This window comes from Microcaecilia unicolor, chromosome 4, assembly GCF_901765095.1.
Source record: "Microcaecilia unicolor chromosome 4, aMicUni1.1, whole genome shotgun sequence".
In the NCBI taxonomy this organism is placed as follows: domain Eukaryota; kingdom Metazoa; phylum Chordata; class Amphibia; order Gymnophiona; family Siphonopidae; genus Microcaecilia; species Microcaecilia unicolor.
In genome coordinates, this window is record NC_044034.1 from 209,306,019 (window position 1) to 209,594,376 (window position 288,358).

Sequence of the window (288,358 nt, forward strand, 5' to 3'; positions counted from 1 at the left end):
TCTGAATTGCATACGCAACTCATGTCGCACTATATAGAATCTGGGGGTATATATGTTAATACATCTTATGGGAGGTAGATTTTTCTTAGAAGAGTGTTCATTCAGGTTTTAGCCCCAACTCAAGTTGAGTAACACTGATATACAATAAAGGATTCCTTCTTCTGCATGACATGGGTGGGGGGGGGGGGGGGGCGTGCTTTATCAGCATTAAACATGAAACATACAAATGTGAAGCCAAAATAAAATACTGGGACATTTTCATTGACAAATCTGGAGTAAATGTTTGACAAATCCACCCTGTTAAATTCTAAATGCACTCCTTACTAATACAAAACTCAAATGTGCATCTCAACTGACGCATGGTGCATACATACCTGTTATACACCTCACAGCAATGTGGAAAACAACCCTCTAGTTCATGGAATGTAATGGGAAGTTACACCATTCTCTCCCCAAACAATAGGTTAAGACTGATAACCCATGACTCACCCCACAAAAGACCTGCTGCCCTCAGATCACTATAAACCACTTGTGTTACTCTTCTGAACCTCAAGCAGCCCTCATTCCCCTAGTTATCTTTATCCTGGTCCACTCCAATTATAAGCCTCACATTGATCCTGGGAAGGGTCTGAAGGTTTAGAAATATATTCTGGCAACAACTCTTCCCTATACCCTGACCCATCTCTACCACCCAAGTCCCTAGTAGAGACCCCTTTCTTTGGGGTAAGTACTCCTGCAGAGGTTGTCCATTGAACATTGCTGATAGAATCTTCTTCCTCATTCTTACTTATGGAGGTAAGCGTTCAACCAAAGCTCTCCAGACTCCTTTAAGGAACTATAGAGGAAATAAAATCAAAACCCAGAGACTGTTCAGTGACCAGAGGGGCAAGATTTGAAATTTCAGATAAAACAAACTAGAGGAAGACATAAACAGTATGAGCGAAAAACATACACTCCCTTCCTCTGATCCTCTCCCTCACCTCCAAATCCTTCTGCGTCCACCCTGATCTCCACTCCTTTCCCTCTCCCCATCTATTGCTCCTACATATTTTCCTCTGGTCTTTGGCAGTTGGTGGGATGGCTCCTACAACCACCTTGCTCTCTTCCTTGGCTTACCCTTCCCCAAACTTCCTCCCCATCTACCCCAGTTTCTTGCCTCCCCATCTATTTCATTTAACCTATTCTCTTTCCTCCCTCTCTCTCTTCTCCATCTCCAATCCCATCCTTTTTTCTCTTCTCCTTATTGTAACTGAAGTATGTCCATGCAAGATGGAACTTTGAACAACTTCAGAACTGACAGGCTGACTGGCAGCGCTGACCTCACAATGGATGAATTCTGATAGACAAAGAGTGCCAACCCACAAGGTCTGGTAAAGCTTACGGTGTCAGTCAGCATAGATACACTTCACTTACAAGGAGGAGAGAACTGGATGGGCTCTATCAATATATACTGAATTCAGATACGTATGAATTAATGTGCACATGTATTTATGTCAATTTAATAATTTTCAGTACTTATTTATTTATGTCAATCAACCTAGTTATGTTTTAACTTTTTATGTGGAGTACAATATGTTTTAATTTTCTACATGTTAAGATATTTATATTGGGGCCTACAGTTAGCATGTGGTAACAGACCACCACATAAATGTATTTAAGCATTTCAAGGTAGCTTGGCTGTTCTCACCAATTAAACCATGCGTTACTGAAATGTTCTTAACTTTTCTCCGAGGGGGCATGGTATGGTCTTATATTCCGTTGGGTCCGTTTTATACTTCATATAACCATTGTTGTTATTTTTTTAATTTTGATTTTTTATGTGAGGGTCCGTTTTATACTTCATATAACCATTGTTGTTATTTTTTTAATTTTGATTTTTTATGTGAATAAACACAATTTTTGGTATCCTCATCCATTTTCCTCACTTTTTTCTTTCTATCTCATGGTCTTATATTCCACCAGAACCGATCTACTCATATCACCCCTCTCCTCAGGTCACTTCACTGGCTTCCAATCAGATACCGCATTCAGTTCAAGCTTCTACTTCTTACCTACAAATGCACTCAGTCTGCTGCCCCTCACTACCTCTCTACCCTCATCTCCCCTTACGTTCCAGCCCGAAACCTCCGTTCACAGGACAAATCCCTCCTCTCTGTACCCTTCTCCACCACCGCCAACTCCAGGATCCGCTCATTCTGCCTCGCCTCACCCTATGCCTGGAACAACCTTCCTGAGCCCTTACTCCAAGCCCCCTCCCTGCCCATCTTCAAGTCTTTGCTCAAAGCCCACCTCTTCAATGCTGCCTTCGGCACCTAACTCTCACCTCTCAGGAAATCCAGACTGCCCCAATTTGACTACCCCTATCGGACTGACTGTTCACTTGTCCTTTACATTGTAACCTCTTTGAGCAGGGACTGTCCTTTATGTTAAATTGTACAGCGCTGCGTAACCCTAGTAGCGCTTTAGAAATGTTAAATAGTAGTAGTAGTAGTAGTACCATGGAGTGCTACAGTGCATTTTCGTAAAAAGGTCCCATTATTTGTGTTTTAGATTAAATTACATGTCCTTGATGCAGATGTAAGTGGAAAAGTGACCGCATCAGGCCATTCTATAAAAAAGTGACATCAACCATACTGCTATGGTTTATTCTTGTTTTGCTTCCGGTTTCCAGCTTTTTCCTTCCATGTTCCACTTGTTGGATTTTGCTTCTCTTTTGATTCTCTTGGGCTCTGACAGTTACATCATATTCTTCTGTTTTTCCAGGGACTGACAGGATGAGCTCTCTGAGTCACCCCAATCCCTTCCTTAGCTAGCAAGATGGGCTCACTCCCTAAACCCTATTGCAGCCACTCCACATTTTTGCCCCTCTGATATCAATCCATCCATGCACTGGTATCAGGAGCTGGCAAGCAAGATAAAAACTTAGCAAGAACCTCTATGAAATTTCATCAGAATTCATCTGTGGCATGTAGCCCTGATCAGGAGTATACTTACTGTACAATGTCGGCAAAGGCAGTCAGCAGTGGTTTGGATTGGTATTCAATGCCATACTTGGTGCACAAGGATTTTACCAGTGGAGCCACCTTCATGTAGTTATGTCTAGGCATTGTGGGGAACAAACTGAGGAGAGAAGAAATGGCAGAAGTGAATCTAATCCAGCAGTATCACTATATAAGTAGTTAAAACGCCGCGGCCATCTTTGAAACACGGAAAAAACATGGAAATGTCTTCAGGCTTGATTGAGATATTTAATTGTATGAGTTTGTCTAACATTGAGGATATATAGACTGAGATATTAAGATGTTATCTAATCGTCTATTTTCCATCTTATAGGAGACATGCCTTGATACAGCATTAATGCGAAACATGAGTTCATATGGGATTGAGTGGTCTCCGAGATGAGTGATCGTTTTTTAAATAGAGTAATAGAAAACAAAGGAAGAAAGTGTAGTGATACTACATTCTAAGCTAAGTACAATTTAGATTAAAGGACTATATGAAGTTAAAGATGGTTATGTTTAAGAAAATTAAAATTAAAATTTTGGATCGAATGAGGAGTATCTGCCCACATAAAAAGTGCCTGGCTCACATTATAGCCTGAATGGTGGTGACAGATAGATCCTATACAATAATACCTGCTAAAGTTATATGTAGAGGATGTTAAAATAGTTTGTGAGTTGGGTAATAATATAAGATCGATGCATGATAAACCCCCTCTATGAAATATAATAGCGATACTGTATTAACTGAGTGCCTAATTCATGGCATTCAGGGTAGAAATGGCACTATTCGATAACACTGCATGCAACTTTTCAGAACGCTAAGGCCCCTCCCCTGGCCAAGCCCCCTTTTGAGTTATGTGCTGGGGGATTTAGGCACCTCGTCTTACAGAATAGCACACAGACGCATGCACAAATCCCAACTGCCAATTAACTGCAATAATTGTTAACATCAATGAATTGATAGTTAATGGCTTGTTAAACAATTTATTTGCGCATACATCTTTCATCTGCACCAAAATTTTGGTGCTCAAATTTGGGCATCATATATAGAATGGGGGGGATAGAGGACAGTTTTCCATTAAGGCATCCCAAGGTCATATGGTGGGCACCCAGATTCCATTATAGAATACCAGTGTAACCCAGTATCGGTCCGCTTAACATTAAGGCATCCACAGCTGCACCAGCTGTAGATCTGGGAGCAGCTCCCTAAATGTAGCAGGGGATGACACAACTTATAGTAATCTGTGTAAGTGGGAGCCCAGCCTGTGTCCACTGTTACCTCTAACCTGAGCAGGACTCCTCCAACTACATTGCTGCCAGTAGAAGGTGGTGCTTCAATATTGTGTTTTCAATCTCTAGAGACAGGCAGGTTTCCTGGAGTCCTACAGAGCTTGTCTGTTCATCACTACTGAAAATGTGATAGTGAAACAGCGCCACCCACTGGCAGGACTATAGGTGGAGGACTCCCACTCAGCTTAGAGGAAACAGTGCCTGTGTCCCACCCATGTGCATCCCTTGCAGAATAGTGTTTCAACACCCTGCTCACACGTACACAGGTATGTGCCCACATACACACCAAAGTGCTGCTATTGTTCTTATAGAGGCCGAGTATTGCTGCTATCTGTGGTTCCTATTTGAAATGCTCTTCCTTCTGAAATTTAGTTAGAATCTAATTATCTGCGATTCCGTAAGCTACTTAAACATTGTTCATTAAATATTTTTCCTGAATTTGTATTTATGCCAGCAAATTCTATTCTGTTTCATTTTTATTATGATAGGGCACTCTGGGGCTCATTTTCAAAGCACTTAGAATTACAAAGTTCCGTAGGTTACTATGCAACTTTGTAAGTCTAAGTGCTCTGAAAATATGCCTCCATATCTACTTGTTTGTAGTTTATTAGATTTTTTAATCAAATAATTTTGAACTGTATTTAATGTTTGAAAATGATTTTTTTTTAAATGTTTGGGCAACTTAAGTACATAAGTACATAAGTAATGCCATACTGGGAAAAGACCAAGGGTCCATCGAGCCCAGCATCCTGTCCATGACAGCGGCCAATCCAGGCCAAGGGCACCTGGCAAACTTCCCAAATGTACAAACATTCTATACATGTTATTCCTGGGATTTTGGATTTTTCCAAGTCCATTTAGTAGCAGTTTATGGACTTGTCCTTTAGGAAACCGTCCAACCCCTTTTTAAACTCTGCTAAGCTAACCGCCTTCACCACATTTTCCGGCAATGAATTCCAGAGTTTAATTACACGTTGGGTGAAGAAAAATTTTCTCCGATTTGTTTTACATTTACTACACTGTAGTTTAATCGCATGCCCCCTAGTCCTAGTATTTTTGGAAAGCGTGAACAGACGCTTCACATCCACCTGTTCCACTCCACTCATTATTTTATATACCTCTATCATGTCTCCCCTCAGCCGTCTCTTCTCCAAGCTGAATAGCCCTAGCCTCCTTAGTCTTTCTTCATAGGGAAGTCGTCCCATCCCCGCTATCATTTTAGTTGCCCTTCGCTGCACCTTTTCCAATTCTACTATATCTTTCTAGAGATGCGGCGACCAGAATTGAACACAATACTCAAGGTGCGGTCGCACCATGGAGCGATACAATGGCATTATAACATCCTCACACCTGTTTTCCATACCTTTCCTAATAATACCCAACATTCTACTCGCTTTCCTAGCCGCAGCAGCACACTGAGCAGAAGGTTTCAGTGTGTTATCGACGACGACACCCAGATCCCTTTCTTGGTCCGTAACTCCTAACGTGGAACCTTGCATGACGTAGCTATAATTCGGGTTCTTTTTTCCCACATGCATCACCTTGCACTTGCTCACATTAAACGTCATCTGCCATTTAGCCGCCCAGTCTCCCAGTCTCGTAAGGTCCTCTTGTAATTTTTCACAATCCTGTCGCGAGTTAACGACTTTGAATAACTTTGTGTCATCAGCAAATTTAATTACCTCGCTAGTTACTCCCATCTCTAAATCATTTATAAATATATTAAAAAGCAGCGGTCCTAGCACAGACCCCTGAGGGAACCCACTAACTACCCTTCTCCATTGTGAATACTGCCCATTTAACCCCACTCTCTGTTTTCTATCCTTCAACCAGTTTTTAATCCACAATAGGACATTTCCTCCTATCCCATGACCCTCCAATTTCCTCTGTAGCCTTTCATTAGGTACCTTGTCAAACGCCTTTTGAAAATCCAGATACACAATATCAACCGGCTCCCCTTTGTCCACATGTTTGTTTACTCCTTCAAAGAATTGAAGTAAATTGGTCAGGCAAGATTTCCCCACACAAAAGCCATGCTGACTCGGTCTCAGTAATCCATGTCCTCGGATGTGCTCTGTAATTTTGTTTTTAATAATAGCCTCTACCATTTTCCCCGGCACCAACGTCAGACTCACCGGTCTATAATTTCCTGGATCTCCCCTGGAGCCTTTTTTAAAAATGGGCGTTACATTGGCCACTCTCCAATCTTCCGGTACCACGCTCGATTTTAAGGATAAGTTGCATATCACTAGCAGTAGCTCCGCAAGCTCATTTTTCAGTTCTATCAGTACTCTAGGAAGAATACCATCCGGTCCAGGAGATTTGCTACTCTTCAGTTTGCCGAACTGCCCCATTATGTCCTCCAGGTTTACCGTGAAGTCAGTAAGTTTCTCCGACTCGTCCGCTTGAAATACCATTTCCGACACCGGTATCCCACCCAAATCTTCCTCGGTGAAGACCGAAGCAAAGAATTCATTCAGTCTCTCCGCTACGTCTTTGTCTTCCTTGATCGCCCCTTTTACCCCTCGGTCATCCAGCGGCCCAACCGATTCTTTTGCCGGCTTCCTGCTTTTAATATACCGAAAAAAATTTTTACTATGTTTTTTTGCCTCTAATGCTATCTTTTTTTCGTAATCCCTCTTGGCCTTCTTTATCTGCGCCTTGCATTTGCTTTGACACTCCTTATGCTGCTTCTTGTTATTTTCAGACGGTTCCTTCTTCCATTTTCTGAAGGTGTTTCTTTTAGCCCTAATAGCTTCCTTCACCTCACTTTTCAACCAGGCCGGCTGTCTTTTGGAGTTCCGTCTTTCTTTTCTAATTCGCGGAATATGTATGGCCTGGGCCTCCAGGATGGTATTTTTGAACAGCGTCCATGCCTGTTGTACAGTTTTTACTCTCTCAGTTGCCCCCCAAATTTTTTTTTTACCGTTCTTCTCATTTTATCATAGTCTCCTTTTTTAAAGTTAAACGCTAACGTATTTGACTTTCTGTGTACAGTTACTTCAAGGTCGATATCAAAACTGATAATATTATGGTCACTGTTATCAAGCAGCCCCAGTACCATAACATAGCCTCACCAGATCATGCGCTCCACTAAGAACCAAATCTAGAATTTTTCCTTCTCTCGTCGGCTCCTGCACCAGTTGCTCCATAAAGCTGTCCTTGATTTCATCAAGGAATTGTATCTCTGTAGCGTGTCCCGATGTTACATTTACCCAGTCTATATTTGGATAATTGAAGTCACCCATTATTATCACATTGCCCATTTTATTCGCATCTCTGATTTCTTTTATCATTTCTGTGTCTACCTGCTCATCCTGGCGAGGCTGACGGTAGTACACTCCTATCACCGATTTTTTCCCTTTTATACATGGAATTTCAACCCACAATGATTCAAAGGTGTGATTTGTGTCCTGCTGAATTTGTAATCTATCTGAATCAAGGCTCTCGTTAATATACAATGCTACCCCTCCACCAGTCCAGTCCACCCTATCACTACGATATACTTTGTACCCCGGTATGACAGTGTCCCACTGGTTATCCTCCTTCCACCAGGTCTCAGTAATGCCTATTATATCCAATTTTTCGTTTAGTGCAATATATTCCAACTCTCCCATCTTATTTCTTAGACTCCTAGCATTTGCATATAGACATTTCAGAGTATGTTTGTTGTTCTTATTTGCATGATGCTTAGTACCTGACACTATTGATTTGACATCTTTTGTCTAATCTTTAGTTGTATTTAAGGGCACCTGGTCTACCACGGTCTGTTGTGCAACCTCACTATCCAGAAACCCTATCTTCCCTGTTTGTGAGGTATCTTTGCAAGATACCTTTTCCCGAACCATGCGCTTTTGAGCGACTGTTGGCCTTCCCCCCATTTCTAGTTTAAAAGCTGCTCTATCTCCTTTTTAAATTAGATCCTGCAGTGGCTGTTAGATTCTATCTGTTAATGCTGTGGTACAAAGCTTTTAAAACTAAGTGTAAAAGACTATGGAGATTAGCTGTTTTCTGTTAGCTGTTGAAATTTGCTTTTTAATTTTGCCTAACACTAACCTACAATTCCTCCTTTAAACCTCAATCTTTAAGTTCCCAAAGCACAAAGCAAAGTAGCGTTCACTTACCAAAGAAATGTCCTCTTCTCTCAGAACTTCTCAGAAAGAAACTTATTTGTTGGACTGTAGTTTGCTAGATTTTGTATTTGTTGTACACCGTTCTGAACCTCTGGGTTTGACACGGTATATTAGATTTGGCATGTTATGTTATGTTAACTGCTCTGATCAGTGGTCTCTACATGTATTAAGCACTGCCACCTATCTGGATCATGTATTTTTCAAATGAGGCAGCTAATGTTTTTAAAAAAGCCACTTGCTTTTAGATGCCCTGATGCTGTGTGATAACAGCCTGTACTATAGTGGCATTGGGGTGCCCAGATTCCATTATAGAATACTAGAATAGCCTGGTATTGACACCAGCCATAGACCTAATGTACCTGCAGGCATCCAAATGCAGCAAGGATATTCTGTGCACATGTAAATTGGAACTTGCCCAATTTAACGTGTGTGACTCGGCAGGCCTTAAATAGAATCCAGAGGATATTGTGTAAATGCAAGGAGGGTGTTTACGTGGGTGGAACATGGGAGAGGCCACTACTTACACGTGCAAGTTGTACGTGTAAGTAGTGGCCTCTCCTATGTTCCACCCACGTAAACACCCTCCTTGCATTTACACAATATCCTCTGGATTCTATTTAAGGCCTGGCGAGTCACACACGTTAAATTGGGCAAGTTCCAATTTACATGTGCACCTTAATTGAGTAATGAGCCAATCAGTGATGATAATTGGCCAATAACAACTGATTATCAGCACTTATTGGAAATAATTGGAATTGATGTGCACATCTTTTTAGCGTATTCTAAAAAGAGGCACATATAAATCCTAACATGCATAGCTGAAAAATGGGCATAGCCATGGGAGGAGTGTGAGCGTGTTGGGGGCATTCCACAAATTTGCGTGCATTTTTTCATGATAGTATATGATATTTTGGGATTCCACGCAGCCTAATGGCTACAGCAGCAGGTGGAGAACCCGAGGATCCCATTTAAATTCAGCTGCAGCTTCTTGTCATCTTGGGCAAGTCACTTAACGCTCCTTTACCTCAAGTACAAACCTAGAATATGAGTCCTCCAGGGACAGGAAAATACTGACTGTACCTGAATGTACACCACTTCAATGGCTTGCAGGTTATGATGTTTATTTTAAACCAGTGGCGTACCAAGGGGGGGGGGGGGCGGTGGGGGCGGTCTGCCCCGGGTGCATGCTGCTGGGGGGTGCCGCGGTGCGCGCCTGTCGGCTCTGAGTTTGCTAACTTTGCTCGTTCGCTGCAGCTCCCTCTGCCCCGGAACAGGTTACTTCCTGTTCCGGGGCAGAGGGAACTGCAGCGAACGAGCGAAGTTAGCGAACTCGGAGCCGACAGGTGCGCGCCGCAGCACTCCCCCCCCAGCGGCGTGCACCAGGGGGGTGTCATTTTGCAGGGGGGGCGCTGCACCCGGGGGGGCGCTTTGGCGATCCGTCCCGGGTGTCATCCAGGCTAGGAACGCCACTGTTTTAAACAAAACCAGGTGCCAGAATTACAACTACATCACTGTACTTCTCCATCAATATTTCCAACTCCAACCCTCCTCAGAAATGCGAGTTCTGTCTCCGCTGTACTCACTGGTGTTCAATTTGGAAGTTGAGGTGCCCACTGAACCAATCATTGAACAAAGATTGGTGAACATTGCATGTTGCTTGGAGCTGCAACAGGAAGAAAAACTGGATCAGGAAGTGAACTTTGAGGTATTCAGTCCCATCTCCCCAAAGTTAACAGGAATCCCTCCCAAAAATATCTCTTATTACTTCATCTCTGAAAGAGACATATGCATGAAATGCTCACCTTAACACCCCTCAGCAGAAAGATTCTGTTCACCAAGAAAAGGTTCCCACACTACCTACACATACAGAAACAGCAATCATCCCTCCCCTAGGAGGCACTAGATTCACCCTTCAACAATCCCAACATAGAGATGCAGTGTTACCTCAGCTTACAAGAAGTAATCATCTCCTCCCCTCCCCAATACAACCTTATCACCCCACCCCATTCAAAGGTCATCAGAGCACCTCCCTTTTCCTCCAGAAGCATCGTTTTCCCTTGATGTTAGACTGGAGACCTCCCTTAAGAAATTTAGCCAGGCACTAAAAACATATTTTACGAAAGCATTTCCCCTAGATTAGTAATCTAACATCACATTTAGGCCTCAGCCACCACCAACCTCATGCCTGAGTCCTGTTCTCTGCTACCCCTCCCCCCTTTCCATACCTTATGCTATCCATTAATATTATCTTATCCTCCCTCTATTTGAAATTCATTGTAACCTAGGTCTCCTATTGTGTTCCCTCACTTTTTCTTCCCTTCCTCATTATTTTTTATGTTTTAACTTGTAAATCATTTAGATATCTTTTTGATGGGTGATATATCAAATAAAAGTGAACCATCAACATGGAGAAACAGTAGAGATTTCCCTCTAATAAACAGCACAGACAGGTCACTCATCCCAGCAATGGTCCTCCCTCCCTTTCTGCTGGAAAACAGAGCTGTTTTGCAGAATTAAATAACAGCGGATTATTCTTTGTAACACATCATTGGTGCAGTTGCCAATGTTTATTTTAAAATTCTTTTCAATCACTGTGAGACTGCTGGTACCTGCCAATAAATTTCTGCACCACACCATTTGCTTTGGGACTTTTTTTTGTCACCTTTGCTGTTGTTGATTTTATTTATCTTACGCAAAGGCCGTTCTTCTCCTTGTTTTTGTGCCTCCCTCACCTGAGTCAGAGCACACAAATACTCTTTCCACACTAACCTGAGAAACAGCGTTGAGTAACAAAGGACTAAATTCAGGATATGGCACCCAAATTTAGGCACCAAAAAAAAATGAGCAAGGAGTGTTATTCTATAAACAGCGCTCTGAGTTGGGCAATGTTTATAGAATGGCTTCTAGTACTGGGATCTGCGCCTAATTTTGGGGTGAGGATTTACAGCTACTGAAACCTAGTGTAAATCCCCACACCTAAATTCGGCACGGATCCTCTGAATTCTCTAATATTGTTATCTTTAGTGAACGCCCCTGACCCGTCCATGCCCCTCCTATGGCCACACCTCCTTTTCACTTGCACGCTAAAAAATTTATGCATGCATCTTTATAGAATAGCACCTAGTAAAGATGTGCACACAAATCTAAATTGTGGCCAATTAGCACCATAATTGATTGTTAGTGCCAATTATTGGCGCAGTTGGCTCTTTACTCAACTAAAATGCATGTACAAATTGGGCGTGCATCCAGATTTGCACGTGCAATTTTAAGTGCCATTTATAAAATCCCCAAGAAGATGCTCACAGTACCTGTGTAGACAACCAGTCCTTGTTCTGGTCATAATAAACTGTCATTGGAATATGGTTCATCTGCGTAACCCACACAAACCAGTTACTCTCCAGGAATCTGCCGAGTGAAACATACACATATGTATCAATTATTTTGCAAGAACCTGTGAAGTGGGATAACATGTACAGAACAATCAGAAGGAACCACACAGCAGAAAAAAAGGAGGATGTAGAAAAGAGAAGAAATGTGACTCGCTGAGCGAAAAGGTACCAAAAATGGAGTATGTGATGTATTTATAGCACAATATAGAGGGATATCAGCTGCATAATCCTGGAAAATTTCACCCTCGGGTATGGACTAATTATGGGCCCCTTTTACAAAATAGTGGTAAGCCCAACACAGGCTTACCACTTGCTAAAAAGGAAGTACCACCGGGCTACTGCAGGAGCCCGGCTACAGTTCTCATCCCCAGCGCGCCGTCTTATTTGGCACTACAAAAATATAGTTATTTTTATAGCGCTAGTGTGTACCTGGAGGTAATCAGGCAGTGCTGCTCACTGCCCAGTTACCACCGGGTTAGCACAGGAGCCCTTACCACCACCTCAATGGGTGGTGGTAAGGTGTCGTCCCCCCCCCCCCTGAAATGGCCACGTGGCAAGTGCTTCACTTACCGCACGGCCATTTTCTCAAAAAAAGAAAGACCTATCTTTTACCCACTGCAGTAAAAGGGGGCCTTGGCATGCGTCAAAAACACGCGCTGACAGCAACACAGGCCCCCTTTTGCCGCAGCTTGGTAAAAGGGGCCCTATGTCTTTAAAAAATGAGAAACATTTATCAATAAAAAGTGTGTTTTTCAGAAAAACGCATTTGAAAAATAGCAAACGTAAAACATCTACAGCTCTGTAATCCATAGGAAGTTATGGATAAAATTTTGCATAGTCCCTTTCTACTGAACCTATAGTACACAAAAATGAAAGTTGTCCAGATTTATCCCTCCAATCTGTTATAGCCTCTTTGTTATTTGTAATCCCATTTTTAGTACCTTTTTGCTCAGCAGGTCATAAATACATCTTGGAGGGAACATGTAGGCTCCCAAGTAGTGGGAAGGATGATTCAGCAGAACACAATGTGAGAGCTGTGTCATGCGCTGATATTACAAGCCAGTCTTACCTGACCAATAGAAAGAGTCCCACAAGACCTTGGAGTCCTAGGAAGGGCACATACGTGAAATAGAGTCGAATGTAGAAGGTCAGCATCCAGGCAAGGTCCTTTCACAGGGAAGAAGAAGAGCAAACTCATTTTGATGTTTTGTCACTTTTTATGGTTGTCTTATTTTGTCATCTATATTATGTACATTTTACTTTTGTAACCCATCTAGAATGGAAGGATAGATTGGTCTATAAATATTTTAAATACATAAGATGGGAAATTCAAGCAATCTCAAAGAATACAAACTGAAATATTTTCCAATTCCTCCTCTTATAATGTTACCTCATACCATCCTCCCACAGAGCCTGTACTGGAACTCTGCCATTACGCTGCTCCAATGATGGGGATCCACCTCATTACTAGAGCTGCAGATCTTGCAACAGCTTCAGGCACCATGGAACACAATTCAGCCGATATTTAGCCCGCGAGAAGCAGGTTGGATATGTCCCACGGTCCGCGCTGAGCCCGGTATTCAATGCTGGGCCATTTCCGGTGACCAACATTGAATATCCATTTTTTCCAGCCTGCTTAAACTTAACCAGCCAAGTTAATACTCAGCGCCAATATTTATAGCAGCCAAAAACAGTACTGCTATTTAGGCGGTCCTATTTGGCCTCTAAACTTTGCCAGCGATGTGCTGAATATTCACGACTAGCTGGTTATATTGTACGATATAACTGGTTGGCTGATATGTACTAAGCACTAATATTCAGTGGATATGACTGGCTATCTCGCACTTAATATTAGTGCTTAGCTGGCTAAGTGCTATTTAACTGGCCAGGAGCCGTTCCTGGCTGGTTAAACAGCGCTGAATATTGGCCGAAATATCATATCATATTTGCACAGGTGACAGAAACAGGTCTCAGTGACATAGTATCAGACTGACAACAGTTCATTCTTTGTAGCAACATGTCATAATTACCTTAGATCCTGACCTGCAGGGTACGGAAGGGATCCTTACTGTCACCTGTTTTATTTAACCATCCTTAAGCCTCTAGCTGTGCTGTTTCAACTAATGGGCCCAAAATTCTATATCTATATCCACTGAACCAGATCGACCTACAACTCAATAAACTGACTGCCTGTGTAATAGGCAAAAACCAATAAACTCTGTCTGAACTCAAATAAAACAGAGACTCTGTGGGTTCACCACATGAATGGTGAAGTACCTGACATTAAAATCCCTTTTGGGAACTGTGAATTCTGGATAAAACCACAGAATTCATAGTTGGGATACTACTGGGCTCATCATCTATTTTAATCTCACAACTTCAAGCAACCTTTAACAATTGCTCCAATTTCCTGTAGCAACTACATAATCTTTCTCTACATATTAAGATGAGTCTTATCATAGTGGTTCATGTCATGATGATGTCACAGTTGGACTACTGTAATGCTCTGTACACTCATCTGACCACAAAGAGTTTGCTCTAGTTCCAGTTTAGAATGCTGCAGCATGAGTGAGAGTTACAACTGGCATGACTACATTACATCCTTCCTATAAAACCTTCACTGGCATACCATACAGGAGTACTGTAAACTGTTCCCTCACAGTCTGCCCCAAGTAGCTCTTTTAAATACATGGACTGAGTGTTTCACTTTCTGTTTCTGCACTTCTCACCTCACTGTTTGGTCTCATTGATCATGCTATATATCACTAGTTCACGTGTAATTTTTTTTTTTTTTGCTTTTTCAGCACGTCATATACAGGTTCTGAGACTATTTTCCCAGCCTAAGTCATTCTCAGTGTCAACCCACTAGAAAGTTTTGGGTATGTTTCTCTCCCTTAAATAAGGTCTTTTTTGGTCTATATTCATTATGTTTTAAGGTATCATGTATTCCTGCGGTTATCATTATTATTTTTTTACTAGTAAAAAAGGCCCGTTTCTGACACAATTGAAACGGGCGCTAGCAAGGTTTTCCTCGGAGTGTGTATGTTTGAGAGAGTGTGTGTGAGAGTGACTGTGTGTGAGAGAGAGTGAATCTGCGAGTGTGTGTGTGTGACAGAGAGAGTGATACTGGGTGCGAGTGTGTCTATGAGAGAGAGTGTGTGTGCCTGGGGCCCCTCCCTCCCACCCAGTTCCAGTGCCCCCCCTTTCTCCATATTCCAGGGTCGTCGTTCCCCCTCCCTCTTTCCCAGGGTCATCCCCCCATTTTTTGGTTTTTTTTTTAGTTTTTGTACGGGTGGTGCATTCCCCCCCTCCTCCCCTTTCATCCCATCCTCCAAGATCCAGACCCCCTCTCTCCCTCCCTCCCTCTGAGTTCCAGACCCCCATCCCTCCCTCCCGCCGCCCCAGTTCCAGACCCCCCTCTCAATTCCAGACCCCCCTCTGAGTTCCAGACCCCTCCCTCTCTCCGATTTGCAGACCCCCCTCCCGACCCCCCCCCCTTGGAGTTCCTGACCCATGGACCCCCCTGCCACGACCCTTTCGAGCCCCCCTTCCCGCCGCCAACCTTCGGGTCTTCGGTGCCCATCTGTGAAGCAAGTTATGGACACAGGCAGGCAGAAGCATAGAACGTTGGGGGTGAGAATTATATAGGACGCGTCATAATGGGTCTAGTGACATCAGCTAGGGCTTCGGAGCCCATCTGTGAAGAACGTTATGGACACAGCCAGGCAGACACACAGAATGTTGGAGGTGAGAATTATTATATAGGATGTGCATTTATACATTTTATATTTATTTATATTGTTGACTATGATGCTACCATTTTGTCTTTTATACATTTTACTCACTCATATGGCGCTATGTAATTATTTCTAGGTATTAAGTTTATTATGTATTTGATTGTTTTATTATTTATCTATTTAATGATTCATTTATTTGTTTTTATGCATGAATTCATAGTTGTTAATTTTATCATTTTATGTATGTTAATTTTAGACTTCTGATGCAGTCTGTATAGGCGAAACACAGTGACCATGTCGAGTCCTTTCAATAAAGGCTGTTAGTTGAATAGCATTGTTTCACATGTTTTTACTCCACCATTCACTTGCTGTTGTTACCTTGTGGACTTCTTGTTTTGTTCTCCCTCACCACGGGAAATCATACAATGTGACACCTACCTGTGAGACTTCTCAGGAGCAGCTCCTGCACTCTGTAACTAACTCTCAGAAGGGCTATCAATCTCTTCTTCAAGAAGAGATGAAAGCATAGGTGCCCAGTATAAGAGGCTTGGGGAGGCTAATCCTCCCCAGCCCAACTGCTGCCCCCACCCCGCGAGCTGCAGACTTCCCCGCTCCCCAGTTGCCAATCATCTCCCGTCTCTGCCCTCAGCTGCCCGATAGCCCTTGTTCCCTTCCTGCCCTCGCCCTACCTTTAAATATTGTAATTTTCCATGAGCGGGCAGCGCCAGCATTGCAAGCAGCAGCAGGCTCCAGCCTTCCCTCGCATGCCTCCGCCCTCTTCTGACGTATTTCCTGTTTCCGCGAGAGCAGAACCATGCGAGGGAAGGCAGGAGCCTGCTGCTGCTTGCAATGCCGGCGCCGCCCGCTCAAGGAAAATTACAATATTTTAAGGTAGGGCAAGGGCAGGACGGGAACGAGGGCTATCAGCTGAGGGCAGACGTGAGATGATTGACGACGGGGGGAGCAGGGGATTGGGGGGGGGCTGGAAGAAGGCAGGAAATGGCTGGCAGAAGGGAGATGGTGTAGAAATATGCAAGCCCTTGCTCTCAGTAAAATATAGGCCAATGGCTCATGATAAGAGCTAGGCCTCTTAAAATCAAAACCATCTCTGATATAAAAGAGAGCTAGCTTGTAAAAATCAGAGATCACCTTTGACACAGTTACATTTCACTGTGGCAAGTGCTGAAATGAGGTAATTGAGAACTGACAGAGGGTGGGGGCAATCTACTCTATAAACAATCCTGAGACTGGCACCTGCAAGACGTCATGAGCAAGAGTTGCTATGGTTATGTAGAGATAGTACTTGGTCAGCTGCACCCCGGTGAGAACATCCAAAGGGGGGACTAGAGGAAGGTTTGGGAACATATGAAGTCATTCTGATCAACTGATAAGAACCAAGAGCCCTGGTGAGAAAGACTGGGGTCCATTGGAACCAATGAGGTCAAAATTGTATATAAGCAGCAGTTTGAGGGGTATTAGATTAGACAAGAGGAGAAGACGAACAGAGAAGAAAGACTCCAGAAGGCTAGAGAAAAAGAGAGGACGTACCATGATATGCGGTTCCATTATGTGAATGCTTGACTCGCCTGCATTGCTATTGGTAAGATTATAATAAACTATCTTATTATATCTATTGAATACTGGATTCCTTTCTAATTACGATGGTCCATACTGCCTGACGGTGTAAGCCTGTCATGAGCAGATACAGGGTTGGGGTAATTAAGTATCTAGAGGGGATTTGCAGTTCTCTCTAGGATAGTACAGAGAGCCCATGGCTTCCGCTGCCCAAATGGGTGAGGCAGACCTAATTATATACAATGGTTGACATGGGCTGCTGGATGGAGGGGAGGGGAGGGGAGGGGGGAGAGGAGGGTTGCTAGACATGGGAGGATGGCAGGGAGAGCAGAGGAGAGGAGGGTTGCTGGACATGGGTGGATGGAGGGGAGAGGAGGGTTGCTGGACATGGGTGAATGGAGGGGAGAGGAGGGTTGCTGGACATGGTGGATGGAGGGGAGGGCAGGGGGAGAGGAGGGTTGCTGGACATGGTGGATGGAGGGGAGGGCAGGGGGAGAGGAGAGTTGCTGGACATGGGTGGATGGAGGGGAGAGGAGGGTTGCTGGACATGGTGGATGGAGGGGCAGGCAGGGGGAGAGGAGTGTTGCTGGACATGGTGGATGGAGGGGAGGACAGGGGGAGAGGAGAGTTGCTGGACATGGGTGGATGGAGGGGAGAGGAGGGTTGCTGGACATCAGTGGATGGAGGGTAGGGGAGAGGAGGGTTGCTGGACAAGGGTGGATGGAGGAGAGGGTTGCTGGACATGGGTGGATGGAGGGGAGAGGAGGGTTGCTGGACATGGTGGATGGAGGGGCAGGCAGGGGGAGAGGAGGGTTGCTGGACATGGTGGATGGAGGGGAGGGCAGGGGGAGAGGAGGGTTGCTGGATATGGTGGATGGAGGGGAGAGGAGGATTGCTGGACATCAGTGGATGGAGGGTAGGGGAGAGGAGAGTTGCTGGACATGGGTGGATGGAGGGGAGGGGTGAGGAGGGTTGCTGGACATGGATGGAGGGGAGGGAAGAGTGAGGAAGGAGATGAGATGAGGGAAAAGGAAGAGAGAAAAACTGCACATGGAGGAAGAAAATAGGCAGAAGCTGGATCCACTGGACAGTCAAGTCTATGGAGGACCCAGCTGAAATAAATGGAAAGGAAGCCCTGGAAACGGAGTTAAGAGGACAGATAGCAGCAGAATCGGATACTGGGCCAGCATGATCAGAAAAACAAAGTCATCAGACAACAAAGGTAGAAAAGATCATTTTATTTTCATTATAGTGTTTGGAATATGTCCACTTTCAGAATTAGGTGCTCAAGATTAAAAGTTTATATTTATTTACTTATTTATGGCATTTTATCCCACATTAAACATGAACTAGGGTGTTATGTGGCTCTACATGAGAATTGTGATATTATGATCCCTTGTTTCATATTGTTGACGGTCTGCATTTTCCGCATGGGTGGTATATTGGTGTATTAGGTTCTGTCCAGTGTAATATTTATGGTACAGTAAGGTTCTGAGTGTGTTTTTGCACAAAGTTGTGCATAGTGTTTTGCAGTTGAGTGATTGTGGTTAGTATATGCTTTGAGCAACCACTTTATTCTTTGACATATGATAAGTACATAAGTACATAAGTAGTGCCATACTGGGAAAGACCAAAGGTCCATCTAGCCCAGCATCCTGTCACCGACAGTGGCCAATCCAGGTCAAGGGCACCTGGCACGCTCCCCAAACGTAAAAACATTCCAGACAAGTTATACCTAAAAATGGGGAATTTTTCCAGTCCATTTAATAGCGGTCTACATAACTAATATCTAAAATTTAATAAAAGGTATTAATTGTGATTTATTTTTATTTATTTTTTCTGTGTGTTATCAGACAATTATGGATTTAAGCTCCACCCCAACCCCACCCCCTTTAGCCTCCCCAAACAGTTGGGCCATCGACCGCCTATGGATGAAAGCCTGGGTCTTCTCCCAAGCCTTTAATGGCTGTGGCTACTGACTTGCCACTTGCCCACTTAACTAGTTGTACATTCCATATTCAAAAGTACACACAATTTTCCTTCAATCTAGCCAGACCCACTTTTATTTAACCCAGTGCCCACCTGGTCTGTCTCCATGTTTCCCATCTGCACATTCCCCTCTGTTACCTTGTACGATGTTTCATTTGTATTCTACTGACATTATATCATACTCGTATTTCTGTTTATCCACTCCTACTCTAGCTAAGATAACTCTTTAAATTAGTCCCCTTATTTTCTAACTCCTGCTACTGTATCTTATCTATATGTTTCATCTTTGGTAACACCCTATGCTGTGTATTAAAATGTTTGATTGTGTATTGTGTTGGCAAGTAATGTAGCATACTAATCCATACCTTGTATTGTTATTTGAATATTTTTACTGCTGTAGTTTATTGCCCATATTTGATTTATTCTGCTGTACACCGCTTTAGTCCAAATGGGGGCTGTATTGTTATTTCTTGCTGTGTATTGTATAGCTGCTTGATTGGATTACCATTTTGATGGTCTGTAGGTGGGGGGTGGGGGGGTAGGAGAAAGACTTCTCTATTTATTCTATTTATGTATTAGGTCAATAAATCCTAATACATAAATAAAAAAAGTAAATATCTTAATGTCCTGCTTTAATGTGTACAATACTGATCTGCCGTCATCTACTATGTTACTATGTATGTATGATACTAAATCATATTATTTCTATTTACTATAATTTAAGGCTGCCAACAGGATCCAGATTTGCAGGACAGGGTTGATCCAGTCCTGGGTTTACCCAGTGGCGTAGGAAGGGGGGGCGGGAGGGGCGGTCCGCCCCGGGTGCACGCGCTCGGGGGGTGCCGGCCCCACTGGTTCCCTGCTCCCTCTGCCCCCTTCCTGTTCTGAGGCAGAGAGAGCAGGGAACCAGCGGGGCCGACGCAACTCCGAGTGACGTGCACTCGGGGCGGATCGGCCCTCCCGCAGGTAAGAATGCGGTCCGGGGGGGGGTTGCGCTCCGGGGGGGGTTGCGCTCCGGGGGGGGTCACCGCAGGGGGGGTCGCGCCATGCTGCACCCGGGGGGGGTGCGCAGCGGTGACCCGCCCCGGTGCCATTAGCCCTAGCTACGGCACTGTGTTTACCCCATTGTATGCAGGGACTTGTAGTTCTGATTTCTCCATTGTATTCCCTAAGAAAAGCAAGACTTGTGTCCCAGCGTGCACCGGGGTAAACCCAGGATCGGATTAAGGTTGACCACTGAATCCAGATTCACTCGACAGGGTTGATCCAGTCCTGGGCTTATCCCATTGCGTGTAGGGACTTGTATTCTTGCTTTTCTTAGGAAATACAGGGGGTCTTTTACTAAAGCTTTGCTTGAGTTATCTGCAGCTGGGACCATAGGAATAAAATAAGCTCTGCTGTAGATACCGTATTTTTCGGACTATAAGACGCACCGGACCATAAGACGCACCTAGGTTTTAGAGGAGGGAAATAGGAAAAAAATTTTTTTCCTTTTTCCCTCCTCTAAAACCTAGGTGGTCCGGTGCGTCTTGTCTGAATCCCTCCCTCCGAGTTCGGGATCGCCCTCCCCCCGGCCCTGTCACCACTTCTCCCTATTCACGCGATCTTCCCTGGTGGTCTAGTGACGTCGGGGCAGGAAAGAGCCCCCTCTTTCCTGCCCAGCACGCTGCTCTCCATCCTCCTGTATGCATTGCTGCCTGACGGTCTCGGCGAGATTCAAAATGGCTGCCGAGAATTGAAGTCTCGGCAGCCATTTTGAATCTCGCCGAGACAGTCAGGCTGCATACAGGAGGATGGAGGCGATCCGGAACTCGGAGGGCGGGTGGCCTGCCAGCCAGCCAAATCTACCTTCGGACTATAAGACGTACCCCCCATTTTCCTCCCAAATTTGGGGGGAAAAAGTGCGTCTTATAGTCCGAAAAATACGGTAACTCGAGCTAAGCTTTAGTAATAGACCCCCACAAATAGGAAATCAGAACTACAAGTCCCTGAATGCAATGGGGTAAAACCCAGGACTGGAATCTGGATCCAGTTGGCAGCCTTACTATAATTTAACTTGCCTATTCCCAAGACACAAGCTTTAATTATGTTGACTTTGATCATTTTTATTATACTTATGCTGATACTACAATGTAAGTCATCTATGGACACTGTCTAAGTTTGTACAGGAGGTAATAGAGCAGCAGTGGAATTTGAACCCTGGCTTCTCTAGTTCTTAGCTCACTTCTCTAACCATTAGATTCATCTACTATAGATAATGCCTATCCCAAACATGTTTTGTAACTCTGCAGTAAACCTGGTGGCCATTTGGCAACTTACTAAAAATGTGATAGCCAAATCATCTTATGGTTGCCAGTAACCCCAGGATTTCTGTTACAGTGCTGCTGAACATCACTGTTCACATGGCCAACAGGAAGATGCTGGACTAGAGAGCTAGGACTGACTGGGAGCCAAATTTTAAAAGCACCTGCATATATTTACAGAATCCTGTAAATACTATTCTGTTTAATAATTAGTATTATTGTGGTAAAGTATATGGATGTTTTTGGCACATAATTCCCTGGAGTGTATTAAGTGTAAATACCTTCAGTAATAGAGATACAAGGGGGAAATGACTAGTGCAGGTGCACCAGCGACGCAGTGAAGGGGTCCTTCACTGCTGTGTTCAAAAGTGCCCTCACTGTCCCTTTGCTGCTGACATAGGTGCTGCCTTCACCCTAAGGATTTTACCTACCCCTGCCCCAACCCCACTCTAGGCCCACCTCACTCAGGGGTGTGCTGGTAAATTTTTAACAACAGGCTCTTTCTCCGGACGTAGCCAGCTCTGCAGTTGGAAGGGCCGGGGGGGGGGGGGGGAGCAACACTTGCCTCTCTCTTCTCCCTCCCTTCGTGCGGGCACGCTAGGCCTACCTTTGCTGGCAGCCAATAAATGGACTGCCACCACTCCCAACGTCTTGCTCTGAGCAGCATGCTGGAACTTCTCTCACATGCTCGAGAAGTCCCAGTCTGCTGCCCAGAGCTGGAAACAAGGAGCGGGGAGCAGCAGTAGTCTATTTACTTGGCTGGCAGGGCTCAGCATCCCCACCAGCAAAGTAAAATTCAGCAGGGGGCCCAAGCCCACATTTTGGGAGCCAGTTGTTAAAGTAGCCAAGGAGGGCCCTACTTTAACAACCGGCTCCCAAAATTCTTAAAAACGTAACAACCGGCTCTTGCGAGCCTGTGAGAGCCTGCTCCAGCACACCACTGACCTCACTCCACCTTAGCCTCCCCAAACAACTGAGTCACTGACCACACATATATGCCTATGAGGATTTTGACTCTTTCCTCTCTCCCGGCCCTTCAGCCTCGCATTGGCGCCTATTTTATAAAAGTCTGCTCCCCCTGATGTCAAAACCTGGCTACGCCTCTGATGGACAGCTATATCTGCTGTACACTGCCTTGGGTGAATCTCTTCTTAAAGGAGGTTAATAAAACTTATATACATAAAATTTATAAATAGATGCCAGCAAAAAAGAAAGCTGATGACATAAATCAATTTAACAAATACTAAGCAAACCATGCGAATTTGGTGTTTAGCCTCTCAATGTCATCTTATTTTATACCCCCCTCATCTCAATCTCTCATCCTACTACTTTCCCTTCTTGTCTGTCATTCACCTCTTTATCATCTGTCTCTTTTGCTCATCTTTTCCCCCTCTCCTTCTTACCCCACCGCTCCATCTTTGCCATTTCTGATCATTGTACCCTCCCTATCTCTGTCTCTCATGCATCCATTTGTGACTTCTTTCCCCACCCCTCCACCCCCTCTGCATCTCCTCACCTCTGGTTCTTCTTTCTGCACTCTCCTCCATCACAGATACAAAAATTGTGGCACCGATGGTTACTTAGGAGATTTATTGTCTCCTAGTAACTACTTCTAATAAAGGGTAGTTAAGGTCATAAAGGCCAATGGCATATCTCTTACTGTGACATCACCATATCATAATCTGCCAGCTGAAGAATCAGAGAGACAGCTGGTACAATGTTTCCACAAATGTCATCATTTTCCTTAATATATTTAAATTTCACAGTGTTCTGAGGAATTTTGTTTTTGACAAACCTATAGGTTTTGCAGTACCTTATCGTTATGTCTCCTTCACAGTGACTTTGGCATAACAAACTGCTCCTCAACCAGCTTGGTTTGATAGGGAAAGTTGTCTGACAAGGGCCTGTGCATTGTGACATATTTGATGGCACATATGATATCAAATCTGTGTATTTTTACATCACTCTATTACTGTCGTTTATTTATTTATTTGCTGCATTTGTATCCCACATTTTTCCACCTGTTTCCAGGCTCAATGTGGCTTACAGTATGTTACAACAACAATCACATTAATGGAATAAGAATTTCAGAATATAGATACAGATAAGGTGCACAGGAATATCATGGCAATCATATTAACGGAATAAGAGTTTTAGAATTGTTCCAAATATGATGCATAAGAATATCATGTAGGATTGAAAGTGTATTAATATATAAAACATAACATAGTGCTATCACTATGTTTTTAAAGGAGGAGTGGCCTAGTGGTTAGTGTGGTGGACTTTGATCCTGGGGAACTGGGTTCAATTCCCACTGCAGGCACAGGCAGCTCCTTGTGACTCTGGGAAAGTCACTTAACCCTCCATTGCCCCAGGTACAAATAAGTACCTGTATATAATATGTAAGCTGCATTGAACCTGCTATGAGTGGGAAAGCACAGGGTACAAATGTAACAAAAATAAATAAAATATAATGTTCAGTGATGGGGATGTAATTAAAATAAACAAGTTAAAAGAGTTCCATAATAGCTGCATCTGGTGTAATTTAGGAGTCAGATCGTTATGGGGGATCCTTTTTGTACATCTTTTTGAACAAGTAAGTCTTCAGTAATTTTTGGAAGGTTGTCAAGTCGTGTGTTGTTTTTATGGCGATCGGTAATTCATTCCATAGTTAGTGCCTAACTGAGAGACTGCAATTAAGTCATTGCTTCCTGCTGCTTCTTGACTGAACTGACTTCTGGGTAATATTTTATATACTTACCACCCATTGCTTGCGCTGGATTGCAAAGTAGAAGATGTACCACTGGAAGTAAATGGGTATAAGGGCTGGTGGTCCAACTACAGCAATAAAAAGAGGTACAAAGATCTTAACCATTACATCCCTGTAGTTCTCCTCTCATATCTCTGAACATTTTATCACATGTTAAGTCTCACCGTTTCTTTTCTCTCTTCTTCTTCGTCTCTCTTTTCAGCCTCTCTAAGGGGTCTTTTACAAAAGCATGCTAGAGATTTTGGTGGATGCTAATGATTAGCCCACATTAAATGCTAGAGAAGCCCAAAGAAATATATGGACATCTCTAATGTTTAGCACGTGCTTATTTTTAGCGTACGCTAAAAACGCTAGCATGCCTTTGTAAAAGGACCCCTAAGTTTCTATTTATGCTTGCCTCATCAAAGGGCAATTCCATAAGGCACACCTAAATTAAGATGCCAATTGCATTCCAATGGCTATAGAATACTAGAGGCTTTGTGTAGGATTGGTTCCCTTAATTGGAAAATACATGCGTAAGTGCTAGGCATACATCCAAAAAGTGTCATAAAGCAGTATTTGGATGTATTTCTTCTCAAAATGTCCATGCATTTTGTCTGCAGTGCATCCCAGTGGCGTAGCCAGACAGCCAATTTTGGGTGGGCCTGAGCACAAAGTGGGTGGGCACAAAATTTTCTCTCTTCCCCAGCACTTCCCAATTCAAAATATAAATCCTTTAGCAGATGAGGATCCCCAATCTCTGTCAGCTGAAGGCCTCCAGTAAAGATGGCCAGAACTCCTCTCCACCAAGCCCAGTAGGCAGCAGCAACTCCTTGAGCCACTGATGCCAGCACCCCATACATTCTTAGTTGTCAGTGGCTCCAGGATGCTGCTCCCATCTGCCAAGCTCAGTAGAAGAAGGCATCTCTGACCAGCTTCAGAAGAGACCCCAGCTAGTAGGGCTTGGGAATCCCCACTAGCTACAGCAAGGGTCAGGGCTGCCGTTAGCCATGCTGGTGACCAGCCCCTCCCCCAATTCCCTCTCCTCTCCAATCTCCTCATCTGCCGTTAAAGTCACAGTGACAGACCCTCAAATTAGAAACAAAAATATATAGACAAAATTGAACTGAGAACCTCAGCATGTACTGCAACACTGGAGAAAAAAAACCCAAATCAAAACAAAAGCGCATTTCCTTTTCTACTTAACACAATAAAAAGACATCCGCTATGCACATTTCCCAAAGTTAACATATTCCATTTAAAATATTCAAAGTAAAATGATTTTCCTACTTTATTGTTTGGACATTTTATTTTTCCATCATGTTGGTTCCAATTTCTGTCTGTATTCTGCTAATTCTTCAAGCGGTTGTCCATTTGTCATTTTTCTCATGTCGTTTCATTTCCTCACTACATCTACCTCTGAAATTTTGATCCTTCCATCTTAGCTCTTCCCTGCCTCTGTACACTCAAATTTCATCCGCTTCCTAAATCTTTTCCTTCTTTTTACTTTTCAGATATCTATCACATTTCCATCTCCTTTCACCCACTAGCTCTCCCATTCCCCATCTCTCTCCTTCTCAGCCTTCCATTCCCTTTGTTGTGAAATAAGGGGTCTCCAGTGGGGGGGGGGGGGGGGGGGGGGGGGGGGGTTCTCTGGCTGTACCATAATTATACACCTTCTGTCTTCGATCTATGCGCCATTACCATATTTCTACCCCCTGTGATCACTATTCTCTCATTTTTTCCTTGCCATCTCTCCACTCCCTGGGCCTCTCCCCCATGCTTTCCACCATTCCCAGTGTCTCCCTCCCTCCACCCTTCCAGCCCAGCATCTGTTCCTTCTTTCTACCCTCCTCATCCTCGTAGCCTGGTATTTCCCTATCCCTTTTACCTCCCACCACCAGCATCTTCCTGTCCCATCTCTCTCCTCTCCCCCATTGTCCAGCATTTTTCCCTTTCCCTTTCTCATCCCTACCATCCATTGTCTATCTTCTTTCCCTGGATCCATCTTCCCTCTTTCTCCCCTCCCCCGCTTGTGCATCTCTCCTTTCCTCTCCTCTTCTCCACCTTCATGTCCAACTTTTCTCCCTCTCCATGCCTTGAGCCCCTGTTTTGACATCTCTCTCTGCCCCCCACCACCACCATCATCATCTCTCCATCCTTCCTTTCCCTCACTGCCATGTTCAACATTTTCCCTCTCACCTCTCCCTTCCACTTCCATGTCCAAAATGTTTTTTCTCTCATGCCCTTTCTCTCCCTCTCCCCATCCCACCCATATCCAACAATTCTCCCTCTCTTTCCCCTTGCAGCATCTCTCCAACCCTCCCCAGCTCTACCCTGTCTCACTCCCTCATCCCAACAGTGCTCCTGTCTGTCCCCGACCCCCCACCCACACACCACCACCACCACACACACAGGTTTTTCCCTCCCTTTCCCCAGCGACAGTCTGGCACCTGGCTGCAGGCCTTCTTTCCCCTCCCCTTCGGGCAGCGCCACAGTCTATCGCTAGAGCTGAGCAAAGCTGCACTGCACCAGGTCCGTCTCCGTCCTGCCGCTACTTCTGCCCTCCGGCTCCGTTGTGATCTTTGTTTGCTCTCTTCTGCTGCCAGTGCTTATCTGCAGCGGTTCCGGATCCGCGCGCTCCCAGGCCTGTCTGTATGCTGCCTGCGACTGCTTCCTGTGCGCTGGCCCCACCTACTCTTCTGAAGAGGCGGGGCCCAGCGCAAAGGAAGCAGTTGCAGGCAGCATACACAGACAGCCCTGGGAGCGCACAGATCCAGAACCACTGCAGATAAGCTGCAGAAGAGCAAACAAAGATCACGGAGCCAGAGGGCAGAAGTAGCGGCAGGACGGAGACGAACCCGGTGCGGTGCAGCTTTGCTCAGCTGTAGCGATAGACTGCAGCGCTGCCCGAAGGGGAAGGAGGAAGGGGAAAGAAGGCCTGCAGCATGCCGGCGGGGGATCAATTCTTTTGTCGTCGCTCTGCATCGTCGCTGGGTGGGCCTGAGCCCAAAGTGGTCACTGACCCCCTTCCACCCCGCCGCAAAGATGTGAAAGAAACAGTACATACCAGCCTCTATGATGGCTTCAGATGTTATGGCCAGTCCTATTAGAGCAGCAAGCAGTAGTAGTCAACTGGTTGGTGCAGTGCACGGTAGAGAAGGGGACCCAAGTCCATATCTCACTCTACCTGTTACACTTGTGGTGGAAAGTGTGAGCTCTCTCTCACACTCACCAAAAACTACTGTACCCACATATAGGTGACCCCATCAGCCATAAGGGCTATTGTAGTAGTGTACAGTTGCGGACACTAAGTTTTTGGTGGGTTTTGGAGGGCTCACTGTACAATATAAGGGGGTAATGGTGAGATGTGTACCTGGGAACCTTTATGTGAAGTCCACTGCGGTGCCCCCTAGGGTGCTCCACTGGCCAGTCTACTAAGACTATTGGCTCCTCCTACATACCAATGACTTGATTTTGTACTTTTTTCACTTGGATGATTCTTTTTTTTTTTTTTTTTAAATAGATCAAAAAGATAATTGCATGTGGCCATTAAAAAAAAAAAGAAGATGTTTTGCTGTTTTGAAAATGGCTATATTTTCTATTCGAATTTGGGAAATTTAGAGCAAAATGTCCAAAGTCAGATTTAAACATCGTATCGAAAATGCCCCTTCATGAGTTGTGCTCACTGCAAGGTACACTTATGCACTGCAGCTTAAGCCTATCATTGAGATTTCATAAATTCACTTGGGGCCCTGTTTACTAAGCCACGCTGTAGGTGTGCAAATTTTTTAGCATGCGTTAACACTAGACACCCATAGGAATATAACAGGTGTTTCTATCATTAGCGCATGCTCATTTTTAGTGCGCACTAAAAAGTTAGATTGCCTACAGCACGGCTTAGTAAACAGGGCCCTTGGTTTGGTCATTCAATTCTTCCCAGCCGGAGGAATATTGTCAGAATCCCAATATTAACCCCAACACTGTGAACACTAATTAGCAATGATCACCTATGACTATAACATTTTACCATACTTAGTATTGTGAAGATTGATTCCAATATTAATCAAATCCTTAGGTAATGTTTTTAAAGGAGGAGTGGCCTAGTGGTTAGAGTGGTGGACTTTGGTTCTGGGGAACTGGGTTCAATTCCCACTGCAGCCACAAGCAGCTCCTTGTGACTCTGCGCAAGTCACTTAACCCTCTATTGCCCCAGGTACAAATAAATACCTGTATATAATATGTAAGCCACATTGAGCCTGCCATGAGTGGGAAAGCACAAGGTACAAATGAAATTTAAAAAAATATATATATAATTTTTAATAACCTTTTATGTACTTTTGGACTTCAGTGGTAACTTGTTTCACATGGAGTTACTTCCCCATGGCTCACCTCCTTCATCATTGGTCCCTTTTATTCACGTTTGACAAAACTTGGGAATTACCAGAAATTAGAGATATTAAGGGCAGTGGTGTAGCAAGGGTGGGGGCGGTGGGGGCGGTCCGCCCCGGGTGCACGCTGCTGGAAGGTGCAGAGAGCAGCCATGCGCCTGTCGGCTCCGCTGGGTCCCTGCTCCCTCTGCCCCGGAACAGGTTACTTCCTGTTCTGGGGCAGAGGGAGCAGGGAGCCAGTGAAGCCGATCTAGGAACGCCGACCTAGGAACACCACTGATTAAGGGACCTTTTTACAAAAGCACAGCAAGCCTACCACAGGCTTGCAGCGCCACAATGCAACACTACTGCTGGGCTTCTGGGGGAGCCCAGTGGTAGTTCCAGCTCCCACCATGCACCATTTCTGGTGCATCAAATTTATTTTTAGTCCAGCAGTGGGGGTACATCTGACAATACTCGGACAGTTCTGCATGCTGCTGGGCTCCTAATTTAGGAGCATAATTTATGCTCCTAAATTAGGAGCATAATCTATTTTGAAGCATAGAGTATGCTCATAATTTAGGAGCATAAGTTTTAGGAGCGTAAATTTAGGAGCATATCCTTTATAGAATAAGGCCCTATATTCCTATAGGTGTCTTATCATTTAGCACGTACTAAATCTGTTAGAGCGTCTTATTAAAAGGAATGAGTCAAAATGAATGAGCTGTGTTGACATTACCACACTGGCAGCTGCTAGCATGACTTTTTAAAAGGGGGGAGATAGTTTTGTATAAATATGTTCATGAAAGGAGATTGATTTCTACATTAACCCTACATTAACCAGAACGGTGAATAATTATTCCAAAAGAAACTAATGCCCTTTATGCCCCGTTTAAAGTGTGAAGGTCATTTAAGTTTTGCTTAGATTCTAACCTCTTGGGGAACCTCTGTGTTTATCCCACATTTTTAAATTTTGCCACTGCTTTTCTCCACACCATCTCCACCAGGAGGGTATTCCAAGCATTCACCATCCTCCATGAAGAAGCATTCCTGATGATATTCTTAAATCTACCATCCTGCAACCTCAGTTCATGTCCTCTAGTTCTACTGCTTACCCATCTCTGAAAAAGATTTGTTTTTATATTAATACCTTTCAAGTATTTTAATGTCTGCATCATATCTTCTTGTCCTTTCTTTCCTCTAGAGTGTGCATATTCAGATCTTCAAGTCTCTTCTCATATCTCTTTTGATGCAAACTCCATACCATTTTTGTCTCCTTCCTTTGAAGTACTTCAAGTCTTTATATCCTTATTAAGGTACAGCCTCCAAAACTAAACATAATATTACAAGCTGGATCTCACCAACAACCTATACAGGTTCTGTTGCTAAGTTTCTCTTTATTTTTATTGTTACATTTGTACCCTGTGCTTTCCCACTCATGGCAGGCTCAATGTGGCTTGAGGCAATGGAGGGTTAAGTGACTTGCCCAGAGTCACAAGGAGCTGCCTGTGCCTGAAGTGCGAATTGAACTCAGTTCCTCAGGACCAAAGTCCACCACTCCTCCACTCAGCACTCTAGCATCCTTCTGCCTTTGACCACCACACACCTTGTCACATTACAGGGGCAGACTGACAGTGCTCTGGGCCCCTGGGCAGTAAGGGTTACCCCCCCAAGCACTGCCAGCGCCCCTCCATTCGCACACCACTGTCCCTCCACACCCTCACGCACCCTCCCTGGCCCTACCTTGATGGACCCTGGTGGTCTAGTGGCCTGTTTGTGGGGGGGGGGGGGGGGGTAAGAAAGATCCCCACCCTTTCCTGCCTGCTGTCAATGCTCTGCCCAACACTGCCTTGTTTTAAAAATGGCTGCCGAGACTCCCTGTGGTAGCATCGCGGGTCTCGGCAGTCTCGGTGGACATTTTGAAAATGCAGTAGCGCTGGAAGAGTAGCAGCAGTGGGCAGGAAAGAGTGAGGTTCTTTCCTGCCCTGGAAGAGGCCACTAGACCACCAGGGCTCTTTAAGGTGTGACTGGGGAGAGGGTGTAGTTTGTGGGGGTGGGGAGAGTCTCTGGGACCCTTGGGCACTGCCTGGTTGCCCGTATGGTCAGTCCACCTCTGTCACATTATTTTGCCACCTTGAGATCCTCAGACACTATCACCCAAGGTGCTTCTTCTGGTTCATGCATAACAACATCTCACTCCTATCACGTATAGTTCCTTTGGATTTTGACACCTCAAGTGCATTACTCTGCACTTCTTTGCAATAAATTTTGGTAGATCACTTCTCATATTGTCTACTCCCTACGTGGTGTCCAGTCTGCTGCAAATCTTTGTGTCATCTGCAAAAAAGGCAAACTTTTCCTTCCAACCCTCTGGCAATGTCACTCACAAATACAGTGCAATCTGCTTAAGTGCAAGGGTCTGGGACCAAAGAAATACATGCAGTTAACCGGAGCATGAACTTAACCATTGTGACCCAAAGAAGCTTGACATCTGATAAACATATGTACAGTACTGTTTATTATTATACGTACAATATACAGTCTCCGTTAACTGACGTTAGGCTTACTTCAGTTATAGTCCTCTGTACACTATTGGGTCTGTGAGTTCCATAGACTACGTCTGCCAGATGGTAAAAACTATCATAGCACTGACATCCAGTGGCCTCCAGAAACGCCCGCACAGTGTTGAGACTCCCCAGCGCTCTTACAAAACTGACAGGAGGAGGTTGTTGAATTTCGTCAGCAAGTGCCTCGCTGCTCATTTCATCCTCTGTTTCATTATCATTCGTTGTTGCCTGCGTGAAGGCGCATATCTCGACATCAATGCTGTCATCAGCTGTTTGTAGATCGTAATCAACAGCTACGTAGCGATGAAACTCCTCTTCAGTAACACCGGCTGGGATGTCAATAACCTGTTCATCTGACCTGTTTGCAACAGCTGCATCTGTTTCGTCCCTCTCCACATTCTTAACAAAGCTTGCCCACTTGTAGCAGTTCACAGTGGTTGCCTGTCATGATTCCAGGCTTCTTTCTGTATATGTAGGGAATCCAACAGTGATAGATTACGAACCAGTTCAACAGCACATTTATCATTGCCAGTCTGGTCATCCATAACGCTCATTAGACGACGTAGCACAAGAGCCCGATAATGTTGTTTGAAATTGGCTATTATGCCCTGATCCATAGGTTGGATCAGAGAGGTAGTGTTTGGTGGCAGGAAGACCACCTTGACATTAGACAGCCTGACATCATCCCTGTGTGCAGCACAATTATCACAAAGCAACAAAATCTGATGCTTTTGTGCCTGCATTCTAGTGTCTAACTTCTTTAGCCACTGCTTCCAAATTTCCACAGTCATCCATGAATTTGCATTAGCCTCGTATGACACAGAAAGTCGCTTAACTTTCTTGAAGCAATGGGGCTGTTTGCTCTTTCCAATGACGAGGGGTTCCAACTTCTCACTCCCATCCATATTGCAGCAAAGGAGGATCATCAGTCGGTCCTTCGACGTTTTACCTCCAGTAGTTTCGGCATGTTTGAATGCAAGTGTTCCATCAAGAATCGCTCGCCAGTAGAGACCGTTTTCGTCAGCATTGAAAATGTCACGAGGTGCAAACTCGTTCAAGATGGTAGGAAGAACTGAAACAACCCAATTTTCAGCACCAAAGTCATCAGCGTCTTGTTTCTCACCATGCTGTTTCTTGAATTTTATGTTGTTCCTCTCCTTCCATCTTTCCAACCATCCAACAGTGGCTTTGAATTCAGTTAGTCCAAGACTTTCAGCTAGCTGATTAGCTTTCTCCATAAGCAGTGGACCACTGACAGGAAACTGTCTGCTCCTGACTCGAGAAAACCACCGAAAAAGAGCATCTTCTACCGTCTCAGCTTTTCCCGCCCTTTTACATTTCCTGTGTGGATTTGTATTCTTTTGCCAGTCTTCCAGAAGCTGATCTTTCTGCTTCAAGACACGTGAAATTTGACTGGGATTGACACCATATTCTTTAGCAATGGATGCTTGACTTTGTTTGATTTCTAATTTTTTAAGAACTTCTATTCGTTCAGCCAGTGTTAAAGTCTTACAGTTCCGCCGCGACGACGACTCCAGTGTACACTCTAACAACATTCTTTCGCTTATTCTGCCTGTGGCAGTTAAAGGGGAGGTAAATTTGAAATCTCCTTGGTTGTCACGCGCCAATCGGCTTCCATATTCCGTGCGCGCGCTTATGCGGAGTCTTTCCTGCAGAGGAGCGGTCTTAAACCATGCATATAAGCGAATCTTGCACTTATCAGTGGTGTGCTAGACCGAAGTTTGTCCCCATAGAAATTGATGGCGCCAAAAACGGGACCGTACGGCATGCGCTTATCTGACGTGCACTTAAATGGAGTGCACTGTATATGGAATAGAATTGGCCCCGGTTCCAAACTCTGAGGCACTCCACTGCTTACCTTTCTTCCTCTGAGTGAGTTCCAATTACCACCACCCTCTACCACTCATCTGTCAACCAATTTCTGATCCAGTTTACCACCTCGGGTTGGGACAATGACCAAGATTACATCTCCCATCAAATTCCCTATCCCCATCCCATACCCCATCCCCCCTCTCTTTCAGCATTCTAATATACTTAACTTATATTCTCTCTAACAACATTATGTAACCCCTATTACCATGTAAGCCGCATTGAACCCACTTTGAGTGGGAAAGCGCGGGATACAAATGTAATAAATAAATAAATCCCCAAGACACTTACAGCCTTATTTTCAAAAGTGATGGGCGCCCAGATTTCAACCCAAATCGGGAGATAGGCGCCCATCTCGCAAAGGCACCCAAATCGGTATAATCGAAAGCCGATTTTGGGCGTCTTCAACTGCAATCTGTCGCGGAAAGGGGCAAAGTTGACAGGGGCGTGTTGGAGGCATGGTGAAGGCGGTACTGGGGCGTGTTTATCGGCCGAGGAAAGATGGGTGCCTTCGGCCGATAATCAAAAAAAGAAAGGCGTTTTTAGCGTGAATTTGGGTCATTTTTTTTACCCTTTTTTTTCACGAACAAGTCCCAAAAAAGTGCCCTAAATGACCAGATGACCACCGGAGGGAATCGGGGATGGCCACTCCTGACTCCCCCAGTGGTTACTAACCCCCTCCCACTTCAGGCAGGTGGACCCAGGCCCATCCCCCCCTTACCTGTTACACTTGTAGTGGTAAATGGGAGCCCTCCAAACCGCCCCCAAAACCCACTGTACCCATATGTAGGTGCCCCCCTTCAGTCATAAGGGCTACGGTAATGGTGTAGAGTTGTGGGCAGTGGGTTTTGGGGGGGATTTGAGGGGCTCAGCACCCAAGGGATGGGAGCTATGGACTTGGGAGGTATTTAATTTTATTTTAATTGTTACAAGTGCCCCCTAGGGTGCCCAGTTGGTGTCCTGGCATGTGAGGGGGACCAGTGCACTGCGAATCCTGGCCCCTCCCACAACTCAATGCCTTGGATTTGTTCATTTTTGAGCTGGGCGCCTTTGGTTTCCATTATCGCTGAAAAACAAAACCGCCCAGCTCAAATCCGCACAAATCCGATGCATTTGCTGGGCACAAACTGTATTATCGAAGAAAAAGATGGGCACCCGTTTTTTTCGAAAATATGGTCTGACCCGCCCCATCACGTACCCGTTCTCGGACATAGACGCCCATGGAGGTGGGCGTTCGCGTTCGATTATGCCCCTCCACGTTTATTTATGAGCTTCCTAAGAGGAACTATAATGTAACAGAGAAAGGGAACTAAGTACAAAAAATGTCCAAGTAGAAAAACAGCACAAAGGGCCTTTAAAAACAAGAGGAACACAGTTCTTTCATCCAAAGAGTTCTTTAATAGTAAAATTTGATTGAGACTCACACTAATGGTGTGCGTGAGCCTTGCATTGCACAACATTTGGAGGAACACTTTGGAAAACATCAGACGGTTGAAATTAGTCTGTTGAAGCCTCTTTTGTCATTGGTGTGACCCCTGATGTAGGTGCGGGAGCACCGAAACACAGCCCGTGTCAGGTCTTCCTCCAATCAAATTTTACTATTAAAGGACTCTTTTGATGAAAGAATTGTGTTCCTTTTGTTTTTAAAGACCCTTTGTGCTGTTTTTCTGCTTCCTAAGAGGAACACAATAAAAGGATTTATTTATTTGTTACATTTATATCCTACATTTTCCCACCTATTTGTAGGCTCAATGTGGCTTACATAGTACTGGAGAGGCGTTACAGACTCCGGTGTAAACAAATACAAAGTGATGTTGTGGTAAGATAAAGTTCATGTGGCACAGCCATATTAGGGAATCGTACAACTGAAGAGTTGTGTTATGTCCATTACGTTCTTTAGTTTTGTTGTGTTGCAAAGATCAGGCATTTATGTTGGATTGGTAGGGTATGCCTTTTTAAACAGGTTAGTTTTTAGTGCTTTCCGAAAGTTTAGGTGGTCGTTTGTAGTTTTCAAGGCTTTTGGTAATGCGTTCAACAGTTGTGTGCTTATGTAGAAAAAACTGGACGCGTAAGTTGATTTGTATTTGAGTCCTTTGCTGTTATGACCCGGTAGTAGTGAGCCCCTGTGCCCCGACTGAGCACAGAAGAGATGGAGTGACACCGCACTCGGTCAGGCAGCCAGACAACCCCTAGCTTCACCTGGGAAGCGACCACCGTTCACCGGGAGTTGAGCTCCCAGCTGCAGGTAGCCACCAGGACTTCTGGAACCGGCGGGGTTGCACGGCCACTGACCAGAATAGCAAGAAACAGACACAGTCCAGAACCAGAACTCCAACAGGCAAAGAATAGTCAATTCAGTCCAGGGTCAAGGCAGGCAGCAAACAAGCGTAATCCGAGAAGACTAGCCAAGGTCCGGTACACAGGAAATCAGGGACAGAAGAAAGTCGGTGAACAGCACTCTGACAGCAACTCCTCAGAACAAATGAGGCCGAAGCAAAGAAGGACTGAAGGTAGGGCTTTAAGTAGTGGAGGAATTAGGCTCAAGTATGTGCAGCTGATTCAAGATGGCTGCCCCCATCAGCAGAGGTGCCTTCATCCAAATATGGGCTTCCTTCCTGACCTCGTTACTCCAAGATGGCTGCCCCCTCCTGAGCTAGCCAAGATGGCTGCTGTCCTTGATCCAACCCGGGTGGATAGTGTTCACAAGGAGCTCCTTTTATTAACGACCATATGTAGATCCTTCAAGAGGTAGTGTGTCATGGTTTAGGCTCTACACCCTTTCTGATGTTTTGGTGCCACCTTAGTAAGGCCAACACACAATCTCTCCACTGCAAAACACTATACACAAACTTGTGCAAAAACACACTCATAACCTTACCAAACCATAACAGCACTAATTCCTAGGACAGAACGAGCTACAACCTTATGCGTGGAAAGGCAGCACTATAATTACACCTGGCTCTAAAACACCAGTACACAACCTAGTGAAACAAAACAAAAAGGGCTGCAAATACTACACGCTAGCAGAATACTGCATCTTGATCACACATGAAAAACACATGACACAACAGATATGAAGGCAAAATACTGAACTGATGTGTAACTGCCTGCTATGTATCGTTCATTGGTAACTTTATTCTTCATAATGCTTTGATTTTGTATGGCTACGAATATTGGTTGTTTCTTTGGGAATTTTCTTAAGTTATAGTTTTGTTTGGGTTTGGGGGGGGGGGGGGGGGAATCTACATGTATTTTCAGTTGTTATGGAGTTTCACTGTATGCTTGTGATTTGATTATGTTCAAAAAGAAATAAAGTTAAAACAAAAAAACCCATGGATGCCATTAGTGCCTTGACAACATTATTTTTTTTCTAAGCCCACGATGTTGCATGTCTAAAGGATGATTTACAATACATCAATAAAATTCTGCAGTTGCATTACAACTACATGCTTGATTAACATAGCCAGAAATAATATGATGGTGATCAGACAGTAAGAACTTAGCCACAGGGCATCTAAGCTTGGCTTCTTTAAGTTAGATGTCACCATCTCCATTGACAATAGGAGCCAACTGAAGCATGCTATCTATGGCATCTGTTTTAATTGCTTTTATCCAGTTAAGTAGGGGGAGATCACCAAGAGCAATAGTATTATAAGGCATGGGGATCACTCTTAAAAACTCCTCTGTGCCTACTGCCTGAAATGCACCCCCTCCCATATGAAGCAATTGAAATGGTTGCCAGTGCGCTGGAGGATATTATATATATTGATGATGATGATGGTCCATCAGCCTTAAATATCATGATTGTGCTTATTATTTAAGAAATCCCGTGAAAGGGGCATGTCAAGATGGCGACCTGAGCGTTTGTGTGGATCGCTCGTGTCGGACCTGCTGGTGATTCCTTACCTTTTCATTTTCCAAAATGCCCCATACAAAAAGAAAGGGGTTAGTGAAAGGCCAAACGCCAGTGGCCCGAACCTCCTCTTCATCTCAGCAGTCGATAGAACGATTCACCACGCTCATTCCAACTACTAAGGCGAGCGATTCCGAGCTGAGGATCGACGGAGGAGCCTCGGTCCTCTCGGACCTAGAAACATCATTATCGCCGCCAAATAACCGACCTCCGTGTCCAGCGTCTCTAGAACAGAGTGAGGAGATTCAGACCCGTATGGAAGTCGTTCAGGGTCAAATCTCTCATGGCGTCGACTCTTTCCAGAACGCCGAGGGAACAACTCTGGAAGGAAATCCTCCCACGGAGATTACTCTTTAGGCGATTTGGCAGGCATTGCAGGGAATGAATCAGACTGTTTTGAAATCAGCTCGGGAAACCTTTCAGCTCGTGAGTAAGATTGATTCTTTAACTTCTTCTTTTGAAAAGACTAAGCAGGAGACAGCGTCTCAAATGGAACAAATTCAACAAGAAGTTAAAACTCTAAAAACAACAACTGAATCTTTGATTGCAGACAAAACTATTACACATAGGAAAATAGAACAATTTGAAAATTTTAATAGACGACTGAATCTGAGACTGTTAAATTTTCCATAGGTAAAAAATGTGAGCTCTACCGAAATGTTTAAAAAGTATTTACAAGATATTTTGTTGTTTCCGGCTTCAGCTATACCTCCTTTAAATAAAACGTATTATTTGCCGATGCCTGTGCAAGCTGAACCTGGGGATAGTGATGATAAATTGGATCACCTGAAGAGACTATCTTTAGATCAGCAAGCTATACCTTTGGATATTTCATTGATATTAGAAACATCATTTTCTGAAATAGAGCAGCGTAGAACTCTTCTAGTATCTTTTGTCTTTGAACAGGACTTAAATTCGGTATTGAAGTTATATTTCAGGAACTCCTTGAAAATCTTTTGTGGTCAAAGAATTTGGGTATATCCGGACGTCTGTAAAACAACTCAAGATCGGAGAAAAAAATTCTTGACTTTTCGAGAGGAAACCCGAGCTTTGGGGGCAACATACTTGCTTGCATATCCATGTAAATGTCTGATTAAATATATGGGTATAAAATATATATTTTATGACCCAGAACATCTTAAAGCTTTTTTAGAAATGAAAAAGCTAACCACTAAACCTAAAGAGTAATATGAATGTTAACATACTGATTATTATAGAATTAATGGGAATGTTTAGGTCAGGCCATATAGCCTTTCTTTTTCTTTTCTTTCTTTATGGATCTCCTATTGTCCTGATCACTCCCCCCTTCTTATATAATTTTGGTTGTGGTCTAAGGAATTGTATAATTTGATATATGGAAAATTTTGTGTGTGAAGATTTCCTTAATAGTATGTATTCAAAGATATGCAATGTGTTACAGAAACATGTTAATCGTGTAAAACATATGAAAATTTAAATAAAAAAAAAGAAATCCCGTGAAACAGTACCTGCTAACTTGTGGTTTGAGATCTCAACATAAAAATGAGTTTGTGATTCCCGCACTTCAGCACGTGCGCTTGGAAGTCATGCAACTGGTACTTTTTCAATCTATGGACCCATTGAATGAAATAGATTTCCATCACGGCTCAAACATGAAATTTGCATGCTTACCTTCAAGAAATGTCTAAGAGACCTTTTTTTTATTTAAGGCTTATGAAAATGCTGCTAGCACGCCAACATCGTAGCTTGCTTCCGGGCTTTGGCCTGACGGCATGACGTGCCCCGCCTCCTCTGACCAGCCTTCCTTATGATGATGCGTCCAGCCCTTGCGGAAGCAGGAAGTTTGGTCAGAGGAGGCGGGGCACGTGACGTCATGCCGTCAGGCCGAAGCCCCGAAGCAAGCTGTATGTGTTGGCGTGTTGCTACAGTGATGGACAGCCTAAATCAAATTAGAGGGACCACGGCCAGGGGGATAGACGCTGCATCAGGGGGGGGGGGGATGAGAGAGAGAATGTCAGTAGCGGTGATCTGATTAGAGGGACTGCAGGGAGGGAGTGAGGGATAGACCCTGCATCGGGGGGGGGGGGGGGGGAGGATGAGAGAGAGAGATGCTTGGGGCTTGCGGCTGGGGAGGCTTAGCCTCCCCAAGCCTCTTATACCGGGCGCCTATGGTCTCAAGTTTCTTTAAGGTTTGTTCTTTGCATCCCGCATAAATTCCATTGCAGTAGTCTACATGGCTTAGTACTATTGATTGTATCAGGTTGCAAAATGTTCCCCTCGGGAAGAATTGTTTCACGCGTTTGAGTTTCCACATTGAGTAGAACATTTTCTTTGATGTGGATGTCACTTGGCTCTCTAGTGTTAAGTTGCGGTCCATTGTAACGCCGAGGATTTTCAGGCTGTCTGAGATAGGGAGGGTGTAATCTGGGGTGTTGATAATTTTGGGGTTATCCGTGCTGTGTAGGGATGAGAGGATGAGACAGTGTGTTTTTTCTTTGTTTAGTTGTAGTTGAAATGCATTTGCCCAAGAGTCCATGATGTTCAAGCTGATCTTGATTTTGTTGTTGATTTCTGTCAGTTTAGATTTGTAAGAAATGAATATTGTGACATTGTCTGCATAGATGAAAGGGTTAAAGCCTTGGCTAGTGGGGTCATCATTAGGTTGAAGAGGATCGGTGATAGCGGTGATCCTTGTGGTACTCCGCAGTCTGCTTTCCACGGTGATGATATGTTTGAATTTGATTTTACTTGATATGTTCTTGTGGTTAGGAAACCCTTGATCCAGCTAAGTATGTTTCCACCAATCCCGAACTTATCTAGTAATCTTATTAATATATTATGGTTTACCAAGTTGAATGCACTAGCATGTCGAATTGGAGGAGGAGGAGGATGTTTTTGCCTATTGCTATTTCCTGCTTGAATTTGGCTGTTTCTGTGCTGTGGAGGGGGCGAAAACCTGACTGTGATTCGTGTAATATTGAGAATTTGTTTATTTAATCTGTAAGTTGTTTGGCTACTACCATGCTTTCCATCAGTTTGACTGACAATGGAATGGATGCTACTGGACGGTAGTTAGTGATTTCATTTGTTTTTTTCTTGGTGTCTTTTGATATTGGAGTGAATAGGATATTGCCATTTTCCTTAGGGAAGAGACCTTGCTGAAGCATGTTTAGGTGGGATGTGAGGTCTGCTATGAAGCGGTCAGGGGCGGATTTCATTAGGTAGTTGGGACAGGTATCTAGTTTACAGTGACTGTTGGAGAACCTGCTGATCGCCTGTGCAACTGCATTGACAGTAAGGAGGGCGAATTTTAACCAGGTTTGGTCAGCCGGGTATTCTCCATTAAGGAAGATTTCAATGTCAGTGTTGTCCTGAGGTAGCGTGTATTTGATGTAGTGGCCAAGTTGGTGTCTAGGAGTTTGTTCACGAGTTGGTATAATTTCTTCGTGTCTTTGTAATCTGTCCCTATTTTAGTTTTATAGTATGATCTTTTGGTCTGTCTTATTGCGTATTTGTATTTTCTTTGTGATTGTTTCCATGTGTTGAGTGTGTGTTCGTCTTTTGTTTTTCTCCATGCTCGTTCGAGTTTCGTGGATTGTGTTTTTAGCTTTTTCAGTTCATCATTGAACCATGGTATCGAGTTATGCTTACATGAAGTTCTTGTTCGTAAGGGTGCTATTTGCAGAAATCTGAGTAGACCACATCCAGCATATACCCCCAATTCAATTCTTTTGTTACCTAGTCAAATAAATCAAATCAGATTCATTTGACATGATTTGTCTTTGGTAAAACCATGTTGCCTCAGATCTTGTAACTCATTTGATTGCAGAAAGTTGACTATTCTTTCCTTCACTAGCATCTCTATTACCTTTCCCACCACTGGGGTAAGGCTCACAGGTCTGTAGTTTTCTACCTTTTCTGTTATCACCCTTGTGAAGAGGGACCATATCAGCCTTTTCTCCAATGCTGTGGTAGTTCTCCAATATTCAAGGATCTATTAAACACATTCTTTAGAGAACTCGCCAATACCTTTCTAAGCTCCCTCAATGTCTAGGATATATCTCATCCCACCCCATGGCTATTTCCATGTTCAGCTTTCAATTTATTCATAAGCATTTTCTTCCAGGAACACTATGGTAACTACACCATCTCCATATATATTTTTGTCAGATATCTGCAGACCTTCGCCAGAGTTTTCTTCGGTGAATACTGAGCAAAAGTAGTTGTTGAATAATTCCACTTTCCCCTCATCGATATCTAAATATTAACTATCATTATCTTTGAGTCTCATAATTCTACCTCTGGCCTTTCTCCTTTTGCCAATACACCTGAGAAAAGTCAAGTAATCTTGCTTTACATCTTTTCTTTTGCCTGTGTCTTTGCTATCCTGATTTCTTTCTTCATCGCTCAGCTTTAGGTGGTATTCTTTTTTGTGTGCATTCTTTGCGATCTTCTGTATTTTGTGAATGCTATCCTGTTTAGCCTCTCTTCAACTTGGAAAAGAGACAAATGAGAGGAGATATGATCGAAGTTTATAAAATCATAGGTGGGGTTTAATACAGACAACACTAAAACAAGAGAGCCATGCCATGAAACTAACAACCAGCAAATTGAAAACAAGTCATAGAAAGTATTGTTCACACCAGGGGCGTATCTGCGTGGGGCCACAGGGGCCTGGGCCCCTGCAGATTTCGCCCTGGACCCTCTACCTCCGCCAACCCTCCCCCGCCGTTGCTGTCGCCTACCTTTGCTGGCGGGGGACCCCAACCCCCGCCAGCCGAGGTCCGCTTCCTCCTGCCGCTGCCGGCTGCCTTTAAAAGAATTCCTTCAGCTGGCGGGGGCCTCCAAACCCCGCCAGCCAAGCCGAGGTCCTTTCATTTCTTCCACTGCAGTCTGCAAAGCTGGCGCCGAAAGTTTCTTCTGAGTCTGACGTCGCTGCACATTGTACGTGCAGGACGTCAGACACAGAAACAGAAGCTTCATTCTGTTTCTGAGTCTGACATCCTGCACGTACAATGTGCAGCGACGTCAGACTCAGAAGAAACTTTCGGCACCAGCTTTGCAGACTGCAGTGGAAGAAATGAAAGGACCTCGGCTTGGCTGGCGGGGGTTGGGGGTCCCCCGCCAGCTGAAGGAATTCTTTTAAAGGCAGCCGGCAGCGGCAGGAGGAAGTGGACCTCAGCTGGCGGGGGTTGGGGTCCCCCGCCAGAAAAGGTAGGCGACAGCAACGGCGGGGGGAGGTTGGCAATGGCAGCGGCTGGGGGGAGGGGGATCGGCAATGGCGGCGGCGGGGGGGGGGGGGCTATAATGTGCCCCCTCACTCTGGCCCTGGCCCCCCCTACCGCTGCAGTTCAGATACGCCCCTGGTTCACACCTCATATTAAACCCCCTAGTTTTGCTACATCCTGAGATACTGCAACCAGGACTCCACACAACACTCAAGTTGCCATCGCACCATGGACCTATACAGAGGCATAATGATATTCTCAGTTTTGCTCTCCACTCCTTTGTAAATAATCTTACATAAGGCTTGACAAATCCTAACTGCCAGGTCACCATGGCAACTAGAAATTCCCCCCTGTGCCTGAGATTCTCAAGCCCTATATTTCTTTACCTTGTTGTTATTGCCGCCATAACAAGACCTTTGCACAGCATAGCTCTCAGTGAGTTTGAGCCATGCAGTGCAGGAATTTCCATACTAGTTTCAGAGTCTCAAATCCAGTATGACCCAGACAGAAGTTCTTACATTATGCAGCTCAAACTCATGGACAGCCCTGTGGTACAAAGGAGAGGGTCAAGGTCATTAAGGGAGGAGGGAGATGGGGAAGTAGATTGGTAGAGAAGAGAGAGATATGAGAGGGATATGAGAGAAATATGAGGCAATGATAGGGTGGGGGGGATATGTGAGAGAGCAAGTGGGTGATGATGGATTGGAGGAATGGGAGAGAAAGAGGGAGAGAGAGAGTAAGACTGGACAACAACAAGATTGACAGAATGAGGAAAGAACACAAAATAGACTGTGAGAACAGGGTGGGTGAATGAAACAGGGTGTGACAGAGACTCTGATGGCAGAGTGATGGAAAAAGAAAAAGCAAGACAGAGACTAGATGATGAAAGGGCATGGGAATGACAGTGAGAGACAGAGAGAAACTGTAAAGCAGGGTGACAGATAGGGGAATGATAGAGAAACTGTGCCAAGAAGGGGAGGAGGTGGTTACTGACTGTGCACTTCTGCATTAAGGGCCAGATTACTTCTTTTCCCTTATACACAGAATGAAAAACTAGCCTTAGCCGATCAGACTCTCTCCCCTTTGCCACCCCACTCTTCAGTACAGCGCTGCGTATGTCTAATAGCGCTATAGAAATGATAAGTAGTAGTTTCAGTGGAGACAACAGCAAGAACAGACAAAGTGTCAGAACACCACTGCTACTTGCAGTGCAGAATGTTCCCAGTCTAGAATTACCATCCTCCCTTAAACCTAACTAGAGAGGGTACTATGACACAATGTGCCACTGTTTGAAATATGGCCTATTTACTTCCCTCTACTAAAGCCAACAGTTCATGCATTGCCCATTATGCAAATCCTCAAGTACTTTAAAGTGCTTCCATGCCTCTGATTTTTTTATAGGACTTCTGCTCTGCTTCCTTACAGGCTGCTGCTGTTCAAGCTGGGGCTGAGGGCAGAAGATGAAAGGCTAGGAGCATCCTTCATCAGTGGCATAGCAAGGATCGAAGGGGCCCCAGGCAGAAACACTAAGATGAGCCTCTATAACACCATCTCTCCCAAGGTAGTGGAGACCTTGAGGTGGGGGCATAGGAGCAGACTTTGTAGGTGCTTGAGCACCCCCAATATTGAGAAAATTCCTTGTATGTGTCCAGGAATGGGTTATTTCTGCTGGGCTTAGCACCCTCAATGGTTTTGAAAAGTTGGCTCCTATGGGTGGGGGGAAAGGGGAAACCCCTTCAGAGCTTCAGTAACCAAACCCTGCAAAAAACACATTTTGGACGTATATAGGAAACCTGCAATAAGGCAGGACTAGTAACTACAACCCTATGTATAAAAAGGCAGCACCTCGAATCCCAATATATTTCCTGCTGAGAAAACAGAACAAGTCACACAGGTCCCAACACAAAATCTAAACAGTAGCAGAATGCTTCACTTCTATCACTCCTGCAGAATACAGACAGATAAGCAATCACTAACTTGAAGTAGGAACTGAATGCAATGTTTATGTTTATTGTTAGGATTTGCTATACCACTTTTACTATACAAAACTGTCAAAGTGGTTTGAGAATCAGAAATGTATTTTTCTGTACTGTGTAAAATATAAAGTTGTCAGAGTTATGCATTTCAAAATCTGACATATTCCAGTCACATTATTGAATGTGCTCCCTATTTGTTATCCGGATATTTTATTTACTAATCTGCTTGGTCCAGCCTCTCCTTTTAACTTTTCTTCTGTTATCTTCTCCTAAGTTCTTTCTAGGGTCTTGTTTTTTTTTTTTTTTAATTTTCTCTCTGGTCTTCCTTTCCAGTTTGCATCTGTCTTTGACATTGATTTGTCCATTTCATCCTTTTTCTCTCTTTCGTGCATCTCCACTCAGCAGCTAGAGTTTACCTCTCAATCTTCTGTTCTCTCACCCTCTAGTTTTCAGTTTCCCTCTTTGTACATTTTACCTACCTGTGAACTTTCCATCTTCCACTCTCGTCTCCTCAGATCTTCCTCCATGTTTCTATTCTCTCACCAACCCAGCTCATTAGCTGTCATTCAGCCCCTCCTGGCATCCAGTCCTTTTGTTCTTTCTCTTACTTGCTACCCAGTTTCTACATTCCCTCCTCAGATCTGTCCCTTCCATCTGTCCCTTTCCAATGGAAAGTAACTAAAAAAGCAAGTGTGTGTGGCTGTGCTGCAGCCCAGGATACTTACTTAAGAAGAAATATTTGTGCTGATGGTTATAAGGCATGTATTTTTTCTTCTGGACTCCAAGCTGCAAAGAAGGGAGTAACAGAATTACTGATCTCTTTTGGTAAGAAGAGGAACATTACCTCATTACCTCCCCATAGACAGAAGTGTCATGAAAAAGAGAACAAGTTAGCTATATCATGAGGTATTTTACTTTCCTCTACATCACAAATGAAGTAAAGTAACATTCCTATCAAAGGTGGGTAGAATAGCAGAGCACAGCAGCTTTCCTGTCTAGTAAAGGTTAGCAGTATTTCATCTATTCTGCCAAATGTTATTAGAGCATACTTACAGCATAGCAAGAGCACATTAATGTTCAGCAAGCAAACCAGATAAGGATGTGATAAGGCTCTCAGTGTAAAGAGTGTGGCTGCCAACCACCGATAACCCTTATCGGGCTAATAGAGCTTCAGATCATACGCAGAGATTCTGCTGCTAGGGCAGAACAGTTAGGCAAAGCAGTTCACCTTGAAATAAATGCACATAGGGGCACTCTGATCACAAATAAGGAGAACGAGGAAACTAAAACTTGGTTCTTTGTAGAAGCTGTAGTACTGTTTTCCAGCAACCCTGCTAAACTCTGTGCTCCCTGGCTATGGTGAAAGGTGTTTTTTAATAATGAATTGAAAAATCTGAAAAATAAAATTTTGCCTTTATACACTCCTCTGCCTTTATACAGAAGCCTGATGTAACACTGCAAGACTGCTAGGGGTTGCTGATGCACTGGTGCCAGCAAGGGCAGGAATGACTGGAGATCGATTCTGCCTGGATCTCCATAACCTGATAGGCCCAAGAGAGGCCTATGGTGGCTAGGTGGAGACCTTTTGAAAGAGGAGGGATTATGGAACAAGGGATAAGACCTCCGAGGGAGCTTCCAGGTGGGAGGATGCTTCTGGGAGGTGGCTATCCTGCGAGATGGGGACCTTGACTTGGGAGATCCTTTGGAAGGGAGCTGTACATTCGGAGGATGCTTCAGAATTTGAATGGGGGTGGGGTTTGGGGGAACATCTTACATTAAAATCTGGTCAGCCCCATTAAGATGCACTCCAGGAGCATTGGGCTATAGGTTTGTAGCTTGATACTCCCAGGAGAGTAGAATAACACTGCTTTATGAGGTGACTCACAAACACTATTATTCATTAGTCAGTAACCACAAAACTACCGCTGGTGCTGTGGTAAATCAAGAAAAAGAAGTTTTTCTTGATTTTTCTATGAGTTTTGCAGCTACATTCAAAGTGGTTTACATAGAGGAGCATAATCGAATGCAAACGCCCATCTCCATGGGCGCCTATCTCCGAGGACGGATACGCGAAGGGGCGGGACAGACCGTGTTTTCAAAAAAGATGGGCGTCCATCTATTGTTTTGATAACATGGTTGGTGCCGGGCAAATGCATCAGATTTGGGCGGATTTGAGCTGGGCGGTATCGGTTTTCAGCGATAATGGAAACCGAAGGTTCCCAGCTCAAAAACGAACAACTCCAAGGCATTTGGTCGTGGGAGGGGCCAGGATTCATAGTGCACTGGTCCCCCCCACATGCCAGGACACCAACCGGGCACCCTAGGGGGCACTTGTAAAAAGTTAAAAAAAAAAAAAAAAGTAAAATACCTCCCAAGTCCATAGCTCCCTTACCTTGGGTGCTGAGCCCCCCCAAATCCCCTCATAACCCACTACCTATAACTCTACACCATTACCATAGCACTTATGGCTGAAGGGGGGCACCTCGATGTGGTACAGTGGGTTTTGGGGGCGGTGTGGAGGGCTCCCATTTACTAGCACAGGTAGGGGGGGGATGGGCCTGGGTCCGCCTGCCTGAAGTCCACTGCACCCACTAACAACTGCTCCAGGGACCTGCATACTGCTGTGATGGAGCTGGGTATGACATTTGAGGCTGGCATACAGGGTGGAAAAAAAGTTTTTAAAGTTCTTTTTTTTGGTGGGAGGGGGTTAGTGACCACTGGGGGAGTCAGGGGAGGTCATCTCTGATTCCCTCCGGTGGTCATCTGGGCAGTTGGGGCACGTTTTGGGGACTTGTTCATGAAAAAAAGGGTCCAAAAAAAGCGGCCCAAATTCTCACTTCTGCCACCCTTCTTTTTTCCATTATCGGCCGAGTGCGCCCATCTCTCCTCGGCCGATAAACACGCCCCAGTCCCGCCTTCACCATGCCTGCAACCTCCCATCAACTTTGTTCGTTCCCGCGACAGACTGCAGTTGGAGGCGCCCAAAATCGGCTTTCCATTATACTGATTTGGGAGCCCATGGGAGAAAGGCGCCCATCTCCTGATTTGGGTCGAAATATGGGCGTCTTTTTGTTTCGAAAATAAGCTGGATAGTATATACAGGTACTAATTTGTACCTGGGGCAATAGAGGGTTAAGTGACTTCTTGCCCCAAGTCACAAGGAGCTGCAGTGGGAATCAAACTAGTTCCCTAAAATCAAAGTTCACTGCACTAACCACTAGGCTACTCCTCCACTCCTCCATAAGGTGTGGTAAAAGCACAATTTGTACTGCAGCTTGATAACTACCTCTCTTACTGTATTCACATTAATAGCACCGTACTGACTCAGCACTTGGATGATTTCAAAACATACAACATCATCAGATGTTCTTGCCACTGTTGCCATTCTGGTATCAGCTTTCCCATCCTCTTTCTGCTCTAATACTGGGGGCTCTTCTCTTCTCAGCAGTTTGATCCCTCACCAAAATTTCTCAATAGACTCACTAACAGAATTTCCACTCATCTTAAAGGAAGCTTATTTCATCCTCATCTTCCCAGAAGGAACTTTTTCCTTCAAATACTCCCTAAGCCCCCTACTAGTGATCACATGTCTCCTTAACTTGAGGAGGGAACTGAACTGTATTATAAGAAAACCTGTATTATATCCTGGACCAAATCAAGTATAGGGTCACACCACTGCTAAGAGTTTAAATATGTAAGTAGAATAGATTAGATAAGATTAAGTGATTCTATAATGAGGCACAGAAAAACAACATTAGAACAACAAAAGAACATCAAAAGAAGAAAAGTTGTCTCTACTAAATAATGTTTTTGAGTTATTCATTTTCACAGTTGAAGTTGGAAAATAAGCAAAGTTAAGCTACGTTTTAAGGGGACCTATGATTATACTAAGGAAACCCTTGGGCAGTAATACTATTATTTGCAAGCCTAGGGTCTAAGGCACCCCCCTGCAGACCAAATGTTGCCCGGGAGGGAAAGGTTAGGACAGCTGTTGTACTTGGTGATTCGATCATTAGGCATATAGATAGCTGGGTGGCTGGTGGACGTGAGGATCGCCTGGTGACTTGCCTGCCTGGTGCGAAGGTGGCGGACCTCACGTGTCACCTAGATAGGATTCTAGATAGTGCTGGGGAGGAGTCCGCTGTCTTGGTACATGTGGGTACCAATGACATAGGAAAATGTGGGAGAGAGGTTCTGGAAGCAAAATTTAGGCTCTTAGGTAGAAAGCTGAAATCCAGATCCTCCAGGGTAGCATTTTCTGAAATGCTACCTGTGCCACGCGCAGGGCCCAAGAGACAGGCAGAGCTCCAGAGTCTCAATGCGTGGATGAGACGATGGTGCAGGGAGGAGGGCTTTAGATTTGTTAGGAACTGGGCAACATTCTGGGGAAGGGGGAGCCTATTCCGAAAGGATGGGCTCCATCTTAACCAGAGTGGGACCAGGCTGCTGGCATCGGCGTTTAAGAAGGAGATAGAGCAGCTTTTAAACTAGAAATGGGGGGAAGGCCGACAGTCGCTCAAAAGAGCATGGTTCGGGATAAGGTATCTTTCAAAGATATCACCATAACAGGGAAGATAGAGTATCCTGATAGTGAGGTTGCAAAAGAGATTGTAGTAGATCGGGTATCTTTAAATAACAATAAAAATCAGACAAAAGATTGCCAATTAATACTGTCAAGTACTAAGCATGATGTACTTAGGAACAACAAACATAGTTTGAAATGTCTATATGCGAATGCCAGGAGCCTAAGAAATAAGATGGGGGAGTTAGAATATATTGCACTAAATGAAAAATTAGATATAATAGGCATCTCTGAGACCTGGTGGAAGGAGGATAACCAGTGGGATACTGTCATACCGGGGTACAAATTATATCGTAGTGATAGGGTGAATCGGATTGGTGGAGGGGTAGCATTGTATATTAACGAGAGCCTTGAATCAAATAGATTGAAAATTCTGCAGGAAGCAAAACACTCCTTGGAATCACTGTGGATTGAAATTCCATGTGCAAAGGGGAAAAGGATAGTGATAGGAGTGTACTACCGTCCGCCTGGCCAGGACGAACAGACGGATGCGGAAATGTTAAAGGAAATCAGGGACGCGAACAAACTGGGCAACACAATAATAATGGGGGATTTCAATTACCCGCATATAGACTGGGGTAATGTAACATCTGTACACGCAAGGGACATAAGATTTCTTGATGAAATCAAGGACAGCTTCATGGAACAGCTAGTTCAGGAGCCGACAAGAGAAGGAAAAATACTAGACTTAGTCCTTAGTGGTGCTCATGATCTAGTGCAGGGGGGTAACGATACGAGGGCCGCTTGATAACAGTGATCATAATATGATCGGTTTTGATATTGGCATTGAAGGAAGTGAAACTAGGAAATCAAGTACGCTAGCGTTTAACTATAGAAAAGGTGATTACGACAAAATGAGAAAAATGGTGAAAAAAAGACTGAAAGGAGCAGCTCGCAGAGTAAAAAACTTGCATCAGGCGTGGATGCTGTTTAAAAACACCATCCTGGAGGTTCAGGACAAATATATTCCACGTATTAGAAAAAAGGGAAAAAAGACTAAACGTCAGCCGGCGTGGCTAAACAGTAAGATAAAGGAAATCATTAGAGCCAAAAAACAATCCTTCAGAAAGTGGAGAAGAGAACCAACTGAAAGTAACAGGATAGATCATAAGGAATGCCAAGCCAAATGCAAAGCGGAGATAAGGAGGGCAAAAAAGGACTTTGAGAAGAAATTAGCGTTGGAAGCAAAAATACATAGTAAAAACTTTTTTAGATACAGTAAAAGCAGGAAACCGGCCAAAGAGTCGGTTGGGCCGCTGGACGAAAATGGTGTTAAAGGGGCGATCAAGGAGGACAAAGCCGTAGCGGAGAAATTAAATGAATTCTTTGCTTCGGTCTTCACCGAGGAGGATTTGGGGGGGACACCGGTGCCGGAAAGAATATTTGAAGCGGGGGAGTCGGAGAAACTAAACAAATTCTCTGTAACCTTGGAGGATGTAATGGGTCAGTTCAGCAAGCTGAAGAGTAGTAAATCACCGGGACCTGATGGTATTCATCCCAGAGTATTAATAGAACTAAAAAATGAACTTGCGGAGCTACTGTTAGAAATATGCAATCTGTCCCTAAAATCGAGTGTAATACCGGAAGACTGGAGGGTAGCCAATGTTACTCCGATTTTTAAGAAAGGTTCCAGAGGAGATCCGGGAAATTATAGACCGGTGAGTCTGACGTCGGTGCCGGGCAAGATGGTGGAGGCTATTATTAAGAATAAAATTGCAGAGCATATAGAAAAACATGGACTGATGAGACAAAGTCAGCACGGATTTAGTGAAGGGAAGTCTTGCCTCACCAATCTAATGCATTTTTTTGAGGGGGTAAGCAAACATGTGGACAATGGGGAGCCGGTTGATATTGTATATCTGGATTTTCAGAAGGCGTTTGACAAAGTGCCGCACGAAAGACTCCTGAAGAAATTGCAGAGTCATGGAATCGGAGGTAGGGTATTATTATGGATTAAGAACTGGTTGAAAGATAGGAAGCAGAGAGTAGGATTGCGTGGCCAGTATTCTCAGTGGAGGAGGGTAGTTAGTGGGGTCCCGCAGGGGTCTGTGCTGGGTCCGTTGCTTTTTAATGTATTTATAAATGACCTAGAGATGGGAATAACTAGTGAGGTAATTAAATTCGCCGATGACACAAAATTATTCAGGGTCGTCAAGTCGCAGGAGGAATGTGAACGATTACAGGAGGACCTTGCGAGACTGGGAGAATGGGCGTGCAAGTGGCAGATGAAGTTCAATGTTGACAAGTGCAAAGTGATGCATGTGGGTAAGAGGAACCCGAATTATAGCTACGTCTTGCAAGGTTCCGCGTTAGGAGTTACGGATCAAGAAAGGGATCTGGGTGTCGTCGTCGATGATACGCTGAAACCTTCTGCTCAGTGTGCTGCTGCGGCTAGGAAAGCGAATAGAATGTTGGGTGTTATTAAGAAGGGTATGGAGTCCAGGTGTGCGGATGTTATAATGCCGTTGTATCGCTCCATGGTGCGACCGCACCTGGAGTATTGTGTTCAGTACTGGTCTCCGTATCTCAAAAAAGATATAGTAGAATTGGAAAAGGTACAGCGAAGGGCGACGAAAATGATAGTGGGGATGGGACGACTTTCCTATGAAGAGAGGCTGAGAAGGCTAGGGCTTTTCAGCTTGGAGAAGAGACGGCTGAGGGGAGATATGATAGAAGTGTATAAAATAATGAGTGGAATGGATCGGGTGGATGTGAAGCGACTGTTCACGCTATCCAAAAATACTAGGACTAGAGGGCATGAGTTGAAGCTACAGTGTGGTAAATTTAAAACGAATCGGAGAAAATTTTTCTTCACCCAACGTGTAATTAGACTCTGGAATTCATTGCCGGAGAACGTGGTACGGGCGGTTAGCTTGACGGAGTTTAAAAAGGGGTTAGATAGATTCCTAAAGGACAAGTCCATAGACCGCTATTAAATGGACTGGAAAAATTCCTCATTTTTAGGTATAACTTGTCTGGAATGTTTTTACGTTTGGGGAGCGTGCCAGGTGCCCTTGACCTGGATTGGCCACTGTCGGTGACAGGATGCTGGGCTAGATGGACCTTTGGTCTTTCCCAGTATGGCACTACTTATGTACTTATGTACTTATCAGTTGGTGCCCCCCTGCAGACCATCAGTTGGTGCCCCCCTGCAGACTATCAGTTGGTTCGTGCGCCCCCCCCCACCCCTGGACCTGCCTGGCTCCAAGGCGCGTGAAGAGCTGGGCGGTGGCAAAGAGCCGAGCGCTGCTCCCACAAGCTGCCATCTGGGGCACGAAGGAGGAAATGGCTGGGTTTGGCCTGAGCCTCCTCCGCTCCATCCCCGATTCCCCGGCGCTTTAAATTTACCTCTCTCCGCCTCCGGCTCCGATGTCTGTGCAGCGTCCGTGAAAGCGCTGCCTGTCTGACGTCTCTCCACCAGCCTTCCCTTCGCTCGTTTGTTCCCTCTGTGTCCCGCCTTCTTCTGACATCATTTCCTTGAGGGCGGGACACAGAGGGAACGAACGAGCGAAGGAAGGCTGGTGGAGAGACGTCAGACAGGCAGCGCTTTCACGAACACTGCGCAGACGTCGGAGGCGGAGCGAGGTAAATTTAAAGCGCTGGGGAATCGGGGATGGAGCGGAGGAGTAAGGTTTTTTTTTAAAAATACAGCTCGACGTTGCGGCGCCCTTGAAGGCAGGTGCCCCCCTGCGGCACTTACCGCGCTTACTGTGTTGGCACAGCCCTGTGCATGCACATCCAACTGCCAAAAATTAGGCACCAGCATTTACACCAGTTAGACGTGAAATCTGCGGTAAGCTAGTATTCAGCAAAGGACACTATCTTAGCAAGTATCTTTCTGGTACCCAACTGTGGGTACTGTTTACTGAATCCGGCCCATAGTCTAAAATTAGATCATTATCATGGTGTGTTCCTCAGAGACCAAGAAGTTTCTGATTATTCATGGAAACGTCATTATGAACAGAGTAGATTGGTAGGGAGAGGCCATTCAGGAGCCAAGTAATTGTTCATGCTTACTAATGGTTTTGACCTTTAACATTCAGTTTGTTCTGGCTGTGACTTCTCTGTTTCACTCCTTCAGTGCTATGAGCACAGGTTACCAGCTGTCTGAAGTTTTCCCTAAATTCCTTTCACCAGTTGGCCAAGCTATTGCAGTAAGCCTTCACTTAGGGGCCCCAAGCCACAGCAGTTGGATTCCAATCTGGCCACTAGGTGAAACTACCTCCTTCCCATAGGGATATGAATACTGCCTTTGCATCATCACCATCCTCAGTCAGCTCAGGGAGAGGAGGTCTAGCTCTCAAATCAAACCTGGGACTTCAGTGCACAGCATTTTTTGTGATCTGTCAGGTACTTGAGACCCAGATTGGCTGCTGTCACAGACAAGGTTTTGGGCTCGATGGATCATGATGGTTATTTTACTTCTTGTAAGACAGTGCTTGTGTCATTTTGTTTGCTGGACCAGACAAGGTGAAATTTGCCATTTCATATCAGCTGGGTAAGAATCTCTGTTTTCCCCTCCCTCGCCTTTCTTCAGTTGTTTTTTAAAATTTATATTAGTGATTCAAGATGGCGCCATGGCAGGATGCGGATGTCGGCTGCTCCTAAATAATTGTGGTGATTTCCTTTTTTCCTCATAATCATGCCGAAAAGGAAGAGTAAACTTAGGGGACCCCTCTCCCTAAGCAGATCCCTTCCTTACCTGGACAGCTGCCGATGTCCTCATTTTTGGTGTCGACCCCAACTCCGGGCGTTTCCGTATACGAGGCTGGGAAGAGCCTCGTCCAGGAGAGCGATCTTTCGCTCAGCCCGCTAGGACCTTTGACCCCGCCGCCTCCGCAACTTGACAGGGTTTCTGTTCCGAGGCCCGAAGCAGGAAGCTCGAAGGGGTGGCGAACCCCGTCGGAAGGAACGGAACTCGCGATACCATCAGAGCAGGCTGCGGGCAACCAAGGTACACCGGAGATGGCAACTGGGGGAATAACGGAGGACGCGACTGGGATTGTGAATCCACAAGAAGCTTTTCTCCGCTCTTTGGATTCTATATGGACAGCCCTAGAAGCTATGAACAAGGTTTGTAATGCCTTTATTTCAGTAACTTTAAATAATTCCTCTCAAATTAAGAACTTAAAAGACAAGATGGAAGGACTCTTAGTGAAACAAACTAAACTTGAGACTACAAATGCTAAACTACAAGAACAACAAGCACAAATCTCTGGAGATAGAATGGCAATACATTGCAAGATAGAAAATTTAGAAAATCTTTCAAGAAATTTAAACCTGCGTGTTTTAAATTTTCCAAAAGACCAATTTACTACGCCTAGAGATATGTTTGTAAAATTTCTGAAGGTGGTGTATAAATAGTCAGATCAAGCCCTTCCACCTACACAGGGAATATAGTACCTAAAATCTTTGCCAAGATCTAATAAGAATGCTCCAGGAACTTCAGATAAGACTCTTGAACTATTGGACTTAACAAATATCCTGGAACAATCGAATGAAGCTATTGAGACTAGAGCTACTTTAATTGTTTCATTTGTTTTTTTACAAGACAAAGAAACTCTGTTGAGTCTATACTTTAAAAACATACACCCAGAATTTAAGGGTGCTAAAATTTCAATTTTTCCGGATATATCTCGTTGGTCTCAACAGAGGAGAAAGAAATTTCTAGAGATGAAACAAGAATCTTTGGCCATAAAGGCAAAGTTTCAACTACGCTTTCCATGTAAATGTATGTTGACTTTGAATGAAAAAAGATACATTTTCTTTGAACCTGACCAATTACGTACGTTCCTTGATGCACAAGGCGAAAAGGGTTAAGTCCATATAAAGAAAGGTTGTATAATTAAGGGGTAACCTCCTGCCAATTTTAAGGTCTATAAATGTTTAATGTCCAAACTTTCATTGGTTTTTTCTTAACTATCTTGAATCCCCCATTGATTTTGTGGATTATAAGCAACTAAGGTTACTATTATTATTATTTGGAAAGATTTTCTTTTGTAAATATGTGATATGGCTGTATCTTACCAAAGATGATATCTTTGTATTGAATGAAACTAATAAACAAATTTATATTAGTGGTTCTTTTATAGTTATTTACATATTGATGTACTTTTAAGTTCTATTTATTTGTATTGATACAGTAACATTTTTATGTCTTAGGTATTAAATATTTCTATAGTTTTTACTTGATGGCGTTCCCTCTTAGTTTTATTACATTTTTTTAGTTGATATGTTAATGTCCGAATTTTTGAATGTATTTTTAGTTGTTCTGTCCCTGACGCAGTCAATTTTTTTTGCAAAACATGGCCATGTCGGGCACAGATGATTGAAAACCTGAGAGCTTTTTACTGAATAAAGACTGTGTGTTTGTTACAAGATCTGCCTCTTTGTTTTATCTTCAACTGGCACTGAGTCATCAGGCTAGCCTTAAGAAGCCAACATTTTAATCTTCACTGGGCAGTGAAAACTTTCACAAAGAACACTTTAAAAATGCTACCTAGTATCCAGTATGACTGGCCACCCACTGCAGAAGAAGGACAACTTTATGACATATCACATAACAACATTATCAATGTTTATGCTAGTAACTGGTAGACTGGAAGTCGAAGGATCAAAATGTTGCTTTTTAGAGGGGCAGGCAACATCTCATTATTGTCCTGCTTTGTCATGTCTTATCTGGAAGTCTTGGAGAAAATGGAGCTCATCTGGACCACAAAAACTAATAGGATTTCTTAGGAAACATTAACCTCCTAATTCTGTAAAAAGCACTAAAAATTGCGTGCACAAATTTGGGTGCGTACCGAAATTGCATGCGCAATTTAATTGAACAAGTTAATTAGCACCAGTAATTGGCATTTTAACAAGCAATTATTGGATCTAATTAGAATTATAAGTTATGCACATAAATTTAGGCACATATTCTGTGCCTAAATTTTATATGCGAGTCAAAAAAGGGGTGCAGAGATGGGCGGGTCATGGGCAAATTGGGGACCTTTCTTTAAATTATGCATAGTTATAGAATAAGAGCATCTGCACCTAACTTCAGGCGCGGACATTTCTGCCACATTTTCATTTGTGAAAATGGCCATGCCTACAGTTAGGCATGATTCCCGAGTGTAAGCGCTATTCTATAAACCACGCCAAACTTTAAATGGGGTTTATCGAATAGCACTTTTTTCGGCGCTGATTTTTTGGCCTAAAAGGGCAATTCTGTAGGAGCCCAGATAGGTAGGGCTTCCACTTAGGCCCATAACCTACAGGATCCTGTAAGTTATATGTGTCCCTACCACATTTAGGTGCATGTACTTATTGCGGGCACCTAAATATTAGGGGGCTGATATTCAAACCGTAGGAGTTAGCCCGCCTAACTCCCATGGTTAGTGCTAAACGCGAATATTCAATACCAGATCGTTTCCAGTGACCAGCATTCAATATCTGGTTATGTTTTGGCCAGTTTGAACATAACCAGCTACCTCGATATTCAGACTTAGCCAGTTATGTTTAAACCAGCCAAAGGATATCTCACCTACTCACGTGGCCAACTATAGCTGCTAAAGTGGGGCTGAAAATCGGCAGGTAGCCGGTTATGTCGGCCGATATAACCGGCTATTCTCTAGCCGCTAACTGGTGATATTCAGTGGGAGACAGCTAGCTATCCCACTGAATATCGCAAGAAAGCCAGTTATGGGGCATTTAACCAGCCAGGTGCCAATCCTGGCTGGTTAAACGCTTTTGAATATGAGGGGGTAGGTGAGCTGATACCGAGTTACACTTGTATTCTATAACAGAAAATCAGCTTATAATTCAACAATTTTTTATTGATGATATAACCAAGGTAACATACCAAGCAGTAAAATATACAGTGTTAATGAAAAGGCGAAAGATTTATTCGTGCTGAAGAGAGATCATATATAATAAAGACAGTAAGAAACAATCCATCATCAATCTGTCCTCAGAATTGTCCCCTCTGCTTTTTAGCAGTAAGCAGTTCATTTTGACCACTCAACATAACCAGCTAGGGGCTGAATAATTATCTCCTGCTGAATATCCGCAGTTAGGCACGTAAACCTTATTTAACCGACCGGGAGCCATTCATGGTCAGTTAAATAGTTTTGAATATTTTTGTGGCTGTGTATAGTGCTGTGTATGTCTAGTAGCACTATAAAAAGGATAAGTAGTAATAATCTAGGCACATAGGTTTCATTATAAAATAGGCTCTTAGCATCAGAGCACCTAAAAGGAGATGCCCAATTACAGGACTGCCCCAAAGAGCACTGGACAACCTATAAAATATTTATCAAGAAATAGTCTACTCAAGAAAAAATGAAATCATTTGTGAAAAATTTTAGGTATTACAATGTGAAGAAAGACACTAAGGAGAAATGCTAAGCCATTCTTCACAGATTGCTGCATCACAGTGCACTCTTGCTTAGCAGTCTGGCCGATTCTGGTTTATTTTTCCACTGCTGTGGAGTCAATCTACAGCAGCCGTCCAGGTGACAGCTCTGCAGAATGTTTGTATCTTCCATTTATCTTTCCTTTTCATTTCATTATAGCATTTCTTCTTAAACAGGTACCCCTTTTTCCCTAGCCAAACGCCCTCTTTAGAAACACTTTACCACACTAGCACTTCATCACCATTTCCTAGAACTGTTGCAGATTGCTAGATTTATTGATTACAGGAGAACAGTCTAGCTCTTCCATGTCTCAAGTTCAAATTCTAGCAAAAGTCTTCCCCTGTGCTCATATGTGGCACGTTTACCAGAGAACACTGCAGCTGAACTTTGAAACAGACAATGTGTGCCAGCAGGTGATATTTAGGATACCATTATATTAACTGTCAACTCAGTACAATGAAGTGCAGTTCTCATAAGTACATAAGTATTGCCATACTGGGACAGACCGAAGGTCCATCAAGCCCAGCATCCTGTTTCCAACAGTGGCCAATCCAGGACACAAGTACCTGGCAAGATCCCAAAACAGTACAATACATTTTATTCTGCTTATTCTAGAAATAAGCAGTGGATTTTCCCCAAGTCCAAACCTTTTTAAAATCCCGCTAAGCTAACCGCTTTACTACATTTACTGGCAATGAATTCCAGAGTTTAATTACACATTGAGTGAAGAAATATTTTCTCCGATTCATTTTAAATTTACTACTTGTGCCCCCCTTGGCAAGAGTAAACAAGCTATTCACATCTACCCGTTCCACTCCAGTTCTCAATAGATTCTTGTTTACTGTGGAAATTTTGATGGAGTATCTTACTACCAGAGTGCACAAAAGGAATACTTCAGTCACAGTCACCCCACCATAAGACTGGTTATTTAGTTAGTAACTGGTTGCTATTCATACTCTAATTTTTTCGATATGCAGTACATACGTAAGCTCTTTGAGCAGGGACTGTCTTTCTTCTATGTTTGTGCAGCGCTGCGTACGCCTTGTAGCGCTATAGAAATGCTAAATAGTAGTAGTAGTAGTACATAGGAGCTGATATTCAGATCGCAGGAAGTAGCCAGGTAGCCTCCCACGGTTGGCGCTGAGCCAGGTTATTCAATGCCAGGCTGTTTCTAGTGACTGGCATTGAATATCCAGTTTATCTTTTGGCCACTACAAACATAGCCAGCTAAGTTCATAGCAGCCAAGGATAGACCTGCTATTGACGCAGCCAGATTTGGCCACCAAACTTACTGGCGATATGCTGAAAATCAGAGGATATTGCACGATATATCCTCTAAGAACTAACCAGGAATATTCAGTGGGAGACCGCCAGCTATCTCCTCCTGAATATCGGCAGGTAACTGATTAAGTACCATTTAACTGGCCAGGTGCTGCTGTTCCTGGCCGGTGAAATGGTTTTGAATATTGGGGGGGGGGGGGGGGGGGGACCTCATCAACCAAAATGAAAGGCTGTTGCCAATTTGATTATAAATATATCACAATATCATTCCAATGTCTGCTTACTTTGTTGACTGCTTATTGCAAGAAATAAGTGTTTGCACCAACCCCAATTGATTCAGAATGTTGCAGTATGACTGATAAAATATCACATCATACCATTTCTGCAAAAACTCCACTGGTCACTACAATACAGGGCTAAATTTAAAACTCTATATCTGAACTTCAAGGCCCTTAAAGAAAACGGACTAGAATATTAGAAAATAATCTTCCTCATTGCACCACCAAAGTCGCTAAGGCCTTCCCATGGAATTCCCCTAACTATACCCTCTCCAAAGGAAATCATGCCTTTTCCAGAGTAGCCCCATACTGTGGAAGACACTCCCAGAAAGTCTTTGCTCAAAGAAAGAGTATCTATCCTTCAGGAAGCAGATGAAAGCCTGGCTCTTCTCCCAAGCCTTTAATGAGAGAAGAAAGTAACTAGATTGTCACACACACAACTAACATCAACTGCACATATTGTACAGGACTTGCTTATGATACATGTACCTTTTATGACTCCATGTGCAATTCTTTCCTTAAATTAGTCACTCATCTTCTATCTAAACTCCTGTTACTCTATCTGCCCCACCCCTACTTACCCCCTGTGCTGTCTATAAAAATGATTTAATGTGTGCTGTGATGACATTGGACATAGCATACTATCCAGCTTATTTTCGAAGGAGATTGCTGGCCATCTTCCGACACAAATCAGGAAATGGCTGGGGATCTCCTGAACCCCGCCAAATCGGTATAATCGAAAGCCGATTTTGGCCGGCACCAACTGCTTTCTGTCACGGAGCCGGCCAAACTTCAAGAGGGCGTGTCGGTAGGGTAGCGAAGGCAGGACAGGGGCGGGACGGGGGCGCGGTCACGAGATGGCCGGCTTCGCTCGATAATGGAAAAAAGAAAGTCGGCCTTGACGAGCATTTCGCCGGCTTCACTTGGTCCCTTTTTTTTCAGGACCAAGCTTCAAAAAGGTGCCCAAACTGACCAAATAACCACCAGAGGGAATTGGGAATGACCTCCCCTTACTCCCTCAGTGGTCACCAACCCCCTCCCACCCAAAAAAAAAATATATATATTTTTTTGCCAGCCTGTATGCTAGCCTCAAATGTCATATCCAGCTCCATGACAGCAGTATGCAGGTCCCTGGAGCAGTATTTAGTGGGTGCAGTGCACTTCAGGCAGGTGGACCCAGGCCCATCCCCCCACCTGTTACACTTGTGGTGGTAAATGTTAAGCCCTCCAAAACCCCCCAAAACCCACTATACCCACATGTAGGTGCCCCCCTTCATCCCTAAGGGCTATGGTAGTGGTGTACAGTTGTGGGGAGTGGGTTTTGGGGGGCAATTTGGGCTGCTCAGCACCCAAGATAAGTGAGATATGCACCTGGGAGCTATTTTTGAAGTCCACTGCAGTGCCCCCTAGGGTGCCCGGTTGGTGTCCTGGCATGTCAGAGGGACCAGTGCACTACAAATGCTGGCTCCTCCCATGACCAAATGCCTTGGATTTGGCCGGGTTTGAGATCGCCGGCATTAGTTTCCATTATCGGCGAAAACCGATGCCGGCCATTTCAAACCCGGCCATCTCTGACATTTGGACGGCCCCAACCGTATTATCGAAACAAAAGGTGGCTGGCCATCTTTTTCGATAATACAGTTCAGGACTGCTCTTTGCGGCGCCGGCCAAATAGATGGCTGGTCATCTATTTGGCCGGCGCCGTTCAATTATGCCCCTCCATGTTACAGTGTGTCCAGTTATTTGAATGGTTTTTACTGCTGTAATCGCTTATTGCCCTTGTTGAGGTTATTCTTGCTATATCTCACCCTTGGATGAATTTCTCCAATAGAATTCTTTATAGAACTGGTGCTTAATGCAGATCTTAATGGCCCTTACTTTGGACATCATTTACTTAATCTGGCACTTAATGTCTCAGTGTGTCATCAAAAGTCGACACAGGGGGTCTTCAACGTGATGTTGTCAGGGCAGCCACAAAGTTACAGTGCTGGCATGCCAAAAATAATGCAAATTTACCTAAAAGTGAGGTGACTTGGAAAAGAATCCAGTAGTGAAGAACCTAAGTGAAGATTTCTTTCCATATTGTTTGGGAAGGCTAGAACAAGCTGGAATGGAGGAGTAGCCTAATAGTTAGTGCAGTGGGTAGAGAACCTGGGGAACTTGGTTTGATTCCCACTGCTGCTCCTTGTGATCCTGGGCAAGCCACTTAACCCTCCATTGCCCCAGATACATAACTTAGATTATGAGCTCACTAGGGACAGAGAAAGTACCTGCAAGTACACCGCTTTGATTGTACCACAGAAATGCAGTATATCAAATCCATGACCCTGCTCCATTAGTCTTGCCTCTCTAGAGAGTCCTATACAGATGAAATTCAGGATATAGGCCTTTCCAGCTTGATGTATGGTATATATTTACAGAATCAACACAAAACAGAAGAAAGAGCCTCCGCAGATCTTTCAAGCACAACAAGCACAGCGGGGCTGACGATGAAACAAACAGGAAATACTCTCTAGTGTTCCACAATTTTTTGAGTCGGAGAGTACTTTTTGATAAGTGTATGAGCTCAAATTGTTTAAGTCATTGTATATTTCTGAGGACATTGTATAATTAGTGTGATATTTCCATCCAGAGGGTATTCTCTAATCTCTACACAAGTCAGACTCCTGACGCAGGCCAGGTGGACAAAACATGGCCCGTGTCAAGTCCCATTTTATTGAGAATAAACATTTTGGAACACCAATGAGTATTCCCTGTTTGTTTTGCCATCGCCTCTGCTGTGCTTGTAATATATTTACAGGAGCCCCACTTACCTCAACTGAAAGTTTCTTCCCTAGTGTGAAGAAGAGGGGGTGCATATTAACATCGGGATCTTTTCGGATACAGTTGGGCTTGGCATGGTGTTGGAAGTGAAGGTGATTCCACCAGCTGGCTGGTGCACCCTGACAAGAGAAAACCAAGAGAACTCAGCATTTTTGCAAGAACAAGCAACCATGAACCCCTTTCAGCACCCAGAGCTTAAACAATCGTCTTGACCTGCTCTTTCTGATTTGATCTGATGAAGAGAGGTGATGACTAATCAAGAAACAACATAAGGTAGGGCAATAAAAAGTCTCTCTTTATTATCTTGTATGATATAGTTTTCAGTATTCTGTAAGTTTACAGTATATTCATTTTGTGATCCACTTAGGAACTTAGACAAATGTAATATAATGGTCCAATATTCAAAAGCATTTATCGGGTTGCAGCAACTCCAACCCACATAAGTTCCACTAACAGAGTAGGTAATTATCCAGGTAGTAGTGATATTCAGCGTTGCTATTTGGATAACCATCCATGCAACTCTACGTTATCTGGATGGCTATCCCAATAGAAGTGCAAATTATGGCTGTTATCTGGATAACTCTGGCAGTCGGCAACATGCTTGGATATTCTGTGCTGCTGTCTGGATAGTGACTGGCCTGAATATTTAGGAATATGTTTAATTGTCGTGATTGGTGATTCAAAAAAATGTCATCAATGTAGTTCAAATGCTGGCCCATTTGAGTTTTAATAAATCAATATTCTGATTATTGATCTTTGTTTCCTAGCAGTCAAGTGGACTAACAGCTGTCACATTTATTTATTTACTTATTTAATCTTTTTTTTTATTTTAGATTTCACTCACACCTTTTCCAGCAGCAGCTCAAGGTGAGCTACATTCAGGTACACTAAGCACAACTTACATTGTGAAACCTACTGACGTGTTACATATGTTTCTTTACTAGCTCAGTAAAAAAAAAAAAATGATTATTTAAATAAACCTCATCACACTGAGCCATCGCACTATTGACTCCATGCAAACTGTGGCACTGCTGTGCTTATCCGAATCCTAATGACATGTGCAGAGCATGAACTTAGCCCTGACATCAGCAGCACATAAAATGGCTCTCGTGTAGTTAAGTTTCATCAGATCCTGAAAACAGAACATGTTTTTCATTTGAAGTGTATAGATGTGTTCCTATGGCTTTCCAAAACACACATTCTTGCAGTCTGAGCTGGAAACTTGTGTCCTTTCATTAAAAAGCAAGCTAAGTACTGGGTCTGTATCCTCTATTCTGCATACACCACCCATTTTCAGGCAATTTGTGGTTTTCAGAAAGACACATGAAATTTCAAGAGTCCATACTGAAGTCAAACAAACAATGCCATTGAAGTCTGTGAGGGAATCCTGGCAGGCTCCGATACCTTTTATTGGGCACAGCAGGCTCCAAAATGATGTCATACATGAACTTTTGAGACAAGAGCTTCTGAGTAATTCATATTCTGACCCAGTAAAAGGTATCTCATGCCCAGCCTACAGGGATTCCATTTTCCCTCAGGAGCAAGATGCTGTCCTACATGGGTATAAAGAAGAATAATGTGATATAACAGAAACAGATACACTGCTGCTTTTTCTTGTATTTTTTTAAGTTTAGCAGATCTTCAAGTTTATTCGTTACTTGTTATACCACCCATCAGATGCCTTCTGAGCAGTTTACAAGTACTAATTAAAACAAGGTTTTAAACAGAGAGGAAGTGAGAAAAAAAAGATGAAAAGGAGGAATTTCCTTTTTATAGGAAAGTCACAAGAAAATGAAGGAGATGGGTTGCTGTGTATTCTAGACCCCCAAACCATCCAGTGGCGTCCCTGCATCTCTGAAAGGAGGCTAAGAATGTAGGCTGGGAAAATTCTATTTCATACAAGTGTCCTGAGAAAGAAAAGTTTTCAGGCTAGAATTTGGGAACCATGAATAAACGTTGGCTCAATCTAAGTGCTTGGTTTGGAGCTTATGGATGTTGAATATTGTGGACAAGTAACAATATTTTATACGTAATTTGGTGTGACAAAGGTAACCAATATGCTTGTTTGAGTCAAGGTCTGACATGATTGCAATTTTTGACTCCTGTGATAAGTTTAACCACAACATTTTGAATCAACTGAAAGTGTTGAATATCAGAAATTTGTAATACCTTGGTATAGGGTGTTACAGTAATCTAGATTACTAACAACTAGAACACGGACTAACATCTGAAGCACAGGTTGATGAAATAGATGTTGAACAGAATGGATCAGGGTCAATTTGTAAAAACAACACTTTACTACAAATGAGATGTGCACCTAGAAGTTAAGGATATCACCTAGTGTAACCACTAAACATGGCATCGAGAGCTCCATCTCTGGCCATCTTCAAATCTAAGCTAAAAGCCCACCTTTTTGATGCTGCTTTTAACTCCTAACCCTTATTACTTGTTCAGAACCCTTATTTTATCATCCTCACTTTAATATTCCCATATCTCTTGTTTGTCCTGTTTGTCTGTCTTAATTAGATTGTAAGCTCTGTCGAGCAGGGACTGTCTCTTCATGTTCAAGTGTACAGCGCTGCGTACGTCTAGTAGCGCTATAGAAATGATAAGTTGTAGTAGTATTAGAGTCATGAGTCCATGTTCTTTAATGATAAGAGCCTTAAACTTCACTGGATTTAGTATTGTTTGATAAGCGGAAAGCCACTTAGCAACGGTATTGAGTTTCAAAAAGAGACAGTGTATTTCTAGTGGGTCAGTAGAGTCTAAGCAAATAAGGATTTGAATATCATCAGCATAAACGTATGGGGCGGAATTCAGTAAATGGTGCCCAAAGTCAGGTGCCAGGATGATCCACGCTAGGTGCCAGGGGCCCTTTTACTAAGTTGCGGTAGGGCTAATGCATGGGTAGCGTGCGCCAAATTGGCACCACCACCGGCACTACCACCGAAGTTAGCACACACTGTTTCCCGCAGTAGAAAATAATTTTCTATTTTCTACTGCAGGGGCATTCCTGGTGGTAACTGGCAGTGCGGCCACATAGCCGCATGCTGCCTGATTACCACACAAGTAACACGTAGTAAATAGGTGGTGGTACAGGATCAGGCAATAAATAGCTGTGTACTACTTTTAATATTAGCACATGGCCATTTAATGCCTCATTTAAAGGTAAAATTAGTTCTTACCTGATAATTTTCTTTCCATTAGTTCCGACAGATCAATCCAGAGACTGGTGGGTTATGTCCTTTTGACAGCAGGTGGAGATAGAGAGAACTTCCGAAGTTCACTATATGTGGTCATGTGAAGTCCACCCAAACTTCAGTATTGTCGATACCAAAGCAATGTGGACCTTCAAAGCCCAACTAACTTCTTATTCTCCTGTCTTCAGAAAAATTAATGATACCCTGCAACTGCTAATGCGGGAGGAACACGTGCAGCTCGCAGCAAGTAAAGAGATTCGTTCCAACTACTGTTGAACAAATAATGAACAACCTGTAACAGCAAATCTGCAACAGGAACAAGAAACCAAACAAACGAGACAAGCAGAAAATCCTATGGTGGGCCTTTGGATTGATCTGTCGGGACTAATGGAAAGAAAATTATCAGGTAAGAACTAATTTTACCTTCCATAGCGTCCCACAGATCAATCCAGAGACTGGTAACCAAGCAGTTCTTAAGTAGGGCATAACCCCTGCCTCAGTAAAATGAAAAAACGTATCCCTACAGGACAAGGCCTGCAGCTCCCAAGCTCTCCTCACCGAAGAAATAGCGACCAAAAACACTGTTTTTCAACATCAAATTTTTCACTGACAAAAGAGACAGAGGTTCAAAGGGAGGCTGCTGCAAAGCCCACAGGACCAAATTAAGATTCCAGGTTGGAAACCCCGAGGTCTGCGGTGGGCGCAAATGATTGATACTTTGCAGAAAACGAACAATGTCTGGGTGGAAGGCCAGAGAAGACCCCCACAAACGGCCCCTAAAACATGCCAAAGCTGCGACCTGACCCTTCAGGGAGCTCAAAGACAGGCATTTATGGAGACCATCCTGCAAAAAAGCCAGGATCAAAGCCACCGAAGCTGAAGAAGCCGACAGCCCCACCGTCGTACACCAAGACTCAAAGGTCTGCCACACTTGCGCGTGCGCTGTAGAGGTGGAATGCTTCCTAGCTTGCAACATAGTGGCAATCACTCTGTCCGGATAGTCCTTTTTCCTCAAACTTGCCCTCTCAATAGCCACACCGTAAGACCAAATGGGGAGGGATCCTCCATAATGATAGGCCATAAGACCAAATGGAGAGGGATCCTCCATAACAATAGGACACTGACGCAACAACCCCCAACGAGCCGGCAGACGTAACGGGTTGTCAACTAGAAGGCGAACCAGATCTGCGTACCACAGACGCCCGGGCCAATCCGAAGCCACCACAATCACCCGACAATATCCTGCCTACCATTTGCCACGGTGGAAAAACATACAGGAGGTCGGCCGGAGGCCATGGCTGAAGAAGCGCATTGATCCCCTGAGACAGGGGATCCCTGCCCCAGCTGAAAAATGTGGAACTTTGGCATTGGATTCTCGCGCCATCAGGTCCAAGGCAGGAACTGCCCACCGGACCGTGATCAATGAGAACACCAGCTCGGAGAGCTCCCACTCCCCTAGATCCAGCACATGCTGACTCAGAAAGTCCATTTCGACGTTTAGCGATCCCGCTATGTGAGCCACTGAGAGCTGCGATAAGCACCCCTCCACCCAAAAGCAAAGAAGTGACACCTCCTTGGCCAGCAGGGCACTCTTGGTGCCCCCCTGGCGGTTGACATAAGCTACCGCTGTTGCGTTGTCGGAGAGAACCTAAACAGGTCTCCCTGCCAGCCTCGAGTGAAAGGCCTGCAAGGCCAGCCGAATCTGGAGAAAATGGCATTTCAGCCACCTCCCTGTCCCCCATCAGAGAACCAGCAGAAGAGAAAAGAAACCTGGCCCGATTGTGCTGTGGTTGAAGGTCCTGCAGCCGACACATGTCCCCGCTCAGCATTCAAAATGGCGCCCGAGGAATGTAGCTCTGGAGGAACAGCGTGGGAAATGAGGCGCACCGAATCAGCAAGCGCCGACGCTCCCCCGGTGTCTCCTGCATTCTGCGCCCCATCCAAAACAGCATCTGCCACCAGCCGAACGAGAGTGGCGGGAACGGAAGCTGCCGCCACCCACACCACTCGTGAAGACACGGCGCCAAAGTCATCCGCTGCTGGGTGGGAAGAAGACCACCCGGAGGAACCCAGCAATGGCGCTGTCAACTTCGCGACCTGCCCAGGCCGGTCTTGCACCTCCGATGAACTCCCTTCTGAAAGAGAGCCGCAAGGGCAGACTGAGCACACTCCCGACGCTGCTCTCCGGTTCCCACACCGGCAGCAGCGTTTAACAGATTCTGAGGGAGCTTCCATGTGCCTCAGCTGAGAAATACTTAAAGGCCCCCCCTGTCCGCAAGAGGAACATAGCCCTAAGGTCCCCCGGAAGAATGAAGACCTGCTTACTGTGAGTGCTACAAATAAAACTCTGTCCCTGAGATACCTATGTCTTTTAGTCTGGCAAGAAGAAGAGAATTATCTTGAAAATCAAATGCTGCTGTTAAATCAAGTGAAAGAATAAGTATGATCTTCCCTGGTCCAGATGGTATTGTATTCCTACTACTGTAGCACAGAAGCCAGTTCAATTCAGGTGTAAGGTTTTCATCTTTCCAATAAAATCATGAAGTTGCAATAAAACAATATTTTCAGCTATTTTTAATGGAAAAAGAAGATTGGCAATGGACAGTTCATATTCTGGTGGAGGCCTGGGTTTATGTAAATTGTGTACTTTGGTTTTTAACATAATTCATGGTCAAGCAGCTCAGTATTTGACATCTGTGACAGGCCTCTTAGATAGAACAAGACCAGATTTGTTACAAAACACCTTTATGTTACAATTTCCTAATCCAAAGGGTATTCATTTAAAACAAATATTTTCATCAAGCTTTGTGTATTTGGCAGCTCAGTTGTGGAACTGGATTATGAACCAGGTCTAGATTTTGAGAACTTGTTTATTATTTCGTAAAGTTTTAAACGCTTTTCTTTTTAAGATACTTTTAGCATGTTAACTTAAATTGCAATATTATTCATAAGTTCCAGAGCATGTCTGGTTTCTTAAAATTGAAGTACACACCAGTGGAGGGGGGCTGGACCGCTCTGGGCACCGTCTTAGCAGGGGCATGGCAGGCTCCCCAGACCCCTCCCAAATTGAGGCCCCACCCCATGCACATGTGCAGTTTTTATGTATGCGTGGTTTTCATGCATGCATGAGAGGGTGGACCTCCCTTGCGCATACTTGGTTGTAGAAAAAACGAACATTGCACGGGTTGAGCGGACGAAATGGAGCACAGGCAGAACAGCTTCTGCTAGCAGGGCTTGGGGACTGCCAGTTCAGGGAGGGGGGAGAGAGACTGGAACTGAATAAGGGGGCGGAGGTGCTAACCTCCCCTTCTGTTCAGGGCGCCGTCCTCCCTTACTATGCCACTGATCCACACTGAACCATGAGGTAGATGCGAAATACCAAAACATTTTGTATTTGCATTTTTGTGCTTAAAATTGTGTCTAATAAACAGTGTTCAGAAACAAAGCACCAATGTTTTAGGGGAGACCTTGTTCTGTGTGCCCAGGAGGGACAATCAGACAATGGTGTTATAGGCCAGCCCTCTGTAAGACAGTTCTTCAATACAGCCCCAGAAGGATCCCGTATTTGTAGTCCCGTGCTACCCCTAGATCTGTCTAATGCTTCCAGGAAATGGTTCTTACCTTCAGGTGCCCAATCACAAACTTGTGCACCAAGTGGTTCCACCTGGATTTGCTAAAGACAGAAAGGTGTCCGAAATCATGCTGCAGCCAGCCAGCCTGGGCCTGGGAGGAAGAAAAGACTATGAATGAAGCATGGCAGTGAGGGCTTCTCATTACAGTTACACAGACAGGGCCGTGCCGATGCGGTAAGCGGGGTAAGTGCCGCAGGGGGGCGCCCACCTCTGGAGGGCGCCACCGCGGTGCTTACTCTCGCCCCGCGCCGCCGAGGCCTTTAAATCTTTTACCTGGTCGCAGCAGCGTCAGTGAAAGCGCTGCCGACGTCTCCCTTCCCTTGCACTCATTGGTTCCCTCAGTGTCCCGCCTTCTTCTGACGTCAGAAGAAGGCGGACACTGAGGGAACCAAGAGCGTGAAGGGAAGGTAGACGTCGGCAGCGCTCCGCTTTCACTGACGCTGCTGTGACCTCTTCGTTGCCGTCGCATCGTCCCATTCCCCATTTCACGCGATTCGTGAACCGCGCTGCCGCTTAGCACTGCTTAAAAAAAAAATTTACACGTCAGCAGGAACAGGCTGCTTCAGCCAATCCCAGGAGCCTTCCTTCAGCCCTCAGGGGCGGAACACGCTGAAGCAAGGCCCCTGGGATTGGCTGAAGCAGCCTGTTCCTGCTGACGTGTAATTTTTTTTTTAAGCAGTGTTAAGCGGTTCGCGAATCGCGTGAAGGGAGAAGACAATTTGCTGGAAATGGAGGGGAGGGGAGAGAGAGGAGGATTGCTGGCTATGGATGGAGGAGGGAAGGGCAGAGAGGGACAAGGATGGACATGGGGGCCCAGGGAGAGGACAATTTGCTGGAAATGGAGGGGAGGGGAGAGAGAGGAGGATTGCTGGCTATGGATGGAGGAGGGAAGGGCAGAGAGGGACAAGGATGGACATGGGGGCCCAGGGAGAGGACAATTTGCTGGAAATGGAGGGGAGGGGAGAGAGAGGAGGATTGCTGGCTATGGATGCAGGAGGGAAGGGCAGAGAGGGACAAGGATGGACATGGGGGCCCAGGGAGAGGACAATTTGCTGGAAATGGAGGGGAGGGGAGAGAGGAGGATTGCTGGCTATGGATGGAGGAGGAGGGAAGGGCAGAGAGGGACAAGGATGGACATGGGGGCCCAGGGAGAGGACAATTTGCTGGAAATGGAGGGGAGGGGAGAGAGAGGAGGATTGCTGGCTATGGATGGAGGAGGGAAGGGCAGAGAGGGACAAGGATGGACGTGGATGGGAGGACAGGACCCAGGGAGAGAGAAGAAATTGCTGGAAATGGATATAGAGCAAGAAATGAAGAAGAAAGGAGGAAAGTAAAGAAATAAATGGAAAGGAAGCCCTGGAAATGGAGTTAAGAGGACAGATAGCAGCAGACTCAGATACTGGCCAGCATGATCGGAAAAAGAAAGTCACCAGACAACAAAGGTAGAAAAAAATCATTTTATTTTCATTTTAGCGTTTGGAATATGTCTACTTTGAGAATTTACATCTGCTATCTTATTTTGCAATGTATAGCAATTTATTTCTAAGAATATTGCTGACAATTCCTGTCAGTGTAGCAAGTGGTGAGCGATCATTTTCACCGGGGGGGGGGGGGGGGGCCTGCCTGATCATTTTCACCGGGGGGGGGGGCGCCAACTGATAGTCTGCAGGGGGGCGCCAGAGACCCTAGGCACGGCCCTGTACACAGAGCATGATTGCAGAAAAAGACCATATGGTCTGTTCAGTCTGTCAACAGGAATAGTTCCCAGTTGCAATGTGAGACCACCTACAAGATGTCTCATCATCCAGGATAGTTTGGGTTGTTTTTTTTTTTTTTTTGCCTTCCCCCTTTCTACATCAACCTCCAGCTTCCCCAGCCCTCCAGCATCCCACTTCTCCCACAGCTAAGCACAGGGCTCTGTAATAATCTAAATACATAGAAACAGCCAGCCTACAGAAGTGCCTGCTACAAGAGGCTTGGGGAGGCCAAGCCTTCACAAAACCCTGGCTAGCAGAAGGCAGAAGGAGCTGGTTCATGTTGCACTAACAGTTTAGGCTGAGAACCAGCAGGCATTAGGACAGTGACAGAGGCAGGCAGCTGTCTCCGCTAATTCCCTATCTTCTGACTCACCCTGACTCCTGCAATAAGGAAGGGCAGCATAGAGAGGAAAGTACAAGAGGGTGTTGTATGGGGGTGTGGTGCAGTAGGAGGAGAGAGCAAAGGAGTGAGGGGGAGGAGAAAGCAAAAAACTGCAAATCTGAAAGTTCCTTGAAAAAGGAATAGGGACACCACCCTACTCCTCCCTCATTCCTCTACTTCAGCCTTCTCAAACAAAAGACTTGCCAGCCACTTGTGTCGGCTCACATGACAACACTGTCACCTGCATTTCCTCTAGGATTTCTAGTTAATTGTGAATGCCAGGCACACCCAGCTATCAATCCATTCTACTGCTATAACTAGAGTTACCATATTTTGTCCTCTTAAAAAGAAGACACATGTCCCGCCCCTGTCCCGCCCACACCCTGCCCTTTTCGCATCCTCACCACGCCCCCTGCCCCACCCACACCCCGCCCCTTTCACATCCTTGCCCCACCCCCGTCACATATTCCCCTCCCCTTACTTACTGTCTACTGCCCTGGTGGTCTAGTGACCTCTTCGAGGCAGGAAAGAACCCCCTCTTTCCTGCCCGGAGCACTGCCTTGCCCTGCATCCTTCTCGGTCTCAGCTCGGGATTCAAAATGGCCGCCGCGAGGCCGCTTCAACTCTCGGCGGACATTTTGAATCCCTAGCCTAGACTGAGAAGGATGCAGGGCAAGGACAGGCAGCACTCTGGGCAGGAAAGAGGGGGCTCTTTCCTGCCCCAAAGAGGTCACTAGACCACCAGGGCAGATACAAGGCCGGTCCTAGGGTCTCTGGTGCCCCCCTGCAGACTATCAGTTGGCGCCCCCCCCCCTAGCATCTCCTTTTTCTCTTCTCCCACCATGCTCCCAGGTTCCAATCTAATTCATGTTTAATGTGGGATAAAATGCCATAAATAAGTAAATAAACATAAACTTTTAACGTTGAGCACCTGATTCCCAAAGTGGACATATTCCAAACACTATAATGAAAATAAAATGATTTTTTTCTACCTTTGTTGTCTGGTGACTTTGTTTTTCTGTTCATGCTGGCCCAGTACCTGATTCTGCTGCTATCTGTCCTCTTAACTCCGTTTCCAGGGCTTCGTTTCCATTTATTTCTTTACTTTCCTCCTTTCTTCTTCATTTCTTGCCTTAAATCCGTAAGTAAAAGCTGGGTCCTCTGCAGACTTGACTGTCCAGTGGATCCAGCTTCTGCCTATTTTCTCCATCGATGTGCAGGTTTTCTCCCTTTTCCCTAATCTCATCTCCTTCCTCTCTCTTCCCTCCCCTCCATCCTTGTCCAGCATTTCTTCTCTCTCCCTTCCCCTCCATCCATGTGCATCTCCTTCCTCTGTCTTCCCTCCCCACCATGCATGTCCAGAATTTCTCCCCTTCATCCACGTGCATCTCCTTCCTGCCTTCCCTTCCCTCCCCTCCCTCTATGTCCATCAATTCTCCTCTCTCCCTGCCCTCCCCTCCATCCATGTCCAGCAACCCTCTTCTCTCCCCTTCCCTCCATCCACCCATGTCCAGCAACCCTCTTCTCTCCCCTGCCCTCCATCCACCCATGTCCAGCAACCCTCCTTTCCCCTCTAGCCACCCATGTCCAGCAACTCTACTCTTCCCTTCATCCACCTATGTCCAGCAAATCTCCTCTCCCCTGACCTCCCCTCCATCCATGTCCAGCAACCCTCCTCTCTCCCCTGCCCTGCCCTCTTTCCACCCATGTCCAGCAACCCTCCTCTCTCCCCTGTCATCCCCTCTATTCACCCATGTCCAGCATCCCTCCTCTCCCCTGCCTTCCATGCATATCCAGCAATTCTCTTCTGTCCCCTGCCACCCTCCATCCATACCCAGCGCGATTCTCCTCTCCCCTGCCTCCCTCCATCTGGGCAAGCGGCGCCGTGGGTCTCCCCTTCCCTTACTTACTATCTGCCCCGCGCCGCCCTTGGGGGTTTAAATCTTTAATTTACCTCCGTCCCAGCGGCGGCCGTGTCATTTCAAAGCCCGCCCTGCCCGTCTCTATTCTTCCCTCCCTTCGTGACGTGAGTTCGTTCCACAGAGTCCCACCTTCTGACATCATTTCCTTGAGGGCAGGACTGTGAGGTAACGAACTCACGAAGGGAGTGAGTTCGTTCCCTCAGAGTCCCATCCTCGAGGAAATGATGTCAGAAGGCGGGACTCTGCGGAACGAACTCACGTCACGAAGGGAGGGAAGAATAGGGACGGGCAGGGCTTTGAAATGACATGGCCGCCGCTGGGACGGAGGTAAATTAAAGATTTAAACCCCCAAGGGCGGCGCTGGGCAGATAGTAAGTAAGGGAAGGGGAGGGAAGGGGAGACCCACAGTGCCGCTCGCCCACCTGCCCGCCCAGAAATCCGGACAAACGGGCGGGCGGCCAAAACCCCCTGGATGCCCCGGACATGTCCTCAGAAAGAGGACATGTCAGGGGAAATCCGGACGTATGGTAACCCTAGCTATAACGTTTCAGCCATATAAATGCCTGTGTTACCCTTTGGGTTGCAAGCGTTTTATATTAATCTCTGCTTCCTGCTTGCCTCACTTTTAGTAATAAGGTCCCTCTTTGCTTAGCTGAGGCTCTCACGCACTTCATTCCTGTTCTAACTGCATCACATATCCTGAGAGGGTACGCCACATTTCCACTACCCTTTCCAATCCCTCATCATCGGATGTCTGCCCTCATTCGTTTGAATATGTATGATAGTCAGAATAATACCCCACGAAAAATGTTACCTGGACAGTACAAAGCAGAACAGCAGTGGTTAAGTAAGGTATCAAGGAGGTCCCAAAATACCATATGGTAAGCCAGGCAGCCAGATCCAGCAACAGGATATGAAAGAGAATGCCAAAGAAGAACAAACGGTTTGGCTTCATGAGTCCCATCTTCTCAACCACTGTTCGCAGCTCCCGGAACTCCATAGACAGAGATGCCTACAAAAGATCAGAATCCAACATTCTCTTTACATGCCTACTTTCGCTTCCAAAGGGTCACTAACCTCCAGCATGGCACTAGAGTCTCTAAGAATTAAAAACAACTTCTAGAATTCTGGAGAAACTTTATAGAGAGTTCTTAATAAAATAATGAACAGTGAGTCAGATTTAGCAGATTATTAGCTTCTCATTAGGTTAATACATTCCTGAACATAGGAGCCAGCTCTGTGGGTGCTGAGTGCTGGAGCACATCAACATTGACTATGTCCAGGAAGGGATAATTTCCATTGGATTTAGCATTCCCTAATTATTTTGAAAAGTTGGTTCCTACATTCCTGAAGACTATAATCTGGCGTAAGAGAAGACAAGATGAACAAAGAATAATAGGAGACCCCACTTTTTGCTTTTCAACCAGAGTTTTCATATACTTAGTAAAAAAAAAAAAACTCATATCAACAGAGAAAGCCCAACACAGCCACTATTCAGGGTAGACTTGAATCAGGGGTATTGAAATTGAAAGTAAATGTAAAAGATAAAAGAAAGCAGAGGGGCAATAATGAAGCAATAAATAAAACAATGGGGTAATTCTATAAAAGAGCATCAATTATTAGGCACCTACTTCAAGCATATTCTATAAAGGAAACTAGACACCTATATATATATATATATATATATATATATATATATATATATATATATATATATATATATATATATATATATATAATTACATTTGCACCCCGCGCTTTCCCACTCAGCAGGTTCAATGCGGCTTACATAGTAATAGGGATTCCAGATTATTGATAGTGAAACTTGATAGGGAAAATATAAGTTGAGTATAGCAGAATAATAAAAGATATAGGTGGGTAGAGATGTGTAAGTGTTGGGTAATTGGGTTCATAGGATTAGTTTGGTTCATTTGGGTGGGCTTGCTTGAACAGATGGGTTTTTAGTGATTTCCGGAAGGGTAGGTAGTTTCTGATTGATCGGATAGGTCTGGGGAAGGCATTCCAGAGTTGGCTGCCTAAGAAGGAGAAGTTTGATCCGTAATAGATTTTGTACTTGAGTCCTTTGCAATTGGGGCAATGTAGGTTGAGGTAAGTTCTCGAGGTTTCATACATGTTTCTGGTGGGAAGGTCAATCAGATTGAGCATATAGTCCGGAGATTCACCATGGATAATCTTGTGGATTAATGTATGGACCTTGAAGTTGATTCGTTCTCGGATGGGGAGCCAGTGAAGTTTTTGTCAAAGAGATGTTGCGCATTCAAATAGTGATTTGCCAAAAATGAGTCTTGCTGCTATATTTTGGGCAGTCTGAAGTTTTTTCAGGATATGGGTCTTGCAGCCTAAGAAGATACTATTACAGTAATCGGCGTGGGTAAGTACCGTGGATTGTACCAGGTTCCGGAATGTTTTCAGGGGGAGATATGATTTTACGCGTTTCAGTATCCACATCATGTTGAACATTTATTTTGTAGTGGATTTTGCGTGATTTTTCAGTGAGAGATGTTTGTCTAATGTCACTCTGAGGATTTTCAGGTTATCAGATATGGGGATTGTGATGTCGGAGGTGTTAAGATTAGTTGGGAGGAGTGTGGAGTATTGAGATGAGAGGATTAGGCATTGTGTTTTCTCTTTGTTCATTTTCATCATAAAGACGTTGGCCCAAAAGGTTAAGATGTTCATGCCCAAAGATATTTTGTTGGAGATTTCTGTTAGGTTAGATTTGAAGGGAATGAATATGGTGACATCATTGGCGTAAATGAAAGGGTTGAGACCATGCCTGAATAGAGCTTTGGCTAGGGGGATTATCATGAGATTGAAGAGGATCGGAATAAAGGTGAACCTTGAGGTACGCCGCAATTTGGTGACCAGGGAGATGAGATAGTTGAGGTTGATTTAACTTGGTAAGATCTTGAGGTGATGAAGCCTTTTATCCAGTTAATGATATTTCCGCTGATCCCAAGTTTATCCAGTAGTTTGGTTAGAATATTGTGATTTACCATGTCAAATGCACTGGATAGATCGAATTGTAGAAGGAGGATGTTGTTTCCGAATGAGATTTCCTGTTTGAATTTGGATATTAGTGAGTAGGACAGATTCTGTACTGTGGGCTGGAATAAAACCCAATTGCAATTCAAGAAGAATAGAGAATTTTTGTATATAGTCGTTGATTTGAGAGGTCACTCTGTCTTCCATCAGTTTAATTAGCAAGGAGATGGAGGTGACAGGGCGGTAGTTGGTGACATCACTCGCTGGTTTCCTGGGGTTTAGGTATTGGAGTAAGTAGTATGTTTAGTACAGACAGAGAGGGTAGTACAGTATACAATCAAAGAAACCAAAAGAAAAAAGCAACACTGGGCCTTCAAGAATGGGACAACAGGAGTACTTTATTAGCCAAAGGGCTCCGGCGAAGGAGCCTTCTCCTGTCTGGTCCGAAAGGAGAAGGCTCCTTCGCCGGAGCCCTTTTTTTCGCGCTATAGCGAAATTAATGCAAGTTACCCAGGCTGTCTTTAAGGCACTTACAACTTGAACTCTGTACGATCGCTATATCTACAATTTGACCCCTGAGGCAGGCGCCTTTTTGGCGCCGAAACACGGCCCGTGTCAGGTCTTTGGCTAATAAAGTACTCCTGTTGTCCCATTCTTGAAGGCCCAGTGTTGCTTTTTTCTTTTAGTAAGTAGTATGTTGCCATGTTCAGTAGAGAATGAGCCTTGTTGTAGCAGGAAGTTTAGGTGGGAGGTGAGGTCTGTGATAAAGCGTTCTGGGGCATCTTTCATTAGGTAGTTGGGACATGGGTTGAGATGGTAGTGAGATTTGGAGAGCTTGGTGACCGCCATAGAAACTTCTTTAGTGCTAAGGAGAGTGAAATTTGTCTATGAGCGATCGGCTGGAATTTCGTCCATGTAGGGGTCCAGTTCGTCTAGAAAGGTATCGATATTTGTACAGTCCTGGGGAATCGTGCTGCAAAGATTGTTAATTTTGTCGTTGAAGTATTTAGCCAGTTGGTTAGCAGATGGGTAGTTTGAGGGTGAGGATGTGATTGGGTTGGTGTTAAGAGGATTTTTTATATCTGTACCGCTGGTTGTGATTGTGTGTAGTAGGATCTTTTGGCTCGTTTAATGGCATTTTTGTAATTCCTGTGTGACTGCTTCCATGCGTTCTAGGTGAGGTTATTTTTTGATTTACTCCATGTTTTTTCTAGTTTCCTGGTTTGTGACTTTAGGTTGTTTTAGTAGGTCATTGAACCATGGTGACGGGTTGCACCTACGTAGAATTTTAGTGCGTAGTGGGGCTATTTCGTCCAGTATAAGTTTGCACCTGTTGTCCCATTCTGTAAGGAAGTAGTTTGAGTTTGGTTGTGTAGACCAATTGTTGTTGTAAATTTGTTGCCAGAACTTTTGTCAATCCGTGCTCTAGTGACGATTTTTACAGGGTCTTGTGTTTTAGGCTGGCCTTTTTTTCGCCAGTGTAGGGATAGTGCCAATTTAAGATGATCCGACCAGGGGGTGGCAGACCAGTTGATACTGGATACATAGATGTTTTGGTCTGTAGAGAACTTGTAAGAGATGATGTTGAGCGAGTGACCTTTGCTGTGGGTAGGCTGTATAGGAGGGAGGTCAAGGTTGCAAAGGTGAAGGAGATCTTTACATTCGCGGGTGTGTATCTTAGGCGTGACCACTTAACACCAGCCATAGAGTTGGTGGAAATGCTTATGCCTAGATTGCTGACAAATCAATAAAACATACCACATCTCTTAGATACTTAGGGGTCCTTTTAATAAGCTGCGGTAAAAAGTGGCTTACGGTAGTGCGAGCGCATCTTTTGTAGAAACGCTGGGCCATTTTTTACCATGTCTATGAAAAAGGGTCTGTTCTAAGGGGCCGGAAAATGGACATGCGATAAAATTGAAGCCAGCATGTGTCCATTTTCGGCCTGAGACCTTACCACCACCCACTTACCTAGTAGTTAGGTCTCACGCGCTACCCGCATGGTAAGCATGCAGCGCACGCCAACTGCTGTTTACCGCCGGGTAAGTAGCCTGCAGTAGAAAATAGAAAGTTATTTTCTACCACAGGATTCAGAACACCAAATTCAGAATTACCGCCCAGTCCACATGCTAGCTGGACGATAGGGCTGATTTGGCATTCACTGTGTGCCTGTAGGCCCTCCTGTGCCTTTGTAAATGGGCCCCTCAATAACTGTGAATGTGCTCATACAAACTTGAGACCAATACTGCCATACTTTATCAGACAAACATCTCAAATAGTTTACTAATCCCACATCAAGCTATATAATGTGAATATCCCATGCAGAAATTATAGTATTCTATAATTTATGTGCACAGCTGTGCAGTACACACCCATTCTCTGCCTATACTGCACCCACGGGTTCCTTTACTAAGATGTGGTAGAAGGGGACCTGCACTAGCATAAGAACATGTTTTTGATTGATTTATTTATTTGTGGTACATTTATACCCCACATTTTCCCACTAGAGCGAGCACAATGTGGCTTACAATGTTACAAAAGGTTACAATGCAATGAGGGTAATGACATGACAAGGCAGAAAGACGGGAAAGTACAGGAGGATTATACAAGGATGCTTGAATAGGTTGGAGTAGTAAATGGGTATAGACAAATTGAGGTAGGCAGGGATTAAGCGTTAATTGGTAGGATAAGCTTTCTCGAAGAAAAATGTTTTTAAAGATTTCTTGAATAGCTGGTGATTGTCAGTCTCCTTTAGATGCCTTGGTAGAACATTCCAGGACTTTGGGCTGACGTAGGAGAAAGATGATGAAAAAAGCAGTTTATATTTAACTGACTTGCAGCTTGGATAGTGTAGGTTAAGGTAGGATTGAGCAGTTATCGAAGAATTTCTGGATGGCAGATCAATTAAATCTAGCATGTAAGCAGGGGCTTCCCCATATATTATCTTGTGAGTCAATGAGCATATTTTGAAGGTAATACGGTCTATAATGGGGAGCCAGTGTAGGTTAAAACGAAGAGGCTGGGCATGATCAAAGCTTGATTTGCCTATATTAGCCTTGCAGCAGTGTTTTGAGCAGTCTGGAGCTTTTTCAGAATGAAATTTCGGCAACCAGCATAAATTCCACTGCAGTAGTCAATATGCGATAGGACCAACCAGTGAGTAAGGGTACGGAAGAGCTCCCTTGTGAGGAATTGCCCGAGATGCCTCAATCTCCACATGGAGTGGAACATTCTTTTTGTGATGAGTTTAGCTTGACTGTCCAGTAGCACGTGATTATCCAACAAGACACCAAGGATTTTCAGACTTTTTGAGATCGGAAGAGTGTAATCCTTTGAGATGAGTGAAGCTGGGATAACCTTATTATGCTGAGACGAAAGGATTAGACACTGCGTTTTTTCTTTATTGATGCATGCTGAAGCCCCCTTTTACCACAGCAGGTAAAAGGCTGGCTATTTTTGGGGAAAAGAAATGGCCATGAACCACTTACAGCACGGCCATTTCGGTGGGGAGCCCTTACCGCCATCCATTGAGAAGGTGGTAAGGGCTCCCGCACTAATGCAGTGGTAACCGGGCAGTGTGCGGCACTGACTGATTACCACTGGTTAAGTTCTGGCACTTCAAAAATCTAAAAAATGGCTATATTACCAGAAATGACACCCACTGAGGGTGGGAACTACCGCCAGGCTACAAAGTTCTGGATTGGCGCTCAGCATGGGAGTAGTTTGGGGGGGGGCGAGGGGGCAGTGCTCTCCCAAACGAGCTGCCACCCCATCCTCCAATCCCCGAGTCGCCGGCAGCCTCTGCGAGAAAGCAGCATGCATGCTGCTTTAGATCTGCTCTCGGAAGCCTTTCTTTCTCCTTCAACTTGGTGGGAAGCTGTAGGTGAGCGAAGGCCTCCAGGGCAGGTCTAAACAGAGTGTGTGCTTCTTTCGCTGAGGCTGCTGGTGGCTTGGGGGATTGGAAGACATGGGAGGGTGATACCGGGCACCACTGGAAGACGGGGTGGTGGCGGGGGGGGGGGGGGGGGGGGGGAAGCGGCGGCGGGAGAGAGACATGCCCCACCCTTTGCCCCCCAAATGAAACTGTCAAACTACACCCATGGCGCCCAGCAGGCCCGTTGATGTGCGCAATCCCTTTAGTAAAAGGGTCCCCCCAGTTCCTGCCCCTAATACAGCATGCTACCAAGATAAGAGTTAGTGCAGTGGCGTACCAAGGGGGGGGCGGTGGGGGCGGTCCGCCACGGGTGCCAGTGGGTGGGGGTGCTCCGCTCCCGCCGCCTCCCGTGGCCATTCCCGCGGCGCCGCATGTTAAAAAAAAAAACAGCGAAGCAGCGTCGCAGGCAGCGCCTCGTGCCCTTCTTGTAAAAAAAAAAATCAAATCTCCTCCTTCCTTCTCCTCCTCGTCTTGACGTCGACTCGGGCCTTCCAATCAATTTGATTGGAAGGCCCGAGTCGACGTCAAGACGAGGAGAAGGAAGGCGATTTGATTTTTTTTTTTACAAGCAGGGCACGAGGCGCTGCCTGCGACGCTGCTTAGCCGGTGGGGAAGGAGAGGGGCGAAAGGGACTCGGGTGGGGGTGTTCAAAGGGGAGAAGGGGACTGGGGTGGGGGTCTCAGACAGGGGAGGGGAGAAGGGGACTGGGGTGGGGATCTCAGAGGGGAGAAGGGGAGGGGAGAAGGGGACTGGGGTGGGGGTGTTCAGAGGGGAAAAGGGGAGGGGAGAAGGGGACTGGGGTGGAGATCTCAGAGGGGAGAAGGGGATTGGGGTGGGGGTGTTCAGTGGAGAGAAGGGGACTGGGGTGGGGGTCTCAGACAGGGGAGGGGAGAAGGGGACTGGGGTGGGGGTGTTCAGAGGGGAAAAGGGGATGGGAGAAGGGGACTGGGGTGGGGATCTCAGACAGGGGAGAAGGGGACTGGGGTGGGGGTGTTCAGAGGGGAAAAGGGGAGTGGAGAAGGGGACTGGGGTGGGGATCTCAGACAGGGGAGGGGAGAAGGGGACTGGGGTGGGGATCTCAGAGGGGAGAAGGGGACTGGGGTGGGGATCTCAGACAGGGGAGAAGGGGACTGGGGTGGGGGTGTTCAGAGGGGAAAAGGGGAGGGGAGAAGGGGACTGGGGTGGGGATCTCAGACAGGGGAGGGAGAAGGGGACTGGGATGGGGATCTCAGAGGGGAGAAGGGAACTGGGGTGGGGTCTCAGACAGGGGAGGGGAGAAGGGGACTGTGGTGGGGGTCTCAGACAGGAGAAGGGGAGGGGAGAAGGGGACTGGGGTGGGGGTGTTCAGAGGGGAGAAGGGGGCTGGAACTGGGGGCTGAAAAACGGGGCAGAGAGAGGGGACAGATCCTAGATGGAAGGGGGAGCGAGAGGGAGGGCAGACCCTGGATGGATGGGAGAGGGAGGGCAAATGGTGGATTGAAGGGGCAGAGAGAAAGGGCAGGCAGTGGATGGAAGGGACGGCAGAGAGGGCTGACACTGGATGGCAGAGAGAGAGAGAGAGTGAAGACAGATGCTGGATGGAAGGAAGACGGTGAAAAGAAGATGAGGAAAGCAGAAACCAGAGACAACAAACTGTAAATAAAATATATTTTTTTATTTTTTTTGCTTTAGGATAAAGTATTGTAGATATGTTAAATGTTTATAATAGAACATGTAAATAAGGTAATCTTTTTATTGGACTAATTTTAATACATTTTGACTAACTTTCGGAGAACAAAACCCCCTTCCTCAGGTCAGGATAGGATACTGTAACAGCACTATACTGTACTGACCCGAGGATGGAGGTTTTGGCCTCTGAAAGCTAAATGTATTAGTCCAATAAAATGGTATTATTTTACTTTCTATATTTGTTTTATTTCTATTTGTTAATTTGTAAAGTGGTGATTGGTACTTGTTAGTTTTTTTTCAAATTTACATCTGCTGTCTTTATATTTTGCACAGTACTAGGGGACAGATTCTGTTTCTGTGGTGTTGCATTGTATGCAGAGTCTGGCATTGGGGGTTCAGTTTAATTTTTGTCTAAATAGAAAGTTTATGATTACTTATTCTATAGTGGATTAGGGTGTATCTGTGTTTGTGAAAAAGACATGGCTTTCAGTTGGCATTGCCTGTGCAGGATCTACGATCTGTACTATTCTGTCTGGTTTCATTTTACAATAGGTGAATTGATGTTCTAGTGCTCACTGTAGTGTTTAAGATGCTTTCCTTTTCCTTGTGTGACTCGTAGAAATGACTGCTTATGGTATGGTAGAATTGCTCTATAGGTCCTGAGTGTTTTGTATTCTCGGCATGCCTAGTACTGGATTTGGGGGGGGGGGGGGGTGTGTTAAAAAATGACCGGCCCCGGGTGTCAACTACCCTAGGTACGCCACTGAGTTAGTGTGCTCATGCAGTAACAGAATATGCTAATTTGTGCATTAACCGCTTAAGGCATTTCACTGAAAGGGCCTGTAATTATATAAAATTAGTTGATTGTACCTATTTATTATAATCCATTAAATTATTTTATACATTTGTGGACATCTTTGTATATATGCCTCACTTACATTTGTTTGTTTGTTGTGGGCATTTAATTAATTAATTAATTTGTTGCATTTGTATCCCACATTTTCCCACCTTTTTGCAGGCTCAATGTGGCTTACATATTGCCGTTAATGGCGTTAGCCGATTCTGGTCTGAACAAATACATGGTACGAATGAATACAAGGTGATGTTGTGATAGATAAGGTACATGTAAGGTAGGTGTAGTTGGGTTAATTGCTCCTTATTTTTGCTGTGGAAAAGTATATATGCAAAATAACCTACTCTCTCTCTCACCAAACTGCATTCCCTTTAAGAAGAGGCAATGGGATGCTCACGTTTTTGGCAGGCTCAATGCTGGGCTCGTCAGGTGCCAGCTCCCCAATCAGTAGTGAGTTCATATACTTGCGCACCAAGACCTTGTCAATATGGAACGCCATAAAGGGATCCTGGAAAAAGCAAATAGTGATCAGTTTAGATTAGGATGTTGAGGCACAAGTTTCAGGACACACAAGACAGCAGGGCAATTGCATACTGTGCAGTCCAGGCAAGACTCCATGCAGAAATGCGCACAGGCCAGAAGACACAAGCAACTCAAATAACATAGGAATACCCATACTGGGACAGACCAATGGTTCATCTAGTCTAGTATCCTGTTTCCAACAGTGGCCAATCCAGGTCACAAGTACCTGGCAAAAAACCTAATAGTAGCAACATTCCATGCTATTAATCCCAGGGCAAGCAGTAACTTCCCCATGTTTATCTCAATAGCAGGAACTTGTCCAAACCTTTTTTAAACCCAGATATGATAACCGCTGTTACCACATCCTCCAACAACAAGTTCCAGAACTTATTATTCATTGAGTGAAAATATATTTCCTCCTATTTGTTTTAAAAGTATTTCAATATAACTTCATTGAGTGTTCCCTAGTCTTTGCACATGGATTTCAGTATTTGTTCACGTCTTGACCTTGAAGCTCAGGGAATGATCTTAAGTATTATAAACTGAGGATGGTCCTTTATTAGCCTTTTGGATGAGACTTAGAATCTGTGCAATATGGAGGTGGTGGTGATGGTGATGAGGAGGGGGGTTCACATCTTGTCCACACTGGTTGGCACAGTGATGTTATGACCATTGCTAAACTAGGAGGGTTACATTTCCCATTTAAAACGAAAATTAAAAATCTCTTTATACACATTTCACAATCCTGCCTACGTTAAATGATCTCTCCAGCAAAAACTAGCTTTCCACACAACACATCAAGACAGAACCAGATTCCAATACAAATGGAACTTCTCTATCATGTCAGACAAATTCCAAGGTTAGTCTGGCAGGGCAGAAGACAAGTGTGCATGCTTGCTGTCCCTTAATAACACTAAGGAGGGAGTTATCAACATGGGCTAAAAAAAAAATGAAATGTTATTTTACTGTTAACTCCAGTTATTAGTAATTAGGTCTCACTGCATAAAACAAGACCTGTGCTAAAATTGCACAACTTAGTGGTACAATAAAACATCCTAATCGTAGCCCATATGGATAACTAGGACCCAAATCAGACTCATTCACTGCATCCAGTTTATTTGTCTTGCATTCTCTGCCTTGCATTCTCTAAATATGTCTAAGGTGGCAGCTCCCCTAATATAAATCACACAGAGTTCCCACTCATATAAGAGATTTCAAGTGAGTTTGCATTTAGAGCCTGTGGCTGATGCTAAGCTTTGGTCCAGCCTCTGCTTCAATGAATAATCATGGAAAAAATATAACAGTTTCTATAAAAACATATATTTTTAATGCAATTTTATTAGAATCTAAACAGTATAATAAAACAAATAATTACAACACAATATTTTTAATTTAAATTGCTGTTATAGTTTTCACTCAAAAAGCCATTTTGGAAGTTGTGAACCATTACTGCACTTATTATAATGAGATCCATGAGCCCATTGCAAGTAACCATACGTGTGGTTTTATGCATTCTTTAAGATGGTTTGTATATGTCACATCCCAATCAAATCTTTGTGTAGATACCCCTGATGCAGGCATGTAGGTGCTGAAATATGAACTACTGAAAGGAGACTAAAAAAAAAACTGGTCATCTGTGAAGTTTTTCCACTGTAGATAAGAACATAAGAATAGCCCTACTGTGTCAGAACAATGGTCCATCTAGTCCAGTATCCTGCTTCCAGCAGTCTGGCAGAAACTCAATTAGTAGCAAGATTATAGGATAAATAGTGGCTTTCCCCAGTTCTATCTCAATTGCAGATTATGGATTTTTCCTCCAGGAATTTGTCCAAACCTTTTTTTTAACCCAAATACACTAATTACTATTACCACATCCTCCAGCAATGAGTTCCAGAGCTTAACTATTAGTTGAGTGGAAAAAATATTTTCTTCTATTTGTTTTGAAATTATACAGAGTACAAAATCGGTTCATGTTTACCTGTTCTACTTCACTGGGTTTTGTAGACCTGTATCATAGTCCCACTCAGCTGTCTTTTTTTCAAGCTGAAGAGCCCTAACCTCTTAAGTCTTTCCTCATATGAGAGGAGTTCCATCCCCTTAATCATTCTGGTTGTCCTTCTTTGAACCTATTCTAATTCTGCTTTATCTTTTTTGAGATATAGTGACTAGAACTGCACATAAGGTGAAGTCGCACCATGGAGCAATACAGAGGCATTATAATATTCTTTGTTTTATTTTCTATCCATTTTCTAATAATTCTGTTTGCTTTTTCACCTGCTACCACACACTGAGCAGAAGATTTCAGCATATTGGTGAAGGAGTAGCCTAATGGTTAGTGCAGTGGGCTTTGATCCTGGCATCAGGGGTTCAAGCCCACTACAGCTTCTTGTGGCCTTGGGTAAGTCACTTAATCCTCCATTGCCCCAACTACAAAAACTTAGATTGTAAGCCCTCTAGGGACAGAGAAAGTACCTGCATATAATGTGTACAGTGCTGCATACATCTAGTAGTGCTATAGAAATAAATATAAGTGCATAAGTAATGCCACACTGGGAAAAGACCAAGGGTCCATCGAGCCCAGCATCCTGTCCACGACAGCGGCCAATCCAGGTCAAGGGCAGCTGGCAAGTTTCCCAAACGTACAAACATTCTACACATGTTAGTCTTGGAATTGTGGATTTTTCCCAAGTCCATTTAGTAGTGGTTTATGGAATAGTAGTAGTATTGTACATGATGGCATCCTTCGATACTGACTCCTAAAGTGGAACCTAGCACCAAATAGCTATGATTTAGATTATTATTCCCAATGTGCATCACTTTGCATTTGTCCACATTAAATTTCATTTGCCATTTGGATGCCCAGTATTCCAGTTTTCAAATGTCTTCAGCAACTTTTCACAGTCCGCATATATCTTAACTTTGAGTAGTTTTGTCTTATCTGCTAAATTAATCACCTCACTCATTGTAACCATTTCCAGATTATTTATATATATGTTTAATAGCACCAGGCCCAGTACCTATCCCTGGGGTCCTCTGTTTTATGGTTACTCTTCAATAAATAATTAAGCTTCTATGGTTGTTGCTTGCTGCTGCTTTTTATTTTATTTTTAATAAGTTTAAATAATACATATCCAATTAAAAACTTTGCTTCTAGAGAAAAGTGTTACCATGAAGAAACATAAGTTGGGGTGCGGGAGAAGAAAAATAATTCCACACTTTGGTTTAGTGAAGTCCACAATAAGGGATCCAATAAAGATTAATAGCAAATATCTCCATTAAAGGTACAACAACGAGAAAACGCCTGACCAATTCAAAGGTTAGTCCCAATGGATAATTCCTTAACATACAGTTGGGCTCATTTTTGAAAGAGAAGGGCGCCCATCTTTCAACACAAATCAGAAGATGGACGTCCTCCCAGGGTCGCCCAAATCGGCATAATCGAAAGCCAATTTTGGGCACCCTCAACTGCTTTCTGTCGCAGGAATGACCAAAGTTCCCGGGGGCGTCAGAAGCATAGCGAAGGCAGGACTGGGGCGTGCTTAACACATGGGCGTCCTCAGCCGATAATGGAAAAAAGAAGGGCGTCCCTGACGAGCACTTGGCCGACTTTACTTGGTCCATTTTTTCTTGCGACCAAGCCTCAAAAGGTGCCCGAACTGATCAGGTGACCACCGAAGGGAATCGGGGATGACCTCCCCTTACTCCCCCAGTGGTCACCAACCCCCTCCCACCCAAAAAAAACCTTTAAAAATATTTTTTGCCAGCCTGTATGCCAGCCTCAAATGTCATACCCAGCTCCATGACAGCACTATGCAGGTCCCTGGAGCAGTTTTTAGTGCGTACTGCAGTGCACTTCAGGCAGGTGGACCCAGGCCCATCCCCCCCTACCTGTTACACTTGTGGTGGTAAATGTAAGCCCTTAAAAACCCACCACAAACCCACTGTACCCACATGTAGGTACCCCTCTTCACCCCTTAGGGCTATGGTAGTGTTGTACAGTTGTGGGTAGTGGATTTGGGGGGGGGGGTTGGGGGGCTCAGCACACAAGGTAAGGGAGCTATGCACCTGGGAGCAATTTGTGAAGTCCACTGCAGTGCCCCCTAGGGTGCCTGGTTGGTGTCCTGGCATATCAGGGGGACCAGTGCACTATGAATGCTGGCTCCTCCCACAACCAAAGGGCTTGGATTTGGTCGTTTCTGAGATGGGCGTCCTCGGTTTCCATTATCGCTGAAAACTTGGGACGACCATCTCTAAGGACGACCATCTCTAAGGTCGACCTAAATTTCTCAATTTGGGCATCCCCGACCGTATTATCGAAACGAAAGATGGACGCCCATCTTGTTTTGATAATACGGTGGGACGTCCTGCAAGGACGTCCTCAGGAAAACTTGTACGCCCCGTTCGATTATGCCCCTCAGTGTGACACAATCAAGACACAGCAGAACTAGAAGGGGCCTCCAATCACTTAGCAACTAAAAAGGAGGACAATTAAGATGGTTCAAACCACCCCCCCCCCCCCCCCATATTTAACAGATCTATACATTACGATACACTTACAAGGTTTTGAAGAAAGAAAAGTGCACCCAAATGTAATACACAGAAATTTATGACATCTCTGAGTATCTTTTTTCACAGCTGGAAACATCCTAATCTTAGAGTTAAAAATAATTCTTTGCAACATTTGAAATACATCTGCAGTAACCAGTCTCTGTCCGATTTTAATGACAAAGAGACAACCAAGGCTGTGGTTGACACCAAGGGGAGAATTCTATAAATGGTGTTGAAAAATCAGCGCTGGGAAAATTGGCAATTAGCTCAAGGATAAACACCCTTTATAGAATGGTGCTTAGAGCTGATTCCTGTGCCCAAAGTTGAGCCCCAGTATTTATGTCAGCTGAAAACTGGTGTAAATGCTGGTGCCAGTTCATGGCATTTAGGCACATAAATGATGCTATCCTATAACACTGCACACAACTTTTCGGGACACCCCTGACCCACCCTTGCCACTCCCACAGCCATACCTCCTTTGAGTTGTATGCTATGGGATTTACGGCATCCAGTCATAATTGCCCTGACAAAATAACCCCAACAAAAAAGCCCTGACAAAACAGCCTTGAAACAAAATAACCCTTGACATTTCACACCCTAATAAAATAGCACTTGACAAAATGGCCCCTCCCACAAAACAACCCTCTGTTATGTCAGGGACTATTATGTTGGGAGCTTTTTTTGTTTGGAGCTTTTTTGTCGGGGCCATTTTGAACAGGTTCTGGGATTTACGTGCCTGTTATAGAATGACATGCAGGCAGATGTGTGCATGAAACCAAACTAGTGCCAATTAACTAAGGTCAATTGATAGTTAACAGTTCATTAACCAATTTGCGTGCACATCTTGAATCCACACCAAAATTTTGGCATATGGGTACCATATATAAAATCCAGAGGCAAATCAGTATGCGATGTCTCTAACTTATCAGTAACATTCCAGTGAAATTTTAACTTCAGGGGCTTCAGCAGCAGTACTGTCTACAGCAGACAAATAGTGTATCTTTAAATCAGAGGAAGGGCACTAACTTCTTTTTCCAAAATTTCAGTCATGCACAGACAAAACATTTCTCAAAGTGATCTGAGAGGTAAACGTGGAAAATTAATCAAACGTAAATTACTTGACCTAAGCCTCATTCTCCAAGGCCTCCACCTTTATAAGAAATACAATTCAATTCAATTCAGATCTTAGATACCACTAATATCCTCTGTTCAGCATTCAGTGTGGTTTACACCACAAGTGGGACAAAAGTTGGGTACAATATTATAGGTAGGACATTGGTTGAATTAAATAATGTTGGTTGAAAACAATGTTATATAACACTAGAGAGTGTGAGAGTAGTAAAGATGTTTCTTTTGATAGTCCTGGGACATAGAGGTTGTTATGTAGCAGTCTTTGGAAAAAGGAAAGTTTTTAAGCTCTTCCGTAGAGGAGTGTGGTAGCCGTGTTAGTCCACTCTTAAGGTTATCGATAGACATCAAACAAAATAAAACATGGAAAAGAAAATAGGGCTCCCACCCCTGTTGGTCAGCATTTTACAGGACCAGGACACTGTACCAGTGACTTCACAGTGAGAATCCTGAAAGGTAACTTTAAAACCATACAAGAACGTAAGACCTTTGAAGTCAGAATGATTGAATATTTTAACACCCAACAGAAAGGACTTAACAAGGATCTGGGGTTCCTAGCCCATTATAAACCATAAAGCTGTATTTCTCTGTTGATCACCCCACCCCTCAATTATCCACACTCATCCTGTTAGAATATCAATGATATGCTTTGATGTACCCATGCATACCTCCTACCCACCCCCATCCTCCCACCCTGTCAGACTGTCATAGTAATGCTTGAATGTTTTCACCTTTATACACTGTCAGCTAGCATATTTGCTTATTTCCGATCTGACGAAGAAGGGCAACCTTCGAAAGCTAATCAAGAAATGTATTAAGTTATGTCTAATAAAAAAGGTATCATCTTATTTTCTTTTCCATGTTTTATTTTGTTTGATTTCTATTGATAACCTCTTCCGGAAACAGGGAAGAGCGAGCTGAAGATCTTCTGAAATCGTATTCCCTTATAGAACAGTGGGGCTAAGATCAATTGTTCTTTCAGTCTGTTGGAATGAATGATACAAACAGATGAGATATTAATCAACAATTCAGAGGTAGCACCTTGTAGAATTTGAAAGACTAGACAGGCAGCTTTAAATGTAATTCTTTCAGCTATGGGTAGCCAATGTAGTTTAGCAAGATATGACAAAACGCTAGTATATCTATTCAGTTTGAAAATTAGTCTTGCTGCTGTGTTCTCTATGTTCTGCAGTTTTTTCTGATATTGGGTCTTAAAACCAAAAAGTAAGACATTACAGTAGTCCAGATGCGGTAGGATCAGCATATGGACCAATAGCACAAAGGCTTTTTGATCAAAGAATGACCTGACTAAATGTAATTGTTTCATTTTAAACATTGTGTTCTTCCATAGTTGGTTGATATGGGATGAGAATGATAGGGAGGAGTCTAGAAAGACCCCAAGCACTCTAGCTTCTGATTCAGCTGTGAAGGTTCTGTCATTGGATAGTGTTATTGAAGTTGAGATTTCAGTTCCTTGATTCTGAATCTTAATCTTTTGCACATTCAGTTAAGTTTGTTTGCCAAAGCCCATGTCTGAATAGCATTCATCCCGGTTGTTACAGAACACATTGGATCTTAATGTGAAGACGTCAGCGGTAGGAGGAGCATGATGTCGTCAGCATATAACAATAACTCTCCTAATCCCAGGTGTATTGAGCTGAGGGAAGACATAAAGAAATTAAACAAAATAGGAGAGAGCGAGAATCCTTGGTGGACACTATGTTTTGGTATCCAGTAGTTGGAAAGGTGTTTATTTTGTTTTACAGAGTAGCTTTGGTTTGAAAGGAATTCATTGAACCACTTGGAGACAGATCCTGTTATTCCTGTCTGATTCAGTTGTTCAAGGAAAACTTCATTGGCTACCAGTACAACACAGGGCTAAATTTAAAACTCTATTTCTGATTTTCAAGGCCCTTAAAGCAGTGGCGTAGCCAGACCTGACATTTTGGCTGGGCCCAGAGCTAATATGGGTGGGCACTATATATATATATATATATATATATATATATATATATATATATATATATATATATATATATATATATATATATATATATACAGTATATATATAAGCGCGTGAAACATCTACCCCCCCATCCAGAAGGCCACCACCAGACCAGAGCCATCATTTTGATTATAAGAGTAATCAAAACGCTGGCTGGTCATGGTGGTGGGCTTCTGGGTGGGGGTGGGCTCTTCACTGCAGGGCAAAAAAAGGTATATTTTAATCATTAAATATATACATTTTTTGCCCTAGGCAGTGAAGTGCTTACCCCACCCAGAAATTCCCCAACAATAAATTTTAGTAGTGCCCAAGCCCCAGCTAGCTTAATTTAAAAAAAAATTACACGATGTTAAAAATTATGATGTAAAAAGTTTAAAACAAAATGTATTTAAAATTTTATTACCTGCAGTGCTGGGCTGGGCTCAGTGGGCTGGCAGCTGCTTGGCAGTAAAGTTGCACCACGACAGTTCGATTGTACTTTTGTATGACACTCACTCACTATCTCGAGACGGACGGAGTGGAGCGGAGCAAGAACGAGGCTGAGCGTGCCGCCGCGCACAGCTGCGGCATACCGCATAGGATGGAACAACATCATGACTCTGAGTCATCAGCAGCATGCAGCGGCCTCAGCATGGAAGAGGATGTCAGGCACGGGGTCACCACTAGAGGTCAAGAGCTGCCGTCTGCGACTGCGTGCCGTGCGTGCCGAGTCTGCTTCTGCCTCAAGCCTGAAAGGTAGGTGGGCTGGCTGGATCAGCTGAGTGGGCACCGCAGTACACTATGGCTACGAGAAGGCTGCTGCAGTGTGTGCGCTTTTCAACCGCGCTTGGGTGGGCGGGCCTGAGCCGACATTGGATGGGCCTGGGCGCCCGTAGCTATGCCCCTGCCTTAAAGGAAATGGCCCCGAGTACCTGAAGAATAGGATGATCCTCTACATACCGCCAATGACACTAAGGTCCTCTCAAGGACTATCACTAACCACACCCTCTCCAAAAGACATTACACAGTGTGATACCTGCAAGCGAGCCTTCTCCGGAGTAGCCCCCACACTCTGGAATGCACTGCCTGAAAAGCTCCGCTGAACACAAGACTATCTCTATTTCAGGAAGCAAGTTAAAGCTTGGCTCTTCAACCAGTCCTTTAATGGAAGAAGTAACTAACTTGTTAGTCTCACTCACACACAGAAGGAGTGACACGGGCAGGACATGTTTATCCACTCCTACCCTAGCTGAGATAATATTTAACCATCTCTCTGACCTCATGTGCAACTTTCTTTAAATTAGTCATCTTACTTTCTAACTCTTCTTATTCTCTTACCTATCCATATGTTCCATCTTTACTTATATCCTTCACTGTCAATTAAAATTTTCTATTACGTATTGTGTTGACATTGTAAGTAGTATACTAGTATACTATCCTGCGTATAATAGAATGAAAAAAACGCCCAAGTTCCGACCTAAATCGGGAGATGGACGTTTATCTCACAAAAACGAATAACACGGTATAATCGAAGGCCGAACTTGGACGTTTTCAACTGCACTTCATCGCGGAAGCGTACAAAGTTGACGGGGGCGTGTCGGAGGCATGGTGAAGGCAGGACTGGGGCATGGTTATCACCCGAACAGAGATGGGCACCTTTCGCCGATAATGGAAAAAAAGTATGCGTTTGTAGCTAGAATTTAGGGCACTTTTCCTGGACCCTGTTTTTTCACGAATAAGGCCCCAAAAAGTGCTCTAAATGACCAGATTACCACCAGAGGGAATCGGGGATGACCTCCCCTGACTCTCCCAGTGGTCACTAACCCCCTCCCACCACAAAAAAATGATGTTTCACAACTTTTTATTTTCACCCTCAAATGTCAGCAGTATGCAGGTCCCTGGAGCAGTTGTTAGGGGGTGCAGTGGACTTCAGGCAGGTGGACCCAGGCCCCCCCCCCCCCCACCTGGTACAATTGTGCTGCTTAATGCTTAGTCGTCCAACCCCCCCAAACCCACTGTACCCACATGTAGGTGCCCCCCTTCACCCCTTAGGGCTATAGTAATGGTGTAGACTTGTGGGCAGTGGGTTTTGAGGGGGATTTGGGGGGCTCAACACACAAGGGAAGGGTGCTATGCACCTGGGAGCTCTTTTACCTTTTTTTTTGTTTTTGTAAAAGTGCCCCCTAGGGTGCCCGGTTGGTGTCCTGGCATGTGAGGGGGACCAGTGCACTACGAATCCTGACCCCTCCCATGAACAAATGCCTTGGATTTATTTGTTTTTGAGCTGGGCACTTTCATTTTCCATTATCGCTGAAAAGCAAAAACGCCCAGCTCACAAATTGTCGAATAAAACATGGACGTCTATTTTTTTCGAAAATACGGTTCGGTCCGCCCCTTCACGGACCCGTTCTCGGAGATAAACGCCCATGGAGATAGACGTTTTTGTTCGATTATGCCCCTCCACGCCATACTTTGTAACGTAATTTGAATATTTTTACTGCTGTAATTGCCTATTACTCATGCTTGATCTATTCTTACAGTACACCACCTTGAGTGAATTCCTTCAAAAAGGCGGTAAATAAATCCTAATAAACAAATAAATAAGTAGTATTACATGATCCACTGCATCAAACACAGCTGAAATGTTGAACTGAAGTAGTAGGACCTAATTCCCCTTATATAGATATTTTTTGACATATGTTGTTAGAGCTAGGAGCAGGGTTTTGGTACTGTGTGCAGATCTGAATCCAAATTGGGACTGGTATAAAGTAGAAAATATGTCCAGAAAATTGTTTGCTAACATAGGATTCCAGCATTTTCGTAAAGAGGGGTATGGGGTGTGCTAGCCACTGGGCGACAGTTTGCTGTTGATGTTATATCTAACCCTGAGCCCTTTAGTAGTGGTATAAGCATGATTTTTCCCATATCTAAAAGAAGAGAGCCTGATTCTAGTAGCTCATTAAGGCGGTCTGTTAGCTATTGTACAACCTCTGGTGGAATAGCTTGGAACAGGAATTCCGGGCCATGATCCAGGAAGCAATGCGAGTGTGAGAATTTCAGTAGTAGTGATTTTATATCTTCAATTGATAGTGATGGAAAAACCTCCCATATCTGATTTGCTTTAATTCCCTGAATTGGGCCTGAGCTAAAACCTTTACATTTTCCACTGCTGGGTTACTTTTAGCTAGGTCAGATCTGATTTGACTGATCTTGTTCGATAATAGTCAGCTAGTTCTTGAGCGGAGAGACATATTTGATGTGTATTGTCAGCAGTGTAGGTGGAGGTTAGACTTCTAACTAGGATGAACAGTTTTTTATTGTTGAGAATATCCTGGCCCACTAAGCTGCGGTAATATTTTCATTTGGAATCAGCTATTTTTAGTTTATAGAGATAAAAGGCAAGTTTCCAGTTGGATCTATCATCAGTAGCTTTGCTTTTTCTTCACTGTTTTACAAGATGTGGACAGTTCAGTTTCAGCTGAGATAGCTCTTCAGAGAACCAAGGAGATTTTCGAACTGTTTTGACCTTTCTTGTAGTAACTGGAGCAATTTTATCCAACACTGATTTAAATTTAGTGTCCCAGACAGATTTTACCGATTCTTGCGTAGGGATTCCAGGGGTAAGGGAGTCTTTTAACTTGGTCCAGAAGCTGGATTCGTTGATTTTCCCTCCGGAGGTTATCAGCTTAAAAGGTTGATGGTTGGGCTGGCTCGACAGATGGATATCAATAGTAAAGTCTAGTTGGAAGTGATCAGACTATGGTATAGGCTTTCACTTAAATGAGCCAATCAAGCTAGTGGGATAAGAAGTAGGGAAGTCCAATGCATAGCCTTGTTCATGAGTTGAACCCTCCACAAACATGGTGAGTCCACTCATCTTCAAGAACAATTTAGTTATGAACACTGATATCAGCTTCATTCTCTCAATGTAAGTTTAGATCTCCTAGGACAACTACTCTAGAAAATTGGGACATGGCAGATGAAATGACCTCCAATATCATAGGTTCGGTTTCGGTCCTGGCTCCTGGCGGACGGTATATGAAGAGTAGAACATTCTGAGTGGCTTCTTTGGAGTCATCGCAGAATTGCACAACATATATTCCAGTTCTGGGAACACCTCTGAACTGCCTAGGGATGCGTGAAGAAAGTTCTTATAAATGAGAGTAAGTCCACTCCCTTTTTTACCTTGTCTTGGAGAATGAAGCATGTCATATCCAGGAGGGTATAAATGGGGTAGTATCAGACTATTGACTTTCATAAGCCATGTCTCAGAGATAAACAGAAAACCCAGATCTGCAGATTCTAGAAGATCCCTTATTCATAAGGCCTTGTTCCCCACAGATCTTGCATTGACATACATTACAGAAGTTAAGTGATTCATGTGTTCTAAGCAATAGAATTGTTTGGTCATGTTCAGAGGAGAGTGAGTTTTAAGCCTCTGAGGATTCACTGTGCCTTGCCGAGAGTTGAACTTGGTAAGTCGCCTGTAGCCTGACACAATAGTAGCACTCTGCAAGCAGGTGTTGGTACAGTCTAACAGGTATCTCTACCAGTGAGAATCAGCTGTTTATGAGCCCTAGGTTTTCTAGGTATATTACATATGATGACAATTTGATTAAAGCTGGAGCCTTCAGGCAGATTGCCCATCATGAAACGCAAGAGGGCTAAGTACAGCATTAAAGGTCACCACATGATGAATTTTTTCCCTTTACTTTTTTTTTCTCTTTCTCTTCCCTTTCTTCTCTCACTTTCCCTGCTGAACCCTAGTAGCCAAAGAGAACACATGAGGAATTAGCGCTTGGCCCAATTCCAGAGTTACTTGCCAGATTGCCTCCAGTGTGAACTGCTCAGGACAATGCAGAACAGGGGTCACAGTGAGGACACCTACTGAGCAGAAGCATAGTCAGGTTGTGATGCCAGGGGGAGCAGAGAGGCATACATGCGCAGGTGCAACGGACCGCCTAAAAAATAGGCACCGTCACCGTCCGAAGTTCATTTGGGGGAGCAGTTGCTCCCCTGGTGCCCCATCTAGCTATGCCACTGCTGAGTTGATCCCAATAGAAACCTCCACCTTAGTAGCTGCCAAAAATAAAAAGAAGCCATCCTCCTGTCTCCAAATTTGTTCCCTGAATTGTACTTCAGTGCTTGCTGCCAGTGTCTGTGAAACCGGTGCTTCTTGGTAACAGTTGTTTCATTTGCAGCCTGGTCTTTGCCTCTTTGTACTTTTAATCCAAACATGTCTGAAAAAAGTGCAAATAACCATCTCTAGGAAGGAAACTAGAACCATTATATTGTGGTACTTGATTATCACAAACATCTAAAGAGAATTGTGTTATTATCATTGTATGATAATAATTACAGCTAAATAAACAGAGGAGGAGTGAGAAAGAAACTTCCCTAAGGTCACAGTTAGGGAGCAGGATTAGAGCTCACAAGGCCCTGGAGAGCTTTTGACTCACAGCTCAGTTCTCTAGTGGTTTTCTACCTGTTGGGAAGGGGGGAGAGAAGGGGGAAATGCCTGGTTTGATATATTATAATTTCAGCATATTATACTGCAATTAAAAAAATATTAATTCTACCATTTTTGGAGGTAGAAAGCTCAAAATATATAAAATCTTCTTGTAGAACCCTAGGGGTCTCCACATCTACATCACTTAGAATTTATTAAAGTCATCATCATTGAAAGTACTGAAACAGATTCTGTCACTCCCCTGGGAGCTCCCATGTCCAGAATAGTCTCCAACAGTGCACAGAATGGCAACCTACTGATTCAGGAGGTGTGTACATATGAGTTTCCATTTGAACATCAGACCCAGTATGAGAAAGTCTGAAATGACCCATGTAACACTCAAACACCAGATCATATCTGGATAATTCTTTACTTTATTTTGGGTTTCTAGACCACTTGTACAAAAAAAGTTCTTAGTGGTTTACAAGGATTGAAAGAGATACCAAGGCAGTCTCTCGGGATTTGCCGTCAGTTCAGGTACATGAGAACAGAATAGCATTAGCATTTTCTGAAGAGGGTCGTTTTTACTTGTTTTCTGAATTGTGTATAATTGTGTAAATTGTCTAGACTTAGCCCCAAGTCTTTCCAGATTTTGGTGGTCCGGTATGCCACTAGCTGTGCGTACATACCGATTCGACACCTTTTGGGGAAGAGAATGTGAAGGGGGAGTTATTGGATCTTCTCACAAACGTGATCAAATAGCTAGGACAATTTCCATTAAGGATTTGAATAGAATGCATGCTAACCTGAACTGAATTCTTGTCTCCACAGGAAGCCAGTGTAGTTCTAAGTATAGATGGGAGATGTGATCCTGTTTTATTTCAGCGAATAGATTAACCAGACTGCTGTGTTTTGTACTGATTGTGGTTTACGTTGTTGTTCTTTTGGGGGGTTCTGAGTAATAAGAGGTTGCAACAGTCCAATTTCGAAAATAATAGTGATTGTACTAACAGTCTGAATTCTACCATCTCAAAAAATTTCCTTATTCATCTTATGCTTCTCATCAAGTTTTAGAATGTGCAAGAAAAGCCAATGTGGGCCATTCATTGCTTGTTCTGTTCCAAATATAGATATCTCAACTTCATCTTATCTTAAAGAAATAAAGAAAAAAATAATCTCTCCACTATGGCTTTGTCTTCGCTGATCACCTCTTTTACCCCTCTGTCATCTAGCGGTCCAACCGATTCTTTTGCCGACTCCTGGTGACGATGAAAATTGTAACGGAATTCAAAAATGTGTGGGATAATCACAAAGGAATCCTGTATAGAAGGAATAGCACCAAACAAGCTTAGCACTGATTACATGGCAACACCAGTAACTGGGAGCAAAACCAGAGCTGGGAAGACCTCTACGCTCTGTGCCCTGATCATGACTGCTTGGATTGAGCTTCAACAGCTGGAGAAGAAACCCCAGTGCTAGGCAGACTTCTATGGTCTATGCCCCGAAAATGACAAGTACAAATCATGATCAAGTATATTATACTAGTAAAAGAGGCCCGTTTCCAACAGAAAAGAAACGGGCGCTAGCAAGGTTCCAGGGCCCCCTCCCTACCCCCCTCCCTCCGTCCTCCGAGTTCCATGCCCCTCCTACCTGCCTCCCTCCCTCTCCTCCGAGTTCCAGGCACCCCTCCCCTCCGAGTTCCAGGACCCACCCCTCCCCTCCTCCTTCCCTCCCCCTCTTTCATCTCAGGACCCCCTCCCCCTCTCATCTCATGACCCCTTCCCCACTCTCTCGTCTCAGGACACCCACCCCCCTCTCTCATCTCAGGACCCCCTCCCCCCCTCTCTTGTCTCAGGACCCCTTCCCCCCCTCTCGTCCCATGCCCTCCGAGTTCCATGCACCCACTGTTGTCCGAGTTCCACAACCCCACAGCTCCCTCCCTCTCTCTCTGTGGCCTGCGAGTGCAAGCAGGACGTGTGCTGCTGCCTCTTCCCTTCGTAAGTGCCAGCTGTTGTTTAAAACTTTTTACCTCCTGCTCCACCGGCAACAGTGAAGTGCAGCACACACGGACGCCGCTTTAGACTGCCTTCGCTTTCGCTTCCGTTTCAGCTGTTCCTCTGGTCCCACCCTTCTGCAAACAGGAAATGAGAGCGGGACCAGAATTATATTGTGTGTGTGTGTATATATATATATATATGTAGTTCACATCATATTTTATGCCACTTGTTCCCAACACAATAATAATAGGTGATTTCAATTGCCCTGATATTGACTGGGTAAATGTAACATTGGGGCATGCTAGGGAGGTAAAATTCCTTGATGAAATCAAGGACAGCTTTATGGAGCAGCTGATACAGGAGTCAACGAGAGAAGGAAAAATTCTAGACCTAGTCCTTAGTGGAGCACATGATCTGGTGTGGGAGGTAATGGTGATGGGGCCGCTTGATAACAATGATCATAATATGATCGGATTTGATATTAGCTTTGAAGTATACATAGGAAATCAAATACATTAGCGTTTAACTTTAAAAAAGGAGACTATGATAAAATTAGAAGAACGGTGAAAAAAAAAACTTAGAGGAGCAATTGCGAGGATCAAAAATTTACATCAGGCATGGATGCTGTTCAAAAACACCATCCTGGGAGCCCAGGCCAAATATATTCCGTGAATTAAAATAGGAGGATGGAAGACCAAATGACAGCCGGCATGGTTAAAAAGTGAGGTGAAGGAAGCTATTAGCACTAAAAGAAAATCCTGCAGAAAATGGAAGAAGGAACCGACTGAAAACAGTAAGAAACAGCATAAGGAATGTCAAATGCAAAGCGCTGATAAGGAAGGCTAAGAGGGACTTCGAAAAAAAGATTGCGTTGGAGGCAAAAACACATAGTAAATTTTTTTAGGTATATTAAAAGCAGGAAGCCGGCAAAAGAATCGGTTGGACCGCTAGATGACCGAGGAGTAAAAGGGACGATCAGGGAAGACAAAGCCGTAGCAGAGAGATTAAATGAATTCTTTGCTTCGGTCTTCACCGAGGAAGATTTGGGTGGAATACCGGTGCCAGAAATGGTATTCGAAGCTGACAAGTCGGAAAAACTTAATGAATTCTCTGTAAACCTGGAGGATGTAATGGGGCAGTTCTACAACTGAAGAGTAGCATATCTCCTGGACCGGATGGTATTCATCCCAGAGTACTGGTAGAACTGAAAAATGAGCTCTCTGAGCTATTGTTAGTAATATGTAATTTATACTTAAAATCAAGCGTGGTACCGGGAGATTGGAGGGTAGCCAATGTAACGCCGATTTTTAAAAAAGGTTCCAGAGGAGATCCGGGAAATTATAGACCGGTGAGTCTGACATCGGTGCCGGGCAAAATGGTAGAGACTATTATTAAGAGCAAAATTACAGAGCATATTCAAAAGCACGGATTAATGAGACAAAGTCAACATGGATTTAGTGAAGGGAAATCTTGCCTCACCAATCTATTACATTTCTTTGAAGGGGTGAACAAACATGTGGAGAAAGGTGATCCGGTTGATATTGTGTATCTGGATTTTCAGAAGGTTTTTGACAAAGTACCTCATGAAAGATTCCAGAGGAAATTGGAGAGTCATAGGATAGGAGGTAGTGTTCTATTGTGGATTAAAAACTGGTTAAAAGATAGAAAACAGAGAGTAGGGTTAAATGGTCAGTATTCTCAATGGAGAAGGGTAGTTAGTGGGGTTTTCTGGGGTCTGTGCTGGGACCACTGCTTTTTAACATATTTATAAATGACCTAGAGATGGGAGTAACTAGTGAGGTAATTAAATTTGCTGATGACACAAAGTTATTCAAAGTAGTTAGATCATGGGAGGATTATGAAAAATTATAACAGGACCTTACAAGACTGGGAGATTGGGCGTCTAAATGGCAGATGATGTTTAATGCGAGCAAGTGCAAAGTGATGCATGTGGGAAAGAGGAACCTGAATTATAGCTACAGCATGCAAGGTTCCACGTTAGGAGTCACAGACCAAGAATTGGATCTAGGTGTCGTCGTTGATGATACGTTGAAACCTTCTTCTCAGTGTGCTGTTGCGGCTAAGAAAGCAAATAGAATGTTAGGCATTATTAGGAAAGGAATGGAAAACAAAAATGAGGATGTTATAATGCCTTTGTATCGCTCCATGGTGCGACCGCACCTTGAATATTGTGTTCAATTCTGGTCGCCGCATCTCAAAAAAGATATAGTGGAATTAGAAAAGGTGCAGAGAAGGGCGATGAAAATGATAAAGGGGATGGGACGACTTCCCTATGAGGAAAGGCTAAAGCAGCTAGGGCTCTTCAGCTTGGAGAAAAGGCGGCTGAGGGGAGATATGATAGAGGTCTATAAAATAATGAGTGGAGTTGAATGGGTAGATGTGAAGCGTCTGTTTATGCTTTCCAAAAATACTAGGACTAGAGGGCATGCGATGAAGCTACAATGTAGTAAATTTAAAACGAATTGGAGAAAATGTTTCTTCACTCAATGTGTAGTTAAACTCTGGATTTTGTTGCCAGAGAATGTGGTAAAGGTGGTTAGCTAAGCAGAGTTTAAAAAAGGTTTGCACGACTTCCTAAAGGAAAAGTCCATAGACCATTATTAAATGGACTTGGGGAAAATCCATTATTTATGGGATAAGCAGTATAAAATGTTTTGCACTTTTTGGGGATCTTGCCAGGTATTTGTGACCTGGATTGGCCACTGTTGGAAACAGGATGCTGGGCTTGATGGACCTTTGGTCTTTCCCAGTATGGCAATACTTATGTAAGCACAACAAGGGGAGACTCCTATGCAATCATAATTTGGGTATGAATCTTTGCATTATATGCCAGAGGCATATAATGAGATGCAGCGACCAGAATTGCACATGATACTCAAGGTGTGGTTGCACCATGGAATGATACAGAGGCATTATTCTTTATTTTATTCTGTATTTCTTTCCTAATAAATTATAATAGTTTCCTTTTTTGGCCACCACTGCATGCTAAGCTAGCAACAGGTTTTGTGCACAAAACGTTAAGAACATAAGCATTGCCATCAAGCCTTGTATTTTGTTTCCCACAGCGGCCAATCCAGGTCACAAGCACTTGGCAAGATCCCAGAACAGCAAAACAGCTTTTATGCTGCTTACCCCAAAATATGCAGTGGATTTTCCCAAGTTCATCTCAATAATGGCTTATGGATATTTCCTTTAGGAAATTATCCAAACCTTTTTTAAATCCTGCCAACTGTTTTCACCACATTCTTTACCAACGAATTCCAGAGTTTAATTACTCATTGAGTAAAGAAATATTTTCTCCGATTTGTTTTAAATTTACTACTTTGTAACTTCTAGTTCTAGTATTTTTGGAAAGAATAAGCAAGCAATTCATATCTACCTGTTCTACTGCACTCAGTATTTTATAAACCTCTATCCTTGTGATCTTGGGCAAGTCACTTAACCCTCCATTGCCTCAGGTACAAACTTAGATTGTGAGCCCTCCTGGGACAGAGGAATATCCAGAGTACCTGAATGTAACTCACCTTGAGCTACTACTGAAAAAGGTGTGAGCAAAATCTAAATAAATAAATATCTCCCCTCAGCCATCTTTTCTCCAAGCTGAAGAGCCCTAGCTACTTTAGCCTTCCCTCATAGGGAAACTGTCCCATCCCCTTTATCATTTTCGCCATCCTTCTCTGTACCTTTTCTAATGCCACTATATCTTTTTTTGAGTTGCGGTGACCACAATTGCACACAGTATTTGGATTGACTTTGTGGAGCAATACAAAGGCATTACAACGTCCTCATTTTTGTTTTCCATTCCTTTCCTAAAAATACCTAACATTCTATTTGCTTTCTTAGCCGCCACTGTATACCGAGCAGAGGGTTTCAACGAATCTTGCTATATAGGCCAGTTTGCTTCTTTTCAACCCGGTTTGATTGACATCCTCTCTCCAGACTTGCTAAGACATTTATCCATAAGCTATTTGCTAAGTCACCAAAATTTTTAAGCTGAGTTGTGAGCTGTAAAAGTGCAGAAGGTTGTGGGTAGAATGGGGGTCTCCAGAGCAGTCAAAGAACATGTCTGTTCCTGCTCACTGCATCATGTGACTCCATGTTTCACTATTTCCAGCATCACATATAAAACCCAAATACAAACCACACTGTCACAGTGATAAACATCAAACTATTCAAAGTAAAAAAAAAACTAGAAGAAAACATCCTGACTTCTTACGACACATACCACAATGAAACAAAATCATTTTTATTATTGACCCTGTGCCCAAATCTGAACTTCCAACTTAATAACAAAAGAAGCTTTTTATTTAAAAAAAAAACCTATGTTTATCTAAAGAGGAAAACAAGCTGCAGTTTCAGCAGATCAGAGAAGCAATGTGTTGACCGGCTTATCAGGAGAGGAAGGGGGCAGGCATAGGGCAGGAGAGAGCAGTGGTACCATGAGACTGCTCCAATCAGAGGGCTGCTGCCTCCAAAGCCTGCTTAGTGCCTCCCCCTCCTCCTGTGTCCGAACTTTACCTTTGCGAAACCGCAGAGCACAAAGAGCTAAGGATGTTCAGGATCCTTTTAACAACAGGACGCTTTCTCCTGTGTAGACTCAGCTGTAGTAGGGTCAGGAGCACCAGCTTTCGCTTGGTTTTCATTCACTGTTTGGGGGGGGGGGGGAGGAGGAGGAGGCTCTTGCATAGTGGAGTTTGGGTTAGAACATATAAGAATAGACATACTGGGGCAGACCAATTGTCCATCTAACCCAGTATCCTGCTGCCAGCTGTTGCCAGTCCAGGTCACAAGTACCTGACAGAATCCCAAATAGTAGCACGGATTCGTTGCTATGGATCCCAGAACATGCAGTGTTTTTCCCAATTCTATGTTGTTTAGTATTATTAACCTTTCCTTAGGCTTTTTCTTTTTTTGTTTGCTTGTTTGTTAAAATGTAGAAATAGCAGCTGCAGGTATAAAACTGACCCCAGTTCTTAGCCTTTTAATCTGGTTAATTAAGAGCTCTGCATGTTTCAGGGTCTGCTGTGCTATTTCTCTCCACCTTCAAAAGGCAGGCAATACAAAAACCTTTTCAGGTTTCAGGTTTATTGAGGATTTGCTATCCTGCCCATCACATAATATCATCTAGGTGGCTTACAGTCTAAAACTGTAAAAAAAAAAAAAAAGGAAAGGGAATGAAGACAGAACAGAGCATCTTTTTCTCTCTTACTTTTCCCAATTACAGTGCGGTTTACATTCTAGGTGAGACAAAAGGGGAGGGGGTAAGGTCATTCAGGTCCAGCGGACATCCCTGAGGTCAGCAATACATTGTCCGCCAGCCAGATCAGAAGCAACGATGATCAATGCAAAGATCCCAAGGGGATCCAGTCTGCTTTCTTCATGTTCCTTTCTCCTTTGCAGAGATGCAAAGTTACCCAGTTCCAGGCTAGAGATCTTGGGCAGTCCTGGAGTTCTAACCACTCCATCCTGATGCATTATTGGACTTGCAGCACTGATTTAAATGGGCAAGAATCGGGCACTACAAATCCCACACTGCTTTGGAATGTAAGTTTAAAACAAGGACTATCCCAAGATCTCCAGCCTGGAACTGGGCAACTTGGCATCTCTGCCTTTGTGTCATCCTGCTTCTGTTCATACAAGTGGGCTTGGGAATTCTGCCTCTTTTCTGTTTGCACCAGTTCAGCCCACTTGTGTGAACAGAAGCAGGATGACACAAAGGCAGAGATGCCAAGTTGCCCAGTTCCAGGCTGCAGATCTTGGGATAGTCCTGGTTTTGAACTTACATACCACTGGTAGTGACAAATTAGCTCAGTGTATTGGTGCTCACCCTGACTGGCAGCACTCCACACTACACAGCATCCCAGATGAGGCCCTCCTCACCCTATCTTAAGCTGGCACTGGTTCCAACTCATCCCAAATCTAAATGCTACAACCTACAGGGAATGAAGAAACAAACAAAAGAGATACATTTAGGTACAACAATATGGTCTATTGTGCTTTGGAACTTCAGCCTCCCATTCCCCTCAGTCTCATCTCCTTGGTCATGTTCCTTCTGTGTGCAAGCTACAGGGAAACATTTAAAAAGGTGATGGGAGCAGATGGCTATCCAAACCTATAGATAAAGTGAGCACAATATCTTAGATAATAGTATCTTACAAATGAAATGTTCTCAGATGCTGGAACATTCCTTTGACAAGTACAAAGATTCATAATATCTGAACAGCATCACCTAGACACTAATTATCTGCTTCTTGTCAAGTCAGCTGATATTATAGATAGTCGGCGCCCCCAGAGACATTGTCCATCCTACCCCCACTGTTCTCCCTCCTCTCTCTTTCTCTCCTTCTCTACCCACCTACATGATTAGATGCATAGCAATCAATCACAGTTTGATCACGGTCTGGGAGGAAGAAGGCTGCTAGCCTGCCTAAGTTAAGTAAAAAAAAAATTTTGAAGACTATATGGCAGAGCAATTTTGGTTTATTAAGAAATTAAAAAATTAAAAAACAAAAATAATTATTACTAGGAGGTTTTATTATCGCCAATGATGATGAAACTCTAGTCCTTTTCCCTTTATAAACATGGAAGAGGTTTGTCTTGAGGCGTTTTTTCTCCTTTTGTAAGGATTTTTTCCTTGCTTACGTATTGATAACTGTGTTTCTGTAATTATATGTGTGGATTTTTGAGAAAACCAGTTCCCATTTAATACTTATAATTGACAAAAATTAACATCAGGGCAGTTTCAATTTTACCAATTGAAGATCTCAGTAGTATATATTTCTGAAATAAGTTTTAAGAGATTTTTGAAACTTTTTATAATTGTAAATCAGTCTCAGGCTCTCTGGAAATGAATTCCACACTTCAGCTACTTGATATCCAAATGTATTCATCCAAATGGATCTATATCTAACCCTTTTTGGGTCTGGAAAACCAAGTAACATTTCTTTCCACCCCTTCCCAAACATATCCCTGGTGTCTAGTGGTACCCACCCTGGCCCACATATCAAACACCCTCCTCCTAATATTTAAAAAAAAACTCCCTGCTGTACTAGTAGCCTTCCAGCCCCCCTCCCAATACAACTTGCCCCCTTCCCTAATATTAAAAAAATACTCTGCTGGTCTATTGGCCCCCTGGCCCTCCTCCATCCCTTCCTCATATCCCCCCCCCCCCCCCGCCCCACAAATTTCTAGTAGTCTAGTAGTTCCCTCTCTTCCCCCAAAATCCCTGGTAGTCTAGTGGGACTCCCCACAACCCCAAGCCTATCCCCCTGACCCTATACCTCAAATAAGGCAGAAGAGATACCCACTCACTTTTACCTCTGGATGCCATCATCAGAAAAATGTAGTTGCCCCACTCTGTGTGGTGCATCCTGGGGTACACCAGGTGGGGCCTGACTACCAAATACTGTAAGTGCTTTTTGATTTTTACTATTAATATCTCAATTGTGAAGCTAAAGGTTTAACTCCTTGATATTGGTTCTCTAGACTTTTATTCTTAGTTAAAATGTAACCAAGACCAAAAAACCCAAACCAGAAAAAAAAAGTTCTCACCCTCTCTGCCTAGCTCTGATACTAGAGACAGTAGGCATTTCAAATTATCTCTTGCCTTTCACACTGCTAACTTTTGAAATTCCCTAACTTTGGCTACTGAACTGTGGACACGCTCTGCAAGGTTTATTTCCTGTTGCCAGTCCTAGGTAAGAAAGTATCTTTAGTGTTAAAGATAGTTTAATCTGCAGTTAGAGATTGCAATAAAAAGAAAAAACTGTTATATTTATCAAGAATATTTGGTTCTAAAGAAGAAAAAGAATCTATCAGAACCTGATTTTTGTATCAAATTGTCTCATTGCTTGCCCCTCCTAAAGAACAATTTTAGTAGTGGTACTTGGCTGAATCATTGGGAGGCAATCACCTTTCTCAGCAAGAGGTGGACTGGTCTCTTCATAGTGAACCACAACCTGCTTTGAAACAATCTAATATCTGCTCTTCTCTTGATGCTTGTGTTTTTTTTCCCTCCCTTATATGGTAGATAGGCCCCATCCTGTGCATCCCAGGATGCACTGCATGACCAGGGCGCCACCATTTTGCTGATGACAGCACCTAGATGCAAGACCGAGTAGGCATTGCTCCTGCCTCTTTGAAGGTACGGGTAGGAAGGCGAGGCTTTGAGTGGGTGGGGGTCTCACTAGACTACCAAGGATTGTTTTTTGGACTTGGGGAGAGGTGGGAAGGGACTACTAGTCTACCAGGGAATTTGTAAGTGCGGACAGTGCCAGGGGAGCCACTAGAACACAAGGGCATTTTTTTTTCATATTAGGGGAAGGCAGGTCAGGTCAGGTCGACAGAGGAGCCATTGTTAAGTTGGGGGTGGGAATGGGGTGTTTGAATAGAGTTGGAGCACGAAGCAGTCCAGGGCAGGACGGTAGAATTGGAGGGAGAATAGGGGTGCCGCTAGACACTGCTCCTCTCCACCAACCATTCTACGCTGTCCCGGCCATGGAGAAAATTTTCCCATGCACAAAATGCATGGCCAGGGAATAATACCAAATGACCGTATTAACATGAATTTAAATGCATTTTAATGTGTGGTAATGGTTTCAGCATGAGTTAATTAACCTGTGTAGAAAGCATTTGAGCATTGCTTGGCCAGTAAAACCTGGTTAAAGCTGTGGTCTGGGTTAGAAGATAGAGCAGAGACACAAAATTTAATAATACAGATACACAAAACTAAGCAATTAAAATCTAGAGAACAGGTATCAGGTACCTAAACCTATAGCCAGACAAATGAAAGACATTAAGACTAAAAAAGCACTTAGTAGTATTATGGTTCTTGAAGGAGAGCAGATGTGTATCGGAATGTTTCAAAGCAGACTGTGGTTCACCCTATGCAGAGACCAGCCCACCCCCTGCTGAGAGAAGGGGCAAGAAAAAAGACAATTTGTTACAAAAAATCAAGTACTGCTAGAATAGCAGTGTGAAAGAAGTATCAGAGCTAGGCAGAGAGGGAGAGAAAGCTTTTTTTCTGGTTTTTGGTCTAAGTTAGAAGCAGTATACCAAAACATAGATACACAGTCAGCACATTTAACTAAATAATTAAAGTTGAAAACTAATATCAGGTAGCTAAACCTTTAGCCTGACAATTGAGATATTAAGAATAAAAATCAGAAAGCACTTAACAATACTGTGGTATGTGCTAGGTTTGAACTGAATGGTACCTGTGTTCTCTCAAAGTTCATTAGTTCCTTCTCTATAATGAAGCCAAGTCTGACACAGAAATAATGTGGCATGTGCAGCCTTTCCTCAAATTTCTGATAGTGTGCTGGCTGTGTTACTCCTCTTGGATAGTAATGAAGGTCAACAAACAAGTTGTAGCATGAAAATTCAAACACACAAATTTCCACATGATTTGTTTTTTATAAAGCAGATTGGCACATTGCAACTCTGCCCCAGCTCTGACCTCAGGAATGCCTACATGTAGTATGTTACTGTACTGACATGGAATGCCTGTATACAGCATTCCACAATATAATGCCATTGTCAGGCATAAGATGCACCTATAATTCAAGTTTAAATCAGGCAGGTTTTAGCCTGATTTAAGTTAGGTCAAGTTTTCTACTGAAGCACTGGGGATCTCCACTGGTAGCTTAGAGAAAAATTTGAAAGACAGGGCAATTTTTAAAGCCATTTCTGAAAGTAAACTAGTACTTTACTTGCAGAGATGGACTCCAACAAAATAGTTCACCCTTTGTATAGTTGAATTTACTCAAAATGTTAGTGTAAATTTCATGCATAAAATTAACCTGCTGATTATATACATGTGTAGACTTGCAAAGTTGCCCCCTAAAACCCATTTTGTAACCCCAGCTGCAGGTCTTCCTTCAGTACTTGGTAAAGGTACAAAGGGATAAGAGAAACCATTACATATCATGGAAACAGAAGCAGTCCCTTAATAGAGTAGAAACTGCACTTTTCATTTGGAGAGCTACTCACAAATATATTAAGAATGTTATTCTAGAAGACTGCCCTGTAATATATAGTCTCTTGCATTAGATTAGTTATATATGAATTGATCAGATGGTCACATGCTTTCTCCACTCTAACACAACATTGTGCAAGGTATAACTGGTACGGACTTCATAAGGAAGATGGGGAAATGCCAGAATGTTGCATAATTCTTTTGAAAAAGAGGTCCAGAATACTTTGCTTTTGGTTAGAATTTGTATGAACGCAGAATATATTTGATTCACTTGTCATATTGCTCTCACACACTCCTTCATATGTACTATTATGCGAGCATGGCCCCAACTGTATACTTTCTCCATACTCAATCATTCATACAGGGACAGGATTACAGAGTCTCATGGCAGAAATCTGACAGGCTCTTATGGCGTGTGGGCCTCAGGCAGTTTACTCTGGTTGCATCCTCCTCCCCCCCCCCCCCCCCAAATAATACTGACTTCTACATCCATAATCTAAAAATTGCTTATCAGAGAGCCCGTATTCCTACCATGCTCTTTTTATCAATCCTATATCTTCCCATTATTGCCCTGTCTCTTGATGTGATCTCTATAATTCCAGTTAGTAGGGCATCTAACCTTACAGGTACTAAGACTGTCCACCTGTATCACATTTGTATTTCCCTTCTCTTATCTGGGGAGGGAAATATTTATTTTCTTCACCTATTACCAGTCATCACTATATGTCTTATCCACCTCAGCTTAAGCTGTATCTCAGGGATTTTCCTGATCCCCATCCATTTCATTATATCCACATCTCCTGGTCCCTCCCTTCTTGCCCCTGTAAATTGTATTGACCACCCATCACCTACACTACCAAAGGAGAAAATTATATTCTCTTTTCCTAGCACTAAGCAGTTCTTCTGTTAGCATTATATTTTCTCTACCCCCCCCCACCACCACCCGTATTAGTCTCTAAAACTCCAGCACTGGCATTGCCCCCATTTATATTATCCTGCCACCCTCCTTGGTGTTTTCCTCTCTCTTTGCATTACTTTTGCTCCTCTTCCCCTAGAATTGTCCCTCCATGGGGTTCTGCGTCTTTTCTGGACGTCTTACCGTGGCATCCTGCCCTGCATAGTGGCTGATGACCCGGGATCCCCCTGGATGTCTCCGGCAAAACTGGGTTATGTCATACACCTTCCTGTTAATGACTAGCCAGCGTTGCTCGCGGCCAGAGCGTTGCTGCACCTCTTCCCAGGTAAAGAGCCTAGGATCTCGGGGAGCGCCGCAGGGCTCGCCGTTACTGCCGGCTTCTGCATTGAAGCCCATCTCCGAGTGATGCACAGCTCTCCCACACTACCAGCGCTCCCAGAGCGCGGCGCCGCCAGCTCTGAGCTTTCAGCACCACGAGCTAGCGGACGGCGATCCGAACCCCGCCCATTCGGCTCCAAATCTTGCTTTTCTATTGGCTGCGAACGCCTGAGCCCATTCCTGCTCGCGTTCTTTTGGCCACTTCCATCGTTTGCTCCGCCCAATAGTGGGGTGGGGAGGGGCTCAGAAAGAAGAAAGAGAGATGAAGGTAGCGTGAGTGTCCGCGTGCACGCGCGTGTGCACTTTTAAAGGGGCCGCGAGCCATTGTTATGCATTTTGCCGCCTACGTAGGTGTGAACAGCTGACGCATCATAAAGTGGCCTCCGGGAGTATCACGGACTTTCCGATAAGGATCTTAGCTTTTAAAATTACGTTATTATATATATTTTAAAATTAAGATATCCATTAACAGTTGAGAGATTTTTCAGTAATCACTATTATTCACTAAGAGGAAGGGTCCCCCCCCCCCCCCCCCCAGTTATTGTATTTTTTTTTTAAATTTTAGTTCAAGTATTTTTAAACTAAAGAAAAACTAAACAGCAAATATAACAATAACAAACATTAATGAAACACAGAATGGTCTTTTTGAGATTTATGCAGCTTGTTATAAAGATATACATAGTAACATAGTAGATGACGGCAGAAAAAGACCTGCATGGTCCATCCAGTCTGCCCAACAAGATAAACTCATATGTGCTACTTTTTGTGTATACCTTACCTTGATTTGTACCTGTCCTTTTCAGGGCACAGACCATGTAAGTCTGCCCAGCACTATCCCCGCCTCCCGCCACCGACTCTGCCACCCAATCTCGGCTAAGCTCCTTAGGATCCATTCCTTCTGTACAGGATTCCTTTATGTTTGTCCCACGCGTGTTTGAATTCCGTTACCGTTTTCATTTCCACCACCTCCTGTGGGAGGGCATTCCAAGCATCCACTACTCTCTCCGTGAAAAAATACTTTCTGACATTTTTCTTGAGTCTGCCCCCCTTCAATCTCATTTCATGTCCTCTCGTTCTACCTCCTTCGCATCTCCGGAAAAGGTTCGTTTGCGGATTAATACTTTTCAAATATTTGAACGTCTGTATCATATCACCCCTGTTTCTCCTTTCTTCCAGAGTATACATGTTCAGGTCATCAAGTCTCTCCTCATACGTCTTGTAACACAAATCCCTTACCATTCTGGTAGCTTTTCTTTGCACCGCTTCAATTCTTTTTACATCCTTCGCAAGGTACGGCCTCCAAAACTGAACACAATACTCTAGGTGGGGCCTCACCAACGACTTATACAGGGGCATCAACACCCCCTTTCTTCTGCTTGTCACACCTCTCTCTATACAGCCTAACAACCTTCTAGCTACGGCCACCGCCTTGTCACACTGTTATGTCGCCTTCAGATCCTCAGATACTATCACCCCAAGATCCTTCTCCCCATCCGTACCTATCAGATTCTCCCCGCCTAACACATACGTCTCCTGAGGATTTCTATTCCCTAAGTGCATCACTTTGCATTTCTTCGCATTGAATTTTAATTGCCAAACCTTAGACCATTCTTCTACCTTCCACAGATCCTTTTTCATGTTTTCCACTCCCTCCCGGGTGTCCACTCTGTTACAGATCTTAGTGTCATCCGCAAATAGGCAAACTTTACCTTCTAACCCTTCGGCAATGACACTCACAAATATATTGAACAGAATCGGTCCCAGCACTGATCATTGAGGCACTCCACTACTCACCTTCCCCTCCTCCGAGCGAATTCCATTCAACACCACCCTCTGGCTTCTGTCTGTCAACCAGTTCATAATCCAGTTCACCACTTCGGGTCCTATCTTCAGCCCATCCAGTTTATTTAAGAGCCTCCTGTGGGGAAACGTGTCAAAAGCTTTGCTAAAATCTAAGTAGATTACGTCTATAGCTCGTCCCTGATTCAATTCTCCTGTCACCCAATCAAAGAATTCAATGAGATTCGTTTGGCACGATTTCCCTTTGGTAAAACCATGTTGTCTCGGATCTTGCAACTTATTGGCTTCCAGGAAATTCACTATCCTTTCCTTCAGCATCGCTTCCATTACTTTTCCAATAATCGAAGTGAGGCTTACCGGCCTGTAGTTTCCAGCTTCTTCCCTGTCACTACTCTTGTGAAGAGGGACCACCTCCGCCGTTCTCCCATCCCTCGGAACCTCTCCCGTCTGCAAGGATATATTAAACAAATCTTTAAGAGGACCCACCAGAACCTCTCTGAGCCCTCAATATCCTGGGGTGGATCCCATCCGGTCCCATGGCTTTGTCCACCTTTAGCTTTTCAAGCTGTTCATACACACTCTCTTCCATGAACGGTGCTCTATGCACTTCAATCTCATTTGAAGATACCAAATAATGAAATAAATAAAACAATTACGCAAATAAAGGTTTTCTCATATGAGGACAGGCAATTACGTTTTTCAGAAGTGACCTGTTCAAATGGCATTCAATCAGACAAGATTCCACTAGTTGTTACAGACAATTTGAGAAATATTTTTCCAGTTTGTAATAACAATTTTGATTGCAATGGCAATCAGTATGTTTAATAAATATGAATTATATTTAGAAATGGACTACTATATTGCCAGAGAGTTTCATATAATAATTAGACTTCTATTTTGATTAAAATTTTAGTTGCATTTAAAGGTATGTTACTTATTCCCCCTACTCCTTGTGACTCGGGGCATCTCAAATAATGAAAAGATAAGAAATGCAAAATACTAATTCAGAACTTATAAATTAAAGAATCTAAAACAGCATGCAGTTTTCAGAGCCTACTTCAAAAAAGCAAGCCTATTCATAATACTATATGAACATGGGTTATCAGTATGAATTAGATGCTGAGCACAGATTTACTACAGTGCTTCAAATGGATCTGAGGTTGTTTTTCTTCCTAATAATAACAACAACAATAATACCTATATTTTTATGTACATTAACCCCCTCATCATCCTATAAACCTGTGCACTCAACTTGGCAGTTAGCATGCATAGTTGCACACTGAAGCTTTAGAATAAGATCAGTTGTGTGCATAATTTAATAGACTAGATGCTAATTGCCATTAGGAACCAATTATTGGATATAATTGGTGTTAACTGGCACTGATTGACACTATTTAGCAGTTAAACTTGTAACTGCCTGAAGTCAGTATGCTATAAAATATGTGCTCAAATTCCCCTGGTGCACAACTGTCTGCAAGGGGGTGTGGACTGGGGTGGGTCATAGGGATCAGGGCCTGTGTGCAGGCAGTTACATGTCAACTGCCTGTACACCTAACTGCCTATGATTAGGTTCCCTCTCAGTGCCACCATTGTAGGGAACGTGCTGCATTATATTAGTCCTCTGTCACTTTGATTTTTGTGGATTTGGGGGTACCTGAAGAAGGAGGTTACTGAAATTTAGCTCTGTACAGCCCTCTCATTATTAGGACAGAAACTTTATTTCAAGTTCTTGTGGATTTAAAGCGTCAACTAAGATAAGTAATTTCTTTAAATGTTTTCAGCATTTTGGGGGGACTGTCATTGGAACTTTTAATTGTTACCACAGTGCGTTACTAGTATTTATGATTTTTGGCATCCATGTTTACTGTTTGAATGGTTAGCTCGAGGATGTATCATGGAGTGAGAATGAAAGCTATGAGGCTCTATCATTCATTTATGTTACTCCATTAAACAGAGGCTTAGGAGCCCGTCGATAACTGAGAGCTACCACTTTAAAAATTGTTAGTGTGATTGATAGAGATTGTGTACAAGTGATTTATTTAAAAACATTTTTAGCACTCTGTTGGTTTAATTCAGGATACTGTTAGGTACATACATGGGTGTAGTTTGACTGTTTCATTTTTGGGGGGGCAAAGGATGGGGCGGGGCATATTAGCATATTCATTTGCATATATATATATATATATACACACAAATCAATATGCTAATATGGAGGAAGGAAGGAAGGAAGGAAGGAAGGAAGGAAGGAAGGAAGGAAGGAAGGAAGGAAGGAAGGAAGGAAGGAAGGAAGAAAGAAAGAGCTGGCTTTTTTGCGAATAGCCATAATGAATATGTATGTGATCTCATACATATTCATTATGGTTATTCCCAAAAAAGCCAGCTCTTTCTCCCTTCCTTCCTTCCTTCCTTCCTTCCTTCCTTCTTTCCTCCTTATCCAGAACTCTCTCTTCCTCTCCAGTAGTATTTCCCCACCCCCTTTCCCATACCATGCCAGTGTAGACCTTAGAAATGCATAAGCTCTATATGTAGATCCTTCAAGAGGTAGTGTGTCATGATTTAGGCTCTACACCCTTTCTGATGTTTTGGTGCCACCTCAGTAAGGCCAACACACAATCTCTCCACTGCAAAACACTATACACAAACTTGTGCAAAAACACACTCATAATCTTACCAAACTATAACAGCACTAATTCCAAGGACAGGACGAGTTACAACCTTATGTGTGGAAAGGAAGCACTGTACTACTACTACTACTTATCATTTCTATAGCGCTACTAGACGTACACAGCGGGCTCTTAAACACCAGTACACTACCTAATGGAAAAAAAACAGAACAAAAAGGGCTGTAAATACTACACACTAGCAGAATACTGCACCTTGATCACACATGAAAAACACATGACACAACAGATATGACACAAGGAAATAGAACAAAAAAAAATGTGAAGGCAAAATACTGAACTGGAAAGTTACCTCAAGAAGTTAGACTCAGCATGCAGCAATACTAGAAAAATTGAAACTTACATGAAAAATATCATAGAAGCACATTTCCAAAAGATGACATATTCCAATTAATAAATTCTGAATAAAATACTTTTTTCTACCTTTGTTGTCTGATCATTTAGTTTTTCTATTCGCTTTCATCCCAGTGTCTTCTGTTTTATGCAGTGTCTTCTTTCCATTTGATATTTTTCTCTCACCATGTCCACCATCCTCCTGTGTCCTTATGAGTCCTGTCTACCATCTGTAGCCCTGTCCCTATCCTTCCTCCAGTTTCAGCATCTGCCCTCAGTGTTCCGATTCAACCCTTAAATTCAGCAATTTGCTCTCCATCCATATCCAGCATTTCTCCTCTCTCCCTTCCCCTCCATCCGTGTGCATCGCCCTCCTTTGTCTTTCCTTCCCTTCATCCTTGTCCAACATTTCTCCTCTCTTCCCTGCCCTCCACTCCATCCATGTCCAGCATTTCTCCTCTCTTCCCTCCCCTCCATCCATGTGCATCTCCTTCCTGACTTCCCTCCCCTCCATCCATCCATGTCCAGCAACTCTCCATTCTCCCCTGCCCTCTCCTCCATCCACCCATATCCAGCAAATTTCCTCTCCCCTGCCCCCATTCATCCATCCAGCAATTCTTCTCTCCCCTGTCCTCCCCTCATCCATCCATGACCAGCAAGTCTCCTCTCTCCCCTCCTCTCCTGTCCAGCGATCTCTTCTCTCCCCCTGTCCTCCCCTCCATGTCCAGTGATCTCTTCTCTCCCCCTGCCCTCCACTCCCCTCCCATCCTCTCCATGTCCAACAATTTCTTCTCTCCCCTGCCCTCCCCTCCCATCCATGTCCAGCGATTCTCCCTGCCCTCCCTCAGCTCTCCGACAGCCCTCCTCTCCGTTCCTTCCTGCCCCCCCCCCACGCGTTTAACCATTTTACTCTCAGGCGCAGCGACGGCAGTGAAGAGGACAACACAGCGGGCTCACCTCCAGCTTCTCCTTTCCCTCACACAGTGTCCCGCCTTCTGCGATGATGTATTTCCTGCTTTCATGAGGGTGGGACACTGTGTGAGGGAAGGGAGAAGTAGGAGGTGAGCCCGCTGTGTTGTCTTCACTGCAGTCGCTGCACATGAAAGTAAAAGGGTTAAGCGCGCGGCGGGGGGGGGGGGAGGAATGGAGAGGAGGGCTGTCAGTCGGGTAGCTGAGGGCAGGAAGGAGGGATCATCGGAGAGCTGCCTTGCACCGTGCCAGCCCTGCGTTTGGGGGGCAATGCCCCCCTCGCCCCCCCCCAAAACTATGCCCATGGGTACATACCAAAGAAGTTTGATAACAGGAGACAGCCGTTGGGCTGAAGCCAGTAGGTGGAGCTTGTCACTCTATCAATTTTATTGCTTTGAGATGAGATTGCAGTGCCTGCATTGGGGAGAATTAAAACCTCTGTGGGTGGAATAGGTGGAGACTGGCTTCAACCTTGTGACATCATGCTGTCTCCTGTTATCAAACCTCCTTGGTACATACAGCTAGGCACAGGCATTTACAGCAGCCATTTGACTAGTGTAAGTATTCACACCTAAAGTTAGGCACATAATTGTGGACTTAACACTAGTGTTCTATATTGGCAATCGCACACATAATTGCTGTTATAGGACTTGTGCTTATCATACATCACTACTGTGCAAGAGGGTCAACAAATCTTGACAGCCCAAGGCTTTGTGCAAGCAGAGAATCTCTGCAGGTCCCTCCATGGCAGAAGCCCAGGGAGTGGAGGAGTGGCCTAGTGGTTAGGGTGGTGGACTTTGGTCCTGGGGAACTGAGGAACTGAGTTTGATTCCCGGCACAGGCAGCTCCTTGTGACTCTGGGCAAGTCACTTAACCCTCCATTGTCTGCCACATTGAGCCTGCCATGAGTGGGAAAAAGTGTGGGGTACAAATGTAACAAAAATAAAAATAAATAAAATAAATAAATATAGCAACCCAGCGCCTAATTGTAGGCAACCTATAGAAAATTACCCCCTAAGGAGACAGACACCATGATCCAGGCACCACAATGGGGTGCACTAAGCACCAATTCTATAACGCAGGGGTGCCCAACCTTTGCCCTCACCAAGTCGGTTTGTCAGGATTTCCGCAATGAATATGCATGAGATCTATTTGCATACAAGGGAGACAGTGCATGTAAATAGATCACGAAACAACAAATAGGCAATTGATCCACAAGATCCAGCACAGAAAAAAAGAAGCAGTAGATCTAAAAAAAAAAAAAGAAAACCTCCAGGATGTGCAAAATGTACAAAATGTTCAATATATTCACCACTAGAAAAATAAATAGATAGATAATTAAAAGCCTGGCATGGCCATGTTTTTTGAGATCTACTGCTTCTTTTTTCCGTGTAAATAGATCACATGCATATTCATTGTGGAAATCCCGAAAACCCAACTGGATTTCGGCCCTTGAGGCCTGAGTTTGGACACCCATGCTATAATTTATTCATTTAGATTTTGCTCACACTCTTTCAGTAGTAGCTCAAGGTGAGTTACATTCAGGTACACTGGGTATTTCTCTATCCCTGGAGGGCTCACAATCTAAGTTTGTACCTGAGGCAATGGAGGGTTAAGTGACTTGCCCAAAATCACAGGTCACCTCTGGATGTCAAGACTGGTGCTCTAACCACTAGGCCACTCCTCCACTCCCCCATCTTCAGGAATCATGCCAGTTTTAAAGGACTGCTAACCTTTGTTACGTTCTCAGAGAATGCATTGTGCACAATCTGTGACTGGACAGGTCCAAGGCAAATGTTAATAATGGTTATTCCTGGATAGTCAATCAATTCAGTCCAAACACTGTCAAAATAACCCAGAAAAGCATGTTTGCTTGCAGAATATCCAGAAGAGAGACAAGCATCAATAAATCCCACCACAGTGTTCACCGTGACAATTTTTCCATGTTTTTTTTCAATCATGTGATGCAAGACATATTTGGTTAAAGAGATTGTACCAAAGTAATTGAGTTCTATTAAAGACTTATAGACATCCAAATCTGTGTCCATAAATAGGGAGCACTGGGAGTGGCCACTGTTGTTCACCAAAATGTTGATTCTGCTAAAATGCTGAAGAACTCTTTTGGTTGAGTCTTCATGGGACTCCAAGGTATCACACAGGTCAAGAGACAGAAAGAGGACATCATTTTCTTGCAATTACTGTTCTTAACCCTTTAGTGTCCAATGTTCCTGTAATAAGCCATATGGGAACAGATTGATGGGAACATTGGACACTAAAGGGTTAAGACATTTCTTTTTCAGTCTTTGAAGTTCAGGGTGCACCTAAGCTGTTATAGAATACCAAAAGAAAAGTTATGTGAAGGTATTTTTGTCTTATGGTTTCTGAGGTCCTTTTTCTCCCTGAATAATATGATGTGAGAATCAAAATTCAACTATATTGACTCTCAGTCCATTTTGGAGGTTGTAGCTCCATTTAGACAGCTCATCTCCATTCAAAAACAAATCTTCTCTGTTGTTCAGAGAAGCTTTTTCACCCTAAGGCAGATATGGTTCATTAGTTTGATGCTTGAGACCCCTGCCCTAAGTATCCTTCTTTTGCTCCTTGTCATCTCAAAACTGGACTATTGCAACTCTTTATGTCATGACCAACTCAGATCAGAAGATTTCAACTGGTCCAGAATACAGCCATTAAACTACTTTCCAGTTAAAAAAAAAAGATCAATTTTTACTGTTGTTTATCTCTGAACGTTGGCTCTCAATCTCCTTTTGAATTCATTTAAATATTTGACTATTTTCCACCAAACCCTCCACTCAGGCCTTCCAGTGTTTTTATCTAATCTCCCTATTCCACACACACCAGGCCAAACACTTCACTCTTTTCAACAGCATCTGCACATTATCCCTTCCTTTCATCAAATATGACTTGTGGTATGTCAAAATACAATTGAATTTGAACTACTTAAGCAAAAATCTAAACTATTTTTCACATCAACAAATGCATTCTGATGTTTAAGGGAAACAGGAAATGCTTCATGTAGAGAGAACCATCTGGAGTCATGGTTACAGCTCGGGGGGGGGGGGGGAAGGACAAACTTCCTAACAAAATTTCATAAGTAGGAAAACAAGAGCATTTGCATTTTCGTCAATAAGATCTCAGTCATGTCATGTAGTTCCTGGAACAAATTTCCCTCTGGCCCAACACAGTGCCAAGAATGAGGATTTTACTGGAGTTCAGTTTAATAGAAAATTAGCCTCACTGAAAATGCACCCCTAAGGGTGAAGAATGCTGAATTAAAGTTTTCAAGTTTATTAAAGCTTAATATACTGCACATTAGAACCATCTGTGCGGTTTACAATCATTCTAAAACACAATCACTTGATCAGGAAAAGAACACCATAAATATAATAGGACAGGAAAGAATTAAAAGATTATTCCACCGGTTTCAGGTATCCAGTTCAGAAGGTGCAGCATGCCTTTAAGTCTGACGAGATGAAGTTCCAAAAGCCTTCTGAAATAAATAAGTTTTAAGATCCTGTTTAAACTGTTGATAGGAGCACTCAAATCGAATGCTACGCTACTACAGCTTTACTACAGCTTGTAATTCTCTCTGCAATACACTGAAACCCTATCTACTATGTAAGCCGCATTGAACCTGCCATGAGCGGGAAAGCGCGGGGTACAAATGTAATAAATAAATAAATAATAAATAAGATAATACGGAAGGGTATTCCAAAAATTAGGCCCAAGAACACTAAATACAGAAGAACATACATGGGCAATCCGAACAGCACGAAATGAGGGAACCACTAGGCAATTCTGTTGGCTAGAACACAAAGTCCAACCTGGCACATAGGGCATGGTCTTGTGCCTCCTACTCAGGAGAATATAATTTTACAGTTGAAAGTTATTTTTTTGGACTGACCTAGAACTAAAGTAGGAATGGACCAAGGAGCTTCCAGCAGTCGAGTGTAATACTCCTTTGTTGACAAAGAACCAACATTAAGTACATAAGTACATAAGCATCGCCATGCTGGGACAGACCAAGGGTCCATCGAGCCCAGCACCCTGTCACCGACAACTGTGCTTTGTTAATAAAAGAGTGTTTCTTATACTTGACTGCTGGAAGTTCCTTGGTCCACCCCTAATTTGGTTCGGTCGGTATTTGTTTTTTTGGACTGGCCTTGTAGCTCAGGTGTTCTGCTTCTCCAATTGGCTGGGGCTAGGGATATTGTTGAACACAGTGTTCACAATTCCTTGTCTAGTGGAGGAGGTTGGTTGTCATGCAGTGGTGAGGTTGGATTTGGATTTAGGCCTATGATATCAAGGTTTTAGAAGCAGCCCTTGATTAAGGAGAGTCACATTCCCTCTAACCCCTTTTCTCCTCCAGGTATGCTCCAGCTTTTTTGAGGTTTAAACCTTGTGGGGCCTGTATCTCATGCAGACTATAGGGCTGCACCCAGTTTCTATATCAGGACAGCTAAAGAGTGTATGGTAGAGGAAAAGGTATCATGGTCTCATGCACACATTGGAAGACTGAGAGGGGATAGCATAAGGGGGAAATTCTCTAAGTTATTGCAAATGAATGTTTATGGTGCCAGCTCCCAGCCCTGGTTCAGATTGAGTTGAAAGACCAATAAAGTAAGAGGAATCTGCTGGGCTTTTTCAAGTTTACTTTCTTATTTATTTATTTAAAAAATTTATAAACCACCTAAAAACTAAGTGGTTTCCTGTTATGAACATACACATTAAAATATTATCGGAATTACAAAGAGATTACAGACTTAATTGACTAGACTAAATACAAAAAAATTTGACTTCTTTATTATATCACATGACTACTATAACTACTTCAAAAGAAGGCTGCCACAAATAAGTGAGTATTTAAGGATTTCTTAAACTGTGTCAACCTGCCACAAAGGCAGAGTTGGTCAGGAAGTGCATTCCATATCAAAATTGCTGCCAACACAAAGGCTGTAGCCCCGCATGTCAGAATAATGTCATTGATTCACAACATCCATTGAAAGTCTCATAGCTGTCTCATACCCATTGTGGCTGATAGGCATGGAGGGGCATAATTCAACGGGGCACCCAAGTTTTTCTGAGGACGTCCCCGCGAAGGGGCGGGGAAACCTGTATTATCGAAACAAGATGGGCGTCCATCTTTTGTTTCGATAATATGGTCGGGGACGCCCAAATCTCAACATTTAGGTCAACCTTAGAGATGGTCGTCCCCGGTTTTCGGCGATAATGGAAACCGAGAACGCCCATCTCAGAAACGACCAAATCCAAGCCATTTGGTCATGGGAGGAGTCATAGTGCACTGGTCCCCCTGACATGCCAGGACACCAACCAAGCACCCTAGGGGGCACTGCATTGGACTTCAGAAAAAGCTCCCAGGTGCATAGCTCCCTTACCTTGTGTGCTGAGCCCCCCAAACCCCACTCCCCACAACTGTACACCACTACCATAGCCCTTATGGATGAAGGGTGGCACCTAGATGTGGTTACAGTGGGTTTGTGGTGGGTTTTGGAGGGCTCACATTTACCACCACAAGTATAACAGGTAGGGGGTGGGTGGGCCTGGGTCCGCCTGCCTGAAGTGCACTGCAGTACCCACTAAAACTGCTCCAGGACCTGCATACTGCTGTCATGGAGCTGGCTATGATATTTGAGGCTAGCATAGAGGCTAGAAAAAATATTAAAAAAAATTTTTTTTTAGGGTGGGAGGGGGTTAGTCACCACTGGGGGAGTAAGGGGATGTCTTCCCTCCAGTGGTCATCTGGTCATTTAGGGCACATTTTTGTGGCTTGGTCGTAAAAAAAAAAAGACCAAGTAAAGTCGGCCAAGTGTTCGTCAGGGACGCCTTTCTTTTTTCCATTATCGGCCGAGGACGCCCATGTGTTAAGCACGCCCCAGTCCCGCCTTCACTATGCTTCCGACACGTCCCGTGAACTTTGGTCGTCCCCGCGATGGAAAGCAGTTGAGGACGCCCAAAATCGGCTTTCGATTATGCCGATTTGGGCGACCCTAGGAGAAGGACACCCATCTCCCGATTTGTGTCGAAAGATGGGCGCCCTTCTCTTTCAAAAATAAGCCTGAAAGATTCCTTCAAGTAACATGGGGCAGCAAGATACAAAATTTGATAAACAAGTATTAACAGCTTAAATTGGATCCTTCACAACATCAGTAACCAGTGTAGTTGTTTTAATATTGAGGATACATGAGAAAATTTTTAATTTCCAGCAACGACATGAGCCATTGTGGTCTGAGCTATCTGCAATGCCCACACACCCAAAGATGACATTCCAGCATACAGGGTATTGCAGTAATCCAGTCGCACCAGTATCATGCTCTGCAATAAATATCTGAAATCATAAATAGGTATCATCGGTTTCAATTTAACTATCATATACAGATGTTTAAAGGCGATTTGAACCACATTATTCACTTGTGCTCTCATATTGAGTCTATGATCTAAAACAACCCCCAACAATTTCAGTTCTTTCTTCACAGGAATATATATATTTCCTAACCACACTTTCTCTGACCATTGTAATGTCTCCCTACTAATAATCATGACCTCAATTTTTGAAACATTTAACACCAGTCCATTCTGTCTCATCCATTGCCATACACTCGTCATGTAGTTACCTAACTGAGCATCCAAATTAATATCCCATGATCGTACAGGGAAACAAAACTGGTCATCATCTGCATAAAAACGATAGAATACTCCCAATGACTTCAATAGTTTACCTAGTGACACTAAATAGATGTTAAATAACAGTGCCGACATTGCAGACCCCTGTGGCACCCCTACATTTTACATTAACCAAACCTGACAGTTGCACCCCACTATGAATAACCATAGATCTTTCAGTCATTTAAGAAGTAAACCAGCACAAAACTTGCCAACCAATCCCTAAATCCTTTAATCTAACAAGTAATAGATCCAAATCGACTGAATCAAAAGCTCCCAAAACATCTAACGATACCAAACAATAACAAGTGTTATCGTTCATTTCTCTCTTTATTTGATCCACTGTTGAGACTAATCCACACTATGCGCACGTCGAAATCCATATTGGCAGGAATCAAGACTACCTGTTTGCTCCACAAACTCATCAAGTTGTCTAAGAACCACTTTTTCAATAACCTTACCCAAAAATAGATTAACAGATATAGGTCTATAACTATTCGGTTCTATAAAATTTAGGAAAAAGACCATCATGCAGTGACTTATTTACAATCCAACAAACTGAAGATGTTATCTCACATGAAAGATTTTGCAGGATCCCTGATGAACAAGGATCCTGCAATGCTCGAGTTGATGTCACAGATCATACAACCATTTTTATTTCTCTCGTACCCACTGATCCAAACTCAGTCCATACCAGATCTGCAGTGTTGTCATCATTCAAACTACTCAAAGTGTAATTCATTAACACTTCCTCAAAATGTCTATTTTCTGCACCAAAAAAGCAGCATACAGCTCAGCATTGGGTCCCACAACATTCATAAGTACATAAGTATTGCCATACTGGGAAAGACCAAAGGTCCATCGAGGCCAGCATCCTGTTTCCAACAGTGGCCAATCCAGGTCACAAATACCTGGCAAGATCCCAAAAATGTACAAAACATTTTATACTACTTCCTTTGTACCCATTTAACAAAAACGGTACAGTTTGATAGAACTCCTTAGGCCTATTTAATATTTAATGCTCCAGATATTCTCTGCAGATAGTAATTATTCCTCGCATCCTCACACAACCACACATATTCCAACATGTAGATTTTATAACTATCACAGTCATCAACATCCTTTGTTTTACGTCACCTATGTTCAGTTTATCTTACTTCATGCCGCACCTGAACTATTACAGATGTTTTCCGCCCCTTTCTTTCCGAGCACTCTACCAAAACCCTCATCCACACCCTTGTCACCTCTCGTTTAGACTACTGCAATCTGCTTCTTGCTGGCCTCCCACTTAGTCACCTCTCCCCTCTCCAATTGGTTCAAAACTCTGCTGCCCGTCTCGTCTTCTGCCAGGGTCGCTTTACTCATACTACCCCTCTCCTCAAGTCGCTTCACTGGCTCCCTATCCGTTTTCACATCCTGTTCAAACTTCTTCTACTAACCTATAAATGTACTCACTCTGCTGCTCCCCAGTATCTCTCCACACTCGTCCTTCCCTACACCCCTTCTCGTGCACTCCGCTCCATGAATAAATCCTTCTTATCTGTTCCCTTCTCCACTACTGCCAACTCCAGACTTCGCACCTTCTGTCTCGCTGCACCCTACGCCTGGAATAAACTTCCGGAGCCCTTACGTCTTGCCCCATCCTTGGCCACCTTTAAATCTAGACTGAAAGCCCACCTCTTTAACATTGCTTTTGACTTGTAACCACTTGTAACCACTCGCCTCCACCTACCCTCCTCTCCTCCTTCCTGTACACATTAATTGATTTGCTTACTTTATTTTTTGTCTATTAGATTGTAAGCTCTTTGAGCAGGGACTGTCTTTCTTCTATGTTTGTGCAGCGCTGCATACGCCTTGTAGCGTTATAGAAATGCTAAATAGTAGTAGTAGTAGTAGTAGTAGTTTCCATGGACATGGGCAATAATCATCTCTAGCAATAACCTCCCTCTTTGGTGCTACCGTCTCTAACGCATGTTCCAATAGTCCACTGTACCATCTACAGAATCTATACCATCAAACTATAATCCCGGTGACCATATCCTCCATAAATCCTGCAATTGAAACTTAGGATGGACCTTGATCTTCCTCTCATTCATATGTTTCTCCAATTTTGGCCCCTCTAAACACAACTCAAATATTATCAGAGAGTGGTCAGACCACTTTATTTTCTTTGTATCTGAAGCGAGAAGCAGAGTAATTCTCTGAGCTGAAGTGCTGCAGCAGCTGGCACTCAAGACAGAAGCAGAGCTGCTTACCTGAAGAGGAATCTTATGTAGTGTTAATATTAACAGCCTCGTGGAAAAATTTCAACACTGCTGCATTTTGAACTGGCCAATTTGTGCAACTTTAAAGTACATTTCCTAAAGAAAAGAAAGGAACTGTTTGAGGTCCCAAGACCAGCTGTGCATATATAAGGTGGTGAGGAAGGTCACATCCTGCTGACCTCCATTAAAACATTACCATTAATAACTGCAGAACTATACAGATCCTTACCAATACGCACAAGGACCCTTCAATTCACTATGGGGCCGATATTCAAAAGGGCTTATCCAGGCAGGAGAGGCTCCTACCTGATTAAACCACACTGAGCACCTCAGGAAGGAATATTCAGAGCCACGTAGGCAGTGCCATTGAAAATCTTCTCTTACTGCCGCACACTGTTCGGGTAGCACCAGGGTGATCCAGGGGCAGAGTCAGGAGTTACCCAGTTAGCAGCAATATTCAATCCGCTAACTGGATAAGTAAGTGAATCATTTAGGATAAATAAAGGCTATCCTAACTTTATCTGCCGAGTTACCTGGGCATCTGTCTGAATATCATAAGTACATAAGTATATTATTTTGACAGCCATATTAATTTAGTTAAATCTGCTTGCAAGATTATTATCTTAGATTTAGCACCTGCCTTCTCAGTAATAGTTTGAGGTAAGTTACATTTGGGCGCACTAGGAGGTTCATAGTAGAGACCTCACTTTACCGTGAAATTAGCACAAAAAATAGCCATGGCATGTTCTATCTAATGAGTGTGCAAATTAGTGTTAAAATCACGGAAGTAATCTGCAGCTTAATGCTAAATGTTAATTTTCCTGTCAGTGCCTAGGCAGTGAATGGTTCAGGCACTGAGAGGAAAGTTGATGTTTAAAAGAATAAAGCACATGCCGTGGTATGCTTACCCCCCAATTCCAACCTGCTACCTCTTCCTGCCACCCCCAAAATATCCCTGATGTCTAGCAGCACCCATCCCGACCCCTCTTCTGATCTAGCCTGGCTCCTGCCCCCAATATTAAATAAAAAAGATTTCTGGGTGGTCTAATGGCCTCCATACCACCTCCCACCCATCTGTTGACTATGTAGGGAGCAATTCAGTCAGGGATTTGTGTGAGTGGGAGGGAGGGGTCCTGGAAGCCATTAGATTTCCAGGGAATCTTTTTTTATTTACTATCAGAGGAGGAGGGTCAGAGGTCAGGCCAGGCTTGGCTCGGGGGGGGGGGGGGGGGGGGGAGGGGTTCTATAGAATGGAGCCAATGCAGGAAGCAGTCCTGGGCAGGGTAGTTGGGTGGACAGGAGAGATGCAGTGCTGCTAGACACCTGTTCCTCTCAACCAACCTTTCTACTCTGTCCCGGACCTAGCAAAAACATTTTTTTTTTTTTAGCATGGCTGTGATATGGATAATGACTGCGTTAACATGCACTTCAATGCATTTTAATGTGGTCTCTGGTAATGATTTCAGCATGAGTTAATACCCACACTGAAACCACTTGAGCATTTAATGCACATTAATGTGCATAAATCCAGCGTTAACCACACATTAGCTGCTGGTGGTAGTTTTGAGCATCAGTCCCTAGATGCTTTCCTTTAAAATCAGTGTTAAACATGAGCAGAAATTTGGGAGGGGATTCCAGAACCCAACAAGCTGTATCTCCTTAAGTACTGGGCAGCTTTGGGACTCCCTTAGCATGGGACAGCCCAAGTCAATAAGCTTATATCTAAGGCAATGGAGGGGGAAGTGCCAAGGTGAAAAAAAGAGTCAGTGGGGTTTGAACCCTGGTTTATGCTGGTTCTCAGTCCACTGCACTATCAATGCACTCACTCATGTATAAATTAAAAGGGGAGACATAGACTCTGACTTCTCCTTGTGACCTGGAGTGAGTCACTCTATTTTCCATTGCCTCAAGCTCTTACGCAGGGTTTCATTCAGCCAGTTTGAGGCTGACAGCAAGGCTGAGGCAGAGAAGTCCACTGAATTAAAACAATCACTAAAATTGGACCAGAGGCTATGTGGAAGATTTATTGTAGCAAATAATGAGCACTTAATGAAGCATTTTTATCCCATCGTGCTCTGAGTCACAGAGCGTATTAGCTGCCTTAATACCCTATACATGAATCTTATTACCTATGTATGAAAATGAGTTGCCCTGGTGGCATCAGTCCCTTATAGAACAAGGCAGAGAAACTGCATTATGTAACCTTGGGACATGCTATCAGTATGAACTATGGGCATGCGGCCTAAAATATCCACCTACAATTCAATCTCTCTAGTGCTTTGTTTGCATACTCCCCATTATACATTTTTACCCTGGCTCCATTGGATTCAGTGCGGGAAATACAAATACAAAATTATGAAAGGAAGGAAAATTTTTAAAAAATCATACTAACCCCACATTGCACAAAGGTGCAAGATAAAAAGGTGTCCATCCTTAGGCTCAGCACTAGGACTAACATAACTCCTGTGGCCATGATCTGTAGTCCCTCACTGGGGGTGGATTTCTGGTGGGGAGACCTAGGGTACATACTTCCTAGGAGGCACCACTGTCCTGAGTAGGTCTACCTCCTAAAGGACTAAAGCTAAAGCTTTATTTGCCCTGTCTGTCTGTCCTGATTTAGATTGTAAGCTCTTTTGAGCAGGGACTGTCTTTTCTTCATGTCCAATTGTGAAGCGCTGCGTACAACTGGTAGCGCTATAGAAATGATTAGTAGTAGTAGTAAAGCTGGGAGGCTAATGTGTCTTTGGAACACTCAGTCTGGCAACTTCTATTTCTACAGACTCATAGTCCAGGTTTTGTTCTGAACCCTTAAAGTTTACTGGAAGTTATTAAATTATGAAACAGAGTGGAATCTATAAAGATGCAAAATCTAAAACTAATACAAAGGGATGAGGATGGGGATGGGACGACTTCCCTATGAGGAAAGGCCAAAGCAGCTTGGAGAAAAGACAGCTGAGGGGAGATATGATAGAAGTCTATAAAATAATGAGTGGGGTGGAAAGGGTAGACGTGAACCATCTGTTTACTCTTTCCAAAAATACTTGGACTAGGGGGGCATTGAATGAAGCTACAAAGTAGTATATTTAAAACAAATCAGACAAAGTTTTTCTTCACTCAACTTGGAATTCGTTGCCAGAGAATGTGGTACAGGTGGTTAGCTTAGTGGGGTTTAAAAAAAGGTTTGGACGGCTTCCTAAAGGAAAAGTCCATAGATCATTATTAAAATGGACTTGGGGAAAATCCACTGCATATTTCTGGGATAAGCAGCATAAAAGTTTTTGTACTTTTTGGGGATCTTGCCAGGTATTTGTAACCTGGATTGGCCACTGTTGGAAACAGGATGCTGGGCTTGATAGACCTTTGGTCTGTCCCAGTATGGCAATACTTATGTACTTATAAAAGGCACAGACAAGTCACCTTATCTCTTGGCTAGAAAAAAACTCCTCTGCACCTCATTCTGAGGCTCTCCCATTAAGATAAATCCTAATAAATAAATAAATAAAATAGATGAGGAGCCACTTTTCCCCAACTCTCACCAAATACTTTGCAGTTTCTAGTTACTGGGCATAGATGTAGTAGCTGGCACTTCTCCCCCATAAAGCCCTATACTTCATAGTCTCGTATCCTGGGGTTGTCCTTTGAATGCTCTGGTTCTTGTCTAGGATCATTAATAACCTTTTAATTCTCCATTTGTTGAAGGCCTCCCTGTGCCTCGGACCCCTGGGTATATTAAATTGTTAGTGGTGCTCCTGCTTAGTTAACCAGAGCACATGCAGTTGTACAATGCCCATGCAGCTAAAAATGCAGAGCACTGTGGTACGATTGCTTTGCTAGCCTAAGAAAGGAAACTGCCTTTGGGCTGAATATTTCTACCAATCAGCTTTCTCTCCAGTTAAAGCTCTTCTCCTATTATTGTCTCACTGGTAAGAAGAACCCTTCCAATTCTGGAAAGTACTGGGTGGCATAAAGAGGTCTCTTATTATAATTATCATTCTGTTTAGAAACTTCACTACAAAACTTCAAACTTTCTCTGAAAACATTTATTTCAAAAGGCTTTCGATACTTAGACTCTGTTCTGTTCTTTTTGAACCCGTGCTGCATGTTTGGGGTTGGGCATTAGGGTCATGGGAGCACAGCAGTTGGGTGGCATCCTTTAGTCTTTTCTCCTTTGAATATTATAGCTCTTTTCTATAATGCAGATGCTCAAAACTCCAGTGCTGTACTGAACAGCACCAGAGAAATAGCACAGGAACAGCGGCACGTCAGCACAACTCCCTAATGCTCAACGCTAATGAGATGCAAATAGAGGCGCGCTCATAGCCTCGATGAGCATTAGGGAGTTTGGTGGGAGGACAGTGCCTGGTGTATGTGCTCAAGAGTTGTGCATTAAACACAGTTCTTGAACGCATGCCCAGAATGCCAGAGGGGGGAGGAGGGAAGGAGGAGGAAGTGGTGCCAGTTACCCAGTTCCGGACTTTTGGCAGTGACTTCCATATAAGCAGAGGAGATGGAGGCATTCTAATGCTCCCCCCCCCCCCCCCCCTGAGAAAAATCCTTATTTAAAAAAAAATTCTTGTTGAAGAGGAAGCAGCCACTCTGATTTGACTGCTACAGAATATGGGGACTGGTTGCTCACCAGTTGGCTCGCCTGGTGGGATAAGGCCCCAGCAGGTGCAGGGACTGTCTTCTGTGAAAACCGCTAGCAAGCCTGTGTTTTGCAGCGGCGGGACCGGTATGTTTTCTCCCCAGATTCTGGGAACTGGCATAGGGTTTAGAGCAGAAAGAGCGCCCTTGTTTGTCTCTGTCCTCTGAGTATTGGGGAGGAATAGGAAATGACCTCATCAGCATGCACTTGCATACTCATTGCATTGTAAGCTCATTGGTTCACACACTTATCCGCTCTGAGCATTCTGCACTAGCAAATGCTGGCACTAGTCTGGCTCTAATGGCCTCCAGCACCCGCATTTGCTTCTGAGCACCAGGGCCTGTGTTCTGCAACTTTATTTTATTGTTCATCTCTTTGATGGTTTTCCCTAAAGTGATTTATCAGATAAAGTGAACCTTGAATTAGTTGATGCACTAGAGGTCTCTACACTCCAACCACAGGACTCCCTACACCAGTGAAGGAAGTAGTGGTTCTGCAGAACCTGTAGGTGAAGATAACATTCTCGGTGCAGCTATTGTCCATATTGTTCTTTTCATTCATTTGTTATTTCATGCATCCTTTTGCAAATGCCTCCAGAACAGGCCAGAGTATAAATAGTTCATGGACTCCTGCAGCAGGAAACAGGCTGCACAAACTAAGAAAAACAATTAAGAGGACTTTTTAAAAAAATTCTTTATTTATAAATTTCAATTATATGATCACAAGATTAAATTTTTTTGTGTTCTTTACAATATGTAATCGTTTACTATTATACTATTACATTGTTGAATTGTATTGTAATGAACTGCAGTTTTCCCTATGATCTTGTGTAAGCCACATTGAGCCTACTACTAGTGGGAAAATGTGGTGTATAAATGTGTTAAATAAATAAAATAAAATAAACTCTTGTTTAAGCAATGCAGAACAAAAATTACATTAGAAACACAGTAAAAATAACAAGTAACAAAAGAAAAATCTTCCTTAGACCACTATTAAACGGGAAGTGGACTCAAAAAAGCTCTGAGATAGCAAACAAACAAAAAGAAAGGCCTTGCAGGATAAATCCCCTTATAATTTCCCAATAAGTCCAATAGCACAACATTCAAAGAATCTTCTTCACATCTAGAAAAGCCCTTAATTGCTCTGGGGTAAAGAAGACATATTTAGTTCCTTCAAATTTGATCATGCATTTGCAAGGATATGCTAATAAAAATGTGGCACCAAGGTGTCTGGTCTCTTTTCTCACAGCCAAAAATTGTTTCCTCCTTTCCTGAGTAGATTTTGTAACTGGATAAATCCAAATATGTTTACCATCAAATAAATCCAATGCTTGCCTACAATAGAATCTCAAAATGGTGTTTAGATCTTGCTCAAAAAACAGAGATACTAATAAAGTAGCTCTGAGGCAGAAATTATTCATGCCCAGCTGAATCCCCTGGTCTTGTCCACCTGCCAGGTCTCCTTGGGATTTCCATGCAGATATAGGTACATAATATATTTTGTTCACAGGGGGAATAGCTTGTGCGGAAAATTTCAAAATAGTAATAAGATAACTCTTGAATAAATCAGGAGGAGGTATTCCAGGGGATCTTGGAAAGTTTTAGGAGTCTTAAGTTCAGCCTACGGTTATAATTTTCAATATTTTCAAGCTTCCAATGAATCACAAAGGTATCCTTCTCAGCAGAGGGGTTTTGAATTAATTAAGAGTTTTTAAGTCACCTTGAATCTGATTACCCTGAGTTGAAAAATCTTGTTTAACTTGTTCCACTGCCTTAGTTAAATCCTCTATCTTCTGTCCGAAAAGTTTTATCTCAGTAGATGTATTTCACCAAGTCCAGTTTTTGTAGCATTTTCCAGATAGAGTCAAGTGTTACCTCTGTGGGAGATGGTGAACAGGCACCTTCTTTTGAAACCTTGCTTTCCAGACCTTCTGCGCCTTCACCAACTCCCTCATTAGCAGCACTTCCTGCAGCAACTTCAGCGTTGGGTGGCATACAGAAGATGAACAAGATAGAGTGGAAGGGTACAGTTTTGCCTGGGAAAGCTTAGTCTCTCCAAGCTTCTTATATAGGGTGCCTATGACTGACCTTCTGTCACAATGGGGCAATTCACACATATATGTATATGCAGGCCTTTGGAGGCTGGATGCGTGACACACCTTGAGATTTCAGTGTGCCTCAATGGCTGATGGACACCTACCCCTATGCAGAATATGGTTAGCGGTTCAGCTATAGAAAGCCATCAGTCATAGGATCCCTGACTGTCATTAAAGGGATCAAGGCATTCACACCATTTGGCACTGCAACAGTGCATTTGCTCTAATATAATCATGCCCATGGCCCTGACTGTTATGTACATGGTGGTAGGTAATGGTACATATGAAACACAGTAATGATTCAACAGGCATGCAGGATAGTCAGGGATTGCTACTCTTACAATAAGGAGGACATAGTTATCACCATTTATACCTCTATCAAGATCCACACCTACTCAAACAGTATTGTCCTCATCTTAGGTAGGAGCCATAGTAGAGACAGGGATGCAGACATCCTTTATGAGAGCATCTCTTTGTGGATAGATAGGAAAGACCCCTGGTCCCACCTGAAAACATCTATAGAGCAATGGGTAGGTCAGAGTGAATGAGAATCCATCAGAGACCATTTGTACAGGTGAAACTATCATCAATTCATTTCCCTGAAGAGGCATGGCTTGTCAGAGGAGCACAGTGCCATCTGGTCATTAATTGAGAGAAGTCAATGGCACGAAGGCCCCAAACAGTGAACAGTGTGGATTCTAGGCTGCTGAATAAAGCACGATTTAACAAGCTTATCAATAAGAGTCTCTTTTAAGCTGAACAGGAAACAAACATGTTGCCAGCATTACTTGTGGAAAAACAAGCTGAATGGAGTGTAGAGTTACCATACATCCGGATTTCCCTAGACATGTCCTCCTTTCTGGCGATTGTCAGGGCGTATGGGCAGTTTTTCTTTGTGACAATTTTTGTCCAGGTTTTAATGCCCAGAGCCTGCCATTGCACAATGCACTCACTCCTTTCACATCCCATGTGCTCTGGAAGTGAAAGCAGAGAGGCACAGCTGACATTGACCTCCCCTCCCCCCCAGCCACCCTTGTGTTCCGCTAGTATGGTCGTAACTTCCCTCTCCCTTGTGCTGCTAGTGCCTCTGATAGTGACCCCCCTCCCCCATTCAGACTCAGAGCCAGTGCCAGGACTCAGAAGTGTCTGCTTGCTGCTGCTAACAGGGTTGACTCCCATGACTGGCACTGGTGAGTCCCCAGAGTGAGAGTCCAATTCCAGCACAGGCATAGAAAAGCTGTGCTGCTACTACTTATTATTTCTATAGCGCTACTAGACATACACAGTGCTGTACACGTGAACATGAAGAGACAGCCCCTGCTCGACAGAGCTTACAATCTAATTAGGACAGACAAATAGGACAAATAAGGATAAGGGCATTACTAAGGTGGGAATGATAAAAACTGGGTACTGCTGAAATTGCACTGTATGAAGAGAAAAGAATGAACAGCTGCATATCAGGCTGCTTCCTCCTCTTGTGTCTACCTAGAGCCAGTGGCGTTCCTAGGGGGGGACGGTGGGTGCGGTCCAACGCCGCCGGGGGGGTGCCGCGCGCGCCTGTCCTCCGTCGTTCCATGCTTCTTCTCTGCCCTGGAACAGGGCAGAGAAGAAGCATGGAACAACGGAGGACAGGCACGTGCGGCACCCCTCCGGCGGCGTGCACCCGGCGGGGGGGGGGGGGGGTTCCTTCGTGGGGGTGTCCTTTCACCGGGGGGGGGGTCTGCGCTGCATCGGGGGGGGGGGGGGGCGCTGCACCTAGGGGGTGGGGCACATTGGCGATCCGCCCCGGGTGCCAGCCCCCCTAGGAACGCCACTGCCTAGAGCCAATTGCTCATGAACTGTGGGTGGGTCTCTGTACAGCCTAATGCAGTTCACATGAACAGTTTGCTCTCTAGGCAGGCACAGGGGGAGCAGCCGGATACACAGTCATTCACTTTCTCGTCCTCTTGCAGTGTGATTTCAGCAAGGGAGAGAGAGTGAACCGCACAGCTGTTGCTTGCTTGTGGCTGTATATAGCAGGAGGTAGGGGAAGGTGACTGTGCTGCTGTGCACCATAGGGGGAGGGGGAAGGGGGGAAGGGGGTACAAAGAGGGGAGGGGGAAGGGGAAGAGGGGGCAAAGACAGCAACCATTTTATTTATTGTGTCATCTTTTTTGTCTCTGCAAATATGGTAACCCTAGTGGAGTAGAACAGGTAAAAGAACATGGATTTATTCTTTAAAACATAGGAAGACTAGGATACAAGCCACAAAGTTACAAAGTAGTGAGTTTAAAAAATAGGACGAAATATGTTTTTCACTGAACACATACATAGTTAAGCTTTGCAGAAGGATGTGGTAACAGCAGATAATGTAGTTCAGTTTAAAAAGGGCTTCCTGGAGAAGTTCCAGAGAAAAAGTCAATAGACTGTTATTAATGTAGACCTGAGGAAAGCCACTGTCTACCTCTGGAGGTGAATAGGATGGAATGCAACTACTTTTGGGATCTGCCAAGTCTTTGGGATCCAAATCCAATATGGCAATCATAACCTACACCTTCCCAATTGTAGAGGAATTAAATACAAGACCTACAACGCATCCAGTTTCTCCTTTTTGGGTAGCCAGCTTTGGAACACTCTACCCAGACCAATCCGATTAATAAATGACTACTTACCCTTTAGAAAAATGCTGAAAGCTCATCTCTTTAAGCAAGCCTACCCTAATGACCCAACATATCTTACCAACCTCCACTCCCAATTCTGTTCTGACTTAGATACCGACCTCCCATCTTTCTCTTCTCCATCTCTCCTTACTTCTATCCTTCCTTACCCCTTTTCTCCCAAATCATACTATCCTATCTTGTCTAATCTCTCTTTTCCTAGTCATATATTGTCAAGCTCAACTTATCATACACTACCAAGCACAACTTTACATTGTTTCACTACTGTTTTTGAAATTTCTATTCTATAACTTTGTATTGCAAATTACTATGTAAGCCGCATTGAGCCTGCATTGTGTGGGAAAGCACGGGGTACAAATGTAATAAATAAATAATATGTTCTTATGTTCTTAAGCTGGTGATGATCACCTTACTTTCTAACTCTTCCTACTTTCTTACTCTTCTATATGTTACATCTTTGCTTTACCCTTCGCTATCACCTATAATGTTCTATTACGTATTGTCTTGACATTGTAAATAGTATACCATGCCATACTTTGTATTGTTTTTGAATATTTTGACTGCTGTAATTGTCTATTGCTCATTGCTTGATCTATTCTTACTGTACACCACCTTGAGTGAATTCCTTCATAAAGGCGGTAAATAAATCCTAATAAATAAAATAAATAGATACCAAATGGCATACTAGATGGTTATTTATCATTTTCATGTTTTCAACTGTCCTTATCACAAATCAACAGACACAGCTTATTTCTGTTTCTACAAGTTTATGGTTACTGCTAGGCTTATACTTATTATAAGCTGTATATTTTAGATTGTTATGTCTGAAAGTGTAACTCTTTTTCCTCAGCAGGAATGATAGCAGCCCCCAGCAGGTGACCTGCAACATATTACAACTGGTAATACATTTGCATACATCACATTTGGGCGTTATATGAATGAGGTGCTCACATTTGCACCATATTTTGTAATTTTGGCCACCTAGAAACTGAGCACCTGTTGGTTGGACCCATACATTTCTGATTGCTGCTAATTTATAAAATAGGTGTGAACATGCTTTATCCTTTCTCTAATCCTGCTATTATGTAACAGAGAAGAGGAGCTGGATTGAGGAAGCCAAACTTCAGCCAGGGTGAGCTGAGACGCCTTGTGCAGAAGGCAAGTGGGCACTATGAAGGTTTGAGGTTGAGGTTACATTTATTTGTTTAACCACCTAAAGACAAGCCATCAAAGTGGTTTAAGAAGCCAAATTATGCTGTACGGGACTGCTGGGGCCAGAGACTGCACCAATGAAAAGATCAATATCTGATGAGGCATTTATCAGTACATCAATGCTGTGTACCACCAAAACTGCAATGCTGAAGACCTGAAGAAAAAATGGTGAGATCTGCAAGGCCATACCCACAATATATTCCTTACCTCCATTGAAAGGGCAGTGCTGGCCGCCTGTGACTCTTGAACATTGCTTGTACCTGGATTACTCTCTTGCCTGCTGCCTGCCTGTTAGACACTGCTTGTACCAGGACTTTCCGCAGAAGTCCTGCCGGCCGGCCGCACCTGGGGGCTCAACCTCCGGGGAATGGCGGTCACTACAGGTGAACCTCAGGGTTGCTTGGCCGCCAAGCAGGTCCTCGTGCTCAGCAGTGCTCCACTTGGCACAAGTACTCACAAGTCTGACAGCATCTCAGAGACTTGGTGGAAAGAGGACAATCAATGGGACACTGTGTTAACAGGGTACAAATTGTATCGCAATGATAGAGAGGATCAAATTGGAGGGGGAGTTGCGCTTTATGTTAAAGAGAGAATTGAGTCAAATAAAATAAACATTCCAAATGACACCGATAGCAGCAACGGATCATTTTGGATAGAAATGTGTGAAGGGACAGAAAGAACAGACAAATGAAGAAATGTTTACAGAGATTAGGAAAGCTGGCAAATTGGGCAATGCTATAATAATGGGTGATTTCAATTACCCCAGTATTGACTGGATAAATGTTATATCGGAGTGCCATGGAGATAATGTTTATAGATGTAATAAATGACTGCTTCTTGGAGCAGCTGGTTCAGGAACTAATGAGAGGGGAAGCCATTTTGGATCTGGTCCTTGGAGGCGTGCAGGGCATAGTATGAGAGGTGGCGGTGTTGGGTCCCTTGGGAAACAGTGATCATCACTGGGATGAACCCGCAATAGAAATCTACTGTAGCTGCATTTAATTTTTGAAAGGGCAACTTTAATAAAATGAGGAAAATGGTTAAAAAGAAACTAAAATGATTGGCTGCAAAGGTTAGGACACTAAATCAGGCATGGATATTATTCAAAAATACCATCTTGGAAGCCCAGTCCAGATGCATTCCATGTATTTGCAAAGGTGGAAAGAAGAGAAAATGTCAGCCAGCATGGTTAAAAGGTGAAGTAAAAGATGCCATTACAGCCAAAAGATTGTCCTTCAAATAATGGAAAAAGGACCCAAACGAAGAAAATAACAAGCAGCATAAGCAATGGCACGTCAGATGCAAAGCATTAATAAAGAAGGCTAAAAGAGAATATGAAGAGAAACTTGCTGCAGAGGCTAAAACTCACAGTAACAACTTTTTCAGGTACATCAGAAGCAGAAAGCCTGTAAGGGAATCCATGGGACCATTGGATCACAAAGGAGCAAAAGAGGCACTCAGGGAGGACAAGGCCATAGCGGAGAAACTGAATGAATTCTTTGCTTCTGTCTTTTTGGAAGAAGATGTAAGAGATCTGCCTGTACCGGAAATAGTTTTTAAGGATGATGATGCAAAGGAATTGAAAGAAATCTCAGTGAACCTGGAAGATGTACTGAGCCAATTTGACAAATTAAAGAGTAGTAAATCACCTGGACTGGAAGGCATACATCCAAGGGTGCTCAAAGAAATCAAGCATGAAATTGCTGATCTGCTGTTAGTAATATGTAACCTGTTGTTACAATTGTCTGTAGTACCTGAAGATTGGAGGGTGGCCAATGTGAGGCTGATTTGCATAAAGGTTCTGGGAAATTATAGACTGGTAAACCTGACGTTGGTGCTGGGCAAAATAGTGGAAACTATTACAAAGAATAAAATTATAGAACACGTAGACAAACATGGTTTAATGGGACAGAGTCAGCATGGGTTCAGCCAAGGGAAGTCTTGCCGCACCAATTTGTTTCATTTCTTTGAAGGCATGCATAAACATAGTATTTGGGTTATAGTTATATATACAAAGAGAAAAGATAGAACACTTTCCTATGGTACTTCTTTGAGCTAGATTTACTAAAAGCTAATGCCATTAACACGTGTTATTAGTAAAATAGGTCCCATTGTATAAAATGGGGCCTGCAGTAAATGACACACATTCATGAATGGTAACACAATAGTGCATTTTAGTAAACCTAGCCCTTTGTGTGCAGAGTAGAGAGTTGCTTGGGGACAACTGGCTTTTTACCTGTCCCCGCTAGAATCTTATCCATCCCCACCCATTCCCTCAAGAATTTAACCTGTCCCCACCTGTCCCCGCAAGACTTTAACTTGTCCCCACTCAATTCAGCAAGAATGTATTGGTACATTTTTTTTTAAATTCTGGTCGTTTCTCTGTCTCTCTCTGGGTTCGAGCCGCAGCACTGCGGGCAAGGAAGGAACAGAAGTTGGAACTTAGAACACTCTGGTGTGCACATACAAAACTTGTCTCTGATTCACTGGCACTGTGTGGGATAGAAATGCAATAAAATAAAAAATAAATAAATAAAAGGTCACCACATGCATGTGAAAGCATCTTTATGCTGAAGACACCCAGCTTTATCTCTCCACACCATACATCACTGCGGAAACCCAGGCCAAAGTATCAGCCTGCTTATCCAACATTGCTGCCTGGATGTCCAACCACCACCTAAAACTGAATATGGCCAAGACCGAGCTTATCGTCTTTCCACCAAAACCCACTTCTCCTCTTCCTCCACTCTCTATCTCAGTTGACAACATCTTCATCCTCCCCGTCTCATCTGCCCGCAACCTTAGAGTCATCTTCGACTCCTCCCTCTCCTTCTCTGTGCATATCCAGCAGATAGCCAAGACCTGTCGCTTCTTTCTCTTTAACATCAGCAAAATTCGCCCTTTCCTCTCTGAGCACACCACCCGAACTCTCGTCCACTCTCTCATTACCTCTCGCCTTGACTACTGCAACCTACTCCTCACTGGCCTCCCACTTAACCATCTATCCCCCCTTCAATCTGTTCAGAACTCTGCTGCACGTCTTATATTCCGCCTGGACCAATATGCTCATATCACCCCTCTCCTCAAGTCACTTCACTGGCTCCTGATCAGGTACCGCATACAGTTCAAGCTTCTCCTTCTAACCTACAAATGCACTCAGTCCACAGACCCTCATTACCTCTCTACCCTCATCTCCCCTTACGTTCCTACCTGAAACCTCCGCTCACAGGACAAATCCCTCCTCTCAGTACCCTTCTCCACCACTGCCAACTCCAGGCTCTGCCTTTTCTGCTTCGCCTCACCCTAAGCTTGGAATAAACTTCCTGAGCCCATTCGCCAAGCCCCCTCCCTGCCCATCTTCAAATCTTTGCTCAAAGCCCACCTCTTCAATGTTGCCTTCGGCACCTAACCTTTATGCCTCTATTCAGGAAATCTAGACTGGCCCAATTTGACTGCCCTATTTGACTGACTGTACATTTGTCCTTTAGATTGTAAACTCCTTGAGCAGGGACTGTCCTTCTCTGTTAAACTGTACAGCGCTGCGTAACCCTAGTAGCGCTCTAGAAATGTTAAGTAGTAGTAGTAGTATGTCTAGATATAGATAGGGATTGGGTGATTGTTGTGCCCTCCGCAGGTAGGTGTGTGTGTGTGTTTACCTTCAGTTTGCATTATACTCACAGCTTTTAGCTACTGTATGCTGCGTTCCACCTTGGCCCTGTAACCTTTACACTCATAGGCTAAATCTTGCATGTGATACCTTCTCTCCACTCTCGTTGAGACCTGCTTTGCTCATGCCTCACCCAGGTGTAACCTTTGATCTTATTGGTCAATTCCAGAGCCCCTAACCCCTAGGGTAGTCCTCCACATCCATTCCCTTCCCTTGGGAGAAATTCTCCATCTTCTCACCTGCATAGCGTGCAAGCTCCCATGAGCCACATCTCCCCATTTTTACTCTTGTAAATTCATCACCTTTTCACTGGCTTGGCATTCTTCACTGCAGCATTCATCTCTGTTCCATGGCGGTCATTCTAGCTGTTTAGCAGCCGTCCTGTCAATGGCTGTTGAAATGAGACAATTAATTCAGAAAGACTCTGCCCCACTCTGGTTTCAACAATCTTCATGCAGTAAGTCTCTTCTTGTCTTTTACTTATTTGTATTAAACAGTTGGGAACTAAGAATATGAGACTCCTCTATGAATGTTGGACTGATTTAGCTGTTTGTTGAATATTGCACCCGACCTCAGATCACAAGGAACATCTGAGTCAGTCCTAAATTTTCAATTCCTGTTTCAAATGTTTTCACAACAAGTAAAGTTGAAAAACCAGGTTTGATCCACCATTTCTTTGTGAATATTCCAGGTTTGCCTCATTGTTTGCATGGACTTATCCTTCTGATTCACTAAAGACAAACAGGACAGCAAGATGCTACATGCAATGGACAAATTCCAAGACTGAGAAGTAATACAAATTATTATTTATTTATTGCATTTGTATCCTACATTTTCCCACCTATTTGCAGGCTCAATGTGGCTCAATGTTCCAGTTTTCTCAAATGAGCCATAAATTGTACCTGTTGTACACTGCATTGGGTGAATCTCTTCAGAAAGGTGGTTAATAAATCCTAATAAATACATAAATATTCCCCAGGCAGTACAGTGATGATTTTTTCATTAAAATAAATGAAGTTAACTGTGCTGTAATGACTGATAGGCTGGTTATCCTCTCTCATTTTTACTGTAAGTTGTGTTTTATGGTTACTTTTCTTTGTTTCTCCACATGGTTTGTTCCTTTTATTGGAAGACCACCAGTCAGTCAGTGAACACTTCTCTATGACTCTGACAAAGCTGTGGGATCCATTGCATTTTCATTGAGCAGACAAGAAGTATAATCACAGTGTAAAGCAGAGGAGACTGAGAGAAACAGGGAGAAGCGGAAACAAGGGAAGGAAATCTAGACATAGAGAGAGAACCAACGGAGAAGAAAAAGGAGGAATTCAAGGCAAGGGTGTAGAGTTCAGTATGACCTTCTACTGTTCTTATTTCATACAGATTGTGTTAGAATGGCAAGTTGCCAAAATATTTAAAAACAATTGAAAAAGCAGGATTGCTTTATCCATTCCTTCTGGGCTGGAGTCAGCACTGCTAGTCAAAACCTGCAGAGACTTTAATACCTGTCATGGGGTTCCCTACATTACCAAGAGCGGTCTGTCCTTGTGACACTTCTGATCCTGCTGTGCTGAATAGGAAAGTTGTTCCTCAATGCTTTGCCCTCTTAGGCCCCTTATGCCCCTGGTCTGTTCATTGTCTGTAGCCTGTGCAATTTCCCAGCTATGTGGATGCAGCCAATTGAATGGCATTCAGACTTCTGCCAGTGCTTCATTCTGAATGTGAAAGGGCCCTTTTCATTCCCCTGTGAAAGCCAGAACTCTCTGATCTGGCTCTGGAGCACAGATGGATTCTGATTGGCGCATAAGCAGATCTGTTGCCAAGTCAGGTCCTGCCTGGCCTTTTCCTCTTTCCACAAGATGTGAGAACAAGCACTGGTCCCTCAGTGACAAGGGTCAGTAAAGAGGGATGAGGAGGGAGAGTCCTCCCCCCTTCCCTATGCACATCACAGCTCTCTTTTATGTTCTTTCAGTTTGCAGATAGAGTGCAATATGCTTTGCTTGAATTTGAATTTCACAAGCAATAAGTGTCACAACTGAGGCAAATACACTATTTATGTATAGACATTTGAATTCCTATTACATCCTTCAGTGTGGAGAACATGCAAAACACCTGTATCCCTTTGATCACTTGGAGGGACATAATCGAACGCGGATGCCCATCTCCATGGACGTTTATCTCCGAGGACGGGTCCGCGAAGGGGCGGGCCAGACCGTATTTTCAAAAAAGATAGGCGTCCATCTTTTGTTTCGATAATACGGTTTGTGCCAGGCAAATGCATCGCATTTGGGCGGATTTGAGCTGGGCGGTATCGGTTTTCAGCGATAATGGAAACCGAAGGAGCCCAGCTCAAAAACGAACAAATCCAAGGCATTTGGTTGTGGGAGGGGCCAGGATTCGTAGTGCACTGGTCCCCCTCACATGCCAGGACACCAACCGGGCACACTAGGGGGCACTTGTAACAATTAAAAAAAAATTAAAATACCTCCTAAGTCCATAGCTCCCTTACCTTGGGTGCTGAGCCCCCCAAATCCCCCCCAAAACCCACTGCCCACAACTCTACACCATTACCATAGCACTTATGGCTGAAGGGGGGCACCTAGATGTGGGTACAGTGAGTTTTGGGGGCGGTTTGGAGCGCTCCCATTTAGCAGCACAAGTGTAACAGGTAGGGGGGGATGGGCCTGGCTCCACCTGCCTGAAGTCCATTGCACCCACTAACAACTGCTCCAGGGACCTGCATACTGCTGTGATGGAACTGGGTATGACATTTGAGGCTGGAAAAAAAAGTTTTTAAAGTTCTTTTTATTTTGGTGGGAGGGGGTTAGTGACCACTGGGAGAATCAGGGGAGGTTATTCCCGATTCCCCCCGGTGGTCATCTGGGCAGTTGGGGCACTTTTTGGGGACTTGTTCGTGAAAAAAAAGGGTCAAAAAAAAAGTGACCCAAATTCTTGCTTCTGGCGCCCTTCTTTTTTCCATTATCGGCCGAGCACGCCCATCTCTCCTCGGCCAATAAACACGCCCCAGTCCCGCCTTCACCACGCCTCCAACATGCCCCCATCAACTTTGTCCGTTCCTGCGACAGACTGCAGTTGGAGGCGCCCAAAATCGGCTTTCGGTTATACCGATTTGGGCGTCCATGAGAGAAAGGCACCCATCTCCCGATTTGGGTCGAAATATGGGTGTCTTTCTCTTTCGAAAATAAGCTAGATAGTATCCCAATGCATGCTGGGGCAAAAGAACATCCTCAGGCATTTCTATCTTTTCTAATATCAGTGGTGTAGCCACTGGGGGGGCCTGGGCCCTCCACTTTGGGCTCAGGCCACCTCAAAATTATGATATTTGTTGAATGGCTAGCAGGTTTGCCCAAAACCCACAGCTTGAAGAGGTCCTCTGTCTGAGCCCCTCCCCCCCCCCCCCCCCCCATGCTGCCTAAACAGTGAGGAAGTCGGTAGCATGCTTCCAGCTGCTGACGCTGGCAGTTCCCATACATGCTCAGCTCATGTTGCATAAACTGAGCATATGCGGGGTATGTGGACATCGGCAGCTGGAAGTTCACTGCCGAAGAAGTGGTCCTGCTCTGGGTTAGAGAGGTCCCGGGTTCAAATCTCTCACTTGGTGCAGCAGACTTGGACTCACTACCAGGGCAGCACACAAGGAAACAGCAGACCCATTCAGCAGATTTGTTTGGTGAGCAGCAGATTTGGACTTGCTACCGGGGCGCTACAGAGGCAGCAGACAAAGTATGTACCAACAACAGATGGGTAGCGCACCCTGAGGCATGCAACGTGGGGTGGTGGCAGTGAACATGGACCTGCAGAAAAGGGCATCTGGAATCAGCACTAACCCCCATGCTGCTCCTGTTGATAGGCTATCATTGTTACTTTTTCTGCTATCTGTCTCACCATCATTCCTCACAGGAACAGGACCATAGCATTAAGGCAGCCACACGACCCTACTGCAGATGTGAGCCTCAATGAGACATCTAAGCTACAACACTCATCAACACGGTGGTGATGACGACCTGAGAGATATATCAATTCCGCTGACCTCCCACTTCCTTGGGCGGCAGTACCTCCTGACACTGTGATCCTGTGTCACCAGCCTACAGCTTCGTCAGTTCTCGCACTTGGAGCTGACCAGATAATGGAGGACACTACACCATGCCAACCATGAGACGCCCTGGAGGATGTGCCTCGAGAGCAGCTGCCTACTAAAAGTTTGAGACAGTGCGCAGGTAACCCAAGCACCACAGAACCCAGAGATATGCCCAGACGCTGTGGTCACACTAGCGAGGCTGAAGGCAGTGCAACTTCTGCAATTTGCACACCACACATCTCCAGATCAGGCACTCGACAACATAGATCCCACTCACCCAGATCTCAATCTTAATGCAGACCAAGTCAGTACAGATCTGATACAAGATTCAAGCACTACAGACCTAGGTCATCCTCTAGAGGCAGGAGGGATAGGTCTAGCCCCGGAGACCACTACCCACAAGCTAGGGGAAAGGGTCATAGATCCAGGATGGGACACTACAGATCCAGTGCCAGCAGCAGAAGACACAGATCAGGATCTCAGCATGGGCACTACAGATCCACGTCCTGCTGCAGACATCGCAGATCACTCGACCGACACAGATCCTTGTCCAGTCCTAGATGTGACTGGTCCAGATTCTGGAGTGCACAACATGGATGAGGCGGACCTGGAGCATCAGCACAACATTGGTCCCCAACCAGAACCAGGCTAATCGGACAACAGAGTGCTCAACGGGTATTGCCCCACTTGGGACCTCGGGAGGAATCAGTGCCTGTTATATCCACTCAAGGTACTCCCGCGGGAACACCAGGAGACCACACCGTCTCCATGGGAGTTAACAACACTGACCCTCAAGTTTCCAGCAGACTCTCCCCCCAAATTACAGGCAAAACTCATACAGCTAGGAAGAAGAAGAAAGGTAAGAAGCATAAGCGCTCTGGACATTCGAGTTCCACATTATCCTCTGATTCTTCCTCCTCCTCTTCATCTCCTTCCCCTACCCAGAAGACCAATGTACAACCCTTTGCACCTGTGCTTACATACACTTATGGTGTCCCACCGGAGCGCTTATGGCAGAAAGTTCCCAGATCCCTGGGGAAAAAGGTCAAATGACAGCAATATTTTGACATTTTCAAGCTGGCCGAGGAAAGGCATAGACACAATGCCAAGAAAAGAGCCAAGAAAGGTGACTTACCATCGGATCATAACAAAATGATTCCCAGGAACCTTGTGTGTTGGGTGATGTCCTACGCATGCATGATGAGCATCATATGCAGGAAACAATGCAACCAGATTGATCCAATGCTCTGCTATCTTGAGACAGTTATTGACATCTATCATGAGGGACATACCCGGTTTGCATACGATGAACACTTTAGGGACAAGATGGAATCCAACCCTAATATGGCATGGGACATGGATGATGGAGGACTGTGGCTTTGGAATGTCCTCACTTGGCCTGGTGCTGCATCTGGATGTTCCTCTTTCCTCTACCGCTGGGAAAAAGATAGAGGAGGCCTGCCACGCTGTCCCGAGAGGTGTGCTGGAAGTTCAATAGAGGCACCTGTAGTGTTTCCAAATTCAAGTTTAAGCATCTGTGCACCACATGTGGTGCTCCACACCCCCTTGCCATATGTCCTAGGAAGAAAGTACCAAGACAAGGAAGGCCTCCAAAACCATGACCCATTTGCTAGGGCACCCACTCCCATATCTGTACCCGTCATGATACCATGGCCCCTTTCTCAAGCCTCCCTTCCCCAGGACATTTGTGTCACTCCTTACCACAGTCCCAAAAAAGGAACATGGAAAGTACTGCCTCATCCAGAACCTCTCATACCCCCCTGGCCGCTGAGTGAATGACTTCATACCGGATCATGCCACTTCAGTCCAGTACATGTCCTTTGACTCAGCGTTGGACATGGTCCATGCAGCCGGTCACGGTACCCTCATGGCTAAAATGGATATTGAATCCGCATTCCATCTGCTTCAATCCTTACTGATACCTGTGGTTGGGTTTCTGCTATGCCAACCAGTTTTATTTTGACAAATGCATGCCCATGGGGTGTGTGGTCTCATGCAACCTTTTTGAAGCTTTCAGCTCTTTCTTGCATTGGGTAGTGTCCCACTGGGCGCCAGCGGATACAATCGTGCACTACCTGGATGACTTCTTCTTTGTGGGTCCACGGGATTCCAGCCCATGCAAGGAACTAATGGACATCTTCCATGCAGTTGCCAATGAATTTGGGTTTCCCATTGCATGCAGCAAAACCACGGGACCCAGCCCAGTCATTACCTTCTTGGGAATTGAAATAAATTCATTAACACAGACCACCAAACTACCTGAGGACAAGCAACATGGCCTAGCACAAAAGATCCTTAATCCTTCTCCTAAGCGCACACTCCACCAAATGCAGCCTCTTATTGGCTTGCTAAATTCTGCATGCAGGGTTATCCCAATGGGCAGGGTATTTGTCCGTAGACTCATTATAGCCATGACTGGCTTGTCGCGCAAGCACCACCATGTGCAAATCACCTTTCCCATGAAGCAGGATCTACGCATCTGGTTGTGTTTACTATAGGACTTCAATGGGAAGGCCTTGATCCAATCAGATACAATGTCTAGTACCAACCTCAACCTTTTCATGGATGCCACAGGGGCTATGGGTTGCGGAGCTTATTACAACAGGGCCAGGTTTGCCGTTCCATTGCCACAACAGTGGATCCAGGCTGAACTCACCAAAACATCACCTTCCTTGAACTATTTCCCATTGTCACTGCAGTCCACATCTGGGGCGCTGCGCTGGCCAATAAAAATGTCATACTTTGGTCAGACAATGCTGTAGTGGTAGAGATCATAAACAAACAAACTGCACGCTGCCCTCAGGCCTCTGAACTTATCTGTCATTTCATGCTCCGTTGCCTACAAGTTAATCTGACTGCTTGAGCAAAGCAGCTTGCTCCTGTGGCAAACAAGGATCCCACTCCAGTTCCCAAGCATTTATGGCACCTAGGAACAACACTGCAGACCTACTGATCACCAGCTCCTTAGCCAACTCTACCTTGCGTGCCTACGGGAATGCCTTTCACCAGGTCTGTGAATACTTGCAACAGCATGGATGGAGAGGCGGGACTGTCCCAGATCACCTTATCTCTTGCTACATCACAAATGCATTTGAAGAGGGCATCACCAGGACAGTAGTCATCTCACGCATCACAGGCTTCGCATTCTTCACCAAACTCTGAGGATGGGGCAACCCATGGGACAGTTTTCTCATTTGGACACTGGAAAGGATGGGCACAGCACATCCTTGCACCGCCAGATGCTAGGCGCCCTGTCACACATGAACTCTTGCACCTGCTGTGGCTGGCGCTTGGAAAAGTGTGTACAAATGACTAGGAAGCAGTACTGTTCAGGGAAGCATTCTCATTGGCCTTTTTTGCTGCTCTACACATTGGTGAGCTTACTGTACAATCCAGGTGGAATGCCACCGGTGGATTGGAGCAGGATGACATCTCCATTATGCATTAATTAGTCTACATTCGTATCAGTAGGTCAAAGACAGATCAGTCTGGTAAAGTGCACACCATTACCCTAAACGGTGTTCCACACCTACTTACCTGCCCATTGGCCAACCTCCATGCCTATCTAAAGGTTAGGCCACCAGCAGGCCAGCCCCTCTGGTTACATCAGGATGCCAGTCCCCTCACCCGATACCAGTTTGCGGCTGTTTTACAGAAAGCTCTCCGTAAAGCCGGTCAACGCCTGGGTGACTATCAGGCTTATTTTCGAAAGAGAAGGACGCCCATATTTCGACACAAATCGAAAGATAGGCGTCCTTCTCAAAGGGTCGCCCAAATCGGTATAATGGAAAGCCGACTTTGGGCGTCCCCAACTGCTTTCCGTCATGGGGACAACCAAAGTTCCTGGGGGCATGTCGGAGGCATAGCAAAGGCGGGACTTGGGCGTACCTAACACATGGGCATCCTCGACCCATAATGAAAAAAAAGGGCGTCCCTGACGAACACTTGGATGACTTTACCTGGTCCTTTTTTCCTTACGACCAAGCCACAAAAAGGTGCCCGAACTGACTAGATGACCAACGGAGAGAATCGGGGATGACCTCCCCTTACTCCCCCAGTGGTCTCTAACCCCCTCCCACCCTCAAAAATGTTTTTTAAAAATATTTTTTGCCAGCCTCTATGCCAGCTTCAAATATCATACCCAGCTCCATGACAGCAGTATGCAGGTCCCTGGAGCAGTTTTAGTAGGTGCAGTGCACTTCAAGCAGGTGGACCCAGGCCCATCCCCCCCTACCTGTTAAACTTGTGGTGGTAAATGTGAGCCCTTCAAAACCCACCAGAAACCCACTGTACCCACATCTAGGTGCCCCGCTTCACCCATAAGGGATATGGTAGTGGTGTACAGTTGTGGGGAGTGGGTTTTGGGGGAGGGGGTTTGGGGGGCTCAGCACACAAGGTAAGGGAGCTATGCACCTGGGAGCAATTTCTGAAGTCCACTGCAGTGCCCCCTAGGGTGATCGGTTGGTCTCCTGGCATGTCAGGGGGACCAGTGCACTACGTATGCTGGCTCCTCCAACAACCAAATGGTTTGGATTTGGTCATTTCTGAGATGGGCGTCCTCAGTTTCCATTATCACCGAAAATCAGAAATGACCAAGCCTAAGGACGACCATCTCTAAGAACAACCTAAATTTCAAGATTTGGGCATCCCCGACTGTATTATCGAAACGAAAGATGGAAACCCATCTTGTTTCGATAATACGGGTTTCTCCGCCCCTGTCTGGGGACGTCCTGCGAGGACATCCTCAGGAAAACTTGGGCATCCCTTTCAATTATGCCCCTCTATGGGACTCACTCCTTCTGTATAAGGCGGTTACTTCTGCATCTCAACAGGGGCTCTCGCCCCAGGTGATCAAGCAGCTGGGCAGGTGGAAGTCAGCAGCATACCAGACCTACATCAGACCATCTGGGATTGCACAGCATCACTAACTTCCCCCTTCATTTTACAGGTTTCCAAGGGCACCGATGGGTGGTGTGGATCATTGGACACTTGTATATTGACAACTCTCATAAGTGCTTGGTAGCCTAAAAACCTAGTTTATACCTTGGACTGGACATCAGAGGCACAACAATTAGCTGGCTAGGGGTGGTGGTATGAGATTTCACCAGCTCCTCCCACTGGTTCAGATACTGCTGGACACCACACCCCCTCCAGATGCCTTGCTTATTCACTTGGGGGGCAACAACATTGGCCACACCCCATGCAGATGTCTTATTGCGATGACAAGATGTGATCTCTTTAACTTATCTGTCTTACTGAGCGAGACCATGCTTATCTGGTCTGACCTCATTCCTCGATTGCATGGGGCTGATTCCAGGTTCTTATCCAGAGGCGTCAAGAAAGTCAATCGCCAAATTGATGTGGACAAAGCATCTCAGTGGAGTGAAGATCTGGCATGAATGGGCATCCTCTCTCATCCCCGGAAACTTCAGGCAGGATGCAATTCATCTTTCAGAGGTTGCAGGGGACCTCCTCATTAACGACTTCCAGGAGGCTTTCAAGAGACCTTGCTAAACAGGACCTGTGGGGAAAAGAGGGGGACCTGGGGCATGCTTTGCAACCCTGCATTGTGGCGGAGGCACCCGAGCCTAGGAATCGCTGGAGGTGCTGGAACAACAGAAGAAAGGGAGTTCGGCTGTTTGAGGCAAGGGACCGGAACACTCACTGGTAACAGACTAATCACCTAGCTGGCTCTACATGGCAGGTGGAATGCTGGTCTGGGGGGCAGTCGAAAGCAGATGGACACATGGCCATGCTGGAAGTGGAGTTATGGCTGGCCGCCATGTGAATCAGTGAGTCATGCTCCCTAGCTGGAAATGCATGGCGGGGAGCGGAAGCCTCTACAACATAGAACTCAAGACTCGGGTGCTTCCTAGGGTTATGTTTAATGTGGTTTATTAAAACTGTGGCCATATATTCCCAAAAAGAAAAACTTGCTTCATGCTCTGTCACTGTATGCCTTAAGTGTGTGGTCGGGGACGAGAGTAAGGCAGCTTGCCTATGTTATGTGCTGAAAAGAATAAAGGCTGTCCACAGGTGTCTTCTATCTCACTGTATCACAGCTTCAGGAGATGAAGGATCTCTCCATGTGTTTAGTTCTGTTTCTTGGCCTGACAGCTTTCTTCGACTCCTTTGGGCTGCCAGATGAATCTGAGCCATCTTCCACTGAGCTATGACACCAGGATGAAGAGTCAGGAAATTTTATGGCATGTCAGTTGTGTTGCTAAAGTAATAGAAACAATTCTATAAGTGAGAGCATCCATTTAGGTCCCCTGAGACCGTGCAGTAGAAGCCTATTCTATAACACATCCCTAAATGTGGAAAGGAGTTGTATAAGTTACACTATTCTGTAAGTTACACACATAAGTGGGACCTCCGTTTATGCCCTGCCCAAGCTGTGCCCCTGTATACACCCCCCGTTGCAAATACACGCTATGTAAGTAATGCAGAAAGCACTTAGGTGTCCTGCTATAATTTATCATGGGGAAGTGCACTAAGTGCTAGAATTCTTGTGATTCAATCCTATATACTGCTACATTAGACTACTGTAATTTGTTATTTCTTGTTCCCCCCCCCCCCAAAAAAAAAAAAAAACCACAGCTAAATTGATTGCAGATATACAGCCCTAAATATAAAAGTAGAGAGCATCAGATAATGAGCTGCCCTGGAGTCACCCCAGGATTAAAATCTGCTCCTTTGGCTCACTTCTTCAGCACACGCCTGCTATGGCGAGAACACTGCTACTGCAAACGATAGAGAGAAGAGTGACATCACCTCGGTGCAACTAAAGAGTGGGGTCAATAGCAATGGTGTAGGTGGCCACCAGGAGATGCTGCAGTCAAACAGGCCTGCAACGAAAGTTAGCAGCAAGAAACATAACCTCCGCGTAGCTAAGGGAAAGGGAAATGGGACTTGATATACCGCCTTTCTGTGGTTTTTGCAACTACATTCAAAGCGGTTTACACAGTATATTCAGGTACTTATTTGTACCAGTGGCAATGGAGGGTTAAGTGACTTGCCCAGAGTCACAAGGAGCTGGGTCAACAGCAGTGGTATAGGCAGTTGCCAGGAGGCACTGCAATGAAAGGGACTATTAGCAGCCAGCAAAGCAAGCACGTAATGCTAGAACAATAAACACTGCTAGTACAAACAGAATAGGGACATCACCTCAGCGTGACTAAGGGACATAGTCAATAGTAGCAATCTGAGCAGCTGCCAGGAGATGCTGTAGTCAAACAGGCCTGCAACGAAAGTTAGCAGCAAGAAACATAACCTCCGCGTAGCTAAGGGAAAGGGAAATGGGACTTGATATACCGCCTTTCTGTGGTTTTTGCAACTACATTCAAAGCGGTTTACACAGTATATTCAGGTACTTATTTGTACCAGTGGCAATGGAGGGTTAAGTGACTTGCCCAGAGTCACAAGGAGCTGGGTCAACAGCAGTGGTATAGGCAGTTGCCAGGAGGCACTGCAATGAAAGGGACTATTAGCAGCCAGCAAAGCAAGCACGTAATGCTAGAACAATAAACACTGCTAGTACAAACAGAATAGGGACATCACCTCAGCGTGACTAAGGGACATAGTCAATAGTAGCAATCTGAGCAGCTGCCAGGAGATGCTGTAGTCAAACAGGCCTGCAACGAAAGTTAGCAGCAAGAAACATAACCTCCGCGTAGCTAAGGGAAAGGGAAATGGGACTTGATATACCGCCTTTCTGTGGTTTTTGCAACTACATTCAAAGCGGTTTACACAGTATATTCAGGTACTTATTTGTACCAGTGGCAATGGAGGGTTAAGTGACTTGCCCAGAGTCACAAGGAGCTGGGTCAACAGCAGTGGTATAGGCAGTTGCCAGGAGGCACTGCAATGAAAGGGACTATTAGCTGCCAGCAAAGCAAGCACGTAATGCTAGAACAATAAACACTGCTAGTACAAACAGAATAGGGACATCACCTCAGCGTGACTAAGGGACATAGTCAATAGTAGCAATCTGAGCAGCTGCCAGGAGATGCTGTAGTCAAACAGGCCTGCAACGAAAGTTAGCAGCAAGAAACATAACCTCCGCGTAGCTAAGGGAAAGGGAAATGGGACTTGATATACCGCCTTTCTGTGGTTTTTGCAACTACATTCAAAGCGGTTTACACAGTATATTCAGGTACTTATTTGTACCAGTGGCAATGGAGGGTTAAGTGACTTGCCCAGAGTCACAAGGAGCTGGGTCAACAGCAGTGGTATAGGCAGTTGCCAGGAGGCACTGCAATGAAAGGGACTATTAGCAGCCAGCAAAGCAAGCACGTAATGCTAGAACAATAAACACTGCTAGTACAAACAGAATAGGGACATCACCTCAGCGTGACTAAGGGACATAGTCAATAGTAGCAATCTGAGCAGCTGCCAGGAGATGCTGTAGTCAAACAGGCCTGCAACGAAAGTTAGCAGCAAGAAACATAACCTCCGCGTAGCTAAGGGAAAGGGAAATGGGACTTGATATACCGCCTTTCTGTGGTTTTTGCAACTACATTCAAAGCGGTTTACACAGTATATTCAGGTACTTATTTGTACCAGTGGCAATGGAGGGTTAAGTGACTTGCCCAGAGTCACAAGGAGCTGGGTCAACAGCAGTGGTATAGGCAGTTGCCAGGAGGCACTGCAATGAAAGGGACTATTAGCAGCCAGCAAAGCAAGCACGTAATGCTAGAACAATAAACACTGCTAGTACAAACAGAATAGGGACATCACCTCAGCGTGACTAAGGGACATAGTCAATAGTAGCAATCTGAGCAGCTGCCAGGAGATGCTGTAGTCAAACAGGCCTGCAACGAAAGTTAGCAGCAAGAAACATAACCTCCGCGTAGCTAAGGGAAAGGGAAATGGGACTTGATATACCGCCTTTCTGTGGTTTTTGCAACTACATTCAAAGCGGTTTACACAGTATATTCAGGTACTTATTTGTACCAGTGGCAATGGAGGGTTAAGTGACTTGCCCAGAGTCACAAGGAGCTGGGTCAACAGCAGTGGTATAGGCAGTTGCCAGGAGGCACTGCAATGAAAGGGACTATTAGCAGCCAGCAAAGCAAGCACGTAATGCTAGAACAATAAACACTGCTAGTACAAACAGAATAGGGACATCACCTCAGCGTGACTAAGGGACATAGTCAATAGTAGCAATCTGAGCAGCTGCCAGGAGATGCTGTAGTCAAACAGGCCTGCAACGAAAGTTAGCAGCAAGAAACATAACCTCCGCGTAGCTAAGGGAAAGGGAAATGGGACTTGATATACCGCCTTTCTGTGGTTTTTGCAACTACATTCAAAGCGGTTTACACAGTATATTCAGGTACTTATTTGTACCAGTGGCAATGGAGGGTTAAGTGACTTGCCCAGAGTCACAAGGAGCTGGGTCAACAGCAGTGGTATAGGCAGTTGCCAGGAGGCACTGCAATGAAAGGGACTATTAGCTGCCAGCAAAGCAAGCACGTAATGCTAGAACAATAAACACTGCTAGTACAAACAGAATAGGGACATCACCTCAGCGTGACTAAGGGACATAGTCAATAGTAGCAATCTGAGCAGCTGCCAGGAGATGCTGTAGTCAAACAGGCCTGCAACGAAAGTTAGCAGCAAGAAACATAACCTCCGCGTAGCTAAGGGAAAGGGAAATGGGACTTGATATACCGCCTTTCTGTGGTTTTTGCAACTACATTCAAAGCGGTTTACACAGTATATTCAGGTACTTATTTGTACCAGTGGCAATGGAGGGTTAAGTGACTTGCCCAGAGTCACAAGGAGCTGGGTCAACAGCAGTGGTATAGGCAGTTGCCAGGAGGCACTGCAATGAAAGGGACTATTAGCAGCCAGCAAAGCAAGCACGTAATGCTAGAACAATAAACACTGCTAGTACAAACAGAATAGGGACATCACCTCAGCGTGACTAAGGGACATAGTCAATAGTAGCAATCTGAGCAGCTGCCAGGAGATGCTGTAGTCAAACAGGCCTGCAACGAAAGTTAGCAGCAAGAAACATAACCTCCGCGTAGCTAAGGGAAAGGGAAATGGGACTTGATATACCGCCTTTCTGTGGTTTTTGCAACTACATTCAAAGCGGTTTACACAGTATATTCAGGTACTTATTTGTACCAGTGGCAATGGAGGGTTAAGTGACTTGCCCAGAGTCACAAGGAGCTGGGTCAACAGCAGTGGTATAGGCAGTTGCCAGGAGGCACTGCAATGAAAGGAACTGAGTTAACAGCCAGTAAAGTGAGCAGGTAATGCTAGAACAATAAACACTGCTAGTGCAAACAGAATAGGGACATCACCTCAGCGTGACTACAATAGTAGCAATCTGAGCAGCTGCCAGGAGATGCTGTAGTCAAACAGGTCGTCACGACTAAGGGACAGGGTCAATAGTAGTGGTGTAGGCAACCGCCAGGAGATGATACAATGAAATGCTTTCAGTAGGGCCTTTGGAATTCTCTGCAGGCATCCATACTGCAGGATTCTAAGGCCTCTCTGCACATAAAATCTTGTTTATTTAATAAGAAAAAATGATGAATAAAAGAACAAAATATAAAAAGAAGTCTTAAAAATGTTTTGAACCAACACTTTTATTTTCTATTCACCTTTAATTTGTAAATGTGAACTAACATGACTTATTTCACAGTTCTGGCATATCAAAGGTCTTTGGATTAGGGACGAGCATCACTGTGTTATTGCCTTAGTAATTCTACTTCACCTCCTGAGGGGAGAGCCACATCAGTAAGAATATTGACATTTGTCTCCCTTGAGGACATTATTTATTGTAACAGGAGTTTATTAAAGCATCCAAAGACATTGAATGCTTTAATAAACTCCTTTTATTTCGGACATCATCTAGTTGCCCCCTCCTTTTTTTGTCACCTTCGCTGTGTTGGACATGATTTGTGATTGAGAGGGCTCCTGTTCTTCTGTGTGTTTACTGGGACATTATCTATTAACATCAAATACATCCATTATATATTATACATCTTTATCATCAGTATTTGCATTACTTTGGGGGATCTTTAATTATATGAGATCCTTCCAGTCTATAGGGGAGAAAGACATAGAAACGTATGGAACTTTGGGAGGCTAAGTGCTTTGAAAATATGCCTCTAAGTGTCTTTCTGCCCTATAGACTGGAAGGATCTCATATAATTAAAGATCCCCCAAAGTAATGCAAAAACTCACCAGAAACCCACTGTACCCCTATACCCCATAAGGTATGGTAATGGTCTACAGTTGGGGTAGTGGGTTTTGGAGAGATCAGCAGACAAAATAAGGGAGCAATGGTGATATGTGTACCTGGGAGCATTTTATGAAATCCACTGCAGTGCCCCCTACGGTGCCCTGTTGCTTTCCTGGGATGTCTGGGGGACCCGACTACTAAAAATGCTGACTTCTCCTACATCCCAATGGCTTGGTTTTGTGCATTTTGCACTTCAGTGTTCTTTTTTCAAAAATGGACCAAAAAACAAAACGTCCAAATCACAAAACCTTGTTCAGTATTTTTGAAAAAAAAAAAAAGATAAGACTTTTTTTCTTTTCTGAAAATGACCTTCTTTCCTATTCAGATTTTGGACGTTTTTTGCAAAATGTCCAAAGTCGTACTTGGACGTCATATCAAAAATGCCCCTCCAAGTGTTATATCCTTCTACTTCACACAGAATAACATACATTTATTGAAGACCTTTAACAAGAAACCTGTGTGACCATCCTGACACATGTAGAAGCATATACAAGTACCTTGACTGGGCTAATGCCTTTACAATAATTTGTTTTTGTTTTAACACTATAGAAGTGGAAGCACATGAAGCCCATTATTGAGATCCTGGTTAAAGAGAAAGTTCCAGATAAATGAATATTCCCTTTCTCTTTGTGCTTTGTGTTGGCTTAAGTCTCTGGAGGTTACTGGGAAGATACTCTGAGAAGCAAATTTGGCTTCAATGCTTCCCCCACCTCTTTCTCTAGCCCTGCTATGTGGGAGAAGTTACAGCCATGGCAAAGTGTTTCTGGGAAAACCCAAAAGGCAGTGCAAAAATGCTGCTGGCATAAAGTGAATCTTTAGACTTCATTCTTCATCTTCTGGCTGGGTCCCTCTTGCCTTGTTTGCAGGCAGGGGCTATTGTGGACTATCTTATTGTTCCCTGACTATACCCAGATTGACTGATGGTCTTGAACATCTTTGATTTTTTTGAGTACTCCATATGCCCAGGAGGGTCTGTTTCGGTATGAATGTAGTGAGAATATGGCAGCATACTGTGTGCTTGAGTGTAAGTACATATGGGGTTTATGGTGATGTGTTGACTGAGGTGTGTGTGGGGGTGGTTTGGGACTTTTGCTGATCTCAAAACTGGGTGGCTTTGCTCAGCTCAGTTTGGATTAGGAAAGAGTACTTCAAAGAGGGAGGTAAAGTGTTTTTTCTTTCCTATATCTGGAGGGAGCATTATGGGCACTATTATGAACCCTACGCTTAAACTGGTGATATGAGACATTAAGGAACTCAATTCACATAGGAAAAGGCAAACATCAGATAGAAGCTAAAGTAACCTGTTCACAGTTTGGAAAATACCTAACTGTGTAGAAAGCTTTATTAACTATGAGAAGCATGCTGACAGTATGGAGTGGATTACAGTGCCATCCAGCCTCCTAGTTTTGCTAGTCCCAGCTTTGCCCTAAAACCAGTCTAAGAAATATATTTTTCTGGCTAACTGATCTTCACCTGGGAACCTATGGTTAAAGATAGATTAAATCTGCTATTTAGCAGAGTAATACTATTGGACTTTATGGTGCTAAATCAGGGAAGATGGCTAAAGAGAAAGCTGGACTCAGATATCAGGTACTTTCCAGCTCTTCACCTTCCCTCCTGGTCCCTTCCTTCTCATCATTTCTTGTCCCTCTGTCCTTTTTTTGGGGGGGGAGGGGGGGGGGCTTTCTTTCATGCTAACAGGAACTTCTATTTTTTTTCTCCATTCCTCATTGTAACATAATAACATACAATTCAGTCATTTTCTGAATATTCTAGATACTCAGTATCTCCTTGTCTCACAGTCATGTTCAGTCTTTATGTCTCCTCTGTATTTCTCTTTGTTTGATCTATCTAAATCCTCTATTACAAGAGCTCATTCTGGCATACAGTGTGCTCACAGCTCTTTGACATCTTGGCACTAAGCAGTAGCTTTTCACCCAATTGGCATGCAGGAATATGTTCAGATGCTGATCCATATTAAGTGGGAGTTAGGTGGTGTTCACGTATTAACACAGGACTTTCACCTCAAGAGGCTTAGGCACTAATCTACACAGTATCACAGGTGAGACGCTAGCTGCAATGAAACTAGTCTACAGTTCTTTCTCAAGAATAGAAATGGTCTCTCATTACAACAATTCCCTCTATAACAAGCTAAAGTCTTTTTGGTAATGTGCTAAAGGATGCTCCTGGAAGGCCCTTGCAGAGTTATCATATAAAAGCACAGATGGTCTCAGTGAAGCTGGTAAGAGATGAGAACATATCACCATACTGGGACAGACCGAAGATCCATCAAGTCCAGTATCCTGTTTCCAACAATGGCCAATCCATATTACAAGTATCTGGCAAGATCCCAAAAATGTTGTACTGCTTATCCCAGGAATAAGCAGTAGATTTCCCAAGTCTAACAGAAAAGTGCATAAGCCATTATTAAGATAGACTCCCACCACTGCCCTCGTTTGCCTGCACCGCACTGGGGGGGGGGGGGGTTAAATCATTTTTATTACCTCCATCGAAACGGACACGTCATTGAAAGCCCTGCCCATCTCTAGCCTTCCCTTCATGAGTTCGTTCCCTCAGAGTCCCGCCTTCTGACATCATTTCCTCTTTCCACAAGGGCGTGACTCTGAAGGAACGAACTCACAAAAGTAAGGCTAGAGACAGGTAGGGCTTTAAATGACGTGGCCGCTTCGACGGAGGTAATAAAAAAGATTTAAACCAACTGTGGCAGGAAGAAAAAAGGGGATGTTGGGGGGAGAAGAAGGCGGGTAAGTGGATATGAATGGGAGGGGATGATGGGATGAAGGAGAATCGCTGGACATGGATGGGAGCGGGAGGGGAGGGCAGGGGAGAGAGGAGAATCGCTGGGGATGGATGGAGGGGGGCAGGGGAGAGAAGAGAATCGCTGGTTTTGGATGGCTGGAGGGGGCCAGGGGAGAGAAGAGAATCACTGGGTATGGATGGCTGGAGGGGGGCAAGGGAGAGAAGAGAATCGCTGAGTATGGATGGCTGGAGGGGGGCAGGGGAGAGAAGAGAATTGCTGGGTATGGATGGATAGAGGGGGCAGGAGAGAGAACAGAATTGCTGGATATGGATGGATGGAGGGAGGGAGGGAGGGCAGGGATGAGGAGAGTTGCTGGACATGGGTGGATGGAGGGGAGGGCAGGGGGGAGAGATGCTGGACATGGATGGATGGAGGGGAGGGCAGGGGAGAGGAGAGGAGGGTTGCTGGACATGGATGGAGGAGAGGGAAGGGAAAGAGAAGAAATGCTGGACATGGATGGAGGGGAGGGAAGAGTGAGGAAGGAGATGAGGTTAGGGAAAAGGAAGAGAGGAGAAAAACTGCACATGGATGAAGAAAATAGGCAGAAGCTGGATCCACTGGACAGTCAAGTCTGTGGAGGACCCAGCTTTTACTTATGGATGTAGGGCAAAAAATGAAGAAGAAAGGCGGAAAGTAAAGAAATAAATGGAAAAGAAGCCCTGGAAACGGAGTTAAGAGGACAGATAGCAGCAGAATCAGATACTGGGCCAGCATGATCAGAAAAACAAATTCACCAGACAACAAAGGTAGAAAAAAATCATTTTATTTTCATTATAGTGTTTGGAATATGTCCACTGAGAATCAGGTGCTCAACATTAAAAGTTTATATTTATTTACTTATTTATGGCATTTTATCCCACATTAAAGATGAATTAGATTGGAACCTGGGATCATTTAATTTTTTTTTCCTGGAGAGAGTAATGCATTGCTCCCCCCCCCCCCCGGCTCTCTCCCCGGCTATATTCAGCTCTGTAATTTGGGGGGGGGGGGGGGCGCAGAGGTGGACCGTGGAGAGAGCCTATTGTTAAACATTTACCAGCACACAACTGCCCCTAGGCCTTGTATTTTTGGAAAGAGTAAACAAGTGATTGATGTCTACCCATTCTACTCCACTCAGTATTTTATAGATCTCTATCGTATCTTACCTCAGCTGTCTCTTCTAGTGGTAAGATCATATTGTTAAGACCATAAAATGCATCATGTTAAGTCAAACCAATGGTCTGTCAAGCCCAGCATCTTACTTTCAACAGTGACCAATATAGGTCACTTGGAAGTACCCAGCAGACCCTAATGGGAACTGAGCCCTGGCAATCCCCATGACTGCCTATTTATGGACTTTTCTTCCAGAAATCTGTCCAAACCTTTTATAAGCTCAACTATATTCTTACCCATGACCTCATCCTCTGGCAGCAAATTCCACAGTTTAATTATGCATTGACTGAAATATGCTTTCTTAAATTTGTTTTAAATCTGCTACTAGTTACAGGCATGGGGTGTCCTCTAGTTCTAATACTATTTGAAAAAATAAACACCTATTCCTTATTAATGTAGCATATTCCTGGTAGCACACCCTGAGTCTCACCACCCAATACAGATCTTCTACGTTGTTACAGATGTCAATTTCCGATATTTCAGTTGAATCTCAGCCTTTTTGTTTATTAATTTTCAAATTACAGTACCACAATTCACCTCTATAATGAGAAAGTCTGACTGGCTGGTCCGAGTAACCATTTTTAACATGGCTCTGAGGGCCGCAGGTATGCCACAACATTTCTGGCACCCTGAAAAGTGGGAAGATGGCTGGGGAGAAACTTCTCCATGTGAAAAAATTGCATGTGGGGCACATTTGAACCTCACAGCAGGTTTTCCTGCTGCAGAATGATTATGCCTTTTGGGGAGGGAGGCACATGCTCAGGGAAATTTAAGGAGGGAGACCCACCTATCAGCTTTCTGAAAGGTCCAGTGACTGCTTGCCCACCTTTCCAATAATTGTTCATTATTATATTTAATTTTCTGAAGTGCTTGGGCTGTTTGCAAAAGTTGTATTTTATCATAGTAAGGGAATTCCCAAGTCAGCATTAAAGGGAAATATGAACCAACATGTAGTTGGCAATGTGGTTGGTACCACACAGATGGCAACCCCTGCTGAAGTGAGTATGTGGAAGATCCAGAGGGAGAGGAGTGCTGGGTAAGGTCAGAGATTCTGGGAGACTGGTCATACAGAGTTTAGTCAGGTATAGCCGACAGTCTCCTGAGCTCTGAGGAACACATCGGAAGGGGAGAATAAGAAGATGGCACTGATGTGGGTCAGGATTTTATGCAAATAAAGCTGCAGCCTTCTTTAATTCCAGAATTCTTTTCAAGAATGCATGAGAGGTGATGTGGAGGTGTCTTGGGTGCTTATGATGTGGATAGAACCCATTATCTGCCTGATACAGAAACAAACAGCATTTCCTAATCTTATCAAAGTCCATGACACACAGCATAGCAGCAAAGTAAACAGAGATAAACAGTATTAATCCCATAATAGGCAAATCATTTTATCAGCAGTAACATTAAGACTATAAGTAAGCTGTTCCATCTCCTTTTTCATTTTACTAGTTCTATTCTATCCCTTTTGAGATGGGGTGACAAGACCTGCACACACCGCTCATCATATCGTCGATCAATACAGAGCACTGCTACCCAAACTTTTTCCAAAGTTACCTCACTTTGGAGTCAATGCATTGAGATTGTGTTATAGCTGTGCACTGACAACTTAGCACGTGGGTTGCTTTACAAACATAACCCCATATTTTTGCTTGCCCATACAGTAAATAAATGATATGCAAATAGGAGCTGTGCAAACTTGGCCACTAAGTCAGGAGAGCACACCGGATGCATGCGCACACAGGTCTGCACTATGAGCAGCTAGTGCTGTGTGCATGTCTGAGCAGAAAAACATGACACACATCTACTGGAATGCCATTCTGTGCATACAACTTGTGCAAGATTTATGCACAGAATAGCATTCCAGCACATGCACAGGTGTGTCTCGACATAATCTTTTTTTGCTCATGTAGAGCTGTGTGCAGTTCTACCTTCCTTAGCACTGAACCACATTCTCTCAATAGCCTGTCTTTCAGTGCACCTCTCCCATTCTGTCTTTTTTTTTTTTTTTACCCATGCTCTTCATGGAGGCCACAATAAAAGTTGCAAACCCTCAGACTTGGTGTTAATGTCCCGGCATTGTGCTCAGCCTTCAAGTCTTCTGCACACTTATTTGCAGCAGCACAGAAAAGCTAATGGCCTTATTACCATTGATTTTAATACATTGTACACTGGTGTCTAACACAAGGCTTTGCACAAGGTTAGCTTCTGCGCAAAATCATTTTCTGCATCTGTGTGCTAACAAAATTGTGTGCTAAAGCCTTCATTGTAGCTGAAGGCTGGAGTGGGGAAGGGAGAGGGAAAGGTCAAAGGTGTGTCTAGTTGGGGTCTGTGAATAAGCATGATGAGTAAGTGAATGAGGTATTTGTAACTGAGGGACCGATGCAGAAGGCCACATGGTAGAGAGTTTGAGCATGCTTGGCCCATTATCTGGCCTGAAGCCAGTAGGCGGAGCTTGTTGCCATATCTATTATATTGTTTTGGGTGTACCAAGTTGGCAGCAGCTACATTGGAGAGAATGAAAACCTCCTAGGGTGGAGTGGCTTCAGCCTTGTTATGTCATGCCATCTCCTGCTAATCAAACAATTTTGGTAGAGCCATGCGAGGATTGGCTGAGCATGCAGCTTCTATCACAAACTTAATTCCATGACATGCAGAAAGCAAATAACATGCAAATGACTTGGATGCCTGTGTACAAAGGTTTTGCATTAAGTGCTGCTTCTTGTGGGTATGTCCAGAAAAAACAACAGTGCCAGCACATATTGGCAGTTGTTCTTCTGCACAGAAATATTAGCCTCCCAAAAATTTCATGCACATAAAATTTTTGCAAGGCTTATATTTATGCACTTAAGAATGGATGCCGATGTGTGCTGACACTTTCGTTTTTGTTCCAACATGTGCACAAGTTCTGTTACTCTGGTCAGTCTTTTAAACTTGCAGGCACTTCTAGTTACAGAAGAAGACAAAACTGGTAGTTAAATCTTAAAACCTGGCATTAAAATCTTCTCTGCTGTCCTGGAGTTGGTGAAAAATGTTTTGCATTTTACATGGGTCAAAAGTTGCTGTTTCCTTCTGTGCATTGCTGGAAATACTTAATGGCCTCAGTACCATACATTTTAATGCACTATGTGGCCATGTCTTCCATGTGAGTTAACATCTGTGCTCACCCCCTTTCTGGATGGGTAGGGATGTGTGACTGAGTGCATCTGGGTGGATGAGGGACTGAGTGAGGGTGTGACTGAATGTAAATTACTGGTTGAAGTGTGCTTGAGTGGATGTGGTGCTGGAGTCACCTCCTTTCTTCCCCTTTTCTCTCATCTTCCCTTTTATCTGTTGTCACCTTCCTCCCCCTCTTTTTTTCCTTTTCTTTGTTTCCCTCCCTGCCTCATTTATGCTACTTTCTCTTCCATCTCTTCTCAACCTCACTACTTCCCATTGCTTCAGATATCCACTTCGACTGTAAGATCTTTAAGGAAGAGACAGAGAGGGGCATAATCGAACGGGGCCGGCCCCGGAAAGCGGCATACCAGACCATATTATCGAAACAAGATGGTCGGCCATCTTTCGTTTCGATAATAAGGTTGGGGCCAGCCAAATCTCAACATTTGGGCCGGCGTTAGAGATGGCCGGTGTTAGAGTTCGCCGCCATTGGTTTCCCACCGATAATGGAAACTAATGGCAGCCATCTCAAACCCAGCCAAATCCAAGGCATTTGTGTCGGAAGATGGCCGGCCTTCTCGTTCGAAAATAAGCAGGATAATGTACTTGAATACTTATCAAGATAGGAGTAGTAGATGAACAGTCTTTATTAAGGCACCAAAGTAAGACCCAACACAGGCTATGTTTTGGTGGACTTGCCGCCTGCCTCAGGGGTCACAAAACTGTATAAAAACATATATAAAATGCATTAAACTATTAAATAAGCAAGCGGTAAAAATACATAATATGAATACATAATAAAAAATATATAAGATAAAAGAGATGAACTGCATAACGAAAGATGGACGCCCATCTCGTTCGAAAATATGGTCGACCCCGCCCCTTCGCGGCACCGTCCTCGGAGATGGATGCCCTTAGAGATGGGCGTCCCCGGTTGAAAATGCCCCTCTATGACTCAAGAGCCAACCTCACCCTAGACTCAAATCAGGGAATTAAAGCAAACCAACTACAGGAATCATTCCAACCAGTATCAACTGAAGATGTAAAATTACTACTACTAAAATGTTAACGATTGCATTGCTTCCTAGATCACTGCCTGGAATTCTTGTTCCAAACTGCTCTGAGGCAGTTCAATGGTTGTCTGCCTCAATGGACTACTAGATTCTGGCTCTCTTCCCTCAGACATTATCAAAATCGTCCTCACAACTCTATTAAAAGGATCAGGGTTAGACATAGCCTCTGCAGCAAATTATCGCCAAGTAGCAAGTATACCACTCTTTACAAACATGTTGGAATCATATATCAGTAAACAATTCTCCAAATATCTGGACACATTCTCCACATTACACCAGTCCCAATTTGGATTCAGATCCACACATAGCACTGAAACCCTGCTCTTAGTACTAACAACATATGTCAAACAATACCTGTGCAAGAGGGATCAGGTGCTACTACTTCAGTTCGACGTCTCAGCAGAATTTGATGCAGTGGATCACGTAATGCTCCTATCTTGTTCAACTTCTTCATGTCATCCCTCAGCTCTATTCTTCTGGGATTGGAAGAACTACTACTATCATATGTGGATGATATCATGCTCCTTTTACCTCTGATATCCTCACACCAAGATCCAACCCGATCGGCAACAATTGGAATGAACACTATTCAGACCTCGGCCCTAGCAAACAAGCTGAAATTAAACACTCAAAAGACTAATTCTCTGATTCCGGAATCAAGGAGCCGAGATCCCAACTTCAATAACACTATCCAACAACATCACCTTCCCAGATGAATCATAAGCTAGAATGCTTGGAGTCATCCTTGACTCCTCCTTATCATTCATATCCCTATCAACATACTTTGGAAGAAAACAATGTTTAAAATGAGACAACTTCGTCTTTCATCTTAAGCTATTCTTGATTCACTTCAATCTGGTTTTCACCCCCTTCATTCAACTGAAAAAGCGCTTGCTAAAGTCTCCAATGATCTGTTCCTGGCCAGATCCAAAGGTCTCTATTCTATCCTCATCTTTCTCGATCTATCTGCTGCTTTTGACACTGTTGATCACAGCCTACTCCTTGATACGCTCTCCTCACTTGGATTTCAGGGCTCTGTTCTTTCCTGGTTTTCTTCTTATCTCTCCCAGCGTACCTTTACTGTATAATCTAGTGGATCCTTCTCTACTTCTATCCCACTGTCAGTTGGTGTACCTCAGGGATCTGTCCTGGGACCTCTTCTTTTCTCCATCTATACTTCTTCCCTTGGTACTCTGATCTCATCCCATGGTTTTCAGTATCATCTTTACGCTGATTACTCCCAGATCTACCTCTCCACACCAGAAATCTCAGCCGAAATCCAGGCCAAAGTATCAGCCTGCCTAACATTGCTGCCTGGATGTCTCAGAGCCATCTGAAACTAAACATGACCAAGACTGAGCTTCTTATCTTTCCCCCTAAACCAACCTCTCCTCCTCTCCCATTCTCTATTTCTGTGGATAACACTCCCATCCTTCCTGTCTCATCAGCTCGTAACCTTGGGGTCATCTTCGACTCCTCCCTCTCCTTCTCTGCACATATTCAACAGACTGCTAAAACCTGTTGTTTCTTTCTCTATAATATCACCAAAATTCGCCCTTTCCTTTCTAGCACACTACCAGAACCCTCATCTACACTCTTATCACCTCTCGCTTAGACTATTGCAACTTGCTTCTCACAGGTCTCCCACTTAGCCATTTCTCTCCTCTTCAATCTGTTCAAAATTCTGCTGCATGACTAATATTCCGCCAGTGTCGTTATGCTATTAGCCCTCTCTCCTCAAGTCACTTCACTGGCTTCCTATCCGTTTCCGCATACGGTTCAAACTCCTCTTATTGACCTATAAGTGCATTCACTCTGCAGCTCCTCAGTACCTCTCCACTCTCATCTCTTCCTACATTCCTCCCCAGGAACTTCGTTCACTGGGTAAATCTCTCTTATCTGCACCCTTCTCCTCCACTGCTAACTCCAGACTCCGTTCCTTTTATCTTGCTGCACCATATGCCTGGAATAGACTTCCTGAGCCGGTACTTCAAGCTCCATCTCTGGCCATCTTCAACTCTAAGCTAAAAGCCTACCTTTTTGATGCTGCTTTTAACTCCTAACTCTTGTTCAGAACCCTTATTTTATCATCCTCACTTTATTATTCCCTTATCTCTTGTTTGTCCTGTTTGTCTGTCCTAATTAGATTGTAAGCTCTGTCGAGCAGGGATTGTCTCTTCATGTTCAAGTGTACAGCACTGTGTACATCTAGTAGCGCTATAGAAATGAGAAGTAGTAGTAGTAATCAGGTCATTCTTTGATCAAAAAGCCTTTGCCATTTCTAAGATTTTCCTAACATTTCTAAGATATTCTTTGCTGTGTTCTTTACCATGGTATGCATGATGTTATCTGCCTGTAGGATGGCCAGATATTTGTAGGCTCCTTTACTGTCCAGTACATTGATGATCTTATGGGGCATTTCTATGCCTTTGATGTCCACCATTTTTCCATTTTCATAGCTGGGGTGGCACATTTGTCTAATCCAAATTCCATTGCAATATCTTCACCGAATATTTGAATGGTTTTTAGCAGCTATTTGATTTCCAGTTGTGATTTTCCATAGAGCTTCAAATAGTCCGTGTACAGTAGAAGTGAAAATTTTGGAGATGTCTTTAAAGTCTGGAAGCCTGGGTGTGGCTGAGAGTGGAATCATAGCAATCACATACAAAAAAAGGTGAGAATGAACCTTCTTGACATATCCCTCCCGTGATGTTCACCTGACCCATTTCTTTACTTCCAACTGTCAGTTCTATTTTCCACTGACTCTATTGCTTTATGTATTCATTTTCTGATATTTTCACTTATTCCAGTTATTTCCAGGTATTTCTGAATCCAACTGTGTGGCCTGCTACATTTAAGTTTGTTTTTTGACATTTGCAGTTTTCCAGGATCATGTATCATGAGCAGTTGATCTTTGTGACTCTGATGCTTCAACTGTTTCCTTTTTGTTTTACTGGTAGCAATTTTCTTTTTCTATTATTACAGTCACCAGTTTGAATATTGTTGGAAGATTGACTATTATTGGTCTGTTGTTATTTGGAGGATGGGAAAAAGGAGAGGCAGGTGACACAAACAGTAATGTGGATCAGAGTGAATGGATCTCAATTGGAAAGAGAGAAGAACACCGGTATGGTAAAATCAGCATTATTGCTAACACTTTTTGTATAAAACCCGACTAGACCATGTTTCAGTAAACGCCTACATCAGGGAAATGACAAATCAGTGCATAAGCAGGTAAAATGGAATTAAAACTTCTGAACTGAAATGTGTGTGATGAACAAGAGTGGATTGAGGATGCCCTGGACCCAAAGCTTTAGCCCAGCCATGTGCCCCCATTCCCTGTACCCCCTGCCTTTACTTTTAATTTCACTCTTTGTGAGCCCCAGGCGACTGCCTCATCAGGCCTACACAATCCTTCCCCAACTTAATCCATACCTGAGGTAGGATACAAAATACAATATTTCAGTCATTATCATTGTATATTATTTATTTATTTATTACATTTGTATCCCGCGCTTTCCCACTCATCGCAGGCTCAATGTGGCTTACATAGTAACAAGAGAATACAATCTGTAGTATCAGAATCAACAAAGGAGGTATGTGGTAGGACAAATGAACAAAGGGCAAATGGGATAAAAGAGGTATGAGAGAAAGGATAGGGATAGGTAAGGACGTAGAGCGATAAAGAAGAGGTAGGGGAAGAGTATGGAGGGTAAGGAGATTGGTAGGAGGTAATTTCTAAGTCATTTTTGTTAATGATAAGATGAACCGGTAAATGGATGGGTTGCTTATGTTTGCTTATGGTAGGTCAAGTCGTTCGGGTAAATCTGTTTGAATAGATGGGTTTTCAATAGTTTCCTAAAGGGAAGGTACTCACTAGTTGATCAAATGTATCTGGGTAGAGCATTCCAGAGTTGGGATCCCAGGTGGGGGAAGTTAGATGCATGATATGATACTTTAGTCCTTTGCAATTGGGAAGGTGCAGGTTAAGGTATGTTCGTGAAGATGTTGACCTGTTTCTGGATGGAAGATTTAAAAGATTGACCATGTAACTTGGTGATACTCCATGGATGATTTTGTGGATTAGTGTGATGGCCTTAAAGTTGACTCATTTTCTAATAGGGAGCCAATGAAGTTTCATACGGAGAGGTGTTGCACTTTCGAATCTAGGCTTCCCATAAATAAGTCTAGCTGCCGTGTTCTGGGCAGTCTGAAGTTTCTTCATGATTTGGGCCTTACATCCAAAGAAGATACTATTACAGTAATCAGTGTGGGTGAGTACCGTGGATTGTACCAAATTGCGGAAGGTATTCAAGGGGAGATAAGGTTTCACACGTTTCAACATCCACATCATGTTGAACATTTTCTTGGTGATGGATGTTGTGTGGTCTTCAAGGGATAAGTATTTATCCAATGTAACTCCAAGGACTTTCAGATTGTTGGATATAGGAATTGTGATATCAGGAGTGGTGAGAGTAGTTGTATGGAATGTGGAATATTGGGAGGAGAGGATTAAGCATTGAGTTTTGTCTTTGTTCAATTTCATTTTGAAAGCGTTGGCCCAAAAAGTTAGGATATTCATACCATTGGTTATTTTGTCGGAAATTTCTGCCAGGTTAGATTTGAAGGGAATAAATATGGTAACGTCGTCAGCATAGACAAAAGGGTTGAGACCGTGTTTGGAAAGGGATTTAGCCAAAGGAATCATCATAAGGTTGAATAGAATTGGGGATAGGGGAGAACCCTGAGGCACACCACAATCTGATGACCAGGGAGATGATATTGCTATAGATGACGACTTGATAGGATCTAGAGGTAATAAAGCCTTCAATCCATTTTATAACATTGCCACCAATTCCCAACTTATCCAGAAGTCTAGTAAGAATACAATGGTCGACCATGTCAAATGCTCCAGACATATCAAACTGCAAAAGGAGTACGCTATTTCCAAATGATATTTCTTGCTTGAATCTGGATATTAAAGTAAGCAATACTGTTTCCGTACTATGGGTAGGATGGAAACCCGATTGAGATTCATGAAGGATGGAGAATTTTTGTATATACTCGTTGACTTGAAAGGTCACTATGTTTTCTATTAATTTAATTAGTAGGGGGATGGAAGCCACTGGTTGGTAGTTGGCATCATCACCTATAGGTTTTTTGGAGTCTTTGGGTATTGGTGTGAGTAATATGTTACCGTGTTCTGTAGGGAAGGAACCTTGTTGTAACAAGAAGTTAAGGTGGGCAGTGAGATCTGTGATGAAGCGTTCAGGGGCGTCTTTCATTAAGTGGCTGGGGCAGGAGTCAAGATGACAATGGGATCTGGAGAGTTTAGAGATCGCCTTGGAAACTTCTTCGGTGGTAAGGAGGGTGAAACTTGTCCGTGATCGGTCAACCGGAATTTCATTAATGTTCGGATCCAATTCATCGAGAAAGGTATCTATGTAGTTACCATCATGGGGAATTGAGTTACAAAGATTAGTAATTTTATTATAAAAGTGTTTAGCCAGTTGGTCTGCAGATGGGCAATTTGAAGGTGAGAAGGTAACTCAATTAGTGTTGAGGAGGCTCTTTATTAGTTGATATTGTTTCTTTATATCTGTGCCATTGGTTGTGATTTTTTGAGTATAGTAGGTTCTTTTTGCTCTTTTTATGGCATTCTTATAAGTTCGCTGTGACTGTTTCCAGGCATTAAAGGTGAGGTTGTTTCTTGATTTACTCCATGCTTTTTCTAGTTTTCTGGTTTGTGATTTTAGGTTTTTTAGTAGGTCATTAAACCATGGTGATGGTTGATGTTTACATAAAGTACTGGATCGAAGAGGAGCAATTTCGTCTAGGATGAATTTGCATCTGGTGTTCCAAACTGTAAGGAAGGAGAGAGAGTTAGGTTGTGCTGACCAATTGTTGTTATATATATGTTGCCAGAAACTGTCTTTGTCAATCCGTCCTCTAGAGGTGATTGTTGAGGGATTTTGAGTTAAAAGCATATCCTTTGTGCGCCAATATAAGGTTAGTGTCGATTTATAATGATCAGACCAAGGGATATTAAACCATTTGATATCAGATATAGTTATGTTTTGGTTGTTGGAGAATTTGTAAGAAATTATGTCAAGCGAGTGACCTTTAATGTGAGTTGGTTGCACTGGAGGAAGGTCAATAATGCATAGTTTGAAAGGCCCGAGAGCTTGTCTTGACGGGCCCAGTTAAACGAGGGCTGGGCCCGTTCGAGAAGGCTCTGAGGGCAGTGGGGTGAAGAGCATGTGGTTATGGGGGGGGGGGGTGGGGGGTCGTGTTCGGCTGGTGAGCACCTGGGCAGCTGGGATTGGTCAGATCAACAGAAGCTGACAGCACAGAAGCAACACAGGCAGCTGATTGGAGGATAGGTTGCTGGGGGGCGGGGCTGTGGGAAGGGAAGAGGGGCTCTGCTTCCTCCGAGGCTCAGGGCGTTGTCTGATCCTCGGAGGCAGTTTTCCCTCCCTCCCACCCTCTCATGTACTGGATGTGAGGAGGCTTATCTGTGTGGTGTTGTAGATGTTTTTCAGGAATGGCATCGGAGTTTGTCGCAGCAGCAAAAAACCCGAGCTACAGAAGCAATGGCTCATGGGGGGGCTGAGCCAGGTCATTAAGATGGGTCAGGTGACCCGGAATAATGTGTGGAGGTCCACACGGGCCAGGCCTCTTGCTGTGAAGGCGGAGTCGAAAGGGTGAAGAGTTGCGGTGACAGCCGGAAGTGGAAGTTGCTGCTTTGCTATCATGGCGAGCGGCGGAGGGGGCAACTGTGGGTGCTTTTGTTATGACAACTGTAGCTCGGGGGTGGGGGTTATCCTATACGGATGTTAATTGGAAGTTTAAATGTTAATAAATCAAGCTGCGGCCTATGGTTATTCCACAATTGTGTGCAGAGAGTTATTGAGTGAAAGCGTACGGGGGGGGGGGGGGGGGGGGAATGTGGGGACATGCCTGGTAGAACGGGTCCCAGCTCCAAGGTTTAGAAAGAATTCCATGCAATTGCAGGTATTTGGGGAGTGGGAGTCTTCTAAGTGTAGATTTAGGTCTCCAATTAATAGTACATTGGAGTAATTAGTGCCGGCATCTGCAATAAAGTCCATAAAAATGGATTGACTGTTATTCCAGTTTATTGGAGGTCTGTAAAACAGAATGCAAGTTAGTTGGTCGCATAGTTTAAGATTATGGAGTTTGAATGAAGCAATTACTAGCTGAGGTGTGATTAACTCTGATATGGATTCGGGGACGAAGTACAATTTATAAATAAGTGCTATCCCTCCACCTCTTCTTTCTTTTCTTGGCCAATGTATGATCTTATAATCAGAAGGGCATAAATCAATTATGATGGGGTCATTTGGACTATGGGTCCAAGTTTCTGTAATGAATAGTAGATCAAGTTTGTCTGATTTAATCCAGTCTGTAAGGATTTCAGTCTTATTAGCTGCAGATCTGGCATTGACATAACCCACTCTGACGGGTTGATAAGGTGCAACGTTTGCGCAAGAGAAAAGGAGGGGAGAGGAGAGGAATAGAAATGATATAATATTTTTTTCATCTTATCTTCCTCTAACAAATCTAATCCCCAGATTTTACTCCCTTTTCCCATCCTTCCCTCTCTTCCCTTTTCCACTTCATACCCCCAGGTTTCCACCATTTATTTTTACAATATCAAATAAATGCTTGACATTACCAACAACATTATTCTTTAAGGTTATCAATTTAGAACCATCTATGTAATATCAGAGGAATGTAAATTATTTAATGATAGGACTTCTCAATCTTGATACAAAGAGTCTAGAAATGGACTCCGTAATCAGATAAATCGGTTAATTTTCTTCTCCTCGTCTATCTGCACCCACAGGGCACAAATTATACATTTGATTTCTCCACAACGTCACGGTGGGAGGATCTGCCTGTACCCAATAAAGCAAAATACATTACTTTGCTATCAGACTTTAATATATTTTTAATCGCGTTAGGTGTTACTTTGGCAACACATTTTATTTATTTATTTATTTATTTATTTACAAACATTTGATATACCGCATACGCCAGGAACTGGCTTCTAAGCGGTTTACACGATGCTAAACATAATCAGGGATGGGAAAGAAGGATATACCTGTGAAAAAAAATTAAGTTTTAATGGCTGTTTTGAAAAGTCGACGGGGAGATGGTATATAGACGATGGAGGTGGTGATGGAATAGCAAAGGAAATAATATACACGTATAAATTGTTAAGCCAAATGATCTGAATTTATAACAGAAAGTGCTGCTCCCTTTCCGTTCTTGTACTCCACAACCTGCCTGAATTCCAGTTCCCCTCTCTCGAAAACAGACACCAAGCATTTGGGAATGAGAGGATGTTGCAGCCTTAGCCACAGGCAGGGGGCGGTAGAGAGAGCCAGGTGATTACGCCTGGAGAGAGCACAGCGCAATGATGGAGCCTCTGGACCATTTGGTTTTAGGACCAATAGAAAAAAAAATCTTCTTAATCAAACAATAGTGTTTGGCTTCAAAGGTAAGGGTACACACATTAATCCTCTTCCAAGAAACGGTGCTGCGTCTGTCAGAGAAAGCTCCTTTGGCACGGTCGGGCGACTCCGGGCTAGTGCAGCCTCCTGGTTCGAACGATCGCAGGCAGCCAATGCCAAGGGGCGACAGCGGGACTGCCAGAGTCTGATTGGTGCCGCTTCTCTGCTGATCCCTGTGGAACCCCCCTGAGCCATGAATGGAGGAGAAGGAAAGCAGGAGGAGGAAGAGGAGGAGGAGAGAGTGAGGAGCATGGGAGAAGCCGGCTGATGAGTGTACCAAAGCGATCAGTCATTGCTGAGGCAGGCAGCCGGAGGGACACGTCGGAGCAGGTGGAGGAAGGGTGAAAAGAGAACGATCGCAGAGGAAAGCAAAGAGCTCAGCAGAGGAGAGGTGTCAAGTGCACGATGGGGAAAGGTGGCGAGAATGGGGAGTGCGAGAAACCGGTAGCCCTGTACAGCTGGGAAGAGATCCAGAAGCACAATGTGAAAACGGACCAGTGGCTGGTGATCGAGCGCAAAGTATATAACATCAGCGAGTGGGTGCGGAGGCATCCTGGGGGCGCGCGAGTCATCGGGCACTACGCCGGTGAGGATGCCACGGTAAGGAGCTGTGCCGAGGGGCACGGGAGACCCCACAGTGCACCGCGTGGAAAATCCCCAGTGCATATTGCATAAGGTGTCGTTATAAATGAAAGAAATTAAAGCAGGCAGCGTGTGTATGTTTGCTACTGGTGTACCTTGATACACAAATAATACATATGTTTATATTTGTGTATGGCTATACAGTTTGTATGAGCATGCATATGCGAACAAATGTTAATACGTTGCAGTATGTGTAGAACTGTATTATTTTTCTTGGTTTTGGAGAAATATAATATCTATCTAAAGTCTGTGGTCTCATGCACATATCTATTTGGTCAAAGAAAAAATATGACAGCCCACAAAGAATTAACTTTTCCCTGGGATCAGCCTACAGAGCAAAGAAAGGGCTGACATCCTTCTTGATCTGTGTATGGAACGAGACCGAGGTGTTTTATAAAACTATAGGTATGTACGTGTATCTACATGTATGTGTGTATGAGCACAGATATACATACATAACTTGACGTGTAAACTCATGTCTATCTCTTTGGTATGTTAATAAGAATTATGCTAATTGCAAGCTGATTGGAGAGGGATTTACTAATGACTTCCCAAACTGGATTGCGCTGTTAAAAACAGCAAACGGTGCACATGATCGCTTGTATCACAGTTTACACCTGCTATTTTTCATTTTAATATGCATAATTTTATGTTTCTGAAGCCCCATGGCCAAAACTTATGCTAAATTTCTAGTGAAGTGAAAAATCATACAAATCAGCTGATCAGCAGTTAAGCAAGTTAATCTGCAAAACATTTCACTAAAGCAAAATAGTTTTTGCAAACCCTGTTTCTCAGGGAGGTGTGGTTGAGTTTTTCTGCCATAAAATCCATAATCTTACAAGAACCTCATCACAGAAATAACATTCCTGGCTTTACTATGGCCCTATTGTAATAAATGGGGTGCTCCCTGTATAGTGTTGCTGCTGCTGCTTCAGTGGCCCACAGCCCCCCCCCCCCCCCCCCATGCTCTGTGAATGGAGCAAGCAAGAAGGGTGCGTTTAGGTTTTCCAGACTAAAGGCCCCCAGGAGTACTGACTTCTGGTTGTAATAATGCAATCTATTCTTATGGTCTCTATTGTTTATGACTTGTACATTTTAGGTGTTTATTTTCCAGCTTAGGGAGTTCTTTGAGAGCACAAAAAAGTTAGTATTGATCAAGTGTTTGTGGCCAAAGGTGCTATTCTACTACTACTACTACTTATCATTTCTATAGCGCTACTAGACATGTGTAGCGCTGTACACTTGAACATGAAGTGACAGTCCCTGCTGACAGAGCTTACAATCTAATTAGGACAGACAAACAGGACAAATAAGAGATAAGGGAATTACTAAGGTGGGGTGATAAAATAAGGTTACTGAACAAGTGAGTAAGGGTTAGGAGTTAAAAGCAGCATCAAAAAGGTGGGCTTTTAGCCTAGATTTGAAGACGGCCAGAGATGAAGCTTGAGGTGCTTGCTCAGGAAGTCTATTCCAGGCATATGGTGCAGCAAGGTAAAAGGAATGGAGTCTGGAGTTAGTGGTGGAGGAAAGGGTGCAGATTTACCCAGTGAACTTAGTTCCCGGGAAGGAGTGTAGGGAGAGATGAGAGTGGAGAGGTACTGAGGAGCTGCGGAGTGAATGCACTTATAAGTCAATAAGAGGAGTTTCAACAGTATGCGGAAATGGATAGGGAGCCAGTGAAGTGACTTGAGGAGAGGGCTAATATGAGCATAGCGACACTGGCTGTATATAAGTCATGCGCAGAATTTTGAACAGGTTAAAGAGGAGATAGATGGCTAAGTGGGAGACCTGTGAGAAGCAAGTTGCAATAGTCTAAGCAAGAGGTGATAAGAGTGTGGATTCTGCTAGACATCTAGGGGACAATTCTACAATTGATGCCTGCATTTATGCTTACTGAGAATATGTGGAAAGCCTAGTCTCAAATGGCACCTGGGTGCCCAAGTTCCACTATAAAATACTAGCATAACCCAGTTTTGGCACACCTAACATTTACTCACATTACACCAGCCATAGACTTGGCGTAAGTGCCAGTGCCTGAAGGCGACAGGGATGTACAAGACTTATAGTATTCTATTAGTAACACGTGTTCACCCCCTTGCATTTAGATGCTCTGTAAGCTGGACATAGTGCTACAACAGCACTTAGGCACTCTGTTGGTTTTGCCATAGGTAAGTTATGCACTTAAGTGCTAGTATTCTAGACATTTATATGCGCCGAAGGGCTCCTAGATTACAGAATTACAATTACTGGGGGTACCTTTCAAGTGGAATCAGACATTTATTTATTAGGATTTATTTGCCGCCTTTTTGAAGGAATTCACTCAGGCGGTGTACAGTAAGAATAAATCATACATGAGAAATAGACAATTACAGCAGTAAAAATATTCAAATAACAAATACAAAGTATGGCATGTATGTTTGTGTTACCTAGGAGTGCTTCTGTTCTGTGAAATATCCATGAAATATATCCTTTTACAAATATATTTTAAATGTTTTAGAAAGGACCATTAGAAGGGTAGCTTTATGTGGTAAAAATGTTATCACCCATTTCTTCAGTGGTCCGGTAGCAATTGGTAGGTTACTGTTCTGATGGTCCTTTCTAAAGCAATGCAGAATATATTTGGGAGATATTTTACAGAATTGATTACTTTGGATCCCCTTTGTGATATTTCAACTATTGAAGGGGGAATGGGACTTGATATACTGCCTTTCTGTGGTTTTTGCAACTTCGTTCAAAGTGGTTTACATATTATATACAAGTACATAAGTATTACCGTACTGGGACAGACCAAAGGTCCATCAAACCCAGCATCCTGTTTCCAACAGTGGCCAATCCAGGTCACAAATACCTGGCAAGATCCTGAAAAAGTTCAATACATTTTATGCTGCTTATCCCAGAAATCGCAGTGAATTTTCCCCAAGTCAATTTTCTAATGATCTAGGAAGCCGTCCAGACCTTTTTTAAACCCCGCTAAGCTAACCACCTTTACCATATTCTCTGGCAACAAATTCCAGAGTTTAATTACACGTTGAGTGAAGAAACATTTTCTCTGACTCGTATTAAATTTACAACTTTGTAGCTTCATCGCATGCCCCCTAGTCTTAGTATTTTTGGAAAGAGTAAACAAGCGATTCATGTCTACCCGTTCTACTCATCTCATTATTTTATAGACCTCTATCATATCTCCCCAAGCTGAAGAGCCCTAGATGCTTCAGCCTTTCCTCATAGGGAAGTCGTCCCATCCCCTTTATCATTTTTATCACCCTTCTCTATACCTTTTCTAAATCCACTATATCTTTTTTGTGATGTGGTGACCAGAATTGAACACAATATTTGAGGTGCGGTCTCACTATGGACCATTACAAAGGCATTATAACATCCTCACTTTTGTTTTCCATTCCTTTCCTAATAATACCTAACATTCTATTTGCGTTCTTAGCCGCAACAGCACACTGGGTTTCATCGTATCATTAACAATGACGCTGAGATCCCTTTCTTGGTTGGTGGCTCCTAACGTGGAACCTTGCATTACGTAACTATAGTTCGGGTTCCTCTTTCCCATATGCATCACTTTGCAGTTGCTCACATTAAACGTCATCTTCCGTTTAGACGCCCAGTCTCCCAGTCTCGTAAGGTTCTCTTGTAATTTTTCACAATCCTCTCAAAATTTAACAACTTTGAATCTTTGTGTCATCAGCAAATTTAATTACCTCACTAGTTACTCCCATCTTTAGATCATTTATAAATATGTTAAAGAGCAGCGGTCCCAGCACAGACCCCTGGGGAACCCCACTATCTACCCTTCTCCATTGAGAATACTGACCATTTAACCCTACTCTCTGTTTTCTATCCTTTAACCAGTTTTTAATCCACAATAGGACACTTTCTCCTATCCCACGACTCTCCAATTTCTTCTGGAGTCTTTCATGAGGTACTTTGTCAAATGCCTTCTGAAAATCCAGATACACAATATCAACCGGCTAGCCTTTATCCACATGTTTGTTCACCCCTTCAAAGAAATGTAATAGGTTGGTGAGTCAAGATTTTCCTTCACTAAATCCATGTTGACTTTGTCTCATTAATCCATGCTTTTGAATATGCTCTGTAATTTTGTTCTTTATAATAGTCTCTACCATTTTCCTGGCACCGATGTCATGTTTGTACCTGGGGCAATGGAAGTTTAAGTGACTTGCCCAGAGTCAAAGGGAGCTGCAGTGGGAATGTAATCCAGTTCCCCAGGATTAAGGTCCGCTGCATTAACCACTAGGCTACTCCTCCACTCCCATAGGAGTCAACTACCAAGGTGGAGGAACAGGATCCACTTTTTTGGACCCTAATCACATACACACAACATCCTGAGGCAGGCACTTTAGCCGAAACACAGTGCCGTGTCAAATCATTGATTTTTAACATAAATTTATTTAAGAAATAAAGCATATAGGATATGCTCCGTCTCGCTGGATTTTCTGTAATAGTCTTGTTGATCATGCTACTTTTTTGTCTGACCAAATATTGAAGCCCAACATGTTTTCATTTAGGAGTTCTTAGCATAAGAAAAGGTATAAAAACTATTAGAGCTCCACGCTTGACATCCAGAAAAAACCTGGTTCACATCGCACTTCTGCTTCTTGTGACCTTAGGCAAGTCACTTAATCCTCAGGTGGAAAATTAGACTGTGAGTCCTCCAGGAACAGCGAAATGCCTTCTGTAGCTGAATGTAACTCACCATGAGCTACTGCTGAGAAAGATGTGATTAAAAAACCCAAATCAGGGAAAGTAGTATTTATCCAATAAAAAACATTATTTATTTATTTTTTTAATTAAGGGTGTTTTATCAGTTTTTATTGGTTGAAATCTTTCAGAATCCCTAATATACTGCAGCCATGCCATGGCAACCAAAATTGAGGCTAAGTGTACAGTCCATCCATCTCTACTGTAAAGGGTCTATGTACCAAGCATTTGTGCCATAAACATAAACACAAAGTGGTAAGAAACATTTGATACAGTTTGTCCTAGTGCTGATATAATCTATACATTTCATGTATACAGTGTTTCAGTGTGCCTGAACATGTGAGCTAGCATCTGTGTATGCTCTGTATACATCTAATCTTTGAATGGAAATTTTTGTCAGCTTTCTTTCTCTTCTCCAAGGTAAAATGTTAATTTCTACACCTGTTCACTGCTGTGGTAAATCCGGGAGTCAGCACACACAAATGCATGCAATTGTTGTCTGTGTGCCAACTATAAGCATTTCTGTCTGGGGACTGCACTTCTGCAGAGCTTCCTGTAATTACAACACTTAAGTGCATAATATTTGCATTCTGGTTGCAGCCCTGGGCACATGTTGTTATTGATTTGCAAAGTCCTTCCTTGGGCTGCAGTAGGGCTCTCTTCACTAGGACAGGCAGCTTCACAGGGAGTCTTTGTCTCATGTGGGGTTACTTTAGTTCATTGAGGCTGAGGTTACTGCTCATTCTGCATCTTAAAGCTGAATGTCCCTTATTATTCACTGCTACTTTGCATTTCCAAAGGTCTCTATCTTTTCAGGATGGGGTAATTTTATTCCTGGTTTTCCCTAGTGCCTGCAGGGACTTTTACCATGATTTTATTAGCGAGCTCAATAGGCACAACCAAACCACAAGTCCATACAACAGGAGAAAACCCAGGCCGAATCAACCTGTTCTGAAAATATGTCCTGATGCAGTCTTTGTGTCTGTCCGTCTGTACTGTCTTTTCTTTTGTCTTGTTATATATCAAGATCCAGGAGCTATTGTGAGCAAGGCTAGGCAACTCCAGTCCCTGAGTGCTGCAGACAGATTGAGTCAAATCTCCACGGGTATATGTTGGACATATTTGCATGTATTTGTACTAATAACCAGGTTAATTTTCATATTTCTGTTAGAGTGAAAACCAGACCTGTTTGTGGCTCTGAAGGACTGGAATTGTTTGTTCCCTCATGACTAGTTCCAGTTGCAGGAGTATGGTTATGTCTTGGCTTTAATGATTTAAAACACTCTGATATAATCCTAAATGTTCTCCTGAAACAATATGATTATAAAAGTTTGTGATCTTAGGATGGGAGTTTTAAAAACAGACAAGGACTGAGGTGTGGTCCTGTAGCAGCCATTTGCTTTCTACCATGTGGAGGGACCCAGTACCCTTCCAATACACAGTGCATAGATATGGAAGAATGTAAAAATTGTGGACATGGGTGACCATTTAACCACAGCCCACCATCTCCTCTCATTGGCAGTGAAATGGGTGGGCAGGGGGTGCCAGTGAGCAAGTTGCACAGGGTGCAGATATAGCTGAGTACTAGGTGGGATCTGTTACCAATTCCCGCATTCCCAAAATACAGGCTGGGAATTCTGTGACACAGCCTCTTGGGAAGCAACAGTCATTGCACATTAGTTATGCCCAATGGCTGCACTTCAAGTCAATGACTGAAGGCTTCCAGCTGAGGCCTGTCACTGCAATGACTGAACCAAAGAGGGGATAAAATTGGAGATCCCTCCTACCCCAGGCAGTTAGGAACGAAGGTTTATGATACTAGTCTTGGTTCTGTTGAGCTAGAGTACAAAGGAGCAGGCAAGCACTGTTGTTTAACTCATTGAAAGTATACAGTACGTTGTGTAGATCAGTGAATTCAACTCCTATTTTACTGCATTTTAAGTTATAATTTTTAGATAGCAGAATGTGAAAAATATATAAGGGTTAGTCCTGGGAGTGTCTTGCTTAACTACACAACACAAGATTTGTGGATGTCTCTTTCATGCATAATTCAGCATTTGTCTTGTATAATTCAGCACAGGGAGTGAGGCAACAGCCAGGGCTGCCAGGAGGGGGGGGGGGGCAAGGTTCCCCGGACTCAGCCTCCAAGGGGCACCCGGCACCAGCAAGGCTTCCAGAGGCAGGCAGAAGGTTCTGCTCCCTCAGCCTGTCTCTCTCCTGCTCCTGTGTGTTGGGACCCGAGTGAGACTCCCTCGACCCATCTCTCTCTTGCTCCTGTGTTAATGCGTTAATGCAGTAATCCGGGTCCCGGCACATAGGAACAGGAGAGTGACAGACCGAGGGAGGAGCACACGCATGAAGGTAAGGGGGCGGGGTGGTGGTGGTGGTGGCGGATGTGGCCCGAGTGTGGGGGAGTAGCATTCCTTGCCCCAGGCCCAGCTCTGTCTCTTGGTGGCCCTGGCGACAACAACAGCATTAGGCCTGCAGGAGCTGTAGAAAGGAGGTTGCCACTGTGGTTGCTGGGCCTGTGGAGGCTGAAGAAAGGAAACTGACACTGTGGGTAATGGGCTTGCGGAGGATGAAGAAAAGAGGATGCCATTATGGATGCCAGACCTGCAAAAGCTGAAGAAAGGAGGCTGCCATTGTGGGTTATGGGTTTATGGCGGCTGAAGAAAGAAGGCTGCCACTGTGGCATTAGGTTGTTTGAAGAGAGGATTTCCCATGATTTTCTCCTTAAAATCCCTCAGTTTTGATTGAACTTGAAAGCGGAAGGAAGCCCCTGGAAGCCTCTAAGCACTGAGAGTGAGAAACACATGTGCTGGTCCGAGCAAACCCTCCAGTGAAAAAAAAATTGAATGGCTTATATTTAAAGCGCAGAGGAACAGTGCCAATGTATGCTTCACTTCTAGATTTGCCTGGCACATGTGCACAAGAGCCACACTTACCATGAAACTCTGATGCACATGTGCCAGGCACATTCCTCCCCCTTAATTTCAGTCTCACAGCACACATATCATTGGAATGCAGTTAGTGTTGAGCATTGGGGAGCTATTTTTCTGCGCTGTTCCTGCACCAGAATTCTGAGCATCGGCCCATTAGATTGGTCACTATCTCAGGCTGACCCAGTGTGGCAGTTCTTAGACTCTTATGTGCTTGCCATATATTAATTATGGGGGTCTTTTACCATGGCATGCAAGTGTTTTTAGCGCATGCTAATGATTAGGACGCACTAAACGCTAGAGATGCCCATATATTCCTATGGGCATCTCTAGCATTTAGCGCATCCTAATCATTAGTATGCACTAAAAACAATAGCGTACCTTAGTAAAAGACCCTGTATATGACTGCATGTACCTTGTCCAGCAGTGGGCTGTAACTGCAGGAACAATATTGCCCTGGTAAGCAGAAGAGAGCTAACAGTCATTTTGCAATGCATTTGTACAATAGATTTCACACACCCACGTTAAGAGACTTTGGGCTAGATGCACTAAAATAAATGAGCCAGTAACATGGGTTTTAAACTGGTTCTAGCCAGTTTAACGTGCAAGTAGTAAACCAGGACATGCACAAAAGGCATTGTCCTGTCACGGTAGCAGCTAATGAAAATGGAATGCAGATGAGCAAATTAGTATTAGAATGTGTATAATTCGTATTACAATGAGATGCACTACCGTTTTCCGATCCCCTCACCATGGAAAACCTAACGGGAGGTCTGCACCTCTCATTGGGGCTGCTGTGAGGGAATCGGAAGAAAAAAAAGAGAAACCCTACAAGTATGGTGAGAGATTTGTCTGTTTCCTTCTTGACATCTCTCTCTGCGATCAGCTCACTTCAGTCTGCTAGGACTGTAGTACTTTACTTTACTGTAGTAGGAAGCCTGCACTTTAGAGGGCAGTGTGAAGTTGTTTAACCATCATCCCCACCCCTGATCCTCAAACCCATAGCTCCTTCAAGTGAGGAAGCGTGCTTTGAAAGGCGGTACGTACCCTATGAGCTTAACTGATCGTGCTGGGCATTCGATGGGGGATGGGGTGATGGCGGCAGCCATGGCCGGAACCAAGAGTGTGAGCTAGGGCTCCCGTTCGCTGCTGCAGCCCGTCACTACCTGCTCGCTGGCTGCCTGTGCCACACAGCTAATCTTAAGGCTGCATCCTGGCGCGATGGCTGGGCCGGTGGTGCTCGGGCATGGAGCACCGGGTGCTCTCTCCCCAGGCATGCTTAGTAAACGTGTAAAGAAGGCACTGATGACATCACCCTTGTTCAGCGGGATCAGACATGCTGCTAACACCCCTTGTTGTAGTGAAGGACGTCCTTGGCATGTCTCATGGAGACCGGCATGAATGATCCCAGCAGCAGGCAGAGAGAGTTAAAGAGCAAACACAATGACACGATTGTGACCCCCCCCCCCCCACGGCCTCTCAGCCAATCATAGCGCGTTTAGCTGACACCAGTGACAGCTAAGCGTGCTGTGATTGGCTGAGAGAGACCTGGAGGAGGGGGTTTGAGCTGCTTCCAATCCGGATCGAAAGTGGATCTGTTCGGGTGCTGAACAGCCCCTTATCCACTGCTGGGTTTCAAAGAAAGGTAAAGAGTATTGCAAACCTCTGTTGTCGTCCAGACTCCAGTGACCACATGTAAGGCTCCTTCACACTTTTACAATCTGTGAAAGACGACTCCCTAGACTTGAGTGAAGGACATCCATAAAGGACATCCTTGGCATGCGCAGAGCAGCCAGCATAACACTTGGCTGCTCTGTGCATGCTCAGCTGGCCGACAGGCTTGGAAGGAAATCCCATGCAAATGAGCTAGCAGCAACCAGCTCCTTTGCATGCGATTTCCTTGATGTATGCCCGTTTCTTACCGATTCGCTAAGGAATCGGTAAGGAAAGGCCTTTAACGATTTTTTTTAGTGCATCTACCCCTTTATCACTCTATTTGCAGCTCATTTACAGCTCATTAGCAGTGTGGATTATTCACATCCTATCAAACACTGGGGCCAATGCAGAAAGCCAGGGATTATAGCCCTGTGCCCATGGCTGAGTGCATGACTACTGATGAGAACACAATGAGAAAGGTTGATCACTGATGCAGTAAGCTAATCATTCATATGCAAATTTAAAGTGCACAAAACTTGTGTGCTAATTGGGGTAAGCCTACAAAATGCATGCACACGGGGTTCTGTTTCGAGGGCTGCTAGTACTGTGCACATGTCCAAGCAAAACAAAAATGTCAGCACACATCTGAATGTTATTCTGTGGATAAATATCAGCCTTGAAAACATTTCTTGCACATAAAACATTGGTGATGCCAATATTTATGTGCGGAATAACATTCCAGGGTATGCGCAAATACAATATTTATTTCTGCGCAGAGCTGTGCGCAGTACCATCATCTCCCTTTCTGTCTTAAAGGTTGTGGGTACTGTTATACATACAGCAAAAGAAAAAAACTGATATTAAGTCCCAAACGCTGGCATTAAATTCTTTCAACTAACCTTTCTATGCTTCCTCTGATCTGAAGTTCAGGTTCTAGCATTGTGCTCATCTAAAGTCTTCTGTGTACTTCTCTGCAGTGGGCCGAATAGCTAATAGACTTCATTAACATTTATGTACCAGTGTCCTATATACAGATTGGTGCAGCACTAAGTTCTTAGTGAAACACTTCTCTGCATCACACAGCCATAAAATTGCATGCAGATGTCTGGCTAACTGTGCGCCTCCACCCATGCTAATCTTCTGCATCGGTGCCATTTAGCTTCAGACCTTTTCTAGTACTTTGCATTCAGTTCTCAGACATTTCTAAGGTCCTCTTTGAGCTTTTGATGGCTGAGTAGCTTAGCTGCAGACCTTTTCTAGTACTTTGGGTTCAGTTGTCAGACATTTCTAAAGTCTTCTGTGTGCTTTCAGTGGCGGAGTAGCCTAGTGGTTAGGGCAGTGGACTGAGAATTAGAGATGACAGAGTTCAAATCCCACTGACACTTCTTGTGATCTCGGCAAGTTACTTAACTCACTATTTCCTCCCCTACAAGCTTAGGACCTGATGCGGAAAAATGCAATTTTTGGGGTGCCCTATCCAAAAACCTAGCACACTACTCATTTCAATGGGCTTTAGATATTCAGCACAGATACAGAAAAGTGCACAGAAGATCAAAAGTCTGCGCACACTGGGGCTTTAGTGTCTGGTCTGAAGAGGTGTAAAAAGTTGGATCTAATCACCTACGGTAGCTTTAGTGAGATTTTCATCTTCCCTCTACTATGAGAATAAGGATCTGCGACTTTTAGAACATGTGGGATGTGTGCTGGTAAGAGGATAAGTGCCAGACTGTAGGAAGACATGAGTATGCACAGAGCTCTGCACACAAAGGACGTGCCTAGATGATTGAAAGCCTCCCTTGTTCCAAACAATGCTCTAAAAATAGCGCTAGAACAGCAAGGGGCTTTACCGCCCCTATGATCAGAGATAATAACATGCAAATTTATGTGCACTACAATCTCTGATCATAGGGTAAAGTGCGGGAGGATTGTGCCTGAGCACACTTGTTTGACAGGTCTGGGACTACCAGATCCCAAACATTAAGGCCCTGGTGGCCTAGTGCCCCCACAAAACACCCACCCCAAGCTAGCGACACGGGGGCTGAAGGTCCGGCAGACCTCAGTCCCTCTGACCCCCTAACCCCCCCTTACCCCCCCCAAAAAGCCCTGATGGCCCAGTGGGCTGCAAATCAAGCCCCCCCCCAACCTGGTGGTCTAGCGGTCCTCTTCCCCACCCCCTCCATACCTTTATTTAAGGAGGAAGGTCATGTACTCTCTCCTCTTCCAGTACCGCCTTGAAAATGGTGGCGCCCTGCCCAGTGCATTCTGGGATTCGCTGGGCAGGGCTTCACACCATATAACCATATAGCAAAATGTCCAAATCACAAAACCTTCTTCAAAACAGTATTTTTGGAAAATAAAATAGATGTTTTTCTTTTTTGAAAATGACTTTCTTTCCTATTCAGATTTTGGACGTTCTTTGCAAAACGTCATATCAAAAATGCCCCTCCACGTGCAGTTTTTACTTATGTTAGTCATACTTATCTTCTATCTAAACCAGTGGTTCCCAAACCTGGTCCTGGAGGCCCCCCAGCCAGTCAAGTTTTCAGAATATCCACAATGACTATTCCTGAGAGAGATTTGCATGCAGTGGAGGCAGTGCATGCAAATCCCTCTCATGAATATTCATTGTCGATATCCTGAAAACCTGACTGGCTGGGGGGTCTCCAGGGCCAGGTTTGGGAAGCACTAGTCTAAACTCCTGTCACTCTATCTTATCTGTCTATATATTCTACCTCCACCTCTCCTGTTATTACATTTATTTATAATCCGCATTATCTTGCAATTCTAAGTGGAATATACTTTTACACACATATTCAAGTTAGAAAAAAAAACAATAATCAAACGGTAGTAATACACCAACATAACAAAATCATTAAGGGGGCTTTTACAATGCCATGTCTCAGCGTTTACCGCCAGCTGATTTTTTACTGTGAGCTAAAACACTAGCACGGCTTTGTATAAGGTCTGCTAAATATCCTGGCTCAGCCAAAAACAAATTAGCATATCAGTTGTTTCATCACTTCTGCATCCCATAAGCTTGATGGAAAAAATAAGTTTTTAGCTCCTTCTTAAACTGAGTAACACTTCGTACCGATCAGAGATCAAGAGGCAGAATGTTCCACAATTTAGAGTCAATAACTGAAAAAATAGATGACCTTTACCCGTCTAACCGCTCCGTGTGATAATGTGTGTTGTGTAGACATGGAACTAGCATTCTATGTACAATGTGTACTGGTTATGGTTTATGGTTTATTAAATTTGATATACTGATTAAACCATAAAAGAACAAAGTGGTTTACAGTTAAATATAAAAAGAAAATCATCAGCAAAGAAAGCTTGAATGTTTTTTTACTGCTCTAATTGCTTATTACCTAAGTCCTGGTTGTTCCTGCTGTATATCACTTTAGGTGAATTTCTTCAAAAGGGCTGTAAAAAAAAATCCTAATACGTCTATCAATCAATAAACAAACAAGCCCTCCCTGGTCAGGAAAATACCCACTGTACCTGAATGTAACTTGCCTGCTGGAAAAGATGTTAGCTAGAGGCAAAAATAAAATATGGGTAGGGCACTTGTACACAGATTCAAGGTTACCAGACATTCCTGATTTTCAGATATTGTTCCTGGATTTAGATACTTGGGCTTGATTGGTCCATTATCAGTGTCCAATTGTTCCCCCGAAGCAGAAATCATTAACCACAGAGTGTCCATGCTCCTTCCATCTGTGGCAGTGTGAGGAGGTTGGATTGGAGCTAATTTCTCATATCCTTTTGCCCAGAGAAGTAGAAGAGGACCCTCACTGAGAGGGGCTGCAGGAGCTGCAGTTGTGGTGGGGAGAAGAAACCTGCCCCCCCCCTTCTATCCAGCCCAAGGAGCAGTGAACATGGTAGTGAGAAATGTCCCTTCTTCCCTGCCCTAAAGTGACAGCCAGCCATAAGAGCAGGGAATGCAGTGGCAGACCAATGGCCTGTAGGTTACTTCTATCCAACCTTTCCCAACTGGAAGATTTACTCACTAAAAATCTGGTAACCTTAAGGCATAGATTCTCAGTACATGGTATGCGCACCCCAAGGGGTATGCTAAACTCTGCAGGGGGTACACAGTTCCCAGTAGACTCTACTGTGTGTTGAGAATCTACCTTCCTGGCTGCCTTCCTGCTATCACTCCCCAGCCGCCACTGCTGCTGCTTCTCCAGATCAGCAGCAGCAGTAGTAAAACAACAGTTTTCCTGTGAGTGCTCTCAGCTCTGCCGGCCCCCTGCCCCAGAACAGGACCCTGGCATCAGAGGGGGGCAGGAGACAAGCAGAGCTGACAGTGCACTTAGGGAGATTGCAAGGTCTATTACAGTACACATTAAAATACAAAAGTGGGGGCAGGGCAGAGTGGCAAGAGGAGGGGTAATTCTAATTGTCTGCCCCAGGCTCTGTGATAACTTCTGGCTCTGCCCACACCACCTAGCACTATCTGGATAGCATCAGGATGTTCAGTAAAAATTTTCAGTGGAATTATCTGGATAATGCCCCAGTGAACAGCGCCTATCTGGTAAGAACCGTTGCTATCCGGCTAAGAGCTATTGACCAGAAATTTACAGTTTTTAAACCCCAATGAACAGAAGCGTTATCTGCTCTGCTTACTTTCTCCTATAGTATTTTTCTGTTTTCTCTAAAGTTTGGGTGCTTGGTTGCAGCTCTCTAAGTGCTGCTTTCAGTGCTATCCTGGATTGGCCAGGAGCTGTTAACCAGTAGAGGTGAAGCTAGGTGGGGTGCAAGGGAAGCAGCTGATCCCCCCAAAATGAATTTTGGCATCTAGGTCTGCTCCCCTGTTGTCAAAACCTGACTGCGTCTGGTTACCAGGAGAGCAAAAGTGGTCCCAGCACCACTCTGCTCCCGTCAGCTTTGTGAAGAGGTAAAGGTCCTAAATGAGACAGAAAACCCTAGTGTCACAGGAAGGAATAGAGAATCAGTGTTATGGAGTTTGCTAACTGGGCCCCCTTTTTAAATTAAAATTTTCAAACATTTATAATGAAGTAAATATTAAAAAATAAAAATTAAAAAAAAACAACCAGCAGGAAGAAGAATGCATAACTTCTCAAGTAACAGAAAGAAAAAAGGAAAACATTTTTACTGTTGACAAGCCCACTTAACAGGGAAAAGATATCTTCCAAACCTGATCACAAACACAATCAAATGCAAACAAATCTTCCACATCATCTCTATTAAAAAGAAAAGAAAAATGCAAAAAGCAGTTTTAGAATGATGCATTTTTCTCTGGAAGGAAATTCTTCAAATATAAAGATTCCAAAATGATGTATTTATTCCCTTGTACCAGATCTCCAAGAAAAGAGGAGCTCCCAATGCAAGAACTCAACCCTTTTAACAAACAAAGGGGCCCTTTTACTAAGCGCGGTAAGCCCAATAAGGTCTTACCGCGCCAGTTTGGAGCTTCCACTGGCCCAGTGTTGACATCAGCGGTAGTTCCAACCCTAGTGCATACCATTTCTCATGCTAGGGAAAATAGGGTCCAATTTTTTAATGCAGTGGTTACCCGGTGGCAGTAAATGCTCCCCCCTCTCTTAGATGGCCACACGGTAAGAGCAATCTTATTTTTCCAGTCTTTTTACCTGCTGTGGTAAAAAGTGGCACAGCGAGTGGCAAAAGTGCCCCCCCTGCTAGCACAGGGCCCTTTTTATTGCAGCTTAGTAAAAGGGCCCCAAAAAAGCTTTGTGTCATAGTTGAATAGCCCAAGAAGCATCCAGGAACTTCTGTATCATCAGGCTACAAAAGGCAGTATGTTTCACCATAAGTAAGATAATATTACTGCATGCATATTTTGTCAGTTTCTGATGGTATTGAAACCAACAGAATAGAACTGGTGGTTATTTTCTCGCGGAAGATCTCCAAAATGTTGACAAATACAACCTCACCACCGGATTTAACACATCCATTCCCTCCTCATGTTCCAACTCTGTTACAGTATTCCCTGATAATGATACATAATATATCTTGGAAATGCCTATCCCCTTCCACTTAGACATTTTAAACATAGAAGATACATTTTAGAAAAGCTCAGACAGGGATTGAAGATTTTACTTAGGAAATGAACTCAGACAAGACCAGAGAACCATGATTAACATAGCTCCATATTGGCTGAGACAAATGTTATTCCCTGTTCTTCTGGAGCTTTCCATAAGAAGACCCATAAAACTGGGAAATTCCCCAATATGATCATGCAAACTTGAGAAATTGGCCCTGATCCTAACAGCCCTGATGGGATCAAGGTCAATTTCTCAAATTTGAACAACTGGCTGAAGTGGCGGTATTAATGAGTATGCAAGGTCCCTGAAGTCAACTCTGAAATGAGGAACCTTTGTTAGACCATGGCCATTTCTTAACCACCTGTTTTTTCACAACACATAAGTGCTAGAATTTTTATGAACTTTGGTACAGATGATTAGTTTTATATGAGCACATGTAATATGAACATGTTTGAACTGAACATGGGCTTCCTCTCATTTGCCGCGCGGGAATCGCTAGCGCAGTTTTGTAAAAGAAGCCCAGAAGTTCTTCAGTTTTCCACTAATGCTGTGCCTCCTCTGAATAAGTTATATTATTTACCAATATCCCCATCTACTGCAGGAGTTCCCCCAGCCAACTTAGAATTTGCAGCCCAGGCCCAAGATGGGGGTGGTAGGCTGCAAAATTTGTCTGCAATTTTGGAAGACTCATTGTCTGAAGTGAATGAGTGAGCTACACTCTTAGCATTGAAGTCGACTCTGTGGGTGCTTGAGCACCCCCAATATTGAGAAAATTCCTTGTATTTGTCCAAGGAAGGGTTATTTCCACTGGGCTTAGCACCCCCAATCATTTTGAAAAGTTGGCTCCTATGGCTCTTAGTGTCCTTTATCTTTGAACAAGACTTAAATACTGTGATTAGACTATTCTTTTGTAACCCTCAAAAGTTGTTTTGTGGTCAAAATTATGGACGTATCTAGGTGTGACTAAGTCTATGCAAGAGAGAAGAAAATTATTTCTAGCTTTGAGAGAAGATACACATGGTTTAGATGCTGCCTTTTTGTTAACATCCATGTAAATGTATTGTAAGAGTAAGCTTAAAGTATCATAGAGTTGAAGAAAATCTCCAGAGGGACTTAGGGGGTCTTTTACTAAAGATTAGCTCAAGTTATCTGCAGTAGGGCCCATAGGAATAAAATGGGCCCTGCTGCAGATAACTCGAGCTAATATTTAGTAAAAGACCCTCTGATTCTACTTTTGTCTTCCAATGGTTTTCTGATTTGCTCCCCCCTTTAATTTGTGGTCAAAGGAAGAGACTATTTTCCTGAGTTGTTTCTTGTTTTAATATGTTTCTCTCTGTATTGCATGTTCAAGTTTATGCTTCTAATTGGTTCCATTCTATTTGAATAAAATAAAATGAATTCATTTTAGTCCAGCAGTGCAGTTATTTCTGTCATTATATGAAGGGGAGTTTCTTTGTCTGTACCAAAAATTATATTGGCATCTACCATTGTCGTTCCTTGTTTATTTATTCTTCTTTTTTTCTGTTGAAGGCAGCCTGTACCTAGGGAGTCCCATGTTATGAGAATTTGCTATCTTGCTTGTCCTCATTGAAAACCAAGTTACTTAACCTGTAGCTGGTGTTTTCTATGGATAGCAGGATACAAGTCCTCACAAACCCTTCCACCTGCCCAGAGAGTTATATTCTACTTTAGCTGAATAAATAGGTTGTGGTGAGTTTGCATGACAGCAGCAGGCAGGAAGTGGTGCACAAAAACTTCTAATAATTACTAAGTTTTCCCACATGGACTCTGTCAGTGATGTCACCCATGCTGTAAGGACTTGTATCCTGCTACCCATGAAGATGGGCAACTTGGTTGTTCTACCTTTTGTGATAAAGTCATATCCAGGATAGTTGGGTTAAGGCAGTGTCAGTTTGAAATACAAGTCCCAGAAGGCATTGCAGGCAAGGAGCCAGGGGGTGAGATGAGGAACCCGGACTGGACTCCTAGCTGCAATGGGGGAAGACATGGGTGTAAGCTGGCAGGATGTGTAGATGGGCTGCCACTAGGGGGAAAGAGAGTTAGGAAACCCTGTGTGCAGGAGCTCATCATTAGTCTAATGCTTAACTCAGCTGGTATGGGTGTGGGGGAAGCTAATGGAAGGAGAATGATTGTTTGTGAGAGCAGAAGCCAGGGATTGATTAGGCAGGTGGAAAGGAGTCCCAGAGGGAGGAGAGAAGCAGTTGCAGGCTGAAAACCCTTGGGTAAGAGAGGTCCCTAAAGTACTGAAGCAGGCTGAAATCCCTTGGGTGTGAGGAAGTCCCAAAAGTATTTGCAGGATGAAAATCCTTGGGTAAGAGAGGTCCCTAAAATATTGAATTTACCAGTGAAGCTGATGCAGGGTGACATCCATTGGGTATGAGGAGTCCCTAAAGTATTGAACTCTTCTGAAGGTAAAGAGGATAGAAGGTAGAAACTGCTGCTTTGTGATTTAACTGTGATGATGAACTGAACGAACTGTTTCTATTTGGAATTGAACTACTGTGCACTGGATAAAGAGCCCAGACTGGAGCTGACTGTGAGCCTGTATTGAATCCTGATATGTGCTGTTAGCCTACTGCTTAAAGGGGACTATTTGCCACACCTTTCAGGTGGCTTATATGTGCTTAAGATTGAAGATGAATGTTGCTGTTGGAACTGTGTATCAGGTCTATTAGAAACCTACATGGAATAAAGTCCTTAAGATTGAAGTTGCTGGTGGACATTTATTTCTTGACTGTACCGAGAGCCTGTGGCTGAAGGAGATTGTTCTATCCTTAGCTGCACTTAGAGGTACTTACTTACATTTATAATGGGGTAAGAATGATATCTCTCAAGAATCTCTAATTAATTTGAAATTAAACTTCTGCATTTTATGGGATGTTCAGATCATGTTTATTTATTTGGCTTATGCTCACACCTTTTTTAGTAGTAGCTTGAGGTGATTACACTCTGGTATACTGTGTATTTCCCTTTTCCTGGAGGTCTCTTGATCTAATTTTGTACCTGAGGCAATGAAGGGTTAAATGACTTGCCCAAAATTTTAAGGAACCTCAGTGGGATTTGAACCAGGTACCCCTGGATATCAAACTTAAGTGTTCTAACCAGTAAACTATTTTACTCTGTCATGGAGCCTTCCTTTGGATTCAACACCATCCTTCTTTGATATTCTCCTACAAGGGCATTGTGCTTCTCCCAGACTGACCTCCTTCATCCTCCTTCCCTGACAAAAATCCATTTTGAATCTACTCATCGTACTGCCTGGGTCTATTTGGCCATACTACTTTGGAACTCTTCCTATTTGCTCTTTGAATGGAGTTATCCTCAGGCAGTTCAAGTCCGGGCTTCCAACTCTGTTCTTCACTGAGGTATTCTGGCACTCCTAACCTTGTCAGCTTGGTGGGCCAAGCTTGAATACTTCCAGTGGCAAGACTATGCTCTTTCTTTTTTTTTTCTCTATTTCTTCTCTAGGTTGCATATAGAATAGTAAACTACTACTACTACTACTACTACTATTTAGCATTTTTATAGTGCTACAAGGCGTATGCAGCGCTGCACAAACATAGAAGAAAGACAGTCCCTGCTCAAAGAGCTTACAATCTAATAGACAAAAATAATGTAAGCAAATCAAATCAATTAATGTGTACAGGAAGGAGGAGAGGAGGGTAGGTGGAGGCGAGTGGTTGCAGGTGGTTACGAGTCAAAAGCAATGTTAAAGAGGTGGGCTTTCAGTCTAGATTTAAAGGTGGCCAAGGATGGGGCAAGGCGTAGGGACTCAGGAAGTTTATTCCAGGCGTAGGATGCAGCGAGACAGAAGGCGCGAAGTCTGGAGTTGGCAGTAGTGGAGAAGGGAACAGATAAGAAGGATTTATCCATGGAGCGGAGTGCACGGGAAGGGGTGTAGGGAAAGATGAGTGTGGAGAGATACTAGGGAGCAGCAGAGTGAGTACATTTATAGGTTAGTAGAAGAAGTTAGTAGAAGAAGTAAACTGCCCTGCTGCTGTCAATCAAAAGATGGTTTAGTAAATCTATCAATAAACAGAAGTAAACTTGGAATTCCCCCCACCCCCAATTCAAGTAAACACACAATTATTGTGGAAGTCCACATGTACTTTTAGATGAATTGAGAAAGGATAACTTTAGGACAGTCAATTTACATGGGTAAATTACTAGTTTCCTGGGTCAATATCTGTGAAACTTGCCCTCTGTACAGTCATAACACCCACTTATCACTGGACAGTGTCAGGTCTGCAGTGAGAATTGAAATCTCTACCTGATGAAAGAATGCCTCTGTTCCTGGATAAGGTTTGTTTGGGTTGCAGCATCTCCTGCTCTCTTCCTTCTCTGGGGTTCTCTCATGTCCCAGCCCACTTGTTGTGTGCTGCTACTAAAGCTTCTCGTTGTCCCCGTGGATACTTGAGTCCCCATAGAGATTAAGAGGGTTTGGAAGATGCTGTTACTATCTCTTTTCTCAGAACCAATTTAATTTGCTATCAAAATGACTTTTTTTATTTCTGAAATTTATTTTAATGGATTCTAAAATTCTTTCTTCTGTTTCCATATTATTATTTTAATCTTCCTCTCTAAGGGGCCCTTTTACAAAGAGGCAGTAAGCCCAACACGGGCTTACCTCTCGCTAAAAGGAAAGTACCACCAGGCTACTGCAGCAGCCTGGTGGTAGTGCCCACCCTCAGTATGCATCATTTCTGGCACTACAAAAGCACCGATGTGTACTCGGCGGTAATGCCCGGTTACCACCGGGGTAGCACGGAAGCCCTTACTGCCACCTCAAGGGGTGGCAGTAAGTGCTCCCACCCAAAATAGGCACGTGGCAAGTGCTTCACTTGCGGCTCATCCATATCTTTTTTTTTAAAACCTGCCTTTTACCCACTGCGGTAAAAGGGGGCTTCAGAACACATCAAAAACACGCATCAACACCAGCGCAGCCCCCTTTCACCGCATCTTCAAAAAAAGAACCCCCTAAATGTCTAATTTACTAAACTGCATATTGTTTTAACTTGAGTTTCAATGGACATTTAGGACTGAATTTTCTACACAGCACCTAAAAGATAGCCCTAAAAGCTGTTCTATAAACGGTGCATAAAGTTAGATGTTGTTTATAGAATAGGACTTAGTACTGGGAACTGTGACTACATTTAGGCATGGCCATTTCCACCAATGAAACCTTGGTATAAATCCTTGTGCCTAAATTAGGCACAGATCCCCCTAATTCCATAACAGTGCACGTAAATTGTAGGAACGCCCTTGATCTGCCCATGACCCTCCCATGACCATGCCTATTTCTTGGACCCATGCGTAAAATTTACATGTGGATCCTGTGCCTAAATTTAAGTGCGGACATTTTAAATTAATTCCAATGAGCACCAGTAATTGCTTGTTAAGATCTCAATTATCAGTGCTAATTGGCTCGTTATTCAGTTAAAGTGCATGCACACATTGGGTGCATGTCCAAATTTGTGCGTGCAATTTTTAGCACTATTTATAGAATTTGGGAGTTATCATGGAGCTCAAAAAACAGTTATCTTGTTGTATTTAAGGTTAGCACATGGCTGCTCATTAAAGACCTGAGGTAATTTTATAAAGTAGACAGAAACATTTATACAATCCCCTTAATTCTATAATCTGTGCACATTTTCACTCTTGGAGTGCAAAATTATGCATGCAGGTTATAAAATAGTGCCATAAGAACATAAACGTTGCCATACCGGGACAGACCAAAGGTCTATCAAGTCCAGTATCTTGTTTCCAACAGTGGCCAATCCCAGGTCACAAGTGCCTGGCAAGATCCTAAAACAGTAAAACAGATTTTAAGATGCTTATCCTAGAAATAAGCAGTGGATTTTCCCAAGTCCGTTTTTAATAATGGCCAGTGACATGCGTAAGTTAATTGGCAAATCATACACTAATTTGCACTAAGATCCAATCATGATAATTGATATTAATTGGCACTAATTTGCAGTAACGCACATAACTACACTTATGGGTTGTGTTGGCATTACCGCACCGACATCCACTAGCATAGCTTTGTAAACAGGGGGGGCTAGTTGCTATTCTAGAATCATAGCAGCAAATTCTATAAGCGGTGCTGAAAAATTGGCACTGTAAAAAATCGATGTGGAGCACTATTCTATAAATGGCACTCTAAGTTGAGCACCATTTATAGAATAGCACTTAGAGCCAATTCCCGTGCCCAAAGTTGGGGGCCGGTATTTATGCCAGCTGAAACCTGCTGGTGGAAATGCCAGAACCCAGCTCTTGGCATTTGGGTGCAGGAATGGTGCTAGTCTAACAACATGCACAATTTTTTGGAACACCCTTACCACGCCCCCCTCCCCCCTTTTGAATTGTGCTAGTGAATTTGAGTGCCTGATTTTGTACAATAGCGTGCAGGAAGATGTATGCATAAATTCAAATTACTGCTAATTAATGCAGTAACTGATTGTTAACATCAATTTATTGCAAGTTAATAGTTCGTATGTGCAAATTTCAGTGCACATTTTTCAGTATAGAAACTGGGGGTTAGTGCAGAAAATTTATAGCATTTAACTGCAAGGAGGCATGAATGTCAGAGAGGCATGTGCTTGTCGGGAGCATGCCCAGCATTTATGCGCTAAGATTCTAAAATACTGTCAATTACGCTCACAACTGCAAAATGTGGTTGCGATCATTCACATTGGCCATTAATGCAAGTGGCTGCGCCTATAAATTGGCATATAAATCTATAACGGCAGTTATGCATGCAATTGCCAATTTGCACTTAACAACAACATCCTAGTGCCCAAATTTGGCATCATTTTCAGAATTACCTCCAATATGCAAATGTTCTGCCTGAATGCTATTGTCTAACTATACAGTAGCTTGCAGGTGGGCATGCAAAGAGGCAGTGTCTGCGTGGAGCGTGGGGCACACAGTTATGCACGTAACGTACGCACATACCCTGAAATTTTCCATGTTAAATTGTACAGCGCTGCGTAACCCTAGTAGCGCTTTAGAAATGTTAAGTAGTAGTAGTAGTAGTAAATTCTATATATCATGCCTTAATTTCCATGCAGAAATCGAAGCATATTCTATAACAATGCATGCATGGTCAACTAGCTAATGAGTGCTGTCAATTGGATGTTAACAAGCAATTATCAGTACTAATTTGCATTAATTACTATTTATGCGCACAACTGTGTATTATGTAATGTGCACATAAATTCCAAGTCGTATAGTTGAAAAGGGGGCATGGTTATGTCATAGAATGGGCGGGTCATGGGCGTTTCTACAATCTGTGTGCATTATTATAGAATACACCTGCTCTGAGCCTAATATAGGCGTCGGGATTTATGCCAAGTAAAAGATGGCCTAAATAGAAGCAACCAAATTGGTTGTGTGGAGAGGCGCTCAGCGTATTCTATATATATTCCATGGAAATGTAAGCCTACTCTATAAAATTTAGGTGTACTTTAGAGAATACGCATAGTCGTATTTTTTTCCGCGTGGATTTTTCAGGTGCCATATATAGAATCTGACCCATAGGGGCTGATATTCGAAGGGGTTTAACTCAGCAGGAAAGGCTGCTGCCCAGTTAAGCCCCATGGAGCTGGCCAGCTGCTGATATTCACTGGCACTTAACCAGGTAATGCCACTCGATATCACCGCCAAGTGGCTATGCTCTAATCAGTTAGGTTAGGGGCAGTCCAGACAGAATTTGGGTAGAACCACAAGTTAGTCAGTTAGCGGTGATAGTCTGCTAATCAGCTAAGTAAGCGTATAAAGGTAGTACAGCAGAACAGCTGCCCTAATCGGTCTGAATACCAGCCGGTGCCTGGTTAACTTCTGGGTCAGTCCACATATCTTTTCAATGCCAGGAGCTGTGCATGGAGTGAGTTTAGCCCACAGCTGTGTTTATAGTTTATTAATTTACATAATACATATATCAAAGTTGTTTACAATAATTAAAAGAAATACAATTTGAACCGTAAAGCACACTCATAACAGGCCATACAACCACACTACAACATCCCCCAGATACAATATCAGTTTCCACCAAAGGCAAAAGTAAAGAAATAGGCCTTAAGAAGACTTTTAATCTGACCCAGCCTGTGAGAGACTTTTAAGCTGCTCACTGCCACATGCTGAATATTTCCTCTATAACTTACAGTGCTCTAGATCTGTGAAACTTGGACACACACACACTTATACCAGCAATGTGTGCTAACATTTGAGCCCATGTGCATATATCTACCACGTTAAACTGGTGTTCTATAGGGGAAAGTAGAAGCCTATAGACTGGGCTCCTACTAGGAGCCCTTTGGGCACCTAGTTACAGATGCACAGTTATATTTCCAAAACTACTAGGACTAGGGGGAACGCAACAAAGCTACAATGTAGTAAATTTAAAACGAATCAGAGAAAATATTTCTTGACTCAAGGTGTAATTAAACTCTGGAATTTGTTGCCAGAGAATGTAGTAAAAGCAGTTAGTTTAGCGGAGTTTAAAAAAGGTTTGGATAGCTTCCTAAAAGAAAAGTCCATAAGCCATTATTAAAATGGACTTGGGGGAAATCCACTGCTTATTTCCATGATAAGCAGCATAAAATGTATTGTACTATTTGGGGAGTTTGCCTGGTACTTTTAACCTAGATTGGTCACTGTTGGAAACAGGATTCTGGGCTTGATGGACCTTTGGTCTGTCCCAGTATGGCAACACTTACGTACTTATGTACTAATGCCCTCCTATAGTGGAAATTCATACTAGGAAGTGGGGAAGGGAAGAATTTACTTTTCTGTTAACAACAACGTGTTTTCTGCCAATGTAGCAGATAATGCAGAACAGTTAAATACTCCTCCAGAGATGCATTTGATTGCATTGCACATCATCAGCCTTGCCATGAACATGCATGTATGACCATTGCTGTGTGTTAGTGGCATGGTTGCCATCCACTCCTAACAGTTACCATGGCAATTTTTTATGATGGCTGTGCCATGCAGCTTCAGGAAGGATGAGTTGGCTTCATGCAATATATCTGAGATGACTGAATGGTGATAATTAAGATTGATTCATTTTTTATATGCTGTTGTATACTGGATCAGTATGAATGATGTAGAGGCTTTTCTGTCATGTTTTTGTAATTCTTTTCTTATAAGTTTATTTAGATTTTCTTTAGATTTTAATTTTTGTACACTGCTATGATCTGTTTAAGCCAAGCGGTAAATAAAGTTTTAATAAACATAAACATAGCCCGCTGGATTCTATGTATCGCGCCCAGCATTACGTGCCGAAATCCGTGCATTCTGTAATATTGTGCACAACTTAATTGGCTTAACAAACCATCAGTGTTTTTAACAGCATTTAACAAGCAATAATGAGCCCTAATTGGCAATAATTAGAATTTGCATGCACAACTCACTAAGCATATTCTGTAATGCAGAGCGCCTAAATTCTAATGCACACAGCCAAAAAAGGCATGCTTATGGGTGGAGAAATGGGTGTTCCAAAATTCATACGCACTGTTATAGAATATGCTCCTCTGTGCCTAAATCTATGCACATTAATTTACGCCACATTTTCCTTGGTGTTAATGGATGTGCATACTTCTAGGCACTGGGATATCAGCTACTACTACTAATCATTTCTATAGCACTACTAGACATACCACACCTAAATATAGGTGCCACTTATAGAATATTCTTAGGTGGAAACTTTTTTCCTCATGGATGTTTAGGCGCCATATATAGAATCTAGCCCACCATGGATTAATGTTTCCAGATAATGTGCATTAACTGCAAAACCTTAACATAGCTTGGTGCATAGGGACTCAATGTACATTTTGCTGGGAACAAAGGGATCTTCACTACTTGGAATCCTTTTATGTAAGAGAAAGGGCTGTGACTGGAATTTCAGATGACCCTCAATGGGCAGCCAGTGTAGTGAACAAAGGATGGGTAATATTCTATCTCTAATGAAGGTAACTGTCAAGGATCTTGTTACCATACTCTAGATTAGTTGTAAATGTTTAATTGGCTTTCTTGGCAGACCTGATAGCAAGTAATTGCAATAATCAATACATGAAAATGTAAAAGCACGAACAAAGTGGCAACAACATGCTGAACATAATTCAGCCTCCTTAATGAGAAGAGAAAAACCCTTTGAGCAAGTATGATAACTGGGGCTTCCAGAAAAAGTATGACTCAGAATTCAGAAAGAATCCCAGGGTTGTGGGCCTGGTCATGTATAAGCACAGTTAACCCATCAAATATTAATGCCGGACAGATGCTCAGTTGTCTGCATCTACTTTTCAAACTGGACTCTGACATTTTTAGCCTGAAATATAATCTATTCAAAGAGAGCCATGTTCTAATCCTGAATACATAGTAACATAGTAGATGACGGCAGAAAAAGACCTGCATGGTCCATCCAGTCTGCCCAAGACAAACTCATATGTGTATACCTTACCTTGAATTTGTACCTGTCCTTTTCAGGGCACAGACCATATAAGTCTGCCCAGCAGTATTTCCCGCCTCCCAACCACCAGTCCCGCCTCCCATCACCGGCTCTGGTACAGACCGTATAAGTCTGCCCTCCCCTATCCTCGCCTCCCAACCACCACCCCCTCTTCCCCCCAACTGCTCCGCCACCCAATTTCAGCTAAACTTCTGAGGATCTATTCCTTCTGCACAGGATTCCTCTATGCATATCCCACGCATGTTTGAACTCCGTTACCGTTTTCATCTCCACCACCTCCCGCGGGAGGGCATTCCAAGCGTCCACCACCCTCTCCGTGAAAAAATACTTCCTGATATCTTTCAATTACCAGCTTATAGTTGGGGGGGATTTCAACATTACCAGTGACCCTTCAATAGATTGTAAACCAGCGCGGAGAGTAGGAAGGGATCATGAAGATAAGGGAGTGAATTTGCTAATGAAAGATTTAGCATTAGTGGACATATGGAGGCAGCAACACTTAGAAGATCATGATTATACTTTTTTTTCTCACCCCCATGGGGCCCATTCCCGCCTTGACTATCTGCTGGTATCACATTCAATCAGTGTCGTAACGAATCGCTCGGGAATTGAAGAGCCAGCTGTGTCAGATCCTGCCCTAGTGTGGGTAGAGTTATCTTGGGGAAAGAGGGAGGGTCTGGACCGATGGCGGATGAATCCGGCGTTATATAGAAGCAGGGAATTCTGCTCATACTTGAGGAAGTGCTGGCTGGACTATATAGCGGACAATGACACGCAGGAGGTGAGCCCGAGAATTTTTTGGGAGGCCGCAAAGGCAGTGCTAAGAGGGAAGATTATTTCATATGTTGCTTCTACAAATAAAGCTCGGGGGGAGAAAATAAAGGTTCTTACTACAAAATTGCGGGAGGCGCGCAGGACGCTGATAGGTCTCCCAACTGAAGGCAATAGAAAGACATATATGGAATGCAGGAAAAGCATACAGGTAGTGTTGGATGAGGGTGCGATGTATAATGTTAAATTGTATAAATATAAATTACATCAATGGGGCAATAAAACAGGTAAAATGCTGGCATCTCTCGTAAATCAGAGGTCAACGAGGAAATATATCAGTAAAATCAAAAACGAACAGGGGAGAGTATGTGCCACAGCAACAGAAATCCAAGGGGAGTTTGTACATTTCAATAAATAAGGCATTGATACTATTTAGATTCATCAAAAAGTACAGTTGCCTATCATCTGCATAAAACTGGTAAGAAACATTGAATTTCTGAATTGCCCTTGCTAACAGGGAAAGATAAGTGATAATATAGAATCTTGTGAAAATCCACAGTTCATGTGACAAAACAATTAGCTGTTGTTCATACCTGAGTCCTGCTAGTTAAGGATGATAGTAACCAGCTTAATTCTCAACCATGAATTCCCAAATGTTAACATTTCATTAAGATGTCACAGTTGATAGTCAAAAGCAGCTGTGAGATCCCTGCTGAGCTCATGAAGGATGTTGCCGGCCACTGATTAAAAAACAAAACAAAACAAAAAAAACAGAAAAATACAGGTTGGGAGTGTGAATGCTTATAATTCTTTTGCTGCGTTGCATCATTATGATACTGAAAAAAAGAAGTACTGTGGTGGAACCAGAAGCAATGAAAAGAAGTACAACCTAAGAAACATCCCCTAAACAATGACAGATTGGTGAAAAAAATAACATTTTACTGCTCGGAGACTCCATTATCAGAGGCATTAACTTAGGAACACAGTTCAAGGGTTCCAACCTAATGAAATACCTTCCAGGATCTTCAGCTACCAGATGTACCGACCAAATACTGAAAGTGATCTTAGAAGAGAGCAAGGCTTTAAATACTGATGTAGTAGTTCACCTGGGGACAAATGACCTGGCCAACAATAGCAAGTTTACAGCACAGAGAGCATTCCAGAAGCTTGGGAAGGGTCTGAAATCTTTGGTTCAGACTGCACTTTTTTCTAAAGTAATTCCTACTTGGGAGAAAGGAGAGGAAAGACTATGCAAAACAGTGGAATTCAATAAGTGGCTTGAGTCTTGGTGTAAAGGGGAAGGTTTTAGATACATAGGAGCATGGAGTAATATGTGGAAAAATAGGCTGTACTGTAATGATGGGCTACATCTTTCTGTGATGGGAAAAGGATCCTTGGGGGCAAATTCAGAGGGTATGTTTCTAGACATTTAAACTAGAGGGTGGGTTGATAAAAGGAAACAAGGGAATTCAGAAACTCACCCCCAGAATAAACATGATGGCAGAGGGAAATGTCATCTAAATATAGAAAACCACCTAAACTCACTAAGAACATGGAAAGCAATGAGCACAAATGCTCGTAGTCTAAGACTTGCAAGCCCTGATGTTTGAAGAAAACTTGGATATTGTTGTTATTACAGAGACATGGTTCAATGATTCCCATGAAAGGGATGTGACCATACCAGGCTATAATCTTTTTAGGAAGGATAGAAAGGGCTGAAGAGGTGGAGGAGTGGCGCTGTATGTGAGAGACAATATCAGAGTGGCTGAAATGTGCAGAACCTGGGGAAAGGAAGAAGCTTTATGGATCATCCTGGAAAGAGAAGATGGAAGCTATATCCACATGGGGGTTATCTACAGACCTCCAGCACAAACGGAGAAGTTAGACATGGATCTGATAGAAGATATTCAAAAGATTGGTATGAAAGCGGAGGTGCTACTGTTGGGAGATTTCAACTTGTCTGATGTGGATTGGAACGTCCCATCTGCAGAATCGGAAACAAGTAGGGAGATTGTGGATGCCTGTCAAAGTGCCCTGCTCAGACAAATGGTGATGGAACCCACAAGGGAAGGGTTGATGCTGGATCTAATGCTTACAAATGGAGGAAGTATTTCCAATATCCGGGTGGGTGCCCACCTATGAAATAGTGATGATTACATGATATGGTTTGATATAAGGGCAAAGGTGGAGTGCGGAATCAAAACCTCAAAATACTGGATTTCAGAAGTAATGATTTTGATATCATGGAATACCTGAAGAAGGAGCTGTTGGCATAGGAGAAGTGGAAAATCAGTAGTCAAAGCTAAAGGCTGCTATAAATATGGCAACTGATCTTTACGCCAGGAAAATAATCAAAAACAAGAGGATCAGGAAGCCTATATGGTTCTCCAAACAAGTAGCTGAAAAAATAAGAGCAAAAGAGGCTTTGTTCAAGAAATACAAAAGAACGCAACGAGAGGATCACGGAAAAGATTGTTGGATTAAACTCAAAGAAGCAAAGAGGGAAATACAACTAGCAAAAGCACGAGTGGAAAAAATGGCTAAAGATGCAAAGTGAGGTGACAAGACCATTTTCAGATATATTGAGAAAGGAGAAAAGATAGGAATGGAATTATGAGACTGAAAGATGAGAATGGTTATGTGGAGAGTGAGGAGGATAAAGCGGATGTGCTAAACAAGTACTTCTTTTCGATGTTCACGGAGGAAAATCCTGGTGAAGGACCACGGTTGGCTGCCAAAGAAATATCTGGGAATGGAATGGATACTGCGCTGTTTATGGAAGAAAGAGTTTATAAACAGCTTGAGAATCTGAAGGTGGACAAAGCTATGGAACTGGATGGGATATCCCAGGATTCTGAGGGAGCTCAGGGAGATCCTGGCGGAACCTCTTAAAGATTTATTTAATAGATCTTTAGAGACAGGAGAGGTTCTGCAAGATTGGAGATGAGCGAATGTGTTCTTCACAAAAGTAGAGACAGGGAAGAAGTGGAAAACTACATAAGTCTCATGTCGGTGTAGGAAAAATAATGGAGTCACTGCTGAAAGAAAGAATAGTTAACTTTCTAGAAGTCAATGGGTTACAGGACCTGAGACAACATGGCTTTACCAAAGGAAAATCCTGCTAAACGAATCTTATTGACTTTTTTGACTGGGTGACCAAAGAACTGGATGAAGGACGTGCGCTAGATGTAATCTACTTGGATTTCAGGAAAGCCTTTGATACAATCCCCCACAGAAGACATTCATGAGTCTTTCAATTTATTCATAAGTTGAAAGGGCTGAACTTAGGATCAAAAGTGGTGAACTGAATAGGAAACTGGTTGACTGACAGGTGGTAGAGGGTGGTAGTAAACGGAATCCGCTTGGAGGAAAGGAATGTGAGCAGTAGAGCTCCTCAGGGGTTGGTGCTGGGGCCAATTCTGTTTAACATATTTGTGAGAGATATTACTGAAGGGTTGGAAGGAAAGGTTTGCCTTTTGAGGGATGACACGAAAATAGTCAAAAGAGTTCGTACCCTGGAGGGAGTAGAAAGAACACTGAGAAGAAATCTTCAAATGTTAGAAGAATGGTCGAGGGTCTGGCAGTTAAAATTTTATGTTATCAAATACAGCACAATGCATACACGTTTAATTTGAAACATATCAAGTTTTATATAAGAGAACACATTACACTTATTTATTTATTTAATTACATTTGTATCCCACATTTTCCCACCTATTTGCAGGCTCAATGTGGCTTACAAAGCTCCGTCCTGTGGCATTCACCATTCCAGAGTGGAAGTTACAGTTGGTGTTACATAGAAAATAGGATGATATAGTAGAATTAGGCAAAATGGCATAGAAAGAGTCAGTCAGAATTTAAGGTAATGGGGTGATGTGTTATGGTTTCAATTATTATCGTTGTGGTATGCCTTGTTGAAGAGATAGGTCTTCAGAGATTTGCAAAAGTTGATTAGTTCATAGATTGTATTTAGATGACGTGGTAGTGCATTCCACAGCTGCGTGCTCATGTAGAAAAAGCTGGACGCATGTGTTAATTTGTATTTTATGCCTTTGCAGCAGGGAAAGTGTAGATTAAGGAATGTGCGGGCTGATCTTTTGGCATTCCTGGGTGGCAAAGCATATTTCCATCAAGCTACACACTCATAACGATACCTAGTTAAAATTGAATGCCAAGAAGAGCAGAGTGATGCAGTTGAGGTGCAGAAAACCAAAAGAGAGATACCGAACAGGAGGGGAGAGATTAGTAAGATTGACTCAGGAGAGAGACCTTGGGGTTTTGGTGTCTTAGGATCTGAAGGTTAAGAAACAATGTGACAAGGTGGCGGCCATGGCCAGAAGGATGCTAGGCTGCATACAGAGGGGTATAACTAGCAGAAGAAAGGAGGTGATGATGCCCCTCTACAAGTCATTGGTGAGGCCCTACTTGGATTATTGTGTTCAGTTTTGGAGGCCGTATCTTGCTAAAGATGTAGAAAGACTGGAAGCGGTGCAAAGAAAAGCTACAAAACTTTTCATTGCAAACTGTATGAGGAGAGACTTTGCCGACCTGAACATGTATACACCTTGGAGGAAAGGAGAAACAGGGATGACATGATACAAATGTTCAAATATTTGAAAGGTATTAATCCGCAAACAAGCCTTTTCTGGAGAGGGGAATGTGGTAAAACTAGAGGACATGTATTGAGGTTGAAGGGGACAGACTCGGGAGTAATGTCAGGAAGGTTTTTTCATGGAATGGATGGTGAATGCATGGAATGTCCTCTTGTGGGAGGTGGTGGAGATGAAAATGGTAATGGAATTCAAACATGCGTGGGATAAACACAAAGGAATCCTGTTTAGAAGGAATGGATCCACAGAATCTTAGCGCAGATTGAGTGGCAACACTGGTAATTGGGAAGCAAACCCAGTGCTGGGCAGACTTCTACTGTCTGTGCCCTGATTGTGATTGAATAGATATGGGTGGGCTGGAGTGTAAATTTTAAGGGGCTTTGACATTAGTTTCAGAACTTTTAGTGAGAACAGTGCTGGGCAGACTACTACGGTCTGTGCCCTGAGAATGGCAAGGACAAATCAAACTCAGGTATACATATAAAGTATTGCATATCATGTAAAATGAGTTTATCTTGTTGGGCAGACTGGATGGACCGTACAGGTCTTTATCTGCCGTCATTTACTATCAGGCTCATTTTCGAAAGAGATGGACCTCCAAAAAGTGGCATAAATCGGCACTTGGACGTCCATCTCTCAGAGACGTCCAAATCGCTATAATCAAAACCCGATTTTGGACATTTTTCTCTGAAGGACATCCAAATCTCAAGGGGGCATATCAGAGGCATGGTGAAGGGAGGACTTGGGCATTCCTAAGACTTGGACATCTTTGAGCCATAATTGGCAAACTGGAGTGGAGGAGTGGCCTAGTGGTTAGGGTGGTGGACTTTGGTCCTGAGGAACTGAGTTCAATTCCCACTTCAGGCACAGGCAGCTCCTTGTGACTCTGGGCAAGTCACTTAATCCTCCATTGCCCCATGTAAGCACCATTGAGCCTGCCATGAGTGGGAAAGCACAGAGTACAAATGCAACAACAAAAAAAAATAAATAAAAGCAGAGACATCCTAGACTAAAACATGGGCATTTTCACCCACACCTGTTTTTATTACGAATAAGGCACAAAAAGGTGCCCTAAAATGACCAGATGACCTCCCCTTACTCCCCCAGTGGTCACTAACCTCCTCCCACCCTAAAAAAAACATAATTAAAAATATTGCTTCTGTTACATTTGTGGAGGAAACAGCGAGCCCCCCAAAACCTACCAGAAACCCTCTGTACCCACATCTAGGTGCCTCCCTTCACCTGTAAGGGCTATGGTTGTGGTGTGCAGTTGGGGGTAGTTGGTTTTGGGGGGGGCTCAACACACAAGGTAAGGGAGCTGTGTACCTGGGAGCATTTTATGAAGTCCACTGCAGTGCCCCCTAGGGTGCCCGATTGCTGTCCTGGCATGTCAGGAGGACCAGTGTACTACAAATGCTGACTCCTCCCAAGTTCAAATGGCTTGAATTTGGACGTTTTAGACTTGGATGTTTTTGGTTTTGAAAATAGCCCAAAATCAAATATGTCCAAATCCAAGGACGTCCATGGTATTTTTGAACACAAAGATGGACAGCCATCTTTTTTTGAAAATTACTTTTTCCCCACCTTCGAATTTGGACATTTTACAAAGACGTCCAAATTCCAACTTAGACGTTTCTTTCGAAAATGCCCCTCTATATGTTACTTATTAGAATAGTTGTCCGCATCCAGACAGTGATTAGCACCAACAAACTATTATAATTGTATGAAGAAAGCTTTTTCCAAAAATTTTCCAGGATGATTAAGTTCAAAACTGTACAAAAATGATTAATATTACATAAGAACATAAGAATTACCATACTGAGTCATCCCAAAGGTCTATCTAGCCCAATATCCTGAATCCAACAGTGTCAAGCCAGATCATAAGTATGTGACAAAATCCCCAAATCCCAAGAAGTAGCAAGAATTGATGCTCCTGATCTGACAATAAAGACTTCCTGACCAAAGGGATTATTATTGTCCCCAAAATTCCTTCCCACCTTTTATAAATAGCCAACAGGGGCAAGGATCTATTGGACAGGTAGATCCCTTGTAACCTAACCATCAAATCCATAGACATAAGATTAGGGCTCATCAGCTTGGAAAAGAGATGACTGAGGTGGGATATGATTGAGGTCTACAAAATCCTGAGTGATGTAGAATGGGTAAAAGTGAATCAATTTTTCAGTCTTTCAAAAAGTACAAAGACCAAGGGGCACTCAATGAAATTACATGGAAATACTTTAAAAATAAATAGGAGGAAGTATTTTCCCCTCAAAGAATGGTTAATCTCTGGAACTTGTTGCTGGAGGATGTGGTAACAGCGATTAGTGTATCTGGGTTTTAAAAGGTTTGGACAAGTTCCTGGAGAAAAAGTCCTAAGTCTTATTGAGACAGACGTGCCCTAGGATTAGTAGCATAAAATGTTGCTACTATTTGGGTTTCTGCTAGCTACTTGTGACCTGACTTGGACACTATTGGAAACAAGATACTGGGCTAGATGTACCATTGGTCTGACCCATATGGTTATTCTTATGTTCTTATGTTCCTTGAGACAATAAAATGCAAACTCTTCCATAAAAACTGTGTATTTATTCCACTATGTTGTGCATAGGTGCCAACATTTCAAAATGATTGAGGGTTTCTTCAGAAAACGGAAGAAGGAACCGACTGAAAATAATAAGAAACAGTATAAGGAATGGCAAGTCAAATGCAAAGCACTGATAATGAAGGCTAAGAAGGACTTCGAAAAAAAGATTGCGTTGGAGGCAAAAACACATAGAGGGGCATAATCGAACAGAAACGCCTATCTCCATGGGCGTTTATCTCCGAGAACGGGTCCGTGAAGGGGCGGACCCAAGCGTATTTTCGAAAAAATTAGACGTCCATGTTTTATTCGCCAAGTTGTGAGCTGGGCGTTTTTGCTTTTCAGTGATAATGGACAATGAAATCGCCCAGCTCAAAAACGAATAAATCCAAAGCATTTGTTCGTGGGAGGGGCCAGGAGTCGTAGTGCACTGGTCCCCCTAACATGCCAGGACACCAACCAGGCACCCTAGGGGGCACTTTTACAAAAACAGAACAAAAGGTAAAAGAGCTCCCAGGTGCATAGCACCCTTCCCTTGTGTGTAGAGCCCCCCAAATCCCCCTCAAAACCCACTGCCCACAAGTCTACACCATTACTATAGCCCTAAGGAGTGAAGGGGGGCACCTACATGTGGGTACAGTGGGTTGGGGGGGGGGTTGGACGACTAAGCATTAAGCAGCACAATTGTAACAGGTAGGGGGGGGATGGGCCTGGGTCCACCTGCCTGAAGTCCACTGCACCCCCTAACAACTGCTCCAGGGACCTGCATACTGCTGCCAGGGAGGTGGGTATGACATTTGAGGGTCAAAATAAAAAGTTGTGAAACATCATTTTTTGTGGTGGGAGGGGGTTTATGACCACTGGGGGAGTCAGGGGAGGTCATCCCCAATTCCCTCCAGTGGTCATCTGGTCATTTAGGGCACTTTTTGGGGCCTTATTCGTGAAAAAACAGGGTCCAGGAAAAGTGCCCTAAATTCTAGCTAAAAACGCATACTTTTGTCCCATTATCTGTGAAATGCGCCCATCTCTGTTCGGCAGATAACCACGCCCCAGTTCCGCCTTCGCCACATCTCTGACACGCCCCCATCAACTTTGTCCGCATCGGCTTTCGATTATACCGCTTTATTCGTTTTTGTGAGATAAACGCCCATCTCCCGATTTAGGTCGGAACTTGGGCATTTTTCTCGTTCGATTATAAGCTGGATAGTAAACTTTTTTTAGGTATATTAAAAGCAGGAAGCCTGCAAAAGAATTGGTTGGACCGCTAGATGACCAAGGAGTAAAAGGGATGATCAGGGAAGACAAAGCCATAGCGGAGAGATTAAATGAATTCTTTGCTTCGGTCTTCACCGAGGAAGATTTGGGTGCGATACCGGTGCCAGAAATGGTATTTGAAGCTGACAAGTCAGAGAAACTGAATGAAATCTCTATAAACCTGGAGGATGTAATGGGGCAGTTCTACAATTTGAAGAGTAGCAAATCTCCTGGACTGGATGGTATTCATCCCAGAGAACTGACAGAATTGAAAAATGAGCTTGCGGAGCTATTGTCAATAATATGTAATTTATCCTTAAAATTGAGTGTGGTACCAGAAGATTGGAGGGTGGCCAATGAAACGCCAATTTTTTAAAAAAGGTTCCAGGGGAGATCTGGGAAATTATAGACCGGTAAGTCTGACGTCGGTACCGGGCAAAATGGTAGAGACTATTATTAAGAACAAAATTACAGAGCATATTCAAAAGCATGGATTAATGACTTGTCAACATGGATTTAGTGAAGGGAAACCTTGCCTCACCAATCTACTACATTTCTTTGAAGGGGTGAACAAACGTGGATAAAGGTGAACCGGCTGATATTGTGTACCTGGATTTTCAGAAGGCGTATGACAAGGTACCTTATGAAAGACTCGAGAGGAAATTGGAGAGTCATGGGATAGGAGGTAGTGTTCTATTGTGGATTAAAAACTGGTTAAAGGATAGAAAACAGAGAGTAGGGTTAAATGGTCAGTATTCTCAATGGAGAAGGGTAGTTAGTGGGCTTCCCCAGGGGTCCGTGCTGGGACCCCTGCTTTTTAACATATTTATAAATGACCTAGAGATGGGAGTAACTAGTGAGGTAATTAAATTTGCTGATGACACAAAGTTATTCAAAATCGTTAAATCACAGGAGGATTGTGAAAAATTACAAGAGAACCTTATGAGACTGGGCGTCTAAATGGCAGATGCCGTTTAATGTGAGCAAGTGCAAAGTGATGCATGTGGGAAAGAGGAACCCAAATTATAGCTAAGTCATGCAGGGTTCCATGTTAGGAGTCACAGACCAAGAAAGGGATCTAGGCGTCATCGTTGAGGATATGTTGAAACCTTCTGCTCAGTGTGCTGCTGCAGCTAAGAAAGCAAATAGAATGTTAGGTATTATTAGGAAAGGAATGGAAAACAAAACTGAGGACGCTATAATGCCTTTGTATCGCTCCATGGTGCGACCGCACATTGAATATTGTGTTCAATTCTGGTTACCGCATCTCAATTAGAAAAGGTCCAGAGAAGGGTGATGAAAATGATAAAGGGGATGGGATGACTTCCCTATAAGGAAAGGCTAAAGTGGCTAGGGCTCTTCAGCTTGGAGAAAAGGCGGCTGAGGGGAGATATGATAAAGGTCTATAAAATAATGAGTGGAGTTGAACGGGTAGAAGTGAAGTGTCTGTTTATGCTTTCCAAAAATACTAGGACTAGGGGGCATGTGATGAAGCTACAATGTAGTAAATTTAAAACACCCAACGTGTAATTAAACTTTGGAATTTGTTGCCAGAGAATGTGGTAAAGGCGGTTAGCTTAGCGGAGTTTTAAAAAGGTTTGGACGGCTTCCTAAAGGAAAAGTCCATAGACCATTACTAAATGGACTTGGGGAAAATCCACTATTTCTGGGATAAGCAGTATAAAATGTTTTGTACTTTTTGGGATTTTGCCAGGTATTTGTGACCTGGATTGGCCACTGTTGGGAACAGGTTGCTGGACTTGATGGACCTTTGGTCTGTCCCAGTATGGCCATACTTATGTAACCCTCCCTGGACATAGTGAAGGAGTTTGCTCAATGTTGGGGATGCTCAGCACCCACTTGCACTCATAGAGCTAGTTCCTATGATGTAGTGCAGTGGTTCTCAAACCTATCCTGGAGGATCACTGGCCAGTCAGGTTTTCAGGCTATCCCTATTATGCATGAAAGAGATTTACATATAATAGAGGTGACAGGCATGCACATCTGTCTCATGCATATTTATTAATCAAGTACACTTACAGGGTTACCATATGCTAACAATGATTCACGTCTACAACACACTATTAACAATCATTGTGATATTTATTCATAACAAATATCACTTTAATTCACATTATTATAAAAACACACAATAAATATTCCATTAAAATGTAGCCTGAAAGGTATCTCAGCTGGAGTTAATCAGACAACTCCACCGGTAGAATTTCCTACCTGAGGTGATCACAAATGTAGTTTCAAGAATAAGTGGTCTTAGTCTCCTGATGATGCATATTTTGCCAAACACGCAGTCGTATAGAGACTAATGCAGCTAACTTTGGACTATCAGAAGCAGTGAATGGAACCCAGCAAGGGGGGACTTTTGCCTTATTAAGCGATTTTGTGAAGCTCAGCAGCATTACTCGAAGCAGAGTCAAATCCATATGACAGAGGAATCAAAACACTAACAGACTACTATTAATGATTATCAGCCAATTTTTAGTATGGACGTTTATGAACTATTGGTAATTGAAAGGGCTGTTGATGTGTAAGGCTGTTGACAAACCAATTTGCCTTAAATAGGATTTATAACTAGAATGTACAGCATGTCATGCTTCAGTATTGTATAGGGCAAGACTAACTCCACCTGAGATACCTTTCATTCTACATTTTAATGGAATATTTATTGTGTGTTTTTATAATAATGTGAATTAACATATTTGTTATGAATGCATATTTGTTTAGGAATATCCTGCAAACCCAACTACCTGGTGGTCCCCCAGGACAGGTTTAAAAGTCACTGATGTAGTGGATCAATTACCATAATAAGAGCTCAGGTTTATTAGCAAAAAAAGTGATGTATCCCCTCTGATCTGAATCCCTCTTCCTTCTCTTCAGCCCTACCCTCTCTGGCCCAGATCATGTCCTCCTGTTTTCCTCACCTTTGTGTTTTATGTGCATCTCATTTACATAGCTCTCTTTTCTGGAGAACCATTCTAGCAGATACAAAACACATTCAGGTTGCCAATTGGAATGCCCTTCCATGGGAGGTGGTGGAGATGAAAACTGTAATGGAATTCAGACATGCGTGGGATAAGCACAAAGGAATCCTGTTTAGAAAGAATGGATCCATGGATTCTTAACGGAGATTGGGTGACAACACCGGTAATTGGGAAGCAAAACCAGTGTTGGGCAGACTTCTATGGTCTGTGCCCTGCATGTTTTCAGGATAGGTCAAGCTAATCCTGATTTTACCCTGTTCCATGTATAGACCTGTAGTTCTGTTTTCTCTATTGCTTCGTCTAAGAAAGCCACACCTATAAGTGCATGTCCTGGAAAAGCTGGAACGGGTAGGCACCTTTGAAACACATCTTTTTAATATAAGCAATGCCTTATGTCTTAGAATATTGGCTTCTCGGAGCAGGGCATTGCCAATAGTTCAACATGCAGCAGCAAGACTAATTATGGGCATTTTGAAATTTTCACATGTATCGCACTGGTTACCAGTAATGTCCAGGGTGCAATATAAGGTGTTGTCATTGGTATATCGAGCATTGTATTTACTTGTGTCTTTTTATTTAAAGGAGGTTATAAGTGTTTATCAGCCAAATAGGGTATTGAGATCAGAAAATGCCAGTGGTCTCAATCACCCTTGGGCCAATGTGCAGAAGCAAACACGGGCGCTAGTGGCTATTAGCGCCATACTAGTGCCCGTGTTTTCTCCCGTCCCATGATCAGAGCCCCTGAGCATGTGAAAAAATGCGCTTGCAGACTTTGACTGCAAGTAGCATGCAAATGCATGCTAAATGGTAATTTATTATTCCTCCTCAATGTTCAGGGGACAGCATGCCAAACATTGGCACTGCTCCCACAGCAAACCCTATGCCAGCTCAGAGCAGGCATTAGGGTTTGTGGAGCATTGGGGAGGAGTGGGGAGCCCTGTCCAGCATGCATTTTCATGCTTGCAGGCTCCCCAACCACCCCCCCCCCCCAGATAGTTTTCCCTGGTGGCCCAGTGGCCTTCTCCATCCCCCCACCCCCAGACACGGGGGAGGCTGGAGGTGCAGTGGATCTCCAGCCCCCTAGCCCCCCAAGATAGCAAAAAGAAATCCCTGGTGGCCCAGGGGCAAACTCTACCCCCACCCGCCACCTGTCCTGGTGGTCCAGCAGCCCCCGAATCCCCCTATATCTTAAATGGTGGAGGAGGGAGTAATACTCCCTCCTCCATCGAGCATTGCCTCCAAAATGGTGGCACCCTGCCCTGCCCAGTGCATCCTGGGCGTGGGATCGCTACCATGTCGCTGTCGTGGGGGGGGGGGTCACTATGCCATCAGGGCCTCAGCAGTTGGGAGGTCCGGGGGTCCCACGGACCTCCATCTCCTGCATTTGACAGGTCCAGGCTTTTCGTTGCTCAGACCTGTCAAATAAGTATGGGAGGATTAGGCACAGTTCTCGTGCATTTCACCCCTATGATCCAAACTAATTGTGTGCCTAAATTTGCATGCTATTAGCTCTGATCATAGGGGCGTTATAGCCCCATGCTATTCCAGCACTATTTTTAGAGCGCTATTTGGAACAGCACTGGGCTTCTGATCATTGGCACACCTGTGAAAAGAACAAAAATTCTTTATATCTTAAGAAAGAAAATTCTGATGTAATAAGGTTACAGGAAGCTCATCTATCTCATGAAGAGTGTATGATATTTAAACCTAATTGGATTGAATGTCATTATTTTTCCTCTGCAATTTAAAAAAAGCAAGAGTATCAATCTTCATGAGGAAAATTTTTAACTTTAAAAATTCATACCCAACTCTCAGATCCAAGAGGCAGATGGTTACTGATAACTGGTCTTCTCAATGAACAAAAATATTTATTCATGAATATATATGCTCCTACCTCTGATAATCCAGAATTTTTCCAATATGTCACATGATTGCGTTTTGATTATAAAGATCGCATAAATATTGTAGCTGGTGATTTCAATCTTACTCAAATAAATATATTGAGTAAGATTGAAATCACCAGCTACAATATTTATGCGATCTTTATAATCAAAACGCAATCATGTGACACAAGTGTATATTTATTTATTTATTTTATTGCATTTGTATCCCACATTTTCCCACCTTTTTGCGGGCTCAGTGTGGCTTACAGTACATTATGATTGGTGGAAATACAATTTGTTACAATTCAGGTTATGGATTACATTGAGGAATTAAACGTGGCAAAATCAAAATCAATAAGGAATAAATCAATTGAAAAGAACATTGGGACATTGGAAGGGAACAACAGGAAATTAAGGGCGTTTTCTGTGAGTAGAGGTGTGAGTGTGGTGAGATTAGGGGTTGAGGGTTATAAGTGGATATGTTGATGTATTAATGAGCAGTGAGTGTGAGCTTTAGGTGTTTTGGTTCTTTCCGTAGATTTTATCAAAAAGATGTGTCTTCAATGACTTACGGAAATTGGTTTGTTCATAGATCGTTTTCAAGTTCCGCGGCAGTTCGTTCCAGAACTGCGTGCTCATGTAAGAAAAGGTTGATGCGTGCAGCTTCTTGTATTTCAGGCCCTTGCAGTTAGGGAAGTGGAGGTTGAGGAAGGTTCGGGATGATCTTTTAGCGTTTCTGGGTGGTAAGTCAATTAGCTCAGACATGTAGGTTGGGGCTTCGCCGTGGATGATTTTGTGGACTAATGTGCATATTTTGAAGGTAATACGTTCCTTGAATGGAAGCCAGTGTAGCTTCTCTCGTAAGGGTTCAGCACTTTCATACTTTGGTAATCCGAAGATGAGTCTGGCTGCTGTATTCTGGGCTGTTTGAAGTTTCCTCAGGATGTGTTCTTTGCAGCCTGCGTACAGTGAGTTACAGTAATCCAGATGGCTGAGTACGAGGGATTGAACTAGGCTGCGGAAGACGGATCTTGGGAAGAATGGTCTTATTCTTTTCAGTTTCCACATGTTGTAAAACATTTTTTTGGTTGTGTTGTTTGCATGGGTTTCGAGTGTTAGGTGGCGGTCGATAGTAACTCCAAGGATTTTTAGCGTTTCTGAGATTGAAAGGTTTAGGTTGGGTGTAGTTATAGCGGTAAATTTATTCGTGTTGTATTGGGAAGTGAGTATCAGGCATTGAGTTTTTTCTGCATTTAGTTTCAAACAAAATGCATCTGCCCAGGTGTTCATGATACGTAGACTTTGGTTGATCTCCTTGAGGATTTCTTTGGTGTCTTGTTTGAAAGGGATGTATATTGTTACATCATCGGCGTAGATATATGGATTGAGGTTATGGTTTGATAGGAGTTTTGCCAAGGGGGTCATCAGTAATATAATAATGGACAGTCTTTCTGCTGTCCATCTAAACCCAGTTCTTGGAAAGAATTATTCAGTTCTATTGACCTATTGAACCTAGACCCAGGGAGACTGACCCACCCTACAGATAGAGAATTTACCTTTTACTGTGCACCACACAATACCTACTTCAGAATGAACTTTTTCTTAATTTCAAAATAAATCTCCTCCGATGTTTTTAAAAGTGAGATACTCTCTATTCTTGTTTTACATTACTGCTAAATATTTCCACCAAAGATTTATTTATTTTATTTATTTATTAGGATTTATTTACCGCCTTTTTGAAGGAATTCACTCAAGGCGGTGTACAGTAAGAACCAAACATGAGCATTAGGGAATTACAGCAGTAATAATATTCAAATAACAATACAAAGTATGGTGTGGAGGGGCATAATCGAATGGGGACGACTATCTCTAAGGGCGTCCATCTCTAAGGACATTCCGGCGAAGCGGCGGAGAAGCCCATATTATCGAAACAAGATGGGCATCCATCTTTCGTTTCGATAATACGGTCGGGGATGCCCAAATCTCAACATTTAGGTCGACCTTAGAGATGGTCGTCTTTAGGTCGTCCTTAGAGATGATCGTCCCCGGTTTTTGGCCATAATGGAAACCGAGGAAGACCATCTCAGAAACGACCAAATCCAAGCCCTTTGGTCATGGGAGGTGCCAGCATTCATAGTGCACTGGTCCTCCTCACATGCCAGGACACCAACCGGGCACCCTAGGGGGCACTGCAGTGGACTTCACAAATTGCTCCCAGGTGCATAGCTCCCTTACCTTGGGTGCTGAGCCCCCCACCCCACCCCAAAACCCACTCCCCACAACTGTACACCACTATCATAGCCCTTAGGAATGAAGGGGGGCACCTACATGTGGGTACAGTGGGTTTCGGGTGGGTTTTGGAGGGCTCACATTTACCACCACAAGTGTAACAGGTGGGGGGGGGGGGGGATGCACTGCACTCACTAAAAACTGCTCCAGGGACCTGCATACTGCTGTGATGGAGCTGGGTATGACATTTGAGGCTGACATAGAGGCTGGAAAAAAATGTTTTTAAATTTTTTTTAGGGTGGGAGGGGGTTGGTGACCACTGGGGGAGTAAGGGGAGGTCATCCCTGATTCCCTCCGGTGGTCATCTAGTCAGTTCAGGCACCTTTTCGAGGCTTGGTAGTGAAAAAAAAGGGACCAAGTAAAATTGACCAAATGCTCGTGAGGGACGCCTTTCATTTTTCCATTATTGGCCGAGGACGCCCATCTCTTAACCACGCCCCTGTCCCACCTTCGGTACACTGCCGATATGCCCCTCGTGAACTTTGGTCATCCCGTCGACGGAAAGCAGCTGAGGATGGAAAAAATCGGCTTTTGATTATGCCGATTTGGGCGACCTCGGGAGAAGGACGCCCATCTCCCGATTTGTGTTGGAAGATGGGCGTCCTTCCCTTTCGAAAATAAGCTAGATAGTATACTACTTACAATATCAACACAATGTGTAGTAGAACGTTTTAATTGACAGTAAAGGGTATAAGCAAAGATGGAAGATATAGATAGGTAACAGAATAACAGGAGTTAGAAATAATATAAAGTAACCCTATGCTCCTGGCTTTTATTACACATCCCATGGTCCGCTACGCCAATTTAATAAGCCTGGTGGCAGGTAACATATTACTACTACTACTTATAATTTCTAATAATATATAATATCCCCTGAGAAGAATAGGAAATTAGCATTCCCTCAAATCAGCTGAGTATACTATAGACGGAACTGCTGCAATTGCCCGCCCAATGTCCAAAGTAAGTACTAAACCTAGGTCTTTCCCCCAATTAGTGAGTATAGCTGTATAAGGGTAATTCTCAATGGAGATTTAACGATAATCTTTTAACAGATTCTGATTTTACCCCCAAAATTGAAGGGCCCTTTTACTGAAGCGTATGGAGGGGCATAATCGACCAGAAACGCCTATCTCCATGGGCGTTTATCTCCGAGAACGGGTCCGTGAAGGGGCGGAGTGAACCGTATTTGTAAAAAAAATAGACGCCCATGTGTTATTCGCCAAGGTGTGAGCTGGGCGTTTTTGCTTTTCAGCGATAATGGAAAATGAAATCGCCCAGCTCAAAAACGAATAAATCCAAGGCATTTGTTCGTGGGAGGGGCCAGGATTCATAGTGCACTGGTCCCCCTCACATGCCAGGACACCAACCGGGCACCCTAGGGGGCACTTTTACAAAAACAAAAAAAAAGGTAAAAGAGCTCCCAGGTGCATAGCACCCTTCCCTTGGGTGTTGAGCCCCCCAAATCCCCCTCAAAACCTACTGCCCACAAGTCTACACCATTACTATAGCCCTAAGAGGTGAAGGGGGGCACCTACATGTGGGTACAGTGGGTTTGGGGGGGTTGGACGACTAAGCATTAAGCAGCACAATTGTAACAGGTAGGGGGGGGATGGGCCTGGGTCCACCTGCCTGACGTCCACTGCACCCCCTAACAACTGCTCCAGGGACCTGCATACTGCTGCTTGGGAGGAGGGTATGACATTTGAGGGTGAAAGTAAAAAGTTGTGAAACATCATTTTTTTGTGGTGGGAGGGGGTTAGTGACCACTGGGGGAGTCAGGGGAGGTCATCCCCGACTCCCTCTGGGGGTCATCTGGTCATTTAGGGCACTTTTTGGGGGCCTTATTCGTGAAAAAACAGGGTCCAGGAAAAGTGCCCTAAATTCTAGCTACAAACGTATCCATTATCGGCGAAAGGCGCCCATCTCTGTTCGGGTGATAACCACGCCCCAGTTCCGCCTTCACCACGCCTCCGACACGCCCCCGTCAACTTTGTCCGCATCCGCGACGGAGTGCAGTTGAAAGCGTCCAAAGTTCGGCTTTCGATTATACCGCTTTATTTGTTTTTGTGAGAAAAACGCCCATCTCCCGATTTAGGTCGGAACTTGGGCGTTTTTCTCGTTCGATTATAAGCAGGATAGGCACCTATGCGCGTCCAATGTGTGCCAAATTGGAATTACTGCCCGGCTAACACATACCCCGGGCAGTAATTCCATTTTTGACGCATGCCCAAAACACGTGATAGAAAATATTTTTTATTTTCTACTGCATGGAACATACCAGATGGTAATCAGCAATTTACGCGTGCTGGCCGCTTACCACCCGGTTAGCACATGAGACCTTACCGCTAAGTCAATGGGTGACAGTAAGGCCGAAAATGGACATGGGCTGGTTTTAATTTTGCCACACGTCCATTTTTGGCCACAAAAAAATGCCTTTTTTCCAGGTTCACTGAAAAATTGACCTGCGTGCGTCCAAAACACGCACTTACACTAGCGAAGGCCACTTTTAGTGTGCCTTAGTAAAAGGGCCCCTGAAACTTTTACATCAGAATTTCTATCTAATAATTTACATGAAAACAGTAACATAATGTTAATATGGGAAGGCTTCACTCAGAGGTGAAATCATAGGTTACTGTATTTGGAAATGAAAACAAGAACTTCTGGAAATGAAAAATCTTGAGCATAAGATTGATAGTTTAGAATAACAGCACATTTTAGACCCAACTAATTCTAAATATCTATCGCCTATCAATTGAAAATATACATATAACAAACTTCTGACTAAATGAGCAGGTCATGATATCTTTATTGACAAATCGGATCGCTATTTTAGTGATTATAAAGCTGGTAGATCACTTGTGAATAATCTCAAAGACAAAAGATCAAAGGATAGAATAACCTCTATTCATATCCCTGATGAAGGTTCCATTACTGATCAAAAAGGTATTAGAAATGCATATTCCTCTTTTTTTTCTTCTTTATTTGGCTCAGAAACTAGTAACTCTTTATCAGAAGTGCAAACCTTTCTGAACAAACTTAACATTAACGTCTAAGGATCAATCTGATCTAGGGAAACCCATTGATGGAAAAGAAGTGGCATTGGTTATTAAATCCCTTTCTTCTAACAAAGCTCTCGGACCAGATGGTCTCACTTCTGAATTTTATAAACATTTCAAAGTATTTATATCCAGAAAAACAATAACATTTTGCAGAAGCAAATGTTATACTAATTCCTAAACCCAGCAGAGATACGACAAAAGTAGGTAACTACAGACCCATTTCTTTACTTAACATTAGTTATAAAATTCTTTTTAAATTATTGGCATCATGACTAAACAAAAAGCTTGGAACCTTAATAGCAGAAAACCAAGTAGGTTTTATGCAAGGGAGATTTATTGGTGATAATGTAAGACCTTTTTTATGATTTAAATAATATAGCCAGAAGCCAAAAATATCCTATGATTGCCCTCTCACTTGTTGCAGAAAAGGCATTTGACCGTATTGAATGGTCATACATTTTTGAAGCTATAGATTGGTTTAACGTGAATTCCGAGTTCAAACAATGAATTAAAATTCTTTACATCCAGAATTTCAAATAACAATACTTTGACAAATCCAATTTACCTTGGTCGTGGTACTAGACAAGGATGTCTATTATCCCCATTATTATTTAACTTAGTGTTGGAACCCCTTATACCGATTTGTGAAAATTCCAACATTAAAGGTATTAAATCCAATTCACTGGAAACAGAGGAGTTCTTTTACTAAGCTGCAGTAAAAGTGGCCTGTGGTATTGTGGGTTCATGTTTTTCACACACACTGGGCCATTATTTACTGCATCTGGTGCAAAAAGGCTTTTTTAAATAGGGGCAGTAAATGGCTCTGTGCTAAAATTAAAAGTAGCTAATGGCTATTTACTGCCTGAGCCCTTACCCCCCCCCCCCCACCACCAATCGAGGTAGCAGTAAGGGCTTACATGCTACATGTGTGGTAATCATGCAGTGTGTGCCAGTGTGGCTGTGCTGCTGATTACTGCTGGTAATGCCCCCCCCCCCCCCCCCCACGGTAGAAAATGGAAAAATATATTTTACCATGGGAATCAGCGTTGGATATATCATGGAAGTTATGGCAACAACTAAATATTTGGTCATTAAATCAACACCTATTTGGATAGGCTTTTCTTTCATTTGAAGATTTAGGGCCCTGTTTACAAAGTCACGCTAGCAACTGGTGGTGCGATACTGCCGACACAGCCCATTCGCTTTGAATGGGTTGTGTTGGCAATGCCACGCAGCAGCCGCTAGTGCAGCTTTGTAAACAGGGGAGATTAATTAGTAAATATGACCTTCCTCCCAACCAAATGTTTCAATGGTTACAGTTAGCACACACTATCAAAAAAAGTAATATCGATCAAACTTCTTTATCAAAATCATCTGATTTATATGATTTCTGTGTTTCTATATTTCCCAAAGGTAAATTAATGTCAGCATTTTATAAAGTTCTGAACCTATTCCATTTTTCACATTCTACAGGTATCCAAGATGTTTTGGTTAAGGACCTGGACAAACAACTTGATAATATTGATTGGTCTCATTTGTAACTCAAAGTAAAGAGACCAATTTGGACCCTATGAAAAAATTTAAAGCTTTCTCTCCCCTAACAACTCATGTTGGCATTGTACCAAATCTGAAGGTACATTAACCCATATGATATATTTATGTCTAATGATTAAGTTGTTCTGGATGCAAATTTGGAAATACATCCAAGCTATATTCACTGTCAAACCAAGCTCTCAGTTGATATAATAATTTTATATTTGGCACATCCATAATTAGATGTGCAGGAAGCAGATCTCAAACGTTTTGCTATTCTAATCTCCATTGCCCTACAAAAAAATGCAAACATGTTAGATGCCACATTCTGGTGGAACACAGTATGTATGATACCTAAATTTGAATTAAAATCTGCTGAAAAAAGAAAAACCCTACAGGCCACTGACAATTCCTACATGCTTGCAGATTGGCTTAAAGGTGCCTGGAAGAACAGCAATCAATGTTCCCCTGTTTGTTCAGTCTAGAATTGCCAACTGACTCCAGATGTTCAGGACAAGTTAATCCAGTCCTGCTTTTTCCCCACTGACTGCACAGTTTCGTATTTTTGTTTTCTTAGGGAAGTCAATAGAAACACAGAATTACAAGTCTGTGGAGACAGTGGGGTAAAAGCAGGACTGGATTAACCGGTCCTGAAAATCTGGAGCCAGTTAGCAACCCTAGTACTTTCTTCATATCTTGGGGCCTAGCAGGATAACTGCTATACTTTGGGGGCCAAAAGATGTGTATGGGAAAATAATCTCTGCACAATCTGATCTCTTTTTCCTCTTCAGGATCCATTCCGGGCTTTCCATCCAGATTATCAGTTTGTGCAAAAGTTTCTCAAGCCTCTACTGATTGGAGAACTTGCACCGGAGGAACCTAGCCAGGATCGAGACAAAAATGTAAGTACCACCTAAGCCCCAGCAGAAGGTGCATAGTGCAGTACTGCTTTATAGCTCTATATCCATCCATTCATCTCAGCCTTCTCATCTGTCTCCTGTTTGACATTACGTTCTTGGCTGAGTTTTACAGGTGCACTGAAAAATGATTCTGAGCACTCCCAAAACACGCGTCTACACTACTTTTCAGTGCACCTTTGTAAAAGGGCCCCTTGCTTTCTTTAAGCATGAGACTTATATGGCCAGAAATCATTAGGATGAGGGAAAGGAGGGAAGAGGGTGTAAAAGGTTTAGATGGATTTGTGGGCACTTGTGTATGATTTGTGTTTTATTTATACTCTCTATACTGCCTTGCCAGGGATATCAAAATGGTTTACAAAGTTTAATTGAACTAAAAGAGATATGTAAAACAATAAAACAATTTTAAAAACACAATATATATGAACTCCTATAATCAGATAGGAAAGATTTAACAAAAAATACAACTGACAAAGACAAAGACACAGGTGTTGTCCATGGTCCACTGAAACCACAGGAGCCTCTACATAGGCTATACTAAAGAAATGAGCTTTAAGAGCGGCTGCAAATTTCAATCAGCATGATTCTGCACAAAGTTCATGGGGCAAAGAATTCCACAAATAAAGGTTAAAAAAAAAAGCAAACTGACATGTAGAATCAAGATGTACCTGTGATATCACTGGAAGGAAAAGGAGGAGTTCGCAGAATGAAAGGAGATGAAGGGATGGCCTGTAGGGAACTAATAGAGATGACAAATATAAAGGAATGCCCTTAAATAGGGCACTATGAGTGAGCAGAACGTCTGACTTACAGCAACACGGTAGCTCACTAACAAACAATGAAAACGTTGCAGAAGAGGGGAGGCATCGTCTGACAGATGTGCTTGACATAGCACTCTAATAGTTCCTGCTTGGAACAAGGTATTACATATGTGACATGACAATGGCATGAATCATTGGCCTTTGAGCTTGTTCGGTGAGAAATGATTGCACTGACCAAAACTGGCATAAGGCAAAAGAGCAGCATTTGACAACTGATGAGATATGAGAATAAAATTGCAGCTGATAATATAGAAACATAGTAGATGATGGTAGATAAATACCTGTACGGTCCATCCAGTCTGCCCAACAAGATAAACTTGTTACATATGGTATGTGATACTTCATATGTATACCTGATCTTGATTTGTCCTTGCCATTTTCAGGGCATAGACCGTAGAAGTCTGCCTGGCACTGTCCTAAAATGTCTGAAGTTGTCATCGAAGCCCCTGAAAAGCTCCACTTCAGCCCATCCAAGTCTATTCAACCACGATAAGGGCGCAGACTGTAGAAGTCTGCCCAGCACTGGCTTTGTTCTCCAGCTTCTGAAGCTGAATCTGTCCAGCCAAAATCAGAGCACAGACCATGGAAGTCTGCTCAGTACTAGCCTTGTTTCCCAACTATCAGTATTGCTATTGTTGCTTTTCTTTGAACCGCTTCAAGTCTTTTTACAACCTTAGCAAGATACGGGCTCCAAAACTGAACACAGTATAGTGGGGCCTCACCAACGATTTGTATAGGAGTATCAACACCTCTTTTCTTCTGCTTTTGCTCTTATATCAAACCATATTGTGTGATATCACTATTACCTAGGTGGGCACCCACACAAACATTGCAAACACTTCCTTCATGTATGAGTACTAGATCCAGCATTGACCCTTCCCTCGTGAATTCCATCATAAATGAGCAGGGCCGTGCCTAGGGTCTCCGGCGCCCCCCTGCAGTTGGCCTCTCCAGCGCCCCCCCTCCCCCCCCGAAAACGAGCGCTACACTACTAGCGCTCTTCTCCCCAGATCCATTTTTTTGTTTAAATTTACCTCTCCGGCGCTTGCAGCGTAGGCAGCGTTAATGAGAAGGAGGCGGCGCTCCCCCGCCCCGACGTGTCTTGCCTTCGCTGTGTCCCGCCTTCTTCTGACGTCAGAAATGACGTCAGAAGAAGGCGGAACCGAGCGAAGGGAAGACACGTCGGGGCGGCCGGGGGAGCGCCGCCTCCTTCTCACTTACGCTGCCGCGCGCCGGAGAGGTAAATTTAAACCAAAAAAAAAAGGATCTGGGGAGAAGAGGGCGAGGTAAGCATGGTGCGGCGGGGCGCCCCCCAGAGGATGGCGCCCTCCTGCCATGCTTACCTCGCTTACCGCATCGGCACGGCCCTGTAAATGAGCACTCCTAAATATCTGAACGAGTCAACCAACTAAATAGGAGAATCTAACAGAGAAGGAGCAAGTAACGGTCTCAGGGGCCCGATCAGTAAACTAAATTGCTACAGATTTTGAAGGGTTCAATACCAAAAGACTTTCAGCCAATCAAGAAGAAATACTGTAAAGCCAAGTCTGTATGTTAGAAATATGAGAAGCGACTAGGAAAGGGATGGTAAATAAGACCGCAAATGCCATAATGCCTCTATGGTGCAACCTCTCCTTGAGTATTGCATTCAGTTCTGGTTGCCGTATCTCAAAAAAGATATAGCGGAATTAGAAAAGGTTCAAAGAAGAGCAACCAAAATTATAAACAGGATGGAACTCCTCTTATATGAAGAAAGGTTAAAAAGGTTAGGGCTGTTCATCTTAGAAAAGAGATGGCTGAGGGGAGATATGACTGAGGTCTATAAAATCCTGAGTGGAGTAAAATGAATAGAAGTGAATCGATTTCTTACTCTAAAAAAAGTACAAAGAGTAGGGTACACTCAATGAAATTACATGGAAATACTTTTAAAACAAATAGGAGGAAATATTTATTCACTCAACGAATAGTTAAGCTCTGGAACTCTTTGTTGGAGGATGTAGTAACAGCAGTTAACATATCTGGATTTAAAAGAGGTTTGGACAAGATCCTGGAGGAAAAGTCTATAGTCTGCTATTGAGACAGATGGGATTGCCCTGGGATTTGGTAGCATAGAATGTTGCTACTATGTGGGGTTTTGCCAGGTACTTATGACCTGGATTGGTCTCTGCTGGAAACAGGTTACTGGGCTAGATGGGCATTGATCTGACCCAGTATTGCTACTCTTATGTTCTTATAGTGAAAATCAATGTAATCTGCATAGTAATAAGCACTAATACCTAGCATTTGAATTATAATAGCTAAAGGCCCAAAAAATATATTAAAAAGACTAGTAAAAGAGGCCCGTTTCCGACAGAAATAAAATGGGCGCTAGCAAGGTTCCTCGCCCCCCTCCCTACCTCACTCCATCCCTCCCTCTCTCTCTCTCTCTCTCTCCTCTCAGTTCCAGCCCCCCTCCCTCCGAGTTCCATGCCCCCCTACCTCCCTCCCTCCCTCCCTCTCCTCCGAGTTCCAGGCACCCCTCCCCTTCGAGTTCCAGGACCCCCCCTTCGAGTTCCAGGACCCCCTTTTCTCCGAGTTCCACGCCCCCCCCTGTCCTCCGAGTTCCAGACCCCCGCGCTTCCCTCCCTCTCTCTCTCTCTCCCCGCCGAGTGCAAGCATGAGCTGTCCTCCGGCAGCCCTCGCCTTCCTAAGTGCCGACTGTAATTTAAATATTCTTACCTCAGGGTCCGGTGTCAGCAGTGAAGGCGAGCGGCGCTTCAGACTGCCTTCCCATCTGTCTCAGCTCTGCCTCTGGTCCCGCCCTCATTTCCTGTTTCCGGAAGGGTAGGGGCGTGGAACTCAGAGGGGGGGTGTGGAACTCGGAGGGGAGGGAGGGAGGGGACGTCTGGCAACTCGAAAGGGAGGGGGGGTCCTACAACTGGAAGGGGAGGGGGGCCTGTAACTCGGAGGGGAGGAGAGGGAGGGAGGGGGGCATGGAACTCAGAGGGGAGGGGGATGGAACTCGGAGGAGAGGGGGGAGGAGGAGAGGGGGGCCTGGAACTCGGAGGGAGGACAGGGGGGAGGGAGGGAGGGGGGCTATTCTCTATTCACCTCCAACGTTCTGTGGCTGGCTGGTGCTGGCTTCCCTTCCCTCTCACTGATCCACCCTCTGACGTCATCGCCAGGGCGGACCAATGGGAAGTGTGTTACGAACCCAGGCATCCAGACGGCGGTGCAAATTATTATATAGGAAGTGGGGAGAGTACTCAGGGACCCCACATGACAATTGCATTGAAAAGAATGAATTTTGAAAGAAAACCAGAAAAGAATGCTTTGCAAGAAATGATGAAAACCACATTAGATAAACCAGTACTTGAGCTACTAAAAGCTGGTGGTCAACCAGATCAAAAGTGGCTGTAAAGTCAAGGAATACCACCAGAGCTGCTTTTCCTTGGTTAAATGCTTTGTGGACATCATTCAGAACTGCAGTGATGTCTGTTCCCATACTATGACCAGTCCAAAAACTCAATTGACTTGGATGTAGTACCATATGTTTCTCGATATATTTGGAAAACTGCTGGAATACAAACAGTTCCAGTACAAGTAGTTTTGATAGATAAACCAGGTTAGAATCAGGATTATAGTTCACAAAACTTGAAGTATCTACACCTGTCTTTTCTAAAGTGGATGCACCAAAGCTAGCTTCCACATCTCTGAGATAACAGTGGAGGAGAGGCTGGCATTGAATATTTGTACAATATAAGAAAATAGACCTTAATCTCAGTAAACTCTAAAATAACTATTTTTGTCAGAGATCTACTGATGGGGAAGGCCACAGACATGTTATCTTTGAGGAATCCTCGGAGTGGTGAATGTGAGAGAAGCGTACAGATTGTTGATGTTTTTTAATTCAAGACTGGGTGAAGCTGTGGTTATATCTGCAAGATCTTCTGCCCTCCGCTTTCTTTTTTTTTTTTTACTGTTTTCTTCTTTCATGCCCCCTAGATGTTTGTATGAAGATTTTTCTAACATTTCTTTCTGAGCTCCAAATATTCTATTACATTCATTTATTATTCAAGCTCTTTAGATCAGTGACTGGATATAGAAACATCAGCTTTCCCCCCCCCCCCCCCCCCCCCCCCCCCCATTATTCATGGACCCATGGAAGGGCTATGATAAATTGTCCCATTTGCATTATGAAAGGCTTGACTTCTGTAGGACCTGAGCAAATGTAGATAATAGCTGAGATGATCCATCATATCCTAAATATACTTATGAGGGGGGTGGGGGAGGGCAAAGAACAGTCTGGCTTTCTAGAACACTGCTTGCTCTATGTATTAAGAATTGTCAGTCTTACTACAGGGGCCATGTTTAAAACTCTCAGGATAAAGGAAACTGTGTCTATAGGGATATCAGATGCCCAGAGACTCAGTGTGTTTGCTAGAGAGCCATGCTGCATGTAGCAATTGTTTACCCATGAAATGCTCAAGTGTCCTATCTGGTAATGAAACATTACTGTAAATCTTTTTCAATTGCAGATAAGAGTCACATTGACACAGACATTACCCACAATCCTGAACAAGGGTACTGCAGTCCTTATCCCAGCTCTGCCAACAACCACTATTTCAACACTGCCTTCCTTTTGAGACAGTTTATAAGAAAAGAGCACACCTGAAGCATAGCTCTAAAGATAGGATTGGTGACCTGCTTGGCTATGAGTCCGTGTGTGATCTGTGTGGCTATCTTTCATGCTATACTTCAAACAGGTCACATGCAGACTCAGAGAATGGGTGACTTGCTTGACTACCTTAAATGTTATGCCCCAGGTAGGTGTTCCTGAAGGCAGACATGCCAAAACAGTAGCCATTGTCAGGATTAGGATAAGGACAGCAGCTACCTGGCTTGTGTATGGAGATCATGGTTGTTGGGGTGGGGGGGGGGGGGGGGGGGTATCAGTTTTTAAATCATTTCCAAGAATACACTTGATACAGAAAAAGAAGGAAACACACTCCATATTTTACTCCTGAAAAAGAGAAAACAAAATAACAATAAAGTTCACAAGGAAAAACTAAGCACACAATAAGGAGAGGGGACAAGGCACAATTCCAGGAAAGAGTTTACTATTAACATAAATAGGAAAAAAAAGATGGAAGTCAAATGTCAAGCAAACATTTAAATACTACTGAGTGGATGTTACAGGTCTGGACGTTGATGGAGAAGGAGAAGCAGCACATTTAGGGGGAAATTCTATACATAGCGCCAAAAGGATCTGCGCTGAGTCCTTATTCTAAAAAGGGTGCTCCACCTTTATAAAACAGGGGCTCAGAGAGCAAGTTGCGCTTAACTGTGCGAAAGGGATTTATGCCTCAAAGAAGCTACTTCTATCCCATGCCCAAAGTTAGGTGTAGATGGCCATTTTTTCCAAGCTCATGCCTAACTTCCTGGACTGCCCCTGGCCCACATATGCCCCTCCCTTTAGCATACCCCTTTCTGAGATGCACATGAGAACAATTGAGTGTGGTTATTAGAGGCGCACGAATCTTAGATCTGTGCATAATCTCTTATTAGTGTCAATTAAGTGCCTAATTTATTGTCAGTTAAGCACTAATTGATTATTATGCCAATTGAAACAATCCATGTGAGTAGAGATCTCAGATCTGTGCAGAAATTCTGTCGTCCAGCTCTGGGTGACCTATTTAGAATCCAAGGGATAGAGTCTAAGAAAGTGGTTGGGTAACCAGGATCAAAGAAAACGTATTTCACGTGGAGATCATGTTTGCATATTTAGTACATTTTTTTTTATTTGTAATTTTTTTTTATAGTTGTGCCTAATGGGAGACAGTTAGGTTTTCAAAATACCTACAATAAATATGCATGCCCTACCTCCATTGTATGCCAATTTATCTCATGCATATTCATTGTGGGTATCCTGAAAACCTGACTGGCAAGGTGTGTCTTGAGGACTGGGTTGAGAACCCCTGTTCCAGAGTAAACCAAATTAGGTGTATCAGGTGGTCAAAGCCTCTATAATGAGCTTGCTGAGCCTTTGGCCCTCTAAAGTCCTATAGATGCCATCCCCCTCACAGGACTGGCATTAGGGAATGGCAACCTGGGCAATTGCCCAAGGTCCTCTTGTCACAGGGGGCTCCAAGCCTGCTTCCATCTGAAGGTCCAATAGTAACAAGGGAAAAAATGTTCCACCAATAATATAAAAGCAAAAAGGAGTAGTAATAACATGACAAACACAGCAAAGCACTATAGTTCTCACAAATCAATACATAGCATAACCTAAAGGAAGGTTTTGGGGCCCCCTCTTTAGTTTCTCCTCTGGGCCCCAGCATGTCTTATTGTGTATAGCAAGTGTTCTTTGTTAGAAAGATCAACTATTCTTTCTTTCTTTCTTTGCCCTGTAGGCAGTTTTGCTTGTTTAGGGATTGGCAGTATCCTTGTCTGTGTTATTTGTTCATTATCATATTCTAAACAAAAAGTCTAGTACCTTTATCCAAAGGTGCAGGATTGGGGAGTGGATCTTCTCACTCCCCAGAAGAAGTTGGTTGCAAGAGGTTTTGACTCCTTTAGAAGTAGCATTGCCAACTATCAAATGCTATTTTGAGGATCATTTTGCAGTTTCTGTGGCTGGAGTGAGAGACTTGACTTCATACCTTACTAAAATGCATTGGAATGGGTGGAACCACGTGACACCGTACTAGGGAACAGATATCCTGTAGCTCCAATATGGACCCCTATTATTTCAATTTTTAACTTTTATGGGACCCTGTGGTCATGTGGTCATTTAGGGTACTTTTTTGTGACTTAGTCGTTATTAAAACAGGTCCAGCTCAAAATATCTTAGTTTTAGTTCTGTACATTTTTGTTTGTTCCATTATGGCAGAAAAATGTCCTAGTGTTAAGAACGCCCAAATCCCACCCTTAACACACCCCAAAATGCCCGCTTGTGATTTGAATGCATTGCAGACAAACAGCATAGAAAAACGTTTAGAAAATGGATTTTGAAAATAGCGATTTGAACGTTTTGCAAAGCAAAACATCCAGATGTCAATTTATACCACTTTTTAAACGTTTTTCTCTTTCAAAAGTGAGCCCCAAAATGTGGCAATGGTATAATGACTTAAAACTTGGAAGGCCTAGAAGATGAAACCCACTTAATATTAAGATCATTGGAATTCCAGAATCTGTTAAGGATGGTTACCTATTTTCCACCTACTGTCTCTCTCCTCTCACTCCAGTTTATATACTAATTATATAAACTGCCCTGAAGGCCTTTCCATGAGTTGGTATATCCAACAACTAAGAAACTTGAAACATCAAAAGACTGTGTGAAAACTGTTTATTCAGATGGGGTTATCTGAAAAAAGGATCCCTCAGACTGGGCAGACAATTGCAAAAGATTCCCGTACAACATTTACAAGAGAGTCTGCCAAATGTAAACTGAATGCGTAAGCCCCTCCACATACAGAGGGAGCAGTGATTTTTAGAAAGCTGCATGTGGGAAAATCACCTTCAGGTGTAAAGAGCCTCAATCCCATTATCAGCAGCTCTCTTGAGGCCACAACCCCTTCCCCCAATGCAGGACTCCCTCATAGCATGTGCCCCCCCCCCCCCATCCATGTGGCCACAACTCCCCATCACACGGCAACTTTGCTTAAAACAGCCCCCTAGCAGACCACCACACCTCCCAATCCTCACCCCAGCCTTATTGGGAGGTCCCTGGTGTCTAGTAGTCCAGGAACAATGCCAACTCACTCCCAACATGATGATCGTGGGTCTTAAAATAGCCACTAAAACTCATAGCAGTAATATTAATTCTCTTTCTTACCTCTCTTGTCCCTCAGGAGATTGATCTTAATCAGGGCCAATATAAGGGTATTAGGCAGTCTTGGTGAAACTTCAGCTTAGCACCCCATTCCCTCTCATCAATTAACTTTGAGGCCATAGGTGTCTTTCTCCTCACCTGACATTTTAATGGTTAAGATCCACAATTATGGCCAACCCAAAAGCACCCCGAAGCCACTTGTACCAGGGTAAGTGAACAATCTGAAAGATCAGGGCCTATTGTTTTCCTTTGACTGCAACTGCACTGTACCCCCCCCCCCCCCCCCCATGCATCCATTGAGGGTTGCATTTTCATCCCCCATGTGTCCTCTACACTCTGCATTTCAACTTCCTGCACATTCTATTCACAGATTAGTGTCTCTCAGAATTGCTACCCAGCTACGGTTACAGGATGTTGCACTACCTGAGGGATTTCACACCAAGCAAAGATATGAAAGAGAGACCATGCTAGTCCTGGGTGCCATGAACTGGCTGATGCAATAACTGTTTAACTAGAAAGGGCAAATCAGGTGATTAAAGGCCACTAGTGTTGTTTCATGGCCCAGGTAGGGGCACATGGGCTTCTAACATTATAAAATACTTCTGCTTTAACACTACAGGCGCAGCAGATTGAAGATTTCCGAGCTCTTCGGAAGACGGCAGAGGACATGGCTTTGTTCAATGGAGACCCTGTGTTTTTCTCTCTCTACCTGGGTCATATTCTGCTATTGGAAGTCCTAGCTTGGTTCACCCTTTGGTATTTTGGCACTGGCTTGATCTCCACTATGATAACCATAATTCTCCTTACAACTTCCCAGGTAAGCATCACCTTCTTCCTTCACAAGTTATCTTCTCTGTTCAGGCACGAGCTCTCACAAAATAACCCTAAGGGGCTGGTGGCTCAAGAAACACCAAAAGCTTGCTTTGGAAGACTATCATTTGTCCAGGTGACTTCACCTGTACAATCGTAATAACTAACTACCTGTGTCTCAGTGATGACACATCATGTCCCTTTCATACGCTTATGGGCTGATGATCAGAAGCAAACACATGTTCTAGAACCATTAGTGCCAGACGTGTCCACGTTTGTCTGCGCCCCAGGATCAGAGCAGGCACTGCTTCTGCTGCAAACCCTACGCCAGCTCAGATCTGGCGTTAGGGTTTGCCAGCAAGGAAGGAATAGGGGAGACCAACAGAAGAGGTTTGACAGGTCCAGGATTTTCTCCTGGACCATCTAAGCCCGCCTCCCTCAAGAACTAAAAAGACCCCGGTGGTCCTGTGGGACTGCTAGCCCACACTCCTAATGTAACCCTGAGGGGTTAATATTTATTTTTAAATAAATAAATCTTACCTGGACTCCCAGGTTGCTGTTTTGGCCATTACTGGCCATGCTGACTGTTCCTGGGGAGAGCTGGGCACTTCGTTGGCCAGGATACATCAGGTGTTCAATCTGAGTCTCTGTTGCCTTAGCAACAGCTTCTCTGTCAGTTGCTGAGGCCCAGATGATCAAAAGCAAACGCCGGCGCTACCACCCCATGATTAGAGCCCTTGAGCACGTGAAACAACGCGCTCGAGGACTCTTTGCGCAAGTAGCATGCAAATGCATGCTAAATAGGGCATTAGGTATTCCTCCCCAATGATCAGTGGCCAGCGCGCCAAAATTTGGGTCGCTGGCCGCGGCAAACCCTACGCTAGCTGGCGTTAGGGTTTGCTGATCATTGGGGAGGAATGGTGAGCCCTGTCCAGCATGCAGTTGCATGCTGGCAGGCCCCCGTTCCCCCCCCCCCCCCAAATCAAACCTGTCACCTGCCAACAGGGGGCTGGAGGTCCGGTGGACCTCCGGTCCCCCCCGACGATCCCACCCCCCAGGTTCAGGGAGGCCTGGAGATCCAGTGGGTCTCCAGCCCCCCAATCCCCAGAAAATGTCAAGTGGCCGCCAGCCAAACCCTCTCCCACCCAGTGAGCAACGGGGGGGGGGGGGGGGGCTGGAGGATAAGTACTAGTGGTAGTAGTAGTAGTAAGGACAACCCCCCTCCTGGCCCCCCTACCTTTAGTTGGAGGAGGGACACAGCCTGCCTCCCTCCTCTTCCTTCTGTTGACACCGCCGCAAAATGGCGGCACCCAGCCCTGCCCATTGCATCCTGGGATGCACTGGGCGGGGCTACAGACCATGTAAGGGAATTGCTCCCTTAGATGGATTGTAGCCCTGCCCAGCGCATCCCAGGATGCAATGAGCGGGGCTGGGTGCCACCATTTTGCGGCGGCGTCAACAGAAGGAAGAGGAGGGAGGCAGGCTGCGTCCTTCCTCCAACTAAAGGTAGGGGGGCCAGGAGGGGGGTTGTCCTTACTACTACTACTACTTATCCTCACGCTGGACCACCAGGGATCGGTTGGACAACACTGGGGGGGGGGAGTTGGGGTGGGCTGGAGGTCCACCGGACCTCCCTCCCCCCCCGGTCGCTCGCTGGGTGGGAGAGGGTTTGGCCAACGGCCACTTGACATTTTCTGGGGGTTTGGGGGGCTGAAGACCCACCAGATCTCCAGGCCTCCCTGAACATGGGGGGGATCGTCGGGGGGACCGGAGGTCCGCCGGACCTCCAGCTCACGCTGCTCGGGGCAGGGGTAGACAGGGCCTGGTGGTCCCATGGACCTCCAGCCCTGTTGATCATGAGGATTTGACAGGTTTGAGCTTTTGACAGCCCCAACCTGTCAAACAAGTGCGGGAGGATTGTGCAGAGCGCATGCTCGGCACAATTCGCCCACACTTCTACCCCATGATTAGAGATAATTGCGCTGCTTAAATTTGCATGCATTATCTCTGATCATCGGTGCGGTAAAGCCCCGCGCTTTTCCAGTGCTATTTTTAGAGCGCTGTTTTGAACAGTGTGGGGCTTTTGATCATGAGGGTGTGAGAGAGGGTAGGAGCAGCTGAAGAGAGAGGGCATATGTTGAGAGTGTTTGTGGTAGGGGGAAAGGAGTAAGCAGTTAGGAAGTAGTTGAAGGGAAATGTTGGGTATTAAACAGGGAAACAGTGATCCTGTGATCAGTGTGGTACTCACACTGGTAACAGACAGCAGTTCTAAAAGAGTTTGTATGGATTTGGCTGATGTGCATGGCAGAGTGGGAAAAAGATGATGTAAAGCATTATTAAAGGTGGTCTTGCTGGTTAGGGGGGGGGGGGTGAGATTGAATTACTGGAGTGTGGGTGACTTGGAGATTTTTGGTGAAAGGAGTGAAAGTTTGTGAGGGAAGAGGTAAGAGTGCTAGGGTGTGGGTAAAGTGTCAGCGTGACAGCTTCTGTGTGTTCTTTTTGCCCACCTTAGTACAGAGAAATAAGTGTAAAGCAGTAGGCCTGGAAGAAAGGGAATATTTTAATTAATTTTGTTTTAATTAGTATAATTGGCCACAATGTTTTAATAATCCCTTAACGTCACTTATTGGAGTTATGAACAGTGATAGGGAGATAGGGTTTTCCTTCAAATTTGGTTTAATTAAGGGAGGTTTAGGAAGAAGACTATGAGAAAGAGGAAGTTGCAAAGCACTATCTGGAAGCTCCTTTGGGCCACCACGCAAGAAAGAATTCTGCATTTCTTTATTCACCTGGACAGCTACATGTTCTGTTACAGCTAAGTAATGGCGTGCAAGAAATGTTAAGCTGCTATACTCACCTAATCATTGCTTGATTTTCTAAGGTGAACTCTATGAATACCCCCCCCCCCCCACACACACACACACACACACACAAAGAATCAAATTCTTATGATCAGCAAGAAAGTTACAAGTTTATAAAGAAAATGGACCAGTATTTTTAGCATTGGGGGTAGGGGCTAGTGGACTCACTAGACCACTGGGATCTTTTTAGTGTTTGGGGGTGGGGAACCTCCAGGCCTTGTTTTTTGGGGGGAGGGGCAGGCTTAGGTTTGACAGGTCTTGGAGAAAATCCCATACCTGTCAAACCTCTTCTGCTGTTTGACAGGTCCGGGCTTTTTTTTTTTTTGACAGCCCGGGCCTGTCAAACAACTTCTGCGGGAGGATTGTGCCTTGGGCACATGCCCAGGCACAATTCTCCCACAGAAGTACCCCTATGATCAGAGCTAATAGTGCCCCTAAATTTGCATGCTATTAGCTCTGATCATAGGTGCGTTAGTCTTCCGTGCTGTTCCGGCGCTGATTTTAGAGCACTGTTTTGAACAGCGCGGGGCTTCTGATCATCTGCTTATAGGTCATCACCAGTGGTGTGCTGGAGCCGGCTCGCACTGGCTTGCAAGAGCCGCTTGTTAACTTTGCTCGGCTCTTGCGAGTCGGTTGTTGAAACCCGCGAGCTGGCTGTCCTTCCTCCCTCTTCCCTCACATCACCGCCCTGACGAATTCTTCGGGGCAGGCAGTCTTGCCTGCCCGCTGCAAGTGCTGACTCTCCCCCGCTGGCGCTGCAGGTTCACGCTTTAAAAATGGCCGCCGAGACTTCCAGAGGCGGGCTCGCGAGACTTCGCCCATGTAAGTCTCGGTGGCCATTTTGAAGCGCGAACCGGCAGCGCCAGCGGGGGACTGAGTCAGTGCTTGCAGCAGGCAGGCAAGACTGCCTGCCCCAAAGAATTAAAGGAGTCAGATTGGTGACGAGAGGGAGGAAGGAGAATTCTATTAACAACTCGGGAGGGGGTGGCAGGGGAGAGAACTAGGCAGTCGCTGGGCATGGGTGGATCATGGAGGGGAGAGAAGGGTCATCGCTGGGCATGGGTGGATCATGGAGGGGAGAGAAGGGTCGTCGCTGGGTATGAGTGGATGGAGGGCAGGGGAGAGGAGGGTCACTGCTGGATTGGGTGGATGGAGGGCAGGGGAAAGGAGGGTCACTGGGTATGAGTGCATGGAGGGCAGGGGAGAGAAGGGTCGCTGGGTATATAGGTGCATGCAGGGCAGGGGAGAGGAGGGTCACCGGACATGGGTGGATGGAGGGCAGGGGAGAGGAGGGTTGCTGGACATGAGTGGATGGAGGGCAGGGGAGAGGAGGGTCGCTGGACATGGGTGGATGGAGGGCAGGGGAGAGGAGGGGAGAGAGAAGAAATGCTGGACATGGATGGAGGGGAGGGAAGAGTGAGGAAGGAGATGAGATGAGGGAAAAGGAAGAGAGGAGAAAAACTGCATATGGATGAAGAAAATAGGCAGAAGTTGAGGACCAGAAATGAAGAAGAAAGGAAAGAAATAAATGGAAAGGAAGCCCTGGAAACGGAGTTAAGAGGACAGATAGCAGCAGAATCGGATACTGGGCCAGCATGATCAGAAAAACAGTCACCAGACAACAAAGCTAGAAAAAAAATCATTTTATTTTCATTATAGTGTTTGGAAATGTTCACTTTGAGAATCGGGTGCTCAACATTAAAAGTTTATATTTATTTACTTATTTATGGCATTTTATCCCACATTAAACATGAATTAGATTGGAACCTGGGATCATTTAATTTTTTTTTTCCTGGAGAGAGTAATGCATTGCCGGCCCCCCCCCCCCCCCCCCCCCCCCGGCTATAGCCAGCTCTGCAATTTTGGGGCGGCGCAGAGGTGGACGGGGGGGGTGCAAGGGTGGACGGGGGGCGGGGGGCGCAGAGGTGGACCGGGGAGAGAGCCTGTTGTTAAAAATTTACCAGCACACCACTGGTCATCACCTAGGGTTGCTGCTTCTGAAGGGCAGCAAACAACAGCTGCAGTCTAAAGGAAACCATTGGAAGAGATTTTGGATTTTGCTTTTGCCTTTGTCAGCAGTAGTTCAAGGTGAATTACATTCAGATATAGAAGGCTTACAATCTAACTTTGTGTCTGAGGCAATGACAGATTTAGGAGCCAATGCTCAAAACCTAAAGCCAGCGTGAAAGGTGATTAGTGCCGCAGTAGCATGCATGTAAATATGCACAGAATGTTCACAGGGCTCTAGCGCAGGTATCAATGTACGTGCGCTGCAAATTGTATTAAAATGTGTTGAAATGGATGTTAATGAGGTTACACAGTATTCCCTCCCAATGTTCAAACAACAGCACAGAAAAAAATGCTGGGCTTAACGGTGAAAACTTACCGGCAGCTCGGGGGTGGTGTTGAAGATTTTGAGGAAAGGATTTCTTCTGAACTTCTGACATTGCACTGCCGGTTTTCTGTTGTTTTGGAATCAAAAGGAAGCCTGTGCAGCCTCTAAGTGCTGAAAGTGAGAAAGAAATATGCGTGCGAGTCGGAGTGAAAGTGAAAGCACACATTTGTGCCTGCTTTTCTGTGTCAAATATGAGCCTTTCAAAAATATAACTTCAAACAATGTTTGAAAAGCTTATATTTAAAGGCACAGAAGAATAGTGTCAATTTGAGCTTGCACTTCTGGTTTTGCCTGGGCATGCACACAAGAGCTGCGCTTACCTCGAAACTTTTCTGCACATGCGCAAGGCACATACCTCCCTCTTGCTTTCGGTTTACTGGCACATATAAAATTTGAACACCAATTGCTTTGAGCATTGGAGTGCTGGGTTTCTGTGCTGTTCTTGCGCTACGGGGTTTGTGCTATTGGCTTTAGCACCAGATCTTTGAACACTGGAGCCTTAGGAACCAGTGCTCAAAGGTAGGCTCTGCGCATGCAGCTTGTGCCAAAATGAGACTACTGCCAGGCTAGCATGCTCTCCTGATGGTAATTTTGGATTTGGCACACACTCATACCATCGGGACAAATTATTTTTTTATTTTCTATCGCACATGGTGTTTCCGGTGTTAATTGGCAGTTGGCACACACTGACCGGTCACCACACATGTAGCTCGTGAGCCCTTACCGCTAGATCAATGGGCTGTAAATAGGCTTGCGCTGGTTTCAATTTTACCGCAGGCTCATTGAAAAAAAGCCCTATTTCCTAGATGCATTAAAAACTGACACAGCACGCACCAAAAACACATGCCCACACTACTGCAGGCCACTTTTTGCCATGGCTTAGTAAAAGGACCACCTTAGTGACTTGTCCAAGATCACAAGGAGCCACAGTGAGAACTGAATTGTGCTTCCCTGGTTCTCAGCCCTCTGCTCCAACCAGATAACTCACAGAACTATCAGTGCATACCTTTCCATGCAGTGACAGGCAATTATCAGCCACCTAGCTTTTTGAATTTCCTTCATTATCTGCCTATCTATATTTTTAAGTACAGGTAGTTGTAACAGAATTTAATATTCAAAATATTATGTCTAATTATGTGTGTTTGTTCTGGGAGGAATACTGTTGAGGTGATCATGATTGTTAAGTTTATCAAAAGGTGAAGGGTTGGGGTGCATGACTGGTAATTTGAGGGGGGGTGCAGGGCTGAAGGTTTTTCTAGGACACTTAATACCCTTGAACCAGTTCCAATGTCATCCCTAAATACTTCTTTACCTCTAGTATAGCATAAAGAAAGATATGGCCCTGCAGGAAAAGGGACAAGGGCCAGATGTGCACATGAAATAGTATCATCAGGGCTCCTGGTCTTCCACATTTCTGCAGCTGCAGAAGAGTCACAAAATCTTTCTCTTTCTCTGTAATTCCCCAGTCTGCAAAATCACTACAGTAGAACATAGGCTGGACCAAGTCAGGTCATGAAATTAAAGTCATTATCCTACAGTGATGCATTCCAGTTTCCTCCTCCCAGTCTCTTTTCTGGTCCTCCCCCCCCCCCCCCCCCCCCCCCTCAAAGCATACTGTGCATGCAGGAGGAGGAAGGAAGCAGCTGTTTCTCATATAACATCCTTCTCCTCTGCCACCTACGGCCTGACTGCATGCATGGTTTTCAGCAGCAGTTGATCCTGGGTGGTAAAATAGAGGAGAACGTTGTCCAGGGTACAGTCATTTTCTGTCTCTTTTGCTGAATGGTTAGCGTGGGGAAGGGAAGCAATGGGAGGGGATTATGGAGATTTTGTTGTTGGTATTCATAGTGATAACTAATAAAATCTCTCCTGTGATTTCAGCAAATCTGCATTTACATCAACCTTCCCGGTCTTTGAGGTCAGCATCTTCTAACATGCTCGATGTACCTTCTTTTAAGATTGTCCTTTTAGATAAATATAGGGACTAGGTTTTCTATATTGCTGGACCTAGATTGTGGAATTCTCTGCCTGCACAGCTCCAGGCCCTACGAAATATAGACAAATTTAAGAAGGCTCTGAAAACTGTTTTGTTTCATCGAGCATTTGATACCTCCTCTTAAGAGCAAGTTTTGGACTGTTTGAACAATGTTGGATTTTGATGTTTTCTATTATGAGTATGTTGTATGTTTTGTGAAATGTCTATTATTTTTATCAATGTGTATTGTTCCCTGCTCAGGATTGTAGATGTGTGGGTTATAAATTTTTTAAATAAATATAAATAAATAAAGGGAATCAGGATAGATAGACTGAAGAAGGGTTGGAGGAAGGGAATAAGGTTGGCTGTTTTGTAAGATGGAGTGGGGACTATGATGAGCTGGCGGTATGTGAAATTGGGACTGGAAGATGAGAGATGTGTGAAATGGAATGGGTCAATGATTGACTGAGGAACGTGAAACAGGGGCTAGAAGATGGGGAATGTCATTGACGGGCATGATATGAAGGGGCTGAGGGAGTTGTGGTGGAGGATGGAGTATGCATGTTTGGGCACCTGAGATAGAAGCAGAAAAAGGGCTAGGGTTAGAGAAGAAAGAAGAGAAAGAGAATAGTAGGAAGAGGATGAGAAGTAAGGGGAACAGGCCTGGACACTTCTCTTTCCTCTCTCTAGATTCTCCCTCTCCCTCTGCTATAGTCATCTCCTTCCTTCTCTGCTCTCTTAGTCATTTCCATAGTCATCTTTTCCCTCCTCTGCTCCCCCAAGATTCTAGAACTGTCTCCTCTTCCTTCCATCACCCATCACGATCTTCTCTCCCTGTTCCCTATCCTGATCTTCCCCCTTTCTTCCCTCATCTCAATCTCTCCTGCTTCTCTTCTAGGTCTATTTCCCCATTCTCCCTCTTCTCTTCTCCTTGTATCCCTGTCCCTAATCTTCCCTCCTTCACCCTCTCCCTCTCTTTCTCAACACTGATACCTGAAGTCTTTCACCCATTAAACTTCTAAAAGAACTCAGTCAAATATTCATGAGCAAAACAAGGTTGGAAAACTACTTTATTGTACAAAATACATTTACATTGTTTAATATGCAAAATAAGTCCACATAATGTTCAATAATTAATATGCAGTTGTTCCACATAATTGCCTTCAAATGTCAAAACTACTGCAGAATGTTCTAACTGTTGCTAGTTCCTACCCTGGGCTGCTGCAAGTATAAGCCCCAAAATTAATAGAAAGACAACTGAATTCTAACAAAGTTATCAACTGTCAGTGAATTTACTGACAATCAATAAATAATAATAATAATAATTTCACATCATTACAAATGTCTTCATCAATGGTCCTGTACCTCAGTGCCATGGGCAAAGGTTCTTCAAAGCTGTAGTAGTCAGGGACTATGTCTTGGTGCAAAAGGAAGTGAATTGTGGTATAATAAAGTTCAACTGTCCACAAAATGGTGACAGTAAAATATATGTCAGTAAAATATGTGTCAGCAACCCTGAACACTAATGTCAGTGAAATTCCTGAATCAAAGACTAGCAACTACAGCACAGGAAAACCATAACAATGCATAGCAAAATTTGTACAACTGTTAAAATAATAATAGCTAAATAAAAACATTGAAGACATGATCTGCAGTAGGTGAATACTCTCTTTGGATTGGAGTAGCCTAATGGTCAGAGCGCTAAGCTGTGAATTAGGGAAACCAGGCTTCAAATGTCACTGCTACTCCTTGTGATCGTGGACAAGTCACTTAACCCTCCATGGCCTTTGGCACAAATTTACCCCCCTTCCCCCTCCCCCTTTTACAAAGCTGCATGATAATGCCAACACAGCCCATTCACTTTGAATGAACTGTCGGCATTACTGTACCGGCAGCCACTAATGCAGCTTTGTAAAAGGTGGGGGGGTTAGATAGTAAACCCTCCACAGACAAGAAAATACGTACTTTACCTGAATGTAACCTGCCTTAAGCTACTACTGAAAAAGGTGTGAGCCAAATCCAAAATTCCTTTCATTAGGATAATACAAAAATGATTGAGCAATGGTGCTGAACATAGCTTTATTAGTTTGGTCCCCAGATGTCAGCTTTGACTTTTGTCCGGTTCTGGGTTCCTTTCTTTGGTCCTAGGGGCAGTGGGTTTTGTAACACAATAATACAACATACAGGTGGGGCTTGGAAAAGGGTATTTTATATAGAAATAGGCTTACAGCACTCAGAGCAGAAAGGTATTGCAGCGCTGCTTCTATGTGTCTTAGGGTCTGTGTCCCTCTGATTCTGTGTGTGTGTCTAAGTGCATGTGTGTCTCTTCTGTATGGAGAAGTAGCCTAGTGGTTACTGCAGTGGACTTTGATCCTGGGGAACTGAGTTTAATTCCCACTACAGTTCCTTGGGACTCCGGGCAAGCCACTTAACCCTCCATTTGCCCCAAGTAGGGCTTTTCAGCTTGGAGAAGAGACGGCTGAGGGGAGACATGGTAGAGGTATATAAAATAATGAGTGGAGTGGAACAGGTTGATGTGAAGCGTCTGTTCACGCTTTCCAAAAATACTAGGACTAGGGGGCATGCAATGAAACTACAGTGTAGTAAATTTAAAAAAAATTGGAGAAAGGTTTTCTTCACCCAACACATAATTAAACTCTGGAATTCGTTGTCAGAGAATGTGGTGAAGGCGGTTAGCTTAGCAGAGTTTAAAAAGGGGTTAGACGGTTTCCTAAAGGAAAAGTCCATAAACCACTACTAAATGGACCTGGGAAAAATCCACAATTCCAGGAATAACATGTATAGAATGTTTGTACGTTTGGGAAGCTCGCCAGGTGCCCTTGGCCTGGATTGGCCGCTGTCGTGGACAGGATGCTGGGCTCAATGGACCCTTGGTCTTTTCCCAGTGTGGCATTACTTATGTACAAAATAAGTACCTGTATATAATATGTAAACCACTTTGATTATGGTTTACATATTAAATACTTGATACAAAGTCCCATCCCCTTTCCTTCTGTCAGGCTGAGGTGGGGAGTGTATGTGTATATCAGGAGTGTGACTGTTTGGGTTTCAATATCTGAATTATTTTTCTCAGCACCAGCCTGTGTATAATTTGGTTTGTTTGATTTGATATCTCCTGATTAACAAGGAGGTGTGTATTCCTTTGAAGGCCCAGTTCTCAAAGAGAGCTTGTCTGGCTACCCTTGCCAACTAATCCCTCAAGGCAAACTATTCTCATCAGGCCAATTAATCCCATCAGGTAGAGAGACATCCTATCTATCTACAGTGACATCACCAGGGATCAGACCAGGAGGGATGTCAGGGCTGCTTGCAATATCTCCCAGAGACCTTTAGTGAACTCTCTGGGTAGGCCCTTTCAGGTTAAGCTCCGAACAGCACAGTATAATGCTGACAGGCTTCATTAAAGGAAGAGTAAGAACTAAAGTCACAAAGCACTGGTTGGTGGCAGAGAGGTCTCTGTTCCTCTTTCTGATTGTTTAAAGTTCTTGCAGTAGTATCCCTACATATCACGCTTCTAGACTATGAAGGAGAATCACAGAAACAAAAATAAGGAATCAAAAATATAGAACTTATAAATATCCATGGGTACCTCCTTGAAGAACAACATTAAAGCTGACCCCTGACTTAGGGAACTTGCTGAAATATGGCCCGTGTTGGGTCTGTAAATAAAGATTGTTCCTTATATCAATTTTTGAGATCCCTTGTGCTTTGCTTCTGTTTACCTCCTTGAAGAAGTCAGCTTTTCCCAGGACCGATTCAGCTACCAAATTAAAGATCACATTTTTGTAAATATGAATAGTACTTCTAAAAATATTGTAAGTGTAGAAGTTTTTCACCTCCTTTATCTGACGTGCTTTTGAGTTTTGGAGGTGGAAAGGAGGTGTTATAGGCTAATACAGTAATTGCCTGTTTTCCTTTTTTCATCTTAACTTCCTTGGTCAGAGTTTGGATCTGTGTTGACTTGATGAACAGATGCAATGTTAGAAGCCTCAGTAAGGGTACATTTTCAGCCATTAGATAGGCATGTGACAATATGTTTCATTGACAACACAATAATTAGGATGGAGAGAAACATATCGACAAACAAAAAAAAACATCTCCATGAAAACTGGAAGATCACTAGAAGGTCATCCAATATCTCAATGGAGAAAAAGAACGTCTGTGAAGCAAAAGCGGGCCCTAAAATGACTCAAAGCCCCACAAATCAACTAACACCATCATTGGTCCTAAAAAACACTCCATATACAAAAGGTAGTGCACTATAGTCTAAAATCGAAATTGAGACAGAGGCTTCGCCTCAGTGTTAGTATTGTTAGATTTCTGAGCAGCTTTTGACACTGTGGATCATGATATCATGCTAACACGACTGACAGAAACAGGTATCAATGGAACAGTACTTGCTTGGTTCATGTCCTATCTATCAGACAGACAGCAATCCATAATGTTTGGCAGCAACTCATCGCAACCATGGGCACTGACCTGTGGAGTACCACAATGATCGATACTGCCACCTATTCTGTTCAATATCTACCTCAAACTACAAGCTGAGCTGATTCAGTCAATGGACACTCTGTTCTACATCTAAGTGGATAATGTGCAGCTACTCATACCCATTGAACCTGACTTACCTACAGCCCTGAATAAACTGATTAACATCAATTCAAGAATGGGCTAAACACAACAAACGTTGCCTGAACCCAAGTAAAACTGAGCTTCTCTGCGTCCCTAACACAAGAGAATACATACCTGACATCAAACTCTCTTTTGGGAAGTACGAACTCACAAGTCAGGAACTTGGAATACAGTTAGATTCAACACTAACACTGATTCCCCAAATCCAAGCAACCTTCAAGAGCTGCTTCTACTATTTGCGACAGCTATGCTGCCTCTCTCCTTACATCGAGAAGCTAAATCTTATCCCAGTTGTGCATGCCATGATAACATCAAGACTGAATTACTATAATGCAGCCTACTATGGTCTAACTACAAAGGGCCTGCACCAGCTTCAACAGATTCAGAATGCTGTAGCAAGACTAATAGGTTGCAAGCGATGTGACCACATCACACCATTTTTTTCTACCAGTACAAATTTAAAACTCGCTGATCTTCAAGGCCCTTAAAGGAAATGGCCCCGAATACCTGAAGACTAGGATGATCCTCTACACACCTCAAAGGACACTAAGAGCCTCCCAAGGAGTATTCCTAACCACAACCTCTTAATATGATTCCTGCAAGCGAGCCTTCTCCGGAGTAACCCCCGCACTCTGGAATGCACTCCTGAAAGGCTTCGCTTAACACAAGACGATCTCTACTTCAGGAAGCAGGTGAAAGCTTGGCTCTTCAACCAGACCTTTAATGGAAAAAGTAACTAACTTGCTAGTCTCACGCACACACACAAGGAGTGACTCTGGCTGCACATACTACAGCAGGACATGTTTATCCACTCCTACCTACCCTAGTTGAGATAATATTTAACCATCTCTCTGACCTCATGTACAATTTTCTTTAAATTAGTCACCATACTTTCTAACTCCTCTTACCTAGCTATATGCTCCATTTTTGCTTATACCCTATGCTGTCAATTAAAATGTTATATTACTTGTTGTGTTGGCATTGTAAGTAGTATACTATGCCATACTTTGCATTGTTATTTGAATGCTTTTACTGCTCTAATTGTCTATTTCTCATGTTTGATTTATTCTTGTTGTACACAGCCTTGAGTGAATTCCTTCAAAAAGGTGGTAAATAAATCCAAATAAATAAATAAATAAATAACACAATTTGAATTCACAAAAATATCTTAATAATCTGCACCTATCTGAAAAAAAGTGCAGCATTGGATTTTCATTCTGGTTGAACTGTACACCACTTTTTTCAGCTAAGTGCATTCTCTTTTTCTGTTTACAGAACAGTTTAAACATTTAAATAGTTTGACTATTATTTGACTATTAAGATACTTTTGTGAATGCAAATTGTGATTTTTGAACTATAGGGCACTAACTTTTGTATATGGAGGTTATTTTTTAGGACCAATAATCGTATTAATTGGTTTGTGGGACCCTGATTCATTTTAGAACCCACTTTTGCTTCACTGAGGTCCTTTTTCTCCATTGAGATGTTGGGTGACCTTCTAGTGATCTTCCAGTTTTTATGGAACTTGTTTGTTGGCAATATATTTCATGGTATGTACAGTGTTAACACATGGACCTCACAATAACTGCTAATAACTTTCACTAGTCATTCCATTCTCATATATACCCATATTTGCTCATGTGTGTTAAAGGATAAGCCTGTACATACTGGGAACGGTCAGTAGGCTACATATAATGAAAGTGTTGCTTCCTTTATCTCCCACCTGCTTCCCTCCTCATTGTAATTCTTGTTCCTTCCAGGCACAGGCAGGCTGGCTGCAGCACGACTTTGGACACCTCTCTGTGTTTAAGAAGTCCTCATGGAACCATGTGGTCCACAAATTTGTGATTGGCCACCTGAAGGTAAGGCTCTTGCCATGAGATAGCAAAACATGGGAACTCTTAGAAAAAGAAGGGTTGGGCTGGTCCAGTAGCTCATTGGTATTTCATCCACCAAGTCAGGTCTTCTGCTTCCCATGTTGGCTGTGCTTGGGCGGCAGTATTCACAGCTTCTATTTTGGGCAGGATGGGGAGTGTTATGGTTATCACTCAAGGGTAACCTCTAGTAGATGGTTTCAAGACCAATGGGAGCTCTAAATCAAGGCCCCCTGGCCAAGGACTATTGCTATGGTAATTGAAGTAAGTAGACTTTTTGGAGGGGGGTATGAGTAATTAGAATATAAAGGAATAATCCAAAAGTAATTACAAATGAAGATTTATGATAAGAGGATCCCAGAACAGTTACCAATTTGACAGGGTGATCAATGGAAAAAAGGTGACTAGGACAAGGGTTGTTTTCATGACCCCCCTTTTCTCAGGCTCAAATGTTCACAGACTCACATATTGACTCAAAAGGGTGATATGGCACCTCTCAGCTTGGCACCCAGGGTGGTCACCCTTCTTGCCCACCATTGCAATGTCTCTGCTATTGAGTATGAGAAGCAAAGAGGCAAAAGGAAAATTCCTGGTCAGAAAAGAGAAAGGTTGGATTTTATTTGGGTTATAGTTATCATTAGTTTCAATGGCTTTGGGGGTCTATTGTTTTTATTTTGAGAGTAGCGAGAATAAGACCACATCACAAAATAAACTACTAAGATGATGGTGGTATACCATTGTTTATTGTGAAATTAGAAAGAACTGTATTGGGAACTGTATTAGAATTACTGAGAGAAACAGAAGCTTATAAAGAGACTATGGCTAAACTGAATAACCTTACCTATTTTAAAAATTATTTTTATTAATTACATTCAATTTACAGAACAGATAAAACTTTAGTACAAATAGCCTTGTAGAGTTCAAAGTAGCACCAAAGTAATAAGAATAGCAAAAAGCCACAAGAATCAATGTACTAGTTGTACAACATATATATTTTCTCCTGCCTACCCCAAACTGAACACAACACATAGTAACATAGTAGATGACGGCAGAAAAAGACCTGCACGGTCCACCCAGTCTGCCCAACAAAATAACTCACATGTGCCATTTTTTGTGTATACCTTACCTTGATCTGTACTTGTCTTTTTCAGGGCACAGACCGTATAAGTCTGCCCAGCACTATCCCCACCACCCAACCACCATCCCTGCCTCCCACCACAGGCTAAGCTTCTGGGGATCCCTTCCTTCTGAGGAGGATTCCTTTATGTTTATCCCACGCATGTTTGAATTCCGTTACCGTTTTCCTCTCCACCACCTCCAGGTTAACATGCTTCTGGATCCAGTGTTGTTCTTTACACCAGATTCAGGAAACTATCAGCCCTCTAGCCTACCCCATTAACAGTCAAGACCACCAGTGGTGTAGGAAGGGGGGGTGTGGGGCGGTCCGCCCCGGGTGCATGCCGCTGGGGGGTGTCGCCCCAGGGCAGAGAGAGCAGGGAACCAGCGAGGCGCCGACACCCCCCAGCGGCATGCACTCGGCGGATTGGCTCTCCCGCCCGCCCCTCACCGCCTTCCAGGTATGTTCTCGGGGGGGGGGGGGGTTGCGCTCTGGAGGTGGGAAGGTGCACCGCACTGCACCCGGGGGGGGGGGAGGTGCGCAGCTGCGACCCGCCCCGGGTGTCAGCTGCCCTCGTGACGCCACTGAAGACCGCTAGCTTAATAATTCAGATGTGGCATAGCTAGCTACACTGGTTCCTATATCTTTTAAAATCATAGCCATCTTCATTGCTGGTTCCACCCAGCCCTAGAACACTCCATAACCATCACAGCATGCAATAAATTAAGCTATTGCATAACATTAAGTGGAGAGCAACCTTACATCTTTAGACTCAATAAAAATTTAGGTTTCTAAATTGGTATTCAGACAATTAATCACTCAACATGTAATAACATGACAGATAACCACTGACAGTTAATCACATGGAGGGGCATAATCGAATGGCATGCCCAAGTTTTCCTGAGGGCGTCCACACAGGACATCCCCGCGAAGGGGCGGGGAAACCCGTATTATTGAAACAAGATGGGCACCCATCTTTCGTTTCAATAATACAGTCGGGGACACCCAAATCTCAACATTTAGGTCGACCTTAGAGATGGTTGACCTAAATGTTGAGATGGTCGACCTTAGAGATGGTAGTCACCGGTTTTCGGCGATAATGGAAACCGAGGACGCCCATCTCAAAAACGATCAAATCCAACTCATTTGGTCATGGGAGGAGCCAGCATTCGTAGTGCACTGGTTCCCCTGACATGCCAGGACACAACCGGGCACCCTAGGGGGCACTGCAGTGGACTAACTGATGCACTAACTGAACGGAAAAGGCCCCCCTTACTGATCCCTTAGCGATTCGGAAAGGAACGGGCAGGCATGAAGGAAATCGTATGCAAATGAGCTGCTCGCTGTTAGCTCATTTGCATATGATTTCCTTCCTAAGGAGGGGAAGCTAGTGCAGAGCAGCCAAGCATTATGTGTGGCTGCTCTGCATATGCCAAAGACGGCTTCATACACGCAGACAAGCTGCGTGTATAATAGCCGTCTACAACCTTAAAAAAACACAAGTCCAGGTGAAAATGCCCAAGTGCTTGTCAGGGATGTCTTTTTGTTTTTTTTGAGTATGGGTGAAGGACTGTCACATTTTCAAAGCTGGAAACTGGGCAGCGGCAGGCAAAACCACCCTCAAACCAGGGACAGGGCAGAACAGGACTGGAACCCCGGACTGGGGTTGCAGCAGAGGCAAACAAGCTGGAACAGGCAGAGCAGGAACCCTAGTCTTCACCTGTGCTTAGCTGCTTTTCCCCAGGAGTTGAGCCCCTGGGTGCAGGCGGCCGGCAGGGCTTTGCAGGACAGGGCAGGATACCAACAGGCAACACACAACAGAGTAGGACTAAAAGCTGCCAGCGCAGCCACTAAACAAGAAACACAAACAGATAAGAAATAGGACTGAAAGCTGCCAGGCAGCCACTACACAAGACACACAGAGAACCAAGAACTAGACACAGAAACACAAACAAGAATCAAGACTAGGACAGTACAAGCTAAACTACACAAAGACTAAACTAGAATCAGGCAGGGAACTAGAACCAGAAACTACACTAGGCAGAAGTGCCACAAGCACCAAAATACCCGGGCCTTAGACGATGCAAAGGCAAGGCAGAAAGGTTTCAAAATGGCTAATAAGCCCAGCAGCAGCTGAGGCTCAGCTGCAGCAATCACCAGGCAACTACGGGTGCTGTGCAGGCTTACACAAAACAAGCAAGTCTGGCAGCCCGGAAGATCCGGACTGGACTGGGCTAAAGTCTGGAACGGGTGGTGGACCATAGCAGCCACCAGTTCTGGCCCCCAGAGGGTGAGGTGAGCACAGACGTAACAAGGACGTCCAAGTGTTAGGTGCCTTTGCTAAGCCTCCGTCCCTGTGATGGGCAGTTGAGGATGTCCAAAATGTGGATGTTTTTGTGAGAAGGATATCTGTGCCTTTGCTATGCCTCTGACACCCCCCCCCCTTTATTTATTTATTTGGATTTTGGATCACAAGTAGCAGCAGTGGGATTTGAACTGGCCTCCTCTGGATTGCAAGACCTGTGCTCTAACCACTAGGCCACTCCTCCACTCCACACCCTTGAAATTTGGCCATCCCTGTGGGGGGGGGGCAGTTCAGGATGTCCAAAATGTTTGAAAGAAGGACGTCCACGCCTTCGCTATGCCTCCGCTGACACACACACACCTCCCCCCCCTCCCCCCCCGGGGACCTGCATACTGCTATGATGAACCTGAGTATGATATTTGAGGCTGGCAAATAAAGTTTTTAAAGTTGTTTTTTTCAGGGTGGGAGAGGGTTAGTCACCACTGGGGGAGTCGGGGGAGGTCATCCCCAATTCTCTCCAGTGGTCATCTGGTCAGTTCGGGCACCTTTTTGAGGCTTGGTCGTAAGAAAAAATGGACCAAGTAAAGTCGGCCAAGTGCTCGTCAGGGAAGCCCTTCTTTTTTCCATTATCGCTCGAGGACGCCCATCTGTTGGGCACCCCCAAGTCCCGCCTTTGCTACGACTCCAACACGCCCCCGGGAACTTTGGTCATCCCCATGACGGGAAGCAGTTGGGGATGGTCAAAATCGGCTTTCGATTATGCCGATTTGGGCGACCCTGAGAGAAGGACGCCCATCTCCCGATTTGTGTCAAAAGATGGGCTCCCTTCTCTTTCGAAAATAAGCCTGATGGTGACAACTGTGATTATTATTTTTATGTAAAAGTGATTAAGTGACACATTAACATATTTTTCTATAAATAATTGTCCACATTAACTGTTGAGTTATTACATATCCAGTGCTTAAATATTACCAAACCTTAACAGGCCAACTTTTAGCCTGTCTGTACCTTGCAGCCCAGCAATACTTTATACCCAGAAGCCTGCATGCCAGTTTTCAAAGGGAAAATATTCTCACCAGAGACCACAGGTACAGATGTACTCACAAAGGTTTGCAGACATAAACTCTTTATTGGGAAGTACACACAGGGTTCATTTTCAAAGTACTTAGACTTACAAAGTTCTATAGTCTAAGTGCTTTGAAAATATGCCTCTGGGGAGTTAAAAATAATCATCTTGCACATAGTTGGCCAAGACATCCATGACCTCCCTGCAGCTCCACCCCTATCTCCACTAGGGACAGGCAGTCAGAAAATTTTTGTTTCATGTTATTTCCTGTGTCATTTACAGGGATTTTTGTTTTATTCATTTTCATTTAGCTATTTTTTCAGGTTCCGAAAATAGCACGCACTCTTTGGAAATAGTGCATGCTATATGGAAAGAGGGCACACTATTTGTCAAATGGAGTGCACATGCATGCATAAATTTGTGCATGCATATTACTTTGCACAATAGTTCTTTCTAAAAATAAAAGTGTACCCTCTTTAAGAATATAAGAATAGACATACTGGGTCAGACCAATGGTTCACCTAACCCAGTATCCTGCTTCCAATAGTGGCCAATCCAGGTCACAAGTACCTGGTAGAATCCCAAAGAGTAGCAACATTCTATGTAGAATCTCAAATAGTAGCAACATTCCATGCTACTTATCCCAGGGATAACAGTGGCTTTTCCCATTTCTATCTCAATGGCAAACTATGGACTCTTCCTCCAGGAACTTATCCAAACCTTTTAAGCTAACCGCTGTTACCACATCCTCTGGCAATGAGTTCCAGAGCTTAACTATTCATCGAGTGAAAAAATGTTTCCTCCTATTTGTCTTAAACGTATTTCTATGTAACGTCATTGAGTGCTCCCTAGTCTTTATACTTTTTGAAAGAGTAAAAAGTCAATTCACTTCTACTCATTTTACACCACGCAGATTTTTGTAGACCTCAATCATATCCTCCCTCATCTCTCTTTTCCAATCTAAACAGCCCTAACCTCATTAGCCTTTCCTCATATGGGAGGAGTTCCACCCCCTTTATCATTTTGGTTGCTCTTCTTTGAACCTTTTCTAATTCCACTATATCTTTTTTTGAGATACGACCAAAATTGAACTCAATACTCAAGGTGAGGTCACATCATAGAGCGATACAGAGGTATTTTAATATTCTTGGTCTTATTTTCCATCCCTTTCCTCATAATTCCTAGCATCCTGTTTGCTTTTTTGGCCTCATTTGGATGCTCAGTCTTCCAATTTCCAAAGGTCTTCCAGCAATTTTCACAATCCGTATGTGTTTTGACAACTTTGAATAGTTTTGTCATCTGGAAATTTAATCACATCACTTGTCTTTCCGATTTCCAGATCATCATTTATAAATATGTTAAATATCACCGGTCCTAGTACAGATCCCTATGGTACTCCACTATAGTGCGTACAATTTTCAAAGAGTGCAAACTATTATTGGCTAATAACAAAACACAAAATGTCATGTTTTTCTACTCATTTTCATTGAGTAATGGTATGCACTGACATAACATATGTCATTGCAAATGATACCCATCCATAATCTCCACCCTTTTTTTTCTACAGAGAAAAGTATGCAGGCTGCAACAGGGTGCTTACTTTTTCCTGCACTGGCAGGAGAAGTGGGTTCAGAGGGTCAGATGCACAAAGCTTACCATGCTGGGGAGCGTTTGCTTTAGATTGGTTGTAGCCAGTGTAAAGCAAACGTTATTTAGCCAGTAATACACAAAGGGGTTTTCTGTGGCTGTAACATGTGCCGTTAGCAGTCACCGAGAACCCTATGCAAATGTATTACACTAATGAGCATTCCAGGGAATGCACAGCTCCATAGCACCTAGCTCTAATGAGCAAATTTTACGGCTGCTCTGTAGCTGTCAGAGGGGAGGGAAGCACAGGCAGGCAGCTGCAAAGGCTGCCTGCTTGTGCTCCCTACTTCTTACCTCCTGATGTCCCACCACCTGCCATGATTGACCTTTTGACCCTCCATGTGTGATCCCCCAAATATTTTTCCAATATTCCCTGGTGGTCCAGTGGACCCCAGTGCTCCCCCTGCACTCCCTCCTGACCCTCCAAAGCCCTGGTAACTAGTGACCCTGAGCCCCCCCATGCCCCCTTCTGACCCCCCCCCCCCCCGCAAAGGCAACAATAGCCCTGGTGGTCTAGTGACCCTGAGCCTCCACATTCTCCCTCCTGACCTCTCCAAGGCAACAATGACCCTGGTGGTCTAGTGATCCAAAGCCCCCTTTGTCCCCTCCCAAAAGCAACAACTGGCCCAATCCTCCCCATACCTGGAAAAGGTGGAGCCAAGAGGGCAGGAGCAACACCTCCCACTCTCCTGTCGAGGCCTGCCCTGCCCTGCACAAAATGGTGGTGCTCAGCCCCAGCCTGTGTATCTTGGGAGTTGTCTTCCTTATATGGCATGTAGCCCTGCCCAGTGCATATCAGGGTGGGCCCTGGGTATGGGATGAGGGAGGGGGGTTGGGTCACTTGTTGCTTTTGAGGGTGCAAGGAAGGAGCATGGGGAGGGAGTAGTCAGGGATCCACTATACCACCAGGTATTTGTTCATTGGGGTCTGCGGGGAGCAATGGCGTAGGTACAGGGTACCATGTGGGCCTGGGCCCCCCCAAAACTCAATCTGTGCCCCTGGTTTGGCTGGCAGGGGTCCCAAACTCCCACCAGCTGAAGTGTATTTTCCAGCGCTGGTCTCCGGTGCCGCTTCATTTCCTGCCCTGCTCTCTTTTCCCCTCACATCCAGCATGTGCGCATGCTCAATTTTATTAAAATGATCATGCCGGATATGACATATGGGGAAGAGAGAACAGGGCAGGAAATGCGGCGGCAGAGAAGGGAACCAAAATGAACCCCCTCACTTTGAGCTCTAGCCGTCTCCCACCTCGAAGTCTGGCTACACCCCTGGTGGGGCAGGTCAGGTGCAGGTGTTGGGGTCGAGTTGGGACTCATTGTTAGCTGTCAAATGCATTTGATAACAGTGTCAAATGCATTTGACAGCTCAAAATCACAAACAGTGACCGATACACAAAGGGGATCCGTGCATCTCATTTGCATGCAATCCCTTTGGTGTATCAGTTACTGTTTGTGACTTGCTAAATTTTACCGTGCATCAGGCCCTCAATTCTTACATGGTGTGTTTCTGCATGTAAATTCCTATTTACCCACTGAAAACATAATCTACCCTATATTGTTTCCTGTTACTGTAATTTGATAAGAGGAGTGGAGTATCTGTTTCCATAATTTGTCAATGTTGGTACAGGAGGTAGTTTGAGAAGGTTTCCACACGTAGAATTGTGTTTTGCACATGGAAAAAGCCATTTCTAAAATAAGGTGCCAGGCACACTTATAAAATCATACATCAAAAGTGATCTTAGAGATATTTTAAACATTTTGTAAGTAGGTATTTCTTGGGGTGGAGCAGGCTTACATATACACGTGTGCCTGCAGCTGCTAGATACACATATAAACAGCAATTTCAGCTATTTCAAATTACAATTACTGGTTGCATCAATTTATGCAGCTAGTTCTTTTTAATACTTTTATTATGTCAACATTTTATTACTATCTTATTGTTGCATTAATAAAAACTAACAAAGAAAAATATAGAGCTAATTAGCCTTTACCTATTGCTGCTCATCCTGCTGCAATCTAATGAAGGGACCATAGCTCCTGCACATGTCAAGAACTATATTAACTCATTCTAACAAAAAGGCCTCACCTTATACGTAATTTGTTTGCTGGTCTGCAAGTGGCGATAGAAACAGCAGCTTTTAGGGAAAGAAAAAAAGAAAAGTGAGTGGCAACAGGCACTCTTGGATCTATATCCATGCCCCTTTCTTTGTGTGTGGCTAAGTTTGCTCCATAAGTACTGGTATTCATCCCTTTCAGAGCAGCGACAGCAGGTGGTGAGCATGGTTTCTTAGCCTAAAGAGCACATGTCACAGATAACTAGTTAATTAATTAATGCCCACTTTATTCTGTGCTTTCTCTAATAAAAAGTTGAAAATAAGTTAGAACTCATTAAACCAACCTTATAGTATAACAGAACAATACATATTCTGTAGACATGAAAACCTAATACTCTATAATACTCATCTCACCCCTCCCCAATCCCACTCTCCCTAACCCAACCAATACCCCAATCATCCTACCCACTCATCCCCCTTCAAACAGCATTTTGAATACCTTATCAAAACCTCCACCACGTACTGCCGTAATCTCTCAAAGCTTCCTCAGTCAGCCATATTTTTTATTTCTCAGACTCCAATAGTCACGTGGAAGGGCATTTTCGAAAGGACATTCAAGTCAGAAAGACCCAAACAGATGGCCGTCTCATATGTATTTTTGAATAGAAAATACATCAAGATTTCCTGTTCAAAAATATGTGAGAAGGACATCCATGAGCTGGAAACATCCAACATGAGCATTCATTTTACAAACGGGAATATCCAAATTATGAACAGGGAAAAACAAGGGCCATGGGCATCTGTATTTCTTTGAAAATAGCCACACTTACATACATGTGGAGCAGAAGGGTAGCCTAGTGGTTAGTGCAGTGGTTTGTAAACCAAGGGACCCAGGTTCAAACCCCACTTTAACTCTTTGTTTTTTTTAAATTGTGAGCCCAGGGGTGTAGCCAGACCTCGACTGGTGGGGGGGCCAGAACCCAATGGGGGGCACATTTTGGCCCGCCTCCCTGCTGCCACCCTCCCGCAGCCACCTCTGCCCCCCTGCCGCTTCTGCCTCCCCACTGCTTCTCCCCCCCCCCCCCGCCGCTGCTAGAAGGTACTGCCTCTGCTTCCCAGCCGGCACTGCCCCCCCCCGCCGCCGCCGTCGCCGCCACTGGAAGGTCCCTAACCCCCGCCAGCTAAAGCATTTGTCCCACGCTGGTCTTACATTGCTGGCGCCCTGTCCTACTTTCAGCGCCATGCACACTCGTTGTAAGGAAAATTTATTTGCACTGTTTCAGTTTCACTTGAAATACTACCACCATGGTTTCAGTTTGGGCCGAACTGGCTGAGTGTTTTCGATGGAAGCCAAAAATTTGTGCTTTATCTTGTTTGTCTCCGTCCTTCCCCCTCTCCTCCAAACAGGAGTTGCCTCTCCACCCCTCCCCCCACCTATAGGTGTCCCCCTCAGGCCTATTTTACAATCCCTGGTGGTGTAGGGGTATAATCAGGGCACGAGTGATCCCCAGTTACTCCTGCCTATGTTGGGTCTGTTCTCAAAATGGCTACCATGATCTCTAGTGGCAATCTTACAAGACTACTGCAAGAGGTCACGGCAGCCATTTTTGAAAGTAGAACTTACATGGGCAAAAGCGACTGGGGATGTGTGCACACACGCATAATAGTTTATATGGTAAATAGAGTGCTCCAAAAAAAAATGCTTTTGAAATAAAGGTTTAGCAGGAATTTAAGTCTGTAAATTTTTTGTTATGATTGGGAAATAGCTTCTCTTTGGAGACAGGACATCAGCTGTCACTCCAAATGTGTTGCAAAGTCAGCCACTGCAAAAATACTGTGGCATTAGTTTCAGTTTTCATCAGCTGTGGTCCATGAGGTCCATGCACTATATTCCTCCTACCATGCCGCAAGCCAGCCCTTACACCTTCTTCCTCTCACTCTTGTCCTGAGGGGGGGGGGGAGCCGAATTGACCACAAAACTGGTCCGCACAGGGCTCTGCAATTGCTAAGGCTGGCCCTGAAAAAGTGGAGAGAGGGTTTCATTTATTATTAATCATCATGTTTCTTAATAGTTCTTTGTAGTTTGGAACTACACAGTCTAGTATGGAGTTTTCTTTACTCCAAACCCATACAAGAGTGTTCTTAGTCTAAAGACATCTCATATGCCCATGAGTTATATAGAGGGGCATAATCGAAAGGGACACTCAAGTTTTGCTGAGGACATCCTCGCAAAACATCCCGGTGGAGGGGCGGGGAAACCCGTATTATCCAAACAAGATGGATGTCCATCTTTCGTTTCGATAATATGGTCGGGGATGCCCAAATCCTGAAATTTAGGTCGTCCTTAGAGATGGTTGTCCCTAGACTTGGTCGTTTCTGATTTTCGGCGATAATGGAAACCAAGGACACCCTTCTCAGAAACGACCAAATGCAAGCCCTTTGGTCGTGGGAGGAGCCAGCATTCGTAGTGCACTGGTTCCCCTGACATGCCAGGGCACCCTAGGGGGCACTGCAGTGGACTTCATAAATTGCTCCCAGGTACATAGCTCCCTTACCTTGTGTGCTGAGCCCCCCCCAAATCCCCCCAAAACCCACTACCCACAACTGTTCACCATTACCATAGCCCTTACGGGTGAAGGGGGCACCTAGATGTGGGTACAGTGGGTTTGTGGTGTGTTTTGGAGGGCTCACATTTACCACCACAAGTGTATCAGGTAGGGGGGATGGGCCTGAGTCCGCCTGCCTGAAGTGCACTGCACCCACTAAAACTGCTCCAGGGACCTGCATACTTCTGTGATGGACCTGACTATGACATTTGAGGCTGGCATAGAGGCTGGCAAAAAATATTTTGAAAGATGTTTTTTGAGGGTGGGAGGGGGTTAGTGACCACTGGGGGAGTAAGGGGAGGTCATCCCCGATTCTCTCCAGTGGTCATCTGGTCATTTCGGCCACCTTTTTGTGCCTTGGTCGTAAAATAAACAGGACCAGGTAAAGTCGTCCAAGTGCTCGTCAGGGACGCCCTTTTTTTCCATTATGGGTCGAGGACGTCCATGTGTTAGGCACGCCCAAGTCCCGCCTTCGCTACACCTCTGACACGCCCCCCGTGAACTTTGTTTGTCCCCGCGATAGAAGGCAGTTGGGGACGCTCAAAATCAGCTTTCGCTTATACCGATTTGGGCGACCCTGTGAGAAGGACGCCCATCTTCCGATTTGTGTCAAAAGATGGGTGTCCTTCTCTTTGAAAATGAGCCTGATAATAGCTCAGCATACCGCAATGTGTCCCCTTGTTCAATGTAGTGTAGAAGTGAGGTTACATATGAAAGGCAGTGATTGAGAAAAGAAAAATTTTAGCTCAGTTGTCAGTCAGAATGTAATAATTTATTCCAGCTCAGATACTGTGGTTTATGGTTCCTCTTACCCAGTCATTTCCACTATTACAGCTGAAAGAGATTAGAAAATGGATCTACTACTCCTTATTGATGCCCTATACAACTATCACACTGGAACATGCTATGTTTCTGTTTTAGTTCAATTTTTTTAAAATTTGATATACTTTTCAGCCTGTTAGGATCGCAGTGCTGTACAGTAATAAATCCAAATAAATAAAGTTAAAACAGAACAGATCATATGCATTAGAGATTTTTTTTAAACCCAGGGGATATCATCATAATAAAATGCACACACCATTCATTCAATTTTTTTTAAAGGAAAAAGATGAAAGAATAAAATATATTTTAAGAAAAATGATGAGAAATCCAGGAATAAAATGAAAATGAGAAACACAACTGTCTTTGGTGTCTTTCAAATAAATCAACTGCAAAAAATCGGTGGTTCCCAACTGTGAGTCAGGACCCGAAATGAGGGTCACATCTTCAGTGGATTTCCACTGGATGAGGACACAGAGACAAGGCTGCTCTGGTATTCTCTAGACCTCCCCTGTGACAGGTGGTCAGTAGTGGCAGTCAGCATGGCATCTGTGAGTCAGTGAGTGTTCACAGGCCCTGCCCCCTCCTCCTGTATACAGGGTACTGAGGTCTGTGAATATACACTGACTCACAGGATCCTGTGCTAACTGCTGCTGCCCTCATGCTTTTGTAAGTGGGGGAGGGGGGAGAAAGAAGTGGATGAGAGCGGGAAGCGAAGTGCAGGTCAATCATCCATCTTTTTTCACATTCCATAGTAACATAGGAATTGGAGGCAGAGGACCATCCAGGCTACCCAATTCTGATTCTTCCACTTTGGGTAGATAAGCAGATAAGCTGTCATATTCAATCCAGCAATGCTACCCCCCTCTACCACCATAACCACCTGTTTTACCTTAACTCTCAAACTTTTCTGTAGCACTACCCAAGCATGCCTAGAATGTGTTCAAGTACTGGTCTACACCACATCCACCGATACACCATTCATATTTGTCATTTTCCATTATGGTTTTATTATCACCACTAAATAGATCAAACGCTATTCTATGAATTTAAACCTGAACTTTTTCTGGCTTTTTTTCTCTGAGGGTGCCTCAGCTAACTGGTGGAACCACCGGCATTTTCAGCATCATGCTAAACCCAATATATTCCGGAAGGATCCAGATGTCAACATGCTGCATGTGTTTGTTCTTGGGGATACTCAGCCTATAGAGGTATGATGTATATCAATATAAAACAATTTGTTTTAGATTCATTTCACTTACAAGAGATAAAGGGGAAATGGGACTTGATATACTGCCTTTCTGAGGTTTTTGCAACTACATTCAAAGTGGTTTACATATATTCAGGTACTTATTTTGTAGCAGGGGCAATGAAGGGTTAAGTGGCTTGCCCAGAGTCACAAGAAGCTGCAGTAGGAATTGAACTCAGTTCCCCAGGATCAAAGTCCACTGCACTAACCACTAGGCTACTCCTCCACTCCGCAAGATGAAAACAGGTAGTTCTATAAATGGTGTCCATATTTAGATGCAATTGCATGGTACAACTTTCTAGAATAAGAACATAAGAATAGTCATATTGGGTCAACAACATTCCATGCTACCAATCCCAGGGCAATCAGTGGCTACCCCATGTCCATTTCAATACCAAACTATGGACTTTTCCTCTAGGAACTTGTCCAAACCTTTAAAAAACCCAGATACGCTAACCACTGTTACTACATCTTCCGGCAAAGAGTTCCAGAGCTTAACTATTCATTGAGTGAAAAAATATTTCCTTCTATTTGTTTTAAAAGTATTTCCATGTAACTTCATTGAGTGTCCCCTAGTCTTTGTACTTTTGAAAGAGTAAAAAATCGATTCACTTCTACTTGTTCTACACCACTCAGGATTTTGTAGTCCTCAATCATATCTCCCCTCATCTGTGTCTTTTCCAAGCTGAAGAGTCCTAACCTCTTTAGCCTTTCCTCATATGGGAGGAGTTCTATCCCCTTTATCATTTTGGTCGCTCTTCTTATTATACATTGAAGAAAAGGCTAGACGAATTTCATATTCAATATAAAAAGTTTATTCACTTTTTAGTTTACAATTTTACTGTATACCATCAATGGGGTATTCAGGAAGCATATCTGTACAGACAAAGCAGTCAGAATGCTTAATATACAGATTTCCCGTTGGTCTTATATAGCATTTTTCCCTGGCATCTGACTAATTCTTATACAACATTCCTGTGCAAGTCTCTGAATACTACAAAGCTGTTAATCATGTGCAGAACATGCTGCATCTGTTTCTCCTTATTGCTCTCCCTTCTTTCCCACAGATTTTCTGGAGCCGTGCCTTTGGCTGATGTTTAATGTCCGTCACATTCTTTCTCATGCCTCAGGAGGTTTTAGTGTTAACACAGCTTGTTCTAATCATGGAGCCTTCCACTTCCATTTTTTTATGCTTTTATTCAACAAATCCTCCCTTGAGGCCTGGTGTTCCAGGACTCATACATCTGTTTCAGCTCCAGTCTGTTTCCTTACCTCCCTTCTAAATCTCCTCCCCCTTGTTTGTGGCATTCAGTTTCTGCACGCTTTTTCAATATTTTTGGCTGACATATTAAAGTTCTATTCATTCTTGATTTCAGTTACCATTGTCATTTTAAAAGCCCTGGCACATCTTTTGAAAACATGCTAATACACATGGTACACAGCATTATTCAATTGTACTAGAGTACAAAATTTATATTTCTTTGGTAATGACCTATATAACTTATAATCACACCACAGATAATCTTCTAGCCGCAATATATTCAGCGAGGTGAGATTTGAATACAGACAGTGAGCTTCATCAAAGGGAAGTACACTGTCATTCTTACTTTTCATATAAGAACAATTATAAGGATAATGCCTAATTGCATTAACTGATGTGGCATTAAAAATTACACAAATTAAAAGCATATTCCAAGGTGTTAACATTCATTGAATTAGTTGTTACATACCATTAAGTTAAAGTCTTATTACAGCTTGTTTTATTGCCACACTTTTCTTTGGTGGCTGTGACATTTATAATCACTGTACTTCCTCCTATAGACCAATTACCTGTTACAACATTGTGCGTGTAATTGCACTTTATCGGGGATGTTTCCAGTTGTCATACTATTAATCAGACACCAACATGATGTCTGTGGGTACTTGTCCATAAGCAAGGCTTGCTTATAAATAGTCTCATTTGTCCAATGAAGGTTTCCACCATCCTTTACACAGGTATTATTGGGATAACAGACATGGTGGCCACCCAATTTTATCATTGTAGTCCCAAACATCATAGCTGGCAAGGACAAGGATGATGTCATTCTGTGTGCGCATATAATACAATCAGTCAAATTTAACATCTTGGCCGCTGTAACAAGTTTATTCTCATATGTGTTCATTGTCCACTCCGCTGAGAAAATTAACAAGCAACAACATCCCAGTACCATCATGTTTAGGGACATGATGTTTGTTTATTCTTTGTCCACTTCAATATTATTAATTCGTCGAATATCTGATAAATGTATCCAAGAAGTATGACCTTCCAGACGGGCAGCGGTCTGAGTAAAGGCCGTGATAGCAAAAGGCCCTACATACACAGGATCCTTCCACGTTTTATGTGTAAAGTTCTTTCTTAGTACTAAATCACCTACTTTAAAAGCACAAACATCATTATTCCCTACCTGATGTGACACATTGGTACGAATCATGTCACTGGTCAAATTTAGCATTGGTTGTAATTTTTGCCAATACTGCGTAGTGTTTTTCACATTTACAGTTTGCATGGGAAAAAATTGACGCCCCATTTGTATCTGGAATGGGGACAATTTTGTACGCCCATTGGGTTGGGCCCGTATCGTCATTAATGCTAATGGCAATACATCAAGCCATGTATATAATTTTCCCACCATTGCTTTATTGAGAGATTTTAGTAAAACTCTCAACTTTGTTTTTAAAATGCCATTGTAGCGCTCCACCAAACCATTGGAGGTGGGGCGATACACTGATACTTTCCTGTGTGTTAAACCCATAATCGTTTCCATTTCTTTCAAAACACTGTTATTGAAATGTGTCCCGTTATCAGAAATTATTCTAGACGGACACCCATGTCTTGGCATAATGTGAGTTACCAGGCATTGTACCACCTCATGTGCTGTCTCCCTTTTACATGGAAATGCTTCTATCCACCTTGAGAAAGCATCCACCCAAACTAACAAATATCTTTTTCCCTGCACTGGAACAATCATATCAGTGAAATCAATGTACCATTCCTTAGCTGGGCCTTCTGGTATTGGAAGTGTCCCAGGCGATATTTTAGGACCTCTTTTAGGTATGTTAATATTACATACCATGCAATTCTGCACAACCTGTTGAATCAAGTTATCAATTTTCAAAGTCCAAAATCTTTGCTCAAATTGTTGTTTCATTGTTTCCTTATTCCAATGCATGGTTGCATGCCATTCAGTCAACACCTTAATTACCTGACTCATTGGCATGCAAGGCAATCCTTCTTCTGTATTAAACCATTCACTTCCCAATTGCATACATCCTTTCTTCAACCATTTTTCACTTTCCTGTTCCTCTGGCTGCCACATTTCAATCTTATCTACATTCGTAAGTGGCCCTTCCTGTGTCTGTCTAGTATTATACAAAATCTTTTCACTTTGCTTAACCACCTCCATTGCTGCTGCATCAGCCATTGCATTACCTAGTGCCTCAAAGGTTGGCCTTTCAGTGTGGGCCGGGGTCCACACAACTGCCGTTTTTCTACCTTCTCGTTCCCTTCTTGCCAAAATTTCAAACAGCAAATTCCAATATGTGTAATGTTGTAGATTTTTACCTGCACTGGTTATCATCCCCCTACGCTGCCATTTTAATATATGATACTGTAGTGAACTTGCAACGTAACCACTATCAGTATATATGGTGACATTTTGAGTCATATCAGTTTGTTGTAAGGCCGTAATAACGGCCAAAAGTTCAGCATGCTGTGCAGTATGGTCAGGAGGGGTTTTATATTGTACTTGTGTTATCTTTGTTAGATTCTCATCCACCTGCACGCAGGCAAAGCCTGCAACAGTCCTTTCACAAGCTCCATCTGTAAACCATATCAACCCATCAGATAAGGGTTCAAAAGTAAGACAGTGAAATGTAGGGATTTTTATAGTATCGATCTCACTCTCTTGATCGACAGGAAAAAGCAGATCTATCTTATTTCTCTGTTCTTTAGTTAATGGTATTATTCTTATATCTTGTCCTAAAAGTACTGCTTGATATTTTCCAAATCTAGTGGCTGTCAATGCCGTCTGGCTAGGGCTCAACAGTGTTTTAATCATGTGGTTGGTATGTATTACAATAGGCACAAAAGGCATTTGTGCCCTCCATTTGCCTACCGCAGCCACAATAGCTGTCAATAACTTTGGTATTTCTTTCATTCCCTTTTCCACATGATTAAAAGAGCCTGACAAAAAAGCTACTGGTGTATTTACTTCATTATTTTGATTAATCATGGCTGCCCAACTGTTTCCCATGTCTTTTACCCACAAATGCACAGGTGATTGGATATCTATTACTGCTAAGGGTCCTGGGGATAACAAATCCCTCACAATCTTAGCCAGTACTATCTTATCCTGCTCTTCCAACACAATCAGAGTATTCTTTGGTGTGGCTGCGGGCAGTTTCAAATGTTTATAAAGTCTAATTACTTTTTGTGTATAATTTGGTATCCATTGTCTGCAGTAATTTAACATTCCCAAAACAGCACGTAACTGGGTAACTGTTTGCGGTACCGGGGTTTCATTTAAAATAGATATAACTTCCGGTATAATGACCTTATGTTCTGCTGAAACATTTTGTCCTAAAAAGGTGACAGTAGACTGAGCTACAACACATTTCTCCTTATTACATTTATATCCTAACTCTCCTAATAACAAAAATAATTTTCTAGTCCATTCTAGGCATTCTGCTTCAGTCTCAGCAGACAGTAGAATATCATCTACATAGACAAACAATAACACCGTGTCAGGCAATTGACTCCTGAAATCCTTTAAATCCATCATTAGTTGTTTTGAGAATACCGATGGACTATCAGTAAAGCCTTGCGGCATCCTAGTCCACCGGTATGCCTCATTCTGTACTATAAATGACGTCAAATCCCTAGACTCTAGATGAAGAGGTATTGAAAAGAATGCATTAGACAAATCAATGACAGTGTTGTGCGCATATATATTCTGGGTATGCAAAAGAGTAGCGGGGTTCGCACAAATTGGAAATTGATTTTTTGTAACCTCATTTAGCTCTCTTAAATCATGTACTATCCTTACATTGTTTTCCCCTTTCGGGACCGGAAACAATGGGGTATTGTACGGGGATACTGAAGGTTCAATAATACCACATTTCAATAATTTACCAATGTGTTCCAGGGTTTTGGATACTAATTTAGGTCGTATGGGGTAAGGGTCTTGCTTCGGCCCCTGTGCCCCTTCTATTAATTCTATCTTATGGGGTTTTGCATTTACGGCTAGTCCATATGGTGAATCACTTGTACTCCAAATATGTTGCGGTAATTCTTCCATAACCCTTACTTTATTTTCATTATTCAACTGTTGGACCATGGTGAGCAAACTTGGTATTTCTTTATCTCCAAAATCTAAACACAGTCCTAATCGAGACAACAAGTCTCTACCACACAAATTTACTGGGCAATCAGGTGCCACTAAGAAGGGTACCACAACCTCCCTTGAACCGTGCGGTTGGCATTCCAGTCGCACCAGAGTCGGTTCCGTTAGCCTTTTTCTTTGTTCTATCCCCGTAAATCCCACTGTTGTTCTATACTGATTTGAAAGCTTAACTCCCTGTGGTTTTGCACATAACACAGAGGTACTCGCCCCTGTATCTATCAGAAATCTCACAGGAGTTCCATATTTTCCAATTGTCAATTTAATAAAGGGCTCCCTTGTGTCTAACCTGAAAATCATTCCCTCTTCCTGACACGGGTCCGCTTCCAGTCAATAGCACTGGTCTGGAGTATTCTACCAAGTTGGAAAGGCATTCACAGTGCCCAGTCCCTGTACTGCCACTCCTGGTCCCTGTGATTGCGTCGCCGGCTGCTGTATTGCAGTCTGCGGGGCACTCACAGGTATCCCTACTACTTGGGGCATCAATCCTTGCTGCGTCTGCATTTGTACTTGGGGCATTCCTGTATTCTGATAACATTCTGAAGCATAGTGACCATATTGCTGACATCCCCAACATTGTACATGTGCCCTTCTATTAGGTGATGGTCCTGATCCTTGCATCCCTCGACCTCTACCCCTTCCTCTAACCATGCCTCGTCCCCTTGGTGGTACGGCCGGCTATATCCCGGTTGTACATAGTAAATGACCTGTGGAGGTGGAGCAGAGGGCGTCACAATTGTTTCTTGTTTTTTGTTTCTATCCTGTTCCTTGCTTTCCAAATCCTTTAACTGCATAGTCATTAACTTAGAAGTTAATTTAGCATGTTCTTTCTGTGGGGTCTCTATCATTTTACGATGCACATTACTAAAATGCATCAACGTCTCCCGTATTTCTGGCCACGGCTTTGAGGACAGGGCAATGACAGCATCTAAATTCTTATGCATATTATCAGGCAGTGTGGACATGAATAGGTGTAAAAATACTGCTACATTATGGTCCACATCCGCATCTTGCCCTGTTTGAGCCTTATACAAATTTATACATTTTGTCAAATGCGCCGAAAAATCAGTTTTAGGGTCCCATTTATTTGCCGTTATGGCTGAAAAATCAATCGGGGTTGGATACATCACATGCAGGGCTGCAGAAAGAGCAGCCTTAATATTCCCTACATATACATCCCCATCCACCTTATGTGACGGCAGGCGCTGATATCCACACTGCACTGCCAGTTGAGATATACTAATACCTGACGCCGCACACAGGGCTTTAAAATCTCCAATAGTCAATTGAGTCCCTGCAGTTGCCTGTTCTATCCCATCTAACCACATACGAGCTCCTTTCACTATACTGGGAATTTTTGCAACTAAAGTTGTAACATCTACGGGAGTGTATGGCTTGTAATGGCGTACTCGATTGCCAGCTGCGTCTAAGCGCGTCATAACTGGCATGTGTAAAGCACTACTATCTAAAGCGCCACAAATCTCCTGTTTACCTTCCTCTTCCACCTCTTCTTCAGCCTGTTTTATTTTGTAAAACCAATTGTCCCAGTACTCCAGCCCTGCTTTAATAAAGTCCAGGCTTCCCGCCTTGGGGCAATATTTATTTATTACTTTTGCCAAATTCTGTACGTCCTCATGTGAGGTAGGTCCTCCCTTATCACAGGGGAAAAGGAGGTTTTTAACTTCCAACAGGTTCTTAATAACTCCCCACCATTCTTCCCCATATTTAGTTTTATCCAATCTCACAAGTTCTGCAGCTACATGGGTTTCCTTAAAAATTGCCTTTGACGGTCTAGGTGTCAATTTGGGTGGTGTTTCCCTGATTTTAGACGTGGGTGTCTGAGGATCCATTTTAAGGAAAGGTTCAGGGGGTGGCTCGGTACATAGCCGAAGCCGTCCCTCAACCGCAAATTGTGTGGCTAGGTCATATTGCTCTGATGTAATTAACGTTTTCAAATCAGGGTAAGTGCCTGATTCTGCACTAGATTTTCCTTTTTCTTTCTGTCTCACCCGTTTTTCCTCCTTTTTTTGTTCCTTAGTCCCTACATCACTGACCTCATTATCCCCTCCCTTTTCACTTTCTGAATCACTGGGGGGGTCATCAAGAGCCGAATACCCAGCGCATGGCACAGGGCGCTTTGGCTTTGATTCCTTCATTTTATCAGTCGCCCTTAGGGGGCACAACGTGTCCCTGCTAGATTCATACGACGGGGGATTATTTCTTTTATACATTTCTGCTTCTTGTTGTATCCTATCTACATCAGCATGAAAAAGATCTGCTGCTACAGAAAATAAATTCCAAATTGTAAGATGCTTCTCTAAACTTTTCTGCTTCTTTTTATTTTCTTGTATGTATCTCAGGAGAGATAATAATTTTGGATGATCAAACGATCCATACTGAGACCAGCTCAAAAAAGAATCTTTTGCATCATATTTGACCCATTTCTCATGTGTTTTTTCAATCTGTTTTTTGTCTAACGGGAATAATTCTATGACATGCTGCAAAGGGGTGCATTTTTTTGAACTATCTAAATCTAAATACAAAGTATATACAGGGGGCTTTTCTTTCTTATCTGCCCCTTTCCCTTCCATTTTATTCTGACTATTACAATTTCTCAGATATAACCACAACCTACAAAAATATACTAATGCACTTAAACAAAGAAAATATACAAAAAAGAAAACCACAAAGCTAAACAAATATACCGGTAATAAGACCACAGTGTAAGCTTACTCACGCGTCTTCTTATTTCTCTTTAGCAAGCCCAGGAGTCGTCACCTGTATGTCCACGTCAGTAGGTTGATCACTCCCAAATCAGTGGTGCACAGAAATCAAGGCTAGACAACGCTTGCTCTCAAAATCCTGTAAAACTTTCATTAACAACAAACACTTAATTTGTCATTCGTCTTGCCCTTTCTTTCCATGCGCGGCATATGTCCTGCCGCGGTCGCCACTTTGAAGAAAAGGCTAGACGAATTTCATATTCAATATAAAAAGTTTATTCACTTTTTAGTTTACAATTTTACTGTATACCATCAATGGGGTATTCAGGAAGCATATCTGTACAGACAAAGCAGTCAGAATGCTTAATATACAGATTTCCCGTTGGTCTTATATAGCATTTTTCCCTGGCATCTGACTAATTCTTATACAACATTCCTGTGCAAGTCTCTGAATACTACAAAGCTGTTAATCATGTGCAGAACATGCTGCATCTGTTTCACCTTATTGCTCCCCCTTCTTTCCCACAGACTTTCTGGAGCCGTGCCTTTGGCTGATGTTTAATGTCCGTCACATTCTCTCTCATGCCTCAGGAGGTTTTAGTGTTAACACAGCTTGTTCTAATCATGGAGCCTTCCACTTCCATTTTTTTATGCTTTTATTCAACAACATACACATAAATGACGTCACGTTTCAAGTTTATTCTGGGTTTTCTATCCTACTCATCGAGCAATATCTAGGTGGCTTACAATCTGAAAATTAGATGGGAGGGGAAGGGGGAGACAGGACATGACTGCAAGGGCAGAAGGGACAGAACTACAATATTGATAGGATAGAGAGAGGGTAACATAATAGGTAGGATCTAGCAAGGTATTATCCTATAAAATGTGTCCCTAAATCATTTACAGGGGAATTCTTTATATGGTGCCTAACATTAGGTGCTACTCCCATGCTGAACTTTTGGCAAGGAGCCAAAACGGAGCAGAAATGGCAGATCTGCACAAAAACATACATACGTGTCCATTTATAGAATAGTGCCTAAGTGTTTCCATGCGAACCTGCAAAGGGGGCGTAATGATTGCTCGGACATGGACAGGTCATGGGCGTTCCTTTAAGATGCATGCAGTGTTATAGAATAGTGCAGATCTGAGTCCAGCTTGTGCACTGGGATTTTCACCTGGTTTCAGTTGGTGTAAATCCTCATGCTCAAAATTGAGCACTATTCTATAAAGGGCACTGATCTCGGAACACCCTTAATAGAATGCTGATTTTTAAGCACCATTTACTAAATCCAGCACTTAGTACCACTTGTAACTGTTGGAATGTATTGTATTTTAACATGCATTGCCTGTCAGCAATCTTTTCTCTGTGATTACTCTGTGACCTCTGATGTGAATTACTTAGAGAGGTCACACAGCTATGCAACTTCCTGTGGGGGTTAGATGCAGCACATGCAGCACATGGAGCACATGGAGCTCATGATCTCTCCTAACCTGAGAGGATCTATGGTGGTGTGAGCATCCATTACCATCTAAGCACATGGAAGGAGCTGATAATACAAATGTATAGTAATATGTATATATAAGCCTGTCTGATTATAATCTAACTACAAACTGTGAGTAAACAGATGTTTTGTTACTTCAACTTTAAAGTGACTCAGCAGTGAATTATTCAGGGGTGAATGAGAGAGAGATGAAGAAAGAAATTAACATTTCTAAAGCTGAAGCTGTGTGTACTAAAATCTGCTAATTATTTACTACAAATAATCCAACAAAAGGGTTATGGGCCCAGGGTCCAGGAATTGAAAAAGAAGAGAAATATTACCAGGCAGAAAAAAAAAAGGCCACATTTTTCTCTTAAGTTTTAAAGGAAAGATTCAGTCTGTCTCTCTCTCCCCCCACACAGCAGACAGAAGGCTAAGAAAATGGCTGAGGGAAGAAATTCACCATTGTTCTATTCTCTCAAGGTGCCTAAATTAACTGAGTTTAATTATCAGCAGTGGGAACTAAGATTCATATGTCTCCTTCGAGCAAAAGGATTAAATATATGCTTAGACCAAGACAGAACAGATGAAAATATGGCTGAATGGGACAATGCAAACTATTATGTGAAGTGCATGCTTTTGGAAGCTCTCTCAGAGAAACAAGCCATATTAGTGGAGGGAAAAGATACACCAAAGGACATTTTATATAAACTGAGAACTATGTATGCAACTACATATGCAAAGCAGCAACCAATTTGGCTGGCAGAGTTAAATGAAACCAAATTAAGGGATAAAAGTAAATGTAATGATCACATTATGCATCTTATGTCTTCATTTCAAAAGTTAGAACTTTCTGGAATTCCCATGTGTGATGCATTGAAAAGAGCATTTCTTTTTACCTCACTATCAAAGAAGTTTGATGTTTTTAGGTCTGTAAATGAGGCCATTGAAGGGCAATCTTTTGAACAGGCAACATCAAAACTAAGGCAGGAATGCATAATAAATGATTCTGAGGAGATGTGTTCTCAAAGCAAGTCAGAGAGAAATGAAACAAATTTCTTGGCAAAGAACAGAGGAAGGCGGAGCTATGGGAAAACTCCACCCAAGGGCAAGCTGATTTGCTACTCATGTGGAAAGGAGGGACATGTATCTAAATGGTGTAAGGAAACACAAAACACTCCCTCTAACTCACCTAAGCCAATGGAACTAAAGAATTTTCAAACCAGGAAATGTATGAAGGACAAAGATAAACACAAGGGCTTTCTAATGGCAGAAAAATCTTTGACTATGGTAAATAATAATTCAAATGAAAGTACTTGGATTTTGGATTCGGGGAGCACATGCCATTTAACCAATTGTAAAGATTTCTTTCAGGAAATGTGTCCAGAGGAAGGTATTCTTAAAACTGCAAACGCAGGGACTGCTAAGATCCAAGCAAAAGGTATTGGATTCTTAAAATGCAAAGTGTCTAATGAAGTTAAAGAAATTCCTGTAAGTGATGTCTTGTATATTCCCCAAGCAGTTTGCAATATGCTTAGTGTATCTACATTAGATAAGAAGGGATTTGTGATTCATTTTGAAAACAGTAAGTGCACAATCTCTAAAAATGATGAAGTGTATGCTGAAGCTTTTATGCATAATGATGTTTATAAGCTGAACATTTCAGGTGAAGCCTCACATATGGCGCAAGTAAGGAAGAATGATGGTAAATGTAGTCTGGAAATCTGGCACCGCCGCCTGGGACATCGTGATTCTAAGGTGATCCAGGATCTTTACAGTAAGCAACTGGCCACCGGCATTCAGATAAGTGCAGATGCTGGTAAAATGGAGAAATGCATAGACTGTGTTACTCAAAAGGGTGTGAGACCCTCATTTCCTGCATACACAGGAAATAGGAGTAATAAAGTGCTGGACTTAATACACAGTGACTTATGTGGACCGTTTAATATCCCATCATTGGGAAATAACAGATTTGTGCTAATATTCTTGGATGATTTCTCTAGATATTGTGTGGCCTATTTGCTGAAAGAAAAAAGTCAAGTCACAGACATGCTGAAGAAATACGTAGCCATGGTGAGAAATAAATTTGAAAGAAAACCAAAGGTTCTTCAGACCGACAATGGTGGTGAGTTCACTTCACAAAGCATGCGCACATTTCTAGAACAAGAAGGCATTCAGCATATCACAACAGTAGCTTATACACCAGAGCAAAATTCTGTTGCAGAGAGAAAATTTAGGTCACTTGTGGAAATGACCAGATGTATGCTGTCAGATAGCAATCTCCCTAAAAGACTATGGGGGGAAGCCATTCTCACAGCAGTGTACCTACAAAACAGAATGCCAACTAAAGGCGCTGAGCGCACACCACATGAGACATGGCATGGTAGGAAGCCAAACCTGTCACACATAAGAACATTTGGAAGTACAGCATATGCTCATGAACCAAAGCAAAGAAGGCATAAGCTGGATTCCACAACAGAAAGGGGCATTTTAGTTGGCTATACTCCAGGACACAAAGGATATAGAATTTTGAATCTGAAAACTGGCATTGTTGGCATAAGACATGTTACATATTTTGATGAAAACAAAAGGGTTGATAAAGGCTGGATTATCCCAGATGAGCCTTATCATCCAGAATATGAAACTAGAACCATAATAGACATGCCAGTGTATATAAATGCCATACCAAGGCAGATGTCTGAAAGCAACTCATCTGTATCTAACGAGGAACAGGCAGAGGAAGCAGACACAGAAAGGATCATTGAAGAAGACAGTACAGTTGGAGAAGGGGAATCAATTGGAGAAGGACTCTCAGATTTTGAGGATGCGGAAAGGTCAGACCAACCTGTTGTCAGACGCTCATCCAGGGAAAACAAAGGTGTTCCACCCCCAAGACTGTCTTACCTAACAAAGTCAGCAGAAGCTCAAGAGCCCTTAACATGGGATGAGATTGAGAAAATGCCAGCAGAAGAAGCTGCTGAATGGCATAAAGCTGCACAAGAAGAAATTGATGCATTGGATAAAAATAATACTTGGATTCTTACAAAATTACCTCCTGGCAAGAAAGCTATAGGATGCAAATGGGTATTCAAGTTAAAAAGGAATGCACAAGGAAAAGTGGAAAGGTATAAAGCCAGATTAGTCGCAAAGGGATATCTTCAAAAATGTGGAGAAGATTTTGATGAAGTGTTTGCACCTGTAGTGAAACACACGACAATCAGAACACTTCTGAGCATTGCAGTCTCAAAAGGCATGCAAGTCAAACACATTGATGTGAAAACAGCGTTTTTTCATGAAGATATAACTGAAGACTTGTACATGGAACAACCAACAGGTTTCATAAATACAAAACAAAGACAGCTAGTGTGTAAATTAAACAAAGGTCTTTGTGGATTAAAGCAAAGTGCAGAATGTTGGAATGAAAAATTGCATGAAATATTGACAAATTTAGGATTTAAGCAAGGTGAAGCAGATAAATGCTTGTACACTAGGTGCAGAAATGGACAATATGCATACATTTTAGCTTTTGTTGATGATCTGCTCATTGCAAGCAAAAGTGAGCAAGAGTACAAGGACATTGTAAAGTGTTTAAACCACAATGTTGAGATAAAAGAACTTGGTAATGTGTCATACTATCTTGGTATAGAAATTGAGAAACAAAATGATGGTTCTTATCTTCTAAGCCAGAAGCAGAAAATAAATGAGCTTATTGAAAGTTTAGGTATGCAAGATGCCCAAGTTGTAAGCACTCCCATGATCACTGATTTTCTGAAGGATGAAACAGTAAGAGAACCTTTACCAGATAACATCCAATATAGATCAGCCATAGGTAAGCTTTTATATCTAGCTACCACATACAGGGCTGATATAGCAAATGCAGTAGGAATTTTGAGCAGAAGGGTCAGCTCACCTACCAAATCAGATTGGACTGCAGTTAAAAGGATGGTAAGGTATTTAAAGGGTACCATTGATTGTAAATTAAAGATTTCAGCCAATAGTAATCCAAAACTAATATGTTACTGTGATTCAGATTGGGCAGGGGATCATTCTGATTATAAATCCACAAGTGGATATGTGTTTATGTATGGAAATGTACACATTTCATGGGCCAGTCATAAACAAAGTATTGTGAGTTTGTCTTCTACAGAAGCTGAATATGTGGCCGTATCGGAAGCGTGCGGAGAACTGATGTGGATTGAAAAACTTTTGCTGGATTTCGGAATAGCTGAAAAGAGACCAATCCAGATAATGGAAGATAATCAGAGCTGCATCCGACTGTCACAGAATGACAAGGTTCAGTCACGCACCAAGCACATCGCAACGAAATACCACAACGTGCGAGAGTTGGCAAAAGAAGGGGTCATCAGTCTACACTATTGTCACACCAGTGAGATGACAGCTGACATCATGACCAAACCGTTACCCAGAGAACATTTTGTGAATCTGCGTATAAAGCTTGGACTTTGTATGAATAAATAATTGCATGACAGTTATGCATGAGAAGGGGTTTGTTGGAATGTATTGTATTTTAACATGCATTGCCTGTCAGCAATCTTTTCTCTGTGATTACTCTGTGACCTCTGATGTGAATTACTTAGAGAGGTCACACAGCTATGCAACTTCCTGTGGGGGTTAGATGCAGCACATGCAGCACATGGAGCACATGGAGCTCATGATCTCTCCTAACCTGAGAGGATCTATGGTGGTGTGAGCATCCATTACCATCTAAGCACATGGAAGGAGCTGATAATACAAATGTATAGTAATATGTATATATAAGCCTGTCTGATTATAATCTAACTACAAACTGTGAGTAAACAGATGTTTTGTTACTTCAACTTTAAAGTGACTCAGCAGTGAATTATTCAGGGGTGAATGAGAGAGAGATGAAGAAAGAAATTAACATTTCTAAAGCTGAAGCTGTGTGTACTAAAATCTGCTAATTATTTACTACAAATAATCCAACAGTAACCACTCGCCTCCACCTACTCTCCTCTCTTCCTTCCCGTTCACATTAATTGATTTGATTTGCTTACTTTATTTATTTTTTGTCTATTAGATTGTAAGCTCTTTGAGCAGGGACTGTCTTTCTTCTATGTTTGTGCAGCGCTGTGTACGCCTTGTAGCGCTATAGAAATGCTAAATAGTAGTAGTAGTAGTAGTAGTATTAGGGGGACATACCCATGGGAGGAGTCATAGGCATTTCCCGTAGCAATGCACACAACTTATACTTGGAGGAAAGGAGAAACAGGGGTGACATGATACAAACGCTCAAATATTTGAAAGGTATTAATCCGCAAATGAACCTTTTCTGGAGATGGGAAGGCGGTAGAACTAGAGGACATGAATTGAGGTTGAAGGGGGCAGACTCAGGACTAATGTCAGGAAGTATTTTTTCATGGACAGGGTAGTGGATATGTGGAATGCTCTCCCGTGGGAGGTGGTGGAGATGAAAACGGTAATGGAATTCAAACATGCATGGGATAAACACAAAGGAATCCTGTTTAGAAAGAATGGTTCCATGGAATCTTAGTGGAGATTGGATGGCGACACTGGTAATTGGGAAACAAAACGGGAGCTGGGCAGACTTCTACGGTCTACGCCCTGATCATGACTGAATAGATAGGGATGGGCTGGAATGTAAATTTTAAGGGGCTTCGACGTTAGCTTCAGAATTTAGTATAAGAACAGTACTGGGCAGACTTCTATGGTCTGTGCCCTGAGAAAGGCGAGGACAAATCAAACTTGGGTATACATATAAAGTATCACATACTATGTAAAATGAGTTTATCTTGTTGGGCAGACTGGATGGACCGTACGGGTCTTTATCTGCTGTCATTTACTATGTTACTATGTAATACTATCAGTTATGAGCACTGCAAGGTGAACGTAGGAGCGGCAACTTATGCCTGCAATTGACCTGTTGTAAGCTGTCATGCACCAGAGCAGCATGTGCTATTATTTTAGAACAGATTAGGAATGCCTTAACAACGTTATAGAACTGATGCTAAGAACATCGCAAAGGGGCAGCTTTATTTTAGACACCACTTTATAGAATTGCCCCCAAACTCAGTAACTAATCAGAGCCCAGTTAGAACAGCAGCCGACCCAAAAAATAGAGAAAGTGGACTTTCTAGAAACTTCAGTGAACGGGTGAAGTGGGAAGATGGTCATAATACATAGACTAGTGTTCCAGTACTAGGATATCTAATGCAGTTCTGACCTTTAGCACCCAGCCCATTCCAGCCCCTACTGATAAACTCCCAAAACAGATATCTTATCCAAAAGATTGATGATCAGTCAAGTCTAGGCTCAGAACTATGAGCTGACAAGGGTCCCTCCTTGGCCTTCTGTCTGAGATTAAGAACCAGTGCAATATAGTAGGTTAACATCTGCCACCAGGACCACAAGAACTATAATTTGCTCATAGCTGCCCCCCTCCTCCTCCACTGCACCTTCACCAATGAGAGGAAACAGTAGGCTGAGAGAAATATTTGCACCTCTCCATATTTTCACTCTTTGTGGCCGCACTGCTCACTCAACCTGAGGTACATCCAACCCCTTTGGGGATTAAACCTGGCGTTAAAAAAATAAGACCTCTCTGTAACTTCTCCACTCAGCAGCCAGCCAGCCCTCAAAGTTAATGAAAATAAGTTCCTGGCTTATGAGTATCTATACTGATGTAGTTTTTTGCTTTTCTGTTTTCCACAGTATGGGAAGAAAAAGTTGAAGTACTTACCGTACAACTACCAGCATGAGTACTTCTTCCTGAGTGAGTACAAAGCACCAGGCTTTACCAGTTTGGGAATGCCGAAAAGGTCTCTCTCTCTCTTTCACCAAATCTTTATATTTGTGTCCACTTGCTTTAAGTACTATACCACCCATTGCTATAGCTCAATAAAGCACAGCATGCAGGTGCTTGCCATTTCACATGTATCAAAAAAATGCAATGAAATGCAACCAGTCTTGGACACCTTTATTGATTTCCTTGTTCATTTTACTAAAATTGGTAAAAATAATGGGTCTGATATTCAGCCAGTTGCAGGCACTGCTTTTGCTGTCCACCGCTGGCATTAAACCTGTTAAACCTGGATATTCAATACTGGGCCATTTCTGGTGACCATCATTGAATATCCAGGTTTTTTTAACTGTTAAAAAGTTAACCAGTTATGACGATATTCAACGCTAACCAGTTAACATTTTAGCGGATAAAGATATGCTTGTTATTTAGCCGGTTTGACACTGAATATCCATGCCTAACTAGCTATGTTGCCCAATATAGCCAGTTAGCAGCTAGCCACTAATCGTGAATATTCGGCCGAGATAGCTGATTATCTCCCACTAAAAATCCACGATTAGGCACTAAGCCGCTATTTAAACTCTGGACGGATAAATAGTTTTGAATATCAGCCAGAGTTTTTCTGCTTCAACATGTCTCCCCATTCTTCTTCATGTGTACTTAATGCCTTCTTCAGCTCTAGCCCTCTTGTTAAAGGAAAGCTATGATATATCAAATTGCACTTCACATATACTTTATTAAGCAGTCTCATTCCATGTGACACTGTGAGGCACATTTTCAAAGCACTTAAACTTACAAAGTTCCATAGGTTACTGTGAAACTTTGTAAGTCTAAGTGCTTTGAAAATACACTTCCATGTCACATGCCTGCATCCAGGCTGGGCTGGCTTATCCATTAGGCAGACTAGGTGGTCACCTATGGAGGCAGTTTCTGGGAGGTGGTAACAAGCAGCTGCAGGTGAAGCAAAACAATAGATACTGACAACCATAAACAGACTTTTTTTTTATTGATTGATTTTCAAAAATATACATCAAGGTAATCTTGAAACACATCAAGTTGATTATAAGTAAATTAATCAAATTAATAATTTTAGCATAAACAAAAAGTGTAATCAAAGAAGAATAGACCGCATTATGGGGGGAAATCCAATCCCATAAATAAGAGGAAGATGAAATAAAGAAAGATCGACAAAGGAATTGCAGAGTGACTGACCTATAATCAAATAGTGTCTTAAGAAGCCAAAGGAGTTGACAGTGGTGCCCCTCTACCCTCTAAGAAAAATTGTAACTGGGAAGGTTCGTAAAACACATAAGTATTCTGCTCCAAAAAAACTAAACATTTACAGGGAAATCTCAGTTGGAACCTCGCTCCCAAAGAAACCACATTAGGCTTAAATGCTAAGAACTTCCTCCTACAAATTTGAGTCCATTTAGGAATATCAGGAAAAATAGACAATTTCCCTCCCAAAAAAGTGGACAAGAGTCTGAAAAAGAGGCATAATAAAGCCTCTTTATCTTGCAAAAGCACAAATGTCACTAATAATGTAGATCTTGAGACCACTTCTTCAGTAGATGTCTCCAAAATTTGAGCTATATTTAAACTATGAGAAGAAACATCTACAATAGAATTAGCACTTGGAGAGCTTGATTGTTGTCTAGGAACTGGAAGATAATAGATCTTCTAAAGAGTAATTCAGTTTCTCCTTTAAAAATCTGTAGAACAACCACACAAACTTAAAGAGCCATCAGCGCAAACTTTTACCTACAGGGAAGGTGGGCAATTTTCAGGCAGCCCATTTATTCAGGTAAATGACTTCTGGAAATTGTCATCGGGTAATTTTATAAAATTAGATACTCAAAAAATATATTCATGTAGACATTTCTGGGGTGGCTCCCAGCAGGTGCAATATGTGCAGCAGCTTTCAGGGACCCTATTTTATTGATGCATATGTTGCTTTATAAACTAGATGCAAAAGAGCCGATATTCAGCCGGCAGGAGGCAGCCTGCATAAGTGCCGCAGTCAGGCCCCCTTTTACTAAGCTGCGCTCACATTTTTAGCGTGCACTAAAATTGTGGGCATGCTAAATGTTAGAGACGCCCAGAGGAATGCATTGGCGTCTCTAACGTTTAGCGCGCCTACAATTTTAGCGGTTGCTAAAAACATGAGCACGCCTTAGTAAAAGGGGGCCTCAGTGTTAACCCCAGATATTCAATGCCAGGCTGCTTCTTATGACTGACATTGACTATCTGGGGGGGGAGGGGGAGGTTTGGCCAGGGCAAATTTATCCAGCTAAGAGAATATTCAGCACTGGCTGGTTAAGTTAATAGCGGGCAAAGATAGGACTGCTATTTATGTAGTCCTATTTGCCTTCTAAACTTAGTGCTGAATATTGCCAGCTATCATGCAATATAGCTGGTTACCTTTTCGGTGCTGATCACAAATATTCAGTGCAGATATCTGGTTATCTTGTTCTGAATATTCCCAGTTAGGCATCAAAATACTATTTAACTGGTCAGTGGCCGTTTCTGGCTGATTAAATAGCTTTGAATGTCTGGGGGACTAAGTCTACGTACCTTATGTTTTTTCCTGTGGAGTCTGTGGTTATATGGTCCCCTCTGATAACCACCGAGTCTCAGAGAAGGCTGTAATATGTGGGAATTCTTTCTCTGATCCTTCTACTTACCATAAGAAATATACCATTTGGACAAGTGGGGCAATAGGGTTTCTGCCTTACACCCGCCCCAAGATATAGTGGACCAGCCACCCCCAAGATATGGGGTGGCAGAGAAGACAGAGGCTATGTTCCTTCCAAGGAGAAAGTCTTTATTCCTTACCAATCCAGATAATAACAAAGCAAATAGGCACTAGCAAATAGCAATTTGTTATGAGAGGGAGAGACCACCGCTGTAAAGATTTACTCACTGTTGATCATCTCAGCCTCTGCCTAAATACAATACAACCGTGACTTATATACCTTTTTGTACAATGGATTGGGCATCAATTCTCTCCCAAATTATGCAGCTTGCAACTTCAGATAATTTGTGTCTTACTCCATTGTTTACATAGAATGGAACACACTATCTGAATATTATGGAACACAGCATTTTATATCAAGTCCAAGGTTTCTTTTACAGGAGATTGTAGCCGTCATTTTGCCACCAGAATTCCTCCAAGACCCAGATCTTATCATTGTTTTGTCTAGTAACCTCAACATATCTTCGCTTTCAAACTGGGTATACATTCTTAGTGTCCTTGTGATGTAGAGTCAGTGGCACCAACTCTGTCAGGGAGGGGAAGAGCACTCCTTACTGTAGATCAGCATGACCTCAAATTCACAGCTTTCAGCAGAAAGTACAGAAAGATGCAGCACTCAGACATTTTAAGTTTGAGTCTTTAGCTATGCAGTTCATGGGTCATAACTGGCCTGTCAGTGGTCAGAAAAGTGCAAATCAATTCACTTGACAGCCAAGGAATTCTGTCCTCTAAAATTCCACCCAATATAGGTATGAAACAAAGCTGATTACTGAAAAGTAGGATGTGGTTATGGTTATAGTTTATTGTGTTTACTATACTGCTTTTCCACAGGTAGAACAAGCAGTTTACAGTTAATAAAAAATACAACTAGAAAGAAACATTATTAATCATAAGAAAGAAGGAATAACACAAAGAGAAACACAGGCATTCTAAGTAAAAACATCATAAAAATAAACAGCACTCAGCAATCATACTAACTGATGTCTAACATGCATTGTTACAGGATTTCTCTGGGAGGGGCTAGTGTTGGGAATGGATGATCATCAGTGATTGTTGAGGCTAATTGTTAAAATCTCAGGGAGGGGGGCCTAGGGGTTGAAAACAAACTGAGGTGGACAAAATGCTGAAAGTTTGCCGAGGGCACCTAATATCCTTGCACCAGCTTCAGGGGGCTTAGAGAAATTGTGAAGAGGATACTTCAAAAAATTCAACAATGATTTATTTCACCTTTTTTAATAGCTGTAAGGTGAGTTCTACTGTTCGCACTTTTGAAATATTGAAGAAAAGAAGGTAGGTTTTCTTTCACAGAGCAGATCTCCCTCTTGCTTCTGCAATAGCCTGGCTGCCACCTCCTGTTGCCTCATGTGTATATGGATCTCTGTTTTTCCCTTGATCAGCTGTTTTCTCTCATTCTTCTCCTGCAGTTGGGCCTCCTCTTCTCATCCCAATCTATTTCACCATCCAGATCATAAAAACTATGATTGACCGCAGGGACTGGGTGGTAAGTAGTAGGGTGGTGAAATGGTGTCATGGAAGGGTAGATTGCAGATACTGTAAGGATAGAGGAATGTATGGTGGTGGATTCATGTAAATACTTTTATGAGGCTTTGGACAGTAGTAGATGGCTTGTATCTTCTGTCTTCTCATTTCAACTTGAGCTTCTCTGGTCTCCATGCGTACTAGATCTGTGACCCAGAAGCGTAGCCAGGTTGAGGGCACAGGGGGAGCGGAAAACAAACTGCCGACAGCACCGGCAAGCATTTTAAATGCCACAGATCGTGTAAAAAAGCGACCCACCTACTTACACCTCTGCTGTGGCCCTCTGCATTCTGATATTCTTGTTCAAAGCAGCCACCTTTCATTAGAAAATGTAGCATTAAAGCAAAAAGAATGCTGAACAGTTCAGAAATAGAACTTTCTGAGTTATTTTCATTTGAGTAAAAGGATTCTCTGTAACACAGAACTCTCTTTTCTAGGATCTTATCTGGTCCTTTTCCTACTACATACGTTATTTCTATACATTTGTCCCTTTCTACGGAGTCCTAGGATCCTTAGTTTTTCTCAATACTATCAGGTAGGTGTATTTAATAATTTTTCATTGATTCTTTGCTCTTTGACTTCTTTTCTTACTATTCCTGATTCTGGAAGAATACGCCATCCATACAACAATATCGCCATCCATTGAGACCATCCTTTTCTATTTTAACCATGTCTCACTCGAAGGGTAGAGTGTGCTGTATCCTCCCGCCTGTAGCGTTCTACCTGATGCTCTCTGTTCAAACGACACCCTTAGCAACTTTGATATAGCCTGTTGTGCTTGTAGTTCCGTGTGTACTTTGTACCCTCAGGTCTGCAAGCTAAATTTCCATAAGGAAACTCCTTGCAAATTTTCCACATAAAAATGTGGGTTACGTGCACAGTGGGTATACTTTTCTCCGTCAACCTAATCTTGCCAACTTTTTTATGCAAGAAAAAATATGCATGTGTACTTCTACACACATACAGAAGGGAGCAATTTTCCAACCAACATTTTTCTATGGGTAAACACAGTAGCGGAAGAGAGGGTCAAAGCACACACAGTAACAGAAAGACAAAAAAGCACCAAAGACCATTCAAACTTGGGATAGTCAAGAGTCTTTCATTGGTTGACTCGACACAGGCCGTTTTTCGGCGGAAAGTGCCTGTGTCAGGGGTCACTATATATCTAAGATAAATATCACATACAGAGCTTGCAACTCATATGGTCAATAAACACCATCTTGTGATGACACATCTTTTTAATGTTTGCAACAACATATTTTGAACCAGTCTCGGTTTATTGACCATATGAGTTGTGAGCTCTGTATGTGATATTTATCTTAGACAGTTTTCTTTTACTGACCCCTGATGCAGGCGCTTGTTGCTGAAACATGGCCCATGGTGGAGCAACCAATAAAAGACTCTTGACAATCCCAAGCTCTTTGTGCTTTTTGTCTTTCTAAATGGGTAAAAACACCATGTAAAAACTTTTAAATATTCCCCCCTACAGTACTTCCAGATGTAACTGAATTTCCTGAGTAGAGCCTGACATGACATAAAAACACACTGAAAAGTGATTGGGCTAATTCACATTATAGATTTTTTTTCATAGCATGTCTATTTAATAGAATTATATTCAACCTAGAATTTGAATACATTAGTTAAGCCACTGCTTGGTGTAAAGTTCAGGTGGATGTTCCTGGGATTACCCAGAATGCCTTGTTCTGCTCCTTTGTCACTACTGTCTTCATGTCTTGGACAGATTCTTTGAATCGCATTGGTTTGTGTGGGTGACACAGATGAACCATATTGCCATGGAAATAGACAAAGAGAAGTACAGGGACTGGCTCAGCTGTCAGGTGAGTGCTTGGATTCCAAATGGATCTTTCAATGTCCTTTCAGAGTTGGAACTGTCAGCTCCCAGGCTCAAGTTCAAGGTTGCCAACTCCAGGAGCCCCTATCATCTCTTAAATCTGCGAGATAAGCCATAATGTTGCTTTCAGATTAGAACCTGCGGTAGAAGCTCCTCCATACAAGAGAGGTCACACCCATCTTGTCCTTTGAAGACAGAACCTTGCCTATTCGGCCAACTTCATGTGATTTGATTGTTCTCCGATCAGAAGCTACTAGGGGTGGGCAGCTGTAAAATTTTCATTTTGTGTTGTTTCCCATATCATTTATGGGAATTTTTGTTTTATTTGGGTTTTCAAGGTCATTTTATCATTTCAGGAGCAATGTTGTTAAGGTAAATAGTGTGCACTAATCCAATGTTGTTAAGGTAAATAGTGTGCAGTAGTCCACATGCAATGGTTCATGCATGGATGCACCATCAGGAAAGAGTGCATACTGTTTCCAAAAGATTGTGTCCTTGCAAATAATGTGCACTTTTTGCACTATTATTGGCAAACGAAAAACGCAAAATATTGTGTTTTTTCTACTTGTTTTTGTTTGTTGATGACATGCAGTGATATGGGATATGTCATTGATATTTGCCATGTTGTTGCAAATGACAGCCCATTCCTAAATATGATTTTCATGAAGAGAAGCAGGCAGAGCAGTTTACTTGAATGGATGGGATATAAAGGGTTTCCATGGTCAATATAAGAAGACTTCTTATCCAATCAGATGAAAACAGCTCCTGGCTAGTAGTGTACCAAGGGTGGGGCGGTGTGGGTGGCCGGTGCAGGCAGCAAGGGAATGCACAGAACAGGTGTGCGGATGTCGGATCTGCCAGTTCGCTGCCCCCTCTGACTGCTTCCTGTTCCAGGACAGGGGACCAGCAGAGCTGACAGTCATGCGCCTGCTCCATGCACACCCTTACTAGGAGGAAAGGTCAGGTGATGTGCTTCGGGGGGGTTGCGCACTGGGGGGGCGCAGTGGTGACCTACCCTAGGTGGTAAATAAGCTAGTAACACCACTGCTTCTGGCTGAATGATATATTTTAAAGATGAGCATACCAGGGAAATTTACAAACTTTGGGGTCAATATTCAGCTGACAGTGCTCAGCATTGTGCTGACTGCTACTGGCATTATGCCCAGAAAATCAGCGCCAGGCCATGACCAGGCTCCAGTATTGAATTTCTGATTTTACGGAGCTGCCTAAACCATAGCCGGTTAAGTGTGATATTCAGCTATGGCGAACCACATAAAAATAAGACTGACTTTTATGCAGTCCCATTTGTGTGGTTACCTTGACTGGGTACGTGCTGAATATTGGCACTTAAGTAGCTAAGTGCTGACTCTGTCCCAGAACACCCCCAAAAATAGCTGGTTTTGCATTAGGCGCTAACCAGACATTTTCAGGGTCACTAAACAGTTAAATACCACTGAAAATGAGCGGTTAGCCGGAAACAAGCAATTCAACCAAGCAGGAGCCATTTCTGGCTGGTTAAATTGTTTTGAATTTCGACCCCTATGTGTTTTGGGACTAAGCCCAGGAGTACTTTTTCCCCATGGACATTGCCCCATTTTTCAAAGCAAAAATAAGCCCCTTTTTTCACTTTGAAGTTTGCTATAGGAACAAAACAATCATAGTCACTTTTTCATGGAACATAATGTGTACAGATTTTAAAATGCAATGTACATGTACCATTTTCAATCCCCCCCCCCCCCCCCCCAGGGCCGGTCTTAGCAAGTGCGGGGCCCTATGCAGACCAATTTGGTGGGGCCCCATCCTAGCCCTGCCCCATCCTAGCCCCGCCCCACCCCAGCTCCACCCCATTGATAATATTATTCAATTTTTAGAAAATTTTTTATTTATGAAATTTCAAATAAAGACAAATGAAGCTAAACTTGTACAGAAAAACTGATTGAAATAATAAGCACAATGCTATCATGAAACTCCCCCTCCCCAGAAATTATTCAGTTCAAGTCCACTACAATTAGTAGTTCCAATTCTCATAACCCCGGGGGGAGGGGCAGAGGTGCAGACACACAATCTCTCCACTGCAAAACACTATACACAAACTTGTGCAAAAACACACTCATAACCTTACCAAACCATAACAGCACTAATTCCAAGGACAGGACGAGCACAACCTTATGCGTGGAAAGGCAGAACTGTAATTACACCAGGCTCTAAAACACCAATACACTACCTCGTAAAAAAAACAAGACAAAAAGGGCTGCAAATGCTACATGCTAGCAGGATACTGCACCTTGATCACACATGAAAAACACATGACACAACAGATATGAAGGCAAAATACTGAACTGGAAAGTTACCTCAAGAAGTCAGACTCAGCATGCAGCAATACTAGAAAAATTGAAACTTACATGCAAAATATCACAGATGCACATTTCCAAAAGCTGACATATTCCAATTAATAAATTCTGAATAAAATACTTTTTTCTACCTTTGTTGTCTGATCATTTGGTTTTTCTATTCGCTTTGGTCCCAGTGTCTTCTGTTTTATGCAGTGTCTTCTTTCCATTTGATATTTTTTCTCTAACCATGTCCACCATCCTCCTGTGTCCTTATGTGTCCTGTCTACCATCTGTAGCCCTGTCCCTATCCTTTCTCGAGTTTCAGCATCTGCCTTCAAAGTGTTCCGATCCAGCCCTTAAATTCAGCAATTTCCCCTCCATGCATATCCAGCATTTCTCCTCACTCCCCTCCTTCCATGTGCATCTACTTTCTTCCCCTCCCCTACATTCATGTCCAGCATTTCTCCTCTATCCCTTCCCCTCCATCCATGTGCATCTCCTTCCTTTGTCTTTCCTTCCCTCCATTCGTGCCCAACATTTCTCCTCTCTCCCCTGCCCTCCATGTCCAGCAATTCCCCTCTGTCCCTGAGCCCTGCCCTCCCATGCTCCTCTGTCCCCTGCCCCCTCCATTCATCCCTATAAAGCAATTCCCCTCTCTCCCTGAGCCCTGCCCTCCCATGCTCCTCTGTCCCCTGCCCCCTCCATTCATCCCTATAAAGTAATTCCCCTCTCTCCCTGAGCCCTGCCCTTCATCCATGCTCCTCTCTGTCCCCTGCCCCCTCCATTCATCATCCCTATCCAGCAATTCCCCTCTCTCCCTGAGCCCTGCCCTCCCATGCTCCTCTGTCCCCTGCCCCCTCCATTCATCCCTATCCAGCAATCCCCCTCTCTCCCTGAGCCCTGCCACCCATGTCCAGGTCCTCTCTCCCTTGCCCTCCTGCTCCCATGTTCAACTGCCTGCCCGCCCTGGCGCCCTCTTCTCCCCCCAACCAACAAGGATCCTTTTTCTTTTAAATTTACCCTCCGTCGCCGACTCGCTGGAATCTGACTGGACAGCACAGCAGGCAGCGTCACTGAAAGTGCTCCTCCCCTCCCAAGTGCCCCTGACGTCTCTAGCAGAACGCAGAAGCTTCCTGATTCGTTCATTCTCAGTGTCGGGCGGGACACTGAGAATGAATGAATCAGGAAGAGCTTCTGTGTTCTGCTAAAGACATCGGGGGAATCGGGAGGGAGGAGCGCTTTCAGCGACGCTGCCTGCTGTGCTGTCCAGTCGGATTCCAGCGAGTCAGCGACAGAGGGTAAATTTAAAAGAAAAAGGATCCTTGGTTGGGGGGAGAAGAGGGCGCCAGGGTGGGCAGAATAGCGTGTTGTCGGATCGCCGCCGGCCCTGGAAAGAGGCTGACTGAGACGCGACGCGCGGGGCCCTATGCAGCTGCCTCGGTCGCCTCGGCCTAAGACCGGCCCTGCCCCCCCCCCCCCCAACCAGGGTTCATTCTCCTAGCACACTTTTTAGCCACAATGAGCGAGGGCAATTTTCAGATGACTGATTTGTCTGTATTAGTTACTGTAATCTGTACATTGAAACTGAATCCTGATAATTGCATGGGCCACAAGTCTAATGATTGCCTTGTAAAATTTTGAATGAAGTTTACTTTGATTAAAATTGTCCAGTCCATGAGCTTACCTTTAAAAAGGGCTCTCATAATGGGCACATCCACTTCACAGCAGCAGCAACAGCAGTGCGCTCAAAGATGTTACAAAGACTCTTATTTCCCCTACAAGTACTTTGTGACATCCCTGCTCTGCTGCTTCTGCTTAGGATAAGGATGGATGGTCCCAGCTTTCCTACACAGTCAACCTCAGGGTAAGCTAGCTCAAAGAGGCCGATTTTCAGACCACAGGAGGTAGCTGAGCTGCCTCCCATAGTTGGCACTGAGCCCGGATATTCAATTCTGGACTGTTTCCAGTGACCAGCACTGAATATCTGGGTGTTTTGGGCTGGTTTAAATTTAACTGGCCAAGCCGACATTCAGCACTAGCCAGTTAAGTTTAAACTAGCCAAAGATGTAACAGCTATTTTAGCAGCCTAATTTGGCTGCCAAACTTAGCTGGCCATGAGCTGAATATCAGCAGATAAACAGTTATATCACGTGATACAACCGGCTATCCACTAAGCACTAACCAGCAATATTCAGTGGGAGATGTGCCATTAACCAGCCAGGAGCTGCTCCTTGCCAATTAAATGGTTTTAAAAATCAGCCAGATGGTTTGTTAATCATGGGCGTAGTTTGCCCCCCCCCCCAAATGCAGGGCCGGCGCAATGATGTAGGCAGCTCTCCCTCAGTCCCGCCCTCAGCTCTCAGCTCCCTGACTGACAGCCCTCCTCTCCGTTCCTTCCTCCCACCCAGGCTCGTTTAACCTTTTTATTTTCAGTGGCAGCGACGGCAGTGAAGAAGAAAGCGCTTGGGCTCACCTCCATCTTCTCCCTTCCCTCACACAGTGTCCCGCCCCCAGGAAATGCGTCATCGCAGAAGGCAGGACACTGTGTGAGGGAAGGGAGAAGCTGGAGGCGAGCCCGAGTGCTTTCGTCTTCACTGCCGTCGCTGCCACTGAAAATAAAAAGATTAAACGCGCCGGGGGAGGGGGGAAGGAACAGAGAGGAGGGCTGTCAGGGAACTGAGGGAGAGCAGGGAAAGTCGCTGGACATGGATGGGAGGGGAGGGCAGGGGGAGAGAAGAGATCGCTGGACATGGAGAGGAGAGGAGGGGATGGCAGGGGGAGAGAAGAGATCACTGGACATGGAGAGGAGAGGAGGGCAGGGAGAGAGAAGAGATTGCTGGACATGGAGAAGAGAGGAGGGCAGGGGGAGAGAAGAGATCGCTGGACATGGAGAGGACAGTAGGGCAGGGGGAGAGAAGAGATCGCTGGACATGGAGAGGAGAGGAGGGCAGGGCAGGGGGATAGAAGAGATTGCTGGACATGGAGAGGAGAAGAGGGCAAGGGAGAGAAGAGATCGCTGGAGAGGAGAGGAGGGCAGGGGGAGAGAAGAGATCGCTGGACATGGAGAGGAGGGGAGGGCAGGGGGAGAGAAGAGATCGCTGGAGATGGAGAAGAGAGGAGGGCAGTTGGAGAGAAGAGATCACTGGACATGGAGAGGAGGGCAGGGGGAGATAAGAGATCGCTGGACATGGAGAGGAGAGGAGGGCAGGGGGAGAGAAGAGCTTGCTGGACATGGAGAGGAGAGGAGAGGAGAGGAGGGCAGGGCAGGGGGATAGAAGAGATTGCTGGACATGGAGAGGAGAAGAGGGCAAGGGAGAGAAGAGATCGCTGGAGAGGAGAGGAGGGGAGGGCAGGGGGAGAGAAGAGATCGCTGGAGATGGAGAAGAGAGGAGGGCAGTTGGAGAGAAGAGATCACTGGACATGGAGAGGAGAGGAGGGCAGGGGGAGATAAGAGATCGCTGGACATGGAGAGGAGAGGAGGGCAGGGGGAGAGAAGAGATCGCTGGACATGGAGAGGAGGGGGGAGGGCAGGGGGAGAAGAGATTGCTGGAGATGGAGAGGAGGGGAGGGCAGGAGGAGAGAAGAGATTGCTGAACAGGAGAGGAGAGGAGGGAAGGGTATATATATATATATATATGCAAATGAATATACTAATATGGAGGAAGGAAGGAAGGGAGAAAGAGCTGGCTTTTTTGGGGAATAATGAATATGCTAATATGCCCCGCCCCATCCTTTGCCCCCCCCAAATGAAACAGTCAAACTGCACCCATGCTGTTAATATATCACATTGTTCATGTGGGGGGAGAACTTTAACCTGGCTGACAGTCAGCTATCTTAAGATCTGAGCCTAGAGCTCCTCTGTCATTTTTTAAATCTTTATTTTATGTACTTTTTTCAACAACAAAAACACATTTTACTAGCAGAATATCACATCAACAAGTTCCAACAGTCCTAAACCAATTTTACCATCTCCCCCACCCCAACTCCCCAAGAGCTGCTGGCTACTTCATCCACACATCTGATTGGATCCCAACCCCCCCCCCCCCCCCCCCCCCCCAGTTAACCTATGTGATTTAGTTGTCATTAAATTGACCAATTTGTAACCACACACTTTCAAATATTCTTGCATCTTTTCCTCTCATCCCTCCAAATATCATGTTTGTCATATCTTGCTGCCATTAGCTTCTCCATTAACCTTATATGCACTAACCTCATATGCCATTGTGACAAGGCAAGCACTAGCAGCCTCTTCTGATGAGCCACAATTTTACACCCAATGGCCACCAACCCTTTCCATAATGACTTGCTTGTTCACCTAATTCCTTTCAGTATTGCCCCCAAAAAGCATATCCTAGGGTACATTTGTAGCTTTACACCTGTAATCCTCTCCTGATCCCTCTAAAACTCTCTTATTGGAGGATATGTGCATAACATGAGCAACCTATGCCATTTTTACCACCATATCCTGAAGCAGAGCTGGCAGTGGGACTGAGACTAGTAGCTTTAAAATATACAGGTACTTATTTTGTACCTAGGGCAGTAGAGGATTAAGTGACTTGCCCAGAGAAGCAATGCTCAGGTGAGCTTGGAGAGTTTAATGTGTATGTATGTGCCTGCATTTGCAGGGGGAGCAGGGAGAGAGTAAGAGGATTATATGGGGGATGGGGGGAATCACTACTAATAGATTGTGCTTCCCCTGACTACTTAATGTTTTCAATCAACTTATCTTCCCAGTGGTCACTCAGCTCCTGAGCAGGATACCCTCTAATACAAGCAACCCCCCCCCCCCCCCCGACCCCTGAGTTATACCCAAGAGCAAATGTATAGTCAGAGTGGATGGCCTCATGCATGTTACTTTAGCCTTCATTCAAACTACTTCATGTCTTTGAGAGCAAGAACATGGCCAATGTATATTCAACAGATACTTCATTTTTGTGGAATAGAATTCTTTTTAAGTAGATCCATGATGAACATTTGCCATGGGCTGCTGCTGCCACAGAAGGATTTGCCAATCAGGAAAATCTCTGGAGAGTTACGATAATAATATTCATCATCATCATCATTTTTAGCATATACAGCTCTGTACAATGATGATAAGTATTCATTACAATAAGTCTCTTTCCAAAAGAGCTTACAGTCTAAATAGACATATTTTTTATTATTTTATTTATTGCATTTGTATCCCACATTTTCCCACCTTTTTGCGGGTTCAGTGTGGCTTACAATATGAGTTAAATATTGGAAATACAATTTGTTACAGATTGGTTATGGATTACATTTTGTATAATTATGCGAAACAATTGGAGTGTCCTTGGGGGTGTAACAATGGAGCACAAACATTGGGAGGAAACAATGGGAGCTTAGAGGGCGATAAGAAGGCATGAAGACATATGATATATGTCTTTCTGTGATTGAAGTTATGAATGATGTGATATTACGGGAATGAGATATGAGACAATGAGAGAAGTTCACAAGGAATGTTAGTACAAGAAGTGGGATATGACCCCTGCTTTGCAATCCATTGCTCTATCCACCAGGTCATCCCTTCTCTTCCTGGTCATGAAGGATAAGGCAAACAGTTCTATATTTACTGCATTGCATGCTGAGACTTACAGTCTTCCTTTTCATTATTGAAATCAGAGCTCCAAGTCAATACATGAAGGGAGCAGATGAGTGTGTACCTCACCCTATTCTGTATGAGAGTATGGGGATAAACAAAAGAAATCTTATTTCTCACAGCTCCCTCAAGCAGACAGGCCTGGGATTTTCAACATCCATTTTTTTTTCCACTGTAACTTCCCTGCATTTGCTTCTTGTCTCTGCAGTTGGCAGCTACATGTAACATTGAACAATCCTTTTTCAATGACTGGTTCAGCGGACACCTGAACTTCCAGATTGAGCACCAGTGAGTAATTCCCTTCCATGCTGTCTCTCATCTCTTTCTTTCCCTATCCTGCTTTCTTGTCTTCTCTGGCTTTTCAAAATTTCCTTCTCTATTTCTCTACCCTTTAATTTAATTTAAACATGTATATTCTGCCTCTTTGATTAATTAACCAGCCAAAGCAGATTACAGAAATAAAAAAAACATAGGTGAAATAACAAATAAAGACATTAAAATAAAGCAAATTTGCAAATCATCACACTTTTTTACCAGGTCAATCCAGACAGAAGGTGCTAAATGAGGCCCTCAGTAACCGGGGGGAAAAACAGAGGAAAACATCCAGGTTTTCAACAATTTTCTACAAATTGAATAGTCCTTAGCCTCGCATAATTCAAACAGCCTTGCATTCCAGTAATGACTATCATCATAGAGAAAGTTCTAGCTGTACGACTTACCCACTGCATATCCCCTAATACACCTCTTTGGTTCATGCCAGGACAAACTGTTCTGAAGATATTTGGAATTAAGCCTTTCATGGCCTCCATTGCCCCATGTAAGCCGCATTGAGCCTGCCATGAGTGGGAAAGCGCGGGGTACAAATGCAACAAAAAAAATATCAATCATTCCCAAATCTGGCCCTTGATTCAATCAGTAACCAATATAATTTTGCTGGGAGAAGGGACAAGGAGGCCCTTTCCCAGTCTGTAAGGTCAAAAATAGTCTTAGCAGCAGCATTTTGGACCAGCTATAACTTTCATACAGCCTTTTTTTATCAGCTCAACAAAAAGTGACCACACATTACAATAGTCCAGCTCACTGATCAAATCTTCATACAAAGAAAGATGGGAATACACCAGAACTGAATATTGTCTTCAAAATGCCTGTATTGTTCCTCCTGTTTCTCTTCCCCAGGCCCATGTCCTGTAAACCAGTCCTTATCCCATCCAAATCTGCCAGCAGGGGAAGGTACCTTTTGTCCTTAAAGGAGTTGTTTTTCCCTTAGGCTTTAGTTGTGTGTTCAGTATAGGATGATAATCAAATAACCAGCATAATCTTATGCAAATATCCAGATTTCATTTTTAAGTCCAACTTACGGGCAAAATACATGTTAATACATGTCTAATTAACCAAAATTCTCAAGGTTCCATATAAATTCTTAGGACAGGTGAATCTCATCCAACTCCATGAGAATGTCAAGTTTTGTCTTAAATATGCATATAATCCCAGGAAATTTAAGGCAAAAAATATATAATAAAAACTATGATTAGCTTTTTCAATCTGCAAACATTCATTAAATTAAAGTTTTATTATTCAAAGTGACAGATTTAACATTCTCTCTTTTTGCAGACAAGGCATAATGGCTCAAAATTCTAGCACAATATGTCCCTTCTATGGGTATGAGCTATTTGTGCAGTCATGCAATGTGAGCCTGGGGTATCTTGACATAGTGAAGATAACCTATAACAGTTTAATGTGTGGAAGCACAGCCAGTGAGTTACATTACTCAAGTGAAAGAAGGTATGATATTTCCTCCCTACCAAGGTCAGCCACTGCAGTTGGGCTCATTCAGTGGCGTAGCCAAGGGTGAGCCCGGGTGGGCCCAGGCCCACCCACTTTGGGATCAGGCCCATCCAGTAGCAGCACACCTATGATGTGGCTGGCAGGGATCCTCAAGCCCCACCAGCCAAAAACTCCCAACAACTGTCCCTCCTGCATGCCTTGTAAATAGCAGATCTTTGCCTGCAGCAAGCAGTGACCGATACATACTTCTCGCACCGGCCCCACAGCCTTCCCTCTGACATGTTCCTGCCTATGCAAAAACAGGAAGTTGCATCATGGGAAGGCTGTGTGACCAACATGAGCAGTGTGTATAAGTTTCTGCTCGCTACTGGTGGAAATCTGCTATTGAAAAGGTATGCGGGAGAGGGGGGATGTTTGAGAGATCATATGGCATGCAGGTGAGAGAAGGCGAGACCAAATTACTTGTGGGACAGGGTGGGGCTCTTCTGCCCATCCATCTTGGACCCAGGCCCACCCAAAACTGTGTGTCTGGCTACGCCCCTGGGCTCATTGCTTTCTCCTCTCTTTTCCAGCCTGTTTCCCACAATGCCACGTCACAACTACCACAAGATTGCCCCCCTGGTGAAATCTCTGTGCAGCAAATATGGTGTGAATTATGAAGAGAAACCTATGCTGAAAGCTTTCAAAGACATTGTGACGTAAGAGATACTCTATCACAGAAATTCTTTATTCAGCCAGCAGCTGGTAGTGCCAGTCAGACCACCTGCCCATTAGATTAGTATCAACTGATGAGTCCTCTAATTATATCAGGTCAGTGCCAGCTGGTAAGTACCTTTATCCCACTGAGAAGGCATTGCCAGATGCCTTTCTCAACCACCATCAACCATCGCATGGCCCATGCCAGCTCTTCAGTCATCCCAGTAGCATACTGGCATGGTATAATGAAAGACCGCTATAGGTCTCTCTTGTTGGAACAGTTGAAGAATTCCTGCATTGTGAGAAAGGTATCTTAGTGTCTGCTTGACCAGAAATAACATACACAAAGCTTTGCTGTATTGACATCCATCTGCCAATGGCACAGTGATATGGTGATGCTCAATGTCTTTTCTTTATTAAATAAGAAGAGTCTTTCTATTGACCACATATCAAAGTTGCAAGCCCTGTCCTAGTTTCCTTTTCTCTTCTCCTTCAGTATTGCTTTGGGTAGCACATACATTCAGTAACCACATCTGGTACATTTACAGCATAGTGAACAAGCCCCAGACTGTTAGACCCAGAGGTTTTCAGGCACTGCTGCTCTTGAGGTCTCAGTCCTTCCTTCCCATTCTGCTGTTCTTGTACAGATAAAAGGACCTTGTATTTTGGTGAAATCTACTTCCTAAGTGAGGCTATTATACTATCATTCTTTCTTAAATCTCATACAGACGTTTTGCTGCTTGGCCATTGTCACCTGGCTTACAGTAGAACCGGATGCATGTAGCCCTATGTGGATCTGTAAACAGAATAGCCACTTGTGACTACTCTCTTCTTTTCCTCCACAGGTCCCTGAAAAAGTCTGGAGACCTCTGGCTGGATGCTTATCTCCATAAATGAAGATGAATTATGTAGGAACAGAGTCTTCTGCCAGACTTGCATTTTCTTTGTGTGTCTATGTGCACTGTGGCAGGAGTACCCTGGTCTTTTCACCCACAAACGAAGCTGGGGACAATTCCATGACCCT

The 288,358-nt window shown here is 43.6% G+C and overlaps 2 protein-coding genes and 1 pseudogene across 4 annotated transcripts in view; 1 reads left to right on the top strand and 2 right to left on the bottom strand.

The window, feature by feature from the left end:
• Window positions 1-218: 218 nt before the first annotated feature.
• FADS1 (fatty acid desaturase 1) lies at window positions 219-108,806 on the bottom strand. 2 transcript variants are annotated; one of them, XM_030201181.1, is made up of 12 exons: window positions 108,532-108,806; window positions 82,205-82,315; window positions 73,161-73,358; window positions 68,275-68,376; window positions 61,444-61,572; window positions 44,816-44,876; window positions 24,180-24,256; window positions 12,884-12,981; window positions 11,734-11,830; window positions 10,009-10,088; window positions 2,995-3,120; window positions 219-835 (listed from the first exon to the last, which is right to left on the bottom strand). In XM_030201181.1, the coding sequence occupies exons 1-12, from the start codon at window positions 108,742-108,744 to the stop codon at window positions 784-786; spliced, it is 1,344 nt and encodes a 447-aa protein (XP_030057041.1). In that variant the 5' UTR covers window positions 108,745-108,806; the 3' UTR covers window positions 219-783. The 2 variants fall into 2 exon arrangements, with proteins under 2 accessions (XP_030057041.1, XP_030057042.1); XM_030201182.1 differs by lacking the exon at window positions 108,532-108,806 and adding an exon at window positions 97,468-97,549.
• Window positions 108,807-116,215: 7,409 nt separating this feature from the next.
• LOC115469666 lies at window positions 116,216-163,800 on the bottom strand (annotated as a pseudogene).
• A 6,305-nt stretch (window positions 163,801-170,105) lies between these two features.
• Window positions 170,106-288,358, top strand: part of FADS2 (fatty acid desaturase 2) — a 119,688-nt gene continuing 1,435 nt past the window's right edge. Inside the window, exons 1-12 of one of the 2 annotated variants that reach the window (XM_030201183.1) lie at window positions 170,106-170,464; window positions 218,127-218,237; window positions 227,506-227,703; window positions 241,341-241,442; window positions 254,153-254,278; window positions 270,670-270,730; window positions 274,937-275,013; window positions 275,489-275,586; window positions 276,793-276,889; window positions 285,062-285,141; window positions 287,211-287,336; window positions 288,180-288,358. The exon at window positions 288,180-288,358 is cut by the window's right edge and continues 1,435 nt beyond it. In XM_030201183.1, coding sequence (XP_030057043.1) covers window positions 170,270-170,464; window positions 218,127-218,237; window positions 227,506-227,703; window positions 241,341-241,442; window positions 254,153-254,278; window positions 270,670-270,730; window positions 274,937-275,013; window positions 275,489-275,586; window positions 276,793-276,889; window positions 285,062-285,141; window positions 287,211-287,336; window positions 288,180-288,231 — 1,323 coding nt within the window. In that variant the 5' untranslated portion in view covers window positions 170,106-170,269 and the 3' untranslated portion in view covers window positions 288,232-288,358. The remainder of the gene's footprint in view (window positions 170,465-218,126; window positions 218,238-227,505; window positions 227,704-241,340; window positions 241,443-254,152; window positions 254,279-270,669; window positions 270,731-274,936; window positions 275,014-275,488; window positions 275,587-276,792; window positions 276,890-285,061; window positions 285,142-287,210; window positions 287,337-288,179) is intronic. The other variant, XM_030201184.1, reaches the window with a different exon arrangement.

Coding starts and splice junctions, on each gene's coding strand:
- FADS1 (XM_030201181.1), bottom strand. CDS start 108,744: ATGGGCTTCAATGCAGAAGCCGGCAGTAACGGCGAGCCCTGCGGCGCT. Junction 11,831..12,883: donor GGACTCTTTCTATTGGTCAG/GTAAGACTGGCT, acceptor TTCACTCGGCAG/ATTCCTGGAGAGTAACTGGT. Junction 836..2,994: donor GCCTTTGCCGACATTGTACA/GTAAGTATACTC, acceptor TTTCCTCTATAG/TTCCTTAAAGGAGTCTGGAG.